At 43.4% G+C, this 284,775-nt stretch overlaps 1 protein-coding gene and 1 long non-coding RNA gene across 4 annotated transcripts; one reads left to right on the forward strand and one right to left on the reverse strand.

Annotated features, from left to right (window-relative positions):
- Positions 1–85,142: 85,142 nt before the first annotated feature.
- On the forward strand, positions 85,143–219,713 carry SATB2 (SATB homeobox 2). 2 transcript variants are annotated; one of them, XM_072874513.1, is made up of 11 exons: positions 85,143–85,795; positions 86,352–86,570; positions 106,316–106,492; positions 143,235–143,361; positions 145,547–145,670; positions 150,491–150,593; positions 163,343–163,815; positions 177,463–177,675; positions 182,371–182,526; positions 193,673–193,870; positions 216,606–219,713. In XM_072874513.1, the coding sequence occupies exons 2-11, from the start codon at positions 86,402–86,404 to the stop codon at positions 217,059–217,061; spliced, it is 2,196 nt and encodes a 731-aa protein (XP_072730614.1). In that variant the 5' UTR covers positions 85,143–85,795; positions 86,352–86,401; the 3' UTR covers positions 217,062–219,713. The 2 variants fall into 2 exon arrangements, with proteins under 2 accessions (XP_072730614.1, XP_072730615.1); XM_072874514.1 differs by lacking the exon at positions 85,143–85,795 and adding an exon at positions 86,013–86,144.
- LOC140657464 (uncharacterized) lies at positions 218,866–222,164 on the reverse strand. 2 transcript variants are annotated; one of them, XR_012044355.1, is made up of 3 exons: positions 221,502–222,164; positions 220,940–221,141; positions 218,866–220,819 (listed from the first exon to the last, which is right to left on the reverse strand). It is a non-coding gene; the product is annotated as an uncharacterized lncRNA (long non-coding RNA). The 2 variants fall into 2 exon arrangements; XR_012044356.1 differs by having other exon boundaries at positions 218,866–220,096; positions 220,561–221,141.
- Positions 222,165–284,775: the final 62,611 nt, after the last annotated feature.

Consider the following 284,775-nt stretch of genomic DNA (forward strand, 5'->3'; position numbering starts at 1 on the left):
TACATAAACAGGTCCCCATAGTAAAACTATGAATCTGAAGATCCCATTCTTGCCAGGTGAGCTGGCAGGACAGTGGCCAGTGTTACAGCAGAACTTTGTTGAACATGCAGTAATGTTTCATGGAAATTGTTTTTATGAATCAGTGTTTACCAATGAAAATCCATTCAGTGAGAAAATTTCCAGCTATAATTAATTCCCGGTTGTCATTAGAACACTTCCTAAAGACCATTCAAGAAGTCTGTGTCAAGGTTGAGAATGGAATAAAACCTTCTTTGGGTCCTTGCCTTATTGGCAAGGCTAATTCCAAACAGCTGGAGATGAATAAATAGCTGCTTCCTTCTCTATGAGTAAAGTGATTAGTGATGACTTTTGCTAGAAAATGTGTATTTCATAGAAAGCCTTCTCAATCTTATGTGTGGTAGCAAAACAATATTAGTTTTTTCCAGTAAATTACTTTGTATTACATTTCATTTAGCAGTCACCTATGAAGGGTCCACAAAACCTGAATGGATTGTTCAATTTCTTATTCCATAGATTTTCTGTTGAAAGATTATATCTTTTTAGATAACAGAGCTCTAATCTTATTTTCTAAGAAGCTACTGTGTGTTAGCCATATCCTGATGTCTTCTGTAAAATAAAAAATACTTCATGTTCTGAATTTTGATTCAGAAATGTTTCTTCCCATTGAAGTGAGAGCCTGTCTGATGTCAGATCTACATCTGTATTTGGAATGGGTCAGGTGGCACTTCCTCTGTTTTCCTTACTGGCTGATATCACCCTATGTATACTGGAATGTCTGTGGACCCTTTTTTGGCTGTGGAAAAATGGCTGCACTTTGTGCTGCATTCCTGAGCCAGTCAGAAATAACTTTTTTTGTTATGAATCTCGGGAGCTTGAGCTGTGTGGTTTCTGGCACAAATACATCCAGGTGTGGGCCTTTGCTGATCAGTTGTATCAATAGGGCCATACCCCAGAGCCTGTCTTGGAGTAGGAAGGTTGTGGTCCTAACCAGTGTTTCTGTTTCCTGGATGATGCCCTTAGAAAGAAGGGTAACTTGTACAAACCTCAAATCCTAAGCAAGATAGTATTGTGTGCCTCCCCCTGCCTGAGAAAACAGGTAGGGAAAGGGACATGGTTATTGCTTTTGGAGGGCTTTCTTGCAAGACCTTCAGCTCAAACAGGGATTCTTGGAGACTAAGCTATAGAAGCAAAAGTCTGTTTGTGAGGTCTGGTGGACCTTTGTAAGGCTAAAAATTACTGATCTTGAATGCAAACCTTTAATATTGTCCTATTTCTAAACTTACCTGCATATTGTAGCTTTTCTGGAGTTAATGTGATTTTTGCCTGTAAAAGTTACCTGCAGTGCATACTCGTAGTGTTTTTCTAGAGGCTTACAATACAGATGTTGAGCATTGTAAATATCAGTGATATAAAAAGAACTAATCAAGGAACAATTTCAAGAGAACCATATGTACATTTCTCTAGCAAGAATCAGATGTATAGAATAGGTCCTGTTTTTATTGATGGCATTTAGGAGAGAAATGGGCTCCAGCTGGAAACATGCAACTAGTCATCTCAACAAGTCATGTCTTAAAATATTTGCCTTACAGGCCCTGCTTTTCTTCTTTTCTAGCATTAACAGTTATGGTGATCAGCACAAACAAGGGGCAATTCAACTACTGCTATTTTTGAAGAATAAAAGCTGCTCTTTTCTATCAAAATGAGGAAATTTCCCCATGGCAATGCCAGAGAGGGGAATTCCTTTCTGAAATGTGGGAAGTCGCCAGCTGGCAGTTGCCAGCTCCAAAATAGTACTTGCAGCATGTGGTCTCTCCTTTTGCCATGCATCTCTGAAATGCCTGTTCCTGACCTCCTTCAAAGAGAGGCTCAACAGCTACCCCCAGCTCTGTCTAGGTATAGCTGGTATTGCAGTTCGTGCTGTGGCAGGCCTTCAGCCAAGATGTGGAACAGAGAAACTGGTCTCTAAATGTGGAATACCATGTTAGAAGAAAACAGAATATCTAGTTACAGATGTCTTAGTTCTAGCCCTTCCCAAAATAGCATTGTCTTTCAATGAAATATCTCCACTGAACAGAGAAAAAGTTCTTTGCATAAACTTTGGTTTTGGGAGCATCTTAGATAGCTGAAGAGCCCAGATAACTTTTTACATCTGAGCAGTGTCTATTGTACATGTAGAACATACTGCATGTGTAGATGTTTATACGTACGTAGACTTAGAAGTGTGTCTATATACGCACATGCATACACACAAAGACACATATAAATCATGTGTGTGTACTTATGAATCCTCCTAATCTGTTTTCCCAGGCTTTTTCTGGGAAGGAGTGGGAACTGGGTAGGATTCTGAGACTGGCTTGGAGGAGCCATGTGTTGGCTCTGATCCAGTTTGTAAATGCTTTTGTATTGTTGCTGTGCCAAATGTAAAACATGTGTTAAAGTGACAATCAATGCATTTAGTAAGGGTATTCTTATGCATAAACTCTGCTTACTGTTTAATTTTGAAGCAAAAGGCAATGTACCTGTGGTCATCCAATATAATTTTGTTAATCCAAATGAGAAACCATGTACTCCTCCATTTATACAAACTGTCAAAGTGCAGCTGATAGTATAGTACAAAGCTGATGGAGCTGAAGCATTTTATACTGGCTGAAGATCTCATCTTGTGATCTCAGAACAGTTCCATGTCATGCCAAATGCTTGGGTGGTTTGCTCACAAAATAATTTTTGTGCATAGATGCAAGCTCCAAGAAATGTCTCAAATGTAATAATGTAAAATGTTCTGAGGTACTTACTTTTAAATTACTAAGAACCATCTAGATCTACTTATGAGCTTACATTATTTTAATTATATTCAAATTATACAGTTTCTAGAGGGAGTTTGATATAATATGCTACTCCCTCCCCCTTCTCAGCACTGTACAGAGAACATCAATAGTCAGTGCCTTGGAAGTGACAATGAGCATTTAATCACTTCCATAAAACTCTTCCATTGACAGGGCAGAGATAAAAAATACTCTGGAGGGGGGAAAAAAAGCATATTGATATAATATTGTTCCTTTCAGAGGTAAGTGCAAGTCCTGCTTTCCAGAACAAAGGAGTTGGTGAACAACAGGAAGCAGCTTCCTTGTATATAGCTACACAAACCCTCTTTCAGCTATGACCTCAAGGAGCTTTTTCTTTTCCTTCAGTATCATGAAGCTAGCGTTTTTGAGACTATCCTTGGCTTCAGGGCTCTTTTCCTCCTTTCGTGCTTTGCTTGTCCCATACTTTTATTCGCAACTCCACCTACACAATTCAAATTTCTGACCAATCTTTCAATTGCTCTTGCTCAATATGATGCCATACACTAGAGTTTGAAAACAATTTTCATTTTGCAAAGAAACATTACAGTTTTATAGCCTGAGGGCAGAAGTCTTGACTTCAGCACTGTTGCGCATCACCCACAACAGCAATGTGTTTTTGCAGGAGTTTCTCAGTAATGGTGTGACAGTGGAATGGGAGATTTGGTCTTTTTGAGGGATTCATCTTGACTCATGTTAGTCTGCGATGCACTTCTATATATGAAGCTAAAGATTTACTTTAGGAGGAAGCCTGCTTGAGTCTTTTGTGATTTGAGGCCTGATCCAAAGCCACTTGGAGAAGTAACACTCCTGTTGTCTGCAGTAGGCTTTGGCTCAGATGCATAAGTATCTTGGAAGGGTTAGGAACCTGATGCAAATTCTTAATTTGGGACATCTGGTTTTAATGGTTTCTTAAAATCTCCTTGGTCCTTCCTTTGTGCTACTGTAACTAATTTAAGTTGTGCTTTTCAATACACATTTTATATTTATAGTATAATTTTTCCAGCTGGAAGCTTAACATCAAGGCAGTGTTGCATTCTTCCATGCACAATAACCAGAAATATTAAGCATTTTTAAGGCTCTCTTTGTGTTACTGCATAGTTCAGTAACAAGAAGACAGAAATAATTGTTGCAAGCTAAATATCTTCTGGGATTTGTATTCAGTATTAGAATAATTAAGTAGAATTGAATTACTGAGAAACAGAAACCTCTGTTCTTTAAAATCTGTATCAACAATATGATATTAATTACAAGAAAAAAACCTGACTGTTTACTGGAAGAGAAGCTTTGTCTTTGAGATTTTTTATTCTTTTTTGGGGAAAAAAACCCCAACCCACAACATGATAATGCTGTATATAGCTGAAGATAGGATTGAGTGGTGTGAACATTATGTGCTTAAGTCTTCCATGGGACTACCTGGATGTAGAAAATTAAATAGATCACTTCTGTTTGCAGACTAGAGGCTATTCTTTTGGACATCTGATTCCTTAGTTAATAATTGTGTTTTGTCTGTGGTATACTAGACAAGCCCCAAACCATTTAAACACAGATGTTTCACTGACTCTGCAATGAGTGTCATTTCAGATTAATTTAGGTTTTGCAAACTTCGGTGTGACTACTTTTAACATTAGTTCAGTTTGATGTCCCTTTCTATAACTTGATATGCTGGCTAGAGGTTGCTGCCACTAGCCTTCCCAACCCAGTGTTTAAGGCCACCATCAAAGCTGCTGAAGAGACTATCTCCAAATATATTGATGCAAAACAGGCTTGCTCAGAAAGATCTATACTTGAAACAAAATTAGCCCAGCTGACTTCGATGGTAACAGGGGCACTTCCATAGCAGCTCTGCTGGTATAGTGGAGAGGGAAATAAGAGTGAGTAAGAAAAAGTAGAGAGGGCCAAAGCATTATAAATTGCTCCACTGGCACAGCTGTTTGAAGCACAGGCCTGTATACACCCTAAATACAGCAACAGAATGCCAGCTAATGCTAAATCACTTTGGAAAATGTCCTCACTCGCACACATTTGCTCTAATTGATCAAAAGGACACCAGACTCAGCTCAAGTTTTAAACATTTGTAAAAGAAAATGGTGAGGACATCAACAAAGGAGTTGACTTGAATCTAACATCACTTTGACACTGGATGTTGCTGAATGCAGGCAGTAATCTTGCTGAACTGGATACTGTGGTGATTTAATATGGTTCAATTCTAGGGCCAGTCCTGTTCAATGTATTTATCAATCATCTGGATGCAGGAGTTGAATGCACCGTTAGCAAGTTTGCTGATGATACCAAAGTGGGAGGTGCTATTGACTCTCTTGAGGGACAAGAGGCCTTGCAGAGGGATCTAGATAGATTGGAACATTGGGGTATGATTAATGGGATGAAATTTAACAAGTCGAAATACTGTATTCTGCAGCTAGGACAGAGTAATGCTGGGCACAACTATAAATTGGGAGAGCAGCCCTGCAGAAAGGGATCTGGGGGTGCTGGTTGACAGCAGGCTCAATATGAGTCAGCAGTGTGCCCTGGCAGCCAAGAGGGCAAACCGCATCCTGGGGTGCATCAAACACAGCATAACCAGCTGGTCAAAAGGTGATTGTCCTGCTGTATTCAGTGTTGGTGTGGCTTCACCTGGAGTACTGTGTGCAGTTCTGGGTCCCACAATTTAAGAAGGATGTGAAGGTCTTTGAATGCCTCTAGAGGAGGGCAACAAAGCTGGTGAACGGGCTAGAAGGAGTGTCCTATGAGGAGTGGCTAAGGACTTCGCGCTTGTCCAGTTTGGAGGAAAGGAGGCTGAGGGGTGACCTCATTGCTCTCTAGAGCTTCCTGAGGAGGGGAAGTGGAGAGGGAGGTGCTGATCTCTTCTCCCTGGTATCCAGTGATAGGATGCATGGGAATGGTTCAAAGCTGCGCCAGGGGAGGTTTAGACTGGACATTAGGAAGCATTTCTTTACCGAGAGGGTGGTCAAACATTGGAACAGACTTCCTAGAGAGGTAGTCAATGCCCCAAGCCTGTCAGTGTTTAAGAGGCATTTGGACAATGCCCTTAATAACATGCTTTAACTTGGTCAGCCCAGAATTGGTCAGGCAGTTGGACTAATGATCGTTGTAGGTCCCTTCCAACTGAAACATTCTATTCTATTAATAGTGGAGTCTATCAGTTTCTCTGCTCCATGGTGACTTTAGTTCCATTCTTCATAGCTATTTTCTCTCATTACCTAGGATATCTAAAGCAGGAAATGAAAACTTGAGACCTATGTTCCTCCTGGTTGCTAGTTTGCTCCTTTCATGCCACCACTGAACGCTGTGCTGCCTTGTAGGGTGTTTTCCTGTCTGCATCCCAGCATTGAGCAAGCTGTAGAATCAGTGGTGATACAGTGCAGACAGCACTGCCTTCAGCACCATGTGCCTCTGAAGTGCCTGCTTGTTCGACTGGAACTGTTGTCTCCCTCAAATAGCTGTTTAACTGTGATTTAACAGCCACTACTTGAGATATGTTGTTCAACTGTATCCTATTGGACTTGTGACAGGCACTCTAAGTATTTATACTGGATTAGCAAATCTATAGCAAAGCTGTCATGGCTGATTTAATAATTTTTCTCCCAGTGAAGCTTGTGCTGTTTTAACTGAATAGAATCAGGTGTTTAATGATGTGGAATCTAGGAATGAGTAATTTGTAAGGCAAGTGACCTTGGATTGCTAAAATACTATGGGCTGCGCAGTCTGCTTACACTATGGAAATACGAGGGGGTTTTGTGGTGGTGTACTCTACATGATTGATTCACGTGCCTGAAAGTCTTATTAGTATGCTTAATCTCCTCATCAGAGCGAGGAGAGAATAAAAATTATACAAATCGTGATGTACTCAGTCACAGCTGGTATTGAGAAGGGGCTGAAGCAGTATCAATGGGCTGATCTGACAGTAGCTTCAGAAAGTGATTAAGTGGTCAGTGGTTCTGCTGCTTGGGCCTAAAGAAGTCTCAATTTCTGTCATTCTGTAGGAACAAAAATAATCTTTCTATGACCCGTTTTCAGAGGGTTTTAGTTAAGATTTTTAAAGCTTATATTAGCAAAATGGATTGTATACTGACAGTCCCAAAGTGCTAATAACTGAAGATATAAATGCAGATGGCCTTCTTTTTAAAGGCTATAATTTTCAAAGCAAAAGATATTATTTCTCAGTTCAAGTTATTCAAAAAAAGGACACACCTGATCATTCTCCATTACAATATTTTGTGCCAGTTTTGCAAAGCTAAAGAACTTTCAATACAAAAAATGACTGTTTTCTGTGAATCTGAAGAGTGATGGACATTGTGGGGCTTACCATCTGTGTGACAAAGGAGAATTTTCAAAGTTGGCTGGGAGATGGGAGGAACACTGTAGGAAACCTGTTTGCATTATCTGATGTGATGTAGCACTCAGGTCACACAGTCCATCAGGCACTGGCCTCTCCTAGAGGCTTACCTCTCCAGTGACTGTTTGCTTTTTTGTTTGAAAACTTCAGCTTGTGACCTGCCTCTTTTCCATTCTTTCACATTGCAAGTAGGAAAACTTCAGCAGGCCAAATGCTTGCACAATTTATGCTTTCGGACACAAGTGCTGTAATCGTAAATGGGTTTATTAAATTTAAGGTAATAATCTGAAAAGGACTGGACTTTGCAGTTCTCCTTCGACATGTGTGGGCTATGTAAGGATTAACAGTGATCAAAAGTTATGGAACTTTTTCCTATGGGGAGTAAAGCATTCAGCATCTAAGCATTGCTTGGATGAAAGTGGCTTCAGAACTGTCAGAAACAAGTCCGTAAATAAATGTCCTTATAAGTCACTTTGATATAGGTTTATTCACTTTTGATATATTATAAATAACACAAATTTAATGTCCATCTGGACAGTAGGTTTTTGCCAACTGCTACCAGACCAGCTGCAAAATTCACTGACTACAAGCTATGCAGCTGCCATGTGCAGTCAGTGCCAAGAAGGAGCATACTGCTAATGCTCCTTCAAGTGCTTGGGCTGGTATGCTGTACTGGATAAACAGATTAACAAGGAGTGAGACATCAAGCAGGGAAAGTAAGAGCTTATGTAGGGGCATGCACCTTTGTTTTAAGAAGGTTGCTTGGAGAGAGAAGCCAGCTGAGATCTAATCACCTTTGCTTGCAGTTCCCCTCATGATTCTTGCTGTGTTAACTTGTTTTCTATTGTAATGCATGTTGCTGACACATTGTCTGCACTTTGTGGCATGTTGTAGTAATAAGCTACACAAACGCATAGAATCTCTACATACCTATAATTTTGATGTCTCCTTCTGGATGCTTTTGTTTTTCACTTAGTCTTCCCTGGCTTGTAGGCTGCTTATCTGAATGAAACAGTGGACAACCTTCCTTGGGGAGAGCTCCCTGTCAACATCTTCAGATTGTTTTGTCCCCTATGGTTTTGGATCCACTGTTAAATTAAGGCACCTTTAAATATTGGGGATATCCCCCATTTCCTTGGGCAACTGGTCTTTGTTTGTCACTCAGGATTTTGTTGACACTCTTCCAACTGCTCAATGTTTTGGAATGCATGTCCCAGTGGACCTGAAGATGCTGATGAGGAGCCTAGGGCTAATGCTCTGTAAATTGAAACCGAGAGCTCATAGCAAAGGCAATTGAAACTCTGATGACGGGAAAATACAAGGTCTAAATTGGAGATAGATCCAAGATTATTGCAAGGGTTTTTTCATTAAAAGGGTGTTCTTTACCTTCAGGGAGAGATCCATGCTTTTTGACCATTGATACTTATTAAATTGGCTAATATATTTAGATCTCTCCAAACAAAGCTTATGCTTTGGACACCCACTGTATATATTGGCTGTATAAAGCAATGCTCACTTACAAAAGGAATATAGCTTTCTACTAAAGAGTTCAGCTGGACAAATGTAGTTATCTTAAGTTGAAGGCATCTGATATTCAGCTGTGTTCTCCAGCTGCTTTAAGGTTCAGGGCAGATTTTCAGCTGGCAAAAATCAATGTCAGCTTTTTGACTGCATTTGATCTATGCAAGTTAATGTGAGCTGAGAAGCCAGGCATTACTTTGTTGTCTTGGCGTGTGTGTGTGTCTGGGTAATTATGCTGCTCTGTTCATGTTGTTCAACAATCCTAGCACTGCACTTGAGAGTTTTCAAGAGCAGGAGGAGCAAGCATCTTGGTTATTTATTCTGTCTTCTTCCAGACCACAGTGCATGGTCTGGTGGGAATTAATCTTCTCTGCTACAGAAAACAGCATTATAGTACCTTAGTGGGGAGGCACGCATAAATGTATATACTTAACTATGAAATGCATAACTAGCCTCTTCAGCAATAAACTTTTTTAAAAGTCCTGATTCTGAGAGGTCGGTATGTTGTTGGTGAGTGATTCAGAATTTTTCTTAATGTCATGCAGCTCTGGACATTTCAGGTTTTGTGTTCAGATCTGTTGCAGTGGTCTGGCTTTTCATACACTGGATATGGGGGCTGCCCTGAATCCTAGACTTTGGGAAATACAGATCATTACCTCACATTCATGGCTTGCCTCATTTCCACATTTTTCACTTTGCTTTGGAAGGCTGTTAATATTTCATCACGTAAACTTTTTGCTGCTCCACAATACTTTTAATCCAGTGGTTTTCAGTTTTATACAGGAAATTTGCTATATAATGAATCTGGTTTTATTACTCTTAATAGAACTCTTATGACAGGAGTTCAATCCTGAATGTTTTTAATTGAATTAGATAAATATTTCATTTCACTTTGATAGCAGGTTTCACCCAGAGAGCTCAGGTGTGATGTGTTGTCAGTTGAGAAGCAGATGTGTAGCACAAATATGACTTGACCAATACACAAAGCAAGGAGAAACTATGGGAATGTGTCAGTGCAACTGCCCTTGGGTTTAAAGTCCAGGATGTGCTTTGCCTGCTGTACTGAATGAGAGCCCCAGTTCTGCCATGCAGCTCTGGCTGTAGTGCGTTGGTTTCCCATTTGTGTAAGCTCAGTGAGGAGAGGATATAAAGCATAATCTGGATAATACAAAACACGCATATCAAAATGGAAACCAACAGACATAAACAGAAGTGATCTCTAGATACTTAAAACAGTGTGGTATAGAGGTATTAAGTCACAGATTAATCTAGATTGAAAGGGACCTCTGATGGTCTCCTGGTTGAAACCCTACTGAAAGCAGGGCCAACTTCAAAGATAAACTCGGCTTCAAAGTTGTATCAGATTGCTCAGGGTCATAGTAACATAGTTCTGAGTAACTCCAAGGGTGGAGGTGCCACAGCCTCTCCTGGACACATGAAGACACCCATTGGGTTCTTGCCTGTTATACGAGTCTGAAATGAGACTGTTTCTTTTGACTGTAAATATATTGAACAGAATTTATTGGGAAATGTGACCCTGTTAGGTTTCTAGCCCTGGTTACTGCTGTGTGTCCTCAGACAATCCTGTCCCAGGTTACAGTAATAAATACTTACAGGTAGTAAACAGGAATTGATCTATGTTGAAAGTGATGGCTGTATTGCATCACAGGTTGGAAAGCTCTTTGCCATGTACAGAATCTTATTTACAAGGGTTTGAGTTGTAAGAATCAATTCTTATTTGCAGTTGATGTTATCTCTGTACTCTAAGTTAATCTTAAAACAGAACAAATAAATGCTAATGTTGTTCCAAAATTATGACCTCTCCTAATGAAGAGAAGGATTAAAAAAAAAGGTGAGTTTAGCCCCCTAGGCATTTATGCAAGCCCAGTCAGCACAGCAATGAAACTTGCCTTTCCCCAGCCCCTAAATTAGCATTTCTGGGGTTCCTATGCTGTGCTCAGGATGTCCTATTCTGAAGAGACACATGCTGGAAGGACTAGGAATAGAAGAGCTATGAGGCAGTCAGAGCTGGAAGCGAGTGCAAAGGCTTACCAGATTTTGGAACATCTGTATGTCTGACATTTCCTTGCTAGTCCTGCTCTGTCCTCTTCTGATGTTCAAATGCACTCAAGGTTACTTTTTGGGGCAGCCTGTGTAAGGATGATCTGTTTGCTGGCTTGTGTCAGATTAACTCAAAAATGCTTGATGACAGATTCCGTATTCAGTCTGAAAGAACTATTAAAGATTACCTTGTTTTTAGAGATTGTCAACCTCTGCTTGTGTTCATCATCTGCGTGTTCCCATTGGGAGCTTTTTTCCCAGTGTGTCTGGAGCTGGACTGTCATTGCTTTGGGAACAGGGCCTAGACAAACTGCAAAATATTAAGTTTAGTGCCATTCATCTTTTTCTAAAAGAAAGAATTATGAATAGTGGTTTCAAGTTGCTTTTTTACAAATGTTCCTGCAGACAAGAGATTTCTACCAGTTAATGAATCAACTCAAGCTGCTAAAATTCTTAGTGATGTCCCAAGCATTTAAATCATTTTAGTGAAAGCAAATCTTTCATTAAGTCACTGTGAGCACAGGTGCAATGCTTCTTTATGTGAGTAGAAAAAAAGAAGGTGGAAAAGTTTTCTTTATACAAAGGAAATTATACAGTTTCAAATGAGCATAAGTCTCCTGCAATACTTATTATATTTACCCACCATTGTAACATAAGTGACCCTGTGGAGAATGTTACTTTCTAATTAAGGCATCATGAAATTTTGGTTCTCTATTATAATTATTTTGAGTCAAGTAAGAACACTGTATAGAAACCCATAAGAATTCTTTCAAAACTGAACTCAACCTGGAAGTATTTACCCCAAGTCCTAGGTGCTAGAGCTGACTGCTTTTAAAGATTCAGAACTTCAGCTATCCCCAGTTTTACAGCTTTCATGTTTAGCTACCCAACGTATATGGAGAATGAAATGTGCTTTGCACTGGTCATTCAAATAGTTTGTTTACTGAAGTCCAGAGTCAAAACTACTAAACCTAGGGACCTGTGCACACTGAGATTTTATAAAACCTCCATGTGTTTATGATGGACTCAGCCAGCCCTCAGAACTGAACTTCCCCAGATGCATTCAGCTTGGCCCCATTTCTATTGAAATCCATTTTGTGATAACAGGTGCTAACATCAGCTTGTTACTAGGTAAAGCTAATGAGTTGGAGACACCCATCATGATGATGGGGTGGGTGTTGAAGTCCAGTAATGGATTTTCATGGCCAAAATGTGCCATTATGACCTCTAATATGTGACCTGAAGGACTTTATTGCAGCTGTAAAATAGGACTTTTGAAATATGAAGCATATTTCTAAGAATTTACAATTAGTCAAAGATTGCTTTTGAAGAAAATACTGCAATATAAAGTAGCTAACTGAGCAATATAAGCCATAAACACCTCAGGGAAACTCTTAAAGGACACTTTTAAAACTGACTTTAGAAATCTGCTGGGCTTTTTTTGACGTATTCCTGCCTCTAGCAACACTTCTTTCAAAAGCTGACAGGCAATGAGGAGATTGGAGACAGAACTTTGTTTCCATGAAAGGAAGTGGTAAATTCCCATTGACTCCCTCTGCCAGTCCGCTTTCATAAAACAAGGAGGTAGAGAGAAGAACTGACAGACACTAGTGGAGTGGGGAATAGCTTTTGGGGCCTCAGGAGGCTTCATTTTTATGACTTTGTAAAAGTTAATTTCACATGAGAGAAAGGCGGCTGGGAGGAGAAAGCATGTATTTTCCACTGCTCATTTTTTGGATCTAGTCTATGGCAATAGGAACAAAGATGATCATGGGATTAATATATAAATTTGAGGAAATCTTGGCTTTAGTGCAGCCATTGATGAAACTGGCCCTTCATCTCTTTAGGGCCAAGGCTTCACCTCTAGTTCATGTAGCGTTTGTACCTTTTGTCAACTTAATCTCTACCCGCATCACCTGCAAAATGGAACAATATTTATGTAGTTCCCAGAAACCAGTTGCGGTTGCAACATTCTCTGCAATCAGTGGATGTTATGTAGGTTGAAGATGTTATATTGTTTCCATTGGGGAGTTTTTGTCAAACTACAAATGGACTGTTAATCAAATCCGTGAATTCTAAAGCTTCTCAAGATTACCTACTCTTTCCCTCAGTCTCTCTGTTCATCAGAGTATATTGTAAAAATGAAACAAAGTTGTTAACATGTACATGTTTTTAAAGTACTTTAAAGTTGACTTCACACCTTCTAAAAAATGTTTGCTAAAATTTTGCGGTTTCATTTTGTGTGTTTATTCCTGTAAAGTTTATTACTTTTAGATATTGCTCCTTAATTACAGTAGGATTTAAAAGTATATTTAAAATTTATTTAAAACTACTTTTCAGTTCTCTTGAGTTCTTTTAGCAGTGAATGAACATTTTTGGACAAAACTTTTTCCGTTTGCATGTAATAAATGAAAAATAACACTTCTAAATGAAGTAATTTTTATGATACTGAAATGTTGGGCAAAAACATATTTTGAAAATGCTGACCAACATTGCACACTCAATGGAAAATCCTGCTCACTGTAGTGTGCCAAAGTGGTTACCTGGGCCTGGCTTCTTTTCAGGTGGTCAGTATAGTTCCTCACAGGGACTTTTAAGATCATGGCTTTCCCTGGTAAAGCAATTATTCTGATGATGATTGTGATCGCTCTTGAGGTTGAGATCTGTAAATCACCCAGTTTGTTTGAATTCTTCCAGTCTTTGCTTAGTACAGGAATGCAAGGAAGGTCTCTATGGAAATCATTATTCACACTCTAACAGCTGCTATGGATGTATTCGGAACATAAATAGAAGTTATTGAAGCCCCTGTGATATGCTGGCTCTGGTGCGGTGGTTAAATAATTCACCATGAGATTAAAGAGCTGATTTGACAGACTTGAGCAGCTATAGGGAATTGGCTGAGATATTGCCAGTGTAATTTTACCCATATAGTAGGATTAATTATAAATCCCAATCAAGCTCCCTTTGGAGACAATGCAAGTTTCAAATGAGCCCAAAATGAGGCTAGAGATTTGGGCTGAGATTTCCAATGTTACTTAAAGTATTTGGGAATTCAGATCCCACTGAGATGAATAGGAACTGGACATCAAACACTGTAGGTGGCTTGCAAATCAATCCTGAATTTTAACAGTGATCTTTCAGTCCTACTGAGACTTATAAGAGGAGGTATAAAGGAAATAAATAGGGGCTCTGACCCGAGTCTGGCGTCTTTGTAAACACAGGCTATGCCAGAACACATGTGCAAAATTGCAGGCACATCCACATACTCTGCCTAATGGGTCAGCCTGTTTGACTTCCAGTGATGCACTGTCTTTATTACAAAATTACTGATTGGACAAGGAGCTTTAATACATTAATAATCAGTGCCTTAGGCCAGGTATCAGGTGGCTTTTATTATGGCAGTCTGTGTGGTCCCACATTTAACTCCATGGATATAAAGTGGTGAAACCACTGTCACCTTCATTTATTTTTCATATCAGATAGCTGAACAAACACCCTTCAGATCTCTGGCCCATCTCTACTGCTAAGCAGTTCCATTCTGCATTATTTCAACAAATAGGATCTTAAGAGATTTCTGGCCAGAGATGGTTAACTATTTGCATATGGACAATCCTGTTGTTAGCATCAAAGTGATTGTGATCATTCTATCTTTATTTTCATTTTTTTAATCAGTGTAATAAACCCCCCGCAAACAACTCAGCACTGTTTGATTTTAGTGCCTGTTAGTACTGCAATGGACTTCAAGTATTACATAAATTAGCACTATATATATCACAATGAATTTATATCCTGAAGGAAGCAGATAATGCCTCATCTTAAAATAATATTTGATTAGGAAAAATAGAAAACAAAATTAGAAGTGATGTTTCATTTTTAAAATAATGCAGAACAGCAGAAAGTGCTGGCCTATTTGACTATGTTGCTCAAGAACCAATTGCGTAATGTGGGGCAAACAGGGGACATTAAAACATTTAACATGATGATAGTTTAGTGCTAGTAAAGTAAGAGCATTTTTTAACAAGACTATTTTCCCTTTTTATCTTTACCTACAGACTTGCATGAGAATCTCATTTTTCCTTAAGACTCTCAAAGTAAACTTATCTTGAAAATGCATATAGAAGGTGCAAAACAGGAAGACCGATAAAAGGAAACCTGGATTTATTATTTTTAGGAATCTTTTGATTTCGGTGGCCTGGTTCATGATCTTTTAATTTTTGGTGTAGGCAGTGCAGTACTCCCTGGTGTTTTATATCTTCCTCGAGCTGTACATGCGCTGTTAATTCACACCAGACCCTGGAAAAAAGATTGTCTCATTCATAGGTAGAACTGAGAGAAACTAAATTATTTGCCGAAGTGTTGGTGCATGGAGGAGGAGAAGTTGGTGCCCTGCTCAGAATTGCAGCTCTCCCAGGCCCAAGGTTCTTGTTTCTTAGCAGCAGGTCAACTTTTCCTTCCTGTCTCTCATCTCATATTCAGGTTTCAGGTAGGTTTGCTTTTCTTCTCCCTGGGCTCGTTTTTTTGCTTCTTTGTGACATAAGGTCCATCGAAATATCTCTTAGCCTAAAAAGAATCCCAAGATTTTTTTAAACACAGGAAGGTATTTACAGCTCTTAAAACACGTTTGAAAGAATAAAGAGTTAATCTTTTATGTCTTTATAGCCTTGTCACCAGAAGTGCTGAGCTTTCTGGTGACTTCCACTGGCTTTGGTGTGAATTGGCATGACAGTGACTCTCAAAAACCAGGCTCATTTCTTTGAATACTTAAACAGGTGCCTAGTTACCAAATTTCAAACTTGAAAGTGTTGGCTTTAGTTGTCTAGATTGGGGGGAGAAAAAAAATTAACATCCTGAGGAATGTTTCATGTTCCCTGGAGTGTTAGGGGCTAGCCACTGTAGTGATTTCCTTTCAACAGGCAAGATAAGTTCTGGGTTAATTTAAGTTTCTTCTTTAATTTTCTATTTCTTCAACTGACTCCAGTTTTACATGGTGGTGCGTCCACTCCAGTTTTACATGGTGGTGCCAGGGAATTCAGCACTAGATGTATGTGCCTCTAAACTGCCCTGCTTGCTCTGCTGTTACATTCCTTTACAGAGAAACCACATTTGGAGCCCCAGCTCTTCAAGCTCCACTTCAGATGCACATACAGAAGTGCCCTTTGGGGGACTGTGGTAAGGTTTGCACCTCTATATTGATCTAAACACTTTGTTACAAATAACCTCAAAGTTCAGTACTGCAGATGATACACAACTTCAAAGATAATCTGGGCTGTGTATTAAAAGGTATTAGTATCTTGTCAGCATGACAGCTTATTTCCAGATGATCATAATTAGTAGGTTATTTAAACAACGTGTTTCATAGCTTTACATTGCCATTTCACTTTGATTACCAGGAATGAACTTTGAAATAACTGGTGTTGCCACAGGTACAAGTTCTGACTGGTCTGGGCAGGCATTTGGTCATGTGAACTGCACTTAGCTGTATTTTTACTGCCCTAAAAATACAGTCATCTAATGGTGGCAGTCTAGAGGTCTGCTCCTTCAAGTGCTCACTGTGAAGAAATGGCTCCAAAGAGATTAGTAAGCATTGGGATTGTGTGGGATTGGTGAGGCTGAGCCCACCAAAAAGAAAACCTTTGTGTGCTTTATGAATAGCTCCCATGCTAATATGGCCCAGGGCATAACAAACTTGGTGGTTTTGGCATATTATCAGTTTGTTTGAATGTGAAACTCAAGGCAGACCTTGGAGGGTGTGAACACAGATGTGAACCAAAACCACTAAAACCAGAAGAAAAGTCTATACAACCTCATGAGAACTGAAACTAATTTTTTTGTAGTGTTCTTGTCTGAAGGTGAAATGCATCAAAAAATAAAACCTTCATAGTACCATCTTAGTGAGGAATGATACAGACAATTAAAAATTACTTCTAAAAATGTAATGATCTGCTTTAAGTGGTCAGCAGGACCACTAAGGAAGGAATAGTCAAGTTTGGGGGCAGGGAGGAAGCCTCCACCGTTTTGAGTGAGGTACACACAAGTTATGATTCAGATTCATACTAGACTGCTGCAGTTCGATTTCTTGCACTGAGTGAATGAGAAACTCAAGTTCTGGGTGTTTCAAAGGTTGATATTCCAGCCAGAAGCTGGATTTACTCTTCCACTGTAGGTCCTTCAATTAACAAAATAAGAGTCTATTTCCATCGAACGGCCTCAATTTCTTCTTTTTTTTTTAAAGAAGGGAATGTTATAGTCCCCTCTGCCTTCTCTTCTTCACTTATCTCCCTTATTCATTAGTAATTTGTATTTATCAAATATTCAAACATATTTAGGACCAGATTGCAAACTCCAGTGGAGCTGGCTGTAAACTAGTTGCATGAAGAATCAATAAGCTCACTCATGCGGGTTCGTCACCCACAGCACAAGATTCACTAATATGCCCGTAATGATTTAATTATGAAAAATATTATTAATCAATGACTGGTTTAATTTCTTTGAGACAAGTTTAATTGCATTGTGGTAACAGAAAAGAGCTCCAGCAAAGATTATACTGTACTAAGTGCTGACCACAATCAGAAAAAAAGGATAGTCCCTGCCCCAAAAGGTTTATAGTCAGTGTAGAAACTGCAGCGCTTGGGCAGGAAAGCACAATTAAGACCAAAACCAGATATCTTATATGTGTTACAGCAGAGTATATGGAATGATGTAGAAGAGAACAGTGAAATAGTTTTACAGTTACCTCCTGTCATACATGAAAGGCCATGTGGGATAAAGCATGAGGAGGCTTTTCTGGAAGCACAAGTGGATAATGAATGCTTGCATTGCAAAATGGGGGGCAGAAAGCTGTTGTCATGACAGAATATGAGATGATAAAAGTAGAGTAAGACTTGCCCTTGAAGGCCTTGAAATAAAGCTGGTGACTTACCCAAGTCCTTTCTAATAAAAGCTGAGCAAAGTTGAAGAGCTATGTGGGATTACAAAGAACATATTCTTTTTTTCTTATTTGGTGATTGCTGTATAACTAATTGCCTGCTTTCTGAGTGTCCTGAAATTCCTGGGAAGTGAATGTCATAATCCAGTATATTCAGAAGAGGGCAGCATCAACCTAAACAAGTGGGGAACACATTTAATTTAAGGATTTCCATCTAAATGGGAGAGACTCCAAAAGGTAACACAAATACAATTAAGTTTGTTAAAACCAGAATCTCATTTGTATTCTGATATTAAGACAAAGCAAGTCCATAATCCAGAATTACAGGAGCATTATAGTGTCTCTGCAATGGCATGATAATATTTGTTTTGTTATCTTCCAATAGTAACACATTCCTCAGAGCAGTGGTTACTGCACCTTATGGATAGGGCAGTTATGGATATGACACCTACAGCCATCTAATTACAGGTCTTTTGAAACAAAAATGGAAACAAAATGAAAAAAAGACCAAAATTCTGCACATTCTGTGACTGAAATGCTACAGAAGTCATAGCCACAGATAATGCAAACTAGGTATCAATACAGGTGGTGACACCTATGCTGGTCCTGGGGATCTCAGTTGGTAGGAAAGCTCTCAAGGACATCAGTTCGGCTTTGGATCAGGGATTGAGTCAGAAGCAAGACTTGGGCTAAAACAGGCAAATACTCATGTAATTACATGATGGTCTTAGGTTTAAGTGAATTTGCTAGAAGTTTTGACTGAAGGAGGACTGGACTGAGTCCAGTGTTCTTGGGCTAGCCGTTCCTCATCTAGCTGCCCATGACTAATAAAGCTCCATGTGATGAATTGAATTCTGTTCCCATTGAATGGGCCCATACGAGATTTTACTCATTTTACCACAGGATTTTACTTTAACAAAGCACTTGCAAATATGCACAAGTCCCATTGATGTCAGTGATGCTTACATATATGTTGAAGTGTTTTGCTGAAGGGAGAACTGCAAAAGGAAGTTCAAATCCTTAGGTCATCAGTATAGCAAGATGTCAGCCTGCACAGTAGCAATAGGTGATCTAGGAAAAACAAGTGTAGAAGCTTTTCTTGTAAGAGTTAACTAACTGTATTCTGAATTTGGACATGAGGAGATAAAAATATACATTGCAAACACTATTGTTCTCCTGCTGACTGCATTTTTTAAGTGTCTGGGTAATTACAGCTTTTTTTCCTGGATGTGTTTAGAGTTCTTTGGCTGAGGAAGATGCATCATATTTCACTTGATTCCTTTCTTAAAGGCTAAAAACTGGAACATGTAAGCTGTTATTTTGTGAATCTCAAGGTGGGTTATTTAACCTTGAATTATGTGTCAAAATCCTGTTTCAGCATAAAGACTGCATATGTATACACTTAATGAATAAGACCCTAAAGGTTTGTAAAGAACCTAAGTTTATATACTCGTTAAATATGATCTTCACAGGCTAATTAGTTAGAAATTTCACCCTTGCTTATAGTATACACTATTTTATGGTCAATAACAGTAAAATCTATGTAAACCGTGCTCTTTATTAATAAACATTATGTGCTTCTGTCTTTCAAATAAGGAAGTGGATTACTTGTTTTTCTCTTGTGACTGGACTGCTGGCATAGTAAAATCCAAGCAATTAACACTATGGATAGATCACTTCATGTGAGATATGAAAGCTGTACAGATAATTTTGTTTTCTATAAAAATAAGGACACTAGTACTGTGAAGAAAACTTAGATCAGCAATATCCAACCTCGGAGACTTCAGGGAGTGTCTGAGGTCTCTGGGGATCAATATTGAATAGTATGACTTCCCCTGTATGTTACAGGTTTGGATCCAACAGAGATTGGTACTAACTAGAACTGGTTGTTAGCTACTTGTTGGGATAGCTTCTGTCCAGTTTTTAGCAGATAATGCTTATATACCTCTAAAACCTCCTCTACAAATGGCACTGTTGGCCTTGCTAACTGAGACACTGAAACGGAGTGATCCTGGATGTGCACCACCCTCCCCATCCCTGCAGGGGCCTCTCCGGGTTAGTATTTGAAACAAAATGGTGAAATGAATTATCTCTATGGAGCTGTAAAATTATGTGATAAGCTGTTGTTCTGCCAACACACACAGGCATGATCATACCTTCTATTCCGGTCCAGGAGCTCCCCACATGATGTGTACTTTGGGGATGTATATAAATGATCAACTCATTTTAACTTTTCAGCTATTAGGATTTTCAGTTTAAGCCAGCAGAAAATACTGGTGACCTAATGTTTGTACCCCTTACTTCCCCATAGAGTGACATTACTGAAACAAAATGGCCACTCATCCTAAAGTGACAGGTTTACTATGCACAGTAACAGGCATGTATGTTGTATACAAAGACCTACAAACACACGGCAGAGAACAAATATATTAAATAAAGGTCTCTTGTGATAACGGCCTCTTCCTTAGCCACACTCAATAAACAGATGCTGAAACTATTTTAATATTTTAGATAGAAAAATCAACCTAGTAGTTCCTGTGGCTATGAATAAGAATTTAGATTGCCTTTGTACTTTACAAATGTAGTTGTTTCACACCAAAGGAAGACTTTGGAGTGGATGAAGAACAATTGCGTTTTTGCGAAGAGTTTGTCATATTGGCCCTGTCTGAAGAAAGCATAATTTAATTGGTTACGAATATGGTTTTATTTAAAATAGTAAGGCTAGCACATAGTGCATCTCCCTTCTCCCTGCAAAGATGTTTCCTCAGCACCAAACATAGTTCTTAGATATATGGAAAAATGTGAGCCAATATCCAGCTGAGAACTAATCACTTCAACACTTAGAAATGGAGCTGTTAGGTATGGGAGACTTCCCTTTGTCCTGTATATTCCATTCTTCCATTTCTTTTTTATCAAGTACAAAGTATATTTAGAAAGACACCAGTTCAGGAAACTTTTCCTACCTTTTTCTGTCCTATAGCAGTTCCTCCAAAATACCTATGTTGAATTAACTTTATGGGTCACAATTATTGCTGAGTTTGGAATCCTGGGAAGTATCAAGGATGAGTTAATCTTTCCCATGAGTGCTTTTCCCTAAGCAGCTTTGCAGTCCCTGGAGCATCTGTGGATACTTTTTTGCATTAATTCTTCACTAGGCTCCCTTGGCCAGTCCAAGGAAGAGCTGACTCATGTAGAAATAAATAGTTCAGTCCTGTGGGCTAGGGCAGTGCCTAGTTGTGAAGCCAGATTTTTTTTTTTCCCCCCTAGAGTTTAGATCAGTTTCATGTCTGATAAGTTCTCAAACAGGCATCAGATATATCCAGGTGCTGTGAATATGACTGAAAGGGCCCTATGGGTGGATGGATGTATGACGTTCTGCAGATGAGGGGCAAATATTGTGCCACTCATGTCCTCTCCTTTCTGTATCAGTTTTTCTTCCTCTAAAACAATTTTCTTCTGATCATTCACATTTTTAGATGCATTCAGAGAAGTGGTATTTGTTTTCCCAAACTCCTATGGCTGTTCCTGACCCCTTAATCTCACAGGTATCTAGCCACCTTCAAGTTCTTCCCCAGGCCATGGGACCTAACAGCTGAAGTCCTACTGTATTCTATATGCTACTGGAACCACCTAGTTTAGGGAATCTAGGAACATAATACAGGCATAGGCAGAACACAGCTTTTTTCAAAATACAAGCTTGGAATGGGTCATTAACCAAGCTGATTTTGTGCTCCTCAGTTTTAAAGGAAAGCTGCTGCTTCTGGAAATGTGCTTCCAAAACTAAATCACTTTTTCTCTAGAGAAGCAAAGGGAGGTGTTCAGATCACAGAGCTGAACTTCCATCCAAAATAGAAATTGTCTTGGTGTGTTAAAACGTAGCGGCTGTGAGCTTGAGCGGATGCTTCTGTTGCTGAACATGAAAGCAACATCATATTGCTACTTGGATGATGGATTTCCCTTAGTAGGCAGCCACCATCTTGTTTACAAGGAAATCTCAACCATTAGTGTGTACGCAAACTGCTTATGGTTGGCTGGTTGGCTCTTAGCAGAGATGACACAAAGAAGAAATAAGACTTGTATTGGATTGAGGTAAGCAGTTTCTATTACCACAACTATATTACTAACTTATGTTTAATTGCTCAGCATTTATGAGGTTCATGGTTTATTGTCTGTCTTGCCACACAATAGGCTGGGCAAGTTAAAAAAGCTCCAAGTTTCAAAGGCTAGAGTTTTGGGTGCCTGCCAGCACTGATCTGTTTAACAAACAGGCAGCAGGGTGCTTATTAGTAGGTTGTGGTTTGCAAACCATGAAGCCTGTGGGGCCAGATGCACTGATCAAATAGTGAATCTATAGATCAGTAAGCCCATTAGATGAAAAAGGGGAGCACCACTGAGTATAAATATATTTTTCATAGGCTTCAATTAGGCCACCATAAATGACTCTTGTAACTCTTTCTGTTGACCCAGCAGTCTAAATATTAAACATTAGTATAAGCAACATTTGTTCCAAATTGCCTCTCTTAGAATTTCCCAATGACTTATAATTATATAGTACTTGGTAGTAAAAGAACAAGTGCCAAATTGCTCTTATTATTTCTGTTTATTTCAGTGTAACAAACAGTGCCTACTCACAACTCAAGGTGCTTATATATTATTCATAAAAGCACAACAAAAATTGGCAGTGAATCAACCACTGCATAAGACCAGGTGATTAACTGGTCTGAATTGGCATGGTTCTGTGGAAGCCAAGACAAGTCTATGAGTTCCCTGAAGTCACCAGGGCTATGAAAATTTCTAGTTGTTAAGGATCCAGGCAAAGGACTCTCCAAATGACATTTCACCCCTTTAATTTTCCCGCTTCAGTTGGAACAAATGAAGCAGCAGTCAATGAAACTTCAGCCATGAAGTTTCCAAGAGCAGATTTTACTATTTTAATTACTTGAACTTCTCTGATGATTGATTTTTTTTTCAATTGTTTCAGCCTGTGAATCACTTGTGAATTCTTTGTGATGACTACTGCTAAAAGTAGTTGATTTTCATGCTGTACCTCATCACTTAAGTCATATGGCAAGGTTCCCTCTTCCTGACTGCATACCTGCTGAACCCATGGCACTCCCATGACTTGAGCATTCCCAGTCCTGCTCCTTTCTATCAATGTTCTTGTGAACACAGTTTTACTCTTATAAATGTTTGCAAGGAGAAAGTGAAAGATGTGTAATGCCATGAAACCATCACTTTTTTCATGCAAAAATCTGTGAATTCTTTTTGTAGGGAGTATCCAATTCTGGTTTCAGTTGCCTCCTCCAGGAAAGATTAGTAGAAAAGAAGGACCTGAAAGAGTGTTTTGAAGGTTGATCCAAGATTATTTACATAATAAAGAGGAAAAAAATTAATTTCTGCAACTGAGAATCTTCTGTTGAAAATGCTCAGAGGCATAGAATAAAACCAAAGTACTCTCTTCTCAGCCTCTTTCCACTCTGTTGTCAGCATCTCCTCTTTGTTTTCCTTCTGTGGAGTAACTCAGGGCTGCCCTAAATTTTGAGTAAAAATAAATGACCACAAAAGAATACATGATGGCAGTGTTCTTTCAACAATTGTCTCAAGCTTTGCATGGTTGACATGAATTAACTTAGAAGATACTGGTCACTGGCAAAAAAGTCTTCCTAATCTGTGCTTTCCATGTCAACAAAAGTGATGTGCTGCACCAGTTTGTAAAGGAATCATTACAAATAATGTTATCAGAAAGATATTTAGTTTCAGGTCTTTGCACACTGCCAGAGAAACACATATTCACATAATACAAAAAGTAATCAGAACCCATGGCTTGACTTTGCAACTTATCAGTTTGAATCTATTTAAAAGTCTACAGTGACCTTAGTGGTATGCAGCTTTATTTTGGGTCTCACACTGGCAAGATACTTAAGTACATAGCAAGTGTTACGTATTTCAGTAGTTCCATGCTGATGTGCTAAGGAGAGTGGTGTGTTTAAAATTCAATGTGTCCTTACGTTGCTAGGCTAGTGCAAACTGGGGCTTTGCACTAGTGGAAGTGAGAGCATGTTCAGCCCCAATGTCACCAGCTCAGCAAAATTTTTAAAAAGTCAGGTTGGCATTTTCAGAATGTGTGATTTACTTGGATGTTTCTTACCCTTAAATTACAAGTCTACTTTAAGTCATATCATCTAAGGGCTACATTAGCTCTTTTTAGGTAGGAAACCAGAGTGTATTGTTCTGAGACTAAATTAGGACTAGAGGCCAGATGAATAAATAATATGATTCACTTTCCAGAATTCTTAAATGTCACTAGGCAAGTATACATCTGTGAGGTTTATTAGCCTCATTATTCCTGTGCAGAACTGACATCTAAGAGCACAAACAGGAACAAAGACTAGCTGAAAAATAACCTAATGCTAATGCAGAAAACCTACATACTGTGGAATATAGGGCAATCTAAAACCCAGGAATCTATATTACAAGGATCTTTATTTTTCAAGCTCTAGCACTCCAGGGAAATGCAATTACTCTGTGACCCTTATGTTAAGTTGATCCTTAAATTAAGGTATTTTGGTTCCCATTTTCTCTTTTTGAAGGCCAAGGACTATAACCCAGCTAAAGCAACCACTCACTCTTCCATGTGTGTGAGCACTGATAACCCTGTTTCCTAGTCCCGTTTACAAGAAATCTGTTTTCAAAGCCTATGAAGTTTCAGATGCATTGAGTGGGAGAAGGGTAAGACCCGTAGGTCTCACTGTGTTGGCATCCTTTTCTACAATATTCCCAGAAAGAAGTGGAGGAAGCAGCTTTCTTTTTTTGTGCATCAGAGGATGTCTGTAGCTGGAGGGACTCTTCCTGCTTGGACAGCTGGAGTAATAAGAAGTCCTTACAAAGTGGCTGTGCAGGAGTTAATGCTTTCCAGTGACCCTGGCCCACTGAAAGGTGTCTTAAATAAAAAGCAGGTATAGTTTTTCTTTTCTTTGCTAGAATGTCTCTTCAGAATAAACAATAGAACATTAGTCCCACACCTCTTCATGCCGATCTCAATACCTCTGGAAGTGGCCAGCAGTTAGTCCAGTATGGGAAAACCTCAGGTGCAGTAAGTAAGGAAGTGATGCAGAAATTAGCTCAACCTGTAGCTCTCCCATCTCAGGTCTTGTTTGCATGACCCCACACCAGAAAAGGGCCACAACTATTTGGATTGCTCAGATAGAAAAGTCTTACACTCTGTTAAAATTTGCCATAGTGTGTGTTAACTCAGACTGGCTAAGATAACTACCTTAATTTAAAATGCCAGAGAAAAAAGGCATCTTGTGTTTTAACTTGGGATAGTACTTGCTCTGAAGTCCAAGTTCCTCAATTATCTGTTACTTTAACTGATAACCTCAGTTAAAATCTTTGTTGTTTTGTTTTTGCTGCTATTATAGTCTCAGGTAGGAAGTTCAAGCAACCCAAGAACTTTTTCTTTTTTTCTTTTTTTAATTTATTTTTTTTCTTCCCCCCTCTGGTTGGACTCATCATTTGAACCTGATTTGCCAAGGGGTAAGTGTTTACAGCTCCCAAGGGTTTTTGCTGAGTTGGAGATGCTCAGGACTTCTGAACTTCAAATCTTTAATGATGCATGGGAAAACCAAGAAAATATTGACACTCCAAGAATGCCACATGCTGCGTGTCTGTAGAGAAAGAAAGATGAAAACTCTTTTCTTCTACTAAACCAGTGGATTATAGATAATGCTATGAAACTGGACCAATGTTTTCACGAAATCAAGTTGTCTTTTTTGAATTCACGCCATCTTGCTTTGCCTCAAATGCTCTATTTGGCTGAAGTTCAGCAGGGGTATTAGGAACTGCTGCTCGCTGAATACAGAACAAACTCTCACAGCCAAAATTAAGAACAGTGCTGTCTTCTGCAGGGTTTTTAAAACCTAATTAAAGTAAATACTTTGGAATGATTAAAAGGCACACACCATTTTCAGATAAAAGTTTATTATAGTTAAAAAAGGAAGCTCTGTAATTTAAAATGGAAAGTTTATGAAGCTTCAGGATAAACCTCAGCTAGGAAAAATAACAGGTTTCAGATGTTCCAAATATCATACGTTAACCCCAAATGATCATTCTATAACACCAGTTTCCTTAGTCCACGGTGGTCAGAATCAGAACACCCACTCTGCTGAAAGGCACAATGCTCACTACAATCAGCCATTAATCATCCTGTTCCTGTCCCGTACCAAGGCTCCAAGCTTCATGATTTAAAAAGGGGGTGATTGTCTGTCTATCCCAACTAGATCTGATTTTGTCATATCTGGGCCTGCTTCGAGCTGGAGGTTGGGCTAGAGGCCTCCCGAGGTCTTTTCCAACCCGAATGGTCCTAGGGTTCTAACAAAACAAATGACTGCTAGAACAGTATCTAATGAGACCAAACAGCTAGGAAATGGTGTGTTTTGCAAGGTTGTTAGTATTCCAAGTAATGTCTGTGTATGACAGAGAAAGGGAGAGAATATTCAAGTGTTATTTACTTAAGAGTAGCTGTTACTTCATGTACAGAGTCAGATTTATTTGGACAGTTACTATAATTAAATTCCAACTGACTACTAGAAACGTATTGAAAGTTAACAACTATGTAATAAACTTTCTAAGCAACAATTAAGTGTGTTGGGGAGACAAGCCTACAAATCTTTTAAAGGTGCAATCAGAAAGGAGACAGAAAAAATAATATCAGAAAGCAGTATAGTTAAAAGTAAGGGATTCAATTTTTGAAATGAACCTTTGTTTTGTCCTTTTGGGAGCACCCCTCTGATAGTATGCAATAAAAGACAGTGCAGGAGGCTGTTAATGGAAGGACCTGCAACCCACTGTTTGAGGCTTTCAGTGTGCTGTAATTGAAATCTCCCAAAACACATCAGCTGGAGTCTACTTGCTCTAAGCAAAAAGCAGTAGTTATTAGAAAATTTCTATCAGGTAGGCTACTCAAGGTATTTCCTGATTCAGAATTTACTCCGTCAGCTTCGACCACTAGTGCCTGGCATTTTAAGGCTGTGGCAAAGTGCAAAGCCCATTTCTCTTTCTTTTTTTCCCCTCAAATGTATACTGCTTGAGCGAAAACCACCTCTCCACTTTTAGTGTCATACCTGCTGTTCTATTAGGCCTGAACTATTATGTTTCTGCAAGTGATACTCAATGAAAAGCTCTAATGAGATCTTCTAGTAATAGCCATTTGGCTTGTTTACCTTACCTTGCTTCAGGAAGATCTGGCAAGATATTATATAATTTGTTCCCCTTCCCATATATTGCTGGGATAACGTTTGTCTGCCTAGCTCATTCCTTATTCGGAAACAGTGTTTCTGTATGGTCTTATGGTTGCCACAGGTGTGTTTTTCTCTCCCTTTGAAGCTCAGAAAAATTACCTAGGCTAAGAAAAGTTTTTTAAAGAGTGGGACTTTATGAATGACATGCCATTTTTCAGCACTTTTTTGCACTTGTTTTTATTGCCCTTCATCACTGGTCACTCCATGGACTATGAATAACTTAATCCTGTGACTGCTTGTCATTGGGCATTGTACTTATTGTGGTGAGGGACATCCTCACAGTAGTGAGCACCTGTAGGATTTGGCCTTCAACATGTGATGTCCTTGTGGTTGCAATGTTGTCATGCCATCTTTTGCTTCACACACTGTACCGTTTTTATAAGCAGTAATCCAGAGCAACCCTTCGCAGCTGCAGAATTCAATAATACGTTGTCAGCAATCAATTACAGAAACACACAATATTCAAACATGCTATTTGTGTCATTATTAAAGTACAATAAACTCTCTTGCTCAGAGGATAGTAATAGCAGATCAGATTTTTGCAAAAGATACGTTAAATCCCCAGAGCCCGATCAAAACAGTCTCTTTTCTGTCATTTTTCGCTTTGTTAAAAGCTTCCTCTGCTCTTTTGAAAGAGCTTTCATTCTTCCTTAGAGAATGCCTCAATTTTAAAATCATCACAGTAGATTCATGTCACCCATACTTTATATTCTCTCCCGTAAGAAAAGAGAGAAAATTCTTCATCTGCTAAGTCTTGACTGGTAGTTAGCTCCCTCTGCTTCTTTCTAGTCCAGTCATTGCATTCCTGCTGTGTTTGTTTCTGTGTTGCAGTCCCTAGAAAATATGCTGCAAAACCACAGTCTTGAAGAAAGGGTATGCACTGTGCCAGTATAAACTTCATTTCAGGATCAGACCTCAGTCACCTGAAATTTCTTATTCAAACTTAAATGAACCTAACCCATTTCTGGGCACACTGCTTTAAACAATTAGTTAGGTAAGACCCTTAAGCCAGCATATCCTGACCTATTGTATTCACCTCCCAAATGAACTTCATGATCCATGCCCCCTCTTTGCCAGCCATGATGAGCATTTATTAAATGTGGGCATTAAAACATTTTCTAGCATGAGGAACTTGTATGATGAACCCTGGAGATGGTATAATGCGCTTCTCAACCGACTCCCTTAACCTGATGAAGTTATCTATTAAAAGGACAGCCAAACACTAATATTTCTTGGCTAAAACGGATGACTAGCTTAAGCTTTTTTAAGTATATGCTAATACAAATAGTTGCTATAAAGACACTTCTGTGATTATCCAACCAGGCTACCCATAATTTAGGATTGGAAATTCTCCCAACTCAGGGGAAAAAAAAAAAAAAAAAAATCTTATAAAGCAAATGAGCAAGTAGGCTATCAGATGTTTTTTCATACTTTTATGGTTGATTTATTTTACAAATTATTCTTCATTTTTTTCTCATATTTTCCAACTATTTGATCATGGGAAGATGTGCTGTATCATTACTAGTATACAAGGCCAGTGCTATGTAAATGAATCTGTATAAACTACTGAAAAAAGGATTATCTGCTTTGACTTCAATTTAGATGAATTCCTAATGAGTCAGAGAACCCTGGAAACTTGTCTTGTGCACTTTTCTTTCATGACTGGTATATTTATTTATATTTAAAGGTTACATATAGTATAGGTAAAGATTTCATTCTCTGCTTTGTTGCCAAACATGCAATATTATGGCCTCCTGTTTTCTCTCAGCGTGAAGGTGATACTGGTACCACAATTTGGATGTGCCTGTCAGAAGAAATGACACTGAGGGATCTTTTATAATTTTATTTTTTAATTTGACCATTCTCAATTAAAGAAGGGTCTTTGGAAAACTGCCTGCTTGTCACTCAGCTACATTTCTCAGGAGGCAAAGTTCAAATCATTTTCACAACTGTAGTAAGCTCCAGTTCGAGGCTGTGCATAAGCATGTTCAGAACAACTGGTGGGTTACACGGAAGTTGGAAGTAGCTTTCCATCTCTCCCCATTTCACAAGAAAATGGGAGAAATTCACATGGAAGCACTCTGCAACTCATGAAATGTGATCATGTTACTGTTCAGTACCTATCACTACATATTTTTGTAGGCTGCTTGCTTTAATTCTAAAATCAGCCTCTTCATTTTTTTGTCCTCAAAAAGTCAAACTTCTCTGTCTCTTGAAAATTCACTTACACGCATAGGGCCTCTCAGTCTTTCTTTCAAGAGTAGCTGCTGTGCTTTCATAGTCCTCAAGGAAATGCCTAAAAACTAGAGGAAAATAATCTCTAGCTAGCCAGCCTCTAGCTAGCCTACTGTAAGGGACCTAGCCAGATCCTTCCCACAACTGCTTGCTTAGCAGACAGCTTAGCTGTATAGTCAGCCGCCTGTAGTTTAATGAAAATGTGAGGAATAGAGGTTCCTTACAAATTGTTTTTAGAAAGTCAGTATTGTTTGATGAAAAGTTAGCATAACCATTATAAATGTCTTCACTGATTGTTAATTTCCTAAACTGCTTATCTTGTTAATGGTAACTTCTGTGTTTATAGTTGATGGTACTATATTTTTGGCTGCAACATTTCTTTTAAAGTAGATCGTCTATTCACATAGAAGTCAGGTCTAATCAGCAGATGCCACATGAGGGTGTCACCTGTCAGTTATCCTTCTCTTAAGGATGATTAAATTTTGGTGCTTTGACACTATAATGAGTCTTTGGTAAAACAGCCTAATAAATAAGATACAAGCAAATAAATTGGATATAAAAAGCATCAACATTCATGAAAACAGAACTTTGCTAGGTTTATTTTAATATTTGCTTGAGATGGGCTGGATTGGCTTTTTGGACTATAACAACTGTAGCATTGTTTAGGAATTATCTTTCTGAGCAGATTTGCATCATTTATGCTGAATTAACTAATGAAGTGTAATTTTCTCTGCCTGTAATTTTGTATAGTCTGATAATAAGCACAGTTTAAAAAACTGGCACATGCGTCATGTTTTCAGGGGTGCAGTGTAGTTTTAACAGCACTTCATGACCTGCTGTGAATTAGTGTGTGTCTGAATGGAACTGAGGACTGTTGTATCCATGGGATCTCAAAACACTCTACAGTACAGCACATTTTTTGAAGTAACTTGATATGAATTAGGAACAGAACACTAATCAACAGGCTTCTGAGTGCTCAGCTTTGTCCACTTGACTCCTGTATCTCTCATGGTCTTAAGCATAAGGAGGTTTATTGATTTCTTGCTAACAGCTTTGACACAGTTCATGTTATCAGTAGTGCTTGCTATGTTTGTTATTAAAGTATTTGTCTACAGCAGACTGAATGGAAAAGCATAGTCACTCACTTCTCCACCTTACAGTTTCATAAAGAGAGCTTAGCTTAAGGAAAGACTCCGAAAGTCTGTCTTCTTTTGTTCTGGAATCCTGGTGGCTTTTGTACTAGTGACAGAAGAAGAGGTAGTATTTCCATCTCAGGAAAAGGTCCTAGGGAACCTGCTCTGTTGGCCTTGCTTTGAGAAGCAGTGTTGGACTAGGTGTTATCCAGAGGTGCCTTCCAACCTCACCCATTCTGTCATTCCTTACCACAGAGTAGGACTGATCAGTCAAGAACCAAGAACTTCTTTGAACAAGACTTGTCAGGCTCTTGAGAAATACAGTCAAAGAGACCAGTTTACTGCCTGCAGCCCTCAGCAGTACTGGTTATGCAACTGGAAACGTTTCTTCACACAGAAATGCTATGGCTCTTCCACTCATTGAGGTACCAGTTTTCTGGTGCAAGGTTTCTTAAGGTGTTTTAATTCAGTTTATACTTCAAAGTGGTAGGAGCTGATTTAAGATGTTTTAATTAAATTTGAAGTGGTCTATATCAAGCTGGCTAGAGAAAAGTGAGCCCCAAGGAATAGCAATCTTACATTGCTTTGTTTTGTGGATGGGAAGATAACCCTTGCAAAAGTTGAACTTCACGGGCACATGAGCACTGGAAGTCAAAAGCAGAAACTCTTGGCTGCCATCACTGACAGAAAGTATCAGCCGTTATTATTTATGATGCCTTGTATGGTAGAAGCTATGTAGCAACAGTGAGCAAGCCCCTTTTGTGCTTGGCGTTCACTGTCACAGAAAGCTCAGTCTAAATATCCGTAATTATGTAGTCCAGTGTCTGCAGGGTATCATGAGAGGCTTGCCCTTTTTCACTAGTTTAATGAAATAAATTTATTTCTTTTTATTATAAATCAGTGTTTTGATTTCTACAGTTTATTTATCAGCAAAAAGTACCATAAAATAGGTCAGAGGAGGAAAAAGAAGGGAAGTTCCTAATCCTGAAAGGAAAATAATTTTGGTTTATGAAAGGCCAGGCCATAAGCTAGTTATTTGTATTTTTCTGTTAATATGGGCATGAAATTGTTATTCTGCGGCATCCATTATACATCTTATATGTACCCCATTGGTTTGGGGAGTAAGACTATTGCCCTAAGTATTAAGATTGGAGAAACTCTGCTTTAGTTTAAGTTTGGCGTTCTTTTAATTTGGTGGGTAGATTAGCCATTATGCAGTAGATTTGGAACCTTTTCAGTGACACCATCTGGGAGCTTCCTAAGAGTAAATAACAAGTTCACTGCTGAACTGGAATGGTATTACAAGTGGAACTGTTGCAATAACTGTAGTGAAGTAACCCAAGTCTTCTAATTATGAAACCCATTTTTTAGGGACTTGAAAGTTTGAGAGACTTCTATCTTGAAAATTTTATGTTCTTCCATAGCAGATCTCAGCACAAAGGTGACTGTATGGAAAATTTGAACAAAAATACTTCCATCACATTTGTGCAGAGAGAGAATTAATATATTGCATAAGACAGAAATGACTGGAAGACCTTAACTAATTTACAGGAACATAATGTCCTCAATTCCAGGGAAGGGGAAATACGAACTTGATGGTGATGAGGATAATCCTAAGTGCTGATAGATCAACAATATTTACAGGTTTCCTTCTGTATATAGTCCTCTAGTCCCTGTACAGGATTACTTCATAACTGTCTGTTTCACCCCTAAACACTTCCAATTTCCATACTTTCATTAATAAGATTTTAATACTAGAGGGACATGATCTATTCCAGATCAACTCCTCTTCATGTTTCCAAATGGAATGACATAGCAGGAAAGGGACTGCATCGTTAAAAGGGTATCCAGCTTGGCATATAGAGTTGTGCTGGTGATTTTGATTTAAATAGGAGCTGGTTAACTGACCTTAGAAAACAGCCACAAGTTTACATCTATGGAAGTCTGAGGAGTCTGGCTTAAATACTGGTAACCACTGTTGGCTTATCAGCAATTGTTTCTGTTTCTTGTGAGCCTGGGAGCTTGTGGAGTTTAAAAAGTGTATAGCTACATCCTGGAAATTAATTGAAGCAGGTTACTGTTTTCTTCCATACCTGTGCAAAGCCTAGCACAACAGTGATCCCAAAGTTTGGGACCGGTGACGTGGCCGTACAAACGAATAGTTGACAACAGCTGGTTTGCTTGCATTTGAAATTAGTAATTCAGACTGAGTGCCTGGGGTGCTAGTATGTGTGTGTGTCTGTGTGAAATACAGGGCAGGCAAGACGGAAAGGTGTTCATACTGCATTTGCAAATAGTATTTGAATGATCTTGGGTTTGAAGGCATAAGCAGACCGAGCAAAGGCATATATTCAAATTTCTGATGCAAGGATGCATGAACCTCACCTGTACTTTTTGTATGTAATAGCTTTTGTATTTTCCACCTGCAAGTGTTCATAATTCATTTGAAGGAGTAGTCCTTAACTGTGCTGTTGTTGAAAGCTGTAGGGATTTTTTTTAAGGAAAGGATATAGTTATAAGGCTGTGGTTAAAATCTTACTAAATACTAGTATATAACTGTTTATCTGGGTGGAAAGAGAACTGAAGAGTACAGCCTGTTTGTTCTCATTGGAAACCCTCAAAAATCCATGGTCAAAATTTCATTGCCTCGGGCCTATGTGCAACCAATGGACCTGTGCTAACATGGAGGTCTGTCTGTGAACACCCGTGTGCAGCAGCAGTCCTTGGCAACAATGTTTTTTGACAGAATGGTTTTGTGCTGCTTCTTTGGTGTTGCTGGACCTATGTAGTTGCTCCCTATCTCTACTTACTGGGAAGGAGAAAGTCACTGTGGTTTTAAAATACTTTAAGGCAAATTAGCTTGCTTTTCCATGATTAGAGTTAGCTTACTGTATAAAGCGAGCCATTGGTAGCAGTGAGTATCAGCCACTGGTGCAACCACAAACAATATAGTCGCAAGCTTTGGCAAGAATGAACCTGGTTCAGCCTCATTCACTCCTGGCTCTTTCTGTCAGTAAGGATTTTATTATAGGTCAGTGCTTATGCTTATCAACCTTTGCTCTGTGGACCCTTGGTGGTCTTTAAAAGTGTGAAAAAGCCCTGCACGTATACCTTTGCCCACAAGCAAAGAAACAGAACACTGGAAAAGAGAGGTAAAGGAGTGAACCCTTTCAATTTTGTATTGGTTTGTAAACAGGGTAACTTTGCACAAGGTGATGCTTGTTCTTCCCACACTCCCGCCTCAGGAGTTAAAAAATATTTCTAAACTTTGAGAAACCCTGTATTAGAGTTTGCTAGTATTTAAACAGCCCTTTCCAGCTGTGGATGCTTTGCCAGAGAGATGATATTTAAAAACAGATATACATATGCCAGGAGGCACAGAGATTGATATGACAAAGACCACCTTGAAGCTCAGTGGCGGAGAGAGGTTTCCTGCTGCTTGCCGCTAAAATGCCCCATTTCTCCAAAGAGGATCTGGTAGTGCTCTGTCTCTTCATTGATCACTCAGTAGCCCTTTAATCTCTCTGCAGACAGGACAGTGGAAGAAATTGCAGTTCTCTGCATGTCTCCACAAACAAACACAATTCCTTATCCTCAGTATCCCCTTATCCCTGATGCGGAGGGGCCATTAAGGGCAATTCAGCCCACATTGTGTATTTGATTTTTGGTTTCTCCGATGAGGCTGCCAAAGCAGGGAACAGTTAATGCCAATTACAGTTAATGCCAATTACAGTCGTGGCTTTTGTGTGAAGAACATTAGTCCAGTAAGAGCTGTCCTGGGACCACCAAGCTGTTTTACAGAAGCCAGCAAACAAGCCACCCAATGGAAATCATTTTCAGTCTTGAAAGTACAGGGTCTTGCCAGAGTCTTTGGAAAAGCTCTTACAAATGCAGACTTTCTTTGCATGTTGAAACCAAGACATTCCTTTCAAGGCCTTGGTGATGTCTCCACCTTGAATTTTTTTTCGTATAATGCACTTCTGTTTTTTCACGAGTGCTTTAAAATGATCTTCTAAATGTGATTAAATTCTGTATGTGCTTGAGGCTTTCATGAACAAAATAGATTTTAAAGTTACTTTTCCTGTTAACATACAGTTACATGTAACCAAGAGGCTGCGCCAGAGTGTGCTGTGTGAAAGCCTCTGTGCCAGGTAGGTTCACATTTCACCGGGGTAGCATTAATTTCTTTTCACTCTTCAGTTTACATTTCCAAATGTATCAGTACACAAGTACTGGAAGATTAATTTTACATCTTGTAAAGAGGTTAGCATTGTTTATGATAATGCACAGCCTTTGTTATAATTACAGCAAGTCATGGGAAGGTTCAACTATTTCGTTAGCTGACTGAAAACAACGAAGTCTAAAGTTTCATTAAAATCAGATGTAATACTTGCATTCCAAGATCAGTTGGAAACTAATAGGAATAATCTAAGCCATAATATCCCAACTAAGGCTGAGCTGTGCTAATCACATTGGGGATCATACTGCAGGGATTCTGCATTAAAGTATGTCCTATCACAGTCCCAGCTCTGGATGTAATCTCCAGGAGATGTGGAGAGATAAGGCAAGACGATGCATGCCATGCTTATGAAAGCATATATGTGGGGCTCTTTCCTGCAGCCAGGTACTCGGTTAAGGAGCTGACTTGGGTACCTTGGTTGTATTTTTCTCACAACTTAAGCTGTCACAAATGGCAGCTGGAGTGCATGACAGATTGCCTGAAGACGCACCAGCAGTTTGTGGGCTCCTTAGTTTGGAGGCTGTGCAGAGCTGATGCAGGGATTCCCTCTCCAATTAGTTTTTGCAGGAAATAATTGTGGTGGTGTATAGAAGTGAAATACAGCATCCTGATGATTCCTAATGGTCACATTTGGCTTTTCATGTCTTCTCGCTCAAAGAAACCCAGTTTCAAGGAGGAGGCAACTCCTCCCCCAGAAAACAAACAATAGGGTTTGATCATAGGTACTTTATGTTTAAAAGTCTGGAACTCAATAGTAGCTCCTAATGGTAAAGAAAGGGGACGGGGATCTGATTGCTGTTAGCCCACAGAAGACAAAGTCACTTGAGTAGCAGCAGTGCTCAGTGCTAAGCTTCTAGCTCCCCTTGCTGGACAGGGAGTCATACCCTTCACACGGGCGCAGGCAAAAGGGGTGCACAACTGAAGGGTTATGATGGACTCTTCCAACTGGATTTCTCTTGCCTCAGTTTCTACTAAACTGAGGCAAGAAATGTGGTTAGGGGTTAAGCCAAAAAATGTAAACAGACAACTTTTTAACAGGTGCCTACATGTAACAGAAGAGAGAGCGACCTCCAGTTTCCCCATCCCCATAGTCCAGGCAATGAATTCTTGTCCTGCTTTATTCTCCCTTACAGATGGTTTGGCCTGTGGAAAGGCAAGATTTTAAAATAAAGGAAGCAGAAGGATTTGGTTTGTTCCTTATATTTAAAAAAAAAAAAAAAGTCTTACCCAGCCTGAAAGGCAAGACTATAATTGCAAAATGAATAAAATAATTGCACATAATCTAAGAGAAAAAAATGGAGCCCTTTAAATGTTTTGTTTGTTTTTTGAATATTTATTTAACTTTAGTAGCTAACACAGTGGAGGAAAGAAGCCCTTGTTAGTGAGTGGAGAACAGCGTCTGTTGAGTTAAGTTGTAAAAGCTGGCATTCTACATGTTCTGAGGAAATCCCAGGAAACAGGGAAGTTAGGTCACCATAACATGTTTAAAATTAAAGGCCATTGTGATAGGAAACATAACAGCCACAGCAACAACACAATGACGTTTGAAATACAACAAAAATCAAGAAACTCACGACCAGCTTTCAGCTCTCCCTCTTAAAAGGTGTGTTATGATTGAAGGGTTTGGCCTTACTGTCTGTTGTCTATCAGTAAGCCTCAAATGCTGAAGCAATGGAGGGTAACACAATTCACAATCCATTGGCTTTATCTAGAAGTGGATCGAGAGCTCAGTGGAAAACCTACTGAATCAAGAGAAAAAGATCCCAGAGACTGCAGTGGCTTGAATCAGATGCAAAATCAGCTGGGGCCTTTCTTCCCAAAACTTAGGAGCTGGAACCTTGCCTTTTTGTTGGCTCCCGTGGGAAAACATCTGCAGTGAAGCAGAATGAAACACAATAGAACAAGCTGTGTCTGAACTTCAGCCGGACAGTGCACCCCCCTTTGGATAGATACGAAGGAGGCTGTAAATGAAGAAGAGGTGGTACAGACAAAAGCAGTCTTTCCAGTGGTAGCAAATAGTCTGGAGTGCAAGAAGTGAGTGTTCAGCTTGAGGAGCTTGAGAGACTGTTCAGTGGAGGAACAACATCTTTTGTGAGTTGCTAAACAGGAGGTTTCTTAAACTGCAGAAGTCTGAATCCCAAGGGAACTTTGATGTGCTGCTGGAAAAGTGATTTGTTAGAAAGTGTGCCTGTGATAAAGGCACCTACATAGTGAAGGAGGCCTGACTGGGTTAGAAGAGAGCTGGGAATGTAAAAGTGATACAATATAACCTGTGTTTTGATTCAAGAACCCTCTCATGGAATGAGCTGAAGTAATGAAAGTTCGTAAAGTATTACAGCCTTAGTTGTGTCTTGGTACCTTGCATCAAAAAAAATGATATTCAGCCCAGAACTAAAACATTAAATCAGGGGATATGAAATGAAAAATAAGAAGCAGAAAACATGACTTTTGACTAAATGAATTGGCTGTAAAAACTGGGGTGAAAATGTGGTATAAGATTATCAAAGCTCTCTTTGCAATTTTTGCAGCACTTTCTCAGCCACAAATATGCTTTCCCACATAAGACAGTAACTGTGTTTCTTTGTACAGCTATCATTAAGTACAGCAGAATGCCAAGTGAATATCAAAGCTTTGAATGCAAACTATTAGTGTTTTCTTTCTGCCTTCCTTCCTTTGGAAAAAATTGAGAGGTTTATTTCAATTATGCATTTTCAACAGATTCAGATTACAAAATAATATATTCTACACACATATAAAAATGAAGATGCCAAGAATTTCTTTCAATAAGATCTTTCTAAAAGATCTGTTCTTTCCCATGGAATGTGTATATGAGACCTTTGGAAAAGTGGAGAGTATTTTCAGCATACAGATGGCAGTCTGCTTTCTAATTCCGCTTTGCCTGACTGGCCTGGCTGAACTTTCTTACTGACCAGTAGCAACTGGATCATGCATGAAAGCATACTAATGCACAGTGCTGAAGCAATGGTAGTTGACTGAGAACAAGTATTAAAACTTCCTCTGAGGTTTTCTGTCTTTGCGATTTTGGAGCCCTGTTAAGTTTCTTCTTCATAATTAGATTGTTGTGAGCAGCATGGTTGATGAAATGTAATCATCACAACTCCATCTAGGACTGAGGTTGCATTACAAGAAATGTGAGTTATGTCTACATGGCACAATGCGGCGTTGTGTAGCTATAGCAAGCTAGCTCTCAGGATCAGAAGTATAGCCTTGTGAGCTGCAAATATACCCCTAGTGTTATGCGACAGAGGAAGCTCAGGAATGCTGGCTGGTGGCAAGGTAGCCACAGGCAGGCATACTGAAAAGTTTGTGTAGCTGTGACCTCCCTCCTACTACTCTGTTGACCTGCACTGTTTACTTTGTTGTTTGCAAACAGAGAAAATGGCAGATACGCATATGTTCTTTCCACACTAAATGTGGACTCCAATGCTGGGGATGTACTGGAAGGAGTTCTTCAAGAAGGTTATATGATATAGTGCTCAAGAAGAGGATTCTCTGGATTCATGGCCTGTGTTCCTCAAGGTTACTGTGTGTAGCCCTGGCCTCTAGGAATTGGTCTCCCAATTACCTCTTAAACCAACTGCAAAGTTCAGTGCAACATGATGTGTTTCAAACAGTGTCTGCTTCTGTTTTATCTTTAGGAAACACATAAGTTTAAATCTCTTTCCTTTATCTTTTATTAATGTACTGTTTTATTGGAGCTGAAAAATCTAGCTGTTTTATTTACTGGCCAATGTGCAGTTTCATCCAGTTACACAATGAACTGCCTTGCTGGGGAGTAACCATTTGAGGGGTTTTTTTGTGTGTGTGTCAGCTCTCATCTGGAATATTTTAGAAGAGGATTAATCACTTCCCAGTTTTGTTGAACCTGAAACAAGACTTTCTGACTAAAATGCACATAACTTAATTTTCCTGTGGCTGCCTATAAAAACCACCAAGAAATCATGCCATCCAGTGAGGATACTTTAATTTGGTTTTAGGGAGAAAGAGACTTAGTTTGGCACAGCGTCATGGGGTAGTGGAAATACTCATACAAAAATAATAGACAGCCATTTTTTTTTCTATACCCTATACCCCTTATGCAGTAAGCTTATTTTCACTTGCAGAAGCATGGACTCTCTTGCAGGGGTTTCCTTGTTCTGAGAGAAGGTAGAATCAGTTGGCAACAATCAGAATCTTGCTTTTTCAGTTTCATGTTGCTCACAAGGGGAACAAAGGCAACAACACAGATTCAGCACTGGAGTGAAGTAAGTTATTTGATTACGAAAATTAGGTATAGAAAAGAGAAAATCATTGTCTGCATTTGGGAGTAGAACATGCATAACATGTCAAAATGCTCTGGGGAAAAGGATGTTTTTCCACAGATTAGTTGCTGGAGCCTGTCTTATTGCATCTTCACTGCAGTCATTATCAGTAGATAAGGAAAATTAAAGCTAGCCTGAATATGCCTTTAGTTGCTGTAATCCATCTCCAGTGCAACTGATTTACCCTGCACCTCCTCCATGGAGGTGCATTAGCACCCATGTCAGGTCAGACACATCAAGAGGCAGATTAACAAGTTGACTCCTACCTCACACTTTCATGTAGCTAGGATGTTTTTTTCTCCAAGGGACACAGTATGAAAAATAATTGTGACAGAGCCACAGCCTTTTCTAAGGTGTATACCCAAGGTAGTCAGCAGACCACTGAAAACTACCATCCCCTGTGTGTTGCACATAGTGTCATGGAGCAGGAGGGAAGCTGCAAAGTTATCTTATGTCTGAGGCTGGAGCAAAATATCAGACTCTGTACTCAAACTGTATTTGCTAGTACCATCTAATACAATGTCGTCTTCTCTGCTACATAAACTAATGTGTCAGATGTAGTAAGCAGTGCAACAGGACATGGCACTGTCTTGTGTTAGAAAAGAAATCACCTTCTTCCTAAAGAGGAATTAGGAATCTGCTCTTGTTAAGAGCCATCTTCAATTCTGCAGGTAAATAGTCTATCAGTTTATTCCAGAGCTCCTCTTGTCCCACTGCTCTTGGGATGCAATGAGGAAAAACACATCAGAAGAACTGAAACAATCTCTCACTGCTGAAATGCTCAACTTGAGGTGGAAATTAATGCTGAAATGTGCTGAGATACTCTTTATGCCATAAAGCACACTACAAACCACTGACAGCTCTCAGACAGCAAATTCTTCACCAGTAAAAGGCCAAGAAGCCTCTAAGAGTAGAGCTGGCCAACGGTTTCATGTCAAAAGATTTTTAAACCTAGCATGGACTATTTTTTCTCAACAAGAATTTTCAGTTTCTGTTACATGTCTCTATTTTTTACCAAAGAGATGTCATTTTAAGGAAAAAAAGAATCCAGATTTTTCTAAAAGAACAAGTGAGTATATAATATCAAAACCTTTTCACAGGAAAAAAAGGGAAATAAATTGGGGGCTTTGGTTTCCCCGAAAAAATAGCAGTGAAAATCATGAGAAAACTGTTTCTACAAGTAACATAAAAGATATTTTCTGTATTTGAGCTTTTCCTGTTACTCTGTGCTGAGAGCAAGTCTTTATTTCATCATAAATATCATCAACAGCCACTTGTATGATAATCAAAGTGCCTTACAAGCAAATAATAAATAGTTTTATATCTCTGGATGATATCTCATTCACAAAACAGCATTTTAAAAATGAAACTTTAATTGAACACTTCTCCATAATGTAGCTGCTTCCATAAAACCCCAATAACACACCAGTAACTCAGTTTCCATTTCTTAAACTGCTGGGATATCTGTGTTTTAGCGTTAATATCTTTATGGACATAAAATTCTGACTCAAGCAAAGTATCATGTTAAAGGATCTATGCATTTATTGTAGTGTCAAGTGCAAATATTGGCATTTAAACCTAGTATTTTTCAGACTGCCAGCCAAACATGTGTTTAGGATGTCCGGCTGTAGTCATGTAAATGAATGGGGCTTTCCTTCTGTTGTCACAGGTTGCCTTCTATGACTGACTATTCAGCTTGTTATGTCAGTGTGAACATTACTTTTTAAAATTTGAATATTTGAAATAACTTCCTTGTTTTATCCAAGTTGGAATTTAGATATCTGAAATAGAAGGGCTCACAGTATGATGTACATGGTGTGGTTCTGAGTGTCACAAGATTTATGCCTAATTTGAAGTGCTTGAAGAAACTTAAATCAATTTAAAATGTTTCAGATATGCCACCACAAAATTGAAACACTAAAATCACTTCATACACTTTCCATGTAAAACTTTGCCTTGATCTACTATGACTTACCTTTGAGAAGTCCAACTGGAATGAAAAGACAAAAGCTGTGCTTATTATCCAATGCAGTAAGTAGTGTGACAGCCAAAGAGCACTTTCCAAACATAAATTAACTAGTATTGCTCAGGATAAGCATGGTTGAAACAGGGAGAGTTAAAGAGAGCATGTCATGAGAAGTGAGCCCGATATACACAGACACGTTAAGAACTGTATGTATGTACATATGTAGGCCTTATCACTTGTAAACGTTGTCCCTCGTGTGTGTTCCATTAGTGATGAAGGCTTTGCTAGCTTTCACGGTGATGATCCCTTTCCAGAAGTCCTGAATGTGGAGAGGGGTGTCTTGTGAGTGTATATATGCTGATCACAGCATCAGTATCAACTCAGATTCCTGCTATTCATATATTTGGTATTGGATGATAGCACCTTCAAACAATCCAAGCAGATCATGATCCTAAAATAAGATGCATTTCTAGATCTTCTCTCCTTCCCGGAACAAGGCAGGGTATTCTCAGTTGTCGTGTGGCCTCCATACTTATGGAATTCCCATCAGAATCCCAACTACCCTCTGACTTCGCACAGATTATTTGAGGTGCAGAGATACATGTGAAAGTATGGTAAATATTATTTTTAATTACATGAAAAATTGTACGTCTACACAGAAATAAGAATATAAATTTCTGTGGGACAAACCTCATGCTTGCTATGTTTCTGCCCAAGTCTCTGGACAAGGTTGACTGTATTTCAAGGATGCAATAGATGATGTTTGGAAAAAAATGGTTATAGCATTTTTAGTACCCAGGGATCTCAGCACGGTACGTGAATGCAAATATACAGCACTTTTGCTTGTTCACTGCACTTTTTCCAATGTGCTGTAAGAACTGTTCTTTTGCTAAGTATAACATCAGTGTTATTGTAGATAGAAACCAACATTTCAGAAGAGGATTATTTATCTTATATGATATGTAATGAACATAATTCTCAAATGCCTTGATGTAGAGCCTTCGTGTGTGACTTCCTTACTGTGTTAAGACAAAATCCTTGCATTTCTAATCACATTGCAAAGATGAGCAGGAGAGAGTACTGTGTGGCTGCCTAGTTACCTAGAGGGTGATGATTACAGTCACTGTGAAGAGGTGAGGAAGCATCTCTGCCATGTTCTCTGCTGCAATAGCAGAAGCAAGAGTCTGCTCATCAAATTCCTTCTGCAGTCGGTCCCTCAGGGAGATAAGTGTGGTCACCTCCCAAGTTTGCTAGTTCTGACACATCTGCTTTGAGAGTGGCAAATTAAAACATCTGCATGGAGTGGAGACCACTGCCGCCAGGGCACATGGCCTGCATGTGAAGCTGTGGTCTTCTCGGGATTTCAGAGCATTCTTCACAGGGCACTAGCGTGGGCCAGCCCTCTTTAGGACTGATGCAAGCAGGAGCTTCCAATCCCTGCCAGACAGTTAAAAGGCTACAGAAAAATAAAAACTTCTGTGGGTTCCTGGAAAGTTTTCTGCATTGCCCCTAGCTGGTCTGACAGGCCTCCAATCATTCCCTGGGAGGAATGGCAATGTTCTCCTAGCATCCAGTCTGCCTCTGGGTTTGTAAACTTGTGCTAGAGCCATTAGCTGAATATGAGGCCTGTATAAAGTGCCAAAAACCATGATACAAAAAATCCATTTGTTGCAGACACTGCAGCCTCCTGCTGGAAGGCATGGGACACTTGTGATACCAATTCAGTGAGACAAAAGTACTTTAACACCTAGAAAACATCTCTGTCTATTCCTTGCTGGAAACGTGTTTAGCATCAAATTAAACGTTCATGACAGTTCACCACAAGTTATTATGTGTTATTTGCTGCCACTGCCACATTGCAAAAGCCTCACTGGTGGCAGAGTAACATGAATTCATAGCATTTGATACAAAGAGTCTTTCAGAAGAAAGACATGCAAAGACCTTTAGCTTTAAATTATTTCATTCCTGTCATTCCCTTAAACAGATATGTGAGATGAATTAATCCATCGTCCCTCATCAAATCATTTCTTGCTGCTCAGCTTTGGAATTTTAGGATATTAAGAAGCTTGTGAGACAGGGGTGTTGATTGCCAAGTCAGCGGAAACTTTAGAAGTCTGTGTCAAAACTAAGCTTGTTTGACATGTGGGACCAAAATATTTGCAGTTGTATAATGATGAGGAGGCTTTGGCTTTTGTTTTTGGTTTGCTTTTTAGTAGTTCTGGGATAGAAGTTGATGTCCTGTTTTGCAAAGCACTAATATTAGAGGACTCTCTGATGTGGAGAGGAAACTGTACTATTTCTTGGGCTGAAACACTAGAGGTTGTTGCTTCATGATGATGAACAAAAAGTAATGAAAACTGTAGCAATCAGACTGCTGGGATGGAGGTCTCAAGCATACATGGTTCACAAAGGAGCATGTACTGCTTTGAACTGTAGATACCACATTGCTTGTTATCGTATGTGCACTACATGTCTATGACTCACACATTCCCACGTCTGCACGGCTGTCATCTGGTAGGTGGAAGCTGGGGCTCACTGAAGTACATGCTAGTTCCCTGATTAGATTGCCTAGCCTGTAGATTTTTAATAAGCAGCATGCAGGTCTTTTTCAGTGTGCTAAGCCATGAGGATTCTTAGTGACTGATATGTCGCCAGGGAGGCTTGAAGCTAGCCTGGCAGTGGCACAAGAAACTCTGGTCTTGGAAATTTTGGCCTGCTTTGTTCAATTTTAAAATGAGTGTTTCTTATTCATTACAAACTATTAAGAAATTACCTATCGTAGTAACTACTACTGTATGTGTTCCAGCACTACCTGGAACAGCAATACAGACCTGACACTTACTCCAGGTGACTCGTATTCCTAGAGAAAGATGTTCTGGGAAAGGGAAATGAGGAGTGGTGGTTGTTATCCTGTCTGTTTTCATTGTTTCAAACAATGCTATCTTTAGATATGTGATTAGTGGGATTGTGCTGCTCTTTTTATCTTCTGCAGCAAACTCCCCTCCCTCCCACCTCCTAACAAGCCTTTTCTTGGTGAGAGACTTGCATGAGGAAATAGGCAAATCTATACACAGCATTTGTTCCCCTTGGCAGGAGTCAGCTGTCAATCCAGGGAAACCACAGTCTCCTGCAGGGCTCTGGTTGATGGCGCTAGGAACAGAGGGTCCTGCATACAGTCTTTCAAACATCAGTCACAGATCCATGGATTCTTGAGATTGAGCCCCGTGCTGTTCTAGAGAGGGTAAATCCCATCACTGCTGGCATCAAACTACAAAATAACATGGCAGAGAGGTCCCCAGAAGTGGTATTTCAGCCACCAGAAAATATATGGTCTTAAATAAGCACTTTGGTTAGTTTGAATAAAGATAATAAGTCTTGCTGGCTTAACTGCTTCTGGTCACTTAAACAGAAGAAAAGCTTTGTAGTTAAGTTGCTGAGCCTAAGACTCAGAAGATCTGTGTTCATTTTGTTCTGCTGCAGAATTCCTAGGTGACCTGGACAAATTCTTTAATCTCTGTTCCCATCTAAAAAGGCACGGTGATAAGACTTTTTATTTATCTTAAGTTTTTAAATTGTGAGGTTTGATAGCAGGGATTGCCTCTTCCTTCGGGGATACAAGGTATTGAGTAGGAGGGAACCTCATTTCAGCTGAGCCTTACAGTCTTCTTTTGTTGTTACACAGCTAATAGCGGTACCTGTGAAATACAACTGTCCTATTATTTAAGTTTAAGATTAAAGGAAAAAGTTACATACTGACTCCAAGGCTTTTCATGTTGCCAGGGGATTGCTTACACCTCCTAGAAACCTGTATTGTTACAGAGTTGGCTGGAGGCAGAGACTGAGGATCTGGAACTGCCCAACAGGGAAAGGGGGAGAATGGACTCTTGTATTGAAACAAATCCCATCAGTGCTCATCTTGTCTGTGGGAGAAGAAGAGAACTGCTATGCACACCAGAGCAGGTGGGTTACCAAATTTGGTGCACAAAGAGTGAAGTTACTGCTGGGACACAAGCTGGCTTCTTTTCATGTTTTAGGTGGTAAAGGCAGCCATGATTTGAAAGTCGCTGCATGGCTTTTGAATGAATACAAAGGGGCAGACAGTTCCACTTAGTTCTGAAATGAGATGCAATCATATCTGTGAATCACACAGTGGTAAATCACAGTAATCTGCCTTACAATGCATCATGCTGCCCGCACTACCAAACTGCAATGTACTGCAGCAGCAGAAAACCCTCCTCACTGACCTGGGCTGTATCTGCCTAACGCATAGTGCCGTACTGAAGCAGTAAGACACAAAAAGAAGTGCTTTCTGCCACAGCAAAGAGCAATCTTAACAGGAGTCAAGTCTCACTCATCCAGGACTAGCATTGTTTTATTCAGTTTGCATGATTGCATGTTGTGAATAGTTATTATTGTTGTCGTCGTTGTTGTTCTAAAAATAACCTGGCACTTCCTAAGTTGGCTGTTTGAACATTACTGAGGTATGTGGAGTAGTGTGAAGAGACATGCTATCTTAGAGCTAACACTTTCAGAATAAATTGAATTTCTCCTGTATTAGCTGCCACTTCTATTTCTGCTGTCTGGAGACACTATGAGAACAACTGGTTAATGAATCTTGCCTGATCAGCAGTAGAAATAGGATCAGAAAATACCCCTACCAGTATCTTTCTAGCCCCTTCCTCTTCTCATAGCATTTACTCTTATTTAAATTATTAAAAGAGCAAATTGAGGTCCTGTAAGCAGAATGTAACTAACACAAAAGCCAAGTGAACAGCTGATGAAGATCACAACCCAGGTGTTCATAAATACCTGCCCTTCTCACCACTTTCTCTCATTCTCTTTTAAAATAGTAGAATGGCATGTAAGTATTAGAGCACTGAAAGGAAGAAGACAAAGTAGCCGCCTGATCTGAAAACCTTGAACTCTATAAATAAGGAAATTCAGTAGCTAGCAGGTAGAGAATCAGTCACAGAAATCTAGAAGAAATCTGTTCTTTTCTGATTCTAAGATTATAGATCCTTAGAAGAAAGATATTGGTAGAAGTTTGTCTTTTCTCCAGACTGAAGATTGGTTAGAGAATTTTTTAGAATCAGAATAGAATTTAAAATTATTTTGTTTGACTGAGTTTGTTGGAACATCAGGATTTTTGATTCTCTGGGCTTCTGACCAACTGTAGCATAGAAAAGTAGCCTCTGTGCAGAAGGATTCTTATTCCAAAAAGTGGCATGTATGGGAAAAGTACGTATGCAAAACCAAATTTTCTAAATAAAATAGTATATGTAATTTTTTTGTAGAGTTTTTTAACAAAACACTTTATTGTGAAGTAACTATAGAATTTTTTGCATTTGGCTTGATAGTGGCTAGTTAAGCAATGGACACATGGATTAATGAAGTAGAAAATGTTCCTGTGGCGAAGAGTACAGAAGATTTATTTGATTATGAGTAGTAGCCCTTCTGGATTTGTGTGCCTAAATAAATGGCTAACATTTTTAGAAATACACATGTATTCACTGATAATGCTGATAACTAGCATTTGATCTCCTGCCTTCAAAAACCCCCATGTCTACTTTTAAGCAAAAGCAGAAGTTGCTGTCAAGTCCAGAGGCTTTATATTTATAGTCTTTAGTCCTAATGCAACAGATGAATGCCGGTTTACATTTCCAATCCACTGTGTTAGAGGGGAGCATACTTAGCACAACAAGGAACCAAGGTCTCCAGTGTACGTGCCTTTTTATGTTCTAAGCACAAGTAAAATATTTTTAATCTAGAGATTAAGAGGGTGTAGATTTTAGTAATACTTGTTCATTTATATTAACAAGATGCAAGTTAGCTAGCAGTGAAATGTTCTGGAAGCTTTAGGAAGTGGATACCTAGTTAAGATAAAATAGGAAGCAATCAAAATCTGCAAATATGGGTAAGAGAAGGTGTGACAGATCAAAGAGCTCACTCATATGCAGTTCTACATCCCCAGCAATTGCCTCAGCCTCTCAAAGTGTTTGGTTTCACAGTGGAGAAAAGTGTTCAAGACCCCATTGCAGCCTAGCCAGGAAGGCTGTTTGCTTTTAGTAGTCCTGTGGTGATGGGGAAGAGATTAAAAAAGGGGGTGGCCAGGGCAGGAGACTGGAGAGTTTGCTCTGGTACATCAACATCTCCTGCCTGAGGGAGAAGAGAGAAAGAGTTGGAGGGGAGAGAGCACACGAGTATGGGTTTGAAAGGATGTCTGCAGGAGTGGCTCCTTACCCTGGGTCTGAAAAAAGGTGTAAGATACTGAATCTAAGCTTGTGGAGCTTGGGGATTAGTCTGCATACCTGCCATGTCCAAATAAAACCAGCCTGTTGCTGCCAAACTGACTTGCCTGTGCTGCAGCAGTGGGAATGACCTCCCTGGGAGCCACTGATGGCGTTTCATGGAGGCCACAGACGATGTTTGGGTTGAGGCTTGCCTACTTCACAGTGTTCACCATCAAAGCAGTAAACTGCAGATCCTCTTTTCTCCGGGGAAAGATTCCTGGAGAAAACTGCTTTCCTGCAATTTTATAAGCAATGCCTGCTTATAAAGGAAGACATAAGGAATAAGAAGTGAACGAGAAAGACCTATTCTTGACTGGAATTGACAATGTTAAATTAAGATCTTTCAGAAAGGAAGATTTGTGTGGCACATCATAGAAATACACTCTTCTAGAAGGGATTCTGAAAGCTTTGTCAGATGCTAAGGGAGCCTTTGGCAGTGGGATGCTCACTGAGGATCAGACCACCACACTGTAATTCTCTGGTCAAGTGTTTTCTTATTGTTTCTAAATTACTGACTGGGATGACTAACAGCCAGCAGCTTCACTATTGTGACTTTCTTTTTTTTCCTTTCTTCCTTTTCTTGAATGTTGTCATGCATTTTTAGTGTGTGCTTGCAGTCCTGCTTTAAGCTGTTGTGACAATGTGGAGCTCTGATTTTGAAAGTAAAAGCGAGGAGTACCAGGCTAACTGTGTTGGATGAGCTTTTGATACATGCTCTTCACTCAGGTCAGAGGAAGGGTCTGTGGCAAAATCCTGTGTAACTCTCTAAAGGCACAGTGTTGGCTGCTGGTAGGAAAGCTGAGGAAGAGTAGATGGCATTTTCTACAGCTGACAGCATGCAGTTTTACAACTCTCGGTGTGCACTAATGCAGCAGTGCAAACTTGTACATGATTGTGTCAGGCCACTGCAAGTCCTATTCCGTATTGGTGTGGAGCATTCAGTGTTGTAGATGCTTGACTAGCACCCTGGTGTAGAGAAGCTGTCAGCTGGGAGGGGAGCACTCTTCTACCACTGAGTATTTTTGTGTAACAAGGCAAGCAACTATTTTATCTGTTTAACTACACAATGTAAATGCCTCTTGCCAAGTGCCCATCTTCTCAGTTTAAAGATGTATTAACTGAGTAATAGACAATATTTGCCACGAGGGAACTATATGTCTCAGGGATGTCTGCCACTGGGTCACGACAAGCTCTGCAGAGCAGTATTTTTTTAAGAAGCCCATCCCTGCTGCACCGTGTGGGTTCTGCTGCGGCTATCGTTCCAGACAGGACTGGCCGTAACCCCTGGAATAGATCAGCAGTGTGAGCTTTGTTTTGTTATTGTGGTAACCCTTGTAACCTGAGAAGTCAATAGCTGACTTCTTTAGTTTAATTTATCTTAAAATACAGAAATGGCAATGTGCTTCTGGTAAGGAAACCCAATTCTGTTTATTTTTTCCAATCCATAAAGAAACATTGTGTTCACCAGATCTTGCTGCTTCAATCATTTTGAGACTACAGTCTTGAGATTATGCCCCTCAAAAAGCCTATGAAGGATTGCTCTGTCTAAATATTCTCGGGAACTGGTGATCTCAAGGTAATTATTGTATGGTTTTAATGCCTGTCTCCATCTAGGATATCAAGTCACTAATCTTCAAGAACTTTTGGAAATCAGATTGCAAAAGACTGTCTTGAGATGTCTTAAACAAGCTTGCCTCTCTGATGATGGATACTAGAACTTACTAAATTCAGTCTCCTTTCAGATATATCGGATTAGACACCCAAAATCACTATTCAGTTTTGAAATCTAGAGACCCTCACTGAGTCCTTTTCCATGATGTATCATGTTGAAATATTACTGGTTTTCTAAAGCTCATAATACTTTAAGACATCTAGAATTATATGAGCTATCGTTCATAAAAAATGTATTAAAAAAAGTTGGACTAAAATTAAAATCAGACTACTCCTGCTGCTGGGATACATTTTAAAAGTATTGTCCCAAGTTTGTATCAGCAATGACTCAGTTGATTTTGGTGTTAACTTCCTATCTACTGTTTGGAAACACTGAGGTGCATTTACTACTCACATTAAAAGACACCTTGATTGGCCCTGGTTGCAAACTTCTCACAAGTTAGTAGATCACTAAAACAAATTGGACACGCAGGCACAGTTCTGAGGACCTGTGGGGAGACAGAAAGCAAAATGCCAGAGCTGTGTAGGCTTTGCCTACAGTAGGAGGGTCTTGCTCAAACTTCACAGCTGTTGTCACTGTTTCATTCATGAGAAAGCTTGTGGGGCAAAGTCCCTGTTACTGACTGTCATGGTTTCGCTTCAGTCAGCCACTAAGCACCACCCAGCCGCTCACTCACCCTCCCCCCCCGGTGGGATGGGGGAGAGAATCGGAAGAGCAAAAGTAAGAAAACTCGTGGGTTGAGATAAGAACAGTTTAATAACTGGGGGAAAAAAAATTAATGAAAAGGAAAACAATGAGAGAGAGAGAAACAAAACCCAGGGAAAAAAAAGTGATGCAACCACTCACCACCCGCTGACTGATGCCCAGCCAGTCCCTGAGCAGCGATCGCTGCCCCCACCGACTCCCCCAGTTTCTATACTGAGCATGATGCCATATGGTATGGAATAGCCCTTTGGCCAGTTTGGATCAACTGTCTTGGCTGTGCCCCTCCCAGCCTCTTGTGCACCTGGCAGGGCATGGGAAGCTGAAAAGCCCTTGACCAGTGTAAGCACTACTTAGCAACAACTCAGACACCAGTGTGTTATCAACATTATTCTCATCCTAAATCCAAAATACAGCACTATACCAGCTACTAGGAAGAAAATTAACTCTATCCCAGCCAAAACTATCCCAGTGCCTTAATAATTTTTGCAGGGATGTGTTGCTTCACCTTGAGTAAATTTTGATGATAAGAAAGTTAAAATAGAATCACATTGCTGGAGACAATGAAGACAAACTCCTTCAGTTAAAATCCAGACTTGCCTGCACATGGCTGATTCTAAAACTGGTTTGTTCTTATATACCTTTGGGTTTACTTTTTAAGACACACTTACTGGGGAAAAATGAAAAATGGTCCATTAAGAACAGTGAAGTAGAGAATGGAAGAAGGAGAGCACAGTGAGAAGGTAACAGTGTGGAGATAAAGAGGCAGAGAAGAGCCAGAACAGGAAAACTGGTGTGGGAAAAGAAGCAAGCATGAAGGGTAGTCCCTAATAGATATTGTCCTAGAGGATATAAGGTACTCTCATTTCTGCTTTCATGGTGTCTCTGATAGAGGAAAGTTTTGATGTAGGTAATTAAATATGGTTTTTTAACGAGGAAAAAACCCCGTGGTGCATGGCTTTTAAAACACAGGAAAAGAAAATCACACTCCCATTTAGTTGGGTCAGCCCTGCAAAATTCTAAGTCTTAAGAATTTCCCAAAATCACAAACTTAGAGGGAACTTCACCAATCTCTGATATTAAACCTCTGGTTTGTCCAAGGCTGAGTATTGTTTCTGGTTGCTTGGGTGATAAGATAGGTTTTGTTCTGGCTGACGAATTGAGCAAGGGCTTCACAGTGAAAGAGCTTTGTTAGATGACAATATACAATCCATTCTAACACTGCATGTTTTATATCATCTCTTTCCGAGACATACTATTTTTCTTAAGAATGAGTTGCCTAAAGACCTTGAATATTCAGTTAAAATAATTAACTTAAAATATGTCTAGAATGTGCTGATTACTTCTACTATTCATAGCTGGCCCACTCAGTTAAATGAATGTAAATTTTAAAGTGCATAACCTCTCCCACTTGGTGTATCTGAAAAGTGCACATATCGGCCCTAGTAGCAATAACTACAGCCTGTTTATTTACCTTTACCTTCCAGGTGCCCCTGACCAAATGCCTCCTATAAAGCAACAGAGATTATGGAATAGCATCAGACCTGCATTAAGAAACATTTTGAGGATGTCCTCTCATTTTTAAGACTCATCCTGAAGGCCTCCATGGTAGGTGTGGCTGTTTTATCTAAAATGCTTTTGCCTTAATTGATCCAATCCCTTAACTCTTGAAGGAAAGAAGCAGGCATTTTTCAAGCTACCCTGTAGCAGTTTATGCAGAGAGAAGAACTGTACTTTCTTAGAAAAAATTACTGTTACTGTTTATTGTTTTCTTTAATCCTAATTAAGCTCTTCAGATGAAAATAACTGGTATTTTTAATCAGTCCTATCATTAAGGCCACACAAAGGTTTTTGTTACCCAAGAAAATTAGTGGAGCCATCTATGTATTAAGATCTGGTGTAACAGCACAAGCTTCTTGTCTTTCAAGGGGAATTTCCCTGCGAGACCTATTTGGGTTTTTTTGTTTTAAATCATACACTCTAATGAATGGCTAAGAAAATGAATGAGAGTGGGGCGGGGGGGGGGAGTTTCCCTCACACACTAGGGTGGCCTAGCTGACAATACCATGAAATCTGACTTCAGAAAAAAGATTCTGATTTGGTATGATAGTCTGGTACAAGCTCTTCATGTGTATTTTGGATCCAGACAGCTACTTGAATTACTCAGGTGTATCAGAGGCTGAGGAGGAGTTGTCTCCTGAATAGTCAGAGGAACCTAAACTGAGAGGGACCCTTAGGAAAAACTGGCATCAAGTTCTAGAAACTTGGTTATATTTGGACTTGCAGAGAAGCATCAAAGGTGCAGAGATGGCCAGAGCTATTGCAGGAGTTACCCCAGAGCCTGTGTCATTCCTTCCAGTTGTGCATCTTCACAAACCCGGCTGCTGGTGGAAGTGGAAAAGTGGGGGAGTAGCAGGGCATGGAAGCTGAAATCCATGGACCTTTGTGTTGTGTACATATGGAGAAAGGGAAAGAATGGCATGAAGTAGCTCTGAAGTGAAGTAACATTGCTGTGTGGTTAATGCAGGTGTAATATATTTGGAAAAGAAATGAAATTGATTCCCATACTAAAATTAAGGAAAGCAGATTAGTTTGATGCTGGCAGTATGGAAAAAGTGGCCACACCATTCTGGAAATGGTGTCTAGGAGCAGGGCAGGGCGCAAAGTGTAAATGTTGAAAGATTAGCTCTTTCCTTCCCCTCTGCTGCCTCAAGTTTTTGTTTAGATCTGGGCAGTAAGACAACAGTAATGGGAGTTTGGCTTTTGAGTGTGTTTTTTAAATTTTATTACACACAGGCATTTGTTAAACCTAGAGCTATCCTGGGCATGTTCACATTTTTGGACCGCAACTGATCCATTTCCAAATGGCCTGTGATAAACTTAAGACTGCCAATTTGAAAGTAAACTCAAAGCCATGCAAGGTGTTTCTAAAATATATGATCTGTTTTGCACGCTGTGGGGAGAATTTCCACTTCGAGAAAAAAAATTGAATCAAGAAAGAATTGGCTGACTCCCCTGACAATCTGCTGGGCAGAGTTGTAAGTGATTTTGCTTCCTTTGTGGTTTATTTGTGTGCTGGCCAGTGTTGCTAAATCTGCTCTCCAAATTGCACTGGGACCATTTCAGAGGTCAGCAGAGCAGGACTTGAAACACAGTTTCCAGAGTATCTCAAAGGTATTCACCAACTGTTCAACTTCTTGGAGACCCCAGGGCATCAGATCTCATGGCAATGAACGTATTATCTCAAGTGAAGGGTTGGATTATGTGACAGAGTAATTGGGAATATATTTTGTGAAGGGAAAAAAAAAAAGGCAAATAGTTTTCTGCCAAGTCAGCAAGGTGAATTAGGTCACCAAGGAGTCCACCAAAGGGTCCTTGGCCCAGAAGGAGAGAAGGCTGTGTGGTCAAGAGCAGTGGCAGAGAGGAGTCAGGTGGGTACAAGGAGCAGCATCCTTCCTTTTCAGCAATGGAGAGCAGCTAGCTTGGCTCAGCTTTAATGTAGACCATTACCCTGGTAAAACATAAGGAAAAAAATGGGTGATGGGAATCAGTCCTAATGGAAAAATAATGACTGGCAGCGCTAAGATGCTCAGAAAGAGGTGTTTTCTATGTGGCCATGGAGAATACTTGCTGGTTCAGAATGTGTAAGGTCCCTGAAACCAGAAACCAGGGAATGGAAACTGGATCGACAGCTAGTTCTCCCTTGATGGACTTTGTTACTGCCATCTTGATTATAGATATGAAAAATGATGTGGTTACAAATACAAACCTGGCACATGGAGGAAGCAGTTTTAATTCCCTGTTTAATTCCCACATTTCCAGTGCTGCCTTGAGGAATTCTCAGACTTTTTGTTCTTTACTTCTTCTTTTGACAAATGATCATTAGAAAAGATAGAAATTCCCCGTTTCGTGGAGTGTTCCAAAAATAAATGCATAAAAAGTGGAAGGTGCTCAGACCCCTGTGCTAACAGAGACCATACTGAGACATTAGATAGATGGCATTATGCATTAATTTCTGCTCAGCAATGAGGAAGAGGATTCATTTCTCCAACCCTTCTAGCTTTTTACTGAAGTATTGTATTGTCTCAAAAATATGCATTTCTTTCCATCAAGACTTTCTAAGCTAAATGATTCATGGAGGAGGGGAACAAAACCCCATATTTTAATATGATTATAGATAATTCAATTTCCATGCTGGTGATCAGCAATTAATTAGTAGCTGAAAACATTAATCCAGTCTGTGAACCACAAAGCTACAGTCTATTCCAATGACTCCAAGATAGAGCAAACCTTTGGAGCCAGTTTAGTAATATAAGTAGAGCGCGAATCTGACCAAAGCCATCTAATGAAAAAGTTCAAGCATGACCCAATGGTCTCTAGAAAGTTAGAATTCCAGAATAATTGAATTCAGAGTAATTTCATCCATTTGTGTGGGCTTCTGTGAAGTGGGAGATGGACAAGAGTTTTATTTCATTCTGGCTCATCTAAAGAAATCTTAGACTTTTCCTTACTGATCAGATTACCTTTAGTTTTCAGTATGACATTTTATAAGAGTTTGTTGGGACTGTCTACTATTGTTCCTCACGTAATCTTATGGAAATTCTGGGTAGAAGTAAGCACAATGGTTGTACCACCGCAATTGGTACACATTTTCCACACATGATAAATGTGAGTGATTTGCTAAATGCGTGCCAATTACATACTGTAACTTTCCCTTTTATGCAATTATTCATATAAGCTAGAGACTCCAATCAGTGCTAGTTCGCAAATCTGCCTTTATAACAATTAAACCAGTTGTGGTATTGAAATGAGTTCTTGTATCTTCTACTGGCAGCTACAATTTTGGTTAAAAGGATGGTGAATATAATCTACTACAGTTCCAAAAGGGGGAGGTACTGCAAGCAAATTCCAGTGCAGTTTTTTGTCTGGCTATTTGCAGAGTTCCTACCAACTTCCATCTGTCTACCCTGGCTTCCATGTAATAAGTTAATAGTGCAATAATAGCTGATGAACTGGGAGGGAGCAGAGGAAGCAGCAGAGCTGTGCTAAGAATGGAACGATGTGCCCTTACGATGATAAACTGATCCCATTCCATTAAATCACAAAGCTGTCTCCACTCTTCTCTTCATCCCACATGAGCGGCTGAAGAAAAAATCATGGAATTGCTATCGCTCACTGCAGCTGTCAGGAAATGATACTAATTAGTTTAATTTGCAATAACACAAGCACTTAACTCTCCAAATAATCTAAGTTAGTAAGTCAGTTTTTATATTATGACAATGACATGTTTAAGAGCCTCTGGAGCAGTGATTTCTTTAACCTCTGACTCAAATGTCTTACAAAAGAACACGGCAAAACTCTTTGTCCCATGTTATTCCGGTACCTGCTTGTAAGGGCAATTACTTGATAGGAAATTGTGGCAGCATTAAAGAGGAGAAAACCTGACAGCTGTCATACGCTGGTATTTTGCAAGGCAATGTCAAGTAAAGAAATCTTATTCAAAACAAAAATGCCTGTCCTATGGTATTAATTGCTATAAGATAATACCAACAAAAGATGGTCAAACTGACTTGTTTTCCTCATTTAATGTCTTTGTGCTGTTTCTGAATTTGGCCATAGTTTCTTATTTCTTTCATTTTCTGGCATTCACACACTTGTCTTCTGGTATTGTGTATGAGTTTCTAATGCTTCTGGCCAAGGCAGAAAATGTTGATGAAACATTTGGAAATACTAGCCAAACTCAAAAAGAAAAAAAATATCACTAGATTGGCTAGAAAATAATGAGATTTTTTTAAAAAGCACCTATAAATAAGGTTGGTTTTGCTTGTTCTCTCTCTTTAGACCTCTCATATTTCAGCCTGGACAGGCATAGGAGGTTGTTCAACATTGTGAAATTCTGATATAATCAGCAGCAATTTAATGTAACATCAACACGCTAGCTTTAGAGTTGTAGAGTAATCAAACCTTGGAAATGAACAGGGCACTTTATACCCCTCCAAGCTTGTGTTTCAGGCTCTGTGCAAACCCAAATACTACATTAATTAATGCATTGCTTGTGTTTTCAGTGGTTACTTTGTGTTTGCTTAATATGATGATGATAATGATGATGTGGAGAAAGAGGAGGAATGGGCATACACTGTCATGGCTGATCTTCATTTTTGAATAAAGACTTACATTTTGGAGCAGAATTTTGTACAAAGAGGAAAATTCAGTGGGAAGTTCCCCAATTATGGAATTGCAAAAATTGGTGGCTCCTGAAAACAGACACAATAAGCTGATTTAGAAGCCTTGGCTGTGTTGTCTTTTAAAAGCTTCAGTCAGACTTTCAAGATTGGATTTTAGGAATTCTGTGTAATTGGTACAGTTTCACTGTTCAGAATCAATCACAGCCCTCTCAGAATCTCCTCCACGTCCTGGATTTTATTTCAAGACTTCACTTAGAGACATACTCTTCCTAGCCTTTACAGTCCAGTGAGGGTCTGAAAAACCTGAATGCCAGGAAGAGTGGTAACAGTTTTGAAAGTCTATTAGTATAATACACAGGGGGGAAAAAGTCTCCATAATCAGGAAAAAAAGTAAGAAAACAAAAGCTTATTTACTTAAAGAAAAAAATCCTAGAATTCCTTCTTTGTCCTACTTTCTTCAAACCTCATAATTCAGTTTATCAACTGTCAATAACCAAATGCATGTTTCTCTTTTCCCAAGAGCTGATTAAAGCTGTGGTCTCCTCCTGTAATTCATGGCATTCCATTGTGTTTGTTTCTCCTGGAATTTTCAGGCTGAATTACTGTAACTAATATACCACTAACTCTGCACTGCAAAAGCCCTGACCTTTTGAATCTCTCCTTCTTAGCAGAAAATTGGCATAGAAAATTTCAACACAATAAATGCTTTTAACGTTTTACTTTATCTTGATCCAGAAATACATATACACCATCTTATTAAGTTAGTTTGCCACCAGTATCAGGTTGGGTTAGAGAGTTCTGAAGATGAAGAGATAGGAAAAGACGGACTATTCCATTTGCAGTGGATTAGCAATAACCAGGAAAAGACCAAAAACATAGTCCTTTTGGCCTCACTCTGAAATGGGACCATACAGTTAACTCATGTACAAGTACCCATACACACACTGATCACAAGTCCTCCCAGAAGTCCCTTCCCTTTTGGAAATACTCAGTTTTTCATGTCTGCTTCAGAAACAGTTGGAGAAAGGTTTTGTAGCTGAAAAAATTATCTGAAACGTGGTTCTGATTATTCCTTGAATTCAAGTCATGGCATTAGCTCATTAGACCCTGCACAAATTAGGACAGTATTCCAAGTGACAGGTGCTAAATATCTTTGCCAGGCAAACAGATACCATCTTCTTGTGGTCATTGGTACCATGTCAAGACTGCTGCTTATGGCAGAGCCTTAGCAACGCAGTCCTGCGTGATATGAAATGGAGGTAGTGGAGGTTTGCAGAGAAGAGAATGTCTGTGGTAACTGGAGGGTTATAAAATGACAGTCATCTGGGGGTGCTTATGTGCTGGTCGAATCAGTTTAGGAAGTCGATGTTGCTGTTGAGTCTGCTTTCTTTTTTCCTAATGTTGTGAGGCAAATGTTGGTGTTTTTCAGGCTGTAGTTCTGCAGTATGTTGCTTTTGCAGACACATCCTACACTGAGACAAAAGCAATACGCTTTTGATCAAGGTAGCAAAAAACATGAAGTGAAATTACCCTTGTCCAGGGACTTCTGTGCTTTCTCGGTAGCTTTTTCAGGCAGGATGACATATATTTTCCCATGAGTTTTGGCCAGGCTTCAGGCACAGTGTGTGGAAGAATAGACAGATGACTTGAACCTCTGTATGAAAAAGCAGTAGCCAGATGATGCTAGCTCTCTGTAGTAATATGGATAGGACAGCTTGCTAGTTTTCCCCCACACCTGTTCTTATCCATTGCTGCTGATCCTCATCCTCAGTATACCCGTTTTCCAGTGCTGACTTCAGTGTTATAAAATATTTAGCTTTTTGATGCTGGATCAAATAAAACACCCAGAGCCAGTTTACAGCTAGACTAGACAAATTCCTGTACAGATGGATGTTACAAAAGTAAACAGATAAATCACTCAACGAAATTAAAAATCTTAAGATTGTTGATCAACCACACAAATTCACTATTTAAATACAGGATTTTCAAAAATCTACATTAAGCAGAGTTAAGTATTTAAGGGAAGAACTTTTTGTAGCCTTTGCAATGTTTGTACGTTTAGTTAGAATCAAGGTGAAAAGCAGATTTTTTAATGAGTCTGCTCTCTGAGGACAGCAATGTAGCTGAATTGAAATACCCACATTCTTTCTGCTGTTTTTTTTTTAATAGGTTGTTATGTTCTAAACCCACAATGAAAAGTATCTTCTCCTAAAGTGTGTAATTACCCTCTGTCACTCTCAAATCTCCTCTGGTTTCTGAGCTCATTTAATAATAGTGAACAGATGAGCAAAAGTTACAAATGAAGGTACTATCAATTTGATACTCAGCACATAAATACATATAATGATAGTGTGCTTGTCAGCATCCATTGTTTCCAGTTCTACCTATTTTCTGTTTCGACAGGGAGTACCATCCTCTTGTGCAGAAAGTGAGAGACAAACGGGGATTTCAGACCAGGCAAAAAGGGCCCCAAGAATTAGAGTGTGTATAATGGTCTCTGTATTCCCAGAGGTTTTAGATTGCTGAATTGAAAAGTTTTAACTTGGAGATTCACATCTGCACAGACCCAAGTCAAATCTGAACTGATTTGCCTACTAACAAGAAGCATGTTGAAAGAGTGAATCGGGGCAAAATATGTACAGGCTTATCTCTAGTTTGTCAAAAGCACAAGCTCATTTCGTATGTCATGTTCCCCTTAACCTATCTCATATCTAAATAGACACAACAATGAGGAAACGTTCAGAGAAGCGCAGTGGAAATCTCTGAAGGTATGAGTATGGGGAGATTCATGGACAGCATCATTTTGTATGCGAAGGAGGGAGTGAAAGGATGTAAGTCCAAGGGTATAAAACAAAGAATCCCTTACTATCTCCCTTACAGATATTTTGACCTGTGACTATTGCCTTGTTCTTGCCACCTCTCAAAGCTTCCTGGCAGCCACCGTGCAGTCATAACAGGCATTTAATTGCAAATATTAGACTAGTGATTGTTCCTCTGATAGCTGTGGGCGTTTGGCTTGTTGTGTTGATGCCATTACAAATTAGGAAGTTGCACGGGCCCATAGAGTTTTTCAGTATGCTCAGTATGCATGCAGGGCTGCTGAAACACTGTGGTGGAAGGAACCATGCTGCATGCTGTCTTGCAGGTTATATATGGGTGGAACGCTTTAGCCCATAGATTGACTCGGAAGGTGTTTTCAGGACAAGAGTTCCTATGTCCCATTTCAAGTGTCCTGGTCTATAGAGGCTGGCCTGGTAAGGATTTTGGCCTCTGGTGTCACCCTGGGAGTGCAGTACAGCTGCAGGAGTTTTCTCATGTTCAGATATGCTAAATTTGCATCCATATCCTACAGTCTTTTCTAAGAGAAAGCCTTAAATTGCACTCCAGAGTTTGCTGGCAGTGAAGAGACGTCACAGACCCAGACTAATTTTGCTCATACACTTTAGATCCAGTGGGTTTTGTGACAGAGAGACCATGGGGCACACATATGAGTGAATTCAAACATGCCTGGACCCTGCCATATCCCAGGCCACCCTTGCTAGAAGTACTTCTTGTGCCAGACCTCAGATCTCCCTACATCCAGTAAGGATACAAGATGGGCCGGGTAGGGCAGAGTTCATAGAATCATAGAATAGTTTGGGTTGGAAGGGACCTTTACAGGTCATCTAGTCCAACTGCCCCTGCAATGAGCAGGGACATCTTCAACTAGATCAGGTTGCTCAGAGCCCCGTCCAACCTGACTTTGAATGTTTCCAGGGATGGGGCATCTACCACCTCTCTGGGCAACCTGTTCCAGTGTTTCACCACCCTCCTCGTAAAAAATTTCTTCCTTCTATCTAGTCTGAATCTACCCTCTTTTAGTTTATTACCCCTTGTCCTATCACAACAGGCCCTGCTAAAAAGTTTGTCCCCATCTTTCTTATAAGCCCCCTTTAAGTACTGAAAGGCTGCAATAAGGTCTCCCTGCAGCCTTCTCTTCTCCAGGCTGAACAACCCCAACTCTCTCAGCCTTTCTTCATAGGAAAAGTGTTCCATCCCTCTGATCATTTTTGTGGCCCTCCTCTGGACCTGCTCCAACAGCTCCATGTCTTTCCTGTGCTGAGGGCTCCAGAGCTGGACGCAGTACTCCAGAGCACAGCAGAAGGGCAGAATCACCTCCCTCGACGTGCTGGCCACGCTTCTTTTGATGCAGCCCAGGATACGGTTGGCCTTCTGGGCTGCGAGCGCACATTGCTGGCTCATGTCCAGCTTTTCATCCACCAGTACCCCAAGTCATTCTCTGCAGGGTTGCTCTCAATCACTTCATTCCCCAGCCTGTATTGATACCACCAGGGAGGTTGCCCCAACCCCGGTGCAGGACCCTGCACTTGGCCTTGTTGAACCTCATAAGGTTCACACAAGCCCACTTCTCCAGCTTGTCCATGTCCCTCTGGGTGGCATCCCCATCCCTCAGGTGTGTCGACTGCACCACTCAGCTTGGTGTCATCTGCAAACTTGCTGAGGGTGCACTCGATCTCGCTGTCTATGTTGTTGATGAAGATATTAAACAGTACTGGTCCCAGTACAGACACCTGAGTATCTGTATTGTATTATCAGCTGCAATTCTAGTAGAAACTGTATGGGCCATGTGCGTATGTGCAAACACTACATCATTTCTCCTGTTGATACTCTGTTTTCTTCAACCTTTCACTTCAAACAAAGACAGATCTGAATCTGCTATTTCACAGATCTAGCCCTGCTACCTTTTGCAGGTGAAGCACCATTTTGTGCTCTGCTTTTAATATATTCATTTCTTAACATTTTAAATGGAAAAAAAATCGCCACTGTTCCGTGTAATGTTTGAAAGATCAGTATTTACAGCATAGGCTTCTCCAAATGGGTTGCACTGATGTTGCCCTGAGAAAGCACAGTACAGATGGGACAAGGCTAGGCTGTGACATTTTTTATGAGCAGTGGGAAAATCCCCTCAGGGCAATCGTTTGCTTTGCTACACACAGACATTCCAGGGCAGAGTCAACAGCAGTCTCTAAAATACCTTCCTCCAGAATACATCCTTGTTAATGGGATGTAAAATGTCAGGCTTCATCAGTGCTATATAGGCAGTGCTCCCATAAAAAATATTTATGCAGTGCTCCATTGTTTGTTTCTATAGGGAGATACCCCAGAAAACCCAGATACCCAGGAAACCCAGATGCTACTTGTCTGCCTTGTTTGCCCTATTGTATTTTCCAGAATTGAAGGTACACTCAGTGGAATTTGAGACATACATAAAACGCACAAAAGAAAATATTCTGAAGGCAAAGTGGAATTAAGCTCTGAAACACACCCCTGCATTATATTATTGGGGCTTTTTTTTTCTTAATAAATAGTTTTATCTGTCAAAGTCAGGCTGGGAGAAACAGTTTTTAAACTGATGAAAATTTTGAGACCAAGATTTTTGTTAGTAATGTAGATGAGTACTGCCTGCAAGGTGTCATACTAATGTTTCTGAAGATGTAATTTACCTTTTACTTTTCACTTGTTTTTAGTAATATCTCCTTAAAACGTTTGCTAAACTGCCAAAACTCCTGGCAGTTAGAAAAGGACACGCCTGCCTTCTGACTGAGCCTGATCTTTCCCTTGAAACCTGCCCCTTTTCCATCTCTGTCATTTCTTCGGGTATCAGAACTTCAAGCTTGTGATTTCTATTGTAGGATTAAAGAGGGGTGTCTCAAAGAATCAGGTCGTGAATAAAACCTGGAATTTTGGTAAGAGTAAGGAGAACAAAGACAAGCCCTGCCCAGCAGCAGTTCTGCTCCCAGCTCTTGCTTCCGCTCCTTCGCTATGAGGGTTCCTGTGTGTGTGAGTGCACACACGTGCGTGTGCATGTGTGCATCTCCACAGGAAAGTGAAGCTATTATGTTCTTCATTCACTGGATTCCACCAATTTTTATTTACTTTCATGACATGCACAAGACCCTGACATGCAGATAATAAACTATAAGCTACATTCACAAAGGAGAAAGAGGAATAGCAGCCTTTATTCTGTTTCTCTTTGTCTTTTGTATCTTCTTTCCTTTTGTATCTTCTTTCCTTTCATTCAGATCAGGTATTTTTTGTAAAAACATTCTCTGCTTTTTTTGTGTTAGTTTTATAGGAAAACAAGCTCTTTGGCCACTTCTGTGAGTTGGAGTGAAGGTTAAAAACGAATACTCTGTTCACCTAATTCAATAAAGCCTTTTTTCCTTATCTGTTGGGATTATCATCCATGTCTGATGAGTCTGTTGGGACTAGGTCCAAACTCAGGGTCTCGTCATCCCACCCAAAAGCAGCCCAGGTGGTAAATTCCTGGTCCCAAGGCCCAAAAGCCACAGACTGAGTCCTTGCTGCTATGCAAATATTCCTCATTGATCCCCTATTTCCCTTCACTTCCTTTCATTGCAAGTTTTGACCAGGAGCAAAATGCTGTCATGAGTTCTATCAGAAGGACTTCTCATTCAGCATCTGTCCCTGCTGGTTAGTACAGCAGCACCAGTGGGCTCAGCTCCCAGTGTGAAAAAGAAGGAAGAGCTACATGATTCTTTGTGCATTGAGCCATTCCCGCAGCGAATGGGATAAACTGCAGTGCTTAACTTCAATTCAGATGTAATGTATGGGACGACAGACTCTGAGACTAGATGAAATAAAGGAACGTGTTATGGTTTTTTATTGATTGAATAGATGTTCAATCAATATAAACCCGAGGCCAGATTTGTGTTGTAACTGAGCCCAGTGATTAGTATCACAACTGTGAATACCACAATCAAATTCTCACTGATTTCATACAGTACTTAAAAATAACTTGCAAAACCACAAGGTGATATTACCTTCCTATAGATCTTTCTTCTTATTAGTTTTTAGGTTTAATTATATTCCTACTTGTTCTATACCTCTCCCAGGCCTGCCTCCCCCATCTCACAAACACATGTGTACAAATGATGTACACAGTATATTGAAAGGACCCAGAGGTGCTTTGCAAATTGTGGATTTGATTCTCTCTTTTAAGCTGTTACCTTTTCACCTGTGAAGGAGTGTGACTAGTCAGCTAAGCCAGCTGTCAGGCTGTGTCACATAACTGCAGCAGTTCAAGGCATTTGAAAGCAAGAGAAGGTTTCATGCTTTAGATCTTGATGTCCTTTTCTCCAAAGAAAGGGTCTTCTCCATCCCCATCATAGAAATGTGCCTAGAGAGACTGTTAGACTTAGCGGCCTTTACATGTATGTACACATGGGAAAACAGATGCCAAGTTAAAAAAAAAATGTGAAAAAGGAATGGAAAAGTCATCTGTTTCAATGACCTTCTAATTCTGCTGTACTGGTACTCCAGAGGACATTGCTGTCTATGGCATTTACATCTATGAACTGAAGGGGGTGTACCGCCATGAGATAAGGACATTCGTCTACTCCTTAAAATTTTTAGTTGACTCAGTTCCCCCAGTTCCTGTTTGTAACAGAGGAATATTGTTTTCTCAGAGCATTTCTAAGACCTAGCTTTTGTTTTCCTCAAAATGTAAGTGCACAAGAGTCAACTGTCAGGGTTCGTCATGGTCTTTCAAAGGCAGCAAGAGGCAGCATTACAATTAACAATTGACCAGCTGTTCTAGGATGAACCCAAATCAGTCCAAATGCGGGCAGGAGGAGGAGGACAAGACTGTCCTGACCTCATTGCATGACACAGAGACATGTCCCAGGCTGGCCGGTGCTCAGCGAGGACAAAAGCCTCACCTTCCCCTTGGTAAAACTGTTGTCAGGTGCTAGCCAACAAAATGTGCAAGTTGATTTTCCATCTTTCAGAAAGGAAGAATGAAAGGTAGAATTATGTTTTACAGGCAGTTTTAAGCAGTGAATTAAATCTGTTTCTACTGATATATCTGATTTTCTTTCAACTATCCCATGGCCCTTATGTTATGTAACCCTGTCTCCTGTGACAGAACAGATTCTTAATATGCTCTTTTAGATAATTTTTCAGAAATACTTGTTTTTCCATTTAAAGAAAGCAATAAACACACCTTTTGGGGTGAAAAAAACAAACTCATTGTACAAGTTCAGGTAAAGTTTGCTTTGTAACAGTGACCAGATTTTGCCAATTGAAGCTTGTGTGTGTCTAGTATATCTGAAGAGAACAGTTCTCACTGTTCAGAGTTCATACTTTGACCACACATTTTACTCAGGAAAAAAAATTAGTTTGAGCCTTCTTTGAAAAAGCTCCTTAAATATGGTTTATCAACTAGGGAAGCACTCAGCTATCATTTGAGATTATAAGGTTTGTGCAAGTTTGCGTATCAATAAATAATAATACATCTGCCATTCAGGTCTTGTTCCTGGGAGCTGGAGTGGAAGCGCATATATTGTAACTTCTGCAGTTTTGCTTTTGCCTGCGGCAAGATCCTGGCTCCATGGAAAGCAGTGGCAAATCTTGCATGAGTTTAGTGACACAGGATCTCTTCTCAGGTTTTCAGTATTATAGTGGGCATCACACACCACTGACCGAAGTCTGGCTCAGTCTCCATAGCATTTACAACTGTTATCTATTAGGATGAAGTTCCAGTGCTCACATTACCAAAGAAAATCATTCTGATTAGAATTATTAATATTGGGGCTGAAGATAGATCATATGATTCCACCCTAGCAAAATATGCATATACACGAGTACTCCACATCTCACCTGGTCTAAGGCACTGGATGAGTGGGAAAGTACACAGTGCTTCCAGAACATCAAAACCTCATTTTTAATTTTACTCTTTAATTTATTTCCACATTTTAGAGCTAAATAAATAATTATCAGTGCACTCAGAGGCCTTAATGGCCCTGATCAGCCTCATCTGGGGCTTCCCCCTACATTCCCTGCCCATGGGACCAAGGACCCTATTTAAGCTCAGCCCTGGCTAGCCCATGCTGCTTCTTGGAAATAATTAATTTTGTGAATCAGGAAACAAACAATCTACCCAGGAAAAGAAGCACTTGAGGTCAGACTAAAAGATTTTTGTGGTGGTTAAAGAAATAGAATAAAATTTTGGAGAAGGTTAACCTAATGAATTCCAAATATATATATTGAAATCAAAGGGTAAATATTTTGGGGTTGGTTTTTTTTTGTTTGGTTTGTTTGATGTTTTGGGTTTGTTGGTTTGGTTTTTTTTCATTTGGAGCTATTGGCCTCATTTTTAAACCATTTGGTTTTTAATTTGGTTACATTTTAACTGAAAAAAATGATATCAGAATGAAAAGTGTTGTCTGGAAAATATTGTGAAGAAACAGTTGTGTCTAGAATTGTATTTGTCCCCAAATACCTCATCTGCTGGGGGGAAATGGGGAAAAAGCAGATAGTGCAAAGATCTCTCTACTTTCCCCATGGTTCCTATCTACAGCAGGAGCTGTATGGAAACTTCATGGCTCCTGACGCTCATGCTGCAGCTCACTCTCTTCTCTTTTCAAGAAGTTCTTTAACTGAATGCTAGACTCAGCCTACTTCTTTACAAGTTCAAGAATATAGTATATTATAAATGCTGAATAACAGGTTCTGTATCTGCATTTTAGCTCCTGGTACTCTTCCGACTTCTTCATACTGCTGCTTGTCAGAACAGTACTTTGTAGCATCCTCATCTGCTGACTCTCCCTAATTGTTTTTTAATAATCTTCTTGGCTGACCATTCTGAACCTTTGCCACTAGCAACCAAGTATTTGCTAAAGACCCACTGAGAATGAAAGGGAGATGAGATTAGAAATGCAGTTCATATGAAATTAGAAATTAAATGCACTTATGGGTTCACTTTCATGAGGTAAGTAGATTTCCATTTTTCACATTAAACTGCTTTAGCGGATGTTGTTCTTAAAATATACAACTGACATAAAACCAAAGCAGTTACAAGAAATAAATTTCTCACAAAGAATGCCAGCCTACAGAAACATTACAATGAGCTACAGCATGTTTTTTTAATCACAAATACCCCAAACAGCATGCGATTGCCTTATTTTTGTACAGTGCTTATTACTAATGCACTGTCAGTAGAAAAAAATCCAAATTCCTAAAAATCATTTTGAATAATTAATTATAGCCACCTGTTTAAACTGAATGTCTCTAAACCCTAAGGCAGCAGGATCTGCAAGAGAATAACTCACCAAAAACAATAGCATCCATCTAAAGTCAAGGTGAACATCAGCTGGAAACTAGCAAATGCCGATGAGTTTATCCAAGACCTGCACCTTGGCCAGTGGCACAGAAATGAAAACTGATGATGTCTTCAAGGCAGGTACCTCAGTGAGGCAGCTCTGTTTGAATGGTAGCTGAGTGGCTTGGTTTATTCCCCTACTGAATATTCCAGGGGAATAAAACTCTGCACGTCTATCAGAGAGTCACCCTTTGGAAGTCTTGGATCCCAGGTTTGGCTCCTATGTTCTTCCGGGCTTTCTGAGTTTATTCATAGCTGAATACTAGTCACCTTGCTGTAGACACTGGTAAACAAGTTGGAGTTTCTTCACCGTGTAAGCGCCCCCCCCCCGGTTTGGTTTTTTTTTGGCAGGTTCCTTGTATCTAGTCAGGGTTATCTGATTTTTCACTTGTGTTGCACTGATAATCTTTGTTTGGTGTTTTTGGAGTTTATGACTGGAAGGAAGGAAGGTAGGAACACAGCAGTAAATGTGCCTGCCTGACAAAATTTGCTTAAAACCTTTCCTCTTTGATATTAGCTACTGATTTTGCCTGTGCAGAAGGGACTGTGTTGTTTTGTTGATATGTTGATACTGACAGCTCATGAACAGCTTTGATTTAGTAACAGCACAAGTAGTTTTCTGTGAGACTGTGAGTTTTAGTGTGAGTTAAGGAGGCCTGATGGAGTAACCCAAAGAACAACAGAAGACAGAAAGATTGGGCAAAACTGTTTTTTTTAGTGTTACTTATTCCAAATTCTAGTTGACTTTGTCAACAAGATTTTTTAAATTTGAGATGAGAGAGAAATCATCTGAGGGCTTATTCAATGTTTGAACATTCTCTACAGCAACAATTGTCAGTGTAGAAAAGGAAATACTTATGACTATTTATTGTGGATAAACCTTCAGTAAATTGATCCTTAAAATGATTGAATGGCAAAGGGTTAGCACATTTTAGCTTAGTTACTTGCGTAACAGCACAGAAACCTACTCCTGATGCAACTGTAGAAATGGGACTTTTGCCATTGATATGTGTAAGATTCAGCCCTGTTTCTGAAGCTTCTTTCCCACATCGAGTCGATTATTGATTCAGACCAGGTGATGAGCCAAATGAAGCTTTAAAATATTTTAAGTGTGTGAAAGAAGAGACAATAAGCACATACTGTTTTTCCTAGGGAATTTCTAGATGTTACTATTAAAAGAGACCGACAAAATGTGTAATCCAAATATTTGTGTCCCAACAGACAGTTCAGGATGATTCTAAATATGGAAAGTTTGCACATCATCCAAAATCAAATGAAAACTGAGAGTCTGGATTCTGCCTCGCATTTTGGAAACGTTTTCCCAGATTGGGCAGTAGCCTGGTCTGGAAGAATGCACAGCACAGGGAATCAGGAATGACTGGGGAACCTGCCAGTGACCGGCTGCGTAGCCTTGGGCAGTCATTCAGCTCCTTGCCTCACTTCCCCCTCTCACAAAATGAGGCTCAGTGCATGGAGGGTGAGAAGCTGGGGAGCAGCAGGGCAGGATCCTTGTTGTCTTTCTTAAGCCTGCCTTCATTTGGAACAGAAATGTGACTGTTCTGCAGGCACTTGACTCCTCCTTACTCGGGGAAAGGGCAAGAGCTGCCTTGGCAAGTTCAGTGTTAAGACTTTACAATTGTCAGCAAAACAGATCCTTACAGATCTCTCTAAGATTGCTAAGTGGGTCAGGTTCATTTCCTTTTACAGATGCAGAAAATAAGAGGTGACTTGAGAGGTTCACAGTTGTGCTTTTGTCACTTAGGGGGATGCATCTGGCAGAAGATTAGTCAGACTTGTTCTCCAGTGTCAATAATGTGCTTCTGAAAACCCCACCCAAGAGATCTCTTTGTAGACAGAGAACAGGAGCAAAACTGAGTCTGTAGCCCAAGCCTCTGAGTAGCCAGGCTGTGCACTAACTGTTAGACCATCTCTTTAAAACAGGAGCTAATGAGACTTGAGCCCCACCAGACGTTAATAGGAGTAAGTAAGTGCTCATGTGGAAGTTGTCAAATAGCAATACTACATCCCAGAGGATAAGTTCTGTTATTTGTTATGTAGCTTCAGCCCTACTAAGCCTTAACCCACATCCGGCAAAACTGTTCCCAGACCACTCTGGCTCTTGTTGTGTGGGGCAAATATAACCCTTCATATCGCTGCAGAGCCCGGGTAATTCTCCGTATCTTAAGGCCAGATTTCAGCTGGTGTGGGCTTACTATCTTCAGTGGCTTGTGCTGGAGAGTAGAGGAATAGGTCCAGACTTGCACGTGCAGAATGCATTTCATCTGCTTTTATAACACTGGGAGGAAAAATGTCTTATGTACTGTTGCTAGTTCGTAGCAAATCCTCTTTCTTTACTGAGAATCTGCCTGCTTTTAAGTATCTGAGAGTTATCTGTTAGCACCTCCTATTTCCAACCCTCTCCTCTTCCACCAAATTCTGGAAACTTTCCAATGAACCATAAAACAGAATGGGGAGTGAGTTAGACTGCCAGTTACCAATCTAGGGTCATTGAATGTGATGAGGACCCTTAACAAAGTTCCTCCAGCATCTCCAGTCAAGCCCCAAGAAGGCACACTAATCTCTCTTCTTTTATGTCTGCCTTTGCTTTTGGCCACTGGAAGTACAATCAGGAAACTGTGCTTGCATCACTGCTCAGATGTTGTAAGTCATGTATAACTGTCTGTCTCTGATCTGCTGTGCTTTACTGTATTGTCAGAGTCAGTGCAGTTTCTCTTTCTGCTGAAGGTTTCTCTACCTTTCTGTTCGCTATATAAGCACTGACTTGCTGTCATTGCTGAAAACATGAAGAGGAAAAGCCTGAGGCACAGACAGAAGCCTGTCTTATCTCTGGCCTGTCTAAAAAGCTACAGGTTCAAAAGCAGATATTGAGTGTGTTTCCAAGTCCGAACACTTCACTTAATAGTTATGACTTTTTGCCTTGTAATATCTTTTTTTAAACTAAGTTCTGCTCACAGCATTGTAACTGAGCTAGCTTCATGAGCAGATTCTCTTTATACTCACTGGCAAAATAAGTGTGAAGCATGTAACCCCAAATCCTAAGCGTTGTTCTTCACTTTATTTTATGGAACTGTGCTGAATTCTACTATCGGAGAGGCTGTGCCTTAATACTTAGGATGAAATCCTGATGCTGTTGAAGGTAAAGGGAAGTTTTGTCATTGATTTGAGTTGGCGTAGGAGTTTACCCTTAAAAGAATGAGTTTTTTAGAATGGTATCCAGGAGAAATAATAGACCAAAAATCTAAGCTAACTTTAGAATGGATCAGTTCATTAAAAAGATCTGATTATGTGGTTGCCAGTGATTGTCTGAATGGTAAGAGCATTGATTGAGGAGTAAAGACCAATGAGGCCTTTTTCTTGTCTATGTTTGATGGAAAAGAGAAGTTTTGGGGTTCTACCTGTGTTCACAAAACTACTAGAAGTAGCTATGTTGGTAGATATGTTTTCACTAAAATGTTATACCATAGATTGCCACTCTGCAATTACCTGAGAAAGGACAGATGTTGTAATGACACAGAGAATTAAATATTGATAGCACAACACAGAACAAAATTCTGATTTCATCTGCTCTGGTACAACTGTACAGAAGCACATCACAGCAACACTGAGTGGCCATTTTTGTTCATCTTCATCTGGCTTATATGCATTGCACTGTACTGTGCATTTATTTTTACAGCACTGTGCAGGAGCCTGGAGTTCAAAAGCCTGAGCTAATGTTCAGCTCATGCTACTCCATCTTTCTTATGCAGGACTGACAGAAGCAATGTTGGCCTAAGCCTAGTTGGCTTAGGCCAAAACCATGCCAAGAATTGGTCTCAGTCCCTGGTGGCACAAGCCATTGTGTTCTGGGGCCCAGGAACATTCCTAAAACTGTGAGGTATTTACTAGTATTGATGGATTCCAAGCTGGTACAGAATTTGCCATGATAAATGTATATTAAAAGTATTTAACGAGTATTTAAAAACCTTGAAATGTGTCAATAAATGTAGTTTTTATTGCAGTGGAGGTGCACAAGGGCAGCAGGAATGTCAAAATATGGTGGTGTTGAGACTATGCAGAAAGTAAAAACAGTGGGAGCTTTCCTGGCACTCCAGAACTCAAATGGGCATTGAAGCGTTCGCCACCTGAGCTGATGATATGAATAACTAAATGTGCTGCTTTGTCATGGCTGTGCGGTGCCTTCACTGGAGGGGCTTTGTGCTCTTTTCCTAAATGACAGGAAAAATAGTATGGAGCAGGAAAGGATATGTAATTCCAAAAGGACTTGCAGTGCAAGTTAATTAAGTTAATTCTTTTCCATTAAAAGTATGAAACATGAAAAATTTCAACTTTCTGTTGTGATTTGAAATAGGAATTGTTTTTTGTTATCCTGAAAATGTTATTAAATCAGGAAAACATTTTCTGCCCAGCTCTAAGCAAAGTATTGCAACAAACCTCCAAACATAACATCACCAACAGGCCAGAAGTGATTCTGCAGCCCACCAGAAGTCCTAGAAAAGAGTTGGTGGTGCAGAAAAGGTTGACTTTAATTTGCAGGAAAATAAAAAGTTTGCATGACTTTATTCAGCTATCTTTCGTCACTTCTAAAGGCTCAAGGAGCTGTGACTGTAGAGAGGGAAGTGGGTGGACAGATCCGTGTATACAATAGTGCTATGAGATGTGAAATTGCTAAAATAGCGCCTGCCTAATGTAATCACCTTTCAAAGAATATTTGAGAGGCGTTTTGTCAGTCAAATATAAACAAAGACTATGTTTGAAATTCAAAACTTGTCCAAAGTCATTTCTCTTTCAAAGGCTGTTTCCCCTGCGTGTATTCATTCTAGTGCTTTGAAAAGACATCTTTTTAGAGGACAAGCTATTTTTAATTGTTTATAAAAAAAAAATACAAAACCTTTTACAAAGCAGTAAGGAAAACCAAATGCATCTTCCAACAACTCCACTCTTCTATGAGCAATAGCGAGCACAATAGAAACTGCATAAAAGCAGTCGTTACCCAAGAACTTTTAGGAAATGCTGGCACTGTTTCTAGAGCAGAGAACTCATGAGAATAGAGAGAACAGTATGCCATGGTACCAATAATTTTTTTTACCATTTACAAAAAGGCTGTATCAGGACAATAACTTCAGATCTTATAATGATTTCTCATACTAAAACATTCCAGATTGCACTACAAACTAGTGGCGTGATCCCTTAGCTGTCCCTGCACAAGCCTCCCATTGGCTTCAAAGGCAGGGCTGTGTTCAGGCTGACATGGGATCACGACCTTGACCCAAAGACAAATTATTCACTCTGGTCACTTCAACTCGTGCTGAACAGGAACTACTGAAAGGAAAGGGAGCAAACTGCCTAATATTGTCTTTATTAGCTGTTGCTTAAGGCAGGAAAGGAAAAAAAAAATACTTTTTGCAATTAAAATTGTGTTGGGAATTGAATTATGGAGGACATAAGTCAGTAGCATTGAGACAGGGTCCTGAATACAGTTACATCTAGGGTATCTCAGGTATCCCCTGATATCTCTTATAATCATAGATAATCGCCTCCTCCATTTTGCATCTTGAACACTGAAGTTCACGAACACCAGGATTAGTGACATGGTTTCTCATGGCTCTGTGTCTGGCAGCTGACTATGAGCTGTGACAAGGAGTTTCTTTGCTGCAGGTGGTGTGTTTGTATCTGCTTTCCTCCTCGGTTGCTTCTCTCTTGTCTAATAAGACAACCAGTTTTGCAGCTTTTCCTCAGGCAGGTCACACCAGGGCAGTACTGACAGGATTGCCTCCTCTACCCATCTCCCAGTTGCTCATTACTGACAGGAGCGTACTGATCTCTCACCTCTGTCACAGTCCTTCAGGTCTCCCTGTTAACTTCTAAACCATGGCTTGTTTCAACCATCAGCTACAATTTTTTAAAGGGAGTTGTGAATGTATCATGACTGTGTATGATTTGATTTATAGGAAACTGGGGGGGGGGGGGGGGGAAGTCACTGGTGCTATTTGCAGGCCTTGGTGGAAATTATCTCAAAAGGAAACGTGTTAATTTGTGGGCACTAGCATAGTTTTTCTTGGTTGTAATGTGAATCGCCAGAAGGTTTCAAAACAAATATATGGCATTGTATATTCTACCCTTTTTACACTTGGAGATTCAAAAAACGTAGGAGCCCTGTTCCAAGCAGGTCTCTGGGAAGGCACACAGCCCAGATCTCCTCAGGCGTTCCCCTGTCTTGCTGGAAGGCCTTGATCGTACAGAATTGGGGGCGGGGGGCTGACTTGTGAGCTACCAGTGGCCCCCACTGCCACCTCCAAGAGAAAGCCACTCCGCTGGATAAGGCCAGTTGAGGACCTTATCCCACTGTACACGTCTGCTCAGATGGCCAGCTGCAGCCTAGGCCTAATCTTTAAGAACTGGGGGAAATGAGTTGTACATTATCCATCAGTCATGAATATATGAAAGAGAAATCCAGCCTGGCAGTTCCACAGTTACTTTCCATGCCTGGTTTCCCATGAAGCCTACCTCCTATTTTGCTTCTTTATTAGCTGTTGTTTCTAATTTTTGTGAAGGGATCAGGAAGCTTGTTTTAGCCGCAGTGAGTAAACTGTCTTGGCAGAAATGAGGAAACTGTTAAGAGGGAGGGGCCGCTACATTGTGCGGGTTACTTAATTGTCTTAATCGAAAATATATGAATATAAATAGACCTCAGACTTCCTCTCCTCTCTTTCTTTTTCCAGGCTGAAAGACATCCAAGGCCGTAATAAAACCGAGGGCTGTTGGGTGGCGGAGGGGAGGTGCGCGGGCGGGCGCAGCCAGCGGGGCCCGGGGCGCGCCCCCGCCGCCCCCGCGCGGCTCGGCGGGGCCGGGCTGGCCGGCCGCCGCGCTCCGCTGTTTGCTTTGTGGGAGCGGGCGGGCGCTCGGAGTTCGTTGGGATTTTACTGTCGAAGCTTTCGAAAGCGGTGGAAATCTGTGCACAGGCTGCCGGGCAGGCCCATAAAAGCAGGACTATATAATCAAGGTGGAAATTGAGAAAGTGGTTTATTTGGTTCTCTTCCTCGTCGGCGGCCCCCCCCCGCGCCCGCCCGCCTCTCGGCTTCTCCCGGCGGTAGCGGGGCCGAGACCTGGGGGGGGACGGCGGGCGCCAGTCTCCGTGCCGCTCCGGGGCCGGCCGCGGCACCCCGAGCCCTGCGGGGCCGGGAGGGAGCGGGCAGCGGAGCCGGGCTTCTGCCGCCCCGGCTGCACACGCCGGGGAGCCGGGCCGCCGGCGTGCGGGGGCAGCTGGAGCTCTGGTTTTGTTGGTAGGCTTGCGACTAGTCTGCAAATATTTGTTTGTCTGTGGTCGCCCCAGAGGCAGCTGCGCCGGGAGCGGCTCCCAGGGCGCTCGGTTCCCAGCCTCGGCGGGTCTTGGGAAGCCTGCGGGCGGGAGGGCTCCCGCCCCCGCGCTGCCGGCGCGGAGCCCCGCTGTGCGCCCGGCGCAGCCCCCGGCCGGCTTCCCGCCCGGGCAACGCGACGGAGCTCCGCGCCCCGCAGCGGGGCCCGCGGCTGTGTGCTCCGGTGGCCGCTGACCCCTCGAGGCTCCTAGTTGCCGGGCAAGGGACGGTGAGGAGGGAGGGCATGTCCGGCCCGCTGCCAGCTCTCGGGCAGGCGGCGTAGCTGCTGACAGGCGCCCTGCCCCAGGCACAGCCAGGGCCTGGCGAGCTCCGGCGTGGGGAGCGAGAGCACAAACGGCACCAGGGGCGAGAAACGGTGGGCCTGGGCGGGTTGTGTGGCGGAGACACCCGTGCCTCCATCTTTCTTGAAGCTAGACTGGCCGTGCTGTCCCTCCACATCCCCCCACCCCCTTCTCCGGCTGGTACGGATGCACATCCCTGCAGATCGGAGGAAATCACCCGGCGGTGAAAAGCTGGGACAGCCGCCTCCATTTGTAGGCGTGCAGGGGCCAATAACCTGCCAGAGGGACCCGGAGTGGGGTGAGGAGGCCGAGGGCAAACGTAAGGACGGGGTTGGCAATGCTGCCTGCCCCTCTCCATCCAGTTGCAAGGATTGGCCTTTGCGGGGAGAGTCGACACGCAGTGACAGTGGTGGCAGCGTTTCGCGAACACGAAGCGGGGAGGCCAGGAAGCATCCACCCGAGAGAGGGCACGCCAGAGGAGTGGGACGGCCCCGTGCCCTGGGCACCTGGCAGGGTCGGGCCGCCGGCCTGACGGTGCTTCAGCTCGGTCGTCCTGACCTACGGAGGGCCAGGGAGAGGGGAGAGGCTGCCCCGGTCCCCGGGCTCAGCCCTCCAGCCCGGCGGCCTTTGCCAGGCACAGCCGGCTCGGGGGTTGGCCCATCTGCAGGGGCTGCCCGCTCTCCCGCGGCTCCCTCGGCGGGGCTGGGGCCGGACCCGCACCCTTTCCGCGGCCCTGCGCTGCGGCGGCGTGCGAGGGGAAGGGTGCGGAGGGCCGGCTGGCCTTCGTAACCTCCAAGGGAAGCGGCGGAGGGGACAGGCGGCGCTCAGCGGCCCGGGAGGAGGTCTTCTGCTGCCCGCGCTCTTGGCCCACGCCCGACCCTCTCGTCTTGCCGGAGAGGTGCCTCGAGGGGCGAGCGGGGCGGAGGGTCACCGCCGGCACCGAGGGGACGGGGCTCACCTCCAGCCCTGTCTCCCGCCGTGCTGGCCTTGGGGCGCGCCTCGCCTCGCAGCACCTGCCGCCCTGCCCTCGCCCGGCTCCCGCGGGCAGCGGCACCGCGCCGGTGGCGCGGAGAGGCTGAAAGTCTCAAAGCCCGGATGCTGCTGACACTTCCCTCCCGGGGTAGCAGAAGCAGGTCCGTCCTCTGCCCATCCCATCGGAGCCGGAGCCCGGCTCCCACGGCGTGGGGGCTTCCCCGTCAGTCCGCTGCCTGGCGAAGCTCCCCGTCGCCTTCCTGCTCAGTGCAGCATGCCGGCAGGGCTGTGGGCTCCCATCAGTACGAGCAACAGTGTCCGCCCGGGGAGCTGCCGCCGCCCGTCTCGCTGCCAGGCTGGCGAGGAGCCGGCTCGGCTTCGGACCGGCCCGAGCGGCTGCCGGAGCTCTCTCGGGCCCCGGGAGCGGAGCAAGCAGAGGGGTGGAGGCTGGAGCCGCCGGGGCGCGGGGTGCCATGAGCTCACCGCTCCGCGGCGTGCGCTCCTCTCGCGGCTGGGCGCCCACTCGCGGCCCCTCAGTCGGATCGAGGCAGTTCTGTGGAAAGCCTCTGGAGCCGGCCGGCGGGGTGGCCGGGCTTTGGGGCAGCCCCTCTCTTGCAAGCGATGTAGAAAAAGCCCAGGGCTGCTAAACTTTGCGAAAGTTGGGCAAATTCCTCCCTGGTGTGCGAGGGAAGAGCAAATCCGCACGGCACGACCCCCTCTGAGAGCGAGCACGCACGGGAGCCGCTGCACCTCCGCCATGTCCTCGCTGCGGGGGGAGATGCTGCAGCCCGAGAAATCCCGTCGGATCTGGTTCAAAATAGGTTGATACAGGGTCAAGGCGCTGACAAGCCGCCTTTTCCCCCAGTAAACGCGCGCAGAGACGCCCCAGAAACCGAGGGGCTGCTGTTGTTTATGTCTGTGAGCGAGGGGGGATGTACAGAGCTGTTCCCCGGGACAGAACAAATACCTGCTAAGAACCGAAGGCGCCACAAGTTGTTGCACAGATGAATTGATCCAGTAATCGCTAGGGCTATAACACCCTTATTTATGCTAAAGCATGTGACACAATCTTCAAAATGTGGTAGCTCCAAGTTACCACCTCTTTATTACTTATACAAGCTAATAGGTGAAGTGACTTTTACCTTCTTTACTTGAAGGAGGCACAAAGAAGCAGACAGGTAATTCCACGCTGCTAATTTTTATGATGTGATGGGTAGGGAAGGGAGAGGTTGAAGTAAAAACTGGGAAGACCGATTATGAAACTCGGGAGTTTAGTTAGTAGCGACCAGCTCAGATCTCATGATTATTTTTTCTTAAACTGCGGTTGCAAATGTGTTAGAAAATCTGGCACCTTATCTGCCCGTCTGTGAACCGATTTGTTCTGTCCGAAAGGATGATTTGATAATAGGCACCTCTTTTTCTGCCACCCATTTGAATTCTCGCCTTAATGTTAGCACTTTTGATCAAGGGTTTAGCTGTCGCATTTCAGGGTGCGGAGAGAGGGAAGGGGTAGCTCTCTCTCCCGCTCCTGGGCTCTGCGGTGCCGGGGAGGATTGCCACTCGGCTCCGGGAGCGGAGCGCTGATGTTTGCCGCCTGCCGCCGTGAAGTTGCGGTAGTGTTAGAGTTCCTCTCGGGCGAGACTTGCCAGGCTTAAGGCTTAAAAAGTGTCTCGTATACCAAACGGTCAGAATATGTACAGGTAATCGTGACCGTAAATACTCCGGCGTGTTGACAAAGCGCTGAGATCTTGGAGCGTTTCGTCTGTCGGAGGGTGGGAGGCTGCAGCGGCGCGGGCTGAGCCCTGGCGCCCGTTCGGCCGAGGGACGGGGCTGCCTCCGGCTCCCAGCGAGACGCTGGCCAGGAGGAGGTCGTCGTGTCACCTCGCAGGGGCGGTGTGGCCGAAAGGCGCCTCCCGGGGCAGAAATGCAGCGGGTCACGGAGCAGAGTAGGGGAGAGCTGCCGTCCCCGCTGGGGACGAACTCGCTTGTTAGATGCCGATTTAGTTGGAGTGATTCCGTGACGGGGAGCAGACGAGCACTGCGTCTGGTCTGGCTCTGTAACGGGATTTCAAACGGCGGATGCCGCTAACCCGTCCCTTTGCAAACCTGGAATTTGCCAGGGCAGCGCGCTGGCCGCGCTCGGGCCGGCGACCCCTCGCAGAGGCGAGCGGGGTTAACGGGGGGCTGCCGGCGCCGCAGGCCGGGAGAAGGGCTTGGGCTGGCAGAAGAGGAGGCTTTAGGCGTGACAGCGGTGCGTGGCGCCGTGGGCACCGCTGCGCCCGGGCACGGCGGCCGCGCCGCACCGGGGCCACGGCGGCTGCGCCCGCGCCGCGGGGCCGGGAGGTGGCAGCCCTCGCAGGCGGCCGGGCACATGCTGCCGGCCCGCTCCGCGCCCTGCCCGCCGCCTGGGGACGGGGGGGCACGGGCACGGGCACGGCACCGTTGGAGGCTGGGGAAGCGGAGGGAGGCCAGCTCCGCGGAGCCCAGCGGGCAGAAGGCAGGCAGGCAGGCTCCGGGCGGTATCCCCAGGCCCCCGCTGCCCCGGCATCTGCCGGGGAGGCATCTGCCTCGTCCCGCCGCGCCGGGAAGCCACGTCCAGGTTGGAGGGCTGCAGGGCTACCGGGCCGCCCCGGGCGGCGGGCCACCTTTCGGCCAGCCTTGAACCTGCTGCGAGCGGGCGGGCAGCCCCAGACCTCGGGGGGGGTCCTTTGCGGACCAAGGACCAACCCTGGCCCCGAAAGCTCTTTGTAGGTGTTTGGGTATATAGGCAGGCGGAGTTCTGAGGCCACGGGAAAAGATGATAGGATTGTTTGCAGGAGGAAGAGCGACAGGATTTGGCCTTTTCCTGCTCCGGTGCCCCATGTGTGTCCCCTCTGCAGAGAGCGCCCTGCTGAGCCCCGTTGGCAACGGCCCCCTTGGGCTTGCGAAAGCCTGAAAAGGCTGAGCGTTAGCCGGTCAGCCGCCCGCAGCTTTCCGACTGCGGGGATTTCTCCAGGGACAGGGACGAGTCCGGTTCGTGGCGCGGCCGGGGAGGCTCTCAGCTGCCTGCCATTTGCTGGAGCTGGGCTGCGGGACGTTTGCTGCTCGTGTGTCTTAGGGCGCGTTTCCTCGATCTGTTCAACGGCGTTTTCAGCCTTTCCAGTTCAATAACACCTCTGTTGTTTATCTTCACTCGAACTCCCCTGCACTGTCTGCCCCTCTCTCTGAGCGGATCCGCAGCTTTCAGTTACTTGCGCAGAAAACTATTCCCCCGCAGCGCGGTCCCGCCAGCCCGGGCAGCCCCGCTGCCGGCTGGGCTCCGCTCTCTCGCAGCCCGACCTGCCCTGGGCTTCAGCGGAGCGGCGGGCAGCGAGGGAGGGAGGTGGGGGCCGGCAGCGGGGCCCCGCGCGGTCCCGGCACGGCTCTGCTCCCTGAGCACCATTTCGCGTGGAAGGAGCCGGCGGGAGCTGCCGCCTTGTGCCGCAGAGCCGCACGCATTGGCTAGTGGCTTAATTTACACGGGCAGTTTGCGTGCAAAGATCGGGCTGGCTGTTAAAAGGCAAAGTTTGGATTTAGGCGGAAAATGGCACCCTGCTCTGCACAGAAGTCAGTCGCTAATGTGCCGCGCCGTCCTGGGGAGTGAGCGCGGCGGGGACGGCGGGGCTGGGGCTGGGCGCTGCTCCCCGGGAAGCTCCCGGGGACGGCGCTCGGAGCGGCTCTGTCCTCCCGGCTCTGCCGGGGTCTCTGCTCCCGTCTGGTCTCCGCCGGCCGCAGGAACTTGGAGAGAGTTTGGGAGGCGGTGGTGTCCAACGTGGGCGGGTGATGCTGTGCTTCCAGGTCGGAGCCGGGGGGGGGGGGGGAGAAGGGCTGATAGCTTGCTAATTTACGTAAATCGTTGGAATTAAAACGATTCGTGCCTCGGGGTAGGAGTCCTCAGCCCTGCACGCTCGGCATGTCCTGCTGAGCGCCGCCGTCCCTCGCCCCCACCCCGAGCGAGAGCGCGGCTGGAGGGAAGAGCGGGCTCGGCGCAGAGCCTCCCTCCCCCGGCACCCCGTGCCCCGCAAACACCGTTGGGGTGAAAAGAAAGGCGCCGGGCTGGCTCCAGGGCGGCGGCGGGCGGCTCGCCGCCGCAGCCCGCTCCCGCATTCGTTCGTGCCGCAACGCGGGCGGTCCGCGGCGGGCGCGACGCTCGTTTCCCCGTTGCAGCGCAGCTCGGCGCGGGCGGGAGCGAACGGCGCTGGAGTGGCCTTGGGCTGCTGCGAAGGAGCGGCCGCAGCTGGTGCTCGGGTGGCGGGGCTCATCTCGGTACTTGTTAGTCACTTCTTTCTGGGATCTAGGGAATTTTCCTTAATCGCAACGAAGGTGGCGAAACTCTTCCTTCATTTCCAGCTATGAGCTGCTAATGGGAAGGAGAAGAGCCGCAGGGCACAGGCGGTTCGGTCTGTGCTCTCTGCTCCTGACAGTTTAGAAATCTAACCAGATCATTTTAGAGAAGCCGTACAAAACCGAAGCGTCTCGCAAGTCCGTTAAGGTGAGGCGTGCCGTTGAGCGTGAGATCTCACGGAGGAAATCTCTTGCGGCTCGCACTGCAGCGTGATTGCGGAAAAACGCAAACCCGCGGCCAGGGCGACAGCCAAGAGCTGGGGACGAGTGTGAGGAGCAAGGGGAAGCTGCAGATCGCAGTGGGGAGCCGGAGGGCGGGAGGGAGCCTGGCAGGACCCCGGCAGCGGCCGGCTCAGCCCCGCACCAGGCGCCCCGACGTCCCCTCCGTGCTGAGCCGGCCCGGCCCGGCCCGGCCCGGCCCGGCCCGGCCCGGCGGCGAGCCCCGCTGCCTGCGCCCGCCTCGGCCGAAGGGGCTGCGCTGCCTTCCGGGCACCGAAATACGGCGTAATAACGGCTCTGGCCGAGTCCTTCCCTTCCCTGTATACGGCTGGCTGTAGAGGGTTCCTCCCTATAGTCCGCAGCTTCTTCTCCACATAACTACCGTTAGCGGCAAAGGGCTTACAAACACAATCAGTGCGGGGAAGGATGAAGGCGAGGGTAGGGTCTGCAGAGATACTGCCGTCCCGAAACCGTTTAGTCGGAGCTCTGCCGCCGTAAAGAAGATTTTGGTTCTGTTTTTGTCTTTTTCAGTTGGCACAGTAAGAACGAGCCGCCTGGACCCCGAGGGGGCCGGAGGGGGCCGGCGGGGCGCAGGGCAGGCAGAGCCGCCTCCGCCGGCTCCCGCGGGGCCCGGGCGCGCTCTGCGGCGGGGCCGGGGGGCTCGCCGGGATTCGCCAGGCGCCCCGGCGGCCGCCGCGCTCCCCGTCCGGGCAGCCGCCCGCTCAGACTTGGGCTGGCGGCGGGAAAGCACCGGCGTGCGGTGGGAGACGGCGGTGGCCCGACCCGTGCTCCCGCCAGTACTGCCGGCCGAAGGCAGAGCTCTCCCCTCGGAGTGCTGCGGGCAGGGCTGGGCTCGTCCCGTCCCGTCCCGCCGTCGGGATCAGGGACATTTTCGTTTCGTTTGAGCTTCCCCTCCTAAACCTGGTGCCGAGCGAGGGACCGCGGTAGTGCGGAGCGGCTCCTACAGCGGCAGGGTTAGCCGGCTCGTCCCTGAGAGCGACAGCCTGATGGAGGGGCCGCTCCGCAGAGGCGCTGGGGGAGGCCGGCTCCTCTGCTCCTCGGCTGCCCGGCGCCTTTCCCGGGCCGCGGGGGCAGCGCGAAAACCGTGCAGCCGGGCAGGAGGTCAGTCCCCACGCGCTGCCCGCCGCGGTTTTCCCGGCCCGGCCTCCCTGCCCGGGCCGGGCCGCGGGCGAGGAGCGCGGCGCTGCGGATGCCGGAGCCTCGACGGCATGTGGCACGGCGGGCGAGGCGGCAGGGAGGAGCGGCGCTGCCGGGGCGCGGGCGCAGCGGAGGACGGCGGGGCCGGCGCAGCCCGCGCCGCGCAGGAGGGGCCCGGCAGGCCCCGCGGCAGGTTCTGCTCGCCCTGCCCGGCCGCACCGGGCCGCCGGGGCCGCGGGCGGGCGGCAGCCGCGGCCGCCTCGGCCTGCGCCGGTACCGGTGCCCGCGCGATGGCGCTGTGCGAAGGGGAAGACGCCGGGCGGGTGGTCCGGTCCCGGCCCCGAGGAGCGGCCGCGGGCTCGGGTCCCGCCGCGATGGCAGCCGCCGGGAAGGGAGCCCGGGCCGAGCGGGAGCGGCGAGCCGGGAGCCCTCTCCTGCGGGAGCCGCCCTGCCCTTCCCGAGCCCGCCTGCCCCCGGCGGTGCCTGCTGCCGCCGCCGCCCCCGCGGGGACTCGGCGCTGCCCCGCCGGGGCCGCAGGGCCACCCCGCTCCCATCCCGCCGGCCGCTGCGCCGCGGCGGCAACCCTGGGCCTCCGCGCCCCGCGGCGGTGCCCGCGGGCGGCGGGCCGGCGCCCCCCGGGACCCAGGTGTGCGGCGGCCGGGGCCCCCGCCTCGGCCCAGGCCGCAGCGCTCCGTCGCGTCGCGGGGGGCCCAGCCCGGCCGAGCCCCGCGGGGAGGCGGTCGCCCCGCGGACGCCGTGGCCTCTGGGAGGCACTGGGCGGAAGGGGAGAAAGAAGGGGGCGAGCGGAGCGCACCGGAGCGCGGCGGATCCCGTCAGGCACGGCGGCCGGCTTTCGGGCGCAGCTGCGCGGGGCGCGGGCGGCCCCGGCCCCGGCCCCGGCCCCGGCCCCGGCCCGGGGGGCAGCTCCGTGCGGCGTCGCGGGCGGCGGGGCGCGGGAGCCCACGGCAGCGCCAGCTGCAGCCGTCCGCCTCTGAAGCCTGCGCAGCCACGGAGCTGCGATCGCTGCCATGCGTTTTGGCTTTCAAAGCGGTAGTTAATGAAAACCAAACCTTTCCAAGGAGGTGTTTTTGTTCGTTTGTTTTGTTCAAAAATTTTTTGGCAATCAACCACTTGAGGCGTCCATAAACTTCAGTAACGGGGAGCGCTGGGGGCTCGGAGCGCACTCACTCCTGCTTTCACCCCAGTGCGAGAGCAGAAAATTCTCGTGCTGGAGTTCGTCTCAGGAAAAGAAAAAGAGGTTATTAATACTAGTAATAATAAAAAATCCTGTTCTTTTTATAGCGAGATTGAGGACGGATGGGGGAAAGCGGTGGGAAATAATCGCCCTTTTTTCCAGTGGAAATAAGGACAACATGTGAAAATCGTGCACTGGGGGGAAAAAAAAAAAAAAAGCATTTGTAATTTGAAACAGAAAGAAAAGGCTTTTATTGGGAAAAATATGTAAAAGAAAAATAAGCATCGTGTATCATAAAATCTGTCTAAATTACATGATGTTTACAAAACAGAAGTTACCAACCAGCAAAATTCACAGGCTCTCGGTTCGGTTTCCCCTCGGTTTTACTAACGAGCCCCTTCACTTCCGCGTCGAAATTTTCAAACGATTACCGCTCCCGATTTCAAAGTTAACAGAGAATTTTTTGTAAACGCTCAGTTTATAAATACAGGAGTAACCACGTATTTGGCGATCCTGATATTCCAGCGAACGCGCAAATGAGAAACCAGCTGCCTGTGGGCAAAAAACCGAACGCGGGAGAAAGGTGCAGGGGATTCATTGCAAATAAAGCAATCGCTACATATATATTTAAATGTATTTGATTGTATGCATTATTCAAATGCCCTTCTGACTAGTTTAATAATTTAGAATCGATAGTTTTCCTAAAAACTTTATAAAATATTTACCCTTAATAAAATATTAATCGATTAACAAGGCAGTCGTACTCTTATAGGAGCTCTACTAAAGTCCTGTAATTGCGCTGTCGCCACACGTCTCCGCTGTTAAGGAAAGGATCACTGACAAAATGTAAATGAAGATCTTCAGACGGTGGTGTTTATAAAATAGCTCATTAATGGGCTTGGATTGAATCTCTCCATCCATCCACATCATCAGATATAATAATAGTAACGAATCAGACAGGGAAGATCCTGGCTAAACCATTGGCATCTTTTTTTTCCAGAAGTACTGAAGTCCTAAATCACCAATTCTTCTAACTTTCTGGCCATTGATCCGCGGGAATTCGTAGTTCAACATCAAAGGTAAGAACAAAACATTATTCAATTATTCGATAGCTGGTGGAAAATGTTAACTTCCATGTAAGAGCTGCTGCTGAGCTTTATCAGATTTAGGGGAAAAAAAGGGAGAAAAGTTAGGTGGGGTTATTTAAAAAGAAAAACGAGAGTTCTCCAAACTTTGAGGCTCCTTTCTGAAAGGGACGGCAGGAGACCTGCCTGGCGGCAGCCGCTGTGCTCTCTCCTCCTCCGCAGCCTGCGCGTTCCCGGCACCGCCGCTCGCTCCTCCGACAACTCCCGGAGCCCCGGCCCTGGCCCCCGGCCCTCCGCTGGCCCCCGCATTTTTCTGGCTCCCCCAGTCTTCAGCCGGCGGTGGGACCCGACTCCCACCCCCCTTCACGGCTTGCTGTCCCGGGGCAAGGCTGGCACCGCGTCCAGACTTTGGCGGCGGGTCCCCCTGCCCCTTCCGAGGCGGGGAGAGACACGAGTCCTTCGGCCGAGGCGGGGGAAGCCGCACTCGGCGCTGCTTTTCGGGGCCGGGCCGGAGGTCGGATGCGGAGCGAAGCGATTATTTCTCTTACCCTGCCCGGGGATCCGCTGCTTCTCCCGGCACCGCTTCCAGGGGCGGCCCGGAGCCCACTGGGAGACCCGAACGCTCGGAGGGCGGGCGGGCTGTCACTGCCGCTCGGAGGGAAGGAGGAGGGCAGCGGGGCCAGCGGCGGCCGAGCTCCCGCGGGGGACCTGCCCTTCCCCTCCTCCAAATCCCGGGGCAGCACCGGCGGGGGTCGCCGCACCGGGACGGCTGCGTGCGGGCTCAGGGCTACCCCTGCTGCCCACCCTCCCCTCCCCTCCCCTTCCCTTCCCTCCCCTCCCCTCCCCGGGCGTTTACGGGGCGGACGGAAACCTGCCGCCAGGGCTGCCCGGTGGCGGTGATGCTCCCGCCGCGCACCGGTCCCGCCGTGCCCCGGGGGGGAGGAGGGGGGGCTCTCCGCTCCCCCCACCCCCTTGTACCCCCTTTTTTTTTGACCCTCCGGCGCCACCGTAAAAGGCAGAGCTCTTAAGGGGGCACGGCGGGGAGGGCGGCGCCCTGCAGGGAGCTAGCGGCGGACGGGCGGCGGGGGAGGAGGGGGGGGCGGCCGGCACCTTCGGTGCCCGCCGCCCCCCCCTTCCTCCCCCGCCGCCCGTCCGCCGCCCGCCCCCCTGCGCCGGAGGGGATTTCCTCGGTCCACCTTAACGCGGGGCTCGTTCCGCCGCCGGGCGGGCGGGGAGGGCTCGGCGGCGCGGAGCCGCCGGCTCATTCCCCTGCGCCCCCCGGGCCGGGCAGGGGGCGCTGCGGGCTCTCGGGGCGCGCCGCCGGGCATGGCCCTGCCGGGGAAGCGCCCGCTCCGCTGCCGGCCGCGGGGAGTGGCGGGGGTGCACCTTGCACCCGAGGGAGAGGTGACTGCGTGCCGGGCGAGCGCTGGCCTCCCCGGGACCGGCTAGGAGCCCCATCCCGCCCCGCTGCGACTTCCCCGCCGGAGCTTTCCCCTCCCCGCTGGCTGCACTTAGCCAGCGCTGTCATGCCCTACCCGGAGCTCCGCTATTAAATAATTTAGCGGCGGCAGCAGCAGCGCTTCCCTGCCCGCTTCTCACCTCCTCCCGGCCCCCATCATCAATTATTCAGGGCCAGCCCGGTAACTGCCTGGAGCCGGGCGCGGAGGGGAGGGCGGCGGCGGGCCCTACCTGGGGCCGGGCCGCTCGCCCACTCTCGGAGCCCCGGAGGAAGCGCGACCGGCCCTCGAGGCGGCAGCCCCCGCCGCACCGGGAAAAGTTACTGCCGCCTCGCCCCGGCAGGGAGGGGTTGCCGGAGGGTCCCTGCCGTCGCTCGGCTCCCCGGGGGGGGGACCGGGTGGCAGGAGGCGGCGAGGCCGCACCGGCAGCGTGGGACCGACCCGGGCGCCTGGACTGGATGCCGGTGGCAGCTTTGCTCCTCCCCGGTCGGTCCGGTCTCCCCAACTCCGGCTTCCCCTCTACCCCCCCCGCCCCCTTCTTCTCCCGGCTCCTCCTCCCCTCCTTCCCCCTCGGCCCTCCCCCGGCCCGACTGCCCCTGTCCTTGCGCCCTTCTGCCCTGGGTCCCTCCTGTCACCACCTCGTCCTGCCGCGCTTCCCTTTTCCCACCCAGCCCGCCGCCCTCCTCCCTCCTTCCTTCCCTCCCTCCCTCCCTCCCTCCCTCCGTGCGGCACCGCGCTCGCTTTTCGTGTGCGGAGATGTATTATTTATTTATCGGTGTTTAATTTCCTGCCAGGTGGGTCTCTGCCTCCCACCCCTGCGCGCAGCGGGGCCGGGCGGGCCGGGCCGGGCCGGGCCGGGGCTGCGCGGGGCGGAGCGGGCCGGGCCGGGAGGAGGTGGGCTGCTGCGCGCCCGTCTGCGCCCGATCCCGAGATAGCACCGAGACTTGATTTTTGCGGGGGGGGGCGGGGAGGGGGAGGGGTGTCAGAGGCGAGGAGGGGTGGCGATGTTTGGGATGCACAGCCCTGGGACGGGAACGCCGCGCAGACAGACAGGCAGACACACACACACACACACAGGCGCGCACACACACCAAACCCGAAACCAAGGACAACCCCAAAAAGGACTCACTCTGCCTCGATGACTCAACGCAACTAATAACCGTTTCTCCGCTCTCTGTGGCGAGTCCCTCCTGCCGCTGCTGTCGCTGGCAGAGGAGGGAGCGATTGAAAGTGACACACCGGGGGCCGCCGCCGCCGCTTCCCCGCGCCGCCAGGCACCCGCCGCCGCCGCGGAGCCCGGGAGAGCGGCGCTCCCTCCTCTTCTCCTCCCCCCGTCTCCCCCGGTATTGATTTTCTCCGCTGAAGGTGTGAGAAGTCGGCTCCCTCTCCCCCGCGCCGCAGCCGGCGGCCCCGCGGCTCCCCGCCCCCTCGCCCCGACCTCCCCGCTCCGCTCCGCTCCGCTCCGCTCCGCTCGCCACCCGGGACCCTCCGGGAAGGGGCTCTGGCCCCTGCCGCCCCGCGCAGCGCGGGCAGCCGCCCCGGCCCCGCCGCCTCGGCACCCCCGGAGGAGGGCAAGGAGGGGGCTAGGGGTGGGGGGAAGGAGTAGAAGGGAAGAAAGCGGCGTGAGAGGAGGAAACAAGAAAACTTTCCACCCTGGATTCTCTACTTCTGATCCATGGACAGAGCCCAACTCAGCCAACTTACAGACAGGCTATAAGCAGTAAGTACAGCGGCAGCTCCCGGGAGCCGCTCGCTAGAGGCTTCCTCGCCAGCAGCCGGCTGCTCCGTGCCTGCACAGCTGGCCGGCGCGGGGGGGCCGTGCCAGCGGGGCCGCCCGGACTGGCAGCCTCTTCCCCGCGGCCCCCGGGGGCGGGCCGGGGCTGAGGCCGGACCCGGGGCGCAGCACCTGGCTGCGGCGGGCGGGTGGGCTGCCTGCCTGCCTGCCTGCCTGCCGGCCTGCCCGGCGCGATGGGCACCGGGGCGCTGCGCTGCCTGCTCCCGCCCGCGGCAGGTTGGGGCCGGGCGGCGGGACCCGCGTCTCTGCCGCGGCGGGCCCGCGGACCGGGCGGGTAAGGCGGCCGGGCTGGGTCGGGGCCGAACCGCCCGCTTTTAGCGGGAACGGCTCCGGCGGCGGGAGCGGGGCGGCATCGCGCCCGGCTTCACTGGGCTGCGCCGCCCGGGGGACGCGCTGCGGGGGCCCGGGCGAGCGGGGCCCGGTGCCGGGCGGCGGCGCGGGCCGGCGGCCGCTGAAGCGCCCCTTGTTTCTCTCGCCCTAGGTCCGTGCTCCTTCTACTGCGACCTGCCAGCGGGAGCCGCGTCTCCGAGCATGGAGCGGAGGAGTGAGAGCCCCTGCCTGCGGGACAGCCCCGACAGAGGCAGCGGCAGCCCCGATGTCAAAGGGCCCCCCCCGGGGAAGGTGGCCAGGCTGGAGCAGAACGGCAGCCCCATGGGCACCCGCGGGAGGCCCAACGGCGCCGTCACCAAGCCCGTGGGAGGTAACCGTGCGGCCGCGCTCACGGCGGCACCGCCGGCCGGCCCGGCCCGGCCCGGCTCGGCCCGGCTCGGCGCGGCGGCCCCGCTGGCCGGGGCGCGCAGAGCGGCGTGCCGGGGGTGGCATTTGGCGGGCGGGTCGGCACCGTGCGCGGAGGAGCCGGCAGGGTCGTGTGGCAGCTGGCGAGCTGGCCCGCTTTGCACGGAGAGCGTTTAGCCGCTCAACCCCGCTGCGGTGTTAGGGGTCCGTGGAAGGAGTTCTGCCGAGGTCTGCGGCGTGTTAGAAGGCCTCCCTCCTAAAGAGGCCACCCCGAGGCCCGGGCTCCAGCTAGGCGGCTCACAAAAGGCCAGGCCTAATCCTGCTGGAGGGTAACGGGGGGAGAGCTGGGCCCTGCGCTCGCCGCTTTCTGCATGAGAACGGGCGATCGCCGCCGGGGCAGCCCGCGGGCATCCCCCGCGCATCGCCGGCGGCCGGGGCGGCGGGCCTGGGCAGCGCCAACAAAAGGGGGCATCGCCTCCAGGTTAGGTACCAGCAGCCTGGCTGCATTCAGGGATGCGGGTGACATGAGTTAGGTGTGTTACAGCCACCGTCACAGCTCTGAGAATAGGGTCTCCAGGGTGGAAAAAATGGCAGCGGTTATGTTTGCGTTTAGGGATTTTTTTTCTTTCTTTCTGTAAATAGTGTTTTGTAGTAGTTGTTGGAAAAGAGGACAGGGCAAAACACGTCCAAGGTTCAGCTCTTTTAGCAAAATTATTGAGCATTAGTTTTGCAGCATTCCTGCGATTCTCTAGAATACTTTAACTTTCATACTTACTTCGCTGTCTCGTTGCTGGCCAATTTTGTGTTTAGAGCATGTTTCAGTGACACGCGTGGTTGCTTTTTTTTTTTCCCTTTTCTTCCAAGCAGCTAAACTTCCCAGTCACTTCTCCTAAATGCCCCCTTTTTTTCATCTTGACTCTGGTGCTGTCTCATTTAATGCAGTGCAACCTCGTGTCAGGAAAAATATATTTTAAAATCTTGAAATTAGCCTGATGTTGTGAGCGTAATACTGCAGGGCAGGCCACAAATCACTTTACCTTTTTTAAAAAAAATCTCTCTATATTTGTGTTTTAAAATGTGCAGAGTGGGAACACACACATGTAGTTGTTTATACACAAAGAGTTTGTGTAAATGACATTTCAAGAGATACTTCGATACGGTTGTCACATGACTCTCTTATTACGTGAGGTTTATTTAGCGATTTTACCATTAGATGCTTGTTTTAGACCTCTGGCTCAATAGGCTTCCTAATTGCTGAAGTTTGCTAAGGGGCTGCAGATTTGATTTTGTTTTAAAAACATAGGATTCATTTATATACCTAATGAAGGGTAAGAGATCTCGCCAGTTTTTTATGTTTCTTGGGTGACTATATGTCTGTTTTTTAAACCTCTTCTCCGTGTTCTTCTAATGTACAGAAAAAGAAGAAACAGCTTTGCAGTGAAGACTTGTAGTAGTATTCCACTTACAAATTGGTGGAGAAATAATTTATTGAATAATTTTAAAAATTAACTAGTCAATCATATAAAAAGTAATACGTGTAGTTTTGGATGCCTTTCTCGAGACTGAGGCATTATAGCTGCTTGATTTTAAAGAGAGTGTTAGAACTGGAGCTAAAATCTTTTTCCTTGGGGCATTTATAGAAATATACTTTAAAGGAATGCTTTTAAATGTTTTGGGATATATATGTTGTTTTGTAAGTGCAGCTGTGTTAGCCAAGAGAAATTCACCGGCTTTTATAGTTATATCGGTGGTTCAGCTTGAATCTGGCCTGTTAAGTTATAGAAGATTTCTTCCACTTAAGACAAAGACTCTCATTTCTGAAAGCAAACTTTTAAGAGCCTACATTTTCATTCATTACTCTTCATTTACAGAGTTGGTGTAGACTGGAGTGTAAAAGTGTGGGGGAATAGGAAATGCAGGAGAAATTTTTTTCTTTTCTTTTCCTTAGCTGGTGTTCTTTAAACAGTCTCAATCTCTTTGGTTTTAGGCTATTCATAATAAAGTTTATTCATTACTCGTTATTGATACTGAAAGCAAGAAGAAAATTATTCTTGTCTGAATACTTACCTAGGTTCTATAATACTCAATACTAAATCAGTTAAGGCAGATTTTTTTAATAAGATAATGGTGCTGTTTAAAATTGATTTCATTTTTTTTTCCTCCTGGAAGTGCTCTCAAGATAAATCAACATAGCTAATTTCCAGATATTTTTTCTGCTGCTGTTTTTCAAGCTTGATCTTTAAGAACCTGTGTGACCAAATGATCTTTTTCTGAATGCAGATCGCACCGTTTCTGGAAGTCTGTATCTTTGCAGTGATCACTGCGGTGTTAGTAATTTTTTCACTTGAGTTGTGAAATGCAGCTGTAGCCGTTCACGGAAAGGCTTACTTTTAATATACTGGCAAATTAGTATAAAACTTCTCTTCAAATAAATATTAATAAAGGCTCTTTTAGTATTGTTCCTAGTGTTTGATTAAAAAGGAAACTATTGACAGTCATAGTGAAATGACATCTAAGGCTTCAGTTGTCCATCCTTCAGTTTATTCTTATTTTTCAAGATTTAAAAAGCGCTACTATTTATTGAATGTGAAATTCATTTGGGAAAAAAAATTGAAACACTTCACTGGAAACTAGAGACTATTTTAGTTTTGATTTTTTTTTTAAATTCTATGAAGTATATCTAAAGGTTTTGAAAGCACAGACAGAGGCTAGCAATTCTTTTTTTCATCTCATTTTGGGCCTTAGACATGTAAATGCTGAAATTCCTTCCTACTTGTCAAGTGGCTTTTTGGTGTAATAATACCTGTTTCTGAACATAATCCCTGCGAAGAGAGCAATAAGCTCTCAACTAACTGGTGCTATGATGAGACTGATGACCTTTGGTAACAAGTTTTATAATCGTAGTGTTTGCTACAGTTATTTTTCCAGTGACTTCCCCGAGAAATAAATATTATAGTGCTGTAGGAGTTTTTAGCTTTCTCTGTAGATTTATGAGTGAAAAAGTGTTTTAAACTAAGCTTTTGTAGTGCAGACAGAAAATCAGTTGTTCTCATGAGAAATTTTGCCTTACGACTCTCCTTTTTTTTATTCCTAACCTGAATGTACTTAATTCAAAGGGCCATTACAGCAGCTGTAATAACCTAGTGAAGGTCACTAAAAAGATAAATGGGGTCTTAAAGGTTGTGTTTAATAGGGGATTTAAAAGTTTCGGTACTGTTTACGATGTTGTTAGCGTCAGTCCAATGTGTTAGAGTCCAGTTTTGGTTTGCCTGACTAACCCAGGGCTGTCTAAAATGTTTCAGCAGTTATCTAACCCGTCTGTTTTAAAACCTGTATGTAATAAAGCACAAGTGCTCAGATGTTCAAGAGAGGCAGGTTTTATAAAGGTCCCTGGGAAAAAAAGGCTAATATCGCTTTAAAAAACATATGAAGCCTGGGAGAGAGTTTAGAGCAAGCAAGAGCACTATGGTGTTGACAGCTTTATATCCCTGTTGGGTAACATTCACTTACTAGAATTGGCGTCTCCTCTCAGTTAGTAATTCACTCCATAAGGATTAAAAAAAAAAAAGGATGATTAATGGCTAGGAAACTTATATTTACAAAATTGTTGATTGCAATTCATGAACCTGTTTGTGTATGAGTGGATGTGCATATATATATGTATGCGTTGTTTTTGAAGAGTGTAGAAATAAGCATCCAAAGCCTCTGAATGCAACTTAAAATGCCAGTATGCAGAATGAGCTGTTTTGAAGTTTGGTTTTGCTGAAATGGAAACATCGAACCAAAATATAGCCAAGACACACATTCAAATTTGGAGCAGGAAATTATTACAAAAATTTGCTGGTTAGATTAGTTTGACGCAGTCTGATAGCAATACATTCTTATTCATTTGACTGTTACAATGTGTGATTTAATTTACAGAATATTAGTGGAGGAGAAAACTTTCAGACAATTCAAACTAAATTGTATGATTGGGATGTTAACCTGTAGCTGTGGTTACCATGCTCGTACAGTCAGATGTACCAGAAATGTGGATGCCGTGACTCTTTGGAGCCTTGCTGCTAATTGCTGTAAGCCCCGTAAAGTTCTGATATATCACGGTCTTGTCTGCTTAGGTGTAGTTAGAAATCTGTTTTAATATATCTCTGGGGCGACAGAAATGCCGACTGAGGATGGTTAAAGAGCTGTTTGAGAAAATCCATTCTAAATATTTCTGCAAAAATGTCATAGGGTTTGTGCTACCTTTTATGTCTTTTACAAGGATTTAAAGTACTTTACAGGAGAGAAAATCCACTTCTGTGCAGATGGAAGAGTACAGCTTGATCAAATTTACTCCTCTGTTCTAAGCGGTTAGTTAACATTAAACTCTAAATGGCATCCTGAATGGAGTAGGGAAGCATGTTTCACTTGTCCTTATGAATTGAGTAAAGTGAAAGGTTAAGTTTTAGGTAGTCTTCCTGCCTAGATCCTAGATGAAGAATATCTTCCTGCTGCCTGAAAGAAGTATGTAGCTATTTGAAAGAATTAAATGCATCGAGATACAGAAGTGTGAAAGCCGCAAATCCTTGTTAGTTCAGGAACCAGCAGTATGTGAATATATTTTATGTCTTATCTGTTGCAGAATAGTTGGAAAATGTTGCCTTGTACTTTGATATAATTAATTAGGGATTATGAGGAAATGTAAATTCTTGGATTTTACGCGTTTCTGATACATAATGAGGAAGAGACCTCTAATTTAACAGGAACAGTAAGAAAAGCAAGACAGTGATTTCTTTTTCATGAGCGATGGTTAAAAATGAATTACTGGTCTTTTTGCTGATTTCCACCCCTAACCCCCCTTTTCCAATCAGATTATGTCATGTAAATAGAATAAACAGAGCAGTCACTCCTGCAGGGTCATGTAGCATATCAGCTGGATTTTTGCTGAGGTAGAAAAATAGTAGTTCTTTATGTGTTTTCAGTACTTGGTCTGTTATTAAAATAAAGACACAGTTGGTTAAAATATACATGCAATTGAACATATGCATTAAAGAGAATATAGGGTATCCACCCATTCAGTGACCTAGGCATAATTTGATGTTTAGAGTAATTTTGGAACTCTTAAGTTGCATCTGCAGAAAGCCACCGACAATTTTGAATTCAAGATTTAAGATTAGCTGTAGTAAGATTTTATTTTTTTCTGCAGCAGTTCCTAAGTGTTTCAAGTCATCTCCCCGCTTCCTCCCCACCCCATACCCATGGCCACGTTAGTTAACTAGATGCTATTATTCTCATCATGAACCAAAGGAAAGAAAAAGAAACCAACATCTTTGAAAAAGTCAATGTTAATTCTCTTTCCCTCCCCCCCCCCCCTCCCCCCCCGCTTTATAAATTCGGTCCGGCCTTTTCTTAGTTTCACTGGGATAGAACAGAGTAGATTTACTGTCAATTATTTATAGAGCGTTTGTCTGAAAACTCCTGTTAAGGTGATTCTGTCAGGGACTCCTCAGAATTGTTTTTATGCCTGAAGAAGATGGCAAAATCATATTAAAAACAATAACGACGCTGGTGAGGAAATGTATTTTCAAGAAATTGAATAGTGACATATTTCTCACTCAGAATTTAGACGAAGGATTCGGACATTGAAGGAAGAAAAACAGTATTAAACTTTTATTGTTATGAATAAACACTTAAAGGTGAGGTTTAAAGATTCCTTTCCTAAATACTTAATTTTTGGGAGTCTTTATATTCTGTTTAAATTATTTTACTGTACTGAGTATTTTATCTAGATTTAAAAGTAGAAAAAAACTGGCGTAATGTAATTGTAATCAAGTTGTCATTTCAACAGACAGCTATGTCATATTTAAAATATCTCGTTAGTAGCGCAGACTTTCAGATGGTATCAGTTACTTTAAAATACCTTTTAATGTATTTGAGTTTAATACTCTTCATGGAGATGCCAGTCTGAATATTTATTTTTGCAGTTACTTTCCATTATCGCTGTTCTCCTTAAAGCTGTCTGTATGGAATGGGGAGGAAAAGGGCCACGACAGTGACTTGGACCTTAAGTAAAATACTTGGACCAGTAAGATTTTTGTCACTCGCATTGACACAGAAGATGGTAATACACTATGGCGTCTATGATGTTGTAAAATAAAGACAGTTTTACTGCAGTCATGTATTTATATTCGCCAAACAGCTGTGTGACCCATTTAGGAAAATTCTTATTTTTGTGATTGAGCAGTCCCCAACCTGCTTTTAAATCTTATTTTTAAACTTTTCAAAATAACTGAAAATCTGTAAAACTTAGGAAGATTTTATTTCGAATCCCAAATTGCAAGGCATAGATAAGTTAGGCCTTTAATTACCATCCCTCATCATAATTTGGTTAAATTAGTAACTGCTGCTGTGTTTTAGGATTAAAGGCCCAGTTTTTCAAGGTATAAAGTATTACCAAGTCCCTTTGAATTGATACGATGGGGGTTTGTTCAAGATAACCTGTGCCTGATTCAGACTCTGTAACTACCGAACAAGCGTGCTCTCCTTTTGAAGCTCAAAGTGGTTTTGAAACCAGCCCGCTGTGTTGAACGAGGAACCGATGCCCTTTCTAGCTTTGAAAAAATTGTCTTGTGGTAATTGGTTCCTACTGTACGAAATGTCCCGGGTCAGATGCGTTGGTCCCCACGATGACATGTGTCATTAACGCAGATGTAAGAAATAGTCACAGCAGACAAAAGGCGGCTGAGTATTTGATGGCTTTTGAGAAATGTTTTCTAGCCTCTAGCCATACTAAAAAACAAATTGCCCTCCAACAAGCTTCGTACTTGTTGCAGAATGCTCATCAGCGACATCTCTGCTGTGGGGTTACATACAAATGAGTTTACATTGATTAGTGGTACGGAACACAAAAAATATGCTTTGCCGTTTAATTTGGGGGGAATTGTTAGCCCCTCTAGATGAGGTTCTTGTGGCCATTCACAAAGTGTTGACTGCTTTAATGTGTGATATGTTCTCAGCCAGCAAGTCATGTTGTGCATATTGTTGCAGTTCTATGGTTAAGATTTTTTTTTTTCCAGAGTTCCTGCGCTTTGTACAAAAGCATGTATGCAGCTGTTGTGTGTACTCTGTCCCCATCTTCATTTGCATTGATCCAAATATTAGTAAGGGAAAAATGTTTCACTTCATATTTCCAATTTTATTTCCTTTATTTTAGAAAACTTAAAAAACCCCGTAAACTAGTATTTTAAGTTGTTTTTTCTTTTTAAATACCTCTACTAGTTGGTATTCCCCGAAGATTTACAAATATGCCAAGATGTCAGCATTTGTCTATTAGCAATAGAAGGCTGCTGACATTGTGAAACCCTTATAGGCAATGTTTGAAAGGGTTTTGTTTTGTTTTGTTTTTTTTAAAGTGTAATTCTTACTCTGATTTTTGAAGATGGGAACACTGATGTTGCTAATATCTGAGGACTTACGTAAAACCTTCTTCCAGGAGGCATTTCTACTTGGAATAAGGCTACACAAATAATTTACAGGATTGCTTAAAAGACGGAGGGTGAGCCCTGCATTGCTAGTATCCTAAGCCGGATGCTAGGGCAGAGATCTCGTGTCTGAACTCAAGATATATTTTAAATTTCCTGGCAAATGCTGAATGGTTATTGGTGTTACATGCAGCGATGTCAGGAAGAAGAGAGGATTGTCATTATTTGTATGAAGGGAACAAAAATAACTTGAAGAAAAGAGACAGGTAGCTCTAGATAAAAGTTTAAGCATATGACTTGTTTTCTAAATAGAAAATTACCTGGCTAATAGTAAAAATTGTCAGTCATTTTGCTCTAACTGATGTCCTTGTATCAGACGGACATGCAATATTAAACAGTCTGAGCACAACTGTACCTTGTTAGTAGCAATTTCAGCAAGGTAAAAAAGCTCAGAAAAAGATTAATAAAAATAACCTGTCAGCCTATATTTTAGATGAAGCTGAGGCATCTCTTGAGATAACCGTAACACCCACTGCCTTTTCAGAGTGCAGTAGAAATGTCTCCCATTTAAATATCCTCCCTCCTTATTTGTTCCCCAAAGATGCACGCTGAGATGAAAAGACACTCTATTGACAGTAAACCTTTTCAAAAGTACTAAATCTGGCAAAAAATGTCGGGAGGGGAGTTTCTTGCATCAAAAACCATTTTTGTATTGCCACATACAGCCACAAGGTTGCTTTCTCTCTCTCTCTCTGTCCCTCTGATGTTCTATTTCTATTTGTATAATGTTGAGAAGTGGCTGGGTTAGTCTGTCTTTACTTGTGTATGGCCGACACTTCACTCTCTAGAAGTTGCTGACTTTGTCTGCATTTGGACAGAAACTTCAGATAAGTGAGGAAACTTGCATAGAAGTATTTACCATCATGGTAATCTGAACTCACAGGGAGTGTTTTGTCGTAAATTTAGCTGACAGGCGTATATTGGAAACGAAGCATGTCATTTTCAAAACTATAACCAGACTATTTTTTGAGAGTAATATAAATTCATATTTTGAGCATATTTTCGTTTATATGCATTTCCATTATTTATATATTAAAATTAGATGTGCACAATTTCCAGTCTTATTATTTTGAATGGTTATTAAGAAATGTAGTTATAAATTATGAGTTATACAATACTTTGGAGTAAAAGGTGATTTTCATAATGTCTTTTCCCAACTTACAAATAACTTTTTTGCCATAATACAAACATGCTAGCAGAGCAACATGATAGATGTCTCTTTAAGTATCGTAGTAAAAGAAAATGACTTGTATTCTGAGGCTGTGGATAGTTTATGTTGTTTTGGACCCATTTCCCAAGCAGTGATCGAAAACAGATTACAATAACAATTATACAGTCAGAAGATGCAATATCCATTTCTGTTTTAATTGAGTGAAAGAATAATAAAAACATCATTAAGAAAAATGAGGTGGACCTGTCATACACCCTACCAGTTTTTAGACTTGGAGAAAATGCAGAGTAACAGAAGTGTGGGCTTTTTTTTTTTTTCTTTTTCCCTTTTTTTTAAGTGAAGCTTGTTGCTCAAGCTAGAAGTCTGGATGGTAGACTTCATATGGGCTGCTATGAGCAAGTACGCAATAAGTAGGCGTACAGCTTGACAGTAAAGCTGAAGTTAGGCATTATCTGAGTGTCTGGGTTTGGCTTAATAATGAATGTAATGTTTCTGTCATTGGTTTGAGCATTCCTGATTATAGTAATGTGATCACAGTGTCATACTGACCTACCAAAGAGTTGAGCTCAGAGAATGCCATAGACAGGTAGAAAGTAGTAAAAACCACTTCTTTCTCCTTCAAAATAAAAAGCTGTGCTACTTTGTGTTTTTTTCCTTTTTTTTCTGCCCCTCCAAATCTGTGGACATGTATGCCAGTAGGAGTATTCGGTCTCTTTAGCCATTGCTACCTGGGACTGATTCTTCTGCGACCCTTTAGCTACTTCACCATCTCAGTCTTCTGATGAAAACCCTGTAGACAGAAGGGCCCTGTGCTGGGTGCATACTGCAGCTGTGTTCCTCTTGAAAAGGGACCTAACTGTACTCGAAGGCCTGAGGCTGAGGGAACCTGGCTCTCCATTTTCTCTGGATCTGAGTCCTGGAGCTGTAAGCATAAGTGCCCTTTCTGCCGTATCATATGGGGAAAGAGAGATCCTCTCTATGGTAGCCTTGGCTCTAGTCGTGTACCATACAGCTTTATAAATCAACATTTGGAATGGCATCCGGAAGTGAACCGGGAGCCAGTTCAGCCTTTGGAGAGCAGATGTAATCTGCTTTCTTTGGCTAACACCTCTAAGCGAGCACATGCATTTGCACTAGCAGAAGTATCTGGTTCTCCAGTGTAGCTCTGTGTATGTAATGTTGTAGCAATTCAGCCTGTTGAGCCCCAAAAGCATGGATTGCTGGCTCATAAGGAGTGAATCCACACACAGTAGGTCGGCCTGTAGGCAGGTCCCTTCCACTCTCTCCCCAAAATATCGCTAACTGGCTGAACAAAGTAGGCGTACTGTGCATACCTGAGAGGGGGTGTACCTGCTAACTCTTGTTCCTCGACCTCGTGACTTGTTTGCTGAAGATGTGGTAGTTATTAAAAACTGTTAGATTAATGTAACCTGCTGGCTGAGAAAAGCAAATGTTCCTAAAAGAATGATGTTCAAATGGATAGTTGTCAAATGTGTGATCTCGTCTTTGTGAAAATGTGGAGTGCTTCTCCCACAGCTCTTGATGATCTGTCCTTGAAAAAGAGTGAGTACAAGAGAATGCCGCTCAGAAGTTGTTCTCTCTGTGCAGGGGCGTGGGGTGTGGAAGATTGGAGTTGTAAGTAAAGGCCAAGCCCCGGGTGCCCCTGACCCATACCGGGCCGTGGGTGCAGGCTGTCTGAAGACTCCCTGTGTGTTGACTGGTGAAAAGGGAGACAGAGGCAGCAGTTAGCTGCTTTCTAGAGGACGGAATGACGGAGTGGCTCCTACTCTTTCTTGGTTGTGGTTCTCTCCTCCATTCATTTTCCCACTGAAGATCTGATGAAGATTTCTGTGGTCTCCTTATACCAGAAAAATACCATCTAGTAATGATGTTGCTATAGCAGTAGCTGAACCCTGGCTGAAAGCGCAGCAGGATGAAGGGCTTCATCAGTAACCATTGAGTTTGATGACATTTATTCTGAGACAGTGTTTAATGTGGCTTGTCCTATTGCATGCGTACTTGTAACTTCTGCCCATAACCAGTTCTGCCATATCTGTTGACATTGTCAACAGATTAGAAATGAGGTTTTCTAATGCTGCCAGTATCTAAAAGACGAGGGCAGAAGGCAACGATTACAACGATTACAGATCCGTTCAGCTTGTCGTACAGCTGGAGCCTGCAGTTGGGCTTGAAGACGGAGTTGTAGGTGCAGTAGTTGCATTAGACTCTCCATCAGCTATTTATCTGGTAACATGAAGGAAGGGTGATTTCTTCTTTTTCTTGCCAGGGGGAGGTTCACAGAGGAATGGACACGAAGGAGAAAAGAGCTTGCTGGTGGGTCCCAGTGGAGATCCCAAAACAGGCCCGAGTGTGGTACGCAGCTCTTCTCCAGAAATAAAACCTCAAACCAGCTACGAAAGCTTTTCTGTTACATTCCAGGGGACTTATCCCAGTACCAGGAGACTAGTTAATAGAACCTTCATTAAAATGCTTTTGCTAGAAGATGTTTTTTTTGCTTTAAAAATTACATAATATGGTGGCATCTGCTAGCACCACCGAAGTTAAGGGCTTATTAGTGGTTCCAGTTTTCAGGGTTTAAAAATGTTGGTCATTAAAATTAATTCTGGGTGGAACTTGGCATAGAGAGTCTTAGCCCCTTAGGCGAGTTTTGTTACGTAGTTGAGAGAAAAAGAGCAGAAAGCAGTCCCCCAAACCAAAAACCTCTCCCGAACCCTAAACTTGTTTTTAAGTTACAGAAACCAAAACCTAAAACTTATAGGAAATTAATGGCTTAAGATGATTTTTAAAAAAAATGCTAGTTTAATTTAAAAGCGTTTCCTTCACTGGTTTTGAGTGAAATGAGTATATTTTCCATTAGTTCATATTATAAAGTACTGCTGTGAGGTATTTTTTCTTCTTTTTTAACTGGGAAACAAGTTGAAACAACTGAGCTGTTTTATTTAGGAAAAATGTAGCTATAGCGTCTTCACCTTTGCCTTTTGATGGGAATGGTTGGATGTGATGATCTTAAGGGTTTTTTCCAACAAAATAATTCTGTGATTCTATTCTATGAATTGGAATGCCTGCCTGTGGTTCTGGCTGAATGCATGGCGCTGGTACTGCCACGCGCGTTCCGGGGGGCTGGCTGGCAAGGGAAGCTGAGCTTCCCGCTAGCAGGGACGGCTGTTTGTGCCTTCTTCTGAAGCGGGCTCCCTGAAAACCGTGTTTTGAGGTCTGGGTCATCATCGCCCTCACTTTTCTCTCATTTAGGTAGGAGAGCTGGAAGTGTTTAATTGCTTCTGCCTCCTGGCCGCCCTGTGCACAGCTGTGCCTGGGCTAACCGGGTGGCACAAGCCCCGAGTGGCTGCTCCCTTTCTTGCCCTTTGCACCCAAACAGTGTGACAGATTTGAAGTTTAGGTTGAGTTAGTGCAACTAGTTTAGCAAAGGGGGTTAGTTACCAGAAACAGCTGATCCACTTTGACTAACAAAAGGCCTCATGTCCTGTGAGTAACACTTCTGTCCCGGACATGCAGCAGGAGAGGCTGCACGAAAGGTAAATACTTCATATCCCTCTCTATTTCTCATTTCTTGTTCGTCTCAGCACATGCTCTGAATATGACTTTTCTTTTATGCCGTTTTTTGAGAAACTCAAGTATTATCAAATCAAGTTATGAGTTTCATAATATGTTTCTGTGGTGGGATGGTGGCCTGGAATATTTGTGTTAAACAGTAAAGCTGTTATTTCAGCTAGGAGAAGGATTCTTTGGCTAGTTAAGCTGTCAGAAGCAGGGGACATCTGCAGAGACGTTAGTGACTTCTTTATAAGATTTCCTGAGATCTGGGATAGTTGTGATGGTTGGGAGACTGAAGCCACAGAAAGGACTGGAAGCTGAAGAAGGATGTAAATAATACCTTGTGGTTTTGCATTCACCATTGGCTAAAATATAATATGTAGAAATGCATTTCCTGCCTACAGATTTATTGAATATGTAAAGCCAGAAAAAATAACTGAGGAGGAGGAGAAAGATATTGTCCTTAGTTTTACTTCCTCTGGCCCTCCTAAGAAGAAAAATTCTACAATGTAATGTTATTTAACATGATTTTGTTTCTTTGGCAAACGTTGTATTAAAATCATCTGTGGACTGAGCTCTTCTTTACCAAATTGCATCCTGGAACAAATTATTTGCAACGCGCTTATAAACCCATGAAGAGTAGGAGTTTAACAGCATCACATTACTGGTTATATGCAAAATCAGATATCTCACGTTTTGTCTAGAACACATTGGAGAGCAGAGGATTAGCAGAAAGTAAGGTCCTTGTTTTTAAACAAAGCCTTTTGCTGTAATGAGGTGCTTGACGCTTTTGTTTTGCATAGGACTGTACAGTTTTAAAGATCCTGATACGGTCTCCTGTATTTGACATAGAGATTTCCCGCTGGCCGCCTGTCAGCGTGCACACACAGCTTTCTTCACGTGGTTCTGAGTGGTTAGTGACAAACAACTGCAGAGTCATTCCTCCAGTCCCCATTAAAAAAGATTTACAGTGGAAGAATTCTCAGCCTCATAATGAGACTGTTATAAGCTGGTGCTTGATACGTAAAAGGCTGAAACACAGTCCATTTACCCAAACCAAGCATTTATTGTAAATAAGTTAAGTGCCAACAGCTTATATTCCGTCCGATTTAATTATATTTATAATTTATGGGGCAGCTTGAAAGTGAGCCTTAATGGACATGACTAACCCTTGCTGAAATGTGTGAGCTCTGTCTCTTCTGCCTCATCACTGAATTGCGCAGGCATGGGCTGAACCTGGGATCTGCTTCAAGCCTGATCCTTCTTGAGTGTGAATAGTCATGTACATGGGGCAGTGTGGAAGTGGTACAGCTCTGCCTCTTCAGCCTGTCATTGCGTATCCTCTCTCTGCAGCCCTCAACTGGACTCTGCAGGATTTTCTGGGGAAGATCTCACGTCACCACTAGCTACAGCTACGCTGTGTTTTAAATAAAAGTAGTGTTGAGATCACAACAAAAACCTGTTTTTTCAAATACTATTTGGTGTCCTTCCTCTGAGGAAAAAAAAACATTTTGGAATGCAGTTGATCTTTTCTCATTATGAATTTATCTTCTCTCGTTGTAAGTGGTCTTAAAAGTCTTTTCCAACCGAAATGATTCTGTGATTCTATGTTTGTTCAGCTAGTCGAGTCTGGAATAGAAACCTCCTGATTATCAGCATACACACTAGGTTTTAATTTCGATCACTTCAGGATTTGCCGTTTACACGGTTTTGAAGAAGTGGCACACTGAAGCTTTGAAGCTTCACTTTTTTTTCTTTCTTTCTTTTTTTTTTCTTGGCAGTGGTGTTAAGTTTTTCAGAATAGAAATTACGGATTTATGTTGCACTAGGATGGAGGATGGCCATCTTTGGTGCAGAAATTCAGGTATTTCTGAATAACTGAAAGCTGTCAAACTTAATTGGTTTCTGCCTTTTCAATTAGAGCTGCAGGATGTGAAGAGGAGAACTGGCAAACATCTCCTCTGCTGGATGGGAGCTGATTTCTGCCTTTTAAAACAGTTTTCTCAATTTAGGTTCATTTTTCAAATTTGTTTGAAAGACAGGGAAAGAGACTTAAATACCAAATCGGTATACATAAGGTCAGGTCTATTGCAGCGCAAAGAGAAATAAATAAACGGCCACTGTCACTGCCTTTGCTGCATAAAGGGCTCTCGCCTAAAGAAAAAACAGAAGCAGATTAGGTTTAGGAAATGTTTGTAGTTTGATTGCTTCCTGTGGTTATTGCCAGTTGTGGAAGCATGCTTTATTGTTAAATATATGGAATCTCTATCTAGATAATTTCCTCAAGACGACCCATGCTTTGCTAATTGAGCTTCCTAGTCTCTGTCGCAGGGTAAGGGTCTCATCTTAGAAGTCCATCTGAAGTTGCGTGTAATTCAGTGGTTTGAGGTGTGGGTGGGAATAAACATTTGTGGATTCTGCTCTTGCTGTTACCTAGATTTCTTTTTTTTTTCTCTTTTCTCTGTATTGGAAAGACTAGCTTAGAGAATGACCCACGTTACAGTCTCCGCTAGGGAAAATGTTTTCTGCATACAGTAATTAAGAGTTTTCAGTAGTTTATGAATTTTCAAATAAATGTCCTGGTTTCTGAACTCCCAACCATAGAAATTTGCTTTGTCTTTGAGGGAGATTACTCTGCGCATGTGTCTGTGTGCTGTTTGAAAAAAAAAAAAAAAACCAAAACCAAAACAAACCCAACAAACAAAACCTAAAAACCCAAAGCACAACAGCAACAACAAAAACTTTATTTTCTACTTTCTTCATTTGATAAAAATCTCTCTACTGTAGAATGATTTCCTTTGGGTTTGACACCACCATTTGATCTCAGTTTTTAATAATTTTGGTGGGTTTCACTCCCAGAAGAAAACATGCTTGTGCTGTGAAGTATTCCCACTAGAAATCTGGGAAGTCTTAAAACCTCATGTTACTCAGGGCTAAGAACTGGCTTCTTTATTAATTCCCTACTAGACAAACCCTGTACAGTAAATCTTTCCATAACACCATGCTGTTGAAATTAATCAAGCTGATGTTTGGAAATTGTTCAAATTAGATTAAATTAAATAACACCTAGACCGTGCTCAAAACTTGTGCTGATGGAAACAGATTTTAACCTAAAAAGACATTAATTTTATTGGTGCCTCTTCTTATTGGTTGATCTTCGTATTATACTTATTAGAACATGCAAGCGCTGCTCCCTATTTAACGGCCGGAGAGGTGGTGGCTGAAATAGTTTAACCTCCTCCTCAGCTTTCTGTATCCTTCGCTTTTTTGCTTTAGGTGCCAAGCCTATGATGGTTATGTGGAAGTGGACAATGCATGGAAGTTCAGTGCTGATAGTATCACATTTATTACTTGCTTTAAAGCATGCACTGGACAAGGTATCATTTGCAAATGAACTAAAGAAACAGTGCAGGACTTCTTAATATCTGCTCTGTCTTGTCCTTCTAGTTGGTCATTAGAAATTTATAGCTTTTACTTGCAAATCTTACAACTGAAAATGTTTTCCAGGGAGCTGCGTGACTGTGGTTTGATAATACTTTTAACTGGCTTCAAGGTTTTTGTAAAAATGAATGTTTTATGCAGCAGAGTGTCCAGAGTTTTCACTTCTTGAATGAAATACCTGTTTCTCTTTCCTTCATTTTTTAAGAACGGATTGCTCCCCGGTGAAATAAAACTATAGATTTAAATGGGCAAGGAGGAGAAAGTGTGCTTTTGGACACAGGTCTCTTTGATACAATTTAATTATTCTTAATTTCTCTGCCCCTTAAAAGAGTCTCAGCAAAAAATGCAACGATGTTTATGAAATATTCTCTGTACATTGCAGCTTTTCCGTGAAAGCAACAGTGGAGCTTAAATCCCATCTCTGATTTGTTTTAAAAATATATGTTATACCAAGGTACCAGTAACTGCTAACCATTCTGTTCTTCTGGGTAATAGTGGGAACAGTTTTTCCCTCTTCTCTTCCACGGATTAGAAGGAATTCTTGCTGCGTATCAGTGTCCTTATAAAAGCCTTTATGTAGATCTTGTTTTATGCTCCCCTAACATTTTATGCAGATGCTATCTATATGGGGTCAAAGCTCTGTGAGAAGCACGAAAGAGCGGCATATAAGTCAGTTAAGTGAATTAACATCAATGAGGAAAAGTCTTTTGTATAATTTGTGATCGCTATTAATGTTTGGTGTGCATTCCAGCATTGTGTTCATCCTTTAAGGAAACAAACTGTTTCCTTTTTAGCCCTCAGATTACCCCTTGTTTTCTCCGTGTGTGAAAATCAGTGCCGTGTGTCATCTACCATGAGCTGTACAGCATCGTTCACTGCAGCATCTCTAAAGCTGGGAGGGCGAATGTGTGGAAGTTCAGTGCGAAAGGGACCTACGCCTTTTCTGTGCGTATGCATGGGAGAGGGAGGATGACAGTAGTTCTGGCTGATCAGGCATTAGGGAAAGAGCTGAGGAGTTTCAGGATTTATGAGTAAGGCTGGCTTGCATTGCTGTAGCACTGCATGCGAGACTTCATTATGGATACTTGGTCTCCTGCTCTCTGGGTATTGCTGTAAGTTCTTCAACTGGAATGACAATGAGCAGGGACTAACTTGAATTGCTCTTCTGTAAGGGCCCTGTAGTGAGCTGCAGGTGTAGTATATGCATCTAGGAGCAAGACATGGTGTACATCAGTGTGTAAAGAGCATGTTGACTTTTGGCTGCACGTGTTTTTTCTTCTAATTCCAACGTACTGAGAGTATGTTAATTTATTTTCAGATAACATCAGGAAACAGAAGTTTGAGGCAATAAATCCATTGGAGACATTATAGCTTAACTCTCCAATGCGAAATAGAGCGCAAAGCAGATGGAACTTCCTTGGAGTGAGATTTACTTGGAAATAAGTTGGATTATTGTTGGTTTTTAGTAAAATAGGATTGGTATTAAGATTCCAGACGCTATAGTGAGAGGCATGAGAATGGGTTAGCAATGGCAGATGTGGTAACCTGCCCTTTGCTCTCTGTTTTTAAGGTACTAATAGCAGCTTATCATCAGTTACGCTGGGTCACTGAGTTCAGAGATGTTTTTGCAAAAGCTGTTTCTGTAGCAGGGTCCCTGCAAGCATGGGCAGCAGCAAGGGGCAGGAAAGTCATCATGGGTAAGAGTCCAGTGGGTCCTTTGTGCCATCCGTAAAGTGCTGTCATGTATGGCATCAGTTCTAGCATTTGAGATCCTGTTTGTGCTGAGACAGTGAACAACGAGTGTGGAGAATAGGTTAGGTGCAAATTCTGTGCTGAAAAGGTGGAAAGACTGTTGTGTAACAAGGAAAGCAGCCAGCAGGAGGATAAAAGATGCTGTGGCATACCTCTCATCAATTTGCATTCACCTACTTTTTCTGTCTTGCCGAAATGGAATTTACACAATGGATACCACAGCCTCAGCATTTGGCCAAGTATCTTAATCTTTTGTTAAGCTATTAATAGCCCCATCAAAAGTGCTATGACAGACTGTATGCTTGACAGGAGGGGAAGTTTGTTGCTTACAGAGGCTAAATTTCGTTTTAACTTGTTAAATGATTTATGGACAAATAGAATTCAGTTTTTAACCTTTGATAGGAATAGGAATTTTGTCATTGGTTTCAGAGGAACAGGATCAGCCTTGCACTGTCTTTTCAGGAAAGCACCTAGAGATTTTTTTTCACTCAGATTTATTTTTTTAACACTGTGTGTTAGAATTTGGCTGCTTGAACTTGCAAAATGCATCAGTTTAACCCAGAATGAAGCAGCGAAGAGGGAGCAGCATCACTGTGATGCCATAACCTACTTACACATTACTTCAGGATATGTTTTAAAACAAAGAACTTAAACACATCAACTGGATATTGCGGCTTGTAGCTGCTGCTGCTGGCCTGCAGTTAGAATGTCAGATTGGGAGCCGTTCCATGCCAGATAGGTCACTAAGTGAGAACTGTGTATCTAAAATACATTTTAAAGTAGATCTAGTCTCTGCAAATTCAAGATGAGGAGGATTTAAGTCCCTCAGCAGTTGCTACTGGTGTGACTGTATCTATTTCAGGGCAGGGTGACTCCTCTGAAGGGATGTATAACTGTTGGTTTGCAGATATTGAAGCTACTGATAGCAGAAGATCTTGAAGATATTTAACTGACTTTGTATGGAAGGAGAACTGAAATGTGGCTTTCTCCTTTTTCCCTTAAAGAAGTGCCCAGTCCAGGAATACAGTGATTTGTGTCTGGCCTTTCATAAATAGACTCAGTTATTTTTCGTTGTTGTTATCTGCTGGAAATGGTTATATTTCATGCTGAAGAACAGGAGTGAGGGGTGAACTTTCTGGCAGTATTATAGGCCTTAGATAGCACGTTTGGAGAACTGCTTTAGGCTGAGATTTGTCTCTGCCCCAATATTTCCTAGTTTATCTAGGGGCTAACAAATTGTTCATAACCAATTAATAAACTTCTGTGACTGGAGGTTATGGTTTTTCCCTTGCCATCCCCTGACTACAGCCTGGCCTGTAGCGGGCAATGGAAATGGCTGTGCGATTCTGTACGTTTTCCGTCTGTTCCATCTTCCCTCCGTGCACGCGTGTCGAGTACTGTAGGGCCGTCTCCTGCAAATTGGCTTGTTTCTCTACTGTCTGTAGTATTGAATCCCTTTAAGTTCATGCCCTACGATTTATTGCCATAGATGACTTGATCCTGTAACCACAAAAGTAAATTTACAATAAAACAGAACAAAATTGAATCCAGACCACCCCCTGAGTTTTCCCCTTCTGTGGTTCCTCCTCATCCTTGATCCTCTTTCGAAGAGAGCTGTTCTCACTCTCTTCATACATGCAGCAGGAGAAAAGCCACTGGCCTCTCTGGGTCTGCATGACCATCAGCTGCCAACACAAGATTATCGTTTTCAGCAAAATCAATGCAAGGGTATTTTCCTTGCACAGTGAGAAGACTGGCCATGGTCTGAAAATGTGCAAATAAACCTACCCCAGCCAAGAACTGCATATGGGACTAGCCTCTACTGATACCTCCATACATTCACTGTGTGGAGAGAAGCAGAAGCAGCATTTGTGTGTCAGGTTTTCATATGGCTGAATGTGGAGAAGCCCTGACCTGAAAGAATAGTGACATTCATGGAACTGTAGAAAACTTCTGCAATGTTGAAAAGGTCTTATTAGGAAATCTTGTTCGTCCTCATGCTGACTGTGATTCTTTTCCTGAATTGTATTCTCTGGAGCTTTTAGTGTGGTTTTTAAATGAGTCAAGTGATGAGACTTCAGTATTTCCCTTGGAAAGAAAACAAAAGCTATCCCACAGGGAAGAAAGGCAGATTTCCACTTAAGATGAGCCTTCTAGGAGGTGTTTTAATTTACAGCTTTAATCAGAGATGTATGACACACTTCTTGTTCCTCTCTTATTGATGTTTTGTTGTTTTGGTTTTTTTTCATCTAGGTTTGATGATTCCAGTCTTTTGTGTGGTGGAGCAGTCGGATGCCTCTCTTGAATACGATAATCGAGAAGAGCATGCTGAGTTCGTTCTGGTTCGCAAAGATGTGCTCTTTAGCCAGCTGGTGGAGACAGCGCTCCTGGCTCTGGGGTATTCCCACAGTTCTGCAGCTCAGGCACAAGGTATTAAATAAAGTTCTTTTCCCTCTTCTCTGCACTGGCAGAAGACAGCACCTGAGGTTGTTCGATGGAAGGAGAAAGCAAGAAAATTGGTGGCAAATCTTGGAAGTGGTTATATCAGTTGTGTTGATTGCTTAATCTTAAACTGGGTCTACAACAAGCCCTACCTTGTTAGCCTGCCTAGAAAGCATTAGCTGGATCTTGCTGAAGTGTGAAATATGGTGATAATGATCAGTCAGCATATTCATGACACATTTGTTCTGTACCACGAGGCAGGTTGCTGCTTCAAGGAGGTTAGCACAGAAGAGTTGGACAGAACCTGTAGGTGTACAGCTAGATGGTGTCTAGTATTCCTCTTTGTATCAGGGCCATTTTGAACATCATATTATAGTCTTTCATTTTTAAAATTATACATTGTATATAATGATTATATATATACATGCTCTCTTTATGGCCAGTAGTTGTAGTGCTAAACGTGCAGGCTGATTTCTCTGTTTTCACTTACCTACCATATTGCTGCAAAGCCCTTTGTGGAGCTCTACAGTCCCTTCCACTTAGAGATGATTCTCCAGTAGCAGCGAAATCTTAAAATGAACAAATTTTTCCTCTCTCTACCGAAAATATCAGCTTGAAAAAAACAAACCTAAAATCCTAATCTTGAGGGAGATGGGCAGGAGGTGGTGGGTTGGGAAAAATCTTTCCAGAATGAACTTTGTATTTCAAGAGGCTTTTTAATACTAAACAGGTTATTTCAGTGCTTATTCTTTTGGATGAGAAGCCTGTAAGTTTGATGTCCATGTCATCAATAAAACCCATGCACATTTAGATTAGTTTAATAGAAGCTTTGCCTGGGGATTTGGATGTTATCTGTTGGTTTTAGTTATTTTGTATAGCTAGGTATTTGAACGTGTGAACAGAGGGAGTAGCGGTGGTGTTGAACCTAGGAGTTCCAGGCAGTGGTTAATAGCACAGCTCTCCTTGTACAAACTTCTTTCCAAGCAGGGTGATAATGATTCATTTCCTCTGTCAGCCTCTGCTCTGTGAGAGAGGCTCACGTTCTGCATACAGGCAGAACTCATGCACATGTGTTTATTTACACAATACGGTAATAAAAGCTCTGCGAGAAGGTAGTTGTTTTAGTTTTTTAATATGAAGCATTTAATGTCATTTTAGGGATGATTTTTTTCTGAATGTAAAAGGTCAGCGTATCCCACTGTTTCCATCCTGGTGAGCCAGCTTCCTGTTTGACAGCACTATCCATCTCAGTTAACACAGTTGCTCAACGTGTTGCGAGTTAACATGTGGAACACGCTGCATTAGGTGGCCAAGATTTGATTCTTGGCACTTATGAAGGGGAACGGGCTTTGCAAGAAACCTGCTCCAAGGAGGCATGCCATTCAGTGCAGTGATCCATACTGGCTGAGCATCTCACTTGGGGGAACCTTGCTTTTGCAACACGTCTCTGGTGTGAGAATAGCAAGGAGAAGAGACAGATTGACTCATGAAGGAAATTAGTCACTGTGCAGGGAGGAAACGGCCACTGCGTTTTTGAACTACAGGCTTTGACAATGAGCAGGTTCAGATACTAATCTGTTGCTTGATGTGTTGCTCGAATAACTCATCTAGAAAATAAAAGTCGAATCTCTGATTGTTGTAATTAGTCTAAAAGAAAAGACTTTGGCAGTTTTGTCTTTAAGGCAGCAATTGCCTTCCACTAGAAAACATCAGGTGGTATAATATTTAGAAATGACAGAAAATACCTTAAAGATATGTCAGCTAACAAATCTCTTACTTAGTCAGTTTATTTACCTTCACACTGAAGGACCAGTTCTACAAAGTCTTTTATACATCCTGGGCAACTGCTGCAGGTCATGCTGATTTTAAGATATGAAGCTGAAGTATGCAGTATGTTCTGTAGTATCTTGCTTCTGTGCTAGCTGTCTGCAAGCTGAGACATGAGGTACAGGCAGAGACAGAGTGCTAATAGATCTCTGAGACTGTTTAGTTTAGTGAGAAAATTTATAGAATATTGGGCTATAATCTGTCAACTAGGGTTGACAGAGGCATGATGCTAAATTGTTGATATAAGGATTTATTTGGGAACACAATTTGCTGGTATTAAAAAGAGGAAAACAAATCAAGCTATTTGCTTTATTCATTCCAGTTGTAGGAAAAGTCTGCTTCTGTTCTAGTGCTCAAGATTGATTTCATTTAGCAATATACATTGATAAACAGTCACTTAGTTCTTCTTTATGCTTTATGATCGGCTGAATTACAGGATCCGCATGAGAAGTTGAAGATCCTCAGGTGCATTTTTCAAAATGGTAAAGCTTTGAGCAACATGCTGTGCAAAACACTGGCATGAGTAGGTGTCCCCATGTCCTCCAGGGACAAAGTAAATGTGAGCTTGTCAAAGCTTTTGTATTGTAAAGGCTGTCTAAGCTGTAACATAGCATGTAATAATTGTCACCTTTTGAGTTGGGAAAGTGTTTCATTTCGCCCCCCTCTTGTTTTGGATGACTCTTGAGAGGAGCAGCAATGTTCACTTCATCTTGTGGGAAACATCTTGCCTTTGCCTGTTCCTTTTAGAACAGGGTCTCCAGTGGCAGATAAAAGAGCTAGTTGTGGGGGAAAGAGGAGTTGTGGCAGCAGAGAGAATTGCTGTGCAATTTCACACCGCCTTCACTGCAGTTCACCATGGCACTTCTACAGACCTGCTGAGGCTCGAGCAGGCGGTGTGCGCTTTGCATGTAAGGCCCTGCCTCACACTTGCCAGCTGTACGGCAGCACGGCAGAGTCTGGGTGCCAGAAAGGAAACGTGGCACAGAGGGGTAGGTGGTGCGTTGCCGCCCCGAGGGGTCTGTGTGCCCAAAGGAGCCCTGCCACAGGGCTGCCTGCCTGGGCAGCAGCCTAGAGCTGCAGAGCTCCCCAAGGAGGTGACGCCGTGTCCGAGCATATGAGCTGTAGCCTGCACACACAGCTGCCACCTGGCCAGGAGCCTCACATACTGGCTCGTGGTCACTTGGCTTATCATGGCTAATTTTTAATCCTGGTCATTAGGTAAATTGAGAAGTCTTAGCATAAATAATCTTGAGACAAATATGTATCAGGAGGTATATGTGAAGGTGGCCCCATGCCTCACTGGAAGAAGCTCTTTTTTCCCACACAGTTTGGGCAGGACATATTTATTCCACAAACAGCTGGTTGTGAACATTTTTTGTTGATGGTGGCAAGAGCAGAGACTTTTCCAGCGAGTGCTGCCCTCGTGAAACTTCCCTTTTCTGACAGGAGCTGTGAAAAGACTTCTGGAATAGCATGGGGATTCGTTAACAGCTTGGCACTGGGGTGTGAAAGTTGGTGGTGTGAATGGCAACAAAGGTTTAATAAACATTTATATATTTTTCTTTCATCACTTGAGTCTACACCTGACACTAGGGAACCTGCTACATGTGCCTTCCGGAGAGGAAAAGAGTCATGCTTTAAAGGGGCACCTGTTCTATGTGTAGTTTAATAAAATTTACATGCCCTGATGCAAATTTTTTTTTTCGGTGGATGGGGTATTCTAACTGGGCTATGCAAGAGAAGGGAACTGGTAGGGGCTACATACTGCTGAGTGCTGGGACCAAAGTAGTATGAAAGCAGATGCAATCTGGAGTACCCTGTGTGCAGTCCTGTAACTTTGGGACCTGCTGTGAAAGCGGATTTCCTCCTCAGTGTGGGGTGGAGGAAGAGCAGTGCTAGTCTGATGCTTTTAGCAAGTTCTACTTTCTTAGAATACATATGAAAAAGAAAATAGTGTGATTTCTCGTGGATATATGTATATATTTTTTTTTCTCTTGACCAGTTCCTTGTTAGCTGTCGTGAGTGTATACACAGAACTGGTGCACATTGTCTGCAAAAGCTCGCAAAGCTGGATGGGCCATCAAAATGGAGTTTGCCTTCTCCTCCCAGGCACTTCTGCTAGGTGTGTTGGCAGGGCAGTGGGGAGTGCCTGCCCTGGCTGCTGTTTGTGGGCAGCTTTAGCCGGGCACTGGCAAAGTAGTGGCTGTGTGTGGCCACCACAAGGAAAGGGGTGTACAGAAGAGTGAAATGGTGCTGACATGCCAAGTGGAGCAGAAGGAGGGGTGAGAAAACAGCAGAGGGAAGTTAACACAGAGCAAGAGAAACATTAGATCTTTCCCATCCCTGACACTGTAGAGATTGCCAAGCCCTGGTTCTTGAGCAATGTATTGCTGTGAGCAAAGGCATTGCAAGAGGCAGTGCCTTGCATTAATGCCTTGGAGGGCCCTCTTCATGCTGCCCGGTTTCTTCTAGTGCTGTGTACTGGCTGAAGAGTGGGAAGCCTTATGGCTGCAGAGAGCTGGGGGTGGCTGGTTGGAGTGGAAGGCTGGAAGAAGAGGCAGGCAGTGGTCAGTGAGGGAAGTGTAAGACAAGAATGAGAAACAGGAGAGGTTTAAGGCATTGCCTTGCCATGTGGAGTTGCAATAGCTGGGCACAGAGGAGAGTGATGCTCTGTCGGGATCATGACTTAGCGAGCTGAGGTCAGACAGCATCGGCCCTGTCAGCCTTGCACGACTGGAGTGGGGAAGAGGAGAATTTTGTTGCTGCCAGCCAGTGCCTGGCCAGCGTAGCTGATGGGGTACCTCTGCCCTAATGTCATGACAGCCAGAGGTGTCTCTCGGGACCAACTCTCCTTCTCCAGCTGCCTCACTTGTGAGGCTCTGATGTTGCTCGCAGCCACGGGAATTTGTAAGACAGGCTTGGCTTGGCTTTGGTGCTTCTGCAGGGCACTGTGCTCTGGAGCACTAGTGGAGCTGTCCTTGCAATGAACTGCAGCAAGAGGGAAAGGTGGCTCTCCTGACTGCGTAGCAAGGAAACCAGGGCGCAGACACGTAAGGGCTCTCCTCTGGATCCGTAGTGCACGTGGCTGGGGCAGGAAGGAACCCAGACTGCAAGTGCGTTCATTTCCCTCAGGGGTCTAAATATGTGAGCTCAGCCCTGCTCTCTGCTGTTAATTGGAGGCCTCTTGCACTTGCGGCCTGTATTTAAGTAGTATTTCAACGCAAAGACCGGATCTGTTTGATATGGTGACATTTAGCGTAGCAGTCCAAACCCCAGGCTGCTGTGTGTGAGAATGTGGCAGCCTGAATGCTGGGCTCCTTCGCTCTGGCTAGCCTGTGTGGGACCAGTATGAGCATCTTGCCACTTACAGGATTATAACTGTGTGTACAAATATTTGAAGGGTGTAAATACCGATGAGGGAATGGATTTGCCTAAGCTGGTCCAACAGTGTAGGGCTCCGGGGCAACTGGAAAGACCTGAGCGGATGATTGGTAGGGAAAGATCCTGTGAAATATTCCCATCTGTGCTGTCTTTAGGACCACAGTAGCTTCCAATTGAATGTCAGGTAAAGGCAGAACATACCAGCTGGGGGCTGTATTGAACACGCACAAGCTGGTTTTATATTTCTGTATCAAGAAAGGTACAGTAAAAGTGTAGTGAAACCCTGCTAAACTGTGCTTGATGTATACAGCTAAGTTTGCTGCGGCTGGGAAGACCAGATATGCTATTTTTAACACAAGTGCAAGGTAGCAGTATGGGAAAAATGAGAGGAAACCTGGGTTCAGGTTTCTCCTGTGAATAATGTGCAATAAATTACAAGGGTGCTGTAATCTGGGATCTCCTGACTCCTCAGCCAAGTGCCCAGTGTCGTTTGTACGTCTGAGCCGTGGCTCCCTGTTCATGTGATCAAAGACTTTCTAGTCAGTATTATACTGGCTTTAATGAATAAGAGAGACACTGGTGATATAATGACTTAAATAACAAGACAATACAGCGATCAACAAACTAAATGTTGGGTCATTTCCTGGCTCTGTCACTGTTTGCTGCAACTTTTTTCTTTTTTGTCTGTACAGAGATAGCTTAGTGGTCTCACGTAACAGAGTTGTCAGTCCATGTAGAGTTGCTGTATTTCTCTCAGCTCAAACTTTTTTGCTACAGAGTATGATCACCCTGCTAAACCAATGTGTCTTAAAAAACAAAACAAAACAAAAAATAACCCCACCCTAAAACAAAAGAAAGAAACCAACCCAGCCCTCTTTGGAGATCTTGTCTGCAGTTTGGTCTTACTCCATCTATAATTAACAGCTCCTTATCTTTAGTAATCCCCTTTTGCCCCCTTGCTTCTATTGCAGACACCTTTTATGGGTAAGCTCTTCTTTCTTCTCTCCAGTTTTGCAGGTGAAGTTGTAAAAGGCCCAAATCAAATCATTTAACAGTAATATGTGTGAGGGGTACGACTCAAATGGACACCTTGCAGTAAACTCTGGCATGCAATTTCATGACAACTTGGCTGGGATTGCTAAGCAGACTGAATTTCTTACAGCGATACTCAGCCATCCAGATCAAAGTTTTCCTTGTAAAAGCTGCTCCTTCTTGAATTGTACATTGCTTGAGTTGTATTCTTTGTCTTTCTCCCTGATGTTTGAAGAAAGTGGGCTGAGTACTTCTCAAATATTTATTTCCCTCCCTATAGAGAGATATTTACCAGCAAATCACTGTTTTGTCTACCCTACAAAACTTCATGACAACTGTAAGTGAAACTCAATTACAGGAAGCATGAGAGAAAGTCAGAATTTAATGAGAATGCTGAAAACCTCTTCCTTCTTTGTTTTTTTGATAGGCATTTCAGTGCATAATGGACACAGGGTTTGAAAGACACTGTTGTTAAAGGTTCAGCATCTCATGCCATTTCAATTAAAGCCCCAGAGTTCTCTTTAAATGTTGCTTGGAACTCTTAAGAAATCTTATATAAAAAATAAAAGAAGAAGTAGGGATTGAGGCTGCTTTATATTTGTAGGGTTTACTAAAATTAGTGTGGGTCTTTTTTTGTGGAAAATATGACATATAAAGAAATGTTAGGATGTAATTTATATATAAATGGAATATATTTTATGTTTATTTTATATACAAAAATACATATATAGTCTATTTATAGTTTAATCTAGATGATAAATACACATATATTTTATACATATACACACATACAAATATATGTTTATATAAAGAAATAACACATATATACGGGGAAAAAAAGGTCAAAATCCAATTAATAAACCAACCTTTCAGGTTACTTGTCACCCTTATTCTCCATCCGTGGTGTTATTTTAAGTAACCTCATTATCCCAACAGCATGAGCTCTAGTGAATACTTGATTCTTCGATAAGCTCACTGTGAAAGTTCTTGACTTCTAACCAGTGGTCAGGAAGCATCCCTCCTTCCTTTTCTTCCCCGCCACCCCCCTGTGCTGGTGTGTGTAAAAGTTGCCACGTGGTATTGGCTTTCTGATCCCAATATATTATTTACAGGATTCTTGTGATGGAACAAAACCTTCTACAAATAATAATCTATTTTTCTAGATGGCAAACATCTGGGTAGTATAAGTAAATGGGTAATTTATTAGTGTTTGAACAGCTTAAAGGAGGGTAGCCAAAGGTAGCCCTGAACAGCTCAGCACTTCTGACGGCCGCTTTCCGTCTCATTTGCGGTGTGTGACTGAGCACAGCACCGCTTGTAAGCAGGAGAGGCGGCAGGGCTGAAAGGAGTCAGCGGAGTGGACCGAGCAGGCTTCGGCTGTCCCGGTGAAACACCCTTTCTTCCTTCCCTGCGTGTCTGTGAGACTTGGCATACCTGCGATGGGAGTTTGAGGCCAAGCGCTTTGAAATGCATCATGCTTTGGTGACGGCTTTGGGGGCTCTGGTGGACTTGTTGCAGTGGTGTGTGTCATTCGTGTGTTCCACAGTCGTAATGGATCAAACTCAGACTGTGCTATGGGTAGAAATCATTAAACCTTTTGTTCCTCTCTCTCCGCCTTTGTTTCTGAGAAACACTGCTAAGGCCGTAACGGCAAATCAGTGCTTCTGTTTGATGAGGGCTATATTCTTTAGCGCTTTCCATTCACTTTACGCTGCAGGCTGTGTGTAAAAAGATACTGCTGCAGGACAGAAGTTCCTTCAAGCTTCGCACTCTTCAAGGAAAGATTTTCATGTATTCTGCCAGTTTTATAAACCAATGAAGAAATGCTGGGGAAATTGAGCCACAGGCTTTTTTGTGTCACAGCAACCCTTATAGTAGTTTGGGGTAAAATAAAAATCAAGTTCACTCTGAAAGGCCTGTGTGTACTCAATTAAAAACTTAGACCAGCGTATAATAAATTCTGATTTTTCTTGGCCCCCTTCCCAACCTCTCAGCTAAGCCCACAAGCCCATGAACCACTGGTATTTTTGAGGAAAATTGGGAAATGGTCTTTATTCATTTTAATTTAAAATAAAATTTTGTTGTCTTTTTCTTGCATGAATCTGATAATGAAGCAGTGCTGTATTTAGAAATGGGAATAAATTAGGTTAGACTAGGTCTTCCCCTGTCCAGAGAAGGAAAATGAGGTGCAGTTAGCAGCCTGTTAGCTAACAAGCTAAATATTTAAACATGCAGTGGTATGTGAGGAGAGCAAAGCCTGGTGGTGGTTAACACAAGTTAGAATAGCTTTTTTTTTTTTAGACATTCTTGTCTGCTGAGATTTTTTCCAGTCCCTGCTCTAGATAAGGGAAGCAGCATTTTAACCCTGTGGCACGAGGAGATGCCTTTCGCCCCAGCTGCAGATTGCCTTGCCCCATCTGCCCTCCCCACAGGGGGGCACAAAGCCGGGCCCACCTCCGGCCGCTTCTTTCCTGTAGCCGAGCCGAGGCAGGGCTCATCCCCCAGCTTGGCTTCTGCTTATTGGGAAGCACATCCCAACTTCTAGGATCTCTGGTTTGCCTCGGGTGGAGGTTCCCCTATGCAGCATTTGTAATGGATATGCTGCTGGGGAGAAAGCAGAGCTCTTTCTGTTGGCTGGTCTGTCCGAAGTCCATTTATCATCAGTGCCCCGGTCTGGATCTCGCTGCACGTGTGAAGGGGAATTGGTTTGAGCGTGTGGAGAGCAATGGTGCCGGCTGCGGGGTCCCTTGGAAGCTCATGGTGTAAGGCTGTACTTCTCAGCCCCCTTTAAACACATAGACAAGCTAAGCATGAAAACCAGTTTGTTTTGAAACTGAAACCCTAACAAAGTAAGGGGAGAAAACTTAAAGAGGATTAATTGGAAGTGTTTCCTGTTTTTTTTAAAAAAAAAGAGAGGGCAAACACACTGTCCCCTCTTCTGTGTCTGATTGTCTCTTTAGGAAAGATCCTTCTGGCATTGACAGCAAAGGGTCAGTTCGGAGGGTTTCTCACCGCCGCGTGTGAGCATTGTAGAAGGGACCCAGCTTTAATCCTCCTGGCCCTTACTGGAATATAAATGAACCTGTCAATCGGCAGCTGTATTTGATGTTTGCATCTTCTTATACCAGTTGAATTTCACAAGGGCAATTTGCCCTCATGAATTGTTTGTCATCGGGGGTCTGCAGGAGATTAAATGGCTACATTTACAGCATGGAAAAGGATGAGCAAAAGACAATGCTATTTGTGACCCCCTTTTGCCTACTTTCCTGCTCACTGGAAACTCACTCAGAGAGTACCGATGAAGGTTCAAATTCAAGCTGTGGCTGAGAGAAGCGGGTGTGTATGTCCTCCTCCTGTCCACTGAGCTTTTTGGTTTTTTGGGGTGGGTGTCTCTTCCTCTCTGTACTGATGCAGGGCTTACGGAGAATTGCTTGTACTCTGTCTTCCTTTTGTCCAGTGAATACCTTTGATTTATCCACACAACTTAAAAAAAATATATGTTTATACAGGTGTGACTAAAAACAGGCATTGCATCAAGTTGAATGAGATGAGGTTGGGGTATTTTTCACTGGGTATTTATGGGTGATTTTACTTTCAACTTTATTCCAACAGAAAAATAATTCTTCTAGGATGAAGTAGCTCTCAATTAAACAGTAAAGCTATGGTAATCCTGGGATCTGGGATCTGTATTTTATTCCGTTTTCACTCCCCAGTTTTGTATGTGCAGCATCTTTGACTTCACCTGGCTGTTTCCACAGTTACCAATAAAGAGTTAAATTCAAACAAGCAAGCTAGGAGGAGAATGCTGTGCCAGTCACGATTCTTAGCTAAATTGCTTTCATACTTTGTTTTTATAATATATTTGCTGCTTAGCCACATTTTGGCCTTTTTCCTTTTTCTAACAAAAATCATTATGTGGGATAGCTAGGAGATAGTTCCTACTTTCACAGTGACAACTCCATGCTAAAAACGTCCCTTGGCATAGGGATCGTTAACCGATGGCAGTTTGTCTGCCTTTCTGAGGCAGGTTTTTTTTCAGCACCAGCTATAGAATCTATGAAATAGTCTGTGGGGGGAAGGTGTTTATCTTGTGTTGAAACTGAGGATGGACCAAATGCTTGAGGGAAAGAATGTATCAAATAATGAGCTATAGATAATACTAAATCTTTTCAAGATCCTGGAAGGAGATGTTTAGGCAGAATTGTGCAGCAGTCAGCATGAGAAAATTGGCATTTTGTGAAATGCTACCGTAGAATATCTTTCAAACATCACTGTTTATGTATCCATTTATATAGATAGCATCAATTACGTATTTTTAAATGTTGATGATGGGTCTAAAAACTACATGCATTACAAACATAAAACTTTCTTTTTCTGTGGCTTGAGCATGGAGAACAAGTCTTTTTTTTCTCAATCTGAAAGCTGTATTTGTTTGCTTAAAAGAATGAAGAATGGTGTTTCGTTGGTAATGTTCACAAAGATTTATTAATATTTTATTGTGGAGCTTTTAAATAGAGGGCTACACATACTAGTTCTTTTTTTTTTTTTTTTTTTTTTGATATCTCTGCTAAAAGAGCATAGCAACACCATGCATTTGCATTTTCTGATCACTAAAAATCCCCCCTACCATAAATGTGTATGTGAAATTGAGAACCTAATTAAAAGATTAACAGCATGTACAGTACTTTACCCAAAAGGCATGTGTTAATTTGTTAAAACGCTAAAGATTTTTATGCTGTCTTTTTTGACGCTATCAAAATATTTTCAGTGGAACTGGTTGAACCTGGTCTCTTTATTATAAATTCTTCTGCAGAGTAAGACGACTTAATTTCATATCTAATTGCATAAGGAATTATAAATTATCTTTTCTAAGAGACCTATGACACTAAAATGCAGAATGAACAAATAAAACTGATTTGTTCTAGTACAAATGAAGATATATGGCAGTATTTTTATTACAGACACCATTTGTTTGGGTTGAGTGTCTGAATATTTTACAATAAGATACAAAGTGCTCTTTGTCGAGCAGTCGTTCTAGTGATGCATCTTAAGGTGTTTTACAACTAATTGCCATGAAACGAAGAAACCCAAATCAACAAAAACCAACCCCACCCGTAAAATAAAACCCTTTGCAGAATGGGATAAATCTGTTCCAAAGGAAATATGTTTTATGGGCATTCATAGAAGCAGCGGGATCTGCCTCGTGGATCAAACATGGAACTTTTCTTTTGTTCGCAGAGGAAAGACCTGTTGATTTCAAAAGCGTGCTTTATGTCAGAAAAAGGTGCCTTGCTGTATGTAAAATGGTAGTTTCCAGCTAGGTAAAGATGCCACAGTCTAGACTAGAGCACACAGGTGAAGGATTACAAGCCTGGTTTGTAGTGGGGAAGCACAATTGATGCGTAGGACTGGAGGTGAGCATTTCCCTGATATAAAGGGAAATGAAGGTCCTGCCGTGGCCCCGTTAGTGCCATGTAAGCCGAGGGGATGCCATGGTGCTGCAGAGTTCGGATTTCCTTCCCTCCTGGGGACTTCTGAAGGAATCTTGAACAAATCCCCCTTCCTGCCCCTGCAGTACAACCAGTAGGTATTCTCCTTTGGAAACAACTGAGTATTTACAAGTAGCAAGAAACATACTACTTTAAGAATTGAATATTACTCTTACGGTGGAATTTAGTAGAAACTGGCAATTATTAAAGATTTGTCTTTTGTAACTACTCTCCATGGAATTTTATTCTGTCATTGAAAGTTTAAAATGGTTTATAGTAAATTTACCATTTTGTACTGAACTGTGTCAGTGTTGGTGCCAAGGCTGTTTGAATGTTACTGAATGTCTATTTAACCAGATTATATTAAACCCTATTACATTATTTAGTGCAAGTATATTGTTCATAAAGAAACAAATTAATATTCTACTGACCTTTCGGGGGTTGAATTAATAAATTTATCACAAGGATTAGTTTGGTATTATATAAAAGAGACGTTCTTTTATTTATTTATCCAGAAGTACTTTTATTATGAAGTTTACTGACACAAAGCTGCTTCTGTTAAGCTGATTGTTATTCCTAGCTACTAAAAGACCAGTGCCAAATTGTCTAAATCCCAACGTATGTATGCATTTAGGATTTTTTTTTTTTTAGAAGAGGGCCAAAGGGACTCTCTGACTTCATAAAAGCAAATAGGAAAGAAGTGTAGTCATTTTTAGCTAGAGGGCTTCCATGGTCTAGTTTGAGTGATAGGAGTGAGGAGAGGAAAACTGCAGCATTTACGGTGAAATGTGCATTACACTTTAAAAAAACATTTATGCCTAATAATCAAAAGTTTTTTCAATAACAAGGTTAAGGAATATTTTTATTATCATAAAAACATGATATTTTTTTGCCTTACTTTTCTGTAGCTCTGCAGTAAATTTTCATTTTGTAAGGACTTTCTGTACTTTACAATTTTGAGTGTGTGTGCAGGGAGAAAGCAAAAAAGAAGAGAGACAGCCAAGAGTGCAAGTGTTTCTACGCTGTTTGTAATAGCGATGTCATGTCTCTGTGAGGGACAGCAGCATGGAGTTCGTTTGGTTTTTTTTCTTTTGGTAGTGTAGTAAGCACCTGTGTCATCTCACTGGGGTACAGCATCTCCCCTGTCCCACTCTTCTCCTTCCCCTTCTTGAAGCGAGGTTGGGATGGAGCGCAGGTACAGCTGTAGTACTGACATGGCACTGTGGTGCCCTGTGGTTGCAACGTGGATTTTGTGGAAGGAGAGGCTGTTGCAAAACAAAATGCACATCAAACATCTTCAGGGTTTCTACTGAATTATTCTCTTTTTTATCTGTGTCTCTTGTGCATAAACTCTAGTTTTTGCATGTAAATGTGAAGGAGATGGAGAAATCTTAGCTGCAGATGGAAAAAAAACCCAGTGTCTTGATATTTAAAAAAATCCAGAATTAGAAGGAGATAAATTTATGTAGCCTTTGCACCATAATAATGTGGAAAGACCTGACACAAAGCCATAAGGCTTTTTTCACAGATTCAGTTGTCTGGAAGTTGTGCAATGTTTAAATGGAATGACTTTTAACAGATCGCAATAAATTTATAAAAAATTATGTTTTCACCAAGGATTACATGATGGCAGTGCTAACTCCCATGCAATTAATAGACAGTGTGTACTTTGTTTTCCTTTTGAGTGCTCAGCATTTCGTCCAGATTTTATCTGGCCACGTATCCAGGAACTGAATATGGATGCAAGCTGCTGTTAATTGAACTGTATTTAGGACTATTAAAACCATCCTATGTGCTGTATGGCAAGATGCGTAGCTAAATTTGCATTTGGAGCAATGTAGCTGTAGCATGCATATCCTGTAGTAGATAGGCAGCCCCTAGTCCACATGTTTTTAGATACAAAATGTAATTGGTTTATGACAAAATAACTTCTTATATCGACATAGCATTTATCTTTTACAAAACTTGCAGTTATTTTCCCTGAGCAGTTGCGAGGTGCAGTTTGTAGCTTCACAGGAAGAAAGATGGAATACGTTCTAATTTTGGCGTGGATCGTTAGCCCATTGAGTCAGGTCTTGTGTTGTAGCAACTTCTTTGTAGAGGAAGACTGGTCCTGGTTTCCCCTGATCTCATACACCTACTGAATGTCTTTTTACATCCAGCTAGTTGTGTGATATAGTATTTAGGGGGAAAAGGATGCTGTCTGATATAAGGAGTGACGAGTTTAAATCTGGAAGCAAAAAAAGCTCCTTATTTCCGTGCTTGCTGGATTGTCTTTTATATAACATGCTTTATAGAAAAAGGACTACGTTTGTACAGAAGGAGGTGCCAGAACGCTAATAGAAGTATAGTAGCTCATCTGATGGGTGGGACAGACTTCTGCATGCTGTTCTGGAACAAAATTAACCCTGTGTGGGAGTATAATACCTAGCATTGTTAATTCTTGACATTTTCGTTTTCTTCCCCATACTTCTGGGGCTCTTGATGAGAGGAGCTTCAGCTTCTCTTTAAAAATTTAATTTGTAGAGATAAAAAATAAAATCGTAGAGGATTCCATCAGAAGCATGTGAGCATGATCCTGTCTTTGGCATGAGAACATAGAACAGAAAAGAATCCAAGCATTTTAATTTGCTGGGAACAAAAAGAAGCTGATTGGTAACTTCGGGATACGGTATTGCTCTCCGAAGTACATTGCTTTGCGGGTGTGCAGGCATGTGACAGTGTGATGGTACGTGGGTCTGTGTCGTTTTCAAACATGCCCGGGGCCTCCTGTGGCCCTTTTGTTATTTCTGAGCCTTTGGCACTGCGTGCCAGTGGGGGATGTGTGGAGATGGGGAAATGAGAGAACTAGATATTAGAATTCAGTAGCAGATTTAAATTAAGCAGAAACCTCAGTATGTTATAAACTTGTAAGGCTATATATACACTATGGCATGTGGCTGGACCATAGTCATGCTCAGCAAACCACTGAATATTATAGGACAGTTCATATGTTTCCTAATTCTTCCCAGAAAAAAGAGGATTTCAGTACTGAGTAATATCTTACTATCCCATTCCTACTATCGGCAGCACAGCAATTCGAACTTGCAAAAATAGCAGATCAGATATTTCCCTGAAACTACATACACTATGTAGCGTCTTACTGATGTTCTGGCAGAACAGCATAGGGATTGACAGAAACTGGGGCTGAAAGTGACTGAAGGGAGCTAGCGGGGTTTAGCGAAGGTTATGAAAAAGCAGTGCTTTCCATTGGGCATCCTACGAAGAGGGAGATGGGAAAGGAAGAGAGCTGCTGAAGCAGGAACTACACACTGAACAGGGCTTTGTGAGCTGGGAGGAGTCCGGGCTGACAGTTTCATTTGGAGCTTTGCTCCCTTAGTAGGCAGAGTTACGAACAGAAGTGAAAAAGCTGGTAGTAGGAGAGGTAGTGTCCTGACCTCTTAAAACTTAAGTGTAAGGTGCATATCTCAGGGTCAAATATTCCTTGCAATGGTGGAAACTTAAATGCAGTGCTCTGGTACTACTGTACTAAGGCCAACAATGGAGCTAGAAAGGTTTGTCTCGGTGTAGAGGCTAAGTGAAATGCAGAAGTTAAACAGGCATCCAGTTGTGTGATGTAGAGTCCAAGATCAGCACACACAGTGCTGTTAGTGTTCATAATTGTTGGTGCTGTAGCTTCAACAAGGGATTCTTTACAAGAAAATTAAGCCGTGTTTTAAGTTACAGCAGTGTAAATAAAGTCTAATGCTTCTGAAGTCAGTGGAGTTTTCGATTTCCACTGATGCAATTGAGGACAGAGGTTGAAACATGATTTTTATTTCCAGACATATCTCAAGCTACATTTTAAAACTTGTTTTATGTGAAGAAGTAAATAATGTGTTGGGAGGCAGGTTGGGAGCATAGGTAACACAGCTTCAGATATGTTTATCTATAGGATCAGCAACCACTGTTGATTGTTTGCAAAGAGCGTGTTTGGGGTGTTGCATACACGTAATTTTTCAGCTGTGTCCTAATACGGAAAAACAAACTCAATACAGCTATTCTAGAGCGAGTTATTTAGCTACAGGAGGGATAGGCCAAAGCCATTTTACTACAGAACATTTTTCCTTATATGAAAGCCCTCCATTTGCAGGATATTTTTTGTTTAATGATCTTCAGAGTAATTTGATTATTTTTTATAATACATTGTAGAAGCTTGGGTTTAGGTTCTTGCTTCTTTATGTGAATACCTGAGACACAGTGACTTAGACTGGGACAACAAAATAGAAATTACCCGTAGGAATCCTCCTACCTCTGCAGAGTCATGGAGAAAGATGACCTGTGTCCTCAGAGGACAGAAGCGAGGGAACTCTGAGACTGAAAGTGGGGAGGCATGTTTGTTTTAATATATGTAAGATTTGACCTCGTTTCAAGTACTTTTCTTAAGACCGGAGGAAGGAGAAAGCTGCAGAGGGTAGGGAGACAGGTGAAGCCTGAGGTTAGGAGGCTTACAGTAGGCTATGGTGTTGCTTTAGTTGTGTGTGTGTGTGTCTGTGTCTGTGTGTTTGGCTGAAGGTGGGGATGGCAACTATCCACCTTTTTGGCAAGGACTGAGAAGTTGGGCTTTAGCTTGACTAATACGTATGCGCATGTAGGAAGGTTTTAAAAGAAGGGGAAAATATTTGTTAATTTGGACTATTTGTGGTTGAAATATCAAACACTTGGATGTAATGAGAGAAATACAGTAACTTTTTGCTTTCAGAAAACTCGTTAGAAGTATTACTTGAAATTAAGAGTCATGTATTTTTGCAGAGGAGCTTTCTTTGTGAGGTTTTCATGTAAAAGCAGGGTTCCCTGTCTAACTGCATCCATAAATCAAGGTGGTGCCTTCTTTTCTTTGGAACTTAAGGTAAAGGGTTTTGTTTTTAAAGCATAAGGTGGTTAGTACTTGTCTGTAGACTTTTAAATAGTGCACAAACGCACAAGATTTTTCTTTGATTAACTTTTTTTTTTGATTTATTAACAAGGTGGTTATGTAGGAACATTCATCAGAAGCTTTAGAAATCATGGGAGATTTATGATGTCATATGATGTCATTACAGCAATAAGCTGCATTGTAAAACTTCAGAGCAACCACTGCTGTACCACCAGGGTGAATAATGGAGCATTCATTCGCTCCTACCAAATCCCAATATCGAATATTCCACAGGCTCTCTTAAAACAGAAATTGTGCCTATAGGAACATGTAGTTCCCAAGTTATGCTTGGGAGGGTGTAATCGGGGTACCTCAAAGATATTTCAGTTCCCAGAAGTCGTTGTGTTAAGACTGCACAAAAGCTACAGACTCTCTGAGGTAAAAGCTCCTCAGAAGGAAGTGGCTGAAAAAATCTTGGCTAGCTTATGGGGAGCTTGTGAGAACAAGTACTAGAGGCCAAATTCTGCTCTGTTACACCATCCTACATTTGGACTAGTGCCAAGGACGAGCTCTTTCCCCGCTGCAACTAGACTGGAGGGAGTACAACTCTGAGGGGTCTGAGCAACCAGTGACTACTCTAAACCACACATAAAATGAGTTTAGCAATCTTGGACTGTTGAACAATGATTCATTTTATAATATGACCACAAAATGTAGCTGAGTTGGTAATGATTGCTTCAAACAGCTCGAGAAACTGAATGAGCAAGGAGGAGTTGGGATTACCCTTGGCCCTACTAAGTGTCCTTGTTGGGCCGGAGGTCAAGGCTTCCCGGTATAGCTTTTGCCCGGGGCTGCACGGGCAGACAGGGGAGAGCTCTGCCTGCCATGGAGACAGACAAAGGTCTCATTCTGTAGGGGTAAACGTGCTTTAACAGCCACCACTGTATACTAACACTTAAAATAAAATGAAAGGAAATGTTAAGTCTGCTGCATGTTACTTGTTCAGGATGTTAACAGCTGTATGGCAAATACATCTATAGTATAGGAGGGAGAGGAAGATACAAGCAAACTTTCACAGCCATCCTTTCATATCTGTAATTACATCCAGACTTAGCAGCAGTGTCATTTCATTTTGCAGAGGAGCGTGGCAGCCCTTGAAGTGAGACTTCTTGGTGTTCAATCCCACACGGCAGAAAAGGTCCATTGTGCTCTGACCTGCTTTAAAACAAACCATACCAAACCATGCATGCATGCTCAAAGAGCCCCCCCTTTGTATAGACAACTGCCATTTGTTGCAGGGGTTGCTATGGCAAACCGGGGCAGAAAATCCTATCTTGTTGTTAAAGCGAAATACTTAAAAATTGTAAGGAGACAGATTTTGAGAATATAAATTAATTAAATGGCAGTAATTGCATTATTGCACTATCTTGCCAGGGAAATAGCTATTCCTGTGACAGTCTATTACTGTGTTAGGTCTTGGAGCAGAGTGTAATTTTTTGGACGTGCTTTAGGTTTTCCAAATCTGTCTTTCTGCTTTTATTTAATTCTAACTAGTGGTAAATGGCAGCTTAGCCCTGCAAAGGTGGGCATCATCCTGCATGCTTGAGTTGTTAAAGCTGTAAGAAGACTGAATAAGCATTTGCAGTTTGGGCTTAAATTGACAGAAGTAAATAACTTTAACCTCACCAATCTGGCCCGAGTAGCTGCTTGATAGCTTGCCCTGTTGGGATCAGTGCCTTTGGATTGGGACAGGAAACATTGGGCTTCTTCCAGATAGGAGTCCTACAGCTGCCTAATGGGCCTTTGCTCCTTGACTGCTGGAGGTGCAAAGTGTCAGGCAGGTAGGAGACTTCTATGGCACATTTTTTCATTTGCAAGAAAAATAAAAAACCCAAGGCTGTTTTATGTTGCTTGCCTTATTTTTTTCCCCTGAGTCCTGGCTACTTAACACCTCTGACCTTACTGCAGTTGTGTCCTTCTGCAAATCTCCAATGAAAGGATGAAGACTACACTTCAGAAACAGAACTGATAAACAGGATGCTGCCTAGCATATTTTTGGTCCAATTAGAAAAGCTGCTTGGAAATATTTTTTACTTTTGATGCTGAAAACAGGCAGTTCTGTATCTTTACATCTATAATAGTTATTCATTAGAGTATTTCCTTAAGTTTTTAAGTGGGACTATGTTATGGCCCTTTGATAATGTTTGGGGAGAAATGAAGACTAAAATGCCCACTTCCCACAGCTGAAAGAGAAATTCAGATTTAAAAGGAGAAAGAGATCAAACCACTACATATGAAGAGAAGTGAAAAATGGTTTTTGTAAATGTTACCTTGGACCATGAAGAGCCTTACTCACTTGACCCAGTGAGTGAAGTCCTTTCTTTAGGTGTTCTCCAAGCATCTTTGGTCTTTGCTCAGTTGATCTCAGTTGATAGTCAGCCTCTGGTTGGCTGAATGTGGGCACAGGTCATTGACTCTGTGTTGATTATGCCAATATTTCCGGTCTTACGAATTGACTACCTGCTGATTGCTTTTGTGTGCACATTAAGAATTGCGCAGCAAGAACATGGCAGTAGCCTAGGATTAACACCTACATCAAAGTTCAGGAACTCTTGAGTCTTCTCTGTTTTGCCACTGCCTATTTGTCTTCAAGAAGTTGTCTTTGGGTGTGCTGCTAGTACAGCTTGCAGCAGTTGGTTGTGCTGGTGAACAAAGGTAAATAATGTGCTTCTGTCAAATTTCCAGAGTTCATTTCAGTGCATTGAGAGTGTCATTTTGTACATTCCCCTTGGGTTCCTGAGTAGGCAGTAGACTGTCCGATGCATCCAAGGAATGGAATGGAATGTAACAAAGTTTCTGCATTGCGGATTGAATTTGATATGTTTGGGAGAGGGACCAGCAGCTTCCCAAATGGGAATTAAAAAAAAAAAGAGAAATGTGAAAATGTTTATAACTAGCTCAAGTCAGCATACTCATCTGGAGCTAGCCAAGTCTAATTCAAGATGCTTTTCATGCCACCGTGTTTGCCAGCTACCTCTTAGACTAAGGCATTTGTAGTGATTCAAGAGTTCAACTCTGTGTTAGAAAAAGAAAGGCACTTCTTGTGGAATATCATTAAAAGCTGAGCCAAGTTTTTTCTCATTTAATATTACTTACTTGAATCCACTGTCTTTCCTAGTATTTTGTGCAGCATTATTCTTTCTTGTTACGTTTATCGTTACTCAGCTGAGAGGTTTTTCACTGCATTACCTGAGTTAAAATGATCTCATGTTCAAGGCTAAAATTAAGGAGTTTTGAAAACCTGGGTATTCTGATTGTCACTAGTGCAGAGATTAGGATGACTGAGTGCTTTGAAAGGGAGCTTTGTATCCACTTATCAGCTTTTCTTATCTTCATAAAAGTGGCAAAGAATCAAATAGTTTTAAAAATACAAAAAAGGTTAATTGAAAACTACTTTTCCATACATGTTGCAGCCATTCCTTATGGGTAAACATATGCATAAAACATTGTAACTACACCCACAACATTCATTCTTATTAGATGAATATGCTTTTTTATACTAACTCTGCATGGTAAGTGAATAATTTCTATCTTAAATTCTACATTTTTCCTCTGTGGTTACAACCAAAATTATACAGATTCCCTGTGTGGAATTATATCCCGAACTACTTTCCCCCAAGGTATTTTTAAACTTTTCGCCTAAGTGACATGCATTATTTTAATTACAGCTCATAACAATTATCTGGAAGCTATTGGTTATTATGTCAGTCTGAGGTGCCACTTAAGTCCTTTTCTTCTCACAATTAACAAAATAATAATTGTTTCAAAGGCAGGCAGGGGTATGAACCCCAATCAAATCCTAGCAGGCATGTCATTATCGTAGCAGGGGAAAGCAAAGGAGCAGGTCCCTCCCTGGGTGAAAGCATCCGGAAGAAACGGGTGGTTGTATTTGTTTTGGCAGACTGAAGCTGTCGTGAGCCCGGAGTCCCAGCCAAAACCAAGTGAGCTTTGAGTTGACTTGAGCCATTTCTCAAATGTTTTTGTGAACTCTCGCTTTTTTTTTTATTCCCCATATTGTTTTAATTATACTTCTCAGTGCTGGGAACATCACACCAGATCTTACATGTTTCGGGATTATTTGTGAAAGGATTTCTCATCAGCTAATAGCCATTATTTCAAAAAATCTTCATTGGTTGGGTTAAAATCTGAGCTCAGATGTGTGATCACATAAGGGAAAATTCCGTGGAGACTTGGTGTGGAATGAAGCCCCCTCCTTGATACTTTTGTCTAACATATGTCACTGTATTAAAAATAATTACTTTGGTTCCTTAGAGGGGAAGAGGAAGGGTTTTTTTAAAACTTGGAATTCTATCTTGAGTAGGCAAATAAACTCCTGAGATTGCTTTCATTTGAAAAGGATATTTTAAATGGTACCTTTTACTTGAATGTTGGCCAGTTTAATTTAGATTATTGCTTCTGACAATTAACCTCGTGTTGGGCTGCACTCGTCTCATTAGCAATGTGGTGAGTGATGAACTTGGATTCACGAGGGCTCAGCCCTCACCTGGGAAACTCACCCGCCAGGGCTCAGCCGCTGCTCTGACAATTAACAAATCCACGTAAAAGCTGTACGTGGAGGGCTGGGGCTGGGGGATTAAACAAATATATTAGTAGTCTTATCAAATTCATTGAACGGTTTTGCCAGGAGAGAAAGTTAAACAGCAGAGGAGGCATGGGCATGGGATTTAAAAATATGTCGTTTTGAGGTGATCTGGTTTTGATATTTTCCTGTTTCAACTTTTTCTAGTTTGAGACAGAATTTCTACTTCAAAATTTATCTGCTTTAAAAACAAGTTTTTAAATAAAATGGGAATAGAGTGATAGGGAGTAAGGATAGGGCTAAATAATTAAAGAATAAAATTCTTAAATTCTGTTTTAATGTAATGCTTCATCTGCCAGGAAATGATCAGTTGATTTGTTTTTCATTTAAGCCAGACCAATTATGCAAGTTGTGGTTTCATGAACTGATTTCCCCCCCTTTTTCTCCCCTGATTTTTATGCACTGAAGCAAAATATCTGTTAGTTCCACAGTCTACTGATCTGTGTTACACAGGGAATATTCAGGGAAAAATGTCATCTTTTGATGGTGATTTGATGAACAAAAGGATTGAAGATAATTTTCTGCAATAGAAATAATGACTTTACCAACTTTGTGTAGTTGAAGGCTTCTCATCTAAATATCATCGGAGAATGACCACTAATGTTCAAACCCCAAGATGAAATACAAAGAATTTTCTGGCATGATTAGGAGAAAGAACTGAAAAAAATGTTTTGGGGTTTTTTTCAAATTTTTTTTTCTTATTATGTTTTTAATTTCTTAGTTATAGCAACATGCCGTGTACCTGTGTCTAAATGTACATACATACGTATATATCAACTGTATAGTGTCCAGAATTAATACAGATAGACATATCTCTATATGCAGGAAGGGGAAAAAGCATTAGTCCCTTAAGTAAGTGTTTTATTTTTTCCTTTTAATGTAAATTCACTTTGCATTTTATTGTATCAGCTCCCTACAAATACTTTACTACTTTTGCTGTGAAAATCAGTAAGGGGAGCATGATTTAAACTGACTGATCTGTTCTCTCCCATTATGTGGCTATGCATATAATATTTGCAGCCACTTAAAAGGTATTATGCATGTTATTTAGAAATAGTTATTCCATTGCATATTTAATAATGTATACACGAAAACTGATCCAGAAGAGACTATATGAAAAAAGATTTGCTCTGGCAGTAAAGTGGGTCATTTTAGTAGAAAAATGAATTTTTATTTTTTTTCTACTTGACTGCAGGGAGAGATGAGTCTGTGCAGCTGGCCAGTTAAATGTGTAGCCCATATGTGCACAGTGAAGAAAGCTAACGCTGAGGTGCGAATGTGACTGGCAGAGATAGCTGTGCCTGCCTGCCGTGTTCCTTTCTCATCTACAAGGGTAGCTTCGCCCTGCTCTGGGAGCTTGCACCTTTGTGTTTTCTGGGCTGCTCTGCGCTGTACAGGCTGAGTGAACATGCCTGGTGGTGGGTACCCTTGGGCACGGCTCTCGTGGAGCAGGCATCCCTCACTCATCCCAGTAGACCACACCCATGGCAGTCTCTAGTGATCTCCTCTTCCTCTTGTTTATAAATTTGGGTAATATGCATGGTGACAAGATGGGAAGAAAAGTCATGACTCAAGCTAAATAGAGTGTAAGTCGTTGCCTTGAGGGTAGGAGGAGGGGATATTAGAGGTTTGTGGTCTGGAGATTTATTCCTGTAGAGCTGGGAGGAGTCTGGCCATCGTTCAGAGACGGGAGCAGCGTGGCGTGGGTGGGAGGAGGAAGGTGACAGTGATGTGGCCCCGGGTGGGTGGGTGAGCAGGCACTGACCAGCAGAGCCGCTTGCCACGAGGGAGTCTCAGCCAGGGTTGAAAGCATCTTGCGGACTATGACGAGTCTGAGCTCTATTTTAGCAGGAAAGAAAACCTATTCATTTATTTGTGAAAATTAAAACTATTTTCTTTGCACAGAAGGAGACCTAAAGGGCTGGCAACAAGGTTGAGACAATTTTCTGGCTGGGGCAGTTGTTGGTGGAGGGTTCAGCTGTCTCACTGAGGCCGAGGGAGAGTGTGCATCGTTCTTGCCCATCAGCCTGTCAAGTCTACCTGTCTCTCGTGAGATATGGCACTGCAAATTCCCTTTCCCCTACTGGCAGAAAACACCTCAGCCATGATAATAGCATAATTTTGCAGTTTTACCAAGATCGCTCTAAAGTTTTAGTTGTGACATTTCGTTACATTTGCTAATTTTTTCCTTCAATATAAAAATTACTCAAAAGATGCTTCAGATATGACATTCCTCTTATTTAAACAGGGCACATGTAGGCACACGACACAGCTGATGGAATATGAAGCCTTTTGTACGCTGCATACGTGGATAAAAGCTGGCTTAAGTCCTTAATGTCTTGAAATTGGTACCTCCATTTCATTGCTGTTTGTAAAGAGCTTATGTTAGCACAGCCTAAAGACAGAGTATTTCCGTTACAAACTGTTATCTTAGTTTCTACAAATTAACAGTGTTCTTTAGGCATTTCCAGATGAGGGGCCTCCAGATTTTCAGTTCCCTTCTTTGGGAATGCAATGAAAAGCATTTCACCTCAGAGTAGGTAAAGGAGGTAACAGAGAGGCCAATGTTTTGGGCCACCAGCAGTAAAATTACTCCTGATGGTGAAGATTGTGTAGAACTTCATTTTTAGCACGACTTGATTGAACAACTTCTCAAATTTCATGAGAGCAACATGTTTAGTGTAGAATGATGTTTCTAAAGGAAGCCATTCCTCACAAAATCTTACAGATTCATCCATAATTTTTCCATTTTATTTAATATTTGAGATTATTGTCCTAGATTACAATTTTAATGGTGTGGCATTGACCTTTTACATCTGCACCACAGTGGTGCTTGGTCACGCTGACTGGGACCCTTATTGCATGAGCTCTTCAAATGAGTTATTCTGTGATAAACTGTAAACCAGGCCATCACCTGTGGAACACGAGAGCTGTTTTAATGCTGATAGGCTCCTCTGATTGGATTTTCATCCACCATAAACTCAGATGTGAAACGGAGAAAGGAGGGTATTTCTGAGGCAGTGGATTTTTCCAGGTGGACATGCGTTACAATGGGTGTTTGGTCCTCACTTAGAGTGCCGCCAATCGAAAAGGCAGGCAGAAAAGCCTCTATTCAGAGAGCTACAGACCTGAAGAAGTGCTGGAGCATCTTACGTAGTGAGTGTGCTGCATCACCTCTTTACTCTATATACTCTTTTTTTCCCCTTCTTTTTTTTTAACTGATTAGAAAAAGAAGAAATTTCAAATGGTTTTGAAGTCTGAATTATTTTAGTATTTTAGGCATCTCAGACTTTTGGGATAATTCTTTAGTAATAAAGTTTCTACTTACTCAGAAAGTCATTATTTATTTCTTATATACCTGTCTTAAGACCTGCAGTACGAAACAACCAATAATACTCCATGTCTCCAAATGAACAACAGACTTTGGGGGAGTAAAGTAGACTTTCATTAAGATGCAGATACCCACAGTGCAACCCATGTCCCACCACCTGAGTGAGTGCCAAGAGCAGGGGATAGTTATTGGCTGTGGGAAGTGACTGTGTCGGCAGAAACCAGATTGAGGCTTTTCCTCCAGGGTGACCTTTGAAATCAATCAGACTGTGAAAACGATAAACCTCCCAAAGCCCCCTCTTTGTGTTGTGCTTGCTGTGCTGGTAGTGCTCCCTCAGTGCTGAGGTTTACTTTGGTTCCCTGGGCGAGTAAGGAGAGGAGAATACATCTGGATTACTGGAGGGTTGTTATGCCTATTCTTTCGGGAATGCATGTGCATGCAGTGTCTTCATCTTCCTACATAAGACTTCGGGAAGTACTGTTATTTATATCGTATTATCTCCTTTACTATGATGTTATTAGTTGAAATCCCCAGTCAATTACTGTGTGTTTGTGGTACAGAGGAGAACGCTGGCAGCGATATAGGTTGTACCTTATGGTGGAATGCATCTTTGGTAGATTCCAGAGATTTTCCAATATTGGTACCATGTTCTGAATAAGACATAATCCCAGTGTATCTTTATTTAACAGTATCCCCCAGAACTGTGATCGGGCCTCTGGATTCCCTTTCTGCTTACACTCATGCAGAAGCTGTGCATATGTGGGCCCAAGACACCTGGGACGTTGGGAGATGATTAGAAATGACAGTCTTTCCTCCCTTTTTTCTTGAAATATCAACGTGGGGGATTTTTTAGCTCTTTGCATTTGAACGTGAGACATAGTTTAGGAAAGAGAAAGCAGTGGTGAGAGCACTGAGCTCTGGAGGAATGGAGTTCTGGTACAGAAATTGCTTTAGTACAGGAGTGTTGGTAGTAAACAACAGTTTCTTTCACCAGAAGAGCCATCATTGGGGCTGTTGTGATAACCTATCTCTTAAGGTGTCTGCAGTGCCACAAAGAAAAAGAGTCCTGAGAGTGCTGGCGTGTTGCCTTCCAGCTTGGTGGGTTGTGACACACTGTGAGCTACTTACTGGAGGGCGGATCTCAGGAGGTACTGGAGCTCTCCAGCATCTCATGAGGGTGTTTGCAGTGCCACCAGTGCTTGGTTTTGGTTGGGATAGAGTTAATTTTCTTCATAGCAGCTCCACAGCTTCTCTATCCTATGATTACATGAGAATCTTAGCTGCTACATAGAGAAGCAGTATACTTCTGGAAATGCTTCAAAGCATGACGTGTGTGTGCTGCAAATCTCCAGATCCAAAAGGTGAATAACTCTTTCCAGTCTTCGCCGTGTGCACAGAAAATTATCATTCAAATTTTAAAAAATAGTTCTTTCTGTCTTTCTATCTTTCAGTCTTTTCGTTTGCAAACTGACTAACATGAAGATGAAAATGCTAACAGGATCCAAAAAGGATCTGGTGGCTTTGTGAGGAAATAGGTTCAGTTCTAGGAAGATGTGGGCTAAGAAAACAAATCTGGGAGCATCTCAGCATAATGTGGGCTCATCAACGGTACAAGGGAAAACTGTTTTTTCTGAGTCTGGTAACAGTTCCTGCTTGCTCTGAGTCATCTCCTCTAGTGGTGAACTACAGTTTTTTTTTTCCCTCCTTTGTTTTCTGTTGATAGGAAATATAGCATAGTTCAGTAACCAGCAAAGCTTTATTTAGACTTGTCAGAAATGCAGAATTGTTTTGCTTTTCCTTGGAAGAAAAGAGGGAGATGAGGAACCTGAGAATCAGGTTATCGACTGAAATGAGTGTCAGTGAAGGCAAAATTTGTATTGAATTTAATTGAATGTATCAGAATTTACAATGTTTCCCAAATTAGGGACTAGGATTATTAAAATGTGTTTTGAAAAGAAATATTGCAACCTTAAAGATACTGTTCTCTGTCTCTCTGTAGTAGATCAACTTGTAAGGGAAGGGTAAGGTTTAATCCTTTGCCTTTTACCTGTTTGTGAGCTATGAGGGAGAGCTGAGCCTGAAGATCAACAAACCCTCAGTCTTTGGTCTATTGCATATTCTTAAATATATGTGTGCATGCACATTTACATATGGATAATTTTGCTTCCTAACAATTTTTTAATATAAAAATGCTAGAATACAAGTCTTACCTCCTTTGTTAACTGCTTCGTGGTGGATCTAGTTCTTAACTGAATGTTGTTAAAGATACTAAGATCAAGCCTATGGACATTGTTTGGTCTTGTATGGATCTGGATATGATCTTACAGTAATGCAGCTACAGAGAGCAAAGGACTTCTGAGGCAAATTGCAGAGGTAACAGCAACTGTATCTTCACGTATTGCATTCATGTTGAATTAGTGGAAGCAGTTGGTGTTTGGGGTTTTCAGCAAAGTCCTCAATCTCTCTCTTTCCTCAGCAATACGTGCTTTTCTATGTTGCTAGTTTAGATGCTGTCCTACTAGTTCTTCAGTTCATGTTGGTTTTTTTCATGGAAGTCAGGAACTGAATGTCTGGTGGGAGGAAAGAAAAGACAGAAGGCAAGCCAAAAGTAGTAATTTAGTGAAAAAATGTTCTGCTAGTCTTTATACAGCGTAAGGAAAACCCCAAAAGACAAAAATCTTAAACTAAAGAGATTAAGCTGTTAAACTACGTAGGCCAAAATACGAATCTGCATTCAGTTTAGGGGTTTGTTTGTGCAGCACAGCATGCTGTGTGTCCTTATTTTTCTTTGGACTTGAGACCCATGAATTTTCAAATCTACTTGTAGTTAACTCAACACAAAGATAGTTGGCTACTGTATGTCTGCAGTCTGAGCCAGGCTTTCTGTGCTCTCTGTAGCTGTGTTACTCTGAGTAGGCAGGATATTCAGATTCATACAAGGCCAAACAATGTCTGTAGGCTTAATTCTAAGCCTATTAGCCTCTACAATGTCCTATTAGCAATGCTCTTTTATAACCTTTAGAATGTGTTTTATGTATTCGGTTGCAGTGACATGTTATTGTGCTTTTTTCCTGCTCAGCGGGCTGTCTTTCCATGTGAAGCTTATAGGCGAGCGTTGAAGCTGGCTGAATTGAAGGAGTTTGGGGCACTGGCATCTTTTTAAAAACAGATACAGGTTTTTCCCCAAAGAAGGAAAACATCTTTGGCCTCTCCCTCTGTTCTCCATTCGAAAACATCACAATATAAAATCCAAGAAAGGCTTCTGGAGGGTGGGGACCAAAGGCTGTCCGCTCAGATGCCTTGTTCTCCTTGCTGGAGGTGTCGTGAGGCAGGTTGTGTTGGTGGCATTGGGCTGGCAGGAAGCTGACAAAGGAGGTTGGAAAGCAAACGTTTGTGTGAAGTTCTGGTCCTTTTACTCGTTTGCAGTCCCTTGTAGGTCATGAGGTAGCAATACAGTCACCGAGTCCAGAATTTGGGGCGAGATGATCCAGGCATCGTTTGTGGCTGTTAACGGAACATGTGCAGTGGAGAAAAGCACCGCCTGTTGAGTACACTTGCAGTCATGTTTCTTAGCAACTGAGGCAAATACACTAAAGCCCCAATTTTCAGCCTGTAAGGCTGAGGTGAAAGCACGTTACAGGTCCCCAGGAGCAGTATCTACCTCTGTTGGCTCCCTGGGAGGCACTGAATTATAGACAGGAGCCGTGGGCCTGCTGCCAGGCTGGGGGATGGCAGAGAAGCAGGCAGTGTTTTGCCGGGGAGCTTGGGACTCAAAGAGAGGCAGCTGCTGTCCAAAGCAAAAGGAACAGTGGTGGTTTTAAGATGGGAAAGCAAACCTCCAGGCATGGGAGCAGCTAAGGAAGCTCTTTGATCAGGGAATAGGCTGAGTTGTGATGCTCCTGGTCTGGATTTCAAAGGTGTTCAGCAGCCACTGCTCCCTGGCAAGGGGCACAGCCTTTGCTCCTGCGCAGCTGAGCAAGCTCAAGCGTTCCCAGGATTGAGCTGGGAAGGATCTTACCATAAGAGTAGAGGTTGCCGAGAAGACAGTCATTTCATGCAAAAATGGGGAGAGTGCCATGCTTTGGGCTTTATGTGGGGATGATGTTAGTGAAGGAGCAGCTGCTGCAATCTGGTGGGCAATGGGGCTACCGAATAACACTGCTGAGAAAAGTCGCCCTGGTGTGATGGTGGCTCTCAGGAGAGGACACCCTGGTGGAGGGCAAAGCTGAGCTCCAGGCTGACAGGGTTGTGAAAGGCAACTGCTAAGAGCTGCTTGGTATCCTGGATGCAGTAGCCTTTCTGTCATGAGTTTTCATGACTGAAAATACTTTGTTTTCATGCCATGGCAGTTATGGTTAGAGGAGTGGTTCTCTCTCTCAGACAAAAGAGAGAAAAAGAGGACTTCTCTCTCTTTATTCATGTATTACTTCTTGCTGTCCAAGGTAAGTGCAGACTTATCCCAAAAATGCTGAGAGAGAGATGTTAGGCAGGGCTAAATGTGGGTTTCCTCAATGGAGGCAATAGTTTCAAAAGTAATACAGAAAAATGTAAAAAACACTTTTTTGGTAATATTTTGTACCTCCTTTGCTTCCTCACCCTTCTATTTATTTGTGGTATTCATGTTCTATCGTATAACAGTTTTAAAAACAATCCCCTGAAGTAAATAACATCAACCTTTTTTTTTTCCCCTTCTGTTTCCTTACCAATTATTGGCTGTTTTTTTCAAACAGAATAGGGGGTTGGAAAATTAAATAAAGACTTCCAAAATAACAAGCTTCAGAAAATTTTATTTAATTTGTGGGTTCATTCTGTTCTCTCTCTCTCCCCCCCCCCTTTTTTTTTTAAAAAAGATCTTTATTAATTTAGTCTAGTAACTTAGTGCCTATATTAAATTAATCTAATAAAAGTCAGGGTCCTCACATAACGTTTCCCAAATGTGAAGCAGCATCTATTACATGAGGCACAATCTTTTTACAGTAAAATGTAAACCCGATATGTAGAATTACAAGGCATCAAACTGTTTGGTGTATGTTATTTAAGTCAAATACTTGAGTACAGTCATGCTGGAGGAAAGGAATGGGCAACACTAGCATTCAAAAAATTAAAAACTCAAACCAAGCTTCATATATCAAAGCGATTTTCATCTGTGAAAGTACTCTGAAGTTCAGCAATTAAACCTTGTAACACTAACAGGCTTTCTATTGACAGTTACTCACATCCATGTTTCTATAAATATTTTAGTATATAATCATATAAATATCATCTATAATCATATAAATACATAGTCTACATTAAAGTCTGCATATTGATACAGATCTGAAAGGCTAGATATGAGTGTTTAAATTGATCAGCTCATAGATGCATTGTTGCACCACAAAATTTCATTCCGTAAACCACTGTTGGTACACACAGTTTATGGCAGCATTTTAAAACAGCAATAGCAAAGACCTCCAGCAACAGCAGTAGAAGTGGCTTTGTGCTTCAGGTAGCTTGGCCGTGCCTTCCCTTGGGTGAAGGTCACCCTTTTGTGCAGAGCCCTGAAGTTGCACAAGTCTCCCGAGCTGGGGTGGAGTGTTCGTCATTCAGGGAGTGTGGGTGTTCCTGTTGATTTGTGGATGTGTACATCACAGTGTAATCACATAGTTTATTCCTGTTCTCTCACTGAATTATTTATTATGGACTGAAATGAGGAAGGAGGGGAATTCTTTTGTATTGGCATAAACATAGGATTATGTTCATTGTGTGCTTTCAATCGCTAAATCACTGATATGTCAATTGGCATAATACAGTCTACCCCACAGGGATGTTATGAAGCTTAATTAATTAATGTTTTTAAAGTGCTTCGGGATCCTCTGATGAAAGGTGCTTTAGAAGTGCAGGGGAGGATTATGCTGATTATGTTTCCCATCTATTACCCCAATATGTCACTGATTGAAATTCAATAGAATAATATGGGCCCCCTTATAATGATGGGCAAAGGCAGTATAACATTTTTTAAATGGCCATAAGATCTAGAAAAGGCAGCTCAATAATATAATACAAAAATTAATATAATCAGGTTTTCTTTTTAATTGTTCCTGTTGCTTTTTTCTCCTTTCTGCTTGAAAAGTCATTCCCTTTTCTGGATTAACAATAATAACTACAAATTATGCCTTTATGTTGCTACAGTTTGATGATATGCTACAGCCAGGGCACAGGTTAGAAGCACAGGCCGAGTTATTACGTACTGCGGGGTAGTGATTTCCTGCAAACTGATTTATGGATAAATAATTCTATGTACTTATTACATGGGACGGGCAGTTTTTAATTTATGTAACAAAGCACAGCTGAACAAAGGAAAATTACATGCTATAGCATGGGGGAAAGACGCCTCTGAAGAGGATGAACAGATGCAATCAATGTCACAAGAGCCTACCCATTTTGTAGGGGGGCCCTGTCAGTAGTGGCTGATAGATAAGTGGCTTGATGGTCCTGGAAGTGGGGTTTTTATTATGTGTTTCATTGAGGTCTTTCATTTGGAGTTGTAAAAGGAATCAAAAGTGTTTGGGTGCTAATGCTAATCTGCAGTTTCTCCTGAGTTTCTGTTGTGTTGAGAAGAGCTGCTGTTAAAAAGTAAGAAGTTTGAAAAAAACTATTTGATTGAACTCACAGCACGGCAGGAAACAACAGTTGCATTCTTCACCCAGCCTTGTGTTTGCAATCGGACACTGTCAGGCTGTGATCCTGTGACACAGGGAAGCGAATGCTGGGACATGTTGTACAGCTCTGGGATGGCCACAGCCACGTGAGGCATGGCTCTGGTCCGGTATAACTCTGCAGAATCAAATTTGCTCAAAACATTTTGAAGGGGTAAATAAAGGAGATCTTATGCTGCGTTGGGCACTGCGTGTTCCCTCAGCCTTTCTGAAGCTCACATAAACACCGTGTTGTTTGCCGTGTCTGACTGTACAGGCACGTGTTCTTGCCTGAGCTGTATGTAACTTGTACTGCCACAGCCTGCAACAGTGCTGACCTGGTGTTAGTGAACACGGAGCTGTAGCGTAAGAAGCAAGCTTTGTAATTCTTCAGTTTCCAGCCTGACTGTGTCCATCAATCCATAAGGAGAGCAATTGTCTGCCTTAATACCTCACCCTATATGAGTCTCAGCAGGTTACATTTGCTTATGCTGTAGAAAATGACAGTTTTTGGTGTTGTGCATCAGGGATTCAAATGGTTTGTCTGCTTAGTGTTGACAAGTGCTTTTCTTAACAATGTTTGGTAAGAAATCAGTATTCTCTGCTATCCTGCTTTTCCTCTTTAGCCAAAGAACACAAAATTCCTTCTCTTTCCCTCTCTGTACATATTTGGGTAAGTATTACTCATGATTCATATTGTAGCTGTCTCCAGAAAAACATTGAGGTGGGGGTGGTGATGCTAATAGGAACTTCCAAAATGTCCTTCATTTGATCCCATGACTTAATTTTAACCCTAGCAGATTAGCATTTTAAATAAGTTGCATTAATCCTGTGTGACATACCTACAGGTATCCTTTTAAGATGTAACTCAGGTATGCTCGTAATTTGTGAAGGGTGAAATAAGGAGTCTAACCACGGTGGGAGCAGGGGGTAGTTTGTGAAGGGAGCCAGTGGCAGCGCAAGGGGTGTTCTGGTCCTGTTTGTTCTGTTTAGCTGCAAAAAGGAATTTGGAAAATACCCCATTTAAAGAGTTTGATTTTACAGTAGTGGTATATTGAAGTGTCCATGAGATGCCCCAGGAATTCCCGTGGGACTATCCAGATAAAAAGTTAACTGCAGGTGACTGGGAGACACAGGACCCTGACCTCATTCTGTTTATGACCAAGAAGTGTCATAGCTAGACTATGATATATATCTATATTCTAAACCCCAGATCTGGCATTCTTAGAATGAGTGTACTGTATGGCTGTCTTTCCATTTGCAAGGACAAATGAGGCTTCTAGTCCATATAGGTAAATAATTTTCTGGGACAGTGTAAGCTACATAATAATGAAAAGGGTTTGCCAGCTTAGCTGTATTTTTCTAGGAAAGCAGCTTTTTGCCTTTTGCTGTTGTTATGCTCCTGATGAACGTAGTTATTCTAGAAGTCTGCTTTAGCCCCAACCTTGCATCCATTCAGTTCACATCTCACTAGGGCGAAGGCTCAGGAATAATCCCGCTGCTTTGGATGCATTACTCTTTCAGGTGATACTGTAAAATAAAGGTCATGAAGATCCTGTGACAAGTTCTGCTGGATATAGAGGTCAGCCATGATGTAGCTGGTCAAGCTTTCTGTTCAATGTATTGTTCTGCACTGACTTACATAGTTATCACTTTCTTCTCCAAAGGAGCTACATTTGAAATGAAACTAAATTGAAAGCACTCTGGCAGGGTGGCACATCATTGGCCTAAGTGGAACAACAGCAGTGAATTGCAGTGGTTGTTATGTATGACCCTGACACTCGAGCTCACAGAAGTTTGCCGCTAGTGTGTTCTGGCATTTTTGTGGGTAAAGGGAGTTAGGCAAATTTAAAACTAGGTTACTCTGTCTTTTTTCCCTATTTGCATTTTGCTGAAGCTGAAGATTAAACTTAATAGAAGACCTGTCTGTAGAAGGACATGCATTCAAGAACCAACAGCCAGTGTGGATGGAAAATCTCTTCTAAAATATGTTTTGGAAAAAAAAAATCTTTTGAGAAAACAGTTTGGTCTGTTCATTGTCTTTAATCGACTAACTGGCCTGGGCTGCATTGAACCATTTCTAGATGAGTTCTTGAGAGCTGTTCTAGTGCATGGCCATTTCTTGAGTGTGTGCAAGCTTTGAAATCTGTTGAACTTTCCATTCAAAAAACTCTTACAAGAAGAGTCCCAAAAGATCATTGACACAGAAAAGAGAACCGGACTCATTAACAGAAGAGTTTTGTGAACTCATGAAAGTGTTCTTTTGGATTTCCTGAGCAGTCTGATCTGCTGCGCATTATCCACACATAATTTTGAGGAGTGATATTCCTGGAGCAGTAGTATATTCATTAATTACACGGTGACCTTTGCTCATTCCTGTCCCCACTCCCAAGGCTCATTTGTGGTAGGATAAAAGCTCAGTCACGCCAGTTAAAGTGATTTCTTTAAAGGCCTGGGCTGTACCATTTGGAGTCAATGAGAGGAACAATAAAAAATGTGTATGTGGAAGTGACTCCTTGCTACCAGACTGTTCTCATCTTGGTGTTGCTGTTACACTAGAAACACTCAGTCCTGGATGAGAAGGAACCATTTTAGGGGGAAAATTTTGGTCCACTCAGAGTTGACTGAGGAGTCATTCAGACATGTCTTCTAGCGTGCAGTGAATACGTTTGCTCAACAAGCTGGCATCATCTTCCCAAATGCAGCCCAAGAGTTGCCTTAAGTACAGTGTCGGCGCCATGAAATAAACCACCTGTGAAGTCTGCTGAGGAGCTGGATGGAAACCATGGCTTCTGGCTATCGTTTGGACCAGCTTAATGTGCTCTGGAAAAAAAAATTCACACGTCGTATCACACCGGCTGAAAAAATAGTGCACATCAGCAGTGCTGTAACACAGAGTAAAGGACTCGCAGCAGGTGTTAACGTGCAGAGGCACCGAGCATTATGGTAACACCTGTGTTTGTCTAAATCCGGCCAAAACAATTTCCTCTCCAGTTGTAGAAGAGGATTAAAAAAAAAAAAAATCAACCTAACTTCCAGTAGTAGCAGACATTTCCTGTAAAGCAATTTGCATAGTATTTCCCATGGTGCACTGTGGCTGCGCTGTGGTTTGTCTCTTTTAAACTTTTTTAGTTTGGGGACATCTTTGGTAACTTCACTGACCCCTGACTGTCTCTTTGTCTCTCGCCAGTGCAGCCAGGCCCGAGCAGTTGCAGATGGTGTGCTCTCTGAGTGCTTTCCTTAATTGAATGAAAAATAAAGCCTCTTGTAAAATATTACCAATTTAGATGTGACTTATGGGGCACATATGATGCTTATTTTTTCAATTACATGAAAACTTGGCGTGGTTAAACATAGGAAACCAAGTGTTCTGTGAAGCTGGTATAGATTTCTGGATTTTTAGGTGATTTTGCTTTAAATTATTATATAGCAGAAGGGGGTGAAGGAAGTCAGCAGCTAAACTGTGTTTTCCCAGCATGTATTTCACTCAGTGGACCCTTGATGCTCATTTCATGACTAATATATGCTGTACTATATGCATTTCTTGTTGTCACCAGAGATAACATTAAGTAAACTATCCCCTTAAGAAAAACAGCTTTTCTTGGCAAGTGGAATATGACTCAAGGAGCCAGCACTGGAGACATACGGTGCTGTGAATGAGTGCTGTGTGTTACTCTACTGGATCTGAGTCCAGGCACTATTTATACTGCAGCATATTCAGCACCAGATTGTTAAATCTTAATACTGAAACAGTGCATCATTTAAATGTTTTTGTTCTGTTTATGTCCCATTTTCAGGCATTGGATATCAAGCAACACTTACTAACTTTTTGTTTCATTTGGACAAGATCCCCCCTTGCCAAAAGCTTTCTAATCTACTCTTGAAATATTAGCCTGTCTGTGCCAGCATGTTACAGTGAAATTTTGTGCCACTGAGGATGAACTAGGTCGCTTTGAGCTTCTTTCAGTGTGTGGTGATAGAATACCTTGCAAAGTAATGCGTCCATGGTATATGCAAACATTTAAGTGCTACAGAAAAGGAGTTGTACAAAAATTATTTCCTCCTCAACCTATGTAGGAAGGGGGAAAAAAATATTCCATAGCAGTTATTTCACAGGCTCATAAGCATTGTGTTCTGTCATTGTCTCTGGGCAAGAAGCTTTGTTTCGCTGTTTCAGAGGTGGTGTTTATTTTATGATCACGTTTGGGAGATCAGGGTAAAAGGCCTTTGCCATGTATTTCAGTTTGATTAGTTCAGAGCTGGTGAAGAACTGGGAGTAGAAAGTGAGGAGGAGAGAGTTGAAGTTTCTTGGCATCACAGCATCCTTCTAGATACCCAGAGAGGGTTCTTGGCGCTCCTGTTAAGGAGGTAGTTTTCTCATCTAGTAGTGTGTTTCTGGCAGTAGAGTTTACAGATGGTCTTTTCGAAGATCAAAAAGTATAGAAGCAGACCTCAAAAGGCATCAGTTTAAATGGGAGAAAGGGTGATTGGTGTCTTGTAGGGCTGCACTGAGAAAAGTTACATGAGCGAACAGCAGGGCAATGGGAACACAGGAGGAGGGAATAAAAGAAGTAGTTGCAATAGTGCAGAACAAGGCTGAACTGCTTTGCTCTCATGTAAGATGGCACTGTGGCTTGCTTTCTTTGGTGTCTTCCTGGAAGTCGTTCCTGGGTATTAGTCATTGTTTTTGGTGTGGGTGGGCCCTCTGCAATTGTCTAAACAGAAATAATACCTCTGCACCAAATGGTTTACCATCCAAGTTTACAGTCTTTGTGACAAGCTCATCCAGAAGAGGTGATGATCCCTATTAAAGAATGAACAGAAGTAGAAATAGGACTTACGGCATTCCCCCCGCCCCCAAAATGCTATTTTGGAACTGTGGTCAGCAGCTTGCAGTTGTTTTTTTCGCAAAGAAAAGCAACCGTCTGCATAGTGCAACTTGTAGCTGGGAGTGAACTCTTCCTACTTTGTGAATTTCCAGTGCCATCCATCCACACTGGGAATCGTACCATGCTTAGGTTGTAACTGTGTGCTGAAAGCCCACACATAGGAATTTTCCTGTTCAAGTCAAAACCAATGCATTTATTTACTTAAGGGTTTTGTAGACTGCAAAATGAGGACTATAGAGTATTTAAAGCTTGTTCTAACTTAGAGAACTAGGCTTTAGTGGGATGATGAAAGATGTGAAGGGAGGAAGCCTCCTGTGCTTCCTTGAAGTAATTTAAGAGCCAGGAACATGTCAGCAACTCTCTGCTAAGAATTTAAAATCTATTCCTACTCTTCCCCATTGTTTGCTTCAGGAGTCAGTACACCTCATCTTTTTGAGCAAGACTGCAATAAACCTCAAGGCAGATCTTGGATCTCATGAACAAACAAGCTTATCAAAGGGTTTAGTAAATGGCTGATAAAATATAAAGTATGAATTTTTTGTTTTCTTTTCAGGAATAATCAAGCTTGGGAGGTGGAATCCCCTCCCTCTCAGTTATGTGACTGATGCACCAGATGCGACAGTAGCCGACATGCTACAAGATGTCTATCATGTTGTGACATTGAAAATCCAATTACAAAGGTGGGTGTTTCTGAACATCTGTCCTTCTCTATTCTCTGAGCTGCTCTGTCGATTACAGCATTACTACAGAGATTAGCACATCCTGTCTTCATTAATTTCTGGTCTTTTGATGAAATGAAAAGAAAAATGAAGAGAAGGATGGGTCACCTGGCAGCTTTTTGGTGCATGTTCCAACTGATTTTGTATGTTTTCTGAAGTAGCAATATGGTAGCAGAGAGGGAGGGGCAGAAACTCAATCAAGTAAAGATATGGGGCCCTGAAAGGCAGACCTTTCCACAATCTCTAGTCTAATGGATTCTTGAGGCCTTATAGTAACTCTCAAAAAAATAAACTCCTTGCCTATTTCCAGGGGCTGCATTGTGAGAATCCAGGTCTTCTACTGCCAGTTGCTGAGATGGGGAGGAGGGGAGCTTGTTAACTTTCCTTTTTTCTCCACTGGTCTTCCCAGTGAAAAGGCGAGAAGATGAGGAAGGGATTTGTTATTGCAGCTCCATTTGGCATTTGGAAAATATTTTCCTTCCCTGAATGCTAGTTCTGATTAGAAAATCAAAAGCTCCTGACACTTTTACACTTATGCCTTCCCCCTTACACTCTCCCTTCCTCCCTCCCACTTTGTCTCCCCTTTTCTCTCTATTGGCCTTCAAAAGAGTCCTCAAATAGTTACTCATGTCTGTGTAAGGAGTTGTGGCAGGTCCCTGGCAGTGCATGGCATACTCTAGACCTCCTGGTAAGCCTACATTGTGCAGTCTGCTGTAGCTCTATGGCCAGGACATGTCAGAGGAAAGAGGCAAAAATAACAGACAGCCTGGAATAATCTGCCCGCAGTTCTTTGAAGCTCAATTTGAACAGAAGAGGCGTCCATTGGCATGTGCGTCTGTGTCCTTTGGTGGCAGGTACATACCCTCCAACTGTTCAGTTCAGTTTGGAATTTGGAAGTAGTTGGTGCCTCACCGACGTTAACCTCCCAAACAGCAACACTTCTTTCCCATTATATCTCTGATGGGACTTGGGGTTTCCAGTTCCCACTAACAGGCATTTGCTTGGTTTTATATACTGTTATCATTTCTCAGCTAGACTGCATCTCCGCAGCATAGTTGTAAAAGAGCATCTAGAGCCCGTAGCCGCTATAAAACTGGAGTGCAGTAACTCATCTCCTCAGAAGTATGAGCCACCAGGAGTCCATCTAGCCTATTGTCACGTCTGTATTACCAGAGGGTATCAACCCAAGATCAAGGTCTCATTCTTTATCTTCAAAGTGCTTGAATGCCTGGATGCCGTGTAAATAAAAGATAGCCCGTGACGTTGAGATGCAGATGGTCATTGACTACTTGAACTCCTCAAGCACAACTGAACTTTCAACTCTGAGGGTAAAGCCAGGCTGTATAGGCAGAAGGCAGAACCGCCTCAGAGGCTGATGGGAGAGCACGCATTAAGTTTCTGAGGCATGAATGGCAATGACAAAGCTTCTCCGAACTTTCTGATGTGCTTCTCGGGTCTGTCCCCATGTATGTAGACACAGACCATAAGCTTGTTAAATTAAAAGAGGCAGAAGTCACATGAAGACAAAAGCTTCACTACATACGCAATTCTTGTAGAATGAAAGTGAGAATGAACTACATGTGACAGATGTTGGGCATATGGCTTAATGTGTTTCTGAAAGGCTCTTGGATACTTCAGCGATGAGGGCAGTATAAGAACCGGTATAAAATAAAATAAATTTTTCAGACTCACTGCTCAAAGCCTTGCCTCCACACAATGCAGGCCCTTACTGTTTAGTGATTTTGTCAGTGACAGTGTGGCATATATGTTTATTTTTCTATCCCAGCAGGAGTTATCTTTCTGTGTCTGGAGAGGATGGCTTTTTCCAACCGTTTCTGAGGCTTGCGTTATAGTTTCTTTGCTCTCCACCAGGCCCCAGAGGGAATGGCTATGCACACATATAATATCATAGTAGGATTAGCTGCTATTCCTGCCATGTACTGTCATTCTTTCAGTTAAACTACACATCTTCTGGGAGTTGGGCTTGCTGGGGAGGGGAAGGGGGGGAGAAACACCCTGATGGGCTGGCTAAGCAGGAAACTCCAAGGTTGTGCTCGCTGCTTAAAGGTCTATAGCACTTGTACGCAAAGAGTAAGCAACTGTGAAGGTGATGATTCTGTTTACTTTTTGCTTTCTGTTTTAACAGTTGTTCAAAGTTGGAAGACTTGCCAGCAGAGCAGTGGAACCACGCCACAGTTCGCAATGCCTTAAAGGAACTGCTCAAAGAGATGAATCAGAGCACATTAGCCAAAGAATGCCCTCTCTCACAGGTCAGTGTTTTTAACAGACTTAGGGAAAGCCAGATTTACAAGATCTAAAGCTCATATTTGTTCAGTAAAGGGCTTAGACTAAACAATTCCATAAATATCAAATACATTTCTTGTTTTCTTTAGAAAGGAGAAATTCTAATTAATATGAAAAAGAGTATCTTTATACCATATTTTCTTAGTGGGTTGCCAGGTGGAAATTATGAATGAATTGGTTGATTTTTATCCTGCTGTTCAGAGAGATGTAAATTCTTCATTCTGAACCTTTTGCAATAGGACTAATGATTCTCAAATGCAAGATTTGAGTTGCTTCTTCCCACTAGCAGAGGCCTGCCTCCCCCACTAACCCGTAGGCAGCTCTCATCAGCCTGCAACTATGATAAAAAGTATGCCGCTTTAACAGTTGTGCCCCAATTTCTAGGAAACAGCAACAAAAAATGTAATTATGTTAAAAAAAGAACAAAAACTCAGTCTCATTCTCCATGGCTGCTTTATAAACGGCAGTGATGTCATGTCTAAGACACTAAGACACAGGTTCCTGCAGATATCATGAGTTCTATTTGTACTTCAGATTGTCATAACAAGAGATTCATAAAATTTTCATGACTGAGTCCTCCTTGCCTCTCAGAAGAAAACAGAAAAGCACTTCAGCACCCAGACCAAGTCACTTTGCTAGGAGTAAAAAATACGTTGCCTTCTAAAAACTTCATTAGAATCATAGGTTAATCTGTCTATTGTATCTTAAAAAAGTCAAAACATCAGTAATCCCTGCTTGCTAAAAATCCGTTCCTTTGCTAGCCTGTATCCAACCTTTTTTCCCCTGTGGTTGCCTGTCTTGCATTGCACTGTACACTCTTCCTGCAATTCATGATCCAAAGCCATGAACCAAGAGAGTTCTTTCTATGCATAACCAGCACAAATTTTGCTGCACTGTGTTACAATTGCGGCTCCAGGGAAAGCACAGAGGTGAGATACAGAGCAGAATTTAGGTCTTTGCAATTGGTAGGAGTCACGTTCCTCATCTTCCTTAGCCATGTTAGGTCTGCAGAACTAACAGGAATGGAAAGGCTGTGTAAGGAAAAGCCATGTAACTTGCCTTATTTTCTAGAGCAGTAGCAGTGACTCTAGCTATGCACAGAGCATAAGTGTGTTGAATACAAAAATATTTTTCTTTTCACACAGTTTAAGTGTAATTTCTTTAAATAGAATTATCTGTGGAATCTGGTCAGCTAATGATGATTGCAGCATATGGTTGTCTCTGCCCAGTCTTCTTCAATATCCAGTATAACTAAACTATGCATCATTTCACATGCAGAATTCATTTGCTGTCTGGGTCTATTTCCTCCCACTTCGGTTTCAAAGCCTACCAGGTGGAAATGCTGCAGTTGGTTTACTCCTTCTATAGCCTCAGTCTGAAATATATTTACCAAATTACTGATGGCAGGACTGTAGCAGCAAAAATCCTTGCCCCAGTATTTATTTAGTGGACAAAGCTAAAAGGAGATCCTTCTGTAGAAAATTGAGCTTGCTTAGTTTTAAGCACAGGTGTAAATGACCTTGAGTAGTGACTAACCCTTGAACTGGGACTGCAAGAATGCAGCTTGTATTATTATTGTTATTATTGCCATAAAAAGTTTCAGTCTCTTTTGTTTTGGATCACAAAATGCAAAAGATACAATGGAAGGTTGTATAGGAGCTGTCTATTACCATCATCTGAATATGCCTCTAATACAATTCCTTCTCCCAAATCAGTTTTAAAAAAATATCGTGCCAAATGTGAAATGTCATTACAACCCCCTTGTGGTTAATATATTATTGACAGCAGCAAATTGCAGAGTGGTCTCTTAGGAGTCAAACTGCAGAGTAAATGCTGCTGTTTATTAATGTGTTCACAGTGCCTCAAGTACAGAAGTGGAGAGGGGCAGTGCGGGGAGCTCTCACTCCCGCCAGCGACGGTGCTCCGTCTCTGGTTCTCAGTGCCCGAGCTCTCCATGCAGCCCAGATGGGAATTCTGATTGCCGCTAATGGGAAATGTAATCATTCAGTTTGATTTAAAATTGTTCTGGTTTTTTCTGCTAGGTGTATTATGTGGCTGCAGCTTAGCTACCCTTAGCATACGGCTCCTTTTCAAACAAATAAATCCCAGTTAACCAAGCAGGGGGGAAGGAGGGTAGGTGGGGGGAGTGTGTGTGGCACAAAGAAATCCAATTATTTCAGCATTTCCATCTTTGCATAGAGACCTCTGTCTTTCCTGTATATTGTATAACTCCTTGCAGCACTGACCATGAGTTTTGTCTCTTTGCTGGAGCAAGATTTCTTGGGATGTGAGCACGTCCCATATTTTTCTCCTTGAACTTACTGCACCAGATTTTCTTTGTGTGGATATTTCTTAGCTCCTGGTCTAAGTAGTTTTCATTCCACGTGGCTGTCACGGCCACGCACATACCAACCATATCTGCTACTTCATATAATCTATTCCTTCTTCAAGGATTTTCCCAGGAATAATATGCATTATTTAGAAATATGCAATGAGTCAATTTTTTCTTGCCACTCTCTTCTGAATGGATATTTCCTTTCTGCAGACTGATCCAAGATTCCTAGCAGAAATACCCCTAGCATTCCTTTCCATTTAATAGCGAGGATATGTAGTTTGAAAGTTGTTATGGTTTCTTCCCCTGCTCTACTGTCAAGCAGTTGAAGAGAGTCTGTCCTGGGATTTTTCACCAATGGTTGATTTACTATTTGATTTTACTATTTAGTTTAAGCTTTGCTTTCTCAAGTAAAGGTTAATGGGTGAATATATTTTGTGATATTTAATAACCCTACAATTTCAGTAATGTTCATTTGTTGTAGAACTAGAGGATTTGGGGGAAAACCCAAACTGTTATGTAGCCAGAGCTAAATAATTTCCCCACCCTTCCTTAGTGACTGGAAATTTAACTAAAGTGACTCTAAAAAAAAGGCAAGTTATCTCAGGTCAACTTTGTTCAAAATCCTTCCTTAGCAGAGGCTGTCTCCACGTCAGGCTTTCAGAATACCATTGCTTGTTAAAATGACTTGGAGCAAGGGAGGATTTATGGGGAGAGAATTGCTGCTGACTGCCACAATGCTAGGTTTATGTCTCAAAATATTGATTTTAATTAGAAAATTGAACCTCAGTTTTAGAAATTGAAGCTGCCACTTAAAAAGGCTCTTACTTCATAGCCTTCAGACTCTACTGCAGTGCACTATAGCAGCCTTTGAGTGGAAAAGTTAAAGTGAAAAGGCAGAAGAGCCTCTTTTTACTGAAAGTGAAATTACCTGTTGAGAGCTGAAACTAATCTGCACCACCCAGTTACCTTAAGTCTCTCAGTTTTGCTCACATTTTTTAAGTCCTCAGAACTCAAGAGTTCAGGAACAGCTGGAGTCCTGTGATATTGCAGTGAATTGGGTTGAAGGCTGGATAAATCTGGAAGAGGGAGGGGATGTTTTTGTTTTTAAAGCATTGTTAAAATTGAGGAAGCCAATGTGTAAGCTTTGTAGCTTTCCAGAGGTGGCCAAGATCCCATTTTGCACAGGAGCCTGCAGGAGCCGGTGGGCCAGAGCTTGAACCTACAGTAAATAGCTTGTTCGAGCTGTGAGATCATCCTCACTCTCTCATCCCTGTGCAGAAGGGTCATCCAACGTGCCAGGGCTTTTTCTGAGCTTTGACGTAAGTGAGGAAGGAGGGCATAAGGAAAATATGATTTCTGGAGAAGGTGCATTGGCTTCCATGTGTTAGTGGTGTTAGATTGCATTTCCTTGCTGGAAATTTACACATGCTGGGAATGATTTGACCCTGGAAGAGTTCAGGGGGGAAAAGGAAAGCAAAATGTTGTTGTTAAAAAGATGCCTCCTCTATGGAATGGATGAAGTGAGGGGAAAAAAGTAGAAAGGAAGAACTACCAGTAACCAGGCTCCTTCCCACGCTATGGGCAGAAGCATCCCAGATATAAAGTGTCATGTTTATGGTTATCAGGTGCTGCAAAACAACTCCACTCCTCTCTGCTTCAGTTGGCTTGTACTAAGAGTCGCTTAGAGGGAATTTGCAAAGAGTAGAGGGGTGGTGGTTAAGCAAGTGGCATTTCAGTTTTGTTGAGCTTTTTTGTGGTTTTTGGCTGTTCTGTATTGTAGTATGCATAGTTCCCTTCGCTCTGAATTACACTGTTAATTTCCCTTTTCAGTGATTTTTCACACAAGGGCTAATCACACATTTCTATAAATTATATTAATTTAACTTATTTGCCTAACTGTTGTTCTGCAGTGAGTAGCACGGATGTTCTCCAATTCTTGGCTGTGTGGTCTCGCTGCATTTGGAAGCAGAACAGAGACATCTGAAAAGCATTATTTGGATTACGCATGCTGGAGCATCTAATCTTACCTTTAGGATCTGGTTCCTAAATCATGCTTCTTGTCACCCGGGTGCAGTGAGCATGTGTTCCCCAGCACGGCACCGCCTGTTGTTATGCAACTGAAGTTTAGATATTGTAATATCACAAGTAGAAAGTAAAGTAGAACTGGCCCCCCAGCCTGAGCTGCAGGTCTCAGTCTAGGTTTGTACTGCATCTTTTTTGCATTATTATGCAAAATAAGTAATAGTTATTATTTTCTAATTTTAATTATGGCTGGGAATATAGAATGGAGAATAAAACCAATTTTGTGTATTCATCAGACATTTCTTTTGGTTTTAAAGTTGCAAATGGATGATCATTGTGCACTTGCATGTCATGCACTTTCCCTGGAAAAGATTTCTAATTGTGCAAGATATTTTAAAATACTTTTTGTCTTTCTTTCTGTACTTCCAGAGTATGATTTCATCCATTGTAAATAGCACATACTATGCCAATGTGTCAGCAACCAAGTGCCAGGAGTTTGGGAGATGGTACAAAAAGTACAAGAAGATTAAAGGTAAATTGATGTTTTTGTGACTTTCCAAGTTCTTGAACTTCTGCTGACAGTTTGAGATTATTTGCTTTAAGTAAAAGTGATAATAAGGTATAATAATATTAGTGAATTTGTCTACAAAGAGGGCACAGTCACATCACATTTGAAATTAAATCTGATACTTTACAGACAAGGCTGGCGTGAAAACACAGGCCACTTAAAACATGCTTAAAATATCCCATTTAGCTGTGCTGAAAGATCAACTGTGTTTTGAATTAAGCTAAAACGTTTTGGAAAAAAATGTTCTAGTAGCTCTGGATTTAAAAGTTAAATTGCTATGTAAATTACCTTAGTTGCGTTTTATTCATGAAAGCTAAAAAACTGTCTTTCTAAGTTACATGTGCCCTTGCTCTCTGTGTTCAATGCTACTAAGTGTACTGGCATTCCTGCCATGTTTTGTTGTGTGGAATCTGGATACCAGTGGTATCCAGATAATACCTGATTATTAGGTAATACCTGATTGCTAGGAGACGTTGCTAAATGACAAGGTGCTGCACCCACAGAAGTTAAGATTAAAATAGCCCATTGTTTGTATTTTTTCTACAATGAAATTGTATTAGTTGGTTAGCAGTGAATGCCTGAGGCAGTAAAATTATTCCACGTAAGTTCATCCCACTCTCACCACTGAAATGTCTGATCACCTTCTAATAGTACACGAAGTGATATGACAAGCATCTCTCGTGTAGTTCATTCTTTTATTCATCCTTTCCTTTGGGAAGGGACTTGCGTGTGTACTGGACCATTTGTTTTGGTAGGTTTTTTGTTTTAAAACACGCATGTGCTTTGAGCAGGAGTTTGAGGATAGTCAAAAGCTTTTCCACAATACCAACTGTCTCCTCTCTCCCCAAATGTCCATCAGCCTTGGAGATTAGCTTTACCCTGTGATAGGTTTTTTCATAGTTTTTCTCTCTGTTACACCACTGAAGGGAAGGTTCATTGTCTGAAAGAAGGCATAGGCTATTTTTGTTGTTTCTGTCTGTGATCCTTTCAGGGGCCAGGAAAATCATAGCAGGATTCACAAGCATTGTGCAGAAATAAGGTAATGTCCTGTCCTTCTTGAGAAGCCATTGTATTTGTAGTCGCATGAAGATTAGCATCTTTTGAAAAGAGTCTGCCGTCTTTTCCTCTTAAAAGGCTGGCATACATGAGCTATGAAAGGTTGCTTGTTTAGTTTCCATAGGACAGACTAGAAATCTGCATAATAATACCATAAACAGTCTGCTGCTTGAGTTAGGAACACATGAAACAATTGCATAAAATATCAGAACAAGTTCTGAGGCATCTGGTTTTCCTCTGCACATCTGGCTTGTGCGGAGCATACCTGTAAGACGCTCAGGCCTGGGCTGTGCAGTGATTAGATTTTCACTAGGGGGAAAAAAAGAGAAGAATATTTTATGGTAAAATTATTTGTGTCTAGGAAGAAGATTGTTCAGGCAGAAGTGGGGTAACAATGCAGATGAGGAAATGGAGGTGTTGCTTTTTACCTACTAAAATGATTTAGGCTTGAAGTAAAAATGTTGATTGGACATTTTAGTACATGGTTACCCTCGTGCCAAATAAACTGGATAGTTTATTCTCTCTTTAAATTGCCATCGTGTGACTCAGAAGTGTTTCTTTTCTCTAAATGGTGCCTCTTAATAGAAGAGTTTTATTCAAAGTGCTCTAACATATCCTCTTGGTTAAAAAACAATCAAAAGAATCAAACAGCTTCAAGGTCATCACCGTTCGCTTTTACTTGCTGTTCTAGGAGAACAGACATGGGCTTTTTTTTTTTTTTCCCCTCTTTTTTCCAAACTGGGCAAGGGTGCCAGTGGCAGAGGCACTGGAAGCCCTTAACTGTAGTGTTCTTAACTGTAGAGATGCCACTACAGCTTCTGAGTGTTTCTAGCACACTGCTATCTTCCACTTTCTTCCATTCTTGGAGCACTGAATTCTTTAAGCTCTTACTTTTTTTACTTAGTAAGTGCACAGTTAAATTGCTAAGTGCAGTAAAAGCAGAATGAGACCTCAATCAAGAGGTCAAGGATCCAAACCTGAAGAGTTTGCCGGATCACTCTGTATCTGTGCTATTCAAAGAGACACAGCCAGTCGTTGCTGTTTGGAAGTGTATGTGTGTGTTAGTAGGAGGAGAAAAAGGAAGGTTAAGGTATGTGTGAAGTAAACACAAGCTGCCATAAAGCAGTTCAAGTAGTGTTGATTCATCAACCATATGAGTGGGAGAGAAAACAAAGAGTCTATGGCAGGTACAGTGGTGCATGGAGAACAAACAGCCATGCAACTGCAGGGCAGTAATCTAAACCCCCTGGAAACAGGAAGACTTCTGCACTTCTTTGGGTGGTTTCAGTTTCTCATCATCTCTGTTTTCATGGCATTTTGTTTCTTTTCTGTGGCCAGGTATTCCTCCAGGACAGCTCAGTTAGTGTGCAAAATCAGTGACTTGAGTTATATGCTTCAGTCATCACATACTCCTTTAATAACAACTGAAAAAAAAAGACTTAGGTTTTCCATGAAGGTGGACGGATGATGCAGCAATTCAATTTTTGGGTTGTAATCTGGATAGATTGGGTAAAACTATAATTTAGAGTCTTTGGGACCAGCACCCATATCCATGTGTAGCTCTAGAGCTGGTTATTAGAAAGTAAAAGCAAAAAACAATTCACATGAGCTGTGGTAAACGCAAAATAGAAAGGGGCTTCAAAATAACTTTATTGACGTTGCAAACTAAATGCAGCCTACAGTGTTAAATGTGTTTCCTATTATCTGCTAATGTCTGTTTTAATAAAACAGTGGGAACTAAATGGTTGCTTCTTAATCAAAACCATGATTTCCTAAACATAAGCTATGTGATTCTGTTACAAATTGCCGCATATAGATCTCCTAGGTCAAACTTTTTTCCTTTCTCATAGAAATAAATAAACAGTAAAATAATTATACACTCTGGAAGATCAAAGTAGTTACAACTGAAGCCAGGCAAAAATAAAAAGTTCTCTGGAAAAAAAAAAAGAAAAGCATCAGGTTGCCGAGTATATAGTTAATGTTTAAATAAATATAAGACAGTGAACAATCAATAATTTGATATCATTAGCAACAGATGTAAAAGCTGTACACAAATGGTATTGCATCAAATCTCAAGTAAACATTCTCAGTATGCATTCTGTTGAACTCACCGGAAAGACAGCTAAACTATTTATGCTTGTAATTTTAAAAAAGTTTGCAGTTAGTTCAGCTCAGCATGGTAATGTTGTCTTGTGTCAAGACAATGCTAGAATAAAATTCTGCTTGAATTTTTTCTCCCACCCTGCCCCAGCCCCTTAAGGTTTTAAGACATTCACAGTTTACTCAGCGGCACGAGAGTTAGTATACAGGCAGGTTTGGGAAGTGGCTGGTGTGAGGATGGAGGCTTTTTGTCTCCTCCTGGCTCTGAGCCTGCCACTTGGGATATGTGTGAGGACACAAGTGAGTTTATAACAGGATGTCCGCCCTTTCCAGTCTCCTTGGGATACACATATATATTTGAAGGAGAGCTTATATTAACACAGTTCTAATGGAAAATGTACAGTAGTTGGGAAACAAAAAGCTTACAGTTCTTCTGTGAACTTTCTCTTCCCCTCATGGATGTCTGTAATCATTTGGGGTGGTAATTAAGCTATCTAGTTTGTATTGTAATTTTGGTCAGAATATGCACTGCGAATGAATTTAGTATTACTATGTGAAGCCTTTTTTATACTCTTTTTATTTACTTTTTCTTTTCTTATTTTTGAGGCATGCAAGGCATTTTAGTACACAGTTGTGCATACATGACGGGGTTTAAGTGTGTTTAAACCTACTTGAATGAAGAATCAGAGTTCCTCCTTTTTAATAAAGATTACATATTAATTGATGACAATTCTACAGCAATGGCTTAGTCCAGTGGTTCTCAGACTGTCTTTCTCCGGCCCAGTCCCACGGGGTTACTCCTCTCAATCTGAGAACCGCTGGTCTGGTTTCTCTAGATGCTGAACTTGCTGAAGCTGGGAGAAGGTATTCAACGTTGTTGAAAGTCAGGATTTGAATAATTGTTTAAAAGGCTTGCATTGGTTCTTAATTTGATTAACAAATAGATACACGAAAGAAATAACACCTGTAAGTAACTATATACATATATGTATATGTATGGATGGAGAGAAGTCTTTCAGAACTTTGCCATGCAACTCAGATCGTTGTCAAGGGATCAAACTTGTGCCAGTTACCTACTCATTGCCCAGTGTTTTGGGTTCGTAGCGCTGAGAATATTTTTTAGCTCTATTTCTTAATAGATATTTCACTCCCAAGTGTCATGCTTTCTATTTTTATCAGAAGGACTATCACTGTATCAGAATTCTTCCACAACTGAAACTCTTAACTGGTGTGAATTTTTTCTTTTTGCCTGATGACACAACTTAGCTTGGTGGGAGGAAGTTAGGAAGGCAGAGGGGAGAAATAAATACATTGTGAACTTAAAAATAAAAATACATATTTTCTTTGTCTGCGTATTAAGAACATTTCATCTTTGCTCCTGCCATCAGTGGCTGTCAAAATATAGCTTTCTGTGGATGGGAGTTTTGAGACTGTGGCTGTCTCGAAGTTTTTGTGAAATGATGAGGCTTTTCAGTTTAAAGGAGGAGGGCTCAGTTATTTCTATTTCAACAGATCAGGAATGTAAGAAAAAGCTTTCATAGCTTCCTTAAATTGAGAATCTGCTTTGGCTGCTCTTTGATTTTTCCAATATTACTGATTTGTTGTTTGTGTGCTGTTTTATTCTTGAAAGTATGTTTGCTTACTTCCCATAACGGATAGACAGAGCAATCTGTTTTTTTTTATAACGGGTTCTAGAGGCTGTTGTAGGTTGAGAGAGGTTAGAAACAGGATTCAGAAGGGCTCCCAGCTTTGTTATTTCCAGGCTGAAGGAATCTAGGATTGCAGCACGGTGATAATGCCAGTGAGAGTCTGGGGGAAATTGTCGTTATGTGCTTTGAGGAATAGTTTTGAATTGTTCCTCTGAAGCAGATGTTGTGGAGGCCTCATGAAAAGGTACACCAGGTCTTTCCCAAGCAGTGTTTTTGACTTTTAAAAATATCCTATTTATTGATACATGTGTGTGTATATATCTCTCTCTATGTAAATAGAGGGGTTTATATATATGTATATGTATATATGCATATATAGATCTTGACCTTTTGCCTTTCTAACTAAGAGAATGAGGCAGAAGTGTTAAGTTTTTTAAGAAGAGATCATTCCATGTCTTGTTTGGATATTAGTCGCGGCTCTGGCACTAAACCAGTTAGGGTCATTCAGGTCAGCTCTGTGGCTCTTGACATTACTATAATTTTTCCTTTGCTTACTTTTACACTCCTGACTGTGTATTTATTTCACTAAAAATAGGACTTTCCTCACTTTCTTAAGGAAAAAGGAAAGAAAATAACATCATTCGCAGGCAAGCTTTTCAGCATGAAGATGACAAACACGACCTGAAGATCATCTCTGACTCAGAGACATCCTCTTAGTCTGTGGACTACTGTGCTGGTTTATGAGGAGAGTAGTTCATCAGTTTGCATTGGTCATGAGGAAAAAGTGGCATCTCTCTTTAAATATAAGTTTAAAGTTGTCAAAATTCAGCAAGTTATAGATCCCTTGACTGCTGTTTTCCACACCCACATTGGCATTTCTTTTTCAGCGTTGTCCCTGATGTTAAATGCCAGTTGGTGGGATTTGTGCGCGTGTATTGTTAAGAAACAATTTACCCACTGCAGTGCGTTCCAGGGGCTTTATGAGTTGTGGCCCTCTTGGCTGTTCCTCTCTGTGAAGAGAATTAAAACAGACCCTTTGGGTTTTTTTTTTACTTAAGCTTAACTTTTATCTAAAGTAAACGCATATATGAATTTCAGCTTTGCAGAATGTCTTTCATGTCTTCTGGCTGTTTTGGAGCAGTGGCTCTCACTCTTAATAGTACATGTGTCGTGGCAGAAGGATATGTGCGGTTAGCTGAATGCCGTCTCTTGCGCGTGCCTGTGGCTGGAGCTGCAGCCATTGCTGCTTTAGGGAACATATGTCTTTACAATAAAGGTTGGAAACCTTTCTGTAGAGAAACTGCCTAGCCACTTGTTCCGTGTCTCGTCCTTTTTTAGTTAAGAGATGCTGACCAAACCTGCTCAAATAATGTCACTCAACTTTATGGTTTTAACATGGCTCCTGTTCCAAGTACAGTGCTTTTCTCAGTGAGGACCAGTTGTGTGCTGAGGCTGGGACTTCTGTCCAGCCACTTTTGAATTCTTAGTAAAGAACGGTTGTCTTCATTTTCTAAAAAGCAAACGCTTTTTTTTTTTAATCTGCAGAATTTCAAAATGAATTTTCCTTCATATTTAAAAAAATATTTTTGTGTGCTGCCAAACAGCGACATGTTAGCTCAAAAGGAAAGGAATTTTTAGAAAGTAAGCATTAGTGGAGATTAGATTGGAACGGGAGGAAAACCTGAAGCTTAGGTACAGTCATAAGCTTTCCTGGTGTGAAAGCTGCAGTGTGGCTGCCTGTGATCCCATGGATGTCATAGAATACATAACTGTGAGAGCAGAATTGAGTTCTGTTCACTGGAAGTATCTGAAGAGTTTGTATGTCTGCCTTAGTGATGTTTGTGTTCTGTCTCATTCCTTTCACCATCTCTGATGTGATGAGTCAGGAGGAGATGCATACGTATCTCCTGGAGGGATTGCACAATTGACTGGGTACTCTAGGAGGTTTGCACCTCCCTCTTGAGATGCCCACGAAAGGTTAGGACTTAAATAGCAGGACAGACTTCTGTCACAGTAGTTTGACAGGAAGGGAGATATTTTTATACCAGATGAGAATATCAGTCCATCTAAACCAGTACTCTCTGTCTTTCTGTCAGACAGTTCTGAGTAATGTTTGCCCTGCTTCTCCTTTTCCATTTCACCTGACCAATATTCATGCATTAGACCGGGTGGTCACTAAAGCACCTTCAATGTAATGCTTTTCTCTGCCAGATGGATCTGGCATGTCCTGTGTACAAATGATGTTAGCGTGATTATGAAGAACTGAGTTCATACTTCTATGTGCCCTCTTGAACCTGTACAGTAACCCAAAAATAGTCTAAGATCATGGGTTAAATTCTTCTCTTCTGACAAGCATCTTCGGAAGCAATGCAGTCCAGGGACAGCCCATGGGAAGAATATGACTATGTTTAAGCAGAGCTGATAGAAAACATGTTAGCATCTCTGTGTTCCAAGAGATGCCTTGGATCTAGTCTTTAGGACAAGGGAAGGAGAAGGTCAGCTGCACAGGGAGAGTCAGCAATGTTAGTACACTCTGCTCAGTTCACCTGAAACTGGTGCTGATCAAAGGCCCACTTTTAATGATGGTTCTTCTGAATACAAAAGTAGTGATTTGTGCTTTGGTGGGAACTGAACGATCTGCAACACAACGAAGAACAGACAATGGCCTTCCCTGTCTGTTTTCCATTAGGCTTGGATAAAGGCCTTTGCTACCCACAGCCAGCAGCCAAACAATTTCTGTATGTGCTCTATAGCTATTTTGAGGTTATTTGCTATCCTGCAGGAGCAGAGGAAGGGAAAGGTTTTAAAAGTTACAACTTCTTGTCGAGTCTGCCTCTCCAGTCAACCTGCTTTTTCTCCAGTCCTGACTGCAGGAACAAATGGCCCAGGCAGAGATCAGTCAGTGAATGAAGTCAGTGAGTGACTTTGGGTAAATACGAAGATTAGATGTTGAACGAAAACGAGACTCCTCAGACCAGCCCTTTGCACTGAAGTGGTTAAGTGGGCTGTGATTAAAAGAAATAAGTAATTATCCTAATGATAGATGAAAAGATACAGAATTACCACTTTAAAAGCACCTCCTGTGCTCTGGAGTGGTTCTGTTATTTACAAAGTGGTAGTTGATAATTATGTAGCATAAGCAAGAGGGCACCCTGGTGGTGCGGTGCAGCAGCCCTGTCTCCCCGAGGCGCAGGGTGGTACTGTGCCGGAGAGCGCTTTGTCCCCCAAGCACGGCTCCAAAGTTCAGGTCTTGCTCCAGTGAGTAGGATGGTGCTAAGCCAGGAGAAATTGTGGGAACCTTTCTGTGTCAAGCTGAGTGCAGGGCACACTAGAGTTCACAGAGCTCTCCCTGCTTGGCCATGACCACCGCTGGTAATGGCTTTTATGATCACCAGGTTTTAAATAATAAATAAAACAAAGAAGCAAACTCTGAAGCGCTGGAGAGCAGCCCTGGGTGGTGACATCCTGTCACCATTGAAGCATGGCAATTCTGCCGGCTAGTAACTTATTACAAAACGTTTCTTTACCAGCCTCTTCCTACTCTGGGGCAAAGTGCCCGTATGCCTGTGGGACTGAAAAGTTCAGACCTGGCTGGGTCATGGGTGCTGGCGGGTCCTCTGTGTCCCCACTGCATTGCAGTGCTGGGAGATGTGTTACACTCTTGCTCTCCCTGCAGCATCCGTTATTGTGCACAGGAATTTGGTTTCCAGTGCTGTCAGTCAATTCAGTGCCGCTCATAAGCCCTAAATGCCCCACAGGCTGTTTGTCAGAATGTTCCTATTAACAACTCAGTGAAAATAAAGGGTGAGGGGAAGGGAAGGTGAAGAAATAAATCTTATTTTAAATCTTTTGAGCTGGTTTTATTCCAAGTGGAAAGTTGCATGCAGACCACCCGAAGCTATTGTGCTGTGGACTGCGTCAGCTGCTTGACTGTGCAAGGAAGGTTTGGGTTAAGAGCATCGCACAGGGGAAGGGTGCGCTGGATTGCTTTTGTGCTGTATCCAGGAAGTTTGTAACTCAGTATGCAGTTGAAATACATTGACACACGTGGTAATCATTATAAGAAGAGAAAGGAACATTGAAATATGACAATTTGCTGCTCCCATTCTGGGGATTATGTTGGTTTCTGAGTGTCTTGTAGAGGTAGTGACATATTGTAGAGGGGTATAGGAAAATGAAGGGCAGATGCTATCCTGGAGTGCTCTGAGAGCTGCTTGCCGAGCTTAGTGCAGTACCTGTTGTCCAGACACCTTGCCTCTGCCTACCTAGTGTATGGCTTCAGAAGGGTGGCTGGCTCTGAAATATGGCAGTAGCGTTGTCCTTGGTTTAAAAGAGCTCTTCAAGCAAAGAGCTGCAGAATCGTATACCAGGCAGTGCGATGCAGGGAGAAAAGGGAAACGCTGCCATGTCTTTTGCTGTGGTCACACCACAGATGGAGGTGGGTAACAGCCTCCTGGACCAGCTTTTGTTTAACTAGCACGGCATCGCTAGCAGAGGAAGTTTGTCAGCAATACTTGAACGTAGACAGTACATGTCCGTGGAGCCCCTTCCTTCCCAGTTTAAGGTCCTGCTGCTCCGTCTTCACTGCTTTATATTCCAATATATTCAAGTACCAGCCAGTTCATACAGGACTACAAGAGCTGTAAATGTATCCCCAGTTTGAGTGGAGCAACAGCAAACAAGGGAAGGATAAGGGAAAGACTGTAATGGGGTAGGAGTATGAAATGGAGGATGCAAATGGAAAAACCCTGTCTCAGGAAGATCCGAGGCAGAACATGGGTGTTGCAGCAGCTTTGTGGCTCCTGTATCCCTTTTTTCTTAGAGCATTGCCAGCAAGCTGGCCTGTGTCCCAGGGCAGTGCCAGTCTCCATCTTGGGGTTGCCTCAGGCTTGCTCCTGTCCAGCCCCGCAGAGCCCTACCGATCCATCGTTACCAAAGAACAACAAGGAATCTGATATGGGCAATGTGTTAGAGAAGGAAAGAGTCTTGAGGAGTTGAGTAATGCACATTTTTTCCATCCAGTGTAACTGTTAATGGTAACCTTTTATTATTGAAGTGGTTGAAGTGACTAGAATCTGGTTTGTTTATTGGGAGTATGTGCATGGCTGTATAGTCTAATGCGATCGAAAAAAGAAACTGATAATAAGGGAAAAATACACCTATGGAAGCAAGTCAGGTGGCGTCTCTGTGTAATTGTAATTCCAAGTAGCACCGCAGAGATTAACAGCCTGGCAGCCTTTTCATCTTAAACTTTATTTTTATAGGGGTTTATAACTTGGCACTAAAGTCAGGAGTGGGTGGAAACTTGGCAAATGTGGTTCAGCCCAGAAAGTGAATGTTATTTATATTTATTTCTCACCAAGTTTTCAAAAACACTTGGTTACTGTTTTTGTGTTCTAACAAGTAGTAATTTGTTGGTTTCGGTGACTTACTCTCCATGTGTTTCTTAAACTACAAAATAGTTCAGAACTTATTTCAGCTTTTCTGAAACTCCTAGTGGAAGGACTCTAGATTTCCAGGGGTGTAAATGAAAACCAAAGGTAGTTCTTACTATATTTTCTTTTAGCAGGGTGTTCCAAGAATTTCATGTACACTGGGCAACATCTTTGTTGTATTTACATCAGATTAATTCCTGATTGCTCAGTAGCTACTGCACCTTTGGAATAATTACATTTGGTTTTGCTGGTAGTTGTGTGGTTTAATGGCATTACTCAGGTGCAGGCTTACCGCAGAGAGGCTGAGGAGGCAATAGTACGGCCATGTGGGCTCTGAATCGTCGGTGTCGCAGAACGTGGTCTGGGGCTGTGACAAAGCAGCCCCTCTTCCCCGCTCCCCTGCCCGCACATGACATCTCTATATTGACGCGGGGTCCGTCCCTGGTATTAACACTGCTTGTATTTCATACTTCACATTGATTTCATGTCTGTTCCTAAAGCCAGAGACTAGCGGTATAGGGCCTTCTGTACCTGATTTTCAGGGAGCCCTACTGGCATTGTGAGGAGTGGCATTTGAATAGGGGTTTTCAATATTTTCAGCAAACTTAAATGCGGCGTCATGTCTCCGGCAGGCTGTGAGTAACATAGCAAAATGGTCATTTGCTGACGGTAGTGTTGGTGTATTGCATGTATTGCATTGCATTTCATACTTAAAATATACTGCACAAATAAGCACTTATTTAGAAAATCAGTCGGGTTGAAACATTGGCTTTTGTGGGAAAATGGAATTAATAATTTCCTTAGAAATGCTTAATTTTTATTTTAAAAAGTTTTTTAAAGCAATTGTTTTCTAGGAGGTTAAAGATGTTATGGGGTTTTCCTTTAAAAGAATGGGAAGAGTGAGTTAAAATGTCTTACAAAAAAATCCTGGGTACTAATTCACCTAGTTGTAAAATTCAGTACTTGTGATGCTCCAGAATGACAGCTCTTAAGATAGTAACTGTGTGTGTTTGTGTGTGTTCAGGGCATGACTCCCTCCCCAGTGAGAATTCAGACCTCTCTGTCTGAGATTAACTCTGGAAGGTGAAAAGAGCTGTCTTTCTATTTAGAAGGAAACAGAGAAAGTCATCAGTAAACTGTCATCCTGAGTATTAACTGTGTAAAGCTTCAAAGCTTTATATAGATTTAAAAAAAGAGTTCAAAGCCTTGTACAGTTGTTAATCATTACACAAGTTATAATAGTATTATGGCATTTATGAAATAAATCCTATCTTGTTACTAGCTGAGAGCAATACAAGGGTGAGGTAGTAGTTTTCTAGTTGTATGATATGTGTCCCTGAACACTTTTCTATCAGATCAATAGATAAATGCCTATCCAATTGCATGTAGTGAGGCTCATGGAATCTGCAACCTACTGTAAAATGACTTCTGATTACTTAAAATTATCTAAGTAATAGTTATATTTATGTACTTTTTAAACTTAGTTTCCTATTTCAAATACTACTTTTAGAGGAAATTTAGCTTTGTAATATGCACATTTAGTTTTGCAGTTACATGAAAAGATATTGCAGTATTGCTGACGTAAGGTATTTAAAAGGGATAATATGTACCTGTATATAAAATTACAGTATATGCATTTGGTTTGTAGAGCTTAATTTTTTGTAGTAGGGTATCACTTAAAGATCATGGGTCTTTGTTGTGCTAAACAAAAGGGGTTTTTTTAAGAGAGTGAGGCCACTTCCTTTCAAGTGGACATTCATGCAGACATTCTTTAAGGTTTCTGGACAGACTTCATGTGGTGAGGCTCTGCATACAGGAACCATTGCTTTAAAATTTTCTCATGTGTGAATCGCATGGTTTTGTAGCATGCTGTCACACAAGCACCTTGATTCTGCTGTAGTGCATCTGGGTGAATTGACGTTACCAGATAACTTTATCCACACACAACGCAAGGTAGAGTTTATGTTGGAAAAGAGATAGTTGCTGAGTTTGTAATGAGAAGCTGTTCCATGAGCTGCACAGGGAATGGTCTGGTTTCTGTTGGGTTTGTGTGAGTGGATACTAATTTGGGTTTCTTTCCTTCACCTAGTTGTCAGTGATTTTGAAACATTCACCCTTTTTATAAGTTACTCGATTTGGTGACAGATTCAAAAGTTAGTGACAGTGTGAGCGGAAATGTCCAAGCTAATTTCTTTAGGAAATGAGGCTGGAGAGGATACCTGCCACCGATTTGATAAGGAGGCTTCCTGAGCAGTGGGTGACGCCTGAGAAGTCCAAAAGAATGTTAATTATTGTTGTTGCTTTTACTTTGTACTGCTTTTGCTTATGTTTCTGTGAAGCTTTTATGCAAGTGCAGATTTGCAAACTGAAGTGGGTGCTGTTGTGTACAGTCACCTGCAGTAACCCTTACTCTAACAGTCCTCTTGTAAGTGCAAACTGAAATGACAGCAAACTAATTTTTCTCTTTTAACAGTGGAAAGAGTGGAAAGAGAAAACCTTTCAGACTATTGTGTTCTTGGTCAACGTCCCATGCACTTACCAAATATCAACCAGCTGGCAACCTTGGGAAAAACTAACGAACAGTCTCCTCATGGCCAAATTCACCACAGTACTCCAATCCGAAACCAAGTGCCAACGATGCAGACAATGATAAACCCTGGGCTCCTGTCTCCTCAGCTCAGTCCACAACTGGTGAGGCAGCAGATAGCAATGGCCCATCTGATAAACCAACAGATCGCTGTCAGCCGGCTATTGGCTCACCAGCACCCACAAGCTATCAACCAGCAGTTCTTGAATCATCCACCCATCCCTAGAGCTGTCAAACCAGAGCCATCAAATTCATCGGTGGAAGTCTCTCCAGATATTTACCAGCAAGTCAGAGATGAGCTGAAGAGAGCCAGTGTGTCTCAAGCTGTCTTTGCAAGAGTAGCGTTCAACCGCACACAGGTATCACTTTCTATTCTATAACCAAGAAGTGCTGAGGGGGCAGAGTTGTGGCTCTTGTGGGGCTGTATGGTTGTTGCAGCAGATCAAGGCAGGAGGTGTGCCACAGAAACAGGTCAAACCACCCTCCGCTTTTTCCCCCAGTCTCTGTGTCAGGATTGAACAAGACTGTTTCTTCCTGGAACAGCTGTTTGTTTGCATTGGGTCACGCCTGTGCCGTTACCTGAGCTTTGTTCTCTAGCAGTAATTCTGCTCGTGTGAGTTCTTCCCTGAGTTCCTCTCTGTGGCTATAAACTTCCACATCTGCCCCTGCCTGATGGCCAGGAAGAGGTAACAAGAGACTGTGAGAGTCAGAGGTGTCTTTGGGCTTCTGTCGTTACCTCAGTTCCTTCCTGTGGTACAACTGATGCCACAACTTGTGCCAGAGGCTACTGCCACAAGAAATGTATCAGGCAAGTGTGCGTAGGCCTAAAGACTGACTGCGGGGAAAGATGCCTGCCGTTTGCAGCCGATCCTGTTTGCTTTCATACATCTGACACAGGTTTTCTCACTCGCCTAGTGAAATGCAGATGTTGAAATCATCACATGATAGCATCAGCTTAAGCCTAGCACCTGGAGTAGCCAGGGTCAATGTGTGTTCAGAAAGACAAGCCATTTACATTTATCCTGCTGCCAGATACCATTCAAGGCACTCAAAGTATGAGCTCTCAATTTTGATACTCTGTAACAAGGCTAAAGAAATGGAAAGTGGCTTCATATTTAATATTGGTACAAATTTCTTTTGTGCAGAGTTGGTCTTTGAAGTAAGCTTTGCCAGCAAGAGAAAACAAGGGCCACGTGTGTGTGTCTCCTGGAGGTCTGTCCCTTGCCCCATACAGTGCCTTTGTCTGTTCTCCTGGATTAATGATTTTCTTTGGCACTGCCATTTTGGAAATGCCATGTTATGAGGGAACTAATTAAAGTATGGAGCAGATTTTTATTACTTCCCTTCTTCCATTAAATTCATAAGATGGCTGCACTCAGAAAAAACATTCACTTTCAATCAACATGACTTTGAGTTCTGGGGTTAGCCTTGAGGATATCAAATGAAAACTGCATAGGAATGTATGAGTATTTCCTCTTTAAAATGCTGCTTTTAATTTGGAAAAGCTTTTCATCCCTCTGGGATCATAACCCGTTGTATATAAAGCCTGGTATAATCAAGGTAGATGGTATTGACAGAATGACATATTCTGAACTTGAGCAAGAGGTCAGCAGTAATGTTGCTGGTGAGAGTTTTGCCACTGTCACTGAACATAAAGCTCTGCTTTAGCCAGACTGGGAGAGCTGGGTTTGTAATACCCAAGTCTGCCATTAAACCAAAAGCTCAGCCCCCAATGAGAAAGCTGTCATACAACTTGTGTGTTAAATCGACAGTTCTGCTACAGTATTTAAAAGGAGGCAAGGTTTTGATCCTGCGTGTGTAGGAAACCCCAAGCCTTGCATATCACTGACCAGACATTGCAGATTGACTTTTTAGGGTAGCAGGGAAAAGGCAAGCATGTGAGAGAGACCAGTCAGGCCTTTTCCTAGCAGTGGCACAGCATTGCATCTGCCTATGGTGTTTATTAGCAGCCACAGTAGAGATTGCACCACACTCTCGACAGATAATCCAAAATCTGGACCAAATCAGCTGCAGTATGGTTTGGGGTGGCTTAGGTTTTTTTTTCTTTTTACACCTCCTGCAGTGTTCTGGCATAGATCTAGTGGGTTTAGGACACTAAACAGGTCTTTGGGTGAAATGTGGTTTCTTCCCAACTTCGGTGGCTCCTGGCAGTGTGACTGTGGGCCAGTCACACCTGCCAGCATTTTCAAATGCCCTGTATGACTTAGGACACCAGGTGTGTAACCATTTGGACTGGGCTCACTCACTGGGAGCACAGACCTGAGCGGACATGCCAAGGTAATGTCCTTTGAGAAGGTGCCAAGCACCTTTCCTGGGCAGAACTGCACCTGGAAATGGGATGTGATGCTCTGTCCTCCGACCAGTTTACATTTGAGTTCAGTATATAAAATAGGGTCTGTAATTCAGGGTACTGGTATCACTGGTTTTGTCAGTCCTCCTGCTGACATTTGTCGTAGGATGCACTAACTTCGCTAGCTTTTCTTTAAAAAAAAATCTTCCCCATTTTGATCAGTTCATTACAAGATATCAGACACATAATTTTATATAAAAGGAAAGAAATTACCTACTTCTTAGCCCTCCATCATAGGTAATATGATGTACTATACAGTCCATGACACTGATTCCAGAACGGGCAAGTCTTAAACGTCCATAAAAGATTTGCTCATCTCACAGCTGTGTTTCATTAGTTTACAGGGCCTCAATATAGAAGACTGGTGGATATTATATATAGTGCATCATGTCCCTAGGAGCCATCACCATAGCAAAAGAGTGTAGGTACATGTTTATGCTTCCCTGTCCTCAGCTTTTAATTCCAACTCAAATCAATCTCCCCTCGCATCAGAGACTGTTTGAGGTATTAAGAAGCCAGTCAGCCTTGCGCTGCACAGTAGAAGATGTGGGATGTTCCTACACACCCATGGTGCAGAAGCAAACTCTGTAAAAGGCACTTGAAGTGGAAGTTCAAGTCTACTCTCACCACTTTGCATTCCCCCTGCTGCCTCCAAGGATCCTCTCCTCGGGAGGTGCAGACACACATGTGTTTCTCTCTGGAAATGTTTGGGGTTGTTGCATTTCACAGGAAGTGCCAGCCTTAGAAACTGGACGTCTGTTGTTTCTCATGGTGGTACCAAATAATAGATGCTGTATGCCAGCCAGCTAATAATTGTATTAATCACTGCATTATGGGCCACTGCTTAATCTTTCTTCGTGGTAGCTCTGTGGTGCACATTAGCCTATAATTAAGTATAGCTTCATGAAATATGTACTGTGAGGCTTGTTTAATAGATAAACTATTCTCTAATTTATTTTAAAGTCCAATGACCTACATACTCAATGCTGAAAAACCCCATCTTACTGACATTATTTCTCCCCTGAGACCTTCCATCTGACCAAATCTGTTAAATGAAGTAGAGGAAGCTTTGATCAAAACTAGGCTAAATCCATCGGAACAAATGGCTGACACATGTGTGTATGCATGTGTGTGTGGGAAGGGGGACATGAGGAGGGTCAGAAGAAGGAGAGGTGCAATTGTATGGTTTGTGAAACATCCAAATCTTCCTCTTAAAGTTGGAAATACATAGCTTACAACAACAATACTTGCTTATACCTGTGGCCATGTTGTCTGCAAACATGAGAACAAAGCGCTTCAGGCTCCGTGACAAATCCTGTGCATTTCCTGGGGCACAGCACTCGCACTGAGGTCCCACTCTGAGATGGGGACTGAACGTCAGGCAGCTTCGTACCTGCTGTGCGCACAAGAGAGCTGCACGGGATGTTTGGCTGGGAGCTGGCCCAGGCTGTGTTAGCCATGAAGAGGGTTTCTTTCAAACAGAAAGTTCCAAAGTGAACATTTTCAGATTTATTTGAAACTGGGTATGAAGAACCCTCAAAGTACATATGACTGATTTTTAGTAAATGCCTTGGGCTAACCTCTGCCCCTTCTTTTTATTTTATCTTTAGAGAGTCAATGTCACAATTTTAATTCACCCTACTTTGGAATCTAAATGCCTATTTATTCAGCAAACAGGACAAGTAGAAGAGAGTTCTCAGACCCACAGAGACAATATAGTTATTGAAGGTGGTTTTAATGACACAGTTTCCAATGAGTAGGAAATTCCTACACAACCTTCAAAACATCTAAAATGTTGGTGCACCCTACCATGTTTGTCTAAGCTGGTGTTGCCTACAGCTGGCTCAGCAATGGTAAGAAGGGTGCAGTACTTTGGAAAGACACCCTCTTAGGCTCTGTGTAGCCTTCCTTTCTCTTGCAGAAGCCAGCAGCACTGCAGTTTTTAACTCCAGGTATGGTCCTCTCTTGTGGACTGCAATGAGTCGCTATTCAAACTTGTCGAGAAGGTGGTGTAGCCCAAGGAATGGAGCCGGGGCTGTTCTGCCCTTTTCCAGGAGCCCCGTTGAGATGGCTACAATGCAGACAGAGAGGACGACACACAAGGGATGTTTATATTCCTGGCCCTACGCTTAGCTGGCCACCATTTCCCTCCCTCCAAGGCAACCAGGGGGCCCACTGGCTGATACAGGGAAGAGTGGGTCAAGGGAGTGGAGAAAGCTTGCCATGACTAAGGCGGTTAGCAGTATTGCTGGGGCAGGAGCTTCAGTTTCTTGCTTGTGTAATTGCATAGTTTGTGCCCAAGTTCTTCATGGCCAAGATCGTTGGCCTTGGCTCTGTTTTGCAGCTCTGCTGGCCTGTGACCCATAAGTTGGAAATTTGCAGGCTCCTTGATTTGAATGTGTTGTTTACTGAAATAGTTTGCTCCCTTTGTTTGGACTGCTGCTATGAACTAATAGCTCGCTAATGGAAAGCTAGGCATCCTTGTCTGGGTCTTAAAAACTGCATGCAAGAGTGTGAGTGGGTTTGAATGGAAGGCAGAGAGATGTATGAGGCCCATCAAACACTTGAGAATTACGTGGTCATACCTGATATCTTTATTTTAAAATAGAGGGCATCTTCATAAAGCATGTTGATGCGCAGCCAAGCTGTAAGCTGAAGTTGCTATTAAAGCAGTCATTAGTGAAAGCTTTGCTTTCTGTAAGACTTTGGCACTTTTTGATTGTATAAAACCATTCAATCTTGAGAAAAAAACAGGAAAAGTCTGATTAATACTGCAAATCCACAGAAGCGCAACTGTCAGAGGCAGAGTAGGTGCACCTTGCACTTGGAATTGCCCTGTGCACATTTTTAAAAGCAGTCGAAGCTTTGAAAAGGCCAGAGTGAAGGAAGTGCCTGCAAGATATAGGCTGCAGAGGGTGAGAAGGTTTTAATGTGCGGGGGGAGCAGCTGTCCCTCATTGGTCTCAAACAGTGCAGGCAAATCAAAGGGGCTGTTGGTGCAGGCTGGAGTTCTCAAAAAATGCCTACCTGGCTGAAACATGCATCATCTTTAAATCAGGATAGCTTCTAGGTGACTAGTAGCCTCTAAAAGCATTAGCACCCGTCAGGTTGGCCAGCCGAGCTACTGTGAAATGGGAGGCAGGGCAGGGGGACTGCTGGCCAAAGCTGTTACCAAGGTTATGGACTTCTTCCTGGAGGAGAATACACACATGGATTTTGGCCATCCTCAGGGCCATCTCCCTCTTGCACTATAGCGTTTCCTAATATAGCATTAGGGTTGCAACCAAAAGGTTGTAATAACCAAAGCTTGCTTATTGCAGGTTGTAATGTATCGAGAAATATGGCACGTGGTGATGGTTACAGAAGAAAGAGGACTATTTTAAAGGAAATGTATGAAAATGCTCTCTTGGATTTACCTTGTCCTTCTCTGGAAAGTTTTTTAGCAAATCTGGAGGTGCTGAAGTGATCTGTGCTCTTCAAAATCCTAGCTGGAAAATAGGTCATTTGAATCCTGCTTTGCATAAGGAAAATGAACATACTCTCCTCCCTCTCCCCACTTGCTCAGCATCCCTCTTTGCTGCAGGCTCATGGAGTTGCAGTCAGGACAGTCGGTCAGGCTGTTTGTAAGAGTCCAGACAGTCTAAATCACTGGATCAGGGTACTGCTTCTCTCCTCCTCGGGAGTGCCCAGTGGACTGCAAAGCCTATAGCCTGAATGAGTGTTTCTGTTTATATCTTTCTTTTTTTTTAAGCATCTTTTTTTTGCCAATGTTTTGACATAATAGCCAAAACTAGTAAAACGTTTGGGCGAGTGGCCAGTGCTTGTTTTACTGAACAGCCTCAGAAACTGGAAATATCCGTGAACCTGAGGCTTTTTGAATGAAACAGTTGTGGTGCCCGATACAAAGAGAGCTGGATAAAAACATCAGGCATGTTCAGGCTGCTTGTAACTCTCTTCCCAAAGAGCACTGCTCCCTCCCTCCCACCCTGAGTAGCTCTGGGTGAGGAGCGTTGGCTTTCCAGCCTGCAGATAGGAAGGCAGCACTTACACAGCTCGGCTCCTGCCCGGGTTAGCTGGTGCCTAACCGTGCCTCTTTGGATTAAGGGAAGTAACAGCACAGGGAGGAGGAAACTCTACCAGCCTCGAATGTAGTGAAATTTATGACGAAATAGACTAAACCGATCCACCTTGTTCGGGGGATTCGGTCGCACCTTGGCTGCAGGAGTGGGTTGAGGCATAGGGAAACGCAGGATCGATGCTGGATGGTGCCCCAGCTCCTGGTGCGACTGTGGGCGAGTCCAGGCTCCTGCAACGAGGAAGGGGGAAATAACGCTTCCGCGGCGTGCAAGGGTATTGCCAGTCAGTTATAGAGGGGCTGGGGGCTCTGAGAGCAGGAGCGTGGTTGGTAAGAAAGCCCCAAAGAAAGTCTTTGGAGGTAGGCGAGGAGGGACGTTGGTGGTGACTCTCATTTATGTCTAATTCTGCTTGTTTTGACAAAATTCCCCCAAACTGAAGTGGGATCAGAAAAGGGTCCTCTAAGAGGCTTTAAGATTAGAAATATGGTTTGTTGAAATAACTAACTCTTCCACCTCTACTTGCTTGTGAGCCAAATCCTGGACAGAATTCCTTTTGCAAATAATTTTCCCTTTAAGTGAGAGGAAGACAAGCAGCTTTAATTCTCTGCCTGCTATCTAGTGAGACAGTCATGCTGCATTCATCGCTATGGTGTCTGCCTCATTGTGCACAGACTTTCAATTAGCAAGGGTTCTGGTTTTGGTTTGGGGGGGGATTTTTTGTTGGTTTTTTCCCTCCATAGAAAACTCTCTCTTATTGCATGAAACCCTTTCATGCTGCCTGCTTGTTTTATTCTTGTGTGTAATGCGGCACAAGCAGCATTCTGTTGTACTCACAGGAAAGAAGGCAGTCTGTAAGGGAAGTGCTTAATTTAATAAATTGCAGATTTTTGGTACATGGGATATTTGTTCCAACAGTGGGTTTTGCACTGCCCAAAATTTCAGTTTCATTTAACTTAATTGTATTCAATAGGCTGAATGAAAAGATCTTAAGTAGCATGTGAGTCAGCCTTTCAGAATGTGTGCTTGTAGGAGGCGGCTGCTGCCTGCTCAGCTGATGCACAGGAGTCCTGAGCCTTGGAAGCAAACGCATGGCTATACAGAGCGTGCACGAGCTGCGCGTCTTGCTTGTTTTCCGGCATATTTCAGTATAAAGGTTTGACATGCATGTCATATAAATGGTGGCACTTTGTGGCTGCAGGTGGTCGGTCTTTCTCTGCCTCCTTTTCCCCATGCATCCACATTCAGCTCCACATGCACATCCTGTCTTCCCTCATAAAAAGAGATACAATAATAACAAAGAGGCTTTATTAAACTAATGCAATAAAGGCATTTTCTTTGAGGATTTAAACACTTCATTTTTAATAATAAAAATCAAATTGTCATTGTTGCACCCTGTATAAGTTTTATTCAAATCAGCCTCTAAATGCTTCGTGCCTAAGCAGCTCTCTCCTGAGATGCGTGTATTTTAGCATTAGTTAAATGAGTTTAAGAATGAGGCTCATACTCTGGCTGTAGGCAGTGAATCTAGAGATCAGGAGATTTCTTTTAAATGAGGGACTGATGTGATGCATTCAGCTACGCTGAGGGATACTGGGAGACAGCTGGTGTCCCATTTACAGCAATGGAAAACCAGTCGAAGTCCTTTGAGTTCTGAAGTTCATATGAACTGACACAAATGTGGCACCACACATTTTGCCCATTGAGACAGAAGAGTTGGTCAGGGAACAGGGTGCAAACACAGTTTTGCCTGATGGAAACTGTGACAGAACGGATATGAAGGTGCTTGGTCTGGCTAACCACTCAAAAATTTCCACTGATTATCTAAAGCAATTTTGCTCTGCAAAATTGGACTGGACACGTTGCCAGGATAAGCATTTCTAAGAGACTTCCAGCACTTCTGCTTCGCATCCTCGCTGGAATTAGGAAGAGATGCAAGGGAATGGAAACAAAGCAGTGAGCGCTTGAAAATGAGCTTGTGTCCTAAGAAGCCTGCAAGTAATTCATATAGAGGTTCTTGTCAAGTGCTGTATACTTAGAGGCAAAGAGAAGTATTTTTAGAATTGCTGAATGTATCTTATTCAGCCCAGAAGACAATATTGAAGGTGGGACCTGGAGTCAATGCAGAGAGGCAAAGAAATATCATGGTAAAAGCCTGCCTTGACGTGAGAAAAACACAGCAGGTGGAGTCACTTTATTTCCTTCAAGGGTTATGAGAAGTTAGTGCTTCTGCTGCAGAGCTCCCTGGGCTGACCTGCCTCCTCTAGCTTTCAGTTGCAAGTAGCAGTTAATTTTAAATATAAATGGTCATTTTAGCCTAGCAAAATCAAGTTTGTTGTTGCATGCGGAAGGTGCGATTTCAGTGTAGTTCAGTAGGAATGAGTAGCTAACCAGGGGTTCCCCAAGTGCTGCCTTCCATGCTGGAAATAGGCCTTGCATGCTGAACTAGGATGCTGAGAGCAGACAGGTTTACATCACTGACCTTTAAGATTCAGATGTTGAATTTTAATAAATCCCTACATTTTCTGATCCTGATCAGGGTCGCATCTATACCTGATGGGAAGCAGAATAGCTTTTCTATTGAGACTGGCAGTTACAAGTACTGGGCTTAAAGTACTTGGGGCTTTAAGTACTACAGGAGCAATATTTTTCTAGTATTTCAGCATTTTCTCTGTTGCTTTTGGCAATAGCTGAAGTATGGAGAGGCACAAATAAACTGAAAGTATGAAAAAAGTGTTTATGCTTTTTTAGTCCTTCATATATGTAATCTCCTTATACAGAACATAAAAACTGAGGTTTAGCACATTAGTTGAGTTTATTTAAGTTTTTGCTTTGGCCCACGTTTTGATTGTCCGAAGCCTGTTTTGAACATTTTTAACCTTAGTGCCTGTTCTTGTAGACGCATTGCTTAGGTCTGTACGAGGGGGAGCACAGCTCCCATCCAAGTCATCAGACCTAACGCGTGTGAGGTCCTGGTCAGTGCTCCCAAGTTTCCTGCTGCCTGACGGCCCTCATCCTCCTCTGTCCCCAGGACATCGGTATCTGGGCTGCACTCCAGCATGACCTCCTCACCCCCATGCAGATTGCTTTTGAAATCTCTGGTTGCAAAACTGTCCTGTGTTCAGTCACTGGTAGTGCCGTCTGCCGTCCCACTGAGATCTCATTTACACCCTTCCCAGGCCTGAGCCAAAGCCCTTTGGGAAGAAGGCAGAAAGGCTTCGCTCGCCTTCTGTGGGCTTTGGTCAAGCCTTTGGGTTGGCCTTGATGGCGGGTCAGTTGGTCCTTTGGATGTAGGAGTCAGTCTGAATAACATTCTCTCTACGTTGTACTGCATCGTCTTTCAGAAGATGCTTAAAAAAAGATTTCTCGCCCATGAGGTTTGGGTTGTTTGTCCTGGAAATCCTGTAGTTAGTAAAAATAAAAGAAATGAGTTCACAAATGGGGTTTCACAGAATGAGTGCAAAGCAAACCCCCACAACGGTGACTTTGCTGGCTTGAAGGACTGCATTTCAGCTAGTTTGAAAAAACACTGTCAAAATTAATCCTACCTTAAATAGACCCAATGACTTTTTTATTTTAATTGGACATGTGCTCCTTTCTCCACCACTAGTTATTAGCTTTTTAAAGTCAATTATGGATCCAGTGTGTAATTTTAAAAATGGTGCAAATTCGAAGGGTAAACCAAACCATGCGTGCACAGAGTCCTTGTCTTGGGGTGAGCACACACCTCGTTTGTGGGCACAGCCTGTGTGAACATTAAACTTTTCATCAGTTGCCTCTTCAGCAACTGGTTTAAAAATGGTGCACAGGAGTGGAAAAGCAAAGATACTATCAAGCTACATGTCCTAAAATATATCCTGAGAGCTGTGTTCAGTATAGAAGATCTGTTTGGCTATTTAAAATCAGTTTGAGACTTTCTAGTCCCCGAAGATCTTCTTTTAGGTTTGCAGAGTTGGTTACTCTGCAAATTGCCAGTTTTGTTTTTTTTTTTTTTTTAATATGTGAGATGTAAGTAAGTCGGAATGAGCTAATTTAGCCAATGGAATTTTATAACAAATGTACGAATGGTGTGGGTTTCCCTCCCTCACCCTCTCCAGCAGAAACATAATTTGCAGAAATGAAAACAGTCCCTGGCTGGCTTTAGGGTTTTCTCAAAAATAGAAACAGTAGGGTTTGTCTGGCAGGGCCAGTTTCCTCACCACACACCTGGTGTATATCACTTTAAAAAATACATTATGCCTCATTAAATTACAATTAAATGAAATCATGATCATTTGTTTTTCTGGAAGGAAGATGTTTTGCATATTGAAAGCCTAATTTGTTGCAGGTGACAAAAAGGCTGAACAGATTATTTAATATCACTTTATTTTTCATAATGTTGCTCACTGGTTAGTTTGTGTATACTTCAGTAGCTCAGAACTATATTATTGTAAACGTTATTGCTCTCAAGATACTTTATTTTATTGTCCTACCCTATCACTCAGCTATCTAGCCACTGTTGTTTACCAGCGTTGTTTATCTTCAGTTGCAGGAGGACATGAGATTTTTCCCTCTGAGTCAGTTTTCTTATTATCCGTCCTGCTGTTTACATGGTTCCTAAGCTGCCAAAGCACTTGGAGGAGCCGCAGAAAAACCCTCTTGGCAACCAGGTTTTCTACCTGCGGGCCTGGAGCAGGGCACGGGGGAGCGGGGCTCGGCCTCTGCCAGGGGCTGCCTCTGTCGCGGCGCCGGGGGACGGAGCTGGTCCCTCTCCCTGGAGCAGGTGCCTGCATGAGGAGGTGAGGCTCCCGGCGGCTGTACAGCCTGGTGGTTGAGCAGCCGTGCAAAATACGGCTACGTCCCTGTAGCAGAGATGAGATCTTTGTGGAAACAAGAGGCGTAGGCTAGGGTTCAAAACCACTGAATCTACCCCATGATAAGCTGTTTCTGGTGATGAATCAGAGCCTCCAAGCACAAGAGTGGGTATCTCAGGCAGTGAGATACCTCTTAGTACCACGGCCAAGCCACTTGTACCTGTAAGCCTCTGATTTACATAAGGAGTCAATGACTGCACTGAAAAGTAATTGCTGGCATGCTTTCACATATGTTTCTGCTCTCCATTTTTTAAATTGGACCATAAATTTAGCCAGGCTAAGATGGGGGGAGAAAAAGCTGTCTTAGAGTCAGCTCCAGTAGCTTTCAGGTACCCTTCTTTCAAGCTAAACCCATTAATTTTTGAAGTTGATCTTTTCTTTAACAAAAAGAAGTTATGTATCCTTTAAAAGACCCAGGAAATTAAGAATTTAGAGAATCTGCGGATCTGATATTTCATTTATTTACTGCATTTCCAACCCTAACTATTCTATGATTCTATGAATTTTCCACTGACTTTAAGGGAAAATTGTAATAGGCACTTGATGTATCGATCTTGGAATCATTCAAGTCATGCCTTCAAGCTTCTGTAATGTCCTTTTTTGGTTAATCTCCCTCAGCCTGTGAGCCTGGCAAACTTTGGAAAGCTTTTCAGAATGTCCCTAGCTTCTCTGAGGGGTGGTAAACCCTGAGGAAGAAGCCAAGTATGAGCATGCAGTTGTGTTGAGGTCGCAGAGAATACCAGAGGCCAGCCCAGGGCCAGCCCAGCACTACACCTTCTTCAAACATTTCCCCAGCGTAGATCTTTTTCACCAGTTGGCTTCTCTCTCCAATCCCATTTCTGACTGGAGAGTCCCACCATGGCCCCATTCCCAGCTCCAGTCCTTCTGGTAACTACTCTGATAATTGCAGGCAAATGTAATTGGGAATCTCTTAGGTTGATTATGTAGATGAGGAGCTGAAAAGATGGAGCTGTGCGCAGCCTACCTTCAGGTTGTGTGTGGAGCTTGTTTTGAGCAATTCTGGTGTAAACACTGCTGAAGTAGAGCTTTCGTGTATGTGTTTTAATGTAGGTGTTTAACAGCAGATAAATGCAGATACAGATACGTTGTTTGCTGGCCTGTTGGTTTTGTCAGGAAGTCCAGTAAATAAGATCAATATATACTAAAAATGTTGGTGTTTGGTTAATTGGCCAATTGTAGTGGCAGTGTTTTAGCAAGGCTTTTTGGAGGAGACTCTGATACGGAAGAAAATAAACTAAGACTAAATATTACAGGGTTTTGACTATATGGTTGTTTTCTAGTAACATTTTTCTTACAAGAAAGGAGTAAGCCTTGACTATACTCATGAGGCAGCTTGCCTCGGTCATGGCTGTAAAGTTACTGCGAAATGCTCGTGTCAACAGCGACAGCTAAATCGTGTCTGGGGCACGGCGGTGTCCCTTCGCACGGGGTTGCTGAACGTCGCTCCTCTCACAGCAGTAGGTTGAGGTGAGCCTTCCGAGCTCCCACTGGGATTCCAGACGGCTTCTGCGGCCGGCGTTCCTGGGAGCAGCGGTGGGGAGAGCCTCTGGGTCGTGGCAGGTGGGAAGAGGAAAGGGTATCGGACTGCTCAGGGCAACATTGGCAGAATAGACTTTTAAAATAACGAGCCTCTGACCGCCATTTATGATATAAGTAGTCTCGATGGGCAGAAATGATCCCTCTGCTTCTTTGCACACCAGTACATTTAAACATCTATAGTTCAGGAAATTGCTGTTACTGCTTTGTGGACTGAAATACTCAATTTGTGACGTGTCGGATGCAGGGGGGTGCCTGGGGGAAGCTGGTGGCACACGCTGTGTCCCAGTAGTTTCTGTAGGCCCTCATCCAGGCTTGTGTGTTGTGCCTTTAACTTCTAGATAATATGTGAACTGTTAAGTCCATACAGTTATGCATAAATTTAATCCCGTCATTAGATTTAAGCCTCTTTTAATGACATTTTCATCTCTCCAACTCTTTTTTTTTCCCTTTTTTTTGGAAATGCTGTGCTGGTTACCTCCTGGAATAATGGCTTTTGTGAAAACTAGATGAATATGGTGTTCATTCATGGTTGCAGTGTGAAGCCTGTGGTATTTTAAAATGAGGCATGAAAGAACAGGTTAAATCCCTAAAGCTAGGTTCTAAGGCTTTATTATTGCTCCATTTTTCTCCGCTCAGAAACGACTGTCCAAACCAAAATGAACGGACTGTAACATCAAAAACCAGCCAAACGTTTTTCTTTATAAACCTCCTGCACTGTTTAAATGTCGAAACTAAATTTACCAACCTTGGCAGATTTGTCAAAGATGAACAGGATTGCCAAGTGTTCCCAGCTTCAAGTAAAAAGAGAGAGAGAGAGAGAGATCTAACAGCTCCTAAAATATTTGCAGCAAGCACCTGGTGGTAACTGCAATTTCTTCTACCCAATGCACCTACCTTCCTCTCCAGCATCTCCATACTCAGAAGCTTATTACAGTGCCAGAATAGGACAGTCCCAAAATAAACCCCAGCCCCCAGAAGACAAACACTTTCCTACAAAATATCCCCTCTGGGAGAGCCCATGAGATTCTGCTGTAGGTTCTCAGTATTGCAACCCAGCTGGTTACACTAAACAAATTAAAAAAAAAAACAAAACCAACACGACTGGGCTTTTTTTTTCTTTTTTTTCTTTTTTTTTAATTTTTTGAACCAGGGCTTGTTGTCAGAGATCCTGCGTAAAGAAGAAGACCCTAGGACAGCTTCCCAGTCCCTCCTGGTAAACTTAAGGGCAATGCAGAATTTCCTCAACTTGCCTGACTCGGAGCGGGATCGTATCTATCAGGACGAGAGAGAGAGAAGTATGAACCCCAATGTGAGCATGGTGTCTTCAGCTGCCAGCAGCCCAAGCTCCTCCAGAACCCCCCAGGTAAGATGCGATCCCTCGTTACCTGTCTGTTGTGTGGATTAGTCCAGGGAAGGAGTTCCTCTCCTCCCCCTGTCTGTTGCTCCCCTTGCCCAGATGAGTTGGGGAAATCCTTTTGTAAGGTTTTGGAGTGGCTGTTAAGAGACGTTTAGTGGATTTCAGCAAGACATTGTGATGATGGTTCTAGCTTTAATCAATGCCATAAATGCAGAAAAGTATGTAACATTAGTGCCTGAAAGAGTGCGTGTGGGCATTACGTACAGGCAGTTGATGTATGTCCACTAAAGGGCTATTATAGAATATATTATAGAAAGACAGTGCACATAACTTTTTATCCGTGTCCATTACATTCTGCAGAAAACAGAGGAAATTTCTGGGCTTGTGGAGAGGTTCATATATGTTGCAATAAAAAGAGTGTAGTGAACAGAGGTCGACAGTGAATTAGATAGACATTGCTAGAAGTCGGTGCGCTCCGTATTCTGCACAGAAAATCACAGTCCTTGAGTTAGAGGTTTACACGAGTAATGATTTGAGGTACAGAAAGCAGAGATGGGCAGGGTGCTGGGAAGGAAGATGATGCTTTACAGCTCCAAACCAGCTGTCATCTCATGGACTTAACTGCACGTGTTTATTAACGTGCTGTTGCCGCCCACTTCCCCGGGTAGGTTGTTCCTTTGCACTGAGAAAGAATATCCACATACTACACTGTAATAGTCATCCCTTCTTTTATCAGACTGCTTGCAGTCCCAGACGTATGCTCTGAAAAAGCGGGGGTGCTTGTACAGAGGTGATGATTAACTCCTGTCATGACATTTGCCTAACTTGAGTTTGAAATTTCTAACTGTGCAGACATGACGGGTCAGTTCTAGCACTTCTCTTGATCTTTATTAAATGGGCCTGTATAACCCTCCTGCTTCAGTGCTTTCGCAGTCATGTCGTCTGCAAAGTCTCGGGCTGTGTTAGCCGTGCTTTTAATAGTATTACTGAGCACTTCTAATATTGAATTCTGTGGCCACAGCTGCTAAAAATAAGTAAACATTGGGGGGAGGTAGTTTTACATGCAAACTGATCATCCTTAAGGAAGGTACGTTGATTTTGTAGAAACTGTTGAGCTTGTTCAGTTTAACCCTGGCATTTGGGTGCACTTCACAATACATGCCATAAAGAACTGTTTTCACTGAAAGCAAGCGTATCCTGCCAACCCGAATTTGATGCTGAAGTTTTATTACATGGGAAACTCATTGTATAGCTCTTACCTTTTTTAGTTACCTTTCAGTGAAAATAAAATTATAAAGGGAACTATTTTAATGTTTAAGTAGTGTATCCACTTTCTGCATTTATATTTATTCATGAAAGAATTAGCTTATTCCTACTTATATTTATTGCAATAGATTTCACAACTAAAATCGAATAACAGAAGGAAATGGAAGGGTTAGATGCAGTCCAGTGAGAACAAAAATTGGATCTGTTGCCCCATCTCATTCCTCTGTTGAAATATGACATTTTTCCCATGTTCTAGCCACAGCTAGAACATTATTTAAAATAATGGAAATTTTGCTGGCCTTTTGAAGAGCTAAGCGTTGCTAGAAAACCATACTCTAGAATTATAAAGCATCCTTGCCTTATTTCAACTTGAAGAATCCAGTAGAATATTGTGAGGTTTTTAATCAGCAAAAGCAACACACAAAGGTTTGTGTACCCAGTGCGCGCCTTGTGCCCGCTGGATAACATTTCCCCAGCCCTCAGAGGGCCAGCACCAGTCAGCACAGGTGCTGTTTTGACAACTTGGACACCTCTGCAAATGAGGCTGCTTCCCAGCTCCCGGGCAGGCAGCACGGCTACTGCGCTTCCCCATATGCCTGGTATTAGTTCTGACGAGACAAATGCCATCCTCGCGTGCAGCGCAGCGATTGCCGGCAGCATCGCCTCCCCAGGCAGGTATGTTGCCTACCCCGGCGCGGGGTGCTTTGGGGCAGCGGCGGTAGGAGCTGTACCGTCCTTTCAGGAATTGTGTTAGGGTGCCGGCGAAGTTGATGGAATGGCATTTGGAAACGTGGTTTCCATAGATACTGATCTCCTGCAGCAATACTTCCAGGAATGATGCTTGAGTGCGCTGGGTAGGAGAGCACTGGCAGATACCTGTGGAAGTGCTGGTGCTGGGGCAGTTGCCCAGGCAGGTGTAAGGGCACGCAGAGTAACCCGGCTCGGCTCTCCCCAACTCTGAGCCAGCCCCTTGCCCCCCTCACGGGGTGTCCCCTGCTCAGGACCTGGGACTCTCACCCCAAGGTGAGAACGGCAGATTGATCCAGCAAAGAGGTTCGAGCGCCGTGGGGAAGAAGCTCTGAGATGTTAGGGGTTATTGCGTGCACGTGGAAGACCAGCAGTAACGGCTGGGTTTCAGCGCTCTGGCACTGTGGTTGCAAACACTTCTTTTCCTTTTTTCCCCACTGTTTGCAATGAGACATTTCAATAATGGCAAACTCCGTCTTAATATCAAGACCAGTTTTGAATCTAGGCCTCTGACATAAAGTACTTTATTTTAGTGACTGTGATATTTTGGTTTGGTACTTGCCCTACCTATTTTGGTGATTAAATAAAAAGTGGCCCAGCTTTCAGGGTGTGTAGGGCAGGCTTTTTTCTGACGGAGCTGTGGCTGTGGAGCTAGCAGTGTAGGAGAGCCATGCAGGATGGAGCTGTATTTTAAATCTTTCTTTTACATGCTAATTTTGTTCTTCCCAGGATCTCAGGCCTCCGTAACGGCCTTTGAGGCCATGGTGACCTCAGCTGCTGTGCTAGCCAAAGGCTCCAGCCACTGGGAAGGCTTTTTTTTATACCCATCAAAGCACTGCAGGGCCTTTGGTAAAATTAAGCTCTATTAAATGAGTCCTGACAGTCCTGGACAGTCCTCTTGTTGTTTTCTTATGTTTCCCACAATTGCCCTAACACTCACCTATCTGTGAACATTGAATTTCAGAGCTCGGTGTCCCTGTGGGTCCATCCGTCGGGCTGTACCCTGCATGTGTTCGTGGCCTGTGGATGGCGGTGGGTTTAGCACGGGCGGCTGCAGTCTGCCCCAGCTGCCGTCCAGCTGCCCTCGCCTGAACGCGGGGGCCTAGCCTTAATGGGAGCAGGAGAACCTTAGGCCCTTTCTACGTGGGTCCTGCCTACGACAGGCAGGGAACAAGCCCAGAGGAGTGCCTACTGAGCTTGGGGGGTAGGAAAGGGAGAAGATACAGGTTGGTTAAAGCTTTATCTGGATGCAGTAGGAAGAGTGATTAGTCTAGATTGTTGTCTTGATTGGATTTTGGCTCCGTTATTAATGTTGCCTTTGGTACAAAAAAGACATTAGGGAGGGGAAGATTTGGAGGACAGCAAAACAGAAGGAGAAGTTCAGAAGGTTTGGTTTTGCCTAGTTAACCTTCCCATTAACAAATGGGCATTTGGGCATGTCTGCCTGGTTAAAAATTAACATTAGATGTACTCTAGCAGGCTTCAACTCTGGCACAAACCCAGGAACCAGCTGAAGAGGTTTATAATTGGGCCAAATATCAGAATGTCACCAGGGTTTATGGGAGGTTTGGGTCTATTGGGGAGTGTGAGCTTTGCCACCTAGGCTGTTTGGTTTCCTAAGACCTTTACGTCTCAAGAGAAAACAGAGATTTTTATATCTACGTATTTCCCTTAAAAGGTGTAAAGGGGTACAGTGATCAGCCCTGGTATCTCTCCTCTTTGAGCTCAGGAAAGCAAATGAGATCTGTCTCTCCAAGGGGCTGCTGGTGCCGGGAGCGCTCAGCAAGCATCGCACCGCCCTCGCTCCCTCGCCTGCCAGCGCGTTCTGGAGATCGCCACGGCCGAGGGGCTTTAAAATAAAAGTCTTGTAGCAGCCTGCTGAACTGTATTGATAGAAGCCTTGTAGGGGTAGTCCAGCCCGGGGAAAGTTACTGGCAGCGTCCGTTATTGTCCTTCATTTGTCACAGAAGCTGATGGGAAATCATTCAATTAAAAGGAGTGCAGCGGAATACACAAAATCTCAATATGAGTTTAGGAGAATGAGGGCAGCACATCAAAGGCATGCCAAAGCCCAGCTTTATGAAATGATTTTTTTTTTTTCATTTCCACTGATTTCCTAGGTGAAATTAGGTGACTGTCTGGCTAGCATAATGATGATAAGGCTGGGAAACCATACATACTCAAATGACATACATATAGTTTTAATAAAGGATGAGGGAGACTTGAGGGAGTGCATTAAATTGAGTAATAATTTATTATTTAGAGACCTCTACCCATTTACTCATTTTTTCTGGGAGAATTGGCTCTTCCTCCAAGGTGTAGGCCACTTTTAGAGAGGGGGGAGAAGGTAGAGGCTGGTGCCTCTGCCGCAGTAGCTAGCTGGCAAAGCCAACTTCAGCGGCTGCCTGCAGCCGAGTGCCCCGGCTACCTATCCTGTTGTTGAGCTGCTCAATAAACATGCTGGGAGAGGGAGAGGGGGAGAGTTGACAGGGCCTTGCATGTCCTATAGGAATGCACTGCAATTATTTCCAATCACAATTAACCTGATTAGAATAATGGACAGGAAGTGTCCCTCTGTAGCTAATGCAGTTTGGCATCAGCTGACTGAAATCCTTTGATAATTTCTGCACAGATGGCTGGGCTGAAAGCAGCACTTTTTTAATTATTATTTTCATGGTCTCTTGGTAGGCCAAAACCTCGACACCAACAACAGACCTCCCCATTAAGGCGGACGGCGCCAACGTCAACATCACAGCTGCCATTTATGACGAGATCCAACAGGAGATGAAAAGGGCCAAGGTATCTCAAGCTCTGTTTGCCAAAGTGGCTGCCAATAAAAGTCAGGTGAGTGGTAGAGGGGATTTTGTTGTTGCGGGGCTTTTGGGGGTTTTGTTTTTAAAGCAAACTCTGGGTTGGAACTAGACCCATCTCCTCCTCCCACCAATAAAAATACATCTGTTCCTACAATAATAATAATCTTCATCTCTGGGGAACCTGTCGTGTTTTTGGCTTTTGCCTGCTTAAGTGGTTTCCTTTTCCCTTTTAAAATAGGCTGAGGAAAGGATCAGCTCACAGCCAAGCTTTTTCTCCCCTTTTGTACAAACACACATATCTTTTCCCACTTGTGGTATATAACTTACACCTCTGCTAGTGGGACAAGGACCTTTCAAAATGATGGTATCTTTCTCATTTGGCAGGTAAAGAAATGGTTTTCTTAAGTGATTAACTGAGGGAAGGCAATGGGAAACCACATATTAGGCAGGTGTTTCCTTTTTTTTTGCATGTTGTATGTGCTGCATACGGTATTGCCATGTGAATAATTCACATCAGATCCAATCATTTTTACAAAAAGGCATGAGAGGGCACTGCAGTGAGTTCTCCTGGATTAATTTCCACCTTGGGTGTAAAAAATACATGTGGGCAAACCTAGGTCGGGGTGAAATTCTTGAAGAGAATCCATTAATTTAAAAATTTCATCCAACTCTTTAAAAAAATATAATGCACCAGAAGGGATTTTGTGGAAAGGAGGACAGACAGAATTTTTTGTAGGAAGGGCAGCAAATGGATTGGAGACCGTTGGAAGGAATTGTTTACTCAGTGAAAAGGGCTGCTTCTGATCCTGGATGAAATTACTCAGTTGTGTTAGGAGAGGGCATCAATATGCACACAAAAATGCACAAATGTGTCTGTGACAATGAGAGAGGGGGATAGAAGTATCTAAATGCATGCACTCTGCAAAATACATACTTTCTTTTCCTCTGTGCAGGGAAACAACATTGTAGTCATTAAAGTAGACGTAAAATAAGAGGTTGAAAGGCATATAAACAAAGCATCAAAGGCTATCAAAGCACATGGGAGAGCCTTGTCCTTGTTACAGGTATTTGTGCCCTGACACATGGAGGTCTGATTCATTTTTCCTTCTTCATTTAATCATTAATTTTCTTTGCCTTTTGCTTTCTCTTGTCAGGGTACAGGGGTTACAGTCCGCAACCCCTCTACCCCCCAACAAAATCCCAGGCACAGTATGAAATACATAAAAGGAAAATACCATGGAACCCTCTTAAACTGTTAAATGCATAAAAATCTCATGTACCACATGGCAAAATATAATGAGAACTGGAGCTGTTAAACGAATAAAGCTGTTAAAAGCATAATGCCACTTGGCACAACTACTGTGCATTTAACGGTTTTCCACTGTGTAATAAATGACATATGTGGTAAACGTGCAGTAAATATAAAAACTGCACAATTGATTTTGCAAACGTGCCCCTTATTCTTTACTCCATGCAGATATCAAAGTTCCACCCAGAATCCGGACTGGACAGCTTTTAAATAAGGAGTGTTTAGCACAGACTGAATGCCAGCCTCTCTGAGGTTTGGCTTAAAATTGCCTGCAAACTTCCTGTCATTATACCCAGAGGCTTCTTGAAATAGAGAGGGACTGAACCACCCAACAATAATTTGGGTGGCTCACCAGCTTCGGTCTGTGCCAGCTTGAGTGCGCTTCTCTGGCAGCATTGCACACCAGCACCAAAACAAAAATAAGCTCCATCGTCTTTCACGTGGAAAAAGAACAGGGCAGATTTTGAAAGCCAGATGCAAAAGGTTAAGAACAGGATCCACAAATGTTAGCGTTTAAAGCAAAGTTACTGCACATAAAGGTTTTGTTTCTTCAGCAGCAGCGAATAAAGAAGTGTTTCTGAGGCTGATGTTTCTTTTGTTTCACAGCCCTGCCAAAGCAATACTGGCTCCCTGGGATGACCCAGCATTCTCCATGCTGAGATGTCATAGCGCTCTGCTGGAGCATGAAAGTGGTTTATGGGGGCACTGGAAGGCAGAGACAGAGAAGCCGTAGCCAAGAACCATAGCGGTATGGGGCCTCCCGCTCCCCAAAGCTCACCTGCATGCCTGCCCCCCGGCCTGGCTTGGTGTGCCTGTGGTGTGCCTTGGGGTGCCCTGTGGCCGGGAGGAGTGCCAAAAGCAAGGACACAGTTGCTTGTGTAGCGGAGAGCCACTGGCATGATGGGATGGTCGGCGTGTCGCCTTAGGTCTAGCTTGTCTAAAAACTAGTGGTGGGGCTTTCCCAGTCCTTTGTGCGGGCCAGTTGTTCCAGTTGTGAGCATTTCTGGTGAGGATGCTGCTGATTTCAGCAGCTGAGTTACATGGTGGGAAGCGCTCATTGAAAACTGCCCATGTTTGCAGAAGAGAGAGTTTGAAAGAAGGGAAAAAAGAGCTAGTCTGAGGGTTTGCTTGGACTCTCCGCCAAGGTTCGTTCACTTGCTGTTCTCCACAGGCCTGGCTTGCGTTGCGTTGGCTGCCTCTATTATTCCCTCACCCCAGACTACTGAGAGGCTTCCAGTTTGCTAACAAGGCATGTGTTATGTTGGGCACTGCTGTTCTGTCAACAGCAATCCACGGTGCTGTGAGATCTTCACAGTTTTAGCAGCCAGTGAATCTCCGACAGGGCTGTTTTGACATTTTATACATAGGGCTGTATGTCATGTACCCGAGAGAGCATCCAGAGCCAATGGAGGCCTCACTTCATCTTCTGTCTTCGTACAGGAAGAGTGGTACCCACTGAGAACAGTTATTGCAAGCGGCATCATCTACTGGTGGAGTTAATTGACCTCTAATTTAACAAGTAGCCATCTTTATTCTTAAGTCATGGCAGAGTCTTAGTTGAGCAACTAAAGGGAAGGGCAGCTGCTAGAAACAAAGGTTACAAATCACAGAGCTCACAAGTCAACATAAATGCAAGGAGCCGGGCCTCGTGGAGGTACCAAGGTAGTATGGTGAGACTTCTTTAAGGGAATCCCCCTTTATAAAGATCTCAAGCCATTCCTTTTAGACATTGACTTACTCATCACTTATTTACCTTAATATGCATTTTATTCCTTGCAACTTATATCTAGACATTTTTAGTCTTGTTTGTGAAGTGCTGTGCATCCCTTTATTTTTGAAGGCAGCAGGAGCTGAGGGGCTCAGTGCCCTCCAAACACAGCTTCCAAAGCTGTCATCCTATTTTAGTTGCCAGCTGTTAGTGATGTACCCACTGGACAGCATGCTTCCCTGGGGAAGCCGCCTGCGAGTGCCCTTTGTCCTTTAAATGGCCAAACCTGGGACCTGTATTATCACGTTGGGAGTGTTCCTGAGTGTGGCCAGAACACCAGGATTTGGTTTCCAATCTGTGCTTTGGGCTTCCCTGGTTATATTTGATTCACAAGGAGGTGGGTTTCCGGTGTGCCGTTTCAGAGAGGTTCGGGTGGCCTGTGCGTCTCCAGAGCTGGGCAGTGGGACAGGCGGAGACATTCACCTTGGGTTGCTTCAGGTTTGGATTGTCAGTCTTGAAAACTGGCTTCTACATCCAGTTCTGCAACTGCTCTGTAGTACAACTTCAGGAAAACCATTTCCCCTGTGACCATGTGCCAGCGCTTCTGTAATACTGTGCAGCAGCATCACCCCTCTGACCTCTGCTAGTGAGAGTCCTAGCAGAGGCTGTGCTGTGCTCAGCAGACATTTTTTTCTTAGTCTGTGTGAAATGAGTTTAGGAATATAGTTCTGTTCATAATAAACAGTCACTATCAAAATAAATAGTGGGCATAGCTGGCTGGAGTTGACAGTCTGAGGAGGGTAAAGTTTGTATGAACATGGAGACTGAACTTCCCACAGTTCTCCCAGGGCAAGAGACTCTCCTTAATCAGGCTGGGGCAGCATGGGGAAGCGGGGCACATGCTGCTGGGGATCTGCCCTGGGCAGGACAGATGGAAGGATTTGACCTTCACCAGTCCAGTGAAAACAAAAAGTAAACCCTTGAAACTGAACTTCTTCCTCGAGGGACTGGAATTTGTTCCAGTTGCACCACAGTAAAGCAAGAGAGACTCCGTGGAGCAACATTTGAAAAAACATTAAGCTGGCAAAGCTCAGTCTCTGGTTCATATCTTTGCCCTGTTTAAAAATGAACAAGCGAAAAATAAACTTGATGGGGGTTGGGGAGTGGGGGGGTGGAGGCTCAGGGCAGAAAAGCCCTTCAGTTGAGGCCCTTCAGGTTAAGAGAAACCCAGGGCTATGGATGGAAATCACTATGACAGTTCCTCACCTTTCCTCTGACTTTTCCTTTTCATGTTAAGATCCCTGCCTCATTGCCAGGATTGTCTGGGAGCCCGTTCTCTGGCCAAGGTGGGTGTTAGCCTCCCAGTAGGAGCCCACGCTAGATGGGTCTCAGCACCATGGCCACCTGCCCATGCCCTTACCTCCTGCCCATGCTCCGAGAAGAAAATAGAGGTACTGCGAGAGGGATGAGCAGTGTCACTCTGGGGTAGGGTTAGCTCTAGAAACCTCTTATTTTGCCCTTCCCTCTCCTTCCTTCCCAGCTTAGATTCCCTTGTATTCATTTGATATGATGGGATGCCTTCTCTCCCCCTTTTAGTTTATAATAGGTATTTTCTGTGCCCTTAAACTAATTAGCTTCCAGTGGTGATGAACAACAGCTAGAAAAAACAGCTGGTGGTGAAGATGTGTAGCGTATGTAGTGTAAGCATATAGGACACTTCTTACTGCTGTAGCATCTTGGTGCCTTTGTGATGTTGTGAATGTCTACAGCTGGGGTATATCTGTTGTGCTGATATTTTGATGTTCTTGTTACATATGGAGGAAGTACAGAAAGACATTTCTCGCCTTGACTGAACTTAAAATTTCTGTGAAGTACCTTTGGACATTAGCTTCTTTTTTGCAGACTTCTATATGCAGTCACAGTATGAGCCCCACCCAGGACAGCATCTGCAGCAGTGTGTTAGCCTCTCGGCAGCTGAGCAAAGCAGGGACAGATGTGGAGCTGGGGCTTTGCTCAGGAAGTCCTTGGCGGACCTGGGAGCTGATAGCAGGCTGCTTGCCCTAACCACAAGCCCACACTTTCTCTCCAGTGTGGGGAGAAGCTAGTTTGAACTTGGGATGCTGGAAATATCCTCAGTGCACAGCATCCTTCCCTCTGAGGCCAAGACCTGTAAGCAGACTTGATGGTCCCGTGAATCTAAGATACATCAGGGCTCATGTACCTCATTCATTTTTTTGTATTGTTGCGTGTTTTGTAAGGCTAGCAAGGAACTGGCCCTCATGAAAGTGCTTTGCATTTTGCCTTAAATTTTGGGGGGAGGAAAAGTACCGAGCATTTCAGAAAATCCAGGCTATTGAGTGATTAACCTTGAACTGTATCAAAATGCTCCAAGTAAGCTTCTCAGGTTCAGTCCCCCTCCCCCGGCCCTCATCAAGAATTCATTGAAGCCATGACAGAACTCTCCATTACAGTTAGTCTTTTATCCATTTCAGCTTTCTTGATTAGGTTATCTTGAATCATTAGGGGATTTATTTATTTTAATAGACACTTATTGGATTCATGGAAAGAGAGTTTGGCGACTAAGGAACAAGAGCTGAATATTATCTGGCTCATTTCGCACTGCAGAGAGTCCCAAACTGAGCGGAGGGAAGAGAGGCTGAGGAAGTTTGTCCAGAGGACTCCTGTGATCCCATGTAGAAAGGAGCTTTCTCTGTGGAACGCAGCATTTCTTTCCTAATCTTTCAAGAGTTGCGTCGATCATTGCTGCTTTTTTTTCCTTTTGTCACATATGTTGACATTTTCTGCACTGATGATGTGGGTGAGGAAATGGCCTTTTACATTTATTTTTGAGATTTATTCCTGAATCACTCTTACTAAAACCTCTTCATTTGCCTACTCATGCTTTCACTGGAGACCTTAGAAAATGTCAGCACAGAAAACTAGCTGTATTATTATTAATAATTTCAGTGTAACTGCAGGGAAGCACAAGGTCAGTTTAATTGCAGTTTTACCCAGGCTCAAAGTGCCTCGTGGTCCAGCCTGAGCAGACAGGCTGCCTGTGACTAAGTCATCGTGGTCACCCAACTGCCAGCTCCTGTGATGGCTCTCAGTAGAGATGCTGCTCGAAGTGTAAGCGCTGGCTGGTAGCCCCAGCATGACTGAGCCTGAACTCTTCCCGCATGCCTTCTTGTCCTTTTAGTCCTTGGCTGACTGCAAGTCAGCAGATCTGCAGGAAGCAGTTTTGGGGGTCAGGATATTTGTGCATACCTTCATTGAGCACTGGAAAACCTGACCATATTGTAGCCTGGTACCTCTGGCTGCCGGAGCAGCCTCCCCTGCTCCAGGGTAAGTCTAGCAAAAGTGAAAGGGTCAAGCTGCTGAAAAGAGCTCAGGGATAAATGACAGAGAATATGGCTCGCGATTGCTGCACCAGCTAACTGTCCCTCAAGGGGGTTCAAGTGCGCCAAGGCTAATGCTTTGGTGTAGTAAGCACACTGTTTCTTTAACAGCATAAAAGCACAATGGAAATGGCTGGCTTCCTGCAGATTTTTGTTGTTGTTTGCTTAGCTATGTGGAAATGTATTTGATTAGGAGACAGAGAGAGAGGTTAAAAATAGGACATTAATATGATATTATTTGTTTTATCAAATAAAATGCTTAGAAAATGTTTATCTTGTCTCATGAGAACAACAAAAATAGAGGCCAGCACTTCTCTGCAGCTCTCTGTAATGAGCTAAATTGGGCTGCATTCTTGATGCTTCTAGAAGTTTTGGGGTGAAATGAAGGAAGTTCTGAGCAGAATTCCTTGTAACCACAAGCACTGGGTGTGCCTGACTGTAGAGCCAAAAGCATCCTTTAATTGTGCTGGTTTCCCTCCTCTTATTTTTAATGGAAGACATTCCCATTTAAGACCCTTAGAAGCTGACATTAAGGGCCAGATTCTGCCACCCATATTGACACTGGCGCGTATCAAACTCTCCTGGTAACTCTGTGGCAGTCAAGGGGGCTGTTTGTGCAGTGGAACGAGACTTGCGATGTGCAGAGGAGGCAGGAGCAGAAACACAGCGTATCACGGATCTGGGGAAGGATATGTTATTTGTTACATTTTCAGAATACGTTCACAGAAGTTGGATTTACTTGTAATGCAGTGAGCTCAGATGTTGTGGATGACTGGGGGAAAAGGTGGTGAGATAGCGTCTCCTTCTTCACTTTTCCTTCTTCATGCCAATAAATGTAGCTATAGATGAAAATTCACTGTGAATGGCTGTAGCTCCAAGAATTTCTGTATGTTAGCATTTCTTAAAGGAAATAATTCTCCTGGAAAGCTCTGTGTAACATACACAGACCCAAAGAAATAAATAAAAGAAAATAAAAAAAATTGCGACCAAAAAACCCCAAGTTGAGATTTTTAACAGAAAAAGGAGATTTGCGTATTAATAATTCATGAGTTCTCATTGAACATGCACGAAGAAACGGTGCTATTCAATAGAGAATACTGTCATCTGTCACTGTTTTATTTGACATTTACACTTTTTTTTTTTTTTTTGCTTGGTACTGCGAAACTTTCTTGGATGGCGTGCTAAGATTATTTAAATAAATAATTAAAAAAATCCGATGCAGACTTTTCATCTGTGCATGGGGAAGGCGGTTACTTGCAATCATAAAGAATGTGTGAGTAAGCTGCAGCGCTGTGTTTTCTCACATATTAGCCAAAGCTATCGCCTAATAAGCAGCCCCATAGATGGATAGATAGGGTCTTGAATGGATGGGCGAGAGAATGAATGCTTGAATAAATAAAGGGAAGGATAGGAAAAGAGCAATGAAAGGACAGATTTGATGCAGATAAGTGTACACATGCACACAGTGGGTACGCGTGTGTATGTGTGGGGGTGAGCGAATGATGGCTGTTGTGAAGAAAGCTGCCACAAATACATTGCCGTTGCCGATGCAAAAATAAATATTTATAAATGGCATTGGGGGAGATCCAGTCCCGCACAACGTGAGAGAAGACAGGGCATTTAGCACAATGACAATTCAGAGTTAGGCGCACCTTGCAATTTCTTGCTAATATTAGGCTCATGAAAATCTTTCTGCTCTGTAGGTTAGTTATTATTTATAAAAATCACAGAACCAGCTGATACATTCATAAGCTAATTATTGTAGCAGCTGGGTACACATGGTGCAATATGTCTGAGGCTGTGAAGTATCACAGATTTCTTGGGGCCTGCTGTGGTGGGGGTGTGCTGTTGAAGGCTAGATCCCTTAATCTGATCAGCCAAGCAAATACTTTGTGGGGAAACTGGATTAATATCTCTCTAAATACCACGGATGTGCTTCACCTTCATAACCAGGCTCCTTTAAACGTGCCATTAGCTTAGCTCCTTTGGGGAATGGAGAAGTTCTCAGGTGTCCTCGGGATGGCGGGGTCTTTGCCTGGTGCCTCCCTTTGCCAGAAATTAATTTGGTTTGCTCATGTCTGCACACATGGTCACACTGCAGTCTAATCTTTTCCCTAATAGCTCCAAGGTCAGGACCTCGCATGTTGCCAGGCAAATTGAGCGCTATCCTTCTTAAAGACTAATGGCAGCGAGTGCCTAGTCCATAATGAGGCCTGTAGTGTTGCTCTAAGTGATTGTAATGAGTGCTGATTATAGCGGGACAGATAAATCAAAATGCAGCAGTCCCCGTCGGGCTAGCCGGTCCAGCTTTGGGAAGGGGAGGTGGCCGTGCCGAGCCGTGCCGGGGCTCTGCCGGAGCCGGGCACCACGCAGTGCCCCGCTGCCCTCGGGAGAGCCCCAGGAGCCGTCCTCCCCCGGGCCAGCCCTGCGCCAGGCTCCGGCTCCACCAGGTGCAGGGTTTTGTGTGCATTCTCTGTTAAACGATTGGTCTTCATGCCGCAGCATCCCTCGGGAGATGTTAAACATACCTGCTTGAAACATTTGAAAGAGTTCAGTTGGAGACTTATTCAGATCACTGAAAACAGGGAGAAACAGGAGCTTAGTTTTTCCACAGATGGTTTATTTTCCGTTTCAAAAACTATTTCCTTTGTATGGAGGAACCCCTGAGAAAACACTGTGGAGGTGGGAGATTTTCTTCCTGTCTTTTCTCTAAAAGAGAGAAAGTTCGGGGGGATTTCTGAGCGGAGGAAAGGGAAAGAGGAGAACTGAGGGCAAGGGATGTGGCCAAATCACATTAAAATGCAGACATCACCTGGCTGAGAGATTACCCAAATACCAGTCAAAATACCTCAAAAATATAATACAGATTTTTTTTTCCCCCTAAGTAAATGATTAGATATCTTGTTTTCATCCTTGCCCCCCCCCCCCCCGCCGCCCTCCTAGTTTATTGCAAGAAAAGATCAGGTCTGCACAAATGTGGCCTCTCACTTGTAAAAACAAGGCAGTGTTGTGTTACAGATTAGTTTATAAATCCCTGGTGGCTTCACAGTTCAGTGCCTACAGCTGCTGCAGATGGGCCTGGGTTTTTGTCTCTTCGCTGTGCTGCAGCCGGCAGTTGAAGGAGAAAATGGAATGATCAGGTTATTAACATGTAGGCCGTGAGGAAGAGGCTGCACAATGAGAACAGCTGGTGTTGCTGTCTTGGCTGATGCAGCGGAGATAATCAAATCTTGCCTTTTTTGGGGGGGTGAAGGCAGAAGACACAGTGGAGAGTAAGACAAACAACGGCTTATGATATTATATATGGGGTTTAGAGTGCACGGTAGAAGTTGTCAATGGCTTACAAGTTGTTACACAAAAAAGCAATACCGAAAAAACCCCGCATGGGCCAGTAATGAACCTGGCTGTTCAGCTTGCTCTAGTCGCTGTTGGGAAAAATACAGTTTTGGCTACTTCTCGTACCGAACATTTTTAACATTGATCAAGCTATCTTTTAGGTATTGCAAGGTGCCTGTCAAAATGGTGTCAAAATGCTGAGTTGTAGCTCGAAAATGATGGGTTATAAAGCTACTAGGTAAAATATTTTGACAGGAGTCAGTAAGGCGCGTTGACAGCATCCTCAGCATTATCTTCTCGTATTCTGTCATTCGCATTGCGTCTCCTCGCGCGCAGGCACAGGCGGGGAGTCGCTGTCCCCAGCCCCACGCGGGGCTGGCTGCTGGCAGGCAGGACGGGGCTGGCTGTGCTGTCCCCCCGGGCAGGTGCAGCAACAGCCACCGTCCCTGGTTAACCTGCTGGGGATGCCGGGTCACTGCCACACACGCTCAACACACGCGGGGCTGTCCTCACCTTAACGGCTATTGCCATTGTGCTCTCTGGTGGGCTTTGTGTTTTAGAGAGGTTTCCTCTTTCTGAAGCCCTGGTGCTTTCCCCTCCAGGGGTCTGAGCTCTTAGCTCCTGTGGAGGGGTCCTCCAGGATTTCAAGGCATTTCAAACTAACTTGAAGGCATTTCAAACTAACCTTAGGACAATATAGCAGGAATAAAATCTGTTACTATGATCTGTAGTTGGCTTTAGAATTGCCTCCACCTAGTATCTTGATCTCTCTAGTAACTTCTGCAGGACCCTGTTTGCTGCTTTCGTGCTAAATACCAGAGGATTCCCTTTCTGTGAGGTTGCATCTTCTAAGTGGCCATTTGATTATTTAACACTGTCAAATTTTAGTGGGGTTCAGAGCTGGGGGAGTCAATGCAACATAGTGACAGCAGATCAGAGGTCTCTACTTGATAGTACCTACTTGTAAACGTTTTCAGTAGTGGTTGAATTTCTGGTCCTGCAGCTGCAACCCTTAGCATGAGGGTTGTTAGCAAGCCTCAGGGGTTATGTCTCCTTTGCTTTTGCTTGGATGAGGCTCTGAAATAAAGGGGCTCTGAAACATAAGTGGAGGTGCACCTTTATTTCAACTCTGGTTTTTTATAGGAAAAATATTTATTTTTAAGCATTTTAAACATGCCTGGGGGCAAGATGCTGTGCTTCCTGGTTCCTGTTAAGCACTGCTGGTTGTGTCCGTTTCTCCAACTTGCAGGAAATATAATATATCAAGGATTTGTTGAGACCAAAGGGCAGCTGAGGGTAGGGGGTGTTCTGTGTGAGGTGAGACCAGCGAAACTTGCAGCACAGAGCTTTAAGTCTAGCTGACCTTCCACTCACATCTGGTTCCTTGGTGCTCAGTGAATTAACTGTGCTGACCCTACTGTTGCAGGGCTGGCTGTGTGAGCTGCTTCGCTGGAAAGAAAACCCAAGTCCGGAAAACCGCACCCTTTGGGAGAACCTCTGCACCATTCGCCGCTTCCTGAACCTTCCCCAGCATGAGAGGGATGTGATCTATGAGGAAGAGTCCAGACATCACCACAGTGAGCGTATGCAGCATGTTGTCCAGCTCACTCCTGAGCCCGTGCAGGTCAGAGCGCTAACTTCCTTCTCGGGGCGTCTGCAGGGGGGAACAGCTGTCAGAGGTAGAGAGAAGCAACTGGTTCCAGCTTCCTTCTGCTTTGCAGGTTGAAACACACCAGTTCTCATCTGTCTGTAGGGCCACATGCAAGCCACAGCTCTCAGGTTCAGAGCTCACTGTGTGTATGTTGCAGCATATGTGTGAGTGTGTGCAGGTTTGTGTTGGTGGTTGAAGAGAAGGGATGTGACAATCCATGCCACCGATAACAGCAAGGTCAGTAGGAGTGATATTATGGAGCTCCCTTGGTGTCAGTAGTTGTGTTGTGGCTGAAACACAATTCAGCTGTCTAAAGCTGCTGACATTCAGAGGAGTACAAATGCGTTCCTCAGCAACAGCAAGAAGTGTGCAGTTATTTAGGAAGCAGAACAGGAGCGGGGACTTGGCCACTCGCTTGTTCTCACAGACCCTGAGCACCCCTGATACCCCCTCTCAAATGGTGGCCAACAGGCAACTGCAGCCATACATTTGCTTTTGTTCAAAGGAGCCAGATAACACTTCAGGAAAAGTAGGAGGGTAGGAGAGGAAGTTTGTCCATACATGGGTAACACAGGGGTTTTGAAGAGTGTAACACGGAGAAGTGTTTTTTATATATTCACTGAAACTTAAAAGTACTTCTGAAATGACCGTGTTGAGTATTTTGTGGGGAACGGGCCTTCATTTCACAGCCTCCTCAGGATTGTTTTGCTCCTCTCTACAACCTTTGTGACTATAGTATGAATTTTTGGTTTGTGCACCTTTGTTCTGTCCGTGTCTCAGGTCTTAATAGAGTGAGAAATAAATAGATACAAATATGCGTAGGGAAAATGAAGTTAAAATACTACAAGATTTTTCATCTTTGCAGTTCCAGCTTCAGTCAGAAGAGAAAATCAGCCTTATGCGTATTCCTAATAACTACTGATGCATGTCACAAACCCAAGCATCTGCTGATGGTCAAGAGAGGCTCAGGAGATGTTTTTGCAATCTAAAAAGTTGAGGTGACACCTCCCACAGCAGACCATCCTTTTGGATTGCCACTGGCGCCTGGTGCCATTCACCTGATCCCATTGCGTGACCGCTCTCAGAGAGTTGTCCGTACTGTGTGTTTCTCTGATAATCTCACAGTTCCTCTTCCCACCTTTGCTCTCCCCGTTGTTTGATGGCAGTTTGCACTGCTTTGCTACTCTTGCTGTGAACCTTGGCATTCAGCCACTATTCTTTGTCGCTGCTCTTGTTCTGCTGCTGCTAGCACTGCTGCCAACTATCTAGTCACCTTTTTCCAAAGGCGGGAGGTTCTCCTGTCTTGTAGTCCTGCCCCTTCTGAAACACGTTGGTCTCACCCAGATTAATTATTGCCTAGTTCAGTCTCCTTTGTCTCTTCTGCTACTGACTTCCTCCTTGCTTTCCATTCGGTCTTTGCCTGGAAGAAAAAAAATGTTTCCTGGGGTTTGGATTCTCAGAGTTATAAAGTAGGGGAAGTGCTCTAAGTCATTAATGTTGCAAGTTTTGTCTTCCATGTTCCCAAAAGTTTGTGGGATCTTGGAGGCAAGGAGCTACAAAAGGGTAAAGGGCCAAGCTAACATGTGGGAAGGCGACTAGACCTGTGTAGATTTGAACATATTAACCCAGTTCTGGTGCCCACAGCAAGTAGGAATATCCTCTAAGGGACAGTTTGAAGAAAAAGTTTCCCTGAGCTCTTGTAGGTGACCTTGATGATTAGCCTACTTTCCAAAGCCTTCTGCACATTGCTTTTCTGCATCGTGCAGGTTGGCTCTTGTGAGTGACACGTTACACTGCGTTGGAATGCAATGCATTTGTATTTGTCAGCAAGTTACAAAGCCATGGATTAATTATTTATTACAGTCAAAATATGAAAAATGAAGAAAAATAAATGGAACCAGCTGGCAACTATATACAGCAAAACTCTGGAGACCCTGGTATACAGTTGATACAGTAGGCTTGTGTTTTGGGGGTGCTGCATTTTAAAGCTATGTTTGCCCATCCGAAAACCCCAGTAGGTTTCTGAGTGGCATGCAACCAGTGCAAGACACAGGAGGCTTGCTGTCCACCTGCTCCCTACTGTCAAAAGATACCCTGCACCAAGCAATTTTTGCGTAGTTTTCGGTCTCTGGGACTTGAATTGTTTCAAGCAGCAAGGTTTGTTTTTTGGCTTTGCTGCAAGGGTCACTATTAGGTAATTAGCCATGAAGAATCAATGACAGCAGCCAGAGACGTAAAGCTGAGGTCTTCACACTTGCAGTCATTGGAAATTTTGTGACACTTTACATAAGGGTAGGGGTCTTGGGCCCCATTCCTGGCCGAACTCCAGGCCAAGTAATTACATTCTGCCTATCTGAAATTCCCTCCGTAGTGTCAGGTGGGAAAGCAACTCTCATTTCCTTCTCAAAGCGGTGGCGGGTGCAGAATGTCTGCCATGGTGCCTGGCTGCATTTTAGCAGGGGGTGGATATATCCAAGAGCTGCAGTCACCAACCTACTTTGCATTGCAGGCTTTGCTAGTGAGAAGTGCACTGTAAGTCGAGCCCTCACCTGCAGCCTTGATGTCAAGATGACAATCCTTTGAAGCAGATACAAGCAGCAGTGCTGTGACTAACAGCAGATGCAGTACTCTAGCACCGAAGCAGGCAGGAGGCTCTTAGTTCTGCTTTCTGTCTCCACCCACCCCATCTTTCTCTCTGCTCTGACGGATTTGATGTGCGTACAGTAACTTGTGTCTGATGCTTGCGTCTCCTGCTCCTCCAGCTGTGAGACTGGGAGAGCCTGAGAACAGGCTGCCCCATGCTGCTGCCAGAGCTCCCTGCCACCACGATCGAGCCCTCTCTGGGCTGGGGATGCCCCTCTGTCAGACTGAAGGACTTGGAAGAAGCTCCTGGCTATCATCACAAGAGGCACAACCAGGCCGAAGATAATGGATAGATAAAATTCAGCCTTTTCCCCAGTACGGCTTCTTGGAAATGGCAAAGATTTGTTTGTGATGGGTTTTGTGTAGTTCACTTGCTGATTACCGGGTTGGGCACACCTTCAGTGAGGGAATCACCTCAAGGCTGGGTTTGGTTTCTGTCCTCTAAGGGCAGGGTGTGTGCAGTGGGGCAGTTGTTGTAGTGCTGTAGAATCACAGAATCATAGAATTGTTTAGGTTGGAAACGACCTTTAAGATCATCAAGTCCAACCATTAACCTAACACTGCCAAGTCCACCACTAAACCACATCCCTAAGCACCCCACCTACATGTCTTCTAAATACCTCCATGGATGGTCACTCAACCACTTCCCTGAAGATCAGCAGGAGAGAATTTGGCTCTTGATGTTTATGGGATTGTTGGTTCTTTTGTGGCAGGTTCTTGCCCTCTTTTCAGTATTACTAGCCTGTGCCTCCCCATTTAGTTTTAGGTTAAGGGCTTTAAAAATAAACATTGTCTTTTTGCTCTCTTCCATTAGATTTTTCCTGTCAGCCATGTATTAATCCATTTAATCAAATATTTTCCTGTTTCTGAAATAAAAAATGTCTATAGTGGAAGCTCAGCACACAAAAAATTCCTCCTTGCACACTTGATTTATTTGTTATTGTGCTGAGGAATCATAAAATGTGAGCCCTGTGGAGCTCTGCGCCATGGCTGTGCTCTCTGGCAGCATCGGGTGTGACCATATGGGCATGCCGGAGCATGGATTTTCCTTCACATGCTGGTTGCAGAGCATTCACGCTACACCTACATGTTGCTATGCATGCAGGCTGAGCTTGCCCCAGCCGCTCGCTTGGTTTTTAAGGAAATTCAGGTGTGCACTAAGTGACTCTTTCTCCCTCCTGTTATGTGCAACGTGGTGTAATCACAAAGTGCTGCTGTGGGACTAAGGAAGAGACCTGTGAGTTTGTTGCTAGCTGGATACCACAAGGACATCACCTCTGATTTACGGAGTGCCTGAGCCACAGGTTGCTGGAGGATGGGAGGGTATGCTGGAAAGCATTATTATATTTTTGCTCTGTTCTCATCCTCTCCCACCACCATCAGACGCGGGATCCTGGCTGGACCTTTGATCTGGCCTGGCCTGGCTCTTACGTAGATCTGTTGGACAGACTGCATGCGATGTAGTCACTTTGCAGCAAGCAGTCCTCATGCTTCTGTGTTTAGCTCCCTACTCTGCAGAGGTGAGGGTACCCTGTCTTACCTTCTGTCCCTCCCTAAATCCCACCGTTCCCGGGCTGTTGGCTGGCATTGGACCTTTCTGGAGTGTTAATGCTGAGAAGTGCCTACAGCCGCTTCCCATTGCCAGCCAGGGGTTTGGTGTTTGTTACAGACATGCTGGGACACAGTAAATCTAATTTCTCTCCCTTCTCCCACTATTCCTCTGCTGTGTCCGAGATGACTACTCCAGAGAATAAGCATCTTGCCTGGCACTTTAATGTAGTGCTAATTCATTGCTAATTGCTAGGGCAGAGAAACCTGACTCAGTTGGGCAAAGGACGAATCAAGCTGTTGTCTCTGGAGTGTTGGGGTGGATAAGCCGGTTCCCTGGAGTAATGAGCCACCACTGCAGCAAAGTACCTGCTATTCAGAGAGCAGGGAAACCTTGCCTTTCATTTTCTACGTAAGCTGACAGATAGCGCTGCTGAAGCTGGTAGGTACATATTGATTTAAGAGCAGTCAAATGTTGACTTTAAAGAAACAGGAATGGTTTTCACATGCTTTCTGATACACTGTTACTTTTGTCACTTTTTTTAAATGACGTCCCTCTGCCCTTTTTTTCTCAGAAGCTTTAATTTAGACAAATCTGGCAACTTATAATAGTTCAGATCATAAATCATGGAGGAACATTAGTAAATAAAAGAAGGCATAGCAGAAAGCTGTAGGAAGGCTCTTTTGTATTGTGTGTTCGCTGCAAACATTGTGGTCTCTCTTTAAATACGCGGAAAATAACTTACCACAGAAGTAAATGAAATACTAATTTTGTCATTTTGTGAGGGATGGAAGGGAACAAATATTTTAGAAATGACAATGAAATACAAAACAGCAGAACATGGAGCCCTCGTAAAAATGGGTCAAGGCAAGTGGCGATGGCAATCCAATGAAACTAATTTCATATTCTCTTTCTAGAAGTAATAAAGAGGGGAATGAACACCACAGTAGTGCTTCCTAATGAAATATCTGATTCTAAACAACGTCTTAGAGTTCATGGGTCACACAATGCTTAGCACGCAGATGGAAAAAACAGTGAGACTTAAAATTTCTTTTCTTAGAAAATAGTATTAATTAATTATACTTAGACAATCATAGATGATGAGTGAAGCAAAACTGTGTTATTCTATAGGGGAACATGGTGTGCTTAATGATCTATAGGATGATGGGCACAGTGAGTTTTCACCGTGTTTGTGTGGGTTACAGCAGGGGATTTTGCATACTGGAAATCAGGACTGAGTTGTCTGGGAGACATGGACAAAAACTGCTTTCCCAAACCATGCTAGCTCTCTGACTTTGGTGCTTACTGTATTATCTAGACAATTTTTTTTGTGGGGATGCTGTGCCCTGTGATTCATTCTTAATGGCTGCACCCTGATAGTTTTGCTTTTTGATCATTTCTCTGAACCCAAAAGACAGCCCATAGATGGATACCCACTGCTTTTTGATTCTCCCAGCTTCTTACTCCGTGGCTGGATGTGGTGTCTGCTCAGACAGGGGTGGTCAAGACTGGTGAGACAATGTGTACTCAACAAGCCCAAATGGACTTTTAGAGATATTTGTGTTGCAGGTTTATTCATTCCACTCAGAAAGCTCTGAGCTTTGGTTTGGGTGGGTTGCAGCTGGAGTATTTATTTTGTCTTTGATTTAGAACTACGGGGGAAATGCATGTCAGAACGAGATCAGTGAATTTTGTGACTGGAGAATATGTCTTCTTCAGTTGTTACATTATCTGGAGTTCCATTCTCTCTCTTATCAAAATTAGACAATAACAGTCAATTTCAGTATCTCTTTTCAATCAAAACCATTCAAAAACCACTGAAAAAAACCCAAACCCTATGTATCTTCTGTTTCTGTCCAGTATTAAAGCTGAAGGCAGTATATATTGCAAATGCCACTTAGTCTGCATTTATCTCTATGGTGTGTGTGTCTGCTTTTGGGTGTGGGTAGGGGACTCTCTCGCTTTGAAGAAAGCAGTACACGCAAAACTCTCAGAGGGCTTCCACCTCTGAACTGCTTTCTCATACTGCTTCGGTACTCATGCCCTGCAGCCAGACACGCTGCATTTTGGAACAAAAGCTGTGGCTGTGCGCTCTGGTTTTCCATCCTTTTGGTGCACACCATTTTCCTGACGGGCCGCAGTAGCTTAGGAGCCTTTCACAAGGTTTGACAAAGGCAAGGGGAGCGCATATCAGACAACGAACCCCTTACATGTGACTCTGAGGTGTCCGATAGAGCTTCTTGTGATTGATAGTTATCACAATTGCAGTGGAAAGCCGCTGAGCTTTGACTGCTATAGCCAAACCTGCCTACTGTGCCTTCTCAGCTGTTTCTGTTTAGTGTGGATATCTAATGTGTCTGAAAAGTGCTGCTGATTTTTATTAACTTTAAGCCTGTGATTCCCCTTGAAATGATAGTGGGGAGTGTACTTGCAATTAAAGCAAAACTGCTTCTGTTCTGAAATTAGTGGAGGTTTAGTACTATTCCATTTAACCCTAGAAATGGGAGATCGAGTAAAGTGGATAGTTTTGTTTTTTCCTGAGGTGGCAAGTTTAGTCTTGTCAAAGTAGTACGTTCTTTCTGTATTTGTTCAGACTCCTGGAACCACGAGGCCACCTCAGTGCCACCTGCTCCGGGCCAGCTTTTGTTTGGTCCAGGATCAACCAAGGACAGGGCAGGAATGAGGTGGGACTCTTAAGCGAGGGAGCCCTGAGAGCACAGCTGGTGTTTTTCTTCACCAGCTTCTTACAGCGAAGATGACTGTGAGGGTACTGGCACCGCGGCGGAGGTAAAGGCCGTCCCTGGGGCCGAGGACGCGTGCACTGTCATGCTGCCCTGTTCGAGGCAGAGGCGGTTCTGCCCAGACAGCAGCTTGTGTGAGGCTGCCCCAGAGCAGCTCTGCCCTGGCTGCCCTGCCTCCCGCTGTGGGATGCTCCAGGCAGAAACTCCGCTTAAAATGGGAACGTGCAGATTTAGCACTGCGGAGCCTTGGCGGTAATTGGCAGGGTGGTGGTTTGCGTTGATGTTGCTCTGACAGGTCGTCTTTTTAGCAAATGACATCACTGTAGCTCTCTGTCATCTCACCTTTTCGCCTTTCACATACAATTTGACCAGATTTAGCCCTCATTTCTTCCAGTCCTGGCCCTCTCATAAATGCTAAGCTGCCAGCGTTGTAAGGAGTCGTAGTAGGTTGAGGATGAGCAAACATCTAGAGCGAGATTACTAAATAAAGCTCTTTAAATTCACATAACCTTTGAAGCTTGCCGGCTGGCAGCAGGCAAATCTTGAAGGCTGAAAAGCCACTAGATGAGCCTCTGTTCCATTTATGTTGGAAAATTTTTGCAGTTAAAAATATTGCTCTTTTTAATTTCATTTGTATGCTCCCTAAATACTCCCTGTCCCTCACACTTGCACATAAATGACAATATCAGGCTTTAGAGAGGTGTAAATGTTTATAGGCTACTGGCCGTATGCAACATTTTATTCTCAGGCTCCTTACAGAAATCTTTGGATAAAGTTAGAGCCCTGGGTCATTGCAGCTGGCCTTTCTGTGTAGGTAGGCAATCGTAAAAATTACATGGGGAGGAAAACAAGATTGTATTGTGCTACCAGAGCACATTGCACTGCTTGCCCCCCAAAGATCTCTGACAGCAAGCAAGATGCTCTTCCTCCTGTGTTGCACAGCATCCCCCAAGGAAATTGTGCAGCTTCTGGGCAGTGCTGGGAGTAAGGCTGTGACAGAGCAGGACATAGATGCTCGGTCTTCTTGCTCCAGGCCAGTCTTTTTGGAAATTCATTGGTGTGGACTTTTCTTTTTTCTTTTTTTTCTTTTTTTTTTTTCCTTTTTTTTCCTCTTTTTTTCTTTTTTTTCTCCAACACCCCCCCCCCCCGAATGGTTGTAAATACCCAGAGACTGTAATATGTGCAGGGATATGGTTTTTTCCAGGTTAGTATGCTGTGTATGTTGTTCCATGTTTGTATGGACTTTTACAGGAATTGCAGATTGAAACAGGAAATGTTTTTCTGTGTATGCACTATTCTCACACATCAAGTATCCAGAAGTACAGTAGCACATATTTTTTCTCACAGTCATCTATGCTTACAGTGTTTCAAAGAATATTCCAAAATATCTTGGCACAGACAAAGTGAAGCTGTTTGCAAGATCCCTAGCTGTGGAACAACAAAGGCTACATTCTCAACACACATCACACATGACTTTAATAAAAGTCTTAAACAAAAATCAGATAATGTATTTAGAAAATTGAACTTCACCATTTATGATGCTACTCACATTGTGAAAGGAAGTAGGTATCCCCTTGTGCCTCCTTTCCAATGTCTTTTCCCTCAGTTCTACTCACTTCTTCATGTTTCAAATTAGAAGGTAAAAATCTTATATTTAAGTACAAATAAATACATTTTAAAACCAGTAATTTGGGACAAACTCACATTGTGGTGCCTAACTTAAAAGAGCCTTGGTATTGAGAAACCAAGGCATACAAGCACATATAAGGTGCCTCTGGTGGAGCATTGAGAAGTTTGAAACTTCTAAAATCACTATTAATGTCTTACCATTACATATGGCAAAAAGGATGTGGTAAATCACAGAACGTATCCTGGATATTACAGACCCAGCCGTCTCATTAACTTTGTGTCAAAAAACATTCTTCAGTTTCCAGTTTGGATTAAATATAGTTTTATGCTATTTGTACCCTCATAGTACAAAATAATGTTGACACCCTTGAATTTTCTAGTTGCTTTTTCTCAAATTGATGGTTTGGACCTCTACATTATGTTCTTATTAGGCCGTGCCCATTTGATGTGCTGCGCTTGAATCCAAGGCACGTGGGCAGGGAGGATTGCTAAGAGCCCCCTTCCTTCCTGCCACAAGTCCCATCACATGGATATTGAGGAAGGCGAGCACATTCTGCAGAAAGGCTTAATGCAGACCCATAGTTGTTCGGGGCTTTTAGGAGAGTTGTGTGGCTAAGTCTCTTGGTTAGGTCTGGAAAACCTTCGTCTTCTCAATCTTGCTTGCAAAAAGCTTGGCAACCCTGATTTCTTCTTACTTCTTGGGGTTTTGGTAATTTTTAGATTTGAAACATGCAGAGTATTGCAGAAGTCCCTTGTGCTACCGCAGCATACAACGAGGAGTTGTATCCTGCCCGTGAGGAGTAAGAGCTGGCTCCTCTTTCCATGCTGTGTTGAGGGAAGCTGCGGTATCAACTGCGAATCCATCCAGTTGTGGCAGAAAGAAAGAGAGACACTAAAATTCCAGGACTCAACAGGCCCCATAAAAAGATCTGTCTGGACAGCACTTCACTAGTTAAGTGCTAAGTTATTATTATTATTTATTATTTATTTCCTCTTCTATTTTTCCTCTTACTGAACAAGCAGGAAATATCTTTGTTCTTTCATTTTAGAAGTGAAATAAATGTATTCTGTGCAGCATTTGAAATTTTAATAATCCATAATAAATAAAATCATATCTAATAACATAACTGCTTTCAATTGGCAACGCGATCTCCTAGATGCATTGCAATGGCAGAAACATAAATAGTTGCAGCCTCTGAAAGCCTACTTCCTATTTGCTAAATATACTTGGCTTGCTTTAAATTCCTTTGTGTGCAGTCATTAATACAATCCTCTTTGACAGCATTTAATTAAAGTGCTTTTCTCTATTAAATTCATTAAAACTTTTTTTTTATATACAACTGTTTCCCAGACACTGAATGTTAAGGACCTGTAGGCCTCTCTTTAAATAACTTCTCTCTCCTTGTTGTAAATTGTTAATTAAATTTAACTTAGACTGTTTAAAGATGGCTTGGAAAAGAAAGCCAGATTTCAGGATATGGTCTCAATCATGTCTGATTTTTTTTAACACAATTTTTTCCATGTAGTTATAGTCTGCATGTTATATTGTTTATGAATGTTGCTGTACTTTCAGCTGGAACCAAGCAAAGAAACACCCTAAAAAGCTCATTTCCATCTCACTTCAAAAATTTCCATCTTTTTAGTGCAGTTTCTTAGCCTAAGAGTATTTGCATGGGGGAGGAAGGAGGGAGGAGCTGTTTAGTATTAATAGATTATTGACAGTTTAATGTCTTGGCACCTAGACAGCCCATAAGGTATAATAAACAGGAAGCTGTCTGATGTGAGCGCAGTCAATAGCGTATTCAATCAGAACCTTTCAGTTAATTGCTGGTTGACCTCAGAGATTTCCTTTAAGTGAAACTGTCCTTTGCTCAGATCTCATCTGGGTTTCAGGGTTTAATTTGAGAATGCCCTTTCCATATGGTAGCTTGTGCATACATTCCTGGTTGGATTTTTGCTTTGCTCCCATGCACGGCATTGCAAGAGCCAGCGTCTGCCCAGAGCTTCGCAAAACACGTAGACACGGACTGCGTGTGTGCCACCCCTCTAAGGGCTGCGAGCCTGGATGGGGATACCCGGTGTCACCGGCCTGCCGGCGGGCACCAGCACCACAGTCAAAGCAGGCAGGCTTGTAAACTGATGTCAGGGGTATTTTCGAAGCAGCTGAGCTGTTTCCCAGAGTGTTTTGGGTAGAGTGAGGCATGGCTTTGGTTCCTGGGCAGGCACAGCGGCATTAACGAGACCTGACCTGGCGTCTGCAGATGAGATGTGCCGCAGCCCGACCTGACTGCCCTGGCAGAGGGGCTGGCACCACTGCATGCGTCCCACCCACGGGCACAGATTCCCCTGCTCGTCTGCACAAGTGCAAACCAAGGCTTATTTGTATTTAGTTTCCCTAATTTCTGTACTTAGCCATTCTAATTTTTTTGGACTGCATATCTTGATGAGATTTAGATAAGCTACAAAAGCCAGCAGGCAGGAAACCACACGGGCAGTCCCTGACCCTGGCTAACTGGAAGCCACCTGCAAATGGGGAGGGAACCTCCATGGAAATCTCTTCTAGCAAGTCTGCCGTGTTTGGGTTTTTCTTCCTTTCCCTCCAACTGTTGACTTTGAGCGTGTGTGTTTTCCTTAAGCGAGATCAGGGAGGGTCGGCTGCAGCTGCCCTGGTTTGCAGCAAACAGGTCTGGATTTCCCAGTGGCGGTGAGGACTGCCCTGTGAAGGAAATGCTTCTGTTCCAGAGCGAGTTTAATTTACATTTCATTCGGTCAGTCAGGAGACATTTTTTTGTTTCTAGATCTTGCAGTGATTGTGTCTTTTAGTCACTTATCATGCATTCAGACTGTGGTTTGTTGAAGGGAGTATTATTACTTTTAATCTCTAATTTTTCCCTGTCTTTGATTCATTTCTGTGGTTGTCTTTGTCCCTCTGTATCAAACAAACTGCTTACGCCTTTTTAATGGCCTGATTAGCACCGGGGAAGCATTGCTGACTTGGAGTAATGTTATTCCTGGTGTTCCCTTGTTTAAATGAGATCAGGAGTAAGAATGCTGCGTTGCTCTGTTTGGGATCCATTAAAGTCCAGTCCGGAGCCCTGACTGAAGCATGTTGTAAATTTTTTGGGTTCATGTGTGTTGGAAAGGTGAGGGGCAATAGTTTTGCGATGATGCCTCCTTTCCGGGAAGATTCAAGGATAAGAGAGGCTTGAAGTCTTTCTTTCTGGAGGGAATGGAAGAAAACCATAGCGAGATGGAACAAAACCAAGGAAGAAATCCCAAGGTATGTGTGTGCCCCTGGGGCCATCAGCTGCAACACGCAGGCTTCACTCCCAGGTGTCTCTGGCCAGAATATATTCGAAAGTACTTTCTGGTTTTATCAGACTTACTGGCCAAGCTGCTAATCAGTATTACATAGACCAAAGGACTCCCACATGCAATAAAAATCATAAGCTTTATTGGATTTTGAGATAGGAAGGATTCACATCCAGCTCCTTTTATAAACTGCATTACACTTCATTCTTTCAGAGCTCCCATCAGTACAACCCTTGTAAATATGACGGTGAAGGAGGTAGGTGGGTAGATAGATGGCTATGAGCTTCTGTTCCTTGGGTGGTACACCCTAGAGCTATAGAAGTGCTTGAGCTGAGTTTAAGAGGTTGCTGACATTTCTGAAATACTGAAAGAAAAAAATATGTTGGTGCTTTTTAAATTATTACTTTCAGTTAAAATTTTAAAAAAAAGAAAGGTTTGCGGCAAGTTTAGAGCAACATAATGCTTTAAAGGAAAATAGGAAGAATTTGAAGAGTAAAAGTTGTTCTGAATAAAAAAGCAACCAGAATATGCCGTTTCATGAAAAATGCCTAAACAACTGCTTGAACTTTGTCAGAATATCCATCCCCCTGCCACCCCAGGCAAACAGCTTGGCAAAGTAGACTTTATTTAGGCAATACTTTGATGTCACTCAGTCGACATTTTTGACCAAAAGAAAGATTTTTGCTGAAAAATGCCTCACAATTCTAATCTTAATGAAGCAAAGAATGGTGTTTTGCATTTCTAGCAAAAGCCTGGGCCTCCTTGCACACAGATCCACACAAGCCGCAGGCGTGTGTTACGTGTGAGCTTACCCCTGCCATTATGTGCGTGTAGCCAGCCACGGGCTGAGCGGTCCACAGAGCTCCCCACAGCAGGCAGCGGCAAAGCTGGGGATGGATCCCAGGGCCATAACAGTGTCATCCTCTGCTTTGTCCTAATACTGCCTCGCTGGCCATATATTAAACCATTTTATTAAAAATGAACAACTGCATGTTTTCCCCAACTGCATGTTTTCTAGTACTGTGAATATAAACTGCAGGTGGTGTTTACTTTCCGTAAAGCCTTTTTCTGCCAGCATCCAGAACCTTTAAAATAGGTACAGGTCAGAGTAGTGAGACCTGGAGAGCAGTAACAGCAGCGTAGCTTCCTCAGTCTTCCGGACATGTCCACCTTTTCCAGAGTGTAATCAGGAAGACAAAGGATTTCAGATCTAATTCTCCGAGGCCTCCTGTCCTCAGTGCCCTAATCTGTGCAGGAGACTGTACTTTGGTCATTTCATTTTTATTTACCCAGTTTCAAGCTAAGGGTATAATAAAGCACATTATGCCAGTTGTGTGTGTGGTAATGCTGGATATTTTGCCTTTTACCATGGTAGTTGATTATAATGCACTTTTTAAGACTTGCCTTCTAAAAAAAGGAATATTTATACTTTTATGTGTTTGATTCACACAGTATAGTTTGCTCAAGTCCTGTTATTAAGTGCATTGGTGGTTACGTCTAGAAAGCAAAAAACATGCTGAGTAGTGTTTTATCAGCACAAATCTACTATTTTCACTAACCATAACAGTCAGGTTCTTCTGACTTCTAACTGCCCCCATTGTAAAAATTAGCAGTACAGTTGGGTATTCCTGGAACCCCAAATAGCCATCTGTAAGGACCTAAAACAGTTTGATGGGACAAATAATTACCCCCCCATACACCCCCCCAGAATCCAGTGTCTAATCCAAACATATCCTTCCTGAAATAATGCAGTGCCTACTCCTGATCTGCGTAACTGGAAAACAACATGATTATAGTGGCGCCATCCGTGCCACCATAGTTAGGGGTTTAGAGCTTGGCCTTAAGCATGGCTCTAGGTTGGGGCTTGTTGGGGAAGATCTTGCTCACGCTGCCCGCAAATACTCTTCTGATTTTCGATTGAAAAGGAGAACATGTGTAGTGTTAATTAAATAAGAAAATATAGAGGATACAAGAAGTATTTTGTCTGCAGAAAAGCAAACCAAAAAGCCTTTTGTTACTTCCTTAGTTCCTGTGGCATTCTGCCAGCTCTTCATTAGGATTAGCAGGGTTGGGATGGGGAAACTCAGAATCGACCTGAAATCTTTGACAGACCCTCCCTCCAACGACAACCAAGCTCTGTCTCTATTTGGAAACTGCCAAGCAGGGCTCTACATGCCGTAGCACTCCAGAGAGTCTTGCTAGGGCTGCGAGAGAAAGCACAGAAGAGGCAAGTTAGAGGCCCACAAAGCCCATGGTCTTGTTTTGAAGAAGTAAGTGTTAACTGGAAGGTTTTGTGGCCCTTGATGCATTCACAGATGTTGAAAGTCCTGCTTGAGTGGGACTCCAGTTAGCATCACCATGCAGAAGGGCAGCGTGAACCTTTATGGGGCTGTCGCTTTTTCCCTTGCCGGGGGAGGCTGCCTTGCTACCGCAGGTTACAGGCGAGAGAGGCTTGCACGGCTTCTTCGAGGCCGGCAGAGTCCTGCCTGCCTGCTGGGGGATGCAGCAAGCCAGCCCCTGTGCCAGCTGTGCTGGCCGTGCCCCATCCCCAGACAATGGAGCCATCCATCACCGATGCCTTCAGGAGAAAGTCTGCAACGGCATTGTGCAATGCTTCCTGGCCACATCGGCCTCTCTGTCACCAGCACCCTGGCTTGTGCCAGCAGAAGCCGGAATGAATCTGGCCTGTTGGGTATTTATACAGTAGGTACATGCCGGCTCTACCTGCGGGCTGAATAGTAGTTGTTGATGACCCTCCCAGGTTGCAGCTAGGTATTTGAGAAAGGGATAGCCACTGCTGGCCACAGTTACTATGCAGTAAACCTAAGAATCTGGCTTAAACCAGCCAAAGATGGGAGATTCAGAGCTAATCCACTAACGTTCATCAGCATGAGCTCTTTTATGCTACCCCATAAAATCAGCCAGTTCTCAGGCACTTGCACAGCAATGAAAGTTGTGCCTGTGCTTTTGTGGGAAGAGTTGAGTTAGCGTTCGAGGGAGAGCAGTTACCCCAGGAAACACCGGGACACTGCTCTGAATTGTCAGAGTTTTGTGATTTATTTTTTTAACATTATACAGACAAAATAGTGGCTATTGTGTAGGCACGTGCTGTCTATTAACAGAGATCAGGAAAGGGAAATAAACCACGCATTACTGAAGAATAAGATCATGATTGTGGTCAAGTGATGGCAGAATTTTTTTTTCTCTTTGTCAAGCTGATTTGTAAACATTCTTTAAACAACTGTGCAGACAGCAGTGCCACGGCTTCTTGAAAGGAAAGCAAAGACAAGGAAAGATTCCTCCGCACAGATGTTTTACAGTAACCTTAGACCTGTCCAAAAGTTATCTGGTCATCTCCAGTTGTCACTGTGAGCGACGCTGCACACGTAGGCTCTTAGCAGCGCAGTGTAATCAGGCTGTAATTTATATTTTATCTCCAGTGATGATAGCTCTTAAAAATGTTTTGTGGTATATTTGCTCTTTGATGCATGCTAAGCTCCTGTTAGCATTAATGGGAGCAGCATGTGCCGGAGGGGGGAGACACCTTCCCCCCGCCTTCAAGTCAAGATTAATTGCGTTTTGCTAATGCTTATGCTTATCACTTTGTGTGGGGTGGCAAAAGCAAGGCACAACTGAAAGTTTTGTTATTTTCTGATTTTTTTCTTTCTTCCTGTTATCTTTTTAGTCATTTTGTCTTTTTGACCAGTTTTGACAGTGTGGTCCTGGAGAAGAATTGCAGGATGGGGCTGCTATTTCAGAGACTGGGTGTTTGTTCAGTGTCTTGCCATGTTTTCAGATCACTGCCTATTTCCTGCCCTTAAGCAAGGCGACCGCCATAAAGCAAAGGGAAGCATGTGGCGAGTGTGCTCCAAAGATGTTGAAATGAATCACTTCAACCAGCTCACATTCCAGCCTGGAAACCAAACTTGCCTTTGACTTCAGATTCCCTGTGGAACTAATTTCTCTCCTTATAGTTCCCTCTTTTGCGTGGCTCGGAGAGTGACTTGTACCTCGGAGCTGAAAGATTTAGGACTCGGGGTTTGTCTGATCCTATATTCTGGCTCCAGTGGTGGTCAGTAGCAGATGAAGGCTGATAGGAAAGGCCTGAATATTTTTTTACTGTGTGACTGCTTTGTCTTTGCAGCTGAATAGGACCCAGGGCAGCTGGGTTACAAGTTGTTGTAGCCATCAGCTCTGGTTGGCTGACTTGGTCTGGCTTGCATGAGACAGCGTACATCATATCACAAACATGTATTATAATTATCTCTAATAACGGTGTTTACTCTTGTGAAGCAATTACTAAGCTGCATTGGAAAATGCAGAGGATGTGCGGCTAGCATTTGAGCTACAGAATTAAAAGAAGCTCAGACTGAAGTTAGATGAAAGTGAACATATTTATCCATGTCAGACTTCCTACCGTTTTGCACACTCGTATTGATTTCTTTTGACACGGTCTTCTTTTATTGAGTACCATATATTTTTTTTAAATCCCTTACCGATAACGGTACCTGCTGAGGGCAATTGTAAAAGGAAACTAAAGTATATTAAACCTGCCTGGAGTCAAAATGTAATCTAACACCTGTAGTCTGCAATTTGTCATCACTTCATAGATACTTTTTCTTTTTTAATAACAGTTTTGGATTTTCCTGAGTTTTGACCTTAGGATACTGTATAATCCAAGAAAAGCAAGGAAACTAAACCACAGTCTTTAACACAGCTTTATGGTGTCAAGGTGTGAAATCACCACTGTGAGAATGAGCCCAAAGAAAATACTTCATTTGGAGCTGCGACTAGTGCTGCAGTGTTTACCTAAATGAATATATTTTTGCAAGGGAAAAAAAAAAAAAGAGTAGTCTAACAACCACATTTTTAAGAGGAAAGAAATGAACACAGGTGCAAATTGTAACTTCTGCTACATTTTCTTGTACAGACATTCCTAAGAAACCTGTAAAGCGTCTTGGCACAGTGATTGCGTCTAATTAATGCTCTTACCCCTGCGAGCCCCGGACTGGGAGGCTGTCAGGGTGCAAGCCTGTTTATGGCAGCAGCTTGCCCTGTTCTCTTCTTGCACATTTCTGTATACGAAGATAAGCTGTGAGAGACTGGGAGTAGCGAGTGTAAGGTTGGTTGTTTGAATAGATAATCTCCTGCAGATTATTCCTGTAAGATCTGCTAAGGGGGACAGACAGTGCCTCCTTCTAGGTGTAAGAGTTCTTTGCAAGGTGATGGAGGTTGTCTCGTAAGTACTCTTAACATGATAGGTAGGCACTGCCTGGGAGCTCTCCGCTTTCAGAGGTGAAGTGTTGCAAATTCCAGCTACAGGTCTCAGTAAAATGCAGCTGAACACCTTGTTTAGGCTTGTCCCCTGCCCTCCCTTTGACTTTACCTAGTCATTGGGAAGGAGCTTTTCCAACAGGCTTGCTTACACAAAGTACGTAGTGAATCCGTTTTTGCATTGAGTCAAACTGCTGGTAAATCCTGCTGACTCGTCTTGCATGCTTGTAAGGGATGTAATAGATGACCGGTGTTAGATGGACCAAACACAGGCACTGAACCTACATTTTGGAAAGTGTGGGCATTCTCTCTGGCTTTTATTCTGGGCTCATTAAGCAGGCTAAAAACTTGCTCTCTTTGGCATAAAAGTCCTTGGTGTGATACAGTGTCATGGCTGGCTACGAGAGCAATATAAATGTGAAGGAAAGCTAAAAAGTGAGACCCCTTCCCACCGTGGAGGAGAGAAGGCCAATCCATTCAGCTCTGCTCCACGTGGGTTTGGGTTATGGGAATCGGTACTGGCCAGCACATGCCATGAGGTACCTGTTGGTGCTCGCTCTATGCACAGAGGAAGGCGGTGTGTATTCAACAAGGGCAGACTCTCTTGCAAATGCACAGTCTTGCCTTCCAAGAATGTAACGGTTTTGGTGCTTCTCATAGTAAGGGGCACCTCATCATCTCAGCAAAACCAGTCGGAAAGGAGCTCACATGACTAATCCTGTCTGCAAAAGGAAGAGCAGAACCACACTACAAAACAAAAGAGCTTGGGGTTTTCACGTAGAAATGCAGTTCCTGTTTCTAATCTGCTGCAATGGCTGTTCAGGCAATGAAAGGTGGCATGTCACGGAGCGAGTGTTGTCAGCCAGTGCCTCGCTGCAGTTGGTGCCCGAGTGCGTGTGTGTACCCTGCTCAAGCGTCCTACTTGGCTCCCCTTAGCGACTCACCATTTTCACGTGTCTAGTTCTAGCTAGAAAGTGGGTGGAAATGGAAACAAACATCAGTGGGATAGTGAATCCAGCCAAAATTAAATACAGAGCAGACACAGACTGCTATTACATGACGTTCATCATTCAGTTTGGGTTCGCTCACCTCTCTTTTCTGTGGGAACGCGGCTGTCCCAGTCTGCCGAAGTCAGGTTTCTCCTGTGGGAGCGTTCCGAGATGTGGGGAGCAGATACGTGTAAAACAGTGCGGTGATCCCTTCCCCCCAATAATTCTTGGCTTTGGATTTTAGAAAGACCACAAACCCTTAGCTTATTACAAGTAATCCTGATCACTCCCGTAATGATACACTACATTATATGCTCTCCTAAACTTAATCATTCAATATCTCACTTCCTTCCCTGTAGGCATGTACTATTATATTTTACACATGGCTTCCAGCTGGTTTTCATTGTGGCCTTCAAATCATATTTCAAGTACAGTGCGATTTAAGACCAGTCACTTTTATCTTTTAAAGTCAACTTCCATCATATTCGTTTTCTTGCAAGTTTTCTACCAGGGCTGGTTACTTTGTTTGAAAAAACAAGTTTGTCTGTGAAGTTAAAGTCTACCTGAATGAACCTTCATAAAGCAGCATCTTCCGAACCCGCGCTGTTCTGAAGTGCTGAGAAGGCAGCCATGCCTGTGGAGTTTAAAAATGAAATCTCTTGAAGGGATGGAAAAAATAAGTCCTGCAGGCATGGAAGGAAATCTATATCTTCACATTTGATTTGAAAGTAGATGGGGAGTCAGTGAGGAGGGAGGGAAGGGAAGTCAGCTCCAGATGGTGGTGGCTGTGGAGGAGGAGGAGGCTGCCCCACCTGTGGCCGGGGAGCAGTGGGGAAGGGCACGGAGGAAGGAGAGGGGAGTGGGAAAGGGGGGCATGGTGCACCTCTGCCGGGATGTGCACCCTTCCGCGCCCAGCGCCAGCTTTCTTGGAAAAAGGAAACCTGAGGGTGGCCATTGTTTTTATCCCTTCTCTCTGAAGCCCACCATACGCCTGGTGTCTCATGGTAGGTCACACCATCATTTGCGGGGTTTATCTGCACTGGAAATGCGCTGCAGCCTGTACCTCAATCACGGGAGATCAGTGGGGTTTCCTTCTTTGCAGTACGGAAGCAGAGCAGCACTGACCCAAAAACCCAAGTGTTATGGCTTGAGTGTGCACAGCAGTGTGTGAAGCCAGTGGAAATTTTACCTGCAGGTTTAAGAGCATAATAATGACCCCAAAATCGGAAAATCTGGAACTGTCAAAAATGGGTGGTTTCCTCTATGAGGCTGTGGTGTGCAGAGTAAGTACATGAAGTAAGCAAATTGCCCAAATCGACCCGTGTGTTTTACAAATGTAGTTCAAAGCAAATATTTAACAAAGAGGTAATTTAGATTTCATATTGTATCGTGTCTCCACAGTTGATCTGTTTCCCATAGAAAAGCATGCTTTTTTGTATGAAATAGCCCATATTATCAGAACGAAATACAAAACTGATCACAGCCTAAACCTGAAGGAAATTCTGCGTATTTATCCATTTCTCTGTATATGGGTAATGTTGTGTCACTGAAATCCTTTGTTAATGCCACTGGAAATCCAGAGCAAGCCCCCAGAAGTTAGTGAAATCATGACATTTATCTGTTACAAGAGTAGCTTTAGGGTTTTGTGTTATTTAGGAAAACAATAAGTCACATAAAATACAACCTTTTTCTAATATTTTACACTGATAACCCCCGAGTTAATGTGTTTTCTCTTCTGGAGAAGATGGAGAGGTCACTCCAGAAAAGGAAGGGTTAAGTAAAATTATTCTTTCCCTCCCGCTCTCAGCCCCTCTCTTTGGTTGATTGCTTTATAGATGCTGTAGGCATCTCTTCATCTCCTTCAAATTAAACATTTTACTGCTGCTGATCCTGTATTGTTGGATTTTTTTCATCATTATATTTGATTGGAAGTCTTGTAACATTTTTCAGGCTGGATCGTTTCTCATGCTATTTGTCAACTGAAAAGGGAAAAAAAAGCCCACTTCCAACTCCAACAAGAATGAACTGAGTAATTCGCACTCTTTCTGGATGTGTTTCTATCTCTGCTAGCTGCTACTTGAATTCAGCTTCTGATTAGCAATGCTACTTGAGGCTTTTCATATGACACTGTCTGTAAATTCCCTGGCAGTTTATTTGTGGTGTTAAGTCCTTTTCTTTTTGGCTGCTCTGGGCCTTACAGTGTCAGGGAACAGGACTAGAGGGCACACCAGGGGAGATAATGTAGGTAGAGGGCTCTGTGACAAATTTACAGGGCTGGGTCCTTGGCTAGTGTCAGTGATCCCGGCTCTGCTGCTTTCAGTGCTCCCTGCCAATGTAGGTACAGATCTGACCCTCATCTGTAACCCCTCTGTTTGGAAACGTCAGTCCTTCTCTTTGAAAACAATCCACGGACAAAAAAGAAATCCTCAAAGAGCAGCTGAGTGATTCCGTTCATTGGAACATTATGCTCTTTTATTACAGGAGATGTAATAAAACATAAACCAGAATATCTGTCATTTCCATTTGAGTTTCTCCTTTCCCCCAGCTCCTTGGTTAGCTCCGTGTCTATGACACCCTGAGTATTCACGTGCTTGGGAGGAAAATTAATCTATTGGCACTGAAAAACATTCACAGCGCTTCTGCCCACCAGCGGTTCTTGCCAGGAGTGTGGCAAGCCCTGCCTGTCACCGGTGGTGACAGCTGCTTTTAGCTGGCAGCATGGAGCTGCCGTGAAGCTGCCTCCGTGTTCAGGTGCTTTCCGTCACTGTCACGAGCATCCCTCCGCGGCGGCGGCAGCAGTGACTTGTGCTGCAGTCGGCGGGACGTGCAGTTGTGTGTCTGCACGTGCATGCCCTCGCAGGCACAGCCGCTGCTCATCGAGGCACTGGGGACGTGGCGCCGGGTCCTGCCTCGGTGACTGGTGCTGAGCAGCAGCTGGAGACGTAGCCCCTCTTGGCCAGGCGAGCGGCTCCTGCTGCCGTCAGGTGCAGCAGAAGAAAGGCAATCCCTTGGCCAGGCTGCAGGTTAGGGCGTTTTCCCAGCATCTCCTCCAGGTTCGGCTCTTCGGCCACACGTGTGCGGCGGGCAGTGGCTGGGGACGTTGCTGCGCTTTTCAGAAACTGTGACTGGAGATCGCTGATGTTATAAATTACTGTGACAGCAACGTTTGATGACGGAAATGAATAAAGGGCTCTTAGGCACAGAGCCTTTTTATTTATTTGCATAACAGGCTGATAGTCCACAGTGGACTTCCCTCTTGCAGTAATAACTTGACTAGTGTAGTGTTTTACTGTGGGCTCCATATTTGTGTGTAAAATTGAGTGCAAGTTCTCAGCACATTTCCATTACTTATCCTTATTTTTTTCCCTCTGGAGAGTTTTAATGTAGGGTTGATTTTCTGGATGTTACAGTTTGCAACAAAGACGTTTTCTTCTTTGGGTGAAGAGCCAGAATTCCCTCTTATTTGTGGAAGGAAATATTTACCCATATTGATTTTGTTAGCTCTGTAGCATTGAGTTCTAATAATTCTTTCTCTGCATCTGAAGAAACCTCTGGGCAAATACAGCCCTCAGTCCTGTAGGGGATTTTTGCCGGTAATCTCTCTTGTATAGATTTGGTTTTAAAGAAAGCATATGGAGCTCCTCTGTATTTGTAACAATTCGGAGCAGGTAATTTTTCCCCTGGAATAAAGGCTGCACAAGGCCCTTTCTTAGTCGTTTTAAGTGGCTGTTAGGAAGATTAAGAGCTACATATGCTTTCTTTAGCCTTGCCGAACAGGAGATACTGCTGGTGAAAATCTGTTACAAGACTGAAAACCATGTTTGCCCAGAGGCTTTCTCAGAATGGAGGGATATAATTATTTGAACTCAGAACTCCTCAACTAGTGAAATTAATACAGATGTAATACTGAGAAATCTGTTCAAGAGATACATTAAAGCCAGCCCTGCAAAGCAACTGAACTGACTACGATGTCGATCTTCATAGAAGGGAAATCTTAACAAATGTCTGGACTTTTTTTTTTTTTTTTGTCATAAAGCAGCTGTGATGGATTTTAATGCCAAATCATTACTCATGATAAAGTAGCACCTGACAGTCCCACGTGTGATTAGGCCTTTGTGGTACTTGGCAACTTGTAGAAATGGTGAGAGTCTCTAGCCAAAAAAGACGAGAGGAAACGAGGGGGGAGCAGAGGAGCAAAGCGGGAGAATGACTTGTCTGAGGTGGGACAACTGGCCAGTTGTCATGATCACGAGACTGTAATACCTTTTGACTTCATTTTTATTTTGGCTATTTTGTATTTCTTTTTATTACCTACATTTTGTATTTATTATTTATTTTGCGGTTTTATATTTATTTTGTATCGTTTGCCTTTTATATTGCTTTCTCCTTTCAGTCTATAGTTATTAGTGCAGCTGTCTTACAGGTAAGAAAGGTAGTGGAAAATGAATATGAATTAGTACTTTTCTTCACCAAAACAAAGTAGACCGTGTGTATAGACCTGTACAAGTGCCCTTATCTCAAGCACCGAGGGGGTCAGCATGTACATGAAGTCTGTCTGTTTGATCTTGTAGGTGCTGCACAGACAGCAGTCCCAGCCTGCGAAGGAGAATTCCCCACCTAGAGAAGAGGCTCCTCCTCCACCCGCTGAGGACAGTTGTGCCAAAAAGCCAAGATCCCGTACCAAGATCTCCTTGGAAGCTCTAGGTATCCTTCAAAGCTTTATCCATGACGTGGGTCTCTACCCTGATCAGGAAGCCATCCACACCCTCTCTGCTCAGCTGGATCTCCCCAAACACACCATCATCAAATTCTTCCAGAACCAACGTTACCACGTAAAGCACCATGGGAAGCTAAAAGAGCATTTGGGAACGGTGGTTGACGTGGCAGAGTACAAGGATGAGGAGCTGCTGACGGAGTCAGAGGAGAACGACAGTGAGGAGGGCTCTGAGGAAATGTACAAAGTGGAGCCTGAGGAGGAGAACCCCAACAAAAGCAAGGTGGCTCCAGCGGACATCGACCAGAGATAATGTGAGCTAGGAGCGCAGAAAGCAATACATTGATCCAAGGATTTTCTGGTTTTGTTTTTAATTTTTTTCTCTTTTTACTTTTTGTTTGTTTGTTTCCGTTGCGCATGATCCATGTGCAAACCAATTGAATTCAGCATTGCCCGATCAGACATCGCCTTGACACAGACACTTGAGTGTTACACTTCCTACATTTGACTGAAGTAATCATTGTAATCACATAGGATTATGCCTTCATTAATCTTGCACTTATGAAAGGGACATCTAGCAAGTAAATGGGAAGAAAAAGTCCTATGAAATCAATGAAGGAAAATTTACAACTTTGTGTGTATATATATATATTTACATAAAATATATATATATTAAAATTGCATGGGACGGAACTTTACAACCTGAAAGTATAGACTGTGAAATGAGTTCTTTAAAGATGAGACTTGTTTATGTATTAAAACCACTTCACAATGAGTTGCTTTGGCTTTTTGATAAACTGCCGCCTGCTCTCAGGGTGTGGTGACTATTTTTGAATTCCTATTTATTTTCTATGTTTATCCCTGATTTTTTTTTTTTTTATTATTATTATATGGCTTCCTATCTGGCAACTTGATGGGTAATTTTTGAGGTATGTATTTAAAGATGTAAATCAACACTGCCAAAAAAAAGAAAAGAGGAAAAAAAGAGAGAAAATGGAAAAACAAATCAGGGCACCTTAAAAAGAAAACTAGTAAGTTAAAGTACGTTAAACACAATGCACACTTAAAAGGATACAGCATGTTCCACTCTCCAGACAGTCCTTTCCGTAGTGAACAGATGAATTTTCATGGGATTCAGAATGACTAAAACTGAAATTCAGTGCATAGAAGACTTGTCCGTTAACGAGGTCTTTATAGAAAGAGAAGAAAGATAATGTGTTGAGATTTGATGTATGGAATTCATACTATGAACCACATTTTACTGTGGATTTTATTTACCTGTTCTCTGTTTCAGATCTTAAAATTTATAAGCTTCCTTCTTGTTGTTGCTTTTTGTTTATACTGAGGTGAAACACACGCACACACACAAGTGTAAAGTTACATTGGGACACAAAATGCCACAATCCCAACAATCCTGTCCAGGTAAATTGCTGACAGACCGAGGGTTTGCGTTGCTGACTTCCCGTTCGCCCTTCTCGCCAGCCTCCCCCGTGTTTCTGTTTTAGCTGGGCTTCCTCCGTGTCACGCGTTTTGTGCCAGTGAAATGAAGTGTTTTCAGCCGCGGGTCCCCCAGGCTGCAGCCCACCTCCAGTGCGCGGCGTCCGAGGCGCGGGCGCTTCCAGCCTCCCTGCCGCGGGGGGCCGCAGGCGCGCGAGGCCCTTCACACCCGTCCACCTCCTTGTCGAAGGGTTTTGCAGCGACCTAGCTAGCAGCTACATTACATAAAGCAGAGCTAATACTGACTGACTCTTCAATGGCATGAGCACTAAAGCTGCAATCTACTATAGCATCCACCCCTTCTGAGGCATCATGTCGACAGAGACACCAAGTAGCATTTACTTTTCACTTCCGTGCAATGATTTCCGAGACAAGACCTCACCTTTGCTACTCTTGCAGCTGGATTGATTTCAGACGCCTGTTCAAACTGCAATCATAACCGTACCAACAAGGCTTCTGTTTTTTTTCTTCCTTTTTTCACATGGGCTTTTCATGTAACCTTGACAAAGACCTCATGCAATATCACTTTGAAAGTTACTTTCTGTTTACTACACCAGGCAATGTAATATAACTGTTAATACTATTTATATATTTGAAAGGTATAAAAGGTAGGAGTTAAAAACGAAAAACAAACCTCTACGTGTAGATATTTACTCAGAACAGACAATATACAGGGAGAAGACGTTGCAATACAAGCTAATTCTAGCTGCTCAGTAACCTCTGGAGTTTTTAAGGGATTTTTTCAAAACTAACGTTTGAAACATAAGAGTATCTCTGCATAAATTTCATATACCTTTGCAAAATTATGGTGGGTTGCTTACTTAATGCCCCTTTTGCTCTTCATCCTTCATTTCTGTAGTATGCTGCAGCTTTAATCAGAATTTCAATGGTTGCTGCTTTATGTTTCTCTCAGAGCTACTCTCTCAAAACTGTCTTCTTATCCTGTAGCTGAAATCACTCCATACATTTGAAAGGAAACTGAATTTTGCCGAGCTACGTAAGGTTGTTCATCTGATGATAGCATCAACATTTGGTATCTTTTACACTTCAACCAAAAATTTTATTAGGTATTTTTTCAATGCTGAGTCTTGCCTTTTTATTTTTAATTTCACTGCCAATTTTGCAGTGGTTCTAAGTGAATCTGTGGGCATTTTAGCCTGTGGTCTTGCCAGAACTTTGCGAATTACAATGCATATATGTCTATTTATTCAATATCCATCATATAATATCTATTTGGAGAAAGAAACTTTTCTTGTAGTGCCTCTTAACAAAGCACAATTTTCCGCCTTTTTTGTGAAATAAAAAATAAACAAATTGTGTTTTATTGCGGTATCAACAATGTGAATAAGGATTAACATATTGTAAATGTTCTTTTTTCCATGTAAATCAACTTTATCTTTGTTATCACTAAGTGATAATTAATTTTTAACTTATGTGCATTGTTAGGCTGTTAGAATTTTTTGGTTGTTGAAATAAAACGCATTCAATAAATATGACTTAATTTGTCAAGTAATTTACTGGGCCTTTTTTCTTTTCTGCTGAGTTCAAGTGGAACAAGGTCGCAGAATGGAGGGGGCAATGTTTGCATCTTGAAAGAAGAGTTGATCAGTGTTATTGGGGTTTGAAAACCTGCATAAGCCCCCTGGGGTCAGCACAGCTGACGAATCTGTATCACCCGAGACCGATCTGTTGTGTTACTGGCTTTTTGGGTACACGTATGTGCACACACAGAGTCTCCGACGGGATCAGGAGGAGGGTGTGGGTGCCATCAGCCCATCGGAGAACACACTCAAAACACACACATAAAGATCCACTTCCAGTCTGCTGTCTTCTTTTGCTGGTAGATATTTTCTGTTTATAATTAAAAAGCCACAAATGACTGCGTGTCAGGAAACTTTTGGAGCACACATGTCCATGGTTAATGGACATAATAAAAGGCTTTATTATATTTATAGCAGGGCATCCTACTGAGTGTCTAGAGGAATGCCGGAAGGATTGATATATCTGAGAAATGTGTGAAATGATTTTGGGGAGAATACAGATAAATGGAAAAAATTGCTCAAAATTCTTAAGCTAACAAAGTGGTGAGTGCCTGGATTCAATCCTAGCAGACAGATCATATACTGCACGTCAGACTTGAGTTGTCTAGGAATTGAGGTAGAGCAATTTTTTAAAGCTTTTTTATTCTGTAGTTCCAATGTAATAGTTCTTCTTTTCACGGCTTTTTCACATCCTATATAAAATATATAGGATGCACTCCCTTGAGAAAAAAATGGCAGAGGGGGGAATGACCACATTTTTTGATATCTAGCCACCTGCATGTCACTTGAGTTTCCTCTTTGTGTCAGGAAAGGGCTGTACCGCGGAGCACCTGGAGCCTGGCGCTGGGGAGCTACTTCTGCTCTGAACTGTGGGCACAGTCCCGATGGACAGGGCAGGCAGGGCAGGCTGCGGTTCCGCTGGTCTTCATGGGCGAGGGAGGTGACAGAGGGCATGAACTGGCCTTCGAAACTGCACCCGCACCCCGGGCAGGTGCTGTGAAGATGCTGATGGTGTTGGATTGGGTGTCCTTTCCTGCCGGCCAGTGGGACAAGAAACAAAAGGAGAAGCAGCTCTCACTTCACTGATAGACAATTTTATACATGCACTCTGTGCGTGTGTGGCTAAATAATATTTAGAGAAAGGCACACTCACACATACACACATATTTTAATTGGGGGGAAAAATCCTATAAACATATGGGTTCTTCTTCCAAACTGTAAAAAAAATCATTTAATAGCTGCTATAGTAGAAATATTTCTATTAATGCTTCTACTTCTCTATACTTTACATGCTGCTGCTCCTATTTGTTGTTCATGTTTTAGTCATCCAGACATATGTATTTCCAATTTCAAACCTGTGTGAGTGAAAAATAAACATTTTAAGATTAGTTTAAAATGTTTTTAAGATTATGAACATACTGTCTATTGCCTGAAGTTCATTGTTGCTTAGGTAAAAGTATCTGCTCAATCTCTTCCCACTTACTTAGTAACCAAGTATTTGCTCTAGACTAAATGGATTAGAATCCTTCATTGATGAAATTTTGTTTCTATCCTGAACCTGTTAAACATGGAGGGATAAAAGCTAGATACATTTGACAAATGGCATCTTAAAATCATAAACGAGTCATTACAAAAAATCTCCACTTACAATATAAAGTGCAGTGATTAATTAAAGATGCGGTTTTAACTTATTTATAGCCATTAAAAAAACATACCGGTTTTAACACAAAATAACACGAGCCAAGTCATCCAGGGGAGAGATGCTGGCAGCCCGAGACTTGGAGAGCAGGCAATGTGACGAAGCCAACAGGGAACAGCAAATGCAGGCCACCCTTGAAACCTTTGGAAAAGTTCACAGAAGCAAGGGTGGAAAGAGGTGGCTCTGATGCCCCTGCCACGATCCCCTTCTTTTTGCTCACATACAGACAGTTCAGGAGCGTGAAAGCCCCGTCTCACTGCGATGGCAGGAAACCTGTGTGCTCACTCCTTGGCTGTGGTGCAGACGGCGGGGAGCTTGCCAACCGGAGAGCGTGCTGCGGGTGAGTCAGCCCTACCTCAGTCAAAAAGATGATACGGGTGAGGGAGAGGCAGCAGCAGTTCAAGCACAGATTTCTGCAGGCTTTCCCCCCCCTTCCAAAATTTTTGGTTGCTGATGGCCAAATGCTGGTCTTGCTCGACTGGCAGGTGTGGTTCACTGGAGCCGGGGGGAATCAAGGTGGTGGGAGGCAAGACGAGGCTCACATGCTGAGGTGGTGAGCTGTGGCTGCTGTTCCCCTGGCTGGCTTGGCTGTGTGAAAGGCTGCCCTGCTGCTGAGCAGCTCACCTCTGCCGGAGGTCCTGCGTACGCAGCAGGCACACCGCACTCCAGCCCTGCAACCGCTGCCTCTGTCTGCAAGGCAGCACATGCCCAAGGCAGGAGTCATCCCCTCTGTCCTGTGTTAGTGTTTCAGGAGCTACAGCCGGTTCCTCCTAAGAGGAGTGGTGTAACTTACCCTTCAGAAGGGGTCTGGTCTTGATTTGAAGACCTCAGGAGCTGGAAAATCTACTGTTGCCCTCAGTAGTTTGTTTGAATGGTGGTTTCTCTCCCTGCTAAATCTGTACCATATTCTAATGGGAATTCGTCTGGCTTTCCCTTCCTGGTTTAGTGTTTTTGTTAGGCTTTTCTCTTCTGGGTGAAAGTCCCATGTACTGAAGGACATTTTTTTTCCCTCTAAAGTAGCTGTTCTGATCAGATGAATTTTCTTGAATTGAGGCCTTAGTGTTCAACTGAGGCTGGCTGTGGCTATTTCAAGGAAAAATCTGCTTTGGCTAGTGACAGAGTGTCCCCTTGTACTCCTTTTGAGAGTGCATCAAGATAATGACAGGAAGATAAGCTTTTTAATAAAAAGGCTATTTGCTGCTTGTGAACCTCGAATGTTCACAGATACTACCTGTCACTGTTTAAGTTACATAGCTTTATTCTGCATATATGCTACATAATTGTAGCTTCTCATCTCATGAGAAATGACATACCTTGGCATGGGGTGAAGATCTCCAATGAAATGTTCTCAGAAAAGAGACTTTATTTTTGTGACCAATCTTAATGGACAGTGTAATTTGCAAGAGCAGAAACGCAGGTAGTGTTCACTAGCAAATTCTTACCCGATGAGGTACGGGAGAGGCACAGGGTGGGTTAAGTGTTCCTCCCAAGACCAAGAGAACTGTAGGGCTGCTGTAAGAGCAGGGATTATGGGACTGGCATGACTAGCAAGGTACCTGGCTCAGCATAGACAGGGCTCCTGCAGCCCGAGAGATGGGTCAGGTGCCTTCAGACAAAAATCAGAGCCCTACCGAAGTAGAACAGACATTTTTGCTCCATAAGGTAGCTCAAAGGTCCAGACACAGGAAAGATATTGGCAAGGGAAGATCAGAGAAGATAATTTCTTCTTTGTCTCATGCAGTGTTTTCACACTCGAGCAAAAATAATCAAAGGGGATTTTGTAGTTCTGGGGCAATGTTTTGAAAGTGGCACTGCCAGGGCCTGGTGTGCATCCCCCTTCAAGGAATTCACCTGGCTGAGACCCAGGTCAGCTCCTTTGCTGGCAAGAGCTGTGGTAAAGGGAGTAATAGCCAGTGAGAACGAGCCAGATCTGAGCTACCAAAGCGAGACCAAGGATGAGTGTGCCCTGTGGAGGACCATGGTGGGTGGCTCTGAGGGCCCCATGCAGTAGGCGTGGGGAGGTTTCCAGATCTGCTCCCGTTACAGCACCAGACTAAATGTGCCACTGGCCAGCATCTACTCTCTGAGTGACTCTGGGCACAACTTTCAACCTGGGGCTTTCTGAGGGACTGACTTCCTTCGGGTGGAAAGTGCCAGCCAAACATGAAGTATGTGCACATGCATGGACCACAACCCTTCTGAGACAAGAAGAGCTGCAGAAATATAACATCCCCTGTGCGGACCCCTTCAGAGGAAGACACCAGTCTCAGCCTTGTTGAGGTGTTGTCAGCAGGCCTGTGCCTGCCTGTTTCTTAACCCATGTGCTGCAGGTCTATAAAGCTCATGTTTGAACGGATGTGCTTCATGCCATGGTAGGACTGTGAAGTACGAAGTTAAATGCTGGCATTACCCCACAGGGCAACCACTCCCAGAAAAGCTATTTTCTATTGCAGTTCTTCTCATCTGTTTCATATCACACTTCTCCGTGCACTGCAGAGCTATTAAGGTAGTATGAAACAGTGTTGGAGGTAATGTCGTGCCATCCCCTCAGACACCCGAAACTCAGCTGAGCCATTTTGTCCACAGCTGTACAAAGAGAGTGCAGCTCCTCTGTCCTACTTCGTTACCGTGCTTCTCTTTTCTAAGGATGGAAGTGTGAGAAGGAGGCTGCTGGAGGGACACCATTCAAGGTTGCGTAAGTCAGCATGATGCTGAGAGCAACAGAGCTACTCTGTAACTGCCTTGGGACACCCACTCCTGGGTTGAAATTATTGAGTAACCTGAGTGTGAGCGGCAGTGCCTGAGCAACAACAACCACCACAATGTCCCCAAACACCTTGCTTACAAATAAACTTGAGAAGTGACCTCTCCATGTCCCAAGTCTGACCAGGCCAGTAGGAGCACATGCCCTTAGTTTTGAGAGGAGAGGGACCAGCTTCTTCTTGCCTTAACAGGCTGTTCCCTGCCTTGGTCCTTCTCAGCCTTGGTCCATCTCTACCATGTGCTACACTCATCACAGTCTCAGCTGTTTATGATCAGAGATGACCAGAAGAAGTGTTTGGCATGTGCTACCCCTCAGGGGAGGACAAGACGCAGCAGATTGGTCTCATGGACATGAAGGGGAGTCTTGCAAGGAAAGTGGAGTAGGACGTGACAAGCAAATGCAGTCCTTCACCACAGGGTCCAGCCATCGGTTTCACAAACCGACCAAGTCCCCTCTTTGTATTTAAAGGCTATTTTTCTCCTCTATTTGTATTTAAAGGCTGTTGCAGAATATCATTCCCTTAATGGATCTATTTGCACAAGCCATTTAGCATTTGTTCTGTGTCAACACTGTCCTTTCATTTAGTTTCTCCCACCCAGCGTCCCCTCCTGACCTCTGGCCACCCATCACCCAATATATTCATAGAGAGCAACTGCATCTCCTGCAAGCTGAGCGTCACTGCGCCAAGCCAGCTCAGGCCTGTCCCATCACGGACATCTGTGCCTGGCTGGTACTGAAATGACAGGCAAGCCTGTTCTTTCCAGCGCTTGCCTGTCCAGTGCAGGGCTGCACGCTCTGGCCCTGAACCGTGCTGTCTCACCCCTGTCACCACAGGCCTCAGCCATCGAGCGGCTCCTCACGCCTCAGTGGGTCCACCCAGTTCTGGAGCCACTGGGGCTGCCCACACGCTCCCGCTCTTGCACCAAAGTCATTTAAGAACAACATAAGGCCTTCCAGAGCCCAGACTGCCAGCAAGGTGGAAGCTGCCTTCAGCCCCATGCTCTGACAATCCCAAGCTGGCCTGTGGGTGCCTGCGCCCCCTCACACCGCCCTCCCCAGCAGCTGCTGCCCCTGTGCTGCTGAGATGGACCGCAGGCACAGCCAATTGGGAGCGGCGCTGCTGGTGTCCCGGCCAATGGGATGGGGAAGAGCCAGGGTGGGTGGGGAAAGCTTGCTACTGCCGTGTTGTGCTGGTCTCTGTGGCTGCCATTTTAGCACCCTGGCAGCCATCTTAGTCATGTCGATCACCCGTGGAGGCCACATTGCTAGGACCACCCAGCCCCGCCACTGCCAGGGCCCTTCCTGCCATGGGAGGGGATGCCTGGGGCAGGTGTGGGTCCACTCCGCCCAAGCTTCCTGCCTGCAGAGCTGGGGGTCCCCCCGGCATGAGGCCGCCGGGCCCTGCACAGCGGTGCAGGCACAGCCCTGTCCCACCAAGCGCCCCAACGGGCTCTGGCAGCATGCTTCAAAGGCGAAGCTCGTCCCTAGAAGAAAGAGAAGTGCTTGCAGCTGCCCCAGTAATGAATGGCTGGGACACAATCCAGCGCGAAGGCAAGCCCGTACTCCAGCTCTTAGAAAACTTCCTCGGCACACAAGGGAGAAAACAAAAATGCCCCATGCAAGTGAGGTAATGAAAGACCACAACGAATAGCTACCAGCAAGAGAAGCACATGTATTAATCACAACTGACTTGGAAGGTAGCTGGAGTCATTAACTTTTCTCTGAATGCACAGAGATGACAAAACACGGGTTGTGCGTGTATAGGATACAAACCATGGTACAATTATCCGGTGAGGCCGGCTGCTCTCTGCAGGAAACGAACCCCAGTATAATGTGGGTGGATAAATAGCGTCATTCAGTCCTACATGACCACGGGCGCGGGCTGCCCTGCCCAGGCGGCTGTGGCCCCCCACGCCAGCACGCCTGGCGCTGACAATAAGTTTCCATGCTGGAAAGCGAACAGGACTGTGGGGCTGAGAGAGGTAAGCCCACCTGCGCCAGCCTGCCGAGACCTCAGCTTTGCCCTGGCTGGGGACAGTCCCCACCGAAAAGAGGGAGGGGCTCTAAGGAGCCCTCTTCCATTAAGGGTTTTACCTTTTATAGTCCCTTGCCCACCATGCTGAACTGGGCCACGTGGTGCTGCCTCAAGGAAGCACTAGAAATGAAAGACCTGGGAAGTGTCTGCTGCTACAAAATCACAAGGCTTTAGGGGCTTCTTCAGGCCTCCCATCCATTTAAAGCAACAGAGGATTTGGCCCATGACATTTTAGTGGGTGTTTTTGTTCCTCTGGCTGACTTCTGCTGTCACTGTGTCTGGCCATGAAGCTCTCTCGGCCTTTGACAAGACCCTCTGCTGTTCTAGTGCTTTGTGTGTTTTATCTCAAAGGCCTTGGGATCTTTTCCTCTTTCTTCTTGTCTTTAAAAATGCGTGCGAGGCTGCTGGGTGAATGTTGGTTTCATAATTGATCGACATGGTCTTGGCAATCTCCTTTTTAAGAGCCATTCCTTGTCACATAAATATCATCTATCAGTGCCCGTTGTCTTTATAGCGATCTTGAGCAAACAGTTTTATTTCCAATCGGGACATCACACATTGATCTAAACACTCATCTGTAATGGATCAATTTACATTAGGAGAGCAGTATTGTAGCATTGCTGTTCATTATATTGAAAGAAGTATATGTTTAGTTACAGGCTAAAATCAATTAAACAGCCCTGTGCCTTTTGCTGTGAGAAAGTCAACAAGACAGTCTGTCTTGGACAATTATCCAGCTACAGCTCCTTAAAAAAAGGGCTTCCAGCATCATCCCCTTCCTCTGAGTTCTCGGTTTCTCCTTCAGAGACTTATTCTGCAATGTTTTGCTTGTTGTGCAGTCTGGTAAAACACTCTCAGATAAAACGCACATGAGAGAAATGAAGGCAGTCTTGCTGCTGCTGTTGTGGAGGGGGCTTTCTCAGGGCCACGCAGAGTCATGCGTCCAAAAGGGAAACCCGCACTTTTACCAGAAGGCTGCCTGATAACACGTGACGGTATATGTGGGAGATGCTGAAAAATGTAGACGATGCTGTTTGTATCTTCATGGGTGAGATCATTATCTCCAAGTGGCCCTGATTTCAGGGGAGGAGGAAAGGAGGAACTGGGAGGCACGGAGGAATTTGTACATTGCTCTGCTGTTTCTTGCCATACTGCAAGAGAGAAGACTGCAAGGAGTGCTGGAGGCTTTCTGACAAGGGGAACATTATTTCAGCTGGTGATATAGCTGCAGAGAGAGTAGGAACCTGCAATTTCAAAAGCAAAACACATAGGGGAACTGCAGGGCAATGCAATGATGGGATTTGAGGAGCACGTCTCTCGGCTCTGGCGGATGTGGCGGTGGCAGATGAAGGTCTTGCCTGCCCTAGCCCTCTGCCAGAGGTCAGTGTCCTCAGTGGCAGAAGGGAGCATGTGCTTGTGCCCTGCCTGCCATGTGCTGTCACCGCGGCAGGGCCAGCGAGCGGCTGGGCTCTGGGCTGCCATGCCCAGTCACCAACTGGCTCCCACTGGCTTCTGCCTGCCGGCAGCAACTGGCTGAGCTCACGGGCTAGGGGGAGCCCATGGCTATTGTGGTGGTGCTGGGGAGGCCGCGCCAAGCCTTGACACTCCCACGCTAGGTGACTATAATCAAGAATTTTCGCTTTTCCTTGTGCAAAAACTCTGATAAACAGGTAAAAGTGATCAGCAGGGGTAGGCTCTTACTTTGTGGTAAGAATCCCCTCAGACTTGGTGGGTCTGTGCTGTGGAGGACTTGTACAGCCTTCCTGTTTTATATATGTATATGTATGTATATATGGTTTTTTGGCTTGAGACTTTGCCCACTCCTTCTCTACCACCCAGGCTGTTCCAGCCCTTGTCTTACTCTTTCATTACATGCACAAAACACTGCTGCAATGCTAATAATAATAATGAGAGGGAAGGAATAGCAGATATTACAAAGCTTATTAAGAAATTGATCTTTGTTTTGCTCTTGAATAAAGAGGCAGACCTCGAAACTGCTGAAGCCATTCAGTTAATTGGTTATTGGCTCTCTTGAGTGATTATATCCACCCTGGTTCCACCAAGTTCAGCAGGTCTTGTGCTGGTCAATTAGCCTTTGGCATCCGGGAAGGGAAATGCTTCATTCAGTTTTTCTCAGAGCCTGTTTGTGTAGCATAAGGTGGACTGAGCAGGGGAGGTTCCCCATGGGCAGTAGGGGAACTTATTAGCACTCACAGCCTGAATCCTGCCCTTGAACTGGCACCAAAGGGCATTTTTGTCTGTGCCCCAGCCCTCTGAAAAGGTGGATGCTGTTAAGTGGAAGAATCTGCCCCAGGGACTGCACTGCAGGAGGACAGCCAAAGTGAGAGGGGTTTTGGAGGACCGCAGTCATTTCCTCCAGCGTGACCTTCGCCTGGTGCGTACCAGGGCCTGGTTCTCCCGCAGGCTGAGCAACGCCACCAGAGCCTGAACAGCAGCTTTTTTGCCGGCTGTGCAGATGGATGCCCTGTTGCTTGGTCCCAGTTGGTCTGCAAACTCACTAATCACTACTGCTCTGATTCCTTCGGCATTACCAGGGCTATGCAGAGCTAAGCAGCTGATGCCATTTAGTGGCTTTTCCTACAGAGTGCTCAGTCCTGCCTTCACCGCTATGGCTTGCCAAAGGGCTCCAACACTTGCATTGCTGTGATGCAGACCCTGTAATAATAGTTGGTTACATTCAGAGAATTCAGTTCAGATTTTAAAACCTCATCAAATAGTTAATGACTGACTATTTCAACACAGCAGTTCCTGCAGGACTTGGGAGAGAAGAGAGAGAGGGAGATGGAAAAGTTATTCATGTCCCATCTGTCTGGAACGCTTGTCCCCTCCCTCCCACCCACTGAGTCACTTCCTCCCTTTATATCTCACTTAAAATTTTTCCTTTCCCCTTTAGCTTATGATTAACAGGCACTCACCCTCTGCAAATTGTTTCTTTTTTTCTGATGCAATGTTAGTTAAGGTTCTGTGGATAAATAGACCATATTGTCTTGCAAATGCATATATGGGGTGAAGTGTGGTATATACTGCATATATGGCCATGTAAAGGAATATATCAACCACTGCAACATCCAGCTGGTGCTACAGCCTTCCAAACTGAGCTAAGGAAATTGCAATGTACTGCCATGGTTATTTTGTCCCTGCAATGTACTGCCATGGTTATTTTGTCCCTGCTGCCCAAAACACAGTGGTAACGTGTGCAGGGAGAGGCACGTTGCTTGAACTGTGAGGTGGAGGTATTTTAGGGCAGCAGCTACCAGCCCAGAGAGGGGCTTGCTCCACTCTGGGACCTGACCCAGATGGGTGTGTGGGATGGGGCCACTTGCTTTGCCTCAAGGTGTGTTCATGAGGGGGCTTGGCTAGCCCAGCCCACTGCCTTGCTGCCAGGGCTTAAGAGGGCTCTGTTTTAATTAGCAGGTGGTGAAGGACTCTGGAAGAGAGTGCTGTGCCAGGCCAGGCCAGGCCAGGCCAGGCCAGGGAAGGGAAGGGAAGGGAAGGGAAGGGAAGGGAAGGGAAGGGAAGGGAAAAGAAAAGAAAAGAAAAGAAAAGAAAAGAAAAGAAAAGAAAAGAAAAGAAAAGAAAAGAAAAGAAAAGAAAAGAAAAGAAAAGAAAAGAAAAGAAAAGAAAAGAAAAGAAAAGAAAAGAAAAGAAAGAGGTGGTCTCCAAGGCAAGGAGCTCTGCAGCCTGTGGGTATGTGCTGACCTGGCACAGCAAGCAGGGGAGAGTGGGCTACTTACAGCCTTCTGATGGAGGAGCAGGAATGGCTGCAGAAGAGGGGCATGCTGGTGGGTTCATCCTGGAAACAACCCAGGGTAAGGAGGAGGAGCCTGGGTGGCTTCCTGAGCAAGCGTGTGAGGTGGTGGTGGTGATGGTGAGTCTGTAAGCTGTGGAGTAGATTAAGGCTAGGAAGGGGAAACTTGCACCTCCTTGAACAGGTTATTTGAGTTACTTGAGGTTTCCCAGTGAAGGGAGAGAACATGAGGCCCTATGTTATGTACTGCAGAAATCTTGTACATGTTGTACCTGCTTCAGCCTTCTTGCACATGGCTCAAAGATGGGGTGTTTTATCTACTTGGCACCTGTACTGTGGTGGTACAGGGAAGTTTTGTTCCTCAGGGATGTCAGGTTGACACCACTCAGAAGAAAAAAAAATAATTTTGTTTTAAAGCCAAACACTTGAGCGGCTATATGTGACTGAGGGAATTCCCATCCCAGAGAGACATCAGCATCACTGTGTTCAGCTACTAGTTGCTGTCCTCTTTTGAAATCTCCTTTTGTAACAAGATCCCACCAGCTTTTCTGGTTCCTGTCAGTTGGCAGTAAGCTGATGGGTGATGCAATAACCTGGGTAGTACGTCCACTCTGGGATGCACTGAAGGCTGCGGCACAGATGTGTCACAGAGCCTCTGCAAAGAGCCAGCTTGGCTCCTGCTGGAGGCTTTAGCTGCATGCGGGTCCTGCAGAGCCGTGGGCTGGCTCTGCACCAGCCTCCCAGTTCCAGAAGCTCACTGCAGGGGTGCCTGGGCTGCCTCTGTGCTGGGCTCGCACTGATCCATCAGTGCTTTTTTTGACTCTGACTCTGTCCTGTGAAAGTAGCAGTCCTGTCCCCAGACCTGTGTGTTATGCAGAGCTGGGACTGGACTCACAAGCTGTGGCCAGGCCTCTCAATATTTGGTATCTGAGAAGTGTCTTCATCTTATACGCATGGGTGATGGTGCAGGTGGGCTGAGACAGGTCCAGGAACTGAGGGTGGGTCTTGTATTTGCTGTAACTTCACAAATCGTGGACCTGTGTGCACTGAAACCCCAGAAGTTTCCCTTGAAGAGCAGGGCTAGGGAGGACTACATGGATCTTGTGGCTTTTATGACACCTAATAGCAGACTGTAAAATGGCCATTGAATTTTATTGCATTTGTGGGAGACTTGATGAGTCCAAGGATGGTGTGCTGTGTTACTGGAAGCTGAATAACCACTGGTGCTGATGTTGCTGAGTGGGTTTTTTTAAAAGGGAAGTTTGTTAGTTTATTCTCCCATGCCTTTGCTCTGATGGATAGCTACGCATTCTTTAGAGATTTCCTCTTCCAGATTATTTTTGGAAACAGTTTTAGACATATGCATGCAGAGACAGTATAACTGCCCTTGTATTATGGGGCAAATGAAATTAGTATTTCATTTGCCCCAGGGCAACCTTTGGAAATAAGACAATAGTCTCAGTTGTTTATTTTGCTGAGAGATGTTAATTATTAACTCTGAAAAGAAAAGTAATTGTTCTACCTGTCCTACATAAACTTTCATAGCTCTATGCGACAGCAAGATATCTTTAGGTAGTATATGGCTTGCAAAAAGCTACGCTCTGTAATGTTACTGTGCAGATAGATTTGGCTGCTGGAGAACTACTTCAGCCTAAGAGGTAATGTTGCCAGCTGGCAGAAGTGATCATATATGTAAAACCTTAGGCTGAACCAGAAAAACCTGAGTTCAAATCTCTTGCCAGGGATTATAGGATAGAATGATTAACCTGATTTTATATTTTTGGATAACTATCAAGTGCCTGAATATTTATAGTAATAAATGTCTTCCATATGTGTTGATACTGCATCCATGGAGTGCAATAGCATGATACAGTTATTGTCTTACTTGAAGATGCTAATTATAGCTAATCCTATAGGCACATGAATCATGAAACACTGGCCCAGTTTCTGCCAGCTTCCGTGAGATGCATCTGACTTTGCTCATGTGAGCAATGCAGGTCAGCAGAGACCTCAAGGCAAAATTCCAAGAGTGCTGTGGATCCTGAGCTCACTTTTCAGAAGAGATACAGGCACTTTGTATTTAAGAACTTAAAGCTGCAGGTGGGCACTTTACCAGCTTATACCTTCTGAGACTTACTAGTAGGTGCCTGGATGCATCTTGAAGTGTCAATGTGCCACTGAAAATATAGTCTTGAACCTACAAGCCATTGTCATGTAGCCCTGTGATCCTCCAAGTCAAAATTGGCAGGAGGCTCTTAAGTTCCTAAATTCATTTGGTGCCTGCTGGACTGGTACAATAGCCATGCTTGGAGCAATGCTGGTGCCTGTTGGGCTGACTCAGTATGGTACTGAGGATGCTCAGCTACTACAGAGATACTGCTTCTCTAGGGATGTGGTGGCTTACCAGGTCAAGCTCCTAAACACACCTCAACGTAATCAAACCTCTTCAGTGCATGATTGTAGAGCTACTCTCCAGTTGGTTAGAAAAAGCAACAGAGGAACTGTATGAAGGTTATAATGTTGTAATAAGAAGGCTATAAAAACAGAGAAAGAGAGACTAAACCAACGTTCCAGTAGTTTTCTCTTCCCTTGAAATAGAGGTAAGCCCGCCCAGACGTCTTCCTTTTAAATACTGACTACTGCATCTGTTTTAAACCAAAAATAATACCTTTTGATTGGAAATGTTTCAATAACATTATTTGTGCATTTTATTGAGGCGGAGGTTGCAATTATTAGAGTCACCAGGAATTTCAGACATTTAAACACAGCCTTTATTTCTCCAGAGTAAACCACATCCCTGTGCAATTATTCTTCTATCTAAATGCCTTCAAACCAAGTCCTAAACCAGATCTGACATTTGTTGCTGGTGGTCCCTCTTACAAATCGGCCCTTGAAATGAACGTGTGGGGCTAAACAAATGCCAAAGAGGTTGGGCTGGTCCCTGGAGATGCTGAGGGAGGCAGAGCCAGTGCAGGACGCAGTGCGCAGCCCTGGGTAGATCCTGTGGCTCTGAGCAAGCTGCTGTTGGTCTGGTCAGGTACTGTAGTCTGAGCCCTGCAGGCTTTAAAAGAATAAGGAGAAGAGTTTGTCTGGTCATGGGAACTGCTCCTTCAGCCATGTGATCTCTTTACGGCTTTTCACAAGGAAGCAAACAACTGCATCTGTGGCAGAGAAGGGACTTGGCTCAACAGCCAGAACACACACCCCCTTCCCCCCCCCCCCCCCCCCGGCTGGTCTCAGTGTTGCCCCCTAATCTTTTCAGCAAACGTTTTTGGAACTTTAATTTAAAAACTGAGATGGTTAAGGAGCCTCTAAGGCCTGAATCCCCTTGTTTTCTGGCCTCTCTACATCCTTTGTTGGCAGCACAGGGGCTAGGCATTTAAGCACTTTTAGTTTCAGTTTCTTGATGCTTCCAGCACAACATAAATAAGAATTTGGGTCTAAAAGCCCGTTAAAATTCTGACATCAATGAGAAGAACAAACTCTGAAGCCAAAGGAGGTGCCTGGCTTACAGCTTAGCTTGGGACACAAGGAGGTGAAAGTTTGATTAGGAGGTGACTTGAGACGGCAGTAGTAAAAGAGGAATCCTCCTCACCTGGCTAAGGAATTTTCAGCACCTGCCTATTTAAATCTCTAGCAAATGCTTGCTGGCTTGGAGGGAGCAGGATTAAGCTTGTGGTGGAGTGCAAGGATGACAATCATGACTTCTGTCCTTTGCTGTCCATATCGTCTGGATGTGTTTTCCCCCATGTACTCCATAAGAAAAGATGCTGTGAAACCTGAATGATGCATCAGGATTCTGGTATCCTCAGAGAGTGAAGCTGTTGCCATCTCACCCTGAGAGCCTTGTGGGAGTTAGCTGCTGTCCCATAGCACTTTGATACCGGTTGTGCACTTCTCCAGGGTCTGGGCTTTCGTGACCCTATCTGAAGTGTGTGTGCCCTCTCCCTTTCCCCAGGGTAGCAGCATGTTAACTGCCTGCCTGCCCTTCCCCCCAGCCTCAACAGTTCTCAGGAGAAACATTGTTCTTGCTTATTCTCCTGACGATGGTGGGCCTGCAGTAACAGAGGACCAGAGCAAAATACAGCGCTCTTACCCTAGTAAAAAAAGGTGGGTCTTGAGCTGTTGATTATCTGAGGGGAAGTAGGTTCCTGGCAAGAGTGTGTGTGTGCGCTAGTACTTTGAGGCTTTTGTCTATGTAGCAGGCCAGGTCTTGAGTGCACTGTCAATAAAGGGCAGCAATTCAAAGTGATTCACAGCAGATTACGCCAGCCTGTCTCTTGATGGAGCATGCTCTGGTCCTGTGCCTGCAGGTGCTGCACAGACTGCCGAGCCTGGAGCTAGCCCGCAGTTATGCTGTCAGCCTCGCTTAGATCTAATGCTTTATGACAACTGTCTACCTGTAATGTGATAATGGGCTGAAAACCTCTGCAAAATTGATAGGGTCTCTTGCAAAGAAGGCGCAACTTCTAATGTGGCAGGCCTGATCTCTTTCTTAAGGTCCACATCAACTGCAAAGATTTCTTTGCAACCGGAGGCCTGGTTCTCCTTCTGCCCCTGACAGGGATGGATGGTTGTGTTGGTGTCTGTGAAGTTGCTGGCCTCCTACTTTCTCCCAGTGCAGGGGGAATCAACCTGTTGCATTTTCAGGCACTTTAAATCTGTTGTTAACTCTGAAACCTAAGATACTGTTAGCATCTACCTCCTAGGGCTTCCTGTGTTCTCTGCCTGTAATTTTCATGTTCTGGATAAAATCACCTTCTGCCTTCAAGATGTTTCCAGGGTTTATACAAGAAATTGGTTATGTTTAATCCCTAAAATATGAGTAATTTTCTAGAATGATTAACAGGTAGTGTTCTAAAAGAAATGATGCTTCACATTGTGCAGCACAGCCTGTATAGAAGGGGCCAGATTCCTACCCACCTTTTACTGGTGTGACCCAGGAATAGTGCCAGTGACTTTGTGCTAGATCAGTGTTAAGTGAGAGTTGGGCCTAAAATACCCTAATGTAGTTTAAAGCCCTCCAAATTTGGTATCCATGTAAAAGAACTGCAGCTGGGAAGTTGCAGCCGTAGGAACGGTGGTCCCACTTGCTTTGGAGAGGCCCAGGCATGTTCTCTGTTCATAAACACATGAGCTACAGGCCCTTTTTCTCCACACCCCCTAATGCAGTTGATGGCACAGTGTTGTCTTGGTCTCGTTGTCTTGGTCTCGTTCCTGGCACAGGACTTAATGTCAACCAAAACCTATTTTCACAGCCAAAGTTTTGTCATTTTAGCTGGTGGAACTAGTTGCAGCCTGTCCTCTTCCAGCTGCCCAGCTTCCATCCCAGATCAAACAGGCCCAGGGCTGGCGTGAGGTAGCCACGGGGCAAGGTAGGCACTTGCATGGGGACAGCAGAATAGCTGTGGTCTCCTGATGTATTTTGGCTGTATGGGAGACTAGCTAGTGCAGGTGGAGGTGACTGCTGTGGACAAGTGCCAGGCCCTTTTTGGGGGGTAACAGGAAGATTGACCCGCACAGCCCGCTCTCTGGCACAAGTGGTCCAGCCCTATCCTTGGGTATGCTGCTGTGAAGCCAGGAGCCGGCTCCTGGGGCTGTGGACTGTGCTCTCAAGATCAGAGTCCCCTTCAGAGAAAACAGGGATGTTTACACAGAGCACAACTATCCTAACGGCCATGTGATAATTAAGAGGCCCGAGGCTGCAGGACAAACCCTTCCCTACCACCTTCTCATCCTCCAGAGTATAGGCCCCCATGGTAGCTCTGACCCCCATGCCATTCACTGCCACATCTGTGGGCTTATCATGCTTCTTAAAGAGCCCATAAACCCATTAGCTCTGGGTAAATGATCCCTGGGCTGTCTTTAGAATAATTAAAACCACAAGGCAAACAGTTACTCTGGACTATCAGCAGCATATCAACAAAACTTGTGTCTTGAAATGTGTGTTCAATTTCTGTTATTAAAAGGCACAGAGCCATATGTGAAGCATTATCATGCATCTTTGTGAAATTAGCAGAACTATTTGAACAACCATTTTGTCTCTATCAAAACAGTGCCTTATTATTTTTTTTTCATACTGTGTAGGAAGGTGAGAGCGCCTTTGGAAAGCAGGAGGGCTCAGGCAGGCAATCTGACTTCTGTAGCCCCTGACTATATCTGTTTGCTGTGCAGAGGTGGACACTATCTGAGAAGCCCAGGCAATACTGGTCATAAACGGGGAAAGAGGAGCAAGATGAAGAGTCCTGTGTTTCTTATAATCCTGAAATCCAGGAGACTCTGCTGGTTTCATCTAACTCCTTAGTTGCTCTACTTTGAGTGAGGCTTTCATAGTACTTACCAAATTGAATTCCTATTAGGGTCAATAGAAGTCTGACTATTGATTCAGTGGGAAAAGAAAAAAGACCAATGCTGAGCGTGCTTTGAAATTCCCACCACTTATGGCTAGGAACATATGTTAGAAAAGTGATGTCAGTTCCGACTGCTTATGAATTTTCAAAATAGCATTAGATCTTTAAAAAAAATTTAAAAAAATTGTAGTCCTTAGTTTCTTGAACTGGCCCTCTGAAAATGGCACCAAAAACACTTAAGGGCAAGGTTTTCTAAAGGAAGAGGAGCTGTTTCTGATTAATAGTGACCAATAACTGTGGGCAAGGTCAACATGTGGCATACAGCCAGGCTTGAAGGAAAACACAGTGTGAAGTGTTTCATCATTTAATGGACACTTAAAAAAAACCTTCCACAAACAAACCCCCAAATTATTGATCTGTTTGGCAGTGCATTTGGCAATTGACACTAGCATACAAGTCCCTCCTGTGGACCAAGTGCCTTTAGTGCTGGCTTTGCATGGCATACAGAGGATTTTTAACTGTTAGTGGACGTAGTTGGGGTCTTTTTTGTGTATGTCTGGTTTTGTGCATGTCTGTTTTCAAGGGTGTTGAAAATGACCGAGATCATATTTGGAGATGATCATTAAAGAAAATGCCAGTGCTTCTTGCCAGGCCTAGTTATCAGCCAAATGGATTGCAATAAGGCAAACAAAACTGAAATAAATATGAAATCAGTTGATTTAGTCTGCTTAGTCAAATTGAACAACAACATCCCTTGATCGTCAGAGCTGAATCAGCAAATATAAAAAAACCAAAGACAGTCAACCCTACAATTACAACCCACTTGAGGTTTTCACGCTGACAACCTAGTCGCTAAGTATATATGGTCCTCCCACTACTGGTTTGTCTGACTCTCAGGTTATATTCAGGGATATGACTGCATCACTAGCCTTGCGATCTTAACTTGATTTTATTTTTTTTTAAACTGAATACATTTGAACTCTTTTACTGTGCCAAGTATTTCTGCTAGAAAATATTCTGGAGGAGTCATGTAATAACAAACATGTGAAGGATTTCTGATATGAGAGAGTCTTGCTTATATTCATTTTTTTAGCTCCAGAGTGAGATTAACTTTGTTCTACAACTGCTTAAAATATGAACCCATATGCCTCCAAATGTGCAGTGGCCAGAACTACAGGCTCTCAGTACGTCTATAATATAAACAGTAGGTTTAGCATACATAGTAATATGCGATATGAGCCATGATTACACAGACTTTGCTCTCTTCTTTATTAATGCAGAGCAGTGGCTTTTCTCCTTTTTCTAGAAAGCCGTGGATCCTGACTGAAATTTGACACATTTTGCTTTTCTGAGAGGATCTTTTGTGGACCCTTTTAGAAGCAGCTCACAAGTGCCTAGGGTTGAGTGGACTGAGCTGAAAACCAAGAACAGAGAGAAAAGCTTCAGAATTAGCTATTCAGCTATATTTGTGTATTAACAGCTGTTAATATGTAATTTCTACTGGTAAATAAATGTATAGTCATTGTTTTGTACATTAGGATTCAGTCTGTCTTCCTCTGACACATTATGCAACGCCAAATGCAGAGAATTTAGGATTTCTGCTATCTGGAAAGCGAACTGAACAAAAATGCTTTCAGAGACACCTTCTGAGTCCATAGCAAATAGCACCTTTAGCTTATATGAGATAATACAATAAACTGCAAACACCTCTCTAAACATGATAAATTATTGCTGTTAGCAAAAGGTAGACATGTTTTGGGGTGGCAGAGAGCAATAAACAGCCTGAAAATCATTACTTTGTGTTAGCTCTGGAGGCTCAACAGCCATTAGAAGGGACTTTTGCACATTCCCTTGTGTGAATTCAAACTAACTTGCAAAACACAGCAAGCTTTCCGGCCTCACAGAAAGATCTTTTGTGCCCAGTGCCGGCAATGCTGCCACGTTAGAACTGAGGAAAGGGAAACACCACCCAGGGCTGTTGCAGCTGGCCACCAGCCTGGCATTGCCCCATCTTGCCACCTTCCTGAAGATGCCATGGCAAGAAGCGTGTTCTGGTTTTCCCCGAGCACGGCTCAGCTTGAATAGTGTGCCTTGTCCAATGTCCTTCTGCTGCTATTGGCTATTTCGTGTGCTGCTTACCAGTGAGTGGTGTACTACAGCCCATGTTTCCCCAGCACAACCGTAAGGCATTGCCCCCATCATCCATCCTGTAGTGCAACTGCTAATTAATTGGCAGGGCTGTACAGAAGAGCTGGCTGAACAGTGTTTGTATAAAGGCACAGGGCCTTTGCAGGACACTGCATTTCCAGCCTTAGAGAAATATAGGGAGAAGAGGCAGTAGAGAGATAGGGAAAAATCCACTAATCTCTTAAAGGATAAATCTCTGCCTTCCTTCTCTTGTATGACCTTACTAGGTACCAAGGCAGTGGAACTGGGAATAGCTCCAGAAAAACAAATGGTGTTGGGAGAAATAACATACATGCAAGGTGTGTATTTCAAGCAGCTAATGCCATGGTTGACAATGAGCTCTTTCATGGGACTATCAACCAGGAATGGGCCAGAGCTCAGGCCAAAAGAAGTGGTTCTTATGTTTTCCACCTACATCAGGGAATGTTCCAGTCACCAGCCTCTGCAGCTGTTCCAGCCTCTACTACCTTTCAGTCCCTTCTCCACAAATCTTTTCCATGCAGTTGTCGAACGCTGGCAGCCACAAGTTGCATGAGTGCCCCTGCAGCTGGGAAGTGACCCGTCTGGGTCTCAGCTCCCCTCGCCCCAAATGCAAGTGTTCTGGACAACATTATTACCTGTGGTCTATTGGCAATACTAATATGGGTACTGTAGCTCATTTAGCCTATATGAGATGAGATTTGCTCTGGGTGTGGTGCCTCAACACGGGCATCTAGGAGGAGGAACAACTTCATCAATGTATCCATTATAAGACATATTAAGTGCCTGAAATATAAAATATTATAGTTCCCAAGACCTGAGGATGAGGTGTGGAAACATCTCCAGCAGCAACAAAGTTAACAGTCAGAGTCTGATAAGCTGCAGTTTGGCTTTGACTGCAGTGGAGACATCAGTCTGGAAAACCGCCCAGTGTGCTGTTGCAAGAGATCTGTAATTAGCATGTGACCACTGCTCGTAGTGTATCTGAGGGTAATAAGAACGTGACAAACCTCATCTCTTTTCAGTTGTTGCAGGCTCTTGGTCTTTAGCTCTTTACAAAGCTGTAGGTAGTCCTTTAATTAAAGCTCCCGATTATGCATTTGACAGAGATCCTGTAGGCCAGCAAGCTGTAATGTTAAATGCCAATTGATTATGGAATGTCTCTGCAACTTTGCAGCCCTGTGATCCACCCCATATCAGTATTATAGTTGGATGTTGTCTGCAATTGTGTATAATCAGTGTCTTATTAAATCTACAGCATCCCTGTTAAATTATGTGCTGTGCATAATAGTTTCTAGAGAGCTGGATCTCAGTGTAAGTGCTGCATGTATAGGGAAGCAGAGATGACTTTTACTGGTAGCACCTGCAAAGGGGAGGAATGCTTAACCTTCCTTTGGGGACACCAGGGAATCTCTTGGGCAAACAAATCCTTTGAGATGCTCTAGCTGGGACAGCTCATCTCCAGCAGGCCTGTATTCAGGAGGCGTGAGTAACCAGGGCTGTCCTGAGTGCAGTGAAAACACTGTTTTCATCGCAAATCCAAAACAGCATGATACAAGCTACTATGAAGAAAATTAACTCTATCCCAGCCAAAACCAGTATAGCTGGTAAAGCCCTCTGAAGGGAGAACATGTGGTTGTCATGACAAGCTTGGCTTCTCTGTGCCTTTGCTTTGTGCATGCTAGTTACAGTCCAGATGACCTGCAAGCAAACTGGGAGCCTGGCGTTTGAACAGATGCACAGAGCAGGTAGCTGGAGCTAGCTGCGAGTGGGCGCTCACCCTGGGAGCAGCTGAGCTGTCTTTAGTTCTTTGTAGTCCAACTAATTAGCCTGGGCAGAGCGCCCTGCTGGTGTGGCAGCACCGCTTCAGGTCCCCAGTGATCCTGGGTATCTGCCCTGAACTGAATCGTCTGATGCAGACGTTCCCCATCTTTGCCAAGTGGAACTTGGTGGTGGAGAATCGGGGCTAGAAACGTTCTGTATTGCTGGGTTTTGGGTAGCTGTATATCAGTGGATGCTCAGTTGTACTTGGTATTTATAGTATAGCCACCTGGAAGTAAAGCGAACAGAAGCTTGCCGTGCTCTTCCTAACGCGGGAAACTTTCAGGTTCTTCTGTCCAAACCTCAGTACGAGGCAGGAGGGCTCTGTATCAATTCACCTCATTCAGAATGTATCACAAATATGTTTGTGATTTAGAAAGAAAAGATGTGTCTAGAAATTATCTCTTCATTTGTGTTTATTATAATAGTGTGTAAAAATGCATGCTCAATTGCTGCTGAATTGCTATAATTTATTACATTATACCTTGAACAACTGGTAAAAATGTATACATGTTAGAGCTGGACGTGAAATAAACTTCATGTCTGAGGGTGCCTATGTTCTGTGAGAGTTCGGGTAAGAATTTGAGGCACTAATTGCTTTGCAATAAAAAGTCCTTTGAAAGAGTTTGGACCCCAGCAGAGGAGCTAAGAAGCACCCTCAACCCCCAAAACACTGAGTGTCAGTCAGCGCTGTCAGAAAAGCACTAGCAGGAGTTCTGCTTTCTCATTGCTACTCAAACCTAGACATATTTGTAGCTTTGTTTATAGTCCTTTCATATATTTGAAGGTGTTTCACCAGCTATTAACAAGAGAACCATATCCCTGCTGAAGTCCTAGCCAGAATGTATTTTCTCCTCCTACACTTGTTTGTTTGGGGATTTGCTTTTCCTGTTCCCTTAACACAGGCTTTAAATCTTAAGGACTGAGCGCATCAGGAAGTCACCAGGAGAACTAGCGTTTAGGCTGTACTAAAGTATAAACTACTCTTATGCCTGGAGACCCATATAAAGCTGGGAAGCTAATTTCATAGCTGCTCCCAAGTTGCTCTAGCAAAAATCGTCCTCTGAGCCAGGGAGGCGGCTCCACTTGCTCGGAGCAGGGGGGTCCTAATCGGCTGCTGTGTGACTTCTGGGTGAGCACACTGGCTGGGGACACATCTGCAGCGCAGTAGCCCTTAGTGCAGGTGTGGCAGTATTCAGCTCCTACGGCCTTTCTGGTTTGGGGAGGGGATGGGGGAAGTCCACACAGCCTGAGGAGATGAACAAAAGGATAGTAACAAACAGTGGAGAGTTTGGTGAGGTCCCATCTACAGCCCTGTATCTGACTTGCTGATATGGTCTAGCTCTGTGTGTGGATGATGGATGTGCCCCTGCACTCCCTCCAGCACAGATACTCCTGGGTCGCTCTGTAAGTCCTCCCACTGGGCACCTGGTTCCCTGCACAGACCTTTGGGCTGCTGTTGAACAAAGATTGTTCTGTTACGAAGGCAAGTCCCTCCTTCCCAGGTCAAGGATCCTTGTGTGTCCCCAGAAGCCTGAGCCAAGGTCTCCTTTACAGATCTCTTCCAAAATCCCTGCTTCAAACTCTATTTTGGAGTTTTCTGCTGCCCACTTCCCATGCAGAGAAGGGGGAGGTCGTTATGTTAGTCCATGTTAGAGTTGCCCTTTGTCTGGCATGTATGTGCTGTAGCCCTTAGCAACTCATAGCAGTTTCAGTATCTCAGAGTGCTTCTTGGTACAGGAATTTTGTAATGTCCACCAGATATCACCACAAGCTGGCAAGAGACAGATTCCCCAAAGTGCCAGCCAGCACAGTGATATTCATCAGGAAGCCAAGCTTGCAGGAAGTGTTTCTTCAGTTCAGTCAGCAGTGTTTCTGTGGGACCAGCCTGGCTCCCGGTTAGGTTCACAGGCGTGGGGAGAGCGGGGAAGTGGGCAACTAACATGCTCTTCTGCTTCATGCTCCAGTTGGCCTCTGATCCCCCATTTAGTGCTCACCAGTGCTATAGCGGATCCCCATTTACTTTTAATGTGATTTCAAACTGAAGGTCACAAATTACTTGCTGAGTGATTTGCCCATATTAAGTTGCACTTTAGACTTTCATTCTCAAACATGGTATACGTTGGTGAACATTGGTATATTTACGATCTTTTAAGGGAGAAAAACAGAATTTAATAGAACTTGCTAAATAGAGCAAATGAGGCTGCAATACTCCCTCTCTCTGTTATATATTAATCTGGTGTTATTAAGTGTTAACTTAACAATGTATTGTATGGACAGCTAAAAGGGGCCTGGAAAAGTCTCTGTGTCAAACATGTAAACAGCTAGGGGTTTTTTTATTGGAATCATTAACTGCACTGCAGTTAAATCCTTTGTTTTCATGGCTGGTTTAAATTAGCAAAATTTTAATTTTTTTAAAAAGGTGGTGTTTTTAGTACATATCAAAAGGTTCAACAGAATAATTTGCATGTCTATTTAAAAGGTTTTGTAATTTTTTAAAAATTTGATTTATTCAAATTTCCTCTGGGTAAGAAGCTGGGATTGTCTAGAGCCGGTTCAGGGGAAGCATATTTAACACATCATTTTCAGTAACACTCATAATGCACTCCAGTGGTATTCAGTAATTTTAAGCACATGCATAAAGGTGAAGATGCATAGAAATTGAGACTACACTCCTGAGCTGGGCCCTGGGGGACTTAAGTGACCAATGTCCATTGAATTTCAAATATTTGGGTGTGTAATGCCATAGGTTTTCCAAGGGAGTGCTCAGCTAGTATCTGCAACTAAGCAGACAGCAGATTTAATGATGCAAGGATATGTATTATTAAACTGTAGAGCATTACACACAGACCTGAGGAGATCCCCCTGTGGCTTTTGCTCCAGACCAAACCCCAGGCACTGCGTATTTAGGGATTCCCTCTCAGTGCAGCTCCCCTTTTCAAGAGGAGGTGTTTCCTGCTCTGGTGTGGGCCTGCTGTCCCTGAGCACCTGCCATCTCGGCTTCCTGGTCAGAGCCAAGGATGTCACCTTGGGAGCTCTAAACTTTCAGCTTGGGCTTTAGCATGTTTCAAAAAGCCTCTTTCAAACCCAAATTAGATGTTTGAGTTAAACTCATGAAGTGGTGCTGGGGAGTCTGCCTCCCAGCTGGTGCTGCCCAACAAGTTTGGGGTCTGGCCACTCTCCAGGCTACTGTAATCCTTGCCCTTCTCCAGACAGGCCACTTGCATGTTAGCTAGCAGATGGCAGTGAGGTGGACCAAGATGGTGTTTGGTTGTTGTTTTTTTTTTCTTCCCTTCCCAAGGATAACAGGCTACTTCTTCCTTTTCTACTCTTTCAGGCCTCTGGTCATTCCCAGTGAAATGTTATGGCAGTCACAGCGTAGGCAGCCCATCAGGCTGCCAGACACACTCAGGTGAATGCCAGACTTGCCTAGGCCCAGCAGCTTGCAGAAGGCCCCTGAGGAGTGAAGCTTGGTGGTGGTGGGATTGCAGGATCCCCACCCACAGCACTGGAATTGCCCTTCCGCTTCACACTAGCTTCCGCAGCAGTGACACAAGTCAGGCCCATCTGCTGCTGAGCCACATTAAGAGGGTCTGTCCTCTTTCCTCCTCCCTACATCCTCACGTTGCACTCAGCTACTTGTTCCTGTTTTTTCCTCCTTGCTTCATCCTTCTCCTCTCCTACGCATGCACCTGGCCATTGCTGCCTTCCCCATGTGCAGATGGGGCTGTTCAATAACCTGTGTTTGTGGAATGAGCTAATTTAAAACCACACACATTTGTCTCTTATATAAATGTGTTTATATTGTTATGTACTTTTACATAAAAGTTGGATCAAGTCATCCTGAGCCCTGGGAAGAGTACTAGCATCTGCTGGGTAGGACAGGCTGCTGGGGCTCAGTGGCTGGCGTTAAGGTAGAAGCTCCTAACCTGGACATGTTGCTGGCTGGGCAGTAAAGTACCTGCACAACCTTGGAAAAATCCTCTACAGCTCTTTTTCTGTCCTTTGTTGTTGTTGTTGCTTTTTTGGGTCTTAAATGTAGGTTGGCCTGGTGAAGCCCTCTCTGGGATTGGTCAAACACAGGAAGTATGTTATACAGGCTACTGGGGGAGCTCAGAGCATCATTGTGGCAGGAGTTTTAAAAGGGTGATGGTGCGAGAGGTGGCTTGTGTGCCTCTTCCAGAAGCATTGGTGTGAGTTACCTCTGTCAGGGGTCACCGGTGCCCTGTATGCTCCTACAGCAGCTGCTCCTGCATGTCCTCCTAAAGCAGCTGCTGGGGGAGTAGAAAGGGCAGTGGTACGCAGCAAGACCCAGAGAGAGAGAAAGAAATTACCCTCTTTCACTGGGAGAGGAAATTTGAGCAAGACCTAAAGCCAAATATCTTAATGGCTGCAGGTGGAGGACAGACAATATAGAACAAAATGTCCCTGTCCTTTCCTTGCCTTTCTGGGAATACTTCAAAAGGAATGGAATGGACAATCAGTAAATGATTCTGCAAAATACATTCCTGATCTATCAGGAAAGTCAAGTGAAATTACCTAAACAATTTAGAGATTAGGAGCATTGCAGAGCTCTAACCCTTCCTTTAAGGGAGGTACACCCACAGTTTGTATTTACCAGAGCATGAAAATACAATTTGTCTTAGTAGGAGATGGTAGGACTTCCCAGGCAGTGCTGGGTTCCCTTCAGGAGGGTCTGAGACTTGTACAGAAGGTGTTCCTGTGGGCTGTGTTCGATGGTATGGGTAAGGTTAGTGTTTCCAAGGTTATGCTAAAGAAAGAGCCAGAACGATGGCAGTAACTGGTGCTCCAAATAATTTCTAGGGACTCATTGCAGAAATATCTCCCCACAGAGCTGCTTGCTGGGTTCCCTAGACTTTAAACAGACTTCATTTAATGCTAGAAACAACAGGATTCCTTGTCTTCTATGTTTCTTTGAGGTTGGGACCGTCTCTCCTGTGTGTTACTAACACATAGTTTGAGGTTCAGAAACGTATCTAAGACTACCCTGTTCCTGTACAATAATAAATCACGAAGAAGCTGTTTAAGTAACAGACTCCACAGTGCCTTCCTCCTGCACTGGAGGAGGATGTGGAAGCATAACAACTCTGAGCTCAGGTAGGCCCTGATCCCTGCAACAGGAGCTTGCAGGCAAAGCGTTCATACATACCCTCGCTATCAAAAAGGAGCTTTCCTTGAGCCAAGCTGCTATTCTTCTTGGTGTCCAGAGCCTTCAGTGAGGTTAGCTCACTCCTGCCTCAGACACAGCAAGTGAAACTGTATGGTAAGCAAAGGGCAGGCATTCAAAAGGCTCTCTGGGGACCTGCAAAGCCTGAAGGAGTCAAAAGTTGAAATATTTGTGATTGGTTGGGGAATACTCTTATTGCCTGATGCACCATTGTCCCTTTAATTCTCATTTTGGTTCCTGAAGTTGCCTCTCAAATTGGTGAAAGAAAATATGTGAGGGCACTGGTAAATGTGATGGTAGCAATGTTCTGCTTTTTAAATTTATTTTATTTGTAAGAGGAGCAGCAAGGTACTACAGAACTATATTTTAGCAACTTGTGCACTTCTCAGTGCTAGAACTTACTTCCACTCTGTTGGGCAACAACCTAAATATTTTTAAAATGTTTCTTTCCTGATAGTGTGTGCAAAAGCCTTTGCTGGTCTGGGGGAGGGGGGGAATAATTGAAATAAATATTTCCCTGTTTTTATTCCCCACTACTTTCCACACACAGAGGCAATTTCCTGCCCTCTTCAGCTCTCTCCAAGGGATATATGGAAAAGTTTTGTTGAGAGATGCTTGGAGCAAAACGCAGAATTCAGAACATCCTGTGCTTTGTGGATATTCCAAGTCAAACCCAAACAGACCGGCTGGAGTCTACCTTCTTGCCCCCCCCTTTTTCCCTTTTCTTTTTTTTCCCCCTACAGTTAGTACTACATTTTTGTTGCATGTCTTGGAGGGTGGAAGTTCTTGCCTAGAGGATAATGTCCTACCTTTTTTGATGGGCACGGGGACCAATACAAAAATCTGTGTTTCTGATTTAAATGATGAGATTAGGTACAATTGCTTCTTTTTTCCTAAAGACATACAGATCCTTCTATCAGATAAATGAGCAAAGTGAGAATTGGTAGGCAAATGCTCAACTGCTATGAATCAAAGCAGTGCATTGCAGCAAATCCTGGCTGCTGTGCTTTCCCTGTCACCTCTTGTCCAGCCACTGAAGTTTATTCTTTGTTGTGTGACTCGCAAACTCTGTCAGTACATCCGATGGATGCGAGGGGGTGATGCTGTGCCTCTTGGCCACAGAGGGTGTTAGGCTGCTTCTGGAGGAGTCCTCAGCAGGCCAGCTAGGTGCTGTAGCCCTGTGCCACACCTCCCTCCTCTGCTTGTTGGCCCCAAGCACTGGCTGAGGCCAGTTGGCTGACTCAAGGATTTGGCAGCTGCTTCCGTCCAGCAAAGGGCTGGAAGGATGGGGTGGCTGTTTCATGGTGTTTGCAATCCTCTTGCACCACAGAAGGCCACATTCTCCTCTTGTGCACTCACAATGTCCATGGAGTTAATCCCAACCTACAGTGATGCTGGAAAACTCTGACCTCTACAACTAATTTCCAGTTGTAATCCTAAAAGAAGAATGGTTGGCTAGTTTGGTTTTTCTGCCCGTGCTTAAGTGCATTTTGCTTTCATTATGGGGTGTCAAGTTGTTAGTATTTATGGAGTACACAAAAGAATGAAAATTCTGTTTCGTGTTCAATCTGACATCTTTTGGCACCACAACCCTCTAGTCATGGTAGTAGTTCTGTTTCAATTCGGCAGTGCTCTTTCGAGATGAAGTCCTTTAAAGTGTGGTTTGGCTCTGAGGAGGGATTCTATGCAAATAGTATTCAGGGGGTCTGTCTTTATTGTCTCAAATATTAATAATTTCCAGATCAAATGCAATTTGCCTTGAGTTTGTTTTCTTATTCTTTCTTCTTGTTCTGTCAACTTGGTTAAATGCATTGTGATGCTTTTAAAGTCAACCTGCTTCTTTCCTTGGCAAATGCCACCCTGCATGGTGAGGTTCTGCAGACCTCCTCCAGCTCAGTTACCCCTTCCACACTGCAGCCACGCAGGACAGGGAGCAGGGCCTCCCATGGGCCTGCACAGCCACAGCTTGGCCTGGGCTGGTGTGGGTATAAAGCACAGGCAGTTATAGGTGTGGGATCAGAGGTCAGTAAGTAACCAGTTCCCTCTAGACAATCCTTGTCGCCATGAGGGTAAAAGGAACTTAAAAGTGTGAGTGTTAAAACAGTCCCATGCAGAAGAAGCAAAAAGTGGCTCCTGTGAGCTGTACCAGAGGCACGTGCTTCTCCAGGTGGGTGCAGTCAGGCTCCAGGGCCACATTTGCAGAGATGCAGGATGCTGTGCTCCCGTGAGCGTGCGGTGAGCGTGCGGTGGGACAGTATTCTGCCTTGCTCTTGGAAAGCTCTGCCTGACCACACACCGGCACTCGTCCAGATCTGCTCAGCCCAATCCAAACTTATGAGGTTCTTGCAAAGGATCACTGGGGGATGATGTCATTGCTGGCATCGCGCTGAAATGCCTAGCCCTGGAGGCCTTCTCTGCAGCTTGAGCAGCACAGCCATGCATACTAACGTGGGTGGAGTAATGCTGCTTTGAAGGTTCTTGAGTCAATGAAGCTTGTTCTTGTGGAAACAAAGGAAGAAGACAAAAGCCACCTTAATACTGCCTTAACTGTGTGCATTTTATGGCTTGGCAGCAAATATAATTTAAAAAATCCACAAAATTCTCCAGAAAGCTGGGGGGAAGGAGAGATTATTACTGAAAAGGGTATTTAATTCTCTTGTTAAAACAGCCCATAGAACTTCAGAAAGTTAAGGAACATTGAATACTGCAAACTGTGTGCCTGTGAGCACAGGTATAGTGCATGTGTTCAGAGAACATATGTTTACATATAAGCTACTTGCTCATGAGCATGCATCATTTGTGATGTGCTTTGCATATGCTTTGCATGCAGTGCTGAATGTATGAAATATAGCAAGGATGCACCGTGAAGAAATGTTGACTCTTGAACTATTTTATAAATCTAATGTAACTTGAAATCACAGTTGTCTAGAAAACCTTCTTCCAATAAGTGCACTATATTCCCTGCTAAGATTTCATTCATTATTTGGTATACTAGCTTAGGCATACATTGCATATCCATAAGTCACTACCTGCGAAATACTCATTTAGACCAAATCTCTCCTGGAATAAAACCCCTTTAGGGTAGAATGATAACTTCCTAAGAGTACATGCTAGATAGTTTCAAATTCTTCCTCATTCTTTTTTTTTTTATAGTTCATAACTGCACTATATTCTACTAGTGATCAGATACTCTAGTCTTAATAGATTTCTTAGTGAGGATTTGTGTATGAGGAAAGAAACGTGTATTAGTAGTAGGACATAACCACAAATACAAAAGAAATAGCAACCTTTGTGCTAGAGGCTTGGGTCATCAGTCACTTAGATAACCACTTGTTATTGCCAGTGACCCTGTAAGTACAGATGTTAACATTAAATGTCCTCCATCAAGTATGCTCTATGACACACTCCATGGTAGCATTTAATGCGCGCTACACCAGCTGAGTGGGATGTAACATAAAAGTTAATTTGCAAACTTTCACGTTTTCTGGCATATTTCAAAGTCCATCCAGACACTTTAGCTGGGGTTATGGTGCCAATGGATTGTGCCCTTTGATCCAGAGGAAACCAAGCTTAGCTTCTGCCGTGGTTGCCTCCTGCTGCGGTCTATGAGCTGCCAATGGCTGTGCCTAACATCCAGGAAAATACAAACTGTGTCTTGGTTTAGCTCAGTAGAAGGATTCTGATGTAAAGCTTGGGCTGAAGTGTTACGGAATGATTACACGGTTTTATTGTCTCTCCACATTTTAGTGACCAAATGAAAGAGCAGTCTAGAAGGTCCTGTCCCCTAACATGCAGACAGGATGCCCATCTCCTCCCCCCCCCTCACCCCCCAACAAAAAGTATCAAGAGTTTATTTATTGGATCTTAGCACAGCTTTTCTTCTGCTTTCTGACATTTGATATGAAAAACACCTGTAAGTGTGATCAATGCTTGGTTTGCTGCATGGGAATGGTTATAGTTTGAGGGGAGCCTAGGGGACACTTTATGCTATTAAGTAACTCATTAACTAGGAGGCTGCGTACTTGACACGAGACCCCCAGGTAGGCTGGGGTGTCTTCTGCTACAGTATGCCAGAGTTTAAAGATGCAGCAAATAAATGTTCACCTAATGGTACAACAAGCTCTCCTCTTTCCTCCTACAGACAGCATGTCTTTTTAAATGGCAGAGACACAATTTGCCTTTGCTGCTGGACCTTTCTCAGAAAGAACACCTATTTCTCGTATCACTGACATTAATGCTAGATAAACCTTTCTGTGGAAGCAGAAAATGTGTTAGAAAATGGGATTGTTCTATTACTATGACACTTTTTTTTTTTGTAGTCTTAATCATTAGGTCTAAACATATGAGCTAATTCTGTCAGTTAGTGGTGTTCATACCTTTACCCTGGCATTCCTGGATCAGCTGGAGAACATGTCACTGCTGTACTCCTACACCCCCACTTCCTGCTATCTCAGCACCTTTCAGCTGTAAGTATGGTGTAGGGAAGAACTATTACAGATAGGTTATATTTACAGAGAAACTGAGGCACAGGACACCTCAGGATATTTCTGTGCTGCAGCTGAAGGAAAGAGTATGGGTGTACATACCCTCATTAGCTATAGCTTCTTAGCGCACTTAACACAGTGGTAGCGCATGGGAGCACAGACAGCAGCAGGGTAACCTGAATACAGCCATTGCCTCTTTATTGTGGAAGGCTGTGCCACCCGGATTGGAGCTGCCAGTGGTAAGCTGTTGCTTACCTTGCAAAGCCCCTTGATTGCATGCTCTGGTGTCTCAGCTTTTGAGACCAGTAAGGAGGAATAGAAACCACAGAAATTCTGCAGTACGGACTGCAGGTCAGCTGGGTAGCGCTATTAACCCATTTCTGCCAGAAACAGACACTCTGTGTTCTCAGCAGCAAAAGATTGTGAATGCTTTTAGGGAAATTCTTGATTAGAATGGTGATTCTAAGTTAACGCAGTTCTCCCGTCATTGCTAATGCAGAAAATGGGCCATATGTGTTTTTTGGGCTGGAGAATTAGTTCAAATACCAGTTGTTTTGGGGCTTTTGATTACTTCTAACTTTCTAAGAAAACATAAAAATTGGGATAATAACATTATAAGTATTAAGCCTTGTTTCCTTGTAGATTGTCATGATTAGTAGGAATTGCAGAGAGAAAGGAAAATAATGTGCAATATAATTTAATGATCAGTGTAGACCATTGCAGACAAATTCTCTTGATAAATTGACATCCTGACTGTACCCACAAGCAGTAGGGATACCTTCCTCGGCATCCCTACTGCTTGTGGGTGACTTCTTGTTTCAAAAGGTAGCATAGAGGTGTTTGTGCAGTAAAACAGGTAAACCAAAAGGCATGCTTTTTATTCCTCTCCTGAATAAAATGTCACTAGAGACTAAGAAAGTAGGATTTGGAAAAATCTGGAAGGCAGTTGTCAGCTTTCAGTGTGGCCAAAGCAGATCTGGGATTCCCCAAACCATTGTATATATGTGGTTTGGTCAGAAATCCCCTCTAGGGTACTAGATTTGTGGGGTCTCAGCATAGTCATGGTCCTTTGGTGAAGCAAGAGGAGAAAAGAAGCTGCTCAAATTACCCTGCAAATACCAGAAAATTAGCTACATCTTTTTTTCAGCCTACTTTGAGTCCTAGGTTTCCTAATCCAGCTGAAATATTTTATAACGTGTACTGTATGCAATATACAAACATTACAGTTATAAGGCAAAGCTATTTATTTTACATTATAATGTTCAAAACCATTCTCAGTTGATAATATCAATACTCTCAAGCCTAGCCATTGGTAAACTAAAATTCAGGTGCACCAAAACAAAGTCTTAAAAATTATGAGACTTTAGAGTAAAAGCCCCTCAAATGCCTTCTAATTTTCTGGTTTTTCAGGTGCACTGGGCTTCTGTTTTAAGCACTCCCCCCCTCCAGTAACTGGGACAGCTTACCAGTGGGTGGTTTAAACAAATGCAAGTTAAGATTCTCCCACATTCACCTGACTCATGGTTGGTGCTGTAAGATGCTTGACAAATATTGCAAGACTCTTGCTAAATATTTTGGCAAGACTCCCAGTTGCATCCAGCTGATAGATATGCATCAGGTTTTGACTGTATGAAGTATTGGGTGGTATTCTGGAAAAGGGTGCAGTAGCAGGGCGTGAATGAAGTAGGAAGAATGGAGTTTGTTCCTTTGGAAGGAACTATTTTTGTTGTTCAAATTTTTCTCCCACATATTTTTGTTTTGTTGTGATGGGAAACAGTTGAGGCTGGAAGGGACTTCTTGAGACCATCTAGTCCAACCTCCATGTGCAAAGCAGGGTCAGTTAGAGCATTTCTGATGGGAAAATGAGGCTGGTTATGCCAGGCAGCGCATGGAGGAAAATGCACTTGGCATTTCAGAAAATTAATTGCTTGAAGTCACCTAGAAGGCAAGGAAGAGGAAGAAAGTGTGATGGACTCTTAGGAAAGACAATGTGGCTGGCTTCAGTGACAACTCTTCAAGTGTTTACTCTAAACGTGCTCTTAGTTCCTCTGATCAAACACTTTTACGTGTGTGTCCACCACTAAGGCTGGAAACAGAAAATCCCAGAAGTATTTTGCTATGCTAAATAATGACAATGGATATATATACTTTATAGATGTATAGATAGATATAGATATATATACACTTTATTTATATATATATACACATAGATATACTTAAATGAATGCCATATTTAAGAAAGGCAGATGGCAGCTGTGCAAAAAAAAAATTTGAAACCTTTTCTTCAGGCAGACTTTTCTAATGACACTTTTGTATAGCTGTGGAGCACAACAAGAAGTTCCCTACCTCAAGAGCTCAAGCTTGCAAGTAGGCACTTCAGCTGCAGAGGAAGCACAACAAATTAATTGCAGATGAAACGTGTGTCATACATGGTAGGTCTAACACACTTCAGAGGTGGTGTCTTTCTAGCTGCCACCACGCTCCTGGCCCATGCTGCTGAGGCTATGATTTAACATGGTGCTTTGAATGATGTATCTCCTACTGCACTTGGGTAAAATGGGGTTGTTTTTAATAACATATGTAAATGTATGTGACACATGTAAGATGGAGATCACCAGCTGTTCAATAGGTAGAAGGGAACATCTATCTTCAGAGACAGACTGACAAACTAGGACAAAATAGGAAAAAATTGCTGTGGCCAAACACAAGTCTCCAATTGCCTATGCATGATGAGAGGCCATTTGGCAGACTGAGAGGTGTGCTAGGAGCAGGCTCTGGCTGGTAGTGCTGTCTTTGACTCTTCACTTCTGGTGTGCTGAGCATGTCTGCTCTGTGCTGAAGCATCCAGCTTTGCCCCATGATAACCTGTTCGGTGGACTATCTCCCAGTCACTCTCACAGCAGCAAGAGGCTGGAGGTGTACCAGTGATTCCAGTGAACTACGCTGACCTTGGACTGTTGGTGGTGAGGAGCCAAAGTTCCTGGCTGGCAGGAAGTCTAAGTGTTTAAAAATTAAAATTCATTTGTAACTGAAGTGAAAAATTAAAATCTCAGCATCTTATGTGAAGCAAATTTGGGGAAATGTTGATTATTTCCCTAGAAATTGTTCTATTAGAGTTAATGTTAAATATAATAGTCATATTAAATGTGAAATGCATGGCTATGAAGGGTCAATGTAAATATTTACTGTAGCATTAACTATATGATATGATTGCAACGGAATGTTTGGACTATTTTCCCCATTACAGTTTTATCATAATCGACATGTTTCCCCAAACATTTTGGTTTGAACAAAATGATATTGATCTTTTTCAAGAAAAACTGTTTTAGGCAGTGTTTTTCCAGGCAGCTGTGACATACAGGGTGGAAGTCAGGCTGACCTTGTCCCTTCCAACATCCCACAAACAGCTCTTCTGTTGGGTTGCTCTTCCAGAGTAGAGTCTTTGATAAAGTTGCAGAGACATTGTACTCCAGGGGTGGCTGGATTGAATCTAGCGGTGCCATGGAAGGAATGTGGGACTGCTTAGGAGAAGAAAGGAAAGCAAAATGGTTTTGCTAAGGACAGAAGAACAACAGAAAAAGGAGATGGTAGAGCCAGCTCCTCACACACATTCTCACGTTGGGGTTTTTTTTGAGCTAAATCAATGGGAGTGGGGCCCCTGGTGCCTTTAGGGATCCTTCCCTCAGTGTGTTGCAGTCTTGCGGGGGCTGTGGCAGGGCTAGCCCAGCCAGGCATGCTGGGATGGGGTTGTAAATCCTGCTGGAAAACCCTGGACACTGGTTCAAAAATGCTCAAATGCCAGTTTGTCTTAACTTGGACCCAGCAGCCTGAGGTTGTTCTGATGCTGGGGTGGGCTGGTCCTCCCTCAGCAATCACTGTAGCAGCTTTGCTGCCAGGGGTCTGTGCCAGGGCTTGATGGGGTCTCACAGGTATGCTGGAGCCCTCTTCCACCTGCCTGCCTCTTCCCTGTGCACCTCAAGGCTGCTCTCCCTGAATGTCCCCGGCTGTTGGCACCCTCCCATAAATCCAGGTTTACTTTCTTGCTCTCTCTGAGTCTTGCCCACCTCCCAGCCCAGAGCCGCCTCTGGGCTGGCTCACATCTGTGCTTATCCTGTCAAGAGACGATCAGCTCTCTGTGCTGAAGCAGCCACTGTAGGAAGAGGTACGCGCAAAGCTGATTTGTACCAGTTTATGGTGGGTTTAATAATTTTCCACTTCTGCAAAAAGGCAAAGCCTTTCCTACTGCTTTTGCTGTCTGTGTGTGGTGGAATAAACATCTGTTGGGCCAGTTCTAATTTGCAAGCGAGGGCCATTACCCGTGGCACAGGTGTGTTATCCTCGGAAAGATTTTATTTCTCTCAAATGTGGACATGTCTGCAAATAATTTGAGGCACTGCTATTTTATAGCCTTACACCCTCTGGAGGATAATTACTGAGCCTTTTTCTTCACCTTACTGTATCTTTGTTTCATTCACCAGAGGAAAACTCCCACTTATGCCACTCCCATTTGCCACATAAAAACTCTCTTTGAAGTGGGAATACAAGTCACAATAAGTTTATTGTTAAAGTAAATTAGCACTGAATGAGAACACAGTGTATGTTTATGAGCCAATACATTTTGGAGAATGAGCCATTAAATTCCAGTAGTTGGCTCCCGTCTTTGTGGTTCACAGCTGGCTTGTGTGAGGGTTTGATAAGAATCAGTGGGAGAATGAACTGACCATCTCCTGCAAACAAAACACTTTTTTTGACCTTTCTGTCTGCAAAATACAGAACCTTTAGGGATCTGTTTCCTTTAATTGCAGGCTGCATCTGCAAATGATTGGAAACATACCTACAAGTCCCAGGATGTTCAGATCCAAAGTCTTGGAAATTCAGTTCTACATCAAACCCTTTGAAGTTCATTCCCATCTCTGCAAATGACTGATGGAAATGACTGAGCATCTGAAACTTGTTAAGAACCTAATCCAAGGACCCCCATTTAGCTTAGTGGCTTTTGGATCAGGCCCTTGCAGTGAGCTCTCCTGAAATAAAGGACATTCATTTTCCATCTTGGTTTTGCTCCATTATTGATTGGTAGGAATCTGAAGTGGTCAGACAATCTAATGACATTTTTCTTTTCCTACATTGATTTAAATAGTTTTTAAATGGCAGCCTGGCATAAAGTGATGTCTAAAACAAGGCAAGAAGAACAAGAAATTTGTGGGCTTCAAAATTCCAAAGGAAATTCAGATCCTTGAAATTTGGGCTGGACTCCAGGGCTACTTTACCTATCTGGCCATTTTCTGGGTCCTGAGGCTCATCCTGCTCTTGAATATGGTAGCAAGTTTGCCTGGATGGGAGACAGGGAACATGGAATGCAATTGCTAGCTCCATGCTTTCTGGCCCAGGCTCCCCTTGTTTTGGGGTGGCTTTAGATTGTGCTGTTGGTGCAGAGCACTCAGCAGAGCTAGATATGGGAAAATCTTCTTACCACAGGGTATTCCTGTATCACCCAACTTCCCCATGGTCTCTGCAGAGGACTTGAACAAATTCTGGCTCAGGACTGAGCAGTGCTTGGGGTTTGCTGACCTGGCTTAGCGCACTGGCACACACAAAGCAATGCCAGAATCTGGTGAGCATGGAGGCATCTTAAAATGGCCTTTTGTGCATCTGCAGTGAAAGCTTAGGAAAAAATTCTCAACTTTACCACTTTTCTGTTCATGGGTTGTTTAAAGCCAACACAGAAAAACTGGAGAGTTTGTCTTTTTTACTGGTTTAGTCTCTCTCAACTCTCTCTCTATTTGTGCAGCCTCTTTTGGTATGGCTATTACACACAGGATGGAAGAAACCTGGCTTTGCCCATCAGACCTCTGGCTGGTGTGAAAGAACAGCTTTCTAATTTCTAACAGTTTTCCCTGAGGTGGCACATGGAGAAGATGTGAACGTGGAGTCGTCTTAAAATAATATTGTAAATTTGCTTGTCAGAAGAGAAGGATACATTGATCTTGACTGGAGAAAAAAAAAATTGTCACACTACTTATGTCTGAAGAAAACAAACCTTCTGAAGTGAAATGTTGACTCACTGAGGTCAATGTTGAAGCTAACACCTAGAGATAATATATGTGAGTCTTCCCTTGGGCTAGGAAAGTGTCAGCCCACCTGGTATGTCGGTTTCCTTGCAGGGTCCTGTACGCCAGCTCTGGGGGCACTCTGGAGGCCACAAACCCAAGGCCTGGGATCCAGGACTGGATGGTGTGAGCTGATTTTCCTTGGGCTGTGACAGTTCCTCAGGGCTGCAGTAGCCCATGGCAACTGGCAGATAGTGCTGCAGCCCTCAGGTTGCCCTAGTTCGCACAGGGAGACCTATGCAGTGAAATATTTCATGCTCTAGGAACTGAAGTGCTAAATGCAATCCACTTGGGAGCGTAAGGCCAAGTAAAGCATTAACACCAGAGTTAAGACAAATCAATTCAGGAATAACTAATATTGTTGACTTTGCTTGTACAAAATGTCACTTTCTTTGAGCTTTTATTCTCTCCCCCAAGAGCAGGTTTAAGGGCAAACACAAATATTAGTCATCTTTCTCCTATTAATTATTGTTAAAGATTTAATGGATCATAGACTTTGAAGTTAATGCCCCATTCAATGTGGGAAAAGGCAAAACTGTGCATCCCCAGTGGTGGTGTTCTTTCTGGCTGGCTGGTTGATCACAGACCAACTGTCCTGCCTTGCGATATCAGCAGCACATTGCTTTACTTATGGGCAGTAATTGTGAGATGAAGCAGATTTCAGATTAAGAGAGTGAGTGAGCATGCCTGCATGTGTGCATCGCATGTGTACGTATGTGCACTCCTGAATATGTAGAAGAATGAATGCAGCAGTAGACCTGCTTCTAAATCTTGTGTGGTAGGCCTCCTTTTTTGCCCTTGTGCAAGATTTTATCTTTGCTTATCCTGTACAATGATCTCTTTCATGTATTATATACAAAAGAACTTCTGAAATCCTGGATTAATTTTGGAATAAAAGTTTTTATTTCCTCCAAACATGGGTGGCTTTCATGGCCTGCTCTACTCTAAAAGTGACCTTCTCCAAATGGCATTATAGGGCTCCTGGATTCACATTTGGCAGTTCCAGACTGGATTTCTTTGCTTTATAAAAATGAAGATGTATTTGGTAACCCTCTGCATTCTTCCTTGGATCAAGATGAGCAGAGTTCTTCCTTTCTTAGGATCTCTTCTATTGGCTGTGTGACTGCCTTTCACCAGCCCTACAGAGATATTACAAAGGATGGAGTTTGGACTCTTATTTAGATTCATTACAGGGGATATGTATAGGGAAAAAGGACCCAACCCTGCTAATGGGATTTTAGGAAGATTTGAAGAATGGAGCAGTTTCTGGAAACTTAGCATGTTTGTTACACAGCATTGAATGCAGTATTGAATATAAAGCTATTGAAAGACAAACAACTTGCCTAAAAAACTGGATGAATTATTTTTACCTAATCAGTTTCATTTGCCCCAAATGCAATTTTGGAGCAATCAAAGCCAACTATTAATTTGGATCAAATTTGATTAATAGTTTTGGCTATAAGGGTTGAAATATTTTGCGTTATATCCATATAGCTATACCTGTATCAAAAAAACCCTGCTTTGCACTTCCAAAAGCATTTTAGTTTGGAGCATTTGTAATGTAGAGATGGACACTTTTTCAGCAGTGATGATTCAAGCTTACAAACTCAAATTTATGAACTTATGTATTTTTTTCTATTCTGTCTAGAAAAAAGGAAGGACAGAATATTCTGAAAGAGTGGTTTCCTTTTTTTTTTTTTTTTAAACTTAGGTGATTTTTCAGAAAGGGTTAAATAATGATAAACAATTTCTCATCAAGACCAGACCTTCTTAAGAGTCCTCCTGTTTATTTTAAAATATAATTTTTTAATATTTCTGCTCAGCCACTGAACCCCAAACTCCATTGTTTACACAGCTCTATTTGTAGTAAAAGCCAGAGAAAGTACTGCCTAGAAGTGGGACTTGCACCCACATTGCCTGCCTGCCCTAATTATCACTCTCTAGGGCACTCTAGGGTGTTTGGTGCTCCACCTGGCCTAGACTTGCTTGAATATTATGAGAAGGAAAGGGAGGGGTCTGACTCTGTAGCCTACTCCTACTTTCCTGTACATGGGAGTCCCTGATGCAAGTCCTTCCCTTTACTGGAAAAAATCTTTAAAAACAAACAAAAAAAACAACCCAAAAAACTTTTTTTTTTGCACAGTTTGAATTGATACCTACAGCGTATCCTGTTCTGTGCAGCAACATTTGTAAGAATGGAACAGCACTTCTCACTCCTTTCTGAACTCATCTGCCTCTTCTGTGACAGTGGCAGGCTTGGAAATGACTGCTGATTACGACAGGTGAAAGTCATGAATACAGAGGGACTGGGAGGAAAATTGCATTGCAATCTGCCATCCACCCTGGAAACCAGAAGGGAGATGGTGCTGTGCCAGCACGTCCTCCGTACGCACTGTTTAAGGGCAAAGGGGGAGCTGGACTCTCCCAGGGATCGACGCTGAGCTTTAGCACGTTTCAGAAATCAGCTCTTTAAGCAAATGAGAGAACATCCTGGAGGCAGCACCAGTTCCGCAGCAGGGGTGGGGGCAGCAGGAGACCATCACCTGGCAGTCAGCAGGTTGAGGCAACGCTGGAGAGAACCACTTGGCAATGGGCAGGTGGACCAGACAGCAGGAGTGCGGCACCATTTGCTCCACGACTTGGCATTAATGAGACACTTATTGGAATTCTGCACACTCTTTAAAGACCTTCTGTGCGGAAAATCGTTACGTTTACCGTAATCCTTTGCAAGTGAAAAAACAAACTGGAATCTTCCCTGCTGTACTTATTTGTGGGCTTCCTAGGAGGCTTTTGGAGCTGTGTGAGTCACGTTGCTTTTTGGATGGAAGTGCTGAGAGGTAGACAGCAACTGCGAGCGATGCACAAACTGGAGAATCTTGTGCATGAAGGGGGTAGGGTTCAGCGTGAAGGGCTGTTATTTGACTTGACAGTCAGGGTTGGGTTTTTCCAAGTGGTTTCCCTCTGTGTGTGCACACTCTTAAAAGCACTGTGGCTGCACATGCAGGAGAGAGCTAACATGCCATGGATGGAAGCACACAATGGAGAACACCTCTTAGAAATGTGGCCCCCAGAACTAGGGCTATATTTTTAAGGAGCTTATATATCCAGCATGCTGAGCTCTTCCTAAAAGACTGGCTGTAGCATTAGCAGCGAAAGGGTAGACTGTGAGCCATCCAGGCTGTGTTTAAAAGTGCTTTTTCTTAGACCACCTAAAAGCTCTTGGATTCCGCAGTGGCATGGAGTCTGTGGAAGGAGGCTCTGTGCTACGGTAAAAGCAGCCCACGGTGCTCTCTGGCTTATGATGCAGCTGGACAGGGGGAAGGGACAGTGCCTTTTTCATTTCATGATGCTGGTGATCACTTACAGGGCCTCATTGTTTACTTCCCAAGGAGACCTCTGCTTCCCATATGTCTTGAAGCACACCATTGCTCTCCTGCCGCAGTCCTTTTCCTGCACTACCATTACATGAACACAGCACTGATCTACAACCTCTGTTCGTTCAAATGTGAAACTCTGGCCCAGCGGCTGGAGAATTCAAATGGTCTTCCTGGAGCCCTGCCCCAGAGAGCTGGCCTTCGCTGGGGCAGAACTAGGAGCTCCCTGCTGACTTACGTGGGCTTTGCTGGTTCACAGCACTGCAGGAAGCGGCCCTGCAGCCTCAGCCTCCGCACCTCTCTTTGACCTACCTAGAGAGAAGGATGGGGAAGAGAGAGGAAAAACAGCAAGGCAGAGGAACTATTCTTTTGTTGGGGGGCTGGGGATGCCCTACCACTTACTGTAGCTCAGAACAAGCATAGCATCCTCTGTAGTACCAGAGCCAGGAAGCAGCAAGATAAATGTATATCTTGTGTCTGGTGTGGTAGGGGGAGGGGAAAATGTCTTTTAAAGTGTAATAACACCTAGGTTTTATAATCCTGCCCAGCTCAGGCTTGACAATTCTTCCGATAGCCCAAATACTATAAATTTAGTTGAAGATAACAGAACAGATGGGAAAAACATATGGTTTGTAGGTAGTGTGTGGTGGTTGATATTTGTGGTACGTTAGGGGAATTTATTTTATTCTCTCTCTTTCCCTGTATAACTTTTTTGATACTTTCTTGAGTTCTTTGTGCCTTTAGGTGAGCTTAGGGCTTTGCAAATGTCTGATAACTCGGCTTTGTTCAACCAAATTATCTGTTGCTTTGTAAATCTCCTTTAGAGTTAGAGAGTTTATCTGTATATATTATCTTCAAGCTCCAGTTTGAGCCAGTAGAAGCTGGATCACTTAGAGCCCAATCACTTATTCCATTTGTCCCATTAATATATGTGGAGAGCTTGAACGGACAAGTGACACTGTACTGAGACTTCCCTTTGCTCAACTGCTTTACCAGTCGTCACCACGTGCATTGGACACCAAGAGGTGCAGCGCATGCAGGAGTGTGCCACAGATGCAGAGCGTGCCTGTACGCATGGGCTGGGAGCAGCATGGGACCTGCTGGGCAGAGGCCACCTTCCCACCAGCGCTGGCCTTACCCTGCGGCAGTGCAGCTCCCCACCATCACTGTCTGTGGGGGAATGGGAAGACACCTGCAGTGGTGTGTGCTGCTGCCAGCAGCATAGACTGCTTCCCTTTTGGTTTTTAGAGAAAGCCTGCCTGTTCTGTGGGGGGCTGCTGGAAAAGCACCATAATATTAACCCCCTGATTTACCTGCCAATCTTCTCCCCAACAAATTTGTGTGTTATGCCAGAGCTAGATACAATGCTCAGCTTTTTATATGATGCAAAAGCTAGCTAAGTCAGACTGTGTTTAGAGCACAAATATACAAACACTTCAGGTATTTGCTTGCAGATGCCTGAGAAAAGCTGCGTAAGAGTATGAGTAGTGCTTATAGCACAGATTTACATTTAAGGGAAAGGGACTTTAGACAAATGTACAGGAGGCAATACATTTGCCCATAACTTTAAGATGCTTGAGAAGAACCCTCTTTTCCCTTGGAAAGGACATTTGACAGCTGGTCTTTCCATGTGGCCATAGTTTGAAGGGAAGGAGTACATCTTTGCTATAGTAAATGGACAGGATAAAGTCCATCTTCTGGTAAAGGATGAGATCAGGCTTGAACCAAACTCAGCCTCAACTGTCAGAATTTTCTGTCCCTGAACCCTACCTAAGTGCCATGAGGTCTGAGTGAGGCTGCTGACTGACCCAGCAGTGTCCACCTTGTGTCTTGAATGTATTCTCATGGTGTAGGGATGTTGTGCTTGGACCAGAGCTCCTGAATATGTGTAAGGCTTTGTCTGTTACCCACTGATCCACCTTGGTTCATCACCTGCACACCTGCCTTCCTGCATTCCCAGAAACTACATGAGTCTGTGCTCCTTCTACATTCAGTAACAAATTTACATGCAGTAGTATTCTCAAGGTATTGCTGACCTAATGTGTCCCACTTTGGTGAATTTATCTGAAAACTATTTGTAGGCTTTTGACCTCAGCTTGAGCCAAGGCTCTTCCATATTATCTCAGGCTCTTCAAAGCAGCCTGGTGGTGCATGATCTGTCACTAGAGATGTGGAGTGTGTAAACATCCTGATGAAATTAATGCTGCAAACATTTTCTGTTTTGTAAACACTGTAAATGTGTTGCCCTATGGAATAGATGGCATGAAGTGCATGGCCCCAAGCTTATCCTGATGAGAAAGCCAAATGTGCCATGGGGAACCAGCCGCAAGAAGCAGCAGAGAGGTTAGGTCAGTTTAGCTGAGACAGGTTTGGTTTGATGTCCATGCTGTTGAGAGCAGGATACCAAATACCTATATTTTTATCCAAACTGTGGAAAATTGAGCAGAAGATTACCACTTTAGCTGTGTCCGGAAAGATGCGCTGCAAACTAATGCAAACGAAGGATACGATCCTGCAAAGCATTTGGCATTCCTATAATCAGTGTGTGCTTGGTGCAAAGATCTGATCCAGCCAACGGGATCAGTTCTGGGCTCCCACTGGGTTTCAGATTTGGCTTGTAGAATTGACTGGGACAAACTCACTGATGTGGATTTGTATTTCGGGAGCAATGGTCAGGTTCCAGCTGGCAGAGGGTCACTGTGAGTTGTCACTGAAAGCACAGCTCAAAGGCTAAGGGAAATTGTAGGAGAAGGATTATTTTGGCAATGCAATTTGGGACTACCAGAATTTTGAGACTATTACAATGTGCACATGCTGATCAAAGAAGATCCTTAACTCTGGCATCTCCCCCTTGAGGCCAGACTTTAACATTACAAAACTGAGGATCAAAAGAAACTGTTCAGAACAGCACTGAAGACCCAAAGCTGCAGTTCCTAGTAGAAGGGCTTTTGACTCCCATGTTAGCTGGGTGACCTTTACATTATGTCTGCCTGGGTAGCCCAGGAAATGAGGGAGTCAAGTTGTGGCTTTTCACTAGTGTCTGTTGATACCAGCGTGAGCAGAAATGGGATCCAGAACTTGGAAAGGTGAAGGCTAAATAATGGGCCTGATATTAGTGGAGGATGTATGTTGTGCCGTGTTGCTTAGTCCATCTCTGAAGGTCCACGGTGAGATGCTGTGGCTGGGGACAGGATGACTGTACCTGGGGAGCTCTGCGGATTGGTCTTGCTTTTTTGCTTGACTGGAGAACACTTCTGCTCTAACGCACAGCCTTTGTAAAATCATAATGTGTTTACAAAGTGATTTTTCACACCTAGAATACATTCTTAAGAAGGGAATGCTCTATGGGTCAGAAGTTTTTAAAAAATGGTTATTGAGTTTCTGATGGTATTTTATGTATATATTCCACCTTAGAAATGTTTCTTTTGGAAGGATGCAGGACATAGAACTATTCACTTGGTCTTTAAGTGAGCTGTTTTTTCAGCTGTAATTGTGTCTTTTATTCTTAAACTTACCCTTATAATTAAAAGGATATGACAAGCTTTTGCATTCCTAAACTCTGAGCCATTTAATGTGATTGGTTGTGCTTGATCTCTTTTCTCTGTTTTCCTCTTTTTCCCGAGTTCCTAACTCCAGGTAGCCAAAATTATTTGTTTGCTACTAATAGCTGTTCCACCCACTTGCCACACCTAGTTAGTGGTTCAGCAATGCAGTACTTTAAAATTAGCCAGAACCTGATTCTGCTTTGGCTTACACTGACTCTGTATGGCTGTAGCTCCAACAGGGAGAAGGGAATCAGTCTCAATCTATAAACATTATTCCTCTGAAATATTTGGCAGTGACTTCTTTTAACCTTAGTGCAGAAATTTCCTTTGCAGGACCATGCAAAATGTATTTTACATCTGATAGAGCATTTAATGAATCCTTGGTTCCCTCAGAGTTTCAATAAATGCGGCTTGCTGAAAACTTTACAGACAGCCCCATTGGCAAGGGAACGGGAGAGAGCAGAGCTGCAGCCTTTAAAGACCTGAGGCTGGAATCACCATTGCACTGCATCTGGCTGAAGCGGGGTGGTTGCCCACAGTGGAGCAAGCAGGTAGTGAATGCCATCCTGACCCTGAAGTGGTTTCCATCTGCTTTGTGCTGGTATAAATGACTGTACATAGCCCATGGAGCTGAGCTTGGCATGTCTTTCTGGGTGCCAGAGAAAATCACGACTAACTTAGAGATACATCAGCATCAAATGATACAAAGAGGAAACAGAATTAATGCTCATTGGCATTGCTGTGGAGAAACGATAAAACCATCGGTAACAAAAACTGCAATGGAAGAGGCTTTATCTATTGGCTTCATAGATGGCTGTGGATCCCAGAGCCCTGGATTCTGTAGAGTGTTTTGTAGCAAAGGTACCCAGGACTGCAGCTGTCCCCAGTGTCCTTGATGTGCCTCAACTGGGTCCAACCTCTCCCTGAAATCTTTCATGCAGCTGCCACCTTGCAGAGCTGAAGACTTGTAGGCTAGTTTGCTTGTTCCCTTCCTTGGATGTGGTGACTGTGATTAGCTATTAAAAGGGGCTCCATTGTAAGAGAAATGTGAGCTAGTGAATGGAGGAGAATATTGACTTTCAATTCCGTAGCACTTATAATCTGTTCAAGACCAAAAATGCCATTTATTACTGAAGACTTGTGTTTTTGCTGTTCTTTGTATTGTTGCAAAGTCAGTCTAATTATGTCTCTGTTTAGATTTATTTAAACTGCTTGTACATGGGCCTCTCTTTTCCCTGCCCTTTAAAAAAGGGAAGGGCCAGGAGAATCTGGTAGCAGAGTAAGGCTGTCTCCATCTCTGGGGAGGTAGCACATGGGACAGTCTGTGCTCCCCACAGATGCCCTGCCAGAAGCACCATTCCCTCCATATTAGCAGGAGCATGTTCCTGGCCCAAGGCAAGGACATGCATTGTTTGCTGTCAAACCTGTCCTGGCTTAATTTTGGCCCACGATGTATTTTCCTCGCAATATTTTTGTCTTCTCATAAATTCATCCTATAGCTTGAATTTAGCCAACAGAAAAGAAAGGGGGAAAGGGCATCCAAGAAAGGGAGGAGAAAGGAGAAGCTTACAGAGGTGTGGGGGAAATGGTGTTGATGGCTGGCACCCAGGGTAAGTGGAAATGAGGTGGACAAAGCAAATTGTACAAGTAGGTTTTCATCTGCCTGATGCAGAATTTATGGCATTTAAATTAATGTTTGGAGAAGGATCCCTGATCTGGCTGGGGCACAGGGTAAACTCAGTGAGGCCGTCCAAGTGTTCTTGTAGTATTAGCACAGGGAACTGTAGTTCCCCTGCTGCTGCTGCTGGACTTCTGTATAAAAGTGAATCTAAACGTGGTGTTTCTGTCCACCCTAAGTAAAATGAAGGCATAATAAATAAGTCAATAAAATACGTCTTGAGGAGGAAGTAAAACAGCCACTTTGTGTACGTACATGCCAACGCCCAAAGCACACTCGTAAAACAGAAGCGGCAGCTCTTCTCCCAGTCCCTTCCTGGTGTAAATGTGACAGTGGGCGCGATCTGCACCAGGCATTTCTGCTCGTACAGAGCACTAGAAGAATTAAAGCAAAGAGCCAAATACTCTTGAAAGTGAAGAGGCAGCAGGAGCTTGGCATCTGGTTTGAGAAAGGAGGAAGTATGAGTAAATATTTGAGGGGAACAACTGTTTTAGTCTTTTCGTTCAGGGGCCCAGTCTATTGGGTTTTGTCGAGGCCAGAAGGATGAAGCCCTGTGTTTGTCATTAGGACTGGGTACACATCGTTCTGTGGATTTTGTACTTTTATGGCTGCTCTGTGATAATGTAAGAGAAAAAATAATCCTTTATAGTCCCTGATTATCGGGTTACAGTTTATTAGAGATATAAATGCCAGCAATTTAAATGACTCTGTATTAGGTTGTCCTTGAAAAAACAGAATTTGTAACTAAAAGGAAAGTGCAAGGAACTCTTTATGAAACAATAATGCCATATTAGTTGGAACAAGCATTGTATATTTAGAAATTTTAAGTCATTGCGTACTTTTAAGCAAAGTATATGTGCAGTGGTTATCTTCCTTCTTTATGGACAAAAATATTTTATTGCTAGCTATTATGAACTCCACAATCTCTAGGCAGAGATTATAATGGACTAGATACAAGGCACTATCAATAATCTTAGTTAACATTTCAATTCTATTAGCTTACCACACTGATAGTATTCATTGAGGACTGAATGACAATCAAAAGTATACCACAAGAATAATTGTACAACATTTACCTGTATGAAGAATTGTTCTACAAGGCTGTATATCACACTGATTTCTGAAAGCATTACTCTTCTTCATCTTGCAGTTTTCTACTGCCATTTCACTGTGCAAATGATTGTAAAGCTAGAAGGTTACAGAAGGACGCTTGTGTGAAGCTGTGTTGAATGCCGGCTGTAGTGGCTTGTCTGTACTTGGTAGTCTTCCAGATCCCTGGGGTTGGGCTCCACCTGTGCCAAAGAAGTGTGTCGTCTAGTGGTTCCCATCCTTTCTGGAGCCAAGCCTCATGTTCGAACCCTGGCAGTGTCCCATGCTGCCTTGGATCGAGCTCCAACTGGATCAGGGCTTGGAGTCCTGGTTTGCTGCTTGCGCATGTATGCGTGCACCTGCTTTTTGATGTGAAGTGTTAGCAAGTACAGCTTGGCGTGTTAATGTAAAATCTGTCAGAGCAGGTTGCCCACCTGAAGTCAGTTTCTTAAATGTATGGCAACCACATTTCTGCTGTGATTTCTGTGATTCTGGAAACCCTGTTGCAGTTTAGAAGGGAGAGGTTGTGCTGTCTCCAGCTCTTTCTTTCCCTTTAGACTGGTAACTGGACTGGTTTGTAAACTGCATCCTCTATACACTGACTCCATTCATGAATGTATGGGGTGTAATCAGAATAGCCTGGGGCTTCTGTGCTCTTACCACTGTCCACAGAGGTGTTCTGGTGAAAACCTCTGTCCCTCAGATCCCTGTGCAGGGAGAAAGGTTTATCTTGTGAGCAGCTGCAGCACGAGGTGTTAGTTGAAGGCCTTCCTCTGGAAAGCAAGGTTGGACTCTGGTTTCCAGGTAGTGCTGACTGGGGAGCTGTGATGTGTAGCTGGGCTTCTAGCAGAATAATGCAAGTCTAAGGTCCCATTTTTACTCTAGTGTCCAAAGGAGTGTAGAAGATATTGCCATGCAAATCATGACTATTCGGATTTCCTTCACACTCGCTTTATTAGCATTGTTTTGCTTTGCCAAATTCTAGCTTGAGTTGGAACCATGCTGCAGAAAGGCAAATTATATTGTGTTTGCTTTAGCCCAAAAGAGTACACAAAGCACTGGAGCTCTCCAAACCCACATCAAAGGTGAGCGTACTCTCTGCTGCTCCAGACGTGTCTGTCAAAAAGGATAAGCATTTGCTGCTGCATGGAAAGATTCTTAACCGGCCTGCTAACGTAGCAAATTACTTCTGCCCCTCCTGGCTTGGAAAAGACACTTGAAAATTAAACCTGTGTAGCCTGGGCAAAATGCAGAGCAAACTCAGGTGACAAACAGCTCCACAGAGGATATCAGAGCAAAAGGATGAGAGAGATACAATAAATGTTCTGAAGTGATTTATTTGGTGGCAGTGTCTTCAAATCTGCAATAAAAGAGGATCCCCTCAACAGAGAACTTGCTCTGCTGCTGCTTACTGTACCTGGGTAGGAACAAACGGTGGAGGCCTTCCAAATACTGCACAAAGCAGGACTTGTTTTGCCTAAAATCTGTCCCACTCAATTATTGTCAGGCTGAGAGCTGGACTTTGCTCAGTTTGTACAGCTAGCCTCAGGCTCCTGTAAATTACTTTGATCTACATGGATCCCTGAGGATCTCTTAACTTGCGAGTTGGGCTCCGCAGCCTGTTCCATGAAACGGGAAATCGTGTCTTACTGACAGGGGTCTTGCTGCAGAGCTCCCTTCCCTCCACCCCTTCTGATAGCAGCAGTTTGTTTCACACTTAGAATCATAGGACCTGGTGCTTCTCTGAAAAGTGGCTTTCCGACAAGGTAATTACAATTAACGATGCACTGTAAATGCCACAGATGAAACCACATCATCTATTTAAATAAAAAATTTATATTATTACTTTATAAATATCTGTTTTCTTTCTAAAATTGTCACCCCAGTTGAGGGCTATGGCATTTCGTGCAAATGATGGCCAGCTGGGGTTAATAGCCATTCATTGTACCAGAGGTTATCATCTCTCAGCAGGGTTTTTATTTTTTTCCTTAGGAAATTTCCTGTCTTTAGGTCTGTATTGCTTAAATGATACTACTGCCTTAAATGTCAGCTGGCATACAGGGATGCTCTTCTGGCTTACTCAGTTTTGTCTGTGAGCAGGGTGGGAAATTTTCTGTCAGTTTTGTTTCTCATGGAAAATACACTTTTCACAACATAGATTTGCTTCTGTGTGGGGAACGCTGACTTTGGGGATTTTTGGTTTAAAGGTTGTTGGGGTTTTTTTGTTTGTTTGGTTTTTAGTTGGTTTAAAGCTTAGAGCTGAAAGCTTACATTTGTTTTCTGTGTGGGAAATACTAGTTATTTTGATGGTTCCCCACCTTCCAGTTTTGCAACAGGAAAATATTATGTTGTAAAAATGGGTGGGGAAAGGGGAGATTAGCAAAACCCAATGTTTTCTACAGAGAAATAGTCAATTTTTCTGCAGCTGAAACATGTATTTTCTTTTTTGTTTGGTTGGACCATTTTTCCTAGTGGAACTGAAATGTTTTCCTTTGTGGGAGTGTGAGCTTCCCATGGGCCCAAGTGAGCTCTTGGTGCCTCCTGAGACTTTGGGTCCGCAGCCTGTATGTCCAAGGCTGGCACTCACCCTGGGGTCGCCCTGCCCGCACAGACAGCTTCCACCACCAGCGGCCTCCCTCCGCCAGTGATGTGTTAAGGGGTGCTGTGGGAAACTCAGGTGAGCCAGGCAGGCAAATGAGGTTCTTTGGCCCCTGGAGCAGCTTATAGCTTGAACTGCTTTGTAATGAAATATTTTTGCTTTTCTGAACAGAGTCATTTTGATGCCAATTATTCCACAGGTGTTTTCTGTAGACCAACTTGCAAAATAAAAATTATTTCTGTATACCAGTCTAGCAAAATACATGCTGAATGCTGGCATTTTGCTTGGGATCGAAACTGTGCTTTTCAGTTAAGAGAAGAGCCCAGGTTTAGATGATGGAGTATTTGGGTTTAGCTTCCTAGTTCCACTATTGAGGATTTACAGTACTGTAAATCTAGACTAACGTCATGTAAATCCATAGTAATGTAACTATATTTATTTCCCTCCATGGAGCTGTCTAGGTTTACACCAGTGAGAATAAGAACAGTATTTGGCCCTTTAATATCTATCTTCAGATAATAAAAGTCATATGAGGGTTTCACTAAATATTTGGCAAACCTACTAAAACAAACCCAACAAACTACGCAGGACGTAGATTAATTTCCTCCACCAGCATCTGGGTTCAGCATTATAATTAGCAGCAGATCTCCTAGTGATATGCCAAACAAAGATGTTTATGTCAAATAGCTATTTCTTAGAAGAAAAAAAAAAGGGGGGGGGTCCTTAAATTAATCAAATACCATGAAATCAGTCCACATTGCTAGCCTGGGTGATAAGCAGTTCCTGCCAGAGGTGTTTACAGATGGCAGCTAGCAAAATTTTCGGTTACATTATTCAGTTCAGTTCATGATTGTATAGGCATTGCAGGGGCACGGGGAACTTTAATCTGTCTTTACGTTCTTACCTCTCCTAACGGCTGCATTTCCCAATTGAAACTTCTTTTGATCTCTTGACATATGAATCGCACTTGTTCACTTGGACTCACTTGGGCTTTGGCTTTAAATCAACTCTGCATGTTGAGTACACCTCATACGAGTGACAGGCAATGCTTAGAAAAGTTGGCATGGGAGCTTCCTCGAACAACAGCCAAAGCAGGCATATCCACAGCCCAGTGAAGTCTCTGCATCCCCTGAACTGCCACAGCGGGGCTGTGTGCATGAGGAGGACAAAGGTTCTGTTGGTATTTTGGAATGTGGAGATCCCAGTTGCTGCCAGAAACCTGGGGAGGGCGAAAAGAATGAATTATTCAGACTTCTGAAGAAGTTTGAATTGAGCTCTGCTGCTAGAAACAGATACAGATCTATGTGTGGGCTTGATAAAGGAAACCCTGATCTTCCTGAGATTGGGCGGTAGCTCTAACAAAAACAGGACTGCAAAGAGTTAATTTAATGTGGAGGAATTCTATGAATTTCTGGAATGACTGAATGAAATTGCCCTCCAAAGTGATCAAGAGTAGTCCAAAGACAGATTTGGCAACTCTTCTAGACTGTTTTACCACAAAATGACCTTGGGCTTATAGCTGTGTGACACTAATGTTTGAACCTTCAGTTTGTGTGCCAGAGGGCTGTACTCCGCCAGTGGCAAAGGATGCTTTCACTCATTTATAACCTAGAGATATTAGACATCATAAAAAGTTCAGTATACCAGTGTGATGATAATATATCTGTTGTCTGCACTGCAAACTTCCCAGCTAGCATTCCAGGATTATTTGTCAGGCAGTAATTAGAATGATGCATTTAAAATCTTCTGAAATGGTGCCAGGAAAAGAATTGCTTTCCATTTTGAACAGTGTTAGTGGTACAGCTGGAAATGCTGCCTAATGAAAATACTTTTAAACATCTCTTGGTCTGCATTTGGTCCCAACCTGCCCAAGGAACACAGGCAATCTCTTATGTTCACCTTGCTGGGTTGCAGAAGAATTACTTAACAAGCTGTCAATGCTGATTACACATATGGAAGAGTCCAGGTTTTAATGCCACTGAACTCTAGGCAAAGAGCGCAAAATGGTACCAAAGTACCAAACACCCAAAATGTTCAGGGGGATTTGTAATTTTGCCTGGTCGTCAGGGTGGAAGGCCTTCCCATGCAGCCAGTGTGACCTCCTGAGACACCCAGTGGATTTGAGCCCCAGTTCTGGATCCTAATTTAGAGAACGGCCATACTGATCAGGATGTTTGTCATCAGGGTTTTAGTTCAGCATAGTAAAAGTTGGAGAACTGTCATTTTAGATCTATGATTTCTAAGTGTCAATGCAGAGATATGACCAGAAGATTGGTAGACTTGTCTGGATTCAAACTCTGGCAGAACAGGGATGAAAATCTAGTCCTAAAGTTTGAAATAAAGCTTAAAAAGGTAGATTTCAAAACATTGTTTACTGGACTTTTCATAAGGAACTTTAGTCATTTGTGATCAAAACTGCCATGTCTACAGTGAAAGAAATCTTTATTTCATTTGTTTATATCCTACACCCAGGAATGAAGGCTCTGGGTCAGATCATGTTACTGTGATCGGAGCATTAAGTTACAATAAAGTCCGACTCTAGCTATATTATCTCCTGCTCAGGCTTCATAGTAGTAGCCTATTAATCCCGGGATTTAGAGAAAGTTGCTGGATGAACAGATGCCTATATGGCCTCTTTCCTGTCCAAATCAGTAAGAAAAGCTCTTGCTAAAGTAGAATAGAAGTAAATTGTCCATTTAAAATATTCAGATGTTATCTTTTGGTCACACTAGCATTTCTCAGAGTGCAAGTCAAATAAGTACAGGAAAAAATTTATGTGTGTCTGTGTTTTCCACTAGACTAATCTTGAGATTCCTGCCTTTCCAATAACCAGTCTTTGGGAACATCAAACATTTATCACACGTTCTATATACTGAACACCAGGTCCTCAGCTGATGTAAACTAGCACAGCAAGGCTAACCTATGCTGATTTACCGCAACCCAAGGTGAGACTGAAGGAGATTAAAAGGGAGTCATCATCCTATAGAGTAGGACCAAACATATGCATGTTGGAAATGGTTTCAATTCTTAGCCCAGTTTTGTTGTTCTACTCAGGAATACTTGTGCATGGCTGTCTCCAAAGGTGAGGATTCATGTGCTGCACTGTGATACCTGGTGTCACTAGGAAGTATTTGCAGGATAAATCCATCTGCAGTCACTCTTTAGCTCTTGATCTGGAGTTGGCACACTGTGTAGGTTGTTAAATGTGGCTCCTGCCCAAACACTGAAATATTCCCTGGGGTCATCCTTCCCACTTTTACTTTGGGTTACATGATCTTTACAATAGCTACAATTGCTTCTGTGCTTCTCCACTTCTTTCCAACCACTCCTACAGGGATCCTTCTGGAATCACAGTGGGGATGCCCACATGTTTTTTGCCTTCAGACTATGGGAAAGAAACACTGCTAGTGCCAAGGCTGTTGACAACTGTTGATGAATGAAGGTCCATCCTCAGTGCTGCTGCCTGTCCCGCACTAGTTTTCATGCTCCCATGTGGCAGTGCCCTCAGTCTCACAGGGCACCTCTCCCTGGGCTGGCTGAGCTCCACGGTGAAGCCTCCTCTTGCAGGGCTCTTGGCCTGGGGAACTGGAGGCCATCTGAGGAGCAGCTGTGTTGACAGCTCTCATCAGAAAGTGTTTGGGGAGAAAATAAAAACAACCCACATAATTTCCCCCAAGGTAATGGAAGAAATGCAGTTTGTCTGTCTATCTATCTCTCTCTCTCTCATGGCAGAGCACAGGGGGACCACAGCAGCATAAGCGGTGAAGAGGCTGAATGTGGCTAGTTCTTTGATGGCAAGGTGGCCTGGTCCTCGTTTCTCCTGCCCTGCTTTGAGATCCACCACACTCCTCGGCACAGCCTGAGTGTCATTGCACCGTAGCTGCTGAGCCTCAAAGGCCAGCGCTACCTGCCGGGGGTGAGGCAGGGCAGTTCAGACATGTCTCCTCAGGAACCTGACCAGCAACAGGATTGCTGGCAGCTCAGGATGGTATTCGTCCCTGTGCCCAGAGAGACAGACCCTGTCTCTGTGCATCTGCAAGGTAAAAGGGAAAGGTGGCTCTTCTGTGTTATCTTTTCCACAGCAAAAGGTGAGCCCCAGTTTGGCAGTTGGCATGCAACTTCATTCCTCCTGCTTTCTTTTCCTCTCATTTTTTCTCTCTAGCACAAAAATAGTATCAGTAACACATTTATATCCTGCAGGAAAGGTAACATGTGGACAATGTTGCAAAACTCCAGGTGGGAGCTGTGGCTGTCATACAGAAATGACATATGTAAAAGTTACCAAATATACACAGAAGCTTTGAAGGAGAAAGGTGTGATTTCAGAGAAAATTATCTCGTGCTTCCTGAGACAAATGGGAAACCAGGTTGCTTGCCCCTCATGGGAGCTTTCATGGCACTGGATTACTTACGGTTAGCCCTGAAAGTCCTTTCATGGCACTGGATTACTTACGGTTAGCCCTGAAAGTCCTTATGTGAGGTGAAGGACAACTTGCCTATGTCTGGCTCTCCTTAGTAGGTACAGATATTGCTCTGTATCTAGGTGCAAGTGAAGATTAAGATTAGGTCCAGTGGTGGCACAGGAGAAAGGAGAGGCTGTGGGAGGACAGACCTCTCTGGAGGCTTTCCATGCTCCCAGTCCCTGGGATGGCTCTGAGCCATCTCCTGTCCCCTAGGACTGCTCCTTCTGATCCGAGAGGCACTGTCTCCCGCCTGCGTGGCTCAGCCCTGCTTGCTGCTGAGCCTGCTAGTCCCTGTGAACTCTTGCCTTCAATATCTGGTGTACAAGGGACAGGGAGTGTCCAAGGCTGAAGTGACATGATACATCACTCTAGCCTGCCAGGCCTCTCGCTAGCTGTATGTGCTCTCTTTGCTGGAGAGCTTCCTTGCAGGCAGGGGCAGCTGCATGAGACAACAAGGCGCTTGGCTTCCCAGTGCCACCTTCCTGCAGAGCTCACGTGGCAGCCAAAAGCCTGCAAGTCCTACCCACAACGAGCCTTGTTTCCTGTCTATAGCTCTGAGCACATCCCTCAGCAGTGCCTTGGTTTGGAGACATGAATTCAGAGGTGTGTTTGGGTCAGGACAGGGCAGATTATACCTCAGTTAATTTACAAGTTATCTGTGTGCAGAATTACATATGTGGGAGAGTTGGTTGCTCTGCAGATTATTGTGAACATTGCTCCATCGCTTCTGAGACACTCAACATGCTTGGACTGAGGCCCCTAAGAAATGTCATCTCCTTTCCCAGTTTCTGACAAGCCATTACTATGGGGGCTGGACAGACCTGCGTATGCCCAGCGCTGCTATCTGCTGATTGACAGTAGCAGTGTTTTGGAGCTGGGCTGATAAGAAAATGCAAATGCTTTTGTGAAAAGCTTTTTTTTTGTGGAAAACTGCGGTTTTAATAAAAGTGATTTATATGGATAGAAAATCCTAAGTATTTTTAAAAACTCACAGATAAAACGTTTCATCCTAAAACAGAAATATTCCTACTGAAGCCAGTGTCCTGCCCACTTCATGGGAACTGTAGCTATGTTCCTGTTCTCTTCTGTGCGTATGGCTTGGTAGTTGGTTTACACCTTTCCTGATGCACTGCAGCCAGGGACTCTAGCAGTGACAAGCTCCTCTTTTTCACAGGCAGTGCTGTATGATGAAGCATGAAACCTGGGCAGCTAATCCATGGAGGAGTGTGGGATATCCAAACCCCAGTGCCTATGTGGCATTGCTGCTCTGGTATGAATGAAAAAAATTCTGTCTCTTTTATTCCCTGCCTGCCCCCCCCCAAAATCTGGAAAAAATCCATCTCAATAAAAATCAAAATTTTCTCCAGAAGAGAAGAAAGCAGTTGATAAGAAGGAAACATAATAACTATACAGAGCCAGTTATACAGGTTGTCCATCTGTTGGCTCTTGTTCTGTCAGTGGCTTCCTGGTAGTGTCCATCGCTTGTCTGTCAAACCCCCACGTTCACGAACCATGGCAGTGAATTTCAGGATCACAGCAGGAACCGCTGAATCTTCACTTCAACAGGAACAGGGCCCAGCCCTGAACTCGTCCCACTCAGCCAGATATTCTCCAAAAGTTGTGATCTTTTCAGCACAGATTTTGTCTTCTTTCAGCTCATTCTGCATATAGACATCAGAGCATAAGCTATCTCCTTAAATAAAAATCAAAGCAAAGCACTTGACTTCAGAAGAATAGGAGACCCAAAAGGAAAGAAAGAAAAAAAGAAAAAAAAAAAAGGCTGCTTAGGTAGTGGGTTGAACAGATGCCGTGGGTTGTTATAGCAACTTGAGTTCTAAAAACAGGAGAGAATACCCACATGCTGCCACATCTACTGAAGAACCCACACTCCAGATTTCAAAATTCAGGCACTGAGGAAACACCTATTTCCTATTATTTAAAAAAAAAAAAAAATCCAACCAAAAACAGTGCGTAAGGCATCCTCAGAAAAATCCATATACATTATCCTATGAAAGAGAAGAGCTCTTTAAGATGCTTTGAAAAGGCTTGTGGTATCATTTGTTTATGATATTTAAAGCAGTGTGTGTGCATGCCTGTATGCCTGTGTGTGATGTGGATTTCAACTTGCAAAGAGAACTTGAAAGCCTTCCAGCAAAACTGTAAGCACTCTGACAAAGAGTTTGTGGAAGGAATAACTGGCAGCAGCAGATACCAAGGTGACAGTGAGCAGTTGTAACATCAAACCTGAAACACTTACCAGTTTTATGTACTTGTATGAGAAATAATGACTCCTCAGACACTGACTGTCTCTGTCAGTGCAGGGAAAAAACACTGATTAGTAGTAAATCTAGGAGATAAAGCTTCAGGCAGGTATAATGGAAAGTTTTCAAGCAAAATATCATGTTATATGTGAAAATGTGTAAATCAGACTCCATGTTCTGGCAAAAGCATGCTTACTATGGCCTAGGGAAGCAAATAGGTGTCTTTCTCTTCACTCAGCTGAGCACTTGATCAAGCCTCATACTTGTACATTAAATATTGCTTGGCTTGGGATCTTTATCTGTTCCAATTTTATCTGAGTAACTTGTGTGGGAGTGTAACAGCCTGAGATGCTCCCCTGGAAAAGGCAGGGGACTTGAAATGCCACATTTGGTTATTATTTCATAATTTTATTTCGTGGGGTTTTTTGTGTCAGACTATTTGCGCTACAAGTCATTGTGCCTTGGGTAACCCATCCTCCAGCTGGCTTCATGTAGCAAAAGTGGAGCCGCTCACAGCACCGCACTGATATCAAAGTCAGTGCTTAAAGGCCAGCTGCTGGGAAAGGGGCAAACTGAGCACAGGGCTGCCCTTGACACTTGGGAGAGCAACATCTGGGCATGCAGGCATTTTTCCAACAGTAAGGTAACAGACGGACAGGACACAACCATCGGTCTCTGTGCTATGGAGTCAGCAGCCCCACTCCAGGCTGGGTCAGCTGGCTGGTCACCTCAGGGTGGCAGCCTTGGGGCGCTTGCGTGGGTGCTCTTGCCCCCCAGCTGGCATAGGGCAGAGCCTGGGAGGCCTGAGGAGCAAGCCTCAGCACCTGTCCCAACCCCTTCTTCCTTCTCTAGCAGGCACCATACAGGACAGGAGAGTTTTGAGGGTAGATTTATCAAAGCAAAATGTACAAGTTGCTCAGGTACAGCAGTGAGGAAGTTCATATGCGTGTGTCAGAGAAAAACTCCCCATTAACACCCAGGGGAGTCCCCGTAGGTAGGAGGTTTTGCGTGCATAGAGCTCCTTTGAGAGTGAGGGCTGTACTGAGTTTAAAGGGTGGAGAGGTTCCCCTCGTACCCCTCCATTTGGCTTCACCCAGCCGACCAGCTCACGCTGCAAAAGCAGCATTTGTGGCAGAGATCTGTATGTGCCAGCAAGGAAGAACCGTCGCAGAGTGCCGTCGTATTTGTGGCAAGAATGACGTCACAAGATCAATGGTTTTGTCTGTGATTTTTTTTTCATTAGTTCCTAAGGCCGATATTTTACTGTATGGTATTTTACTGGGTTTTTTGCTGGATGCTGGGGTATACCCCTTTCCCTGGAAGAGCTACAGTCCCACTGCGCAGACTGCCCCAAGCACTCTTTGGCCCGCTGGGCCAGTACAGCTGGGTGATGGAGCTGGCACAAACCTGCAAAGGGCTGAGGCCTTCTTTGGCTGCAAGAGAAAGAGTCTGTGGCTCCTACACTAGGCCCAAAAGTCGCTCCTCAATGTCTTTGAACTTTCCTCTCCTACCTTACTCTCTCCTAGAGGTATAATTTTCAGTAGAAGCTAGCTCAGGCCCGCTGGTTTTTTTGTACTCATCTTCCAAAAATAGTGCATCTGGTCAGAATTTTTCTTCTCTCTCCCTTTAATTCAAATACGGCTGAAAGACATTGCCCAAACATACCTCCAGTAGTAATAATATTTAACGATATATCTTCAGACAGAAAAGAATATGGAAGCTATTAAACCTAGAGGCAAATATTTTCTGAGTTATGAATGTGAGAAAATTGAGTTACAGGTAGAATGTGAATGGTTTTGCAATCTTCATAGCAGGTGTTAAAACCAATCTGCTAAAATAATTATTTATTTCTCTTAAAGTATAACCTTGGATTTTTAAAGCTATCCTAGGAGGAGTGTAGAAGAATATGTTTTCATCTGTGAATAAATTAAGCAGGAGTTTCTGGAGATGGGATGTGAAGGGGAGTTAATAGAGTTAGTGGAGGGAGGAGGTCTGTTTTTAAAATTTATAATTAAAAAAACCCCAACAACAGGAAAATCAAATTAAGTGTTAGATTTTTTTTATTTGTTGGTGAATGCCCAACCACTAGTGGAGAGCGGTCCATGGTACAAACTCAAGTACAGATCTAACATTGGTCTGTTGTGGAACAGCTGTCAGATTTAATTCTGAGAGATTTGAGACAAAATAGGCTTTAAGAGAGATTTCTCCCAGCAAACTGGAACTAGTGCTGTGTTAGACATGGTGCAGTTACTGTGTGAGCTAACTCACAGCTTCTACAAAGTCCGTAAGTGAAAACTACCATGTAGTGCTTGCTCTTGTATTCTATAATGGATTTGTCAGAGAAGCTTTTCTTAATGGTCATGTCTGTTTCATTGGATGAGAAACACAGGGTTGTTTTTCCTCTCTGCAGAATTCAACGTCAGGGATTCAAATGGGAATAAAAGAAACAGAGGCTCATGCTTATACAAAACCAGCACGGTACAGCACAAGGAAGGTGTCAGCAGCCACAGATGTACCTAGAGGAGCGAGGACAGCTGCTGGGCAAGTAAGCAACCCGGCCGTGCCCTCCCAGGTGAGCTCGTCAGGTCTCAGCAGAACACCCCTTTTGAGGGCACAGGGTCCCAGGGCCTGAGACAAGGAGGTCCTACTCTGCACCCAGGAGGGAAGCTGCAGAGTGGGTCCCCCTTGGGCCTACGCTCGCTGTAGTGGAAGCTGCCGCAGGTGCCTGAGCAGCAGCAGCAGCACTGCTTTCTGTGGCGTGAGAGCCCCCATGGCCAGGTGTAAATGCTCTGGCAGTGGAGATCTAAGCAGTGCCAGGTGGGGAGCTGAACATTTCTGTCTCAAGAAACATTTCTGAGATGGACACAATGGAGACCAATGAAAGTTTAATTCCAGGAAAAACAAATCAGACCAAAGGGCACTCATGCAAAGGCAAATCCCTGCTCTGCCTGATGAAACCTTGAGTTTTTTTGATGAACCGTCCGTAGTTTCCCTCCCAAGATTTCCTTTAGACAATCTCATTGGGGCTGAGGAATAATGTGGGAAGGAGAGTTTATCTGCTTAGCAACTGTGGAGGCCAGGACTCCCATTTCATCTCCAGTGGAGGCAAGAAGATTTAATTGTTGATTTTCAACTAGAAAATGGGATGCGGTCTTCATTCTTATGTTGGGTGGTAGAGTGGGGAAAGGAATAAAAGACCAGATTTTGTCCTTGAGCTTACTAAAAACCCTTCTGAGCCTTCTTTGAAAATAATTCCTGGCACAGGCAGCTTTAAACCTAAGTTTGACTTTTTTTTTCCTCTCCTTGTACCAAACATGATTAGAACATAGTATGGATTAATTGCTCTGCCAAATGTCATTCCTATAAATCAAATCTGTTTTCTGACATATGAGTGAGTGTCTGAATACTCCAAAGCCATTAAAAATATCTGCATAATTTTAAAACCTGCTAAATGTTGTTGTTTTCTCTCTCTCTCTCTCTCTTTTCATTCTTGGTACAGTATGGTATTTTACTCTGATGATGAGAAGTTGAATGGCAAGTTTCAGTCAAATGCTTTTTTTTTTTTGCAATCCAATCCTAAAATCTTGACAATGGCACTTACAGTGGAAATGCCACCAACTGTAAATTTACACACGGACAAAACTTGGCATCCCTAATCAGCTCTTCTTTAGGCACAACTTGTGGGATCTCTGCCCACATTCTCTCTGCAGGAATTGGTGTTATCCCACTATTGAAGTATTCATGTGTTAGCACTCCAGGTGTATAACAGCGTGCGGGACAAAGTCTCCAGCACTCGTCCTACTAGTCTGTACTGTGTTTCCTGTGTGATATGGCAGAAGTGCATGCCCATGGTAATAATGACCACCCCACCATCTGATTAGCTGTATCATGCAACTAGAGCTGGTGAAAAATTACCCAGCACAACATCTTTTTCATTGGTAAAGGCTGATTCGACAGATCTGAAACAGTTTGTGGGACTTCATCATTTCTGCCAGTTCTTGAAAGGAACCAGCCACACTGGTAGACAAATCTGTTCCTGGCAACCTGCATGACTGCCCTCCGCTTGAGACCCATGCATTTTTTGGCAAGGTGCTGGGGAATGAGGTTTGCAAGGAGCTCTTTCCCTACCTCTGCCCATGGCCCCTGGCAGTCTGTTCACCCTGGCTTGGGGACACTGTCAGCTTGGAGTGACTGGCAGCCTGTGTGACAAACTGAAAAATTCATGTGGGATCTCTTAAAATTAAATTTATTTTAGCCTTTTTTTCCATATTTCCCCTCCTGGGGTGGGGGGGAGTAATCTTCTAACAGTTCTTGTTTTGATTTAGAGGAGGGGTTTTTATAATCTTTTACCAGAGAAAATTTGGTTTCCCACTCACATTTGTTTCTCGCTGCTCAAGTGCCTGGACAGAAAGACAAGTTGCTTTATCTGGCCTCAGCCTGGCCCAGAGCCCACCAGCACCCACAGGGTGCTCTCTTTGCTCAACTGGGTTTGTGAGCAAGGCCCAAGGGGCCAGGGAGGCAAGTGCACTGAGGAATCTGAGAGCTTTTCAGGTTTCCCTCTCAGACCTGCAGTTGTGTCCTTTTGCCACAAAGGCAGATAAAAAGGTCTCAAACCATTTCAGGAAAGGGTCAGTCTGGCAAAGAAAAAAAGTATGTTTCTTCTCACAGCAGAAACTGCCTGCCTCTGAGGTGGGCTCTCCTGGCTTCCCCTGGTGCCTTCTCCCTCAAGACAAATGTTCCTTCTGCTTTATGCCACCAGCACATCTGTGGGGAGCCAGGGCAGCTGTGGCCCCTGGGGAGAAGGGGCACCCATCCTGTGTGTGCAATGGAGAGCGATTCAACAGCATGAGCCTGACCCCACAAGCCTGTTGTACTGGGTGGACTGGTAACTATCCTGGGAGGCTCATAGTGGATTTTTTTTATTTTGGGACTCCAGTTCTTCAGAACAAGCTCAGATAATTCAGTTCAAGAAGTCTTCCATGCCCACTGTTCTAGGATTTTATTGCGTTTTGTCTATTTGCCCCTCCTTAGTTACTTTCAAAGGTCTATCTCAAAGGAAAATGCTGCTTTGAAACGAAAAGTTGGAAACTTTTGGTATTTCCAGTAATTTTCTCTTTTTTTGACAAAGTTGCTCAAATTGACTAAACTCTCAAGCACTTTTAGGCATCCTAATTTTTTTTTTTTTAGCGGATGAGTTATAAGAATCATTTCCCATTTTAGTTCTCAAACTATTTCTCATTGGTATAAATTCAAATAATAACCACCCAGCATAAAGGGGGATGCCACACCACTATCTGATGAAAATGGACACAGGGTATAATGTAATTCAGTTCAGATCTCACTAGTATTGTGTGGCTAAGCATGATGCTATGATATGGAAAATGAGGTTCTGGCATTTTTACCCTCTGTGACGAGTTATTTCTCTGAATGGAAGCAGCACACTGGGAAACTGTGTTGCTCAATTTCAGAATTTGACTGAACCCCAAGTCTGTTGACACCAAGATCGAAACAAAAGGGGTAGAGGAGTACAGATGTCTGAGGGAACAAGTAATTTTGTGTGTCTACTAATGCTATAAGACAGCGTGAAAGAGTCAAAATAGTCCTTTAATGGCAAACACACCCATATCTCCTTCTTGCCAGTGGTGGGTTCCACCTTTGAAGATCCACTTCTGCTGGTTTTAAACCTAAGAAGGGAATAAAACTATTTCAAGAGGTCATCAGGCCTGCTAAGATTAATGCGAAGGGCCCTAAAGAATCATCATCTTCCAGTTCAATGTGGCTTCATTAAAACTGTCTGGAGCAATTAAAGCAGCGCAAGATAGTGTGATCCAGCAAAGGGCAGTGGGGCATGAGAGTGGAACAGTTTTTGTATCATCATTGATCTTGGGCAAGAGGTTTCACCTTTCTTTTCTGTTCCAATATCTTAGTTTGTCTGATCTGTGTATTTAGACTGTGAATGCTGTAGCTGAAACTCTTCTGCACTACATAAGAAGCACATGTGTATGCAGTTTCTGGGGTAATAAGAACAGGACTGTTTCTATGGAATACATATAAGGGGACCCACTGATTTTGAGAGCTTCTGGTGAAAAATGCTTGTGTGAGTGCAAAAGTACAAAGTAAGGGTATTATTATTCTATTTCCATACGGGTGATCTAAAACATTTGGGTCTGGGCTTATGCAGCTACTAAACCAGAGTTCGTGTTATGGGCAGATGGAACAGGCAATAACCCATATGAAATCTGGCTGTTGCTGGGTGACCCTCACTGGGTTAGGTCTCCCCTTCCACCTCTGAGCAGCTCCCAGGATGCTGAGGATTATGTGCTGGGGGCTGTCACCCTGCCACTCCGTTTTGAGAGCTAGGTAAGGGCCAGTAAAAATGCTGCTAGATATTCTTGTCATGGGTACAAAATACCTTCGCAGCCTGAATTTGAGCTCAAAGAGGTGAGTGATTTGCCTGGAAATGACAATGCAAGCCACATCTAAAATTGGACCTGCTGAATCAGTATTCCTCCCAGCCTATCCTGCGGAGAAGCCCTGGGATACAGCTTAGCCTGAAGCCTTCATTAGCACAATCCAACACCTCCTGGGTGGAGGTTAAAGGCCAAAAGCCTCTTTGTGCACAACTGTTCCTCCTTCACTTGTCCTGCCCTGTGGAGCCAGAACAAAGCAATAGAAGTCCTGAGAAAGGCTTTATTACCATCAGCTGTCAAAACCACCTACATTTGTAACCCAGCAGTGTGTTTTCCCATTATCATTTTTTGTTTCATAAAGTATATTCTTCCCACATCTTTTCAGCCCAAATTCCCAGCAATAGCCTAGGAAACCAAAGCAGGTAGAATTAACTTTTTAAGCAAAATCCCTCTTTTTGTTCAAGAATGTAGCTTTGTCCAAGCAAATGTGATTAAGATAGAAATTAATGTTTTATTAGCTTTTTGTATCAAACTGAAAAATACTCTGTTATTCTATAACTTACTTGCAGCATCTGGCATCATAACAGAGGTAAGTTTCAACTTGCAACAGAAGTAAATGTTCTCCCCACCCCACTCTGTATAACCAGCACTTGAAATATATATATATAAAAAAAACCCCAAACTGCTTGATCAGAATGCAGTTGTACCAAGCTGCATGGCTGGTGGTGTGTGTGTTCCAGACAACAACTCAGGGAAAATGAAGGTCAATACAGAAATGCCCAGAATCTACTAATCAGCTGAGAGAGAGAATGCAAACAAACCGTCGGTGGCTTCAAATTTCTAAAAGTTTGCACAAGAAAAATAAAGATTTTTGAGCTAGTAAGGTTTTTGTTAAACTTAGTTTGATTAAAGCATTTCACCGCTTCTGCCTAAAGTGAACCCTCCCCCCACTGCAGGGTTTTGCCACACCAAGATACCCAGAATAACTCTGCTACTTATCATTTTAGCACCTGTGAACTTTTAAATTGGCTGCTAATGGGCTGGCTGGCTGGCGCCTGATGGGAGTTAGGCAGGGGAGAAGCAGCCTGTTTGGAGCGCAGCACAGCACAGCAATGCCCATTTTTCTTCCTGAGGTAAGACCTTTTGCCTTAGTCTGGAAATTCTTTCTGTTTTGGTTGGTTTGTTTGTTTGTGTTTTTCTATTTACTTATTCATTGTATATTCTGGATCCCAGTAGTGCTCCTTTGGGAAAGAAGGAGAAGTCTTGTTTTTTTGTGCTCTGGATGAGGTTGGAGAACCTGGAAGGCTGTGCTACATTAGAAGAGAAACTGTATGCTAATAGCATTAGACATGTGTGATGTGAAAAGGAGTCCTTTTGCAGAAAAAATAGAGGTAGTGATTTGGACATAGGAGTGGTTCGTTGCACGTAGGAAGAAGCTTGTGTCCTGTGTGTAGTAGATGCAAGCTGGTTTTTGTACTGCTTCTTTACAGCCTTTCTTCTGTGAGTCTGCAGAAGAGATGAAATCATGTACGAACCAGAGAAGCTGTCTGGTTTGCTCTCTGCTAGAGTCAGACCTGCTTCTTCTGTCTGGGTGCTCCAGGCAAGTGAAGCAGAAAAAAGCTATTGTGCACTGGGTAGAGCAGGTGTAGGTGTTATTCTATTTATTTTCAAGCTATCTAGCACTAAGTTGCCTGGGACAGATGCTCTGCTGGGATGGGGGAACCCTTTTGAGGCTCCCAAGAAGAACATGGGTTCAGGGAGTTTCTACACGGTGCCCGTCCTGTTGGCTTTCCTCTCCCCAACACGTACAGACAAGGACGAGGAAGTGTAGTGCTCTCTAATGGCTGAGCTTGGCTAAGGGCCAGATCTCATTTAAATTCCTCAACAAACTACTGTAGAGAAGTTTATTTTTTGCCAGTTCCACTCAAAACCAAGAAGTGGCTCAACAAAACCTGGATGTTTTAACCTTAAAATTTTTTTGGCCTTTAAATAAGGTAGTTTCTAGTATGGGGAGACCTGGTAGAGGTAGAGCTGGCTTGCTGCTCTCTGCCAGCAGGTCTGCAGAGCTCCTGGGCATTGCTGCTGTTAGCATGTGGTTGTTGTGGGCTTGTTACAGCTGTATGAAAACAAGGGTGTACTTATTTCTTGTCTCCAGGTGGCCCAGAGCTGTGTTTTGAGAAGCCTGAGAGGTGTATTGATGATGAGGGCTATAGCAAGATGAAACAAACCCAAGGCTTTTTAAAGAGATATTCTTTCTCTTGTCTAATCCAAGCTCTCTTTTCTGCCAGGAGGCGGCTTTTGATTGCAAAAGACAAGCCCCCAAATGCTCTCTGTCGGAAAATAGATCTGAAGTCCTCCTATGGCTTGCATTAGTGCCTGGAGGAGGAGAAGGGTCTGTGTGTGCGAGCTGGAGTTCTGCAGATGGCAAAGGGGGGCCTAGCATGAAGAACAGAGGGAGAGAGCAAGAGGGTCAAAAATTGTCAGCTTGGAAATAGGGAAGCTTGACGCATTTTGGGGCAGCTGTTCAGATGATGGAAGAAGCTGGTGATGATTTAATACTGAAAGAGAACTTGGGGAGGCTGCGTAGTGGACTAGGGCATGAGAAGTAGCTAGTGCAAGTCTCTGCGAGGCGACAACACTGTTCTATCCAGCACTACGGTGAATGTGTCTAAGATGATGGATGTGAATCTGCTGCTTCTCTGTGTCTCAGTGGTGCTGAGAACTGCAGTGATGTTTGGAGAAGGAGGAATCTCTCCAGAAGGTTGAAAGCCGGCTTTGTATGGAGTGACTAAGCAGGTAGAGGGGGAATGTGATCCATGCATCTGTGTGAAGGCATGAAAGTGTAAGGTGGGAAACATGTATTTAGTTTTTTCTGGGGACTTGGGGAAAATTCAGTACTTTAAAGCCTCAAGTATTTTACTTTCAGAAAAGTGTGTAAATTGGGAAACTTTTTCTCTTGAACTGAAAAGTAGGAAAGCCTCCGCAATGTATGATATTTGTAAGTTTTAAACTAAGTGACACTGACTCTCTGTGACGCTTTTCCCAAACTCTAGTAAGTAAGTGACAGGGACTCTGGCAGAAGAATATTTCACATAAATGTAGTGGTAACAGATAAACTCCTTCAAGCTGGTAGTGTCTTTGAATATGGAGTGGATGTCAGTGGCAACAGTTCTGGCTTCATGGGG

Source organism: Ciconia boyciana, chromosome 10 (assembly GCF_034638445.1).
Source record: "Ciconia boyciana chromosome 10, ASM3463844v1, whole genome shotgun sequence".
Classification (NCBI taxonomy): domain Eukaryota; kingdom Metazoa; phylum Chordata; class Aves; order Ciconiiformes; family Ciconiidae; genus Ciconia; species Ciconia boyciana.

Bases quoted from the DNA above. Each gene is read 5' to 3' on its own strand.
- SATB2 (XM_072874513.1), top strand. From the start codon at position 86,402: ATGGAGCGGAGGAGTGAGAGCCCCTGCCTGCGGGACAGCCCCGACAGA. The intron at 106,493-143,234 runs GTATTAAATAAA...TTTTCTTTTCAG, and splicing joins TTCTGCAGCTCAGGCACAAG to GAATAATCAAGCTTGGGAGG. The intron at 150,594-163,342 runs GTAAATTGATGT...CTCTTTTAACAG, and splicing joins AAAGTACAAGAAGATTAAAG to TGGAAAGAGTGGAAAGAGAA.